The sequence below is a fragment of the Mesoplodon mirus genome (genome assembly GCF_964341445.2).
Source record: "Mesoplodon mirus genome assembly, chromosome: 10".
NCBI lineage: Eukaryota > Metazoa > Chordata > Mammalia > Artiodactyla > Ziphiidae > Mesoplodon > Mesoplodon mirus.
This window is the reverse complement of record NC_138986.1, coordinates 67,797,293-68,085,650: the sequence shown is the minus strand read 5'-3', so window position 1 is coordinate 68,085,650 and position 288,358 is coordinate 67,797,293. Positions and strand designations below refer to the sequence as shown.

The 288,358-nt window shown below is 39.1% G+C and overlaps 1 protein-coding gene across 2 annotated transcripts; it reads right to left on the bottom strand.

Moving 5' to 3' along the window:
* Positions 1-46,869: 46,869 nt before the first annotated feature.
* Positions 46,870-284,762, bottom strand: RNGTT (RNA guanylyltransferase and 5'-phosphatase). 2 transcript variants are annotated; one of them, XM_082633617.1, is made up of 16 exons: positions 284,460-284,762; positions 275,938-276,047; positions 272,772-272,875; positions 272,594-272,682; positions 262,817-262,892; positions 261,375-261,615; positions 252,302-252,411; positions 250,641-250,742; positions 214,394-214,529; positions 203,810-203,881; positions 192,474-192,638; positions 161,645-161,713; positions 141,396-141,496; positions 98,479-98,545; positions 50,941-51,064; positions 46,870-49,490 (listed from the first exon to the last, which is right to left on the bottom strand). In XM_082633617.1, exons 1-16 carry the CDS (start codon positions 284,521-284,523, stop codon positions 49,330-49,332), a joined length of 1,791 nt encoding a protein of 596 aa, XP_082489743.1. In that variant the 5' UTR covers positions 284,524-284,762; the 3' UTR covers positions 46,870-49,329. The 2 variants fall into 2 exon arrangements, with proteins under 2 accessions (XP_082489743.1, XP_082489744.1); XM_082633618.1 differs by having other exon boundaries at positions 284,684-284,760.
* Positions 284,763-288,358: the final 3,596 nt, after the last annotated feature.

Sequence of the window (288,358 nt, the reverse complement as noted above, 5' to 3'; positions counted from 1 at the left end):
AAGTGGTGCTGGGAAAACTGGACAGCTACATGTAAAAGAATGAAATTAGAACACGCCTTAACACCATACACAAAAATAAACTCAAAATGGATTAAAGACCTAACCTAAATGTAAGGCAGACAGTATAAAATTCTTAGAGGAAAACACAGGCAGAACACTCTATGTCATAAATCACAGCAAGATCCTTTTTGACCCACCTCCTAGAGAAATGGAAATAAAAACAAAAATAAACAAATGGGACCTAATGAAACTTAAAAGCTTTTGCACAGCAAAGGAAACCATAAACAAGACGAAAAGACAACCTTCAGAATGGGAGAAAATATTTGCAAATGAAGCTACTGACAAAAGATTGATCTCCAAAATATACAGGCAGCTCATGCAGCTCAATATCAGAAAAAACAACAACCCAATCCAAAAATGGGCAGAAGACCTAAATAGACATTTCTCCAAAGAAGATATACAGATTGCCAAAAAACACATGAAAGGATGCTCAACATCACTAGTCATTAGAGAAATGCAAATCAAAACTACAATGAGGTATCACCTCATACCAGTCAGAATGGCCATCATCAAAAAATCTACAAACAGTAAATGCTGGGGAGGGTGTGGAGAAAAGAGAACCCTCTTGCACTGTTGGTGGGAATGTAAATTGGTACAGCCACTATGGAGAACAGTATGGAGGTTCCTGAAAAACTAAAAATAGAAGTACCATATGACCCAGAAATCCCACCACTGGGCATATACCCTGAAAAAACCATAATTCAGAAAGAGTCATGTACCACAATGTTAATTGCAGCTCTATTTACAATAGCCAGGACATGGAAGCAACCTAAGTGTCCATCGACAGATGAATGGATAAAGAAATGTGGCACATATATACAATGGAATATTACTCAGCCATAAAAAGAAACAAAATTGAGTTATTTGTAGTGAGGTGGATGGACCTAGAGACTGTCATACAGAGCGAAGTAAGTCAGTAAGAGAAAAATAAATACCATATGCTAACAGATATATATGGAATCTAAAAAAAACCCAAAATGGTTCTGAAGAACCTAGGGGCAGGACAGGAATAAAGACACAGATGTAGAGAATAGACTTGAGGACATGGGTATGGGGAAGGGTAAGCTGGGACAAAGTGAGAGAGTGGCATGTACTTATATATACTACCAAATGTAAAATAGATAGCTAGTGGGAAGCAGCCACATAGCACAGGGAGATCAGCTCGGTGCTTTGTGACCACCTAGAGGGGTGGGATAGGGAGGGTGGGAGGGAGATGCAAGAGGGTGGAGATATGGGGATATATGTATATGTATAGCTGATTCACTTTGTTATAAAGCAGAAACTAACACACCATTGTAAAGCAATTATACTCCAATAAAGATGCTAAAAACAAAAACAAAAACAAATTTATGGCTACCTAAAGGGAAAGGGGGACGGATAAATTAGGAGTTTGGGATTAATAGATACACGCTACCATATATAAAATAGAAAAACAACAAGGACCTACTGTAGAGCACAGGGAACTCTAATCAATATCTTGTAATAACCTATAAGGGAAAAGAATCTGGAAAAGAATATATATGTAACTGAATCACTTTGCTGGACACTTGAAACTAACAAAACACTATAAATCAACTACACTTCAATTTTTTTTAAAAGAGCCAGGTCTTAGCAAGAATTGTGTTTTCATGATCTAGAAAGAACTAGACAATATTGCTGGCAACTCCAGGGCCCCATTAATTATTTCAGGGGCCAAGAGAAGCTTTACCGACATATGCTTTATGTGTTCCTCCCCTGCATGGCCTGGCTGATTGCAAGAAAACTGTGTTTCTATTTAATAGAGGGACTTAATATAACTTTACACCTGAGAGTAGTGCAGGGGAGTCTGTGGCAGGGGGGATGTATGTGTATGTGAGGAGCGGCTTTCTCCACCAATTCACACCCCCAGAGCAACATCACAGTTGGTGTCAAAAGTAGGATTTGCAAAGAGACACTCCTGTTCCCGTGCTGGTCTTTAGAAGGCAGGTTGAGAAGTTGAAGGAAGGAAACAAGAGCAAAAAATACCAGGATACAGACTGCCTAGTCCTTAATATGAGACTGAAAGTTTTGAAGGATATTTTGAGGAAGAGATGGATTAGTGGAATTCATCTATTTCTTTACCTCCAACAGGTCAGCCCCAGTGAATAATTTTAAAAGTCATTTCTCAGGGTAAGATATCCCAGAGTATCATTCTCTGGCTTCTCCTAAATATGCCAGTCCTGGCATTGGGGAGGAGTAAAGATCCCCAAAGGTAAGGAAGGACTATGAACCAGGAGGGCTTCTCTACTCTATCATCTGGGACCATAACTTGAAGGACTCCCACCCCCACCCCAAATTCCCACCAAGCAGAAATTGGAAAATTGCTGAGGTTTAGACGCATGAATGGGAGAGCATGGGACTGAAAGATACTTTAACCCTTGCTCACTTAACTGTTACCATAGGAGGGGTGCCAAAACCAGGGAGGATTAAGTCAATTCAAAAGATTTTAAAAAACATTTCTACCGACCTTTCCCCCAGAAAATGCCCAAGGAGAATGCTGGTCCTGATTTTAAAATCTTAACTGTAAGTCTCTTAAAATGTGTGTAAATAGTTTCCCTAGCATGCAAATCTGACCTTGAGACAGAATTAGACAACTATCCTAGCAACTAATTGGGGTTAAATTTTGTGTTCTGAAGTTTCACATTTTTCTTAAACAAGAATATAGCATATTTATTAGTGAAAAGGTGAGCCTCTACTTTCTGAAACTTCTACTTAAAACAAGGATGCACGTGTAAACTGACACAGCTGTGTATTTGTGTGTCTGGTGAAATGTAGGAGAAGAAAGAAGAAGAAAGCATCATTTTCAGGATGTTCATGGTTTCCAAGAATACTGAATTTGAATAGTCTCAATACAATTCAGCTAAAGCATTAAGTATAACTTCAGTGTTTTAGACGTGATTCTGTTAGGGTCATAAATGAACCTGCTGGACCAGAGCCAATGGAGGTAAGGGGAAGCTGGCACTATGCCCAGCATCTCCAAAGAGATGCTGAAAATAAATTAGGAAAATAAGTGTTTTTCCTTTCTTTTGGGTCACCTTAGAATATTGGCTTGAGGTCACAGTCTCTTTGGTAGCTAAGGGGTTGATATGAAGCCGCTCCTCCCTTCTTCCTTCAGTAAAATGTAGGGAACTGCGGTGGAAGTTGAATAGTGTAGAAGTTGGGAAAGGGGGGAGATGGGAAATGGATACAACTGGACACTGGAAGAGAAAAAACACCAGGGTCTTTATTAGAAAATATGTCTTTTATGGAGAGAATAATCAAAGGGAGTTGGGAAATAGAGACCCACCGGAAAGACTGTGTGTCTTTAACTTGGAACACTAGAAACAGGGATGGAGCCAGATAGGGTGACAGGAGCAGTGTGGGTGGGGAGAGGCCCTGGTCAGCTGTCCCCAGTAGAACCCTCATCCACCCAACCTCCCCATCCCAGAGAAATCAAGATGTCGGCCCATGCCCAGCCTAGATCTACACAAGCTGGATGAGCCAATCAGGGGAATGAAAGGAAGTCCACTGAGACTTGACTAGAAGAAGGAGATGAAGAACTCCTCAGCTTTCAAACAAAAAGAGAGTGCGGAGGAGAAAACTGCATGCTTCCGCAGCACTGCCCTTAACCCTGGGTGAGATGAGCCCGCCAGGGCCCACACTTTAGAGGGCCCCATATACTGGTTCACCGATACATTGTCTGATATACACTGTCTGATAACAGCAAATGCAAAAATAAGCAAACAAATAACTGGCTAGCCACCCAGGGTCAAGAGGTGCACTTCAGTCAAATAGATTTGTAATCAAGTCCTCAGACCAAACTGTTAAAAAACCCAGACAAAAAAGGAATATACTCAGAGTCAGAGGCTGGTGGGCTCCATGATTCTGAAAGGCTAGAGGCAAAAAGAACGTTCAGGGGCCCCAGGGCCCTGACTCTGTGCTCTGGAAGACAGTCAAGGATAAATGTGACTGTACCTCAAATGGAAACGCATGGCTGCTTAAGTAACACCTTCTGGTACGGTGATGTGAGCTCAGGTCTGAGGTCTTGTACAGCAGCAAGAATTGATGGGGACCTGGGTGTGTGGACAGTGTTGCCAGGAGCTGCGTGTCCCACAAGGAAACCCAGGGCCACAGGAGGCCACCCAGAGGTGTGCCATCTCTTCTGCCCTGTGTCCCCTCACAATTCTTAAGACTTTGTATTCTTGGCTGATCAAACCAGGAAGCTACTGGAACCCCACTGTGAATGTGAGTGTGTTGGGGGTAGGGGTGGGGGTCTCTTTCAGCCCATCTCTAACTCGCTGGACACATTACATACCTTCCCTCGAAAAAAGGTTACCTAAGAAAAACGAGTGTAATTTCTGGAGCAAGAAGTCAGAAGTCTTTCGGATTTATCCTCTCTCCAATTCAAACATAACGCTATTCACCACTACCTAAAGTGCTTCGGTTTCTTTGCCTGAAAAGTAAAGTTGAGCTTACAAATATTTTTCCCTTCCATCTCAAAGGAGGCTGTGAAGTTGAACTAGAAGACGTTTATGATCGCTGATGAAAGGTACTCATTAAGTATAATTGCTATCATTACCTGAGTCTGTTTTCAGTTTCCTCATTTTTTATATTTACAGAGGGCATGACATGGTCCACAAGAACTCCAGCATTAGCATCCTTACCCACTTGCCTGCATACCTGGGCCTGTCCTGGGCTAGAAGGTGGGTAGGTCAAAGCCTTGGATCTCTGGGCACTGGGGCTCATGGCAATGCTAGATCCCATGCTCTGTTCGGTGGTACTTTCTGACAAGCATCAAATTTCATTCCAAAACAAATGTACCAAGAGTTGGCTTGCTGTGGGTACAATTAGTCACTTTCTCAGAATGAGGAGCAAAGGGCTAATTGTTCTGCAAGTGGACAACTGCTGCTGTAATTATTAGCCCCTGTAATTTTTCATGCATACATAATTGCATATGCAGATGAGGAGAGCTTGGGCCGTCTTCTTGCAATTCCACCCAAGAGGCGGCTCATTGTTATGCTCAGGGTTTTTTCCACTTGTACTGGTCACGGTTGAGCTTTTCCGTGATTGTCTTTTCTTACTCCGTAAAATATCAATGCAAAAGCAGTTTTTAAAAAAGTTTTCCAGGACAATTTAAGTGCTGAGTCAGCCCTCTAGTCGCTGGGCTTGTGTTAAATGTAACTTGAGTACTTACAAAGGCAAGTCTCTGGCTGAAGTTTATGGAATCATAGAAAAGAATGAAGCTAGCAGTTTCCCCTCAGCTCCCAGTATCTGCTGTCCCCTGCAGTCTCGGCTCTTCTCAAAGGCTCCAAGAAAAGGAAACTCGCAGTCTCTCTTTGGAACTTCCTTTCAGTGTATGACTCTAACTTTAAAATATCCAAGCCTTGTATGCTCCCCAACTGAACTCAGGAGTTCTAGAAACATCCTGGTGGCAGTAAGTTCATTGTTAGTTTCCTGGAGCATGATGGGACCAAATTTGTTATACCTACGTTTGTAGCCAGAAACCATCTTGAGAGGTAAATGAAGCTATTTTAGGTTTCCATGTTAAGTTTTAAAGAAAATGCTTTTGGAAGCAGCTGATCTTTTTTCCTGAGGCATTTGGCTAAACTCCACCCAGCTTCATTTCACCTATATCTGCAAATCCTCGGCTCAGGGCAGAAATGTCTGGGTGATAGAGGAAGTTGTGTAGAGGACTTGTCTCCTTCCAATTTGCAAAGCTGCTTGAGAATTCCTTGTACCGACGGGCATCACACTGTTCCCCTGCTCCTGGAGCGTGGCTGGTGGTCCTAGACAAACACCCATGGTGTGGCAAGCTTCTCTTCAGATGAAAACTCTGAATACTCAGAAAAATTCTTTCCAGCTTTGGGAACTCTCATAATGCAAGCAGTCACAAAGCTTGGTAATGCTGGGAAAGGCAAGATTTGGGGAGAATCGTGCCATTAGGCAATGCCTTTTTTTTTTTAATATAAATTTATTTATTTATTTTTGGCTGTGTTGGGTCTTTGTTGCTGCACGCGGGCTTTCTCTAGTTGCATCGAGTGGAGGCTACTCTTTGTGCCGTACGCGGGTTTCTCATTGCACTGGCTTCTCTTTTTGCAGAGTACAGGCTCTAGGCGCGTGGGCTTCAGTAGTTGTGGCTCACGGGCTCTAGAGCACAGGCTCCGTGGTTGTGGCACATGGGCTTAGTTGCTCTGCAGCATGTGGGGTCTTCCCGGACCAGGGCTCAAACCTCTGTCCCCTGCATTGGCAGGCGGGTTCTTAACCACTGCGCCACCAGGGAAGCCCTAGGCAATGCTTTGATTTTTCTTTTTCTTATTCTTTCAGTGGTTCCAAATAAAAGTGAAACTCGCTGAAAGATATAATATCTACCTGCTGAAGTTGAGAAAGAGGCTCCGGTGAAGTCATTTGCGATTAAAGGTAAATCTGGGACTTCCCTGGTGGCACAGTGGTTAAGAATCCACCTGCCAATGCAGGGGACACAGGTTCAAGCCCTGGTCCAGGAAGATCCCACATGCCGTGGAGCAACTAAGCCCATGCACCACAACTACTGAGCCTGCGCTCTAGAGCCCGTGAGCTGCAACTACTGAGCCCCACATGTCACAACTATTGAAGCCTGCGTACCTAGAGCCTGTGCTCTGCAAAAACGACAAGCCACTGCTATGAGAAGCCCTCGTACCGCACAAAGAGTAGCGTCCGCTCGATGCAACTAGAGAAAGCCCGCGTGCAGCCACAAAGACCCAACACAGCCAAAAGTAAATAAATAAATGTATAAATAAATAATAATACTTTTTTAAAAAAAGGTAAATCGGCCTGCACATAGACAGCAAATGTGTGCCTACATGCCTGCAGATCCTTCTGGAAGACTCAAAATAACATTCAGCTGCTCCCTACCTCATGACCCCTAAGAGCTGTGACCTGAATCACTCCCCCGCATCTAAGAGAATGTTAATAACCACTGTGGAGATCATGCATTGCATTTCCAGTGCCAAAATCCCCCTTTTCTCCTGCTCAAAGAGGATCCTAAATGCGCCACATTTGCTTTTTTATGAGGATGCATTTGCCAGTCGGCCTCAATGCAAGCCCAAGTGCTTCAAAGGCATTAATAAAGGGGTGGTAATCTCAAGAGCCTTATTTTTGTCCCCAATGTTCACCCCAAAAGGAAATGTGCTTCTTACTAATAATAGAGGATGTGACCAAAAGCATTCAGTACATTTATCTGTTCCTACTTCATTTGCCAAGGCTGATGTGCCCCATCAGAGCTCTTTCAGAAAGGCTAAAACAATTAACCTCTTTTTCACTTGCCCTGCCAAATGCCAAGATCTGGCAGTTTTTGTTCAGGAGATTTAACTAAAGATCAGCCCCTCCTCCCCTGACACATAAACCAAGTTAATACATAATGATGATGAGAGCTAACATTTACTGAGCTGGGTGCCAGGCACTGTTCAGTCCTTTACATATGTTAACTCATTTAATCCTCATGAAGACCCCGTGAGGTAGATCCCATTCAAATCCCCATTTATCACTGTGGACACTGAGATACAGAAGCATTAAGAAACTCGCCAGAAATCACACAGCTGGTCCGGATGCTGCTCTAGAGAGAGACACTGCTCTTGGTCACTAGAGACCTCTGAGTGGATGCTGTTTTACGTGTTAAGGTGATGTAGACTGATGCATTGCCCTCCAGTTGGTATCAAGGACCATGAGACTAAGAAAGGGCCATACTGGCTTCTCCCTATGCCTTCAGACCCATGATCCCCTTATGCTTCCTGCTATTATTTAGCTCATTTGTGGTTTGGCTGGATTTCTGACTTCCAAATCAGATGTGCTAAAAAAATAGTCTTGGGCCCTGGTCCAATACAGATTCCTCCAGATTCACTTAGAAGTCTCTGAGTCAGTTTACAATACAGCACGTGTATTAGACGGACAAGCTCATTATCAGATGATGTGTCTAAAGAAATAACAAGAACCACACAAGAGCCAGTCACATCAGATTTATAACCATCAGGCATTTGTCAACAATAGTCACCAAGTCTAGGGCTCGTTGGTAATCGTCCATGGCCTGTGTAATGCTAGCAAACAAGAAGGCAGTTCCAGATAAGCCTTGCTGCCATGTACTTCCATCTCTTGTGATTTGGCCCATCTCCATATACCATATATTACTGACTTTTTTGGTTAATCTATATATACATTTCTTTATTATTTTTAAATTAGTTTTCAGAAGCTATCAGCCCCTGGAATAATCTGATGGGCATTTGTTTGTTACTGTTGTTTTGTTTCTTAAACAAAAGCTAAATTTAAAAAAAAATTTTTTTATCCTGATAAAACTCTTATGCCCTCATTTATAATGCCTTCAGCAAGCTCTGTATAAGGCAAGGAGCTGAAAATAGAATTTGGCACTGAACAATATTCTGTAACATGAAAACTCTTCCCTTGTGTAAAAAAAAAAAAAAAATGGCCACAGGCAACATTTCTCTACATTCAATTTGAAAACTGAAGCCCAAGAAAATGTAAATTTCTGTTCCACGTGTTTTCTTGGGTACGTATCCCCATCACGACCCCTGTCCTCCTCCTGCAGTCAGTAAAGCCCTGGCCCTGGCCGATGCCCACCCACTCACCCACTCCCAGCTCAAAATCTGATCCAGAGGGGGGATAGGCTCTGCTCTGAGTGAAGAACAGCATTGCTTTGGGTTGAATTCATAGTAGTTTTTAATTTTTTAATAGTGGGTTAGTTCGCCATACTATTTTTGGCCACAGAATGTTTTCCTCCTTATAAGAAGCTTGTAAGCAATATGTAAAACATCTTTCTGGGTCCCCAGCCTATAGCCTTGCAAGTTTTCTTCTCATAACTAGTACTGTTTCTCTTCAGGGTAATTAATTCAACGAGCAACCAGCAACCTGCCTTTAGCTTAACCTTCCTTGGTTTCCAACTAAAAACAAAAGAAGAATCCAACGTTTGGTCAGTGGCCCAGTCAACCACTTCCCTTGCCAGGAGAGTTTTCAACAGGTGCAGCCACTCTCTGAGGGCCTAGAGATGCAAATTTTGAGCAAAAAAAAGCCTGTTTTCCTTCTGCCTTTGGCTCCCCTCTGGGTCCTGAAATGACTGTGTTTAACCAGAGACTTACAGATCACGGAAGATGATTTTTTTTCTCCACTCCAGGCAGAGAAAAAGCACAAGCCCAGGTTTATCAAAAAGGCAATTTCCCTCAGTACTTTAATTAAATGTTAACCTTTCTGTGAAGAGTTATAAATTGCATTAGAACATAAACGTCAACCGACGACATTTGAGACCTGAACAGAACTTATGTAATGTTTCCAATAATTAGTGTGTCTATTCCAGATGTCAGTTAAAAGTTCAAAACCTTGATATGTGGGTGCCATCAAAGAGAACAGTGACAGCCACACACTGGGGTCCTCGGGGAGAATTTCCAGAAAGGTAACACATTTTGACCAGAATTAAAGCAGACTTCTGGCCTAAAGATCTGTTTTCTTTCTGTTCTCCTGGGCCTCCCAGATGCTTGGGGAAATCTTAATGATACTAGACGTGTTTACAAGTCAGACTCAGTCCATTTTTAGAGTGAGTCAAGATTTATAGTGCTTTTTTCCTTTTCCTTAACAGTCTGATAGCCCCGGACTGACACCCTTCACCTTGGAGGGATGCTATTGCTGGTTCTAATCTCCCCCATTCCTCCCAGCCTGCTGACTGGTACAAAATGGCTTTTCCCTTCCATCTGGCTGACAGATGCCAAAAACTGCACATGACTGTGTCAGCCCTGAAGTCAGGGCATCGATAACTTCCACGGGACAAAGTTGATAATCATCTCTTGGTATAAAATTGTCTTTGAGAGGATTAGATAAATGTGAAACTCTCCGTGAGGTCAAGAACATCATTCAAGGCCACCTCCTCCATTTTGACAGCATGATGGCCTGACGTGGACATTTGTTTTCAGGCCTGTGATTCCCGCACCCTATGTCCCTCTGCTTTATCCCAGGCAAAAAACTGGGCTGCAGGAAGGCCTGTTTTGGTCACACCCTTAAACCTGAGCAGGACAGTGACCTGGGAGCAAGGCCTGACTCTCAGGGTCAGGCCTTCATGTCCTGCTCTGAAATCTGCTGACCGCGAGGAATAAATAATTCATCTCTCTCCGGTAGTGTCTCTTTGTACAGAGATTTCTGTGACAGAGCCTTGACAGTAGCAATGCTCATCATGACTGTTCATCCACAGAAGTAAGGAGAAGACCTGGGGAGGGGAGAGGGAAGTCCCAGCACGACTCCAGAACATCATTCCACACCTTCACAGTCAACGTCGGAAAGTGTTTTAACAAAGGAAATAAATGAAGGTATACGGTCTCTGCGCTGGCAGTTGCTGGAAGAGTCTGTTTGCTCCAGTCTAAGGCTCGGGCAGGACCACATCCTGGCTTGTCAGCAGAGATCCTGGTCTTCTAGACATTCTTTCAGCTGGTCCCGTCAAAAGGGATCCTTTTTTTTTTTTTTTTTTTGCATTTTCCCCTCCGGACACACTTCTGCTCTTCCTGTTTCTTTTAGCTTAGGCAAAACTGGGCGGTGGGCAGGAGGCATGATTCTCTGGGCTCACATAACTGCGAGGAAGCCAGAAGAAGCTGAACAGGCCAACCAGTCCCTCTCCCCGCAGCGCAGCTCACCCACCGGTCGGCTGTAGGCTCTTCTTCTGCAGCCCGGCCTCTTCCCTGAAAGGAGAGCCTGATTTGGCCTCTGATTTTACAGTTCATCCTCACAGCTTTGGTCCTGGAGCCTGCCCGGAAATGGTCTGCTCTCACTGTCCCCCAAGCCTTTGGAAGCAGCCCTGCTGCCCAGCTAAACAAATTCACAGTGACTGGGGAGCAGTGGGGTGAGGCTGGACAAGAAAGGGGTTGGCTATTTTTCAGCTCAGGACAGCTTGGGTATTTCAGCTGGTGTGCATACATTACTACAATAAAAATTGAAGTAAAATAAAATGCTTCCTCTCGACTGGCAGACAGTTAAAAGACAGCATAACTCAAAAGCATGGCCAGCTCATCGTTCCTATTTTTAATGGGAGAAAAATACCCATGATGGAAAGCTGACCATCTTAACCATGTTTAAGTGTACAGTTTGGTGGCATTAGTACATTCACATTGTTGTGAATGTCACATGTCACCAGCCACCTCTAGATCTTTTTTCACCTTGAAAAATGGAAACTCTGTCCATTAAACAATAATTCCCCATTCTCTGACCCTCTCCCTTTCAACCACCATCCTACTTTCTGTCCCTATAAATTTTACTATTCTAAGTACCTCATATAAGTCGAATCATATTTGTCTTTTTGTGACTGGCTCATTTCACTTACCATAATGTCTTCAAGGTTCATCCATGTGGTAAACATTAGAATTTCACTCCTTTTTAAGGCTGAATAATACTCCATTGTATGGATATACCACACCTTGTTTATCCACTCATCTGTCAGTGGTCACTTGGGTTGCTTCCACCTTTTGGCTGTTGTTCATAATGCTGCTATGGACATGGGTGTCCAAGCAGCTCACCTTTTAAAACTACATTTTTAAGAGTTTCTCTGGGTTTTAGTATGAAGACTAAGAAGCAAAGGGAGACCGGGGCACCTGGGAAGTAAATTACCCATCCCTCACCCCTGGCCATCAAAGGGCTCCATCCTGTGTTCTTTGAGTGTCCTATGAAGCAGAGATTTTTATCCCCAACTCATACGGAGAAACTGAGGCTCAGAGGGTTAATTAAGTTGCCCAAGGTAACATAGCTAGAAAGGGGCTGAGAGTCAACTCAGGTCTGACTCCACGGCCCCTAACCTGTCTGCTGTCTTGTGCTGCCTCCTGAAAGTGGGGCAAGGCTGGACCTGGTGTGTGTGAAGATGGGGGGCAGGCAGGAGGCTGAAACTCTGTCCCTCCCTCCCCTGTGCCTAAGGAACAAACATTATTATTATTATTATTATTATTATTATTATTATTATTATTATTAGAGCTAATGGAAAACAAAGAAAAGTACAGCAAATGGAGCCTACAGGATGCAGACAGGCAGCCTGAGTCTCAGATGAGAACACACTTAGCTATTTGTAACAAGGCTGAAAGGGGGGACAAAGTCTCAAAGTCTGCAAGGAATCGTGGCACAAAAGGGACCAAACTGCAGGAAGTATTTAAAGGCCGTGAGTGGACAGCAAAATGGCAGATGAGTTTTAGGAGGGGAAATGCTGGGAACTGCACTCAGAGAAAATCACCCAAACCAGACTAATAGGGGATTGCTTTGAGCAAGGAGGTCAGGGTGTGTGTGGGCTGAGCTGCCCAGTGCCCCTCAGCAGGGGAAGGGAGCAAAAAATACCGACATCTTTGAAAAAGACATCATTCACAAAGCAGAAAAAAATAAAACGATAATAAACACCCTTACCAAGGTGGAAAATAAGGCTTGCACTGAATGAACAGATTCCGCAAGGAAAAGAGTAGTTTTTCTTTGGAAATACCAGGGCTGCCTGTAGCAGGCACCGAAACGGTCAGTAAGATTTTGAGCATCATCAGAGCAGCCCGAGAACACACCTCCTCCCACACCCCTGGACCACTGCATGTGCCTTCCTGTGGCATCTCAGGAAAGCAGCGTAAATATGAGGAGGATGCAGGGTTGAAACATGGGAATGAGTGCAGGAGCCTGGGGTTTTCTCACAGACCAACGCCCTCCCTCCTTGAAGGTCTGACCATGAGATCGGGGAAGACAACGCTGTCCCTGGACAGGTTACATCCAGGAGACCCCTGGCCCGGGGTTTGTTTTATGTTGCTTGTCTGTTCATTGTGAGGGCACAGGAAAGGGAGGGGATGGGAGGAGATACTTTGCTACTGGGTCTTCAAGAATCTTTGTGGAGTTTCTCTCTGAGACCAGGGCCAGGATGTGGCCGGACTCCCAAGTCATATTAAAACCCCCCATGCTGTTCCAACCAGACCTGGCCCTGGCTCGTGGGTCCACAGTTGCCGGGTGAGGGGTCCTAGGCTGAGCTCAGGGAGGGGAAGGATCTCCCTGCATTCTCAGGATCTGACCTTTGAGACATTTTACTGAAATTTCTAAAACCACACAGCAACGCCTCTGCTGCCTGAAACAAGAATCTCAGGTAAGGACAGTAGTGGAGCCTGTGATTTCTGGGTCTCACTGGGTCCATGCGTTGGGACCACCACTGTCCTCGCCACCAAGCACTCAGAAGCAGGGCTTCCCTGGCCCCCAGGTCTGGCACACGAGCCCCCCACAGCCCTGATCCAAGGGCCAGGCCCCAAGCTCAGTATTGGGTGGCCTCATTCCAGGCTCCCAAGGGCCACTCCGATCTGTACTCAGCTCGCAGGGAAGGGGCTGCTCACGACCTGGGCGGGGAGTGGTGGGGAAGCAGGGGGCTCCGGTCTGGGGAAAGAGAAGGGAGTGAGAGCAGGAGATAGGCGGGCAGGAGGGCCCACTGGGGAGTGGGGAAAGCGTATTGTGGAGGAAAAAAGCTAGGCAGCCAGTCAAGCTCCCTCCGTGCTCGCGGGGACTGACGGGGGTCCCACCGCAGTAGCGCGGCTCCCGCACTGCACGAAGGCGCCCCCCAGAGGCCGGGAGTGGAGGTGGAGCTGCGCGCAAAGTTTGCGTGCTGGGGCCCAGCCCTGCCCAGGGCTGTGCTCAGCAGGAGGAGACAGACGCTCTCGTAATCACGCAAAGATGCAGCAAAGGCAGGTGGACAGCCCCGGGCTTCTCACCAAAGGGACGCTCAGTACATGTCGCAGGAATGACTGTGAGTCAGTTGATGAGAGTGCAAGCACCCCCCTTCCTTTGGGGAACACATGGGTAACACACAATAAGCTGCACCTCTGCCTGGGCTTTGCTAGGCTAACTCTGGCTCAGCAAAGCCACATCCTTGGCTGGCAGCCGGGGAGAGCATTCTACGTGTGCTGGGCTCATCATCCACAGGGCAGGTACCCACCTGTGGGGCTGGGCATCAGGCCTTTGCCTTCATCCCAAGTCTAGCTGGGCGGGACCAGTGCATGCAGAACAGAGCATCCTTTCCCTGACCGGGGCACCCAGCCCCCTTCTCTCTCCACCCATAGACATAAGATTCCCTCCCTGCCATTAACCAGCCGGCTCCCAGGAGGCAGGGGGTAATACCCTCCCTGTGGCCGCTCCACAGGGATGACATCTAAGGACCATCCAAAGTGCAAGGGGATTGACCCCGCTCCGCAGTGCACCTTCTGCTTAATAGAAACAGCTGGTCAGTGAAGTGTTTGCTAGCAATTTAACAAGGCTCAAACAGCAAGAGGCATCTGCCGATAAATCAAAAGGAGCACCCGGCTAAATGAGGTTTAATTTAAATTCCTATCTTGAGTGAGAGTGGAGCATAATTGTGCCTTTCAGTTGTATTAGTACCAGCAAGGCCCGGGCCAGATCGGCTTCGGCTGGAGCTCGCTGCCCAACACCCCCACCGGCCGCCCCTGGGGTGTGACGGCCCCAACAAGACTAAGCTGTAAAACAAAGCCAACTGCCAAGGGGCCAGGGGAGGGCGAGAGGAAGGAGATAATATGTCATTTCTTGCAGAAACAAATCAGAACAAGCCAAACTTTATGCATTCGGAAGCCATAAAACTCATCATGGCCAGAAGCAAGTCCACTGTGGCTGCCCCATTAGAGCAGAGGGCAGGGGCCCAAGGGCAAGGGGGCCAATGAGCCTGGCCGGGAGGAGGACTCGTTCCATGGAAGTGTCACCGGTCAGAGCCATGATGACGGCCAGGAAGAGAAGAGCTGCTTTCTTCTCATTGTTTCCTGGCACAGAGAGCTGGACACAGACTTTGCAACCTACACACACGTCCTCCTCTGCCTCGAGCCGTCCTCAGCCTTGCACGGTCACCTGTAGACCCCCAGCCCCCAGTGGATTTGATGCCCCCATCCCTGCACATCCCATTTCTCTTTAAAATCAGAGCCTGCATTTAACATCAGGCAAAAAGCTGGCTGCTGTCTAAGGCGTCTTCCCTGCGAGTGCCTCAGGAAATCAAGCAGTGAGTCACCAAAGATTTGTCCTTCAAGGAGTCCTATCCCCGCAGCCCTGCTCGCACGTTTCATTTCACGGGGGCCAGAGATGCCTTCCTTCCCCACGGGCTGGGTCTGGAGGGTGTCGTAGGAGCTCCGTACCCAGGACCTATTGGGCAGAGGGAGTGACTCAGAAAGCCTTGGAGTGGAGAAGCAGGTGCCCCCATACCCACTGATGCCAAAAGTACGGCTTAAAGTTCATGCACAGTCAGTCTTCACACCCTCATCCTTCTCAAGGCAAAGTCTATCCCCTCCCTCTGGTCCACACTCTTCTCAGTTAACGCTTCCTAACTTTGTTCTTCAAACACGTCAGCACCTGTTCCCTTGAAATCAGCACATGTTCACTGGGGACAGGGGCCCTGCCACAGCAACTTCGTCCCCTTTTGTAACAGGTCCCCAGGCTGACAGGTCAGGGCAAGACCTCCCCTAGGAGTGTATCTTTTAGGAATTCTGTATGACAACTAGTAAGAGCAAAGAAAAGAAGTTTATTTTTCTCTCACGTTAAAATTCACAGAGGGCAGTCCTGGGCTGGCATGGCATTGTGCATTGGAAACCAAGGCTCCTTCCATTTCTTGCTTCTGTATCTTTTTTTAAAATTAAACTATAGGAGCTTCCCTGGTGGCGCAGTGGTTGAGAGTCCGCCTGCCGATGCAGGGCACACGGGTTCATGCCCCGGTCCGGGAAGATCCAACATGCCGCTGAGCAGCTAGGCCTGTGAGCCATGGCCACTGAGCCTGCGCATCCGGAGCCTGTGCTCCGCAACGGGAGAGGCCACAGCAGTGAGAGGCCCGCGTACCGCAAAAAAAAATAAAAATAAAAAATTAAACTATAGGTTGATCTACAATATTGTGTTAGTTTCAGATGTACAGCTTCAGATTCTTTTCCATTATAGGATATTACAAGATACTGAATATAGTTCCCTGTGCTATAAGTAAATCCTTAGTGTTTATTTTATATATAGCAGTGTGTATCTGCTAATCCCATACTCCTAATTTATCCCTCCCCCTCCCCTTTCCCCCTTGGTAACCATAAATTTGTTTTCTGTGTCTGTGAGTCTGTTTAGTAAATAAGTTGATTTGTGTTATTTGTTTAGATTCCACATATAAGTGATATCATATAATGTTTCTCTTTCTCTGCCTGACTTAGTTCACTTGGTATGATCATCTCTAGGTCCATCCATGTTGCTGTAAATGCTTGGTTCTGTATCTTTAGCCTCTGGCTTTCATCCTGAAGGTCACCTCATGAGCAGAGATTGATGCTGGAACACCAACTATCACATTTGGATTCCAGGTAGGAGGCAGAAGAAAGAGGGAAGGGATATTTCTTTTAAAGAAGGAAAAAAAAGGCACTTCACAATTGCCTATTTTGTAAGTTTTCTCAGAAGTCCCATCCAATAACATTTCTGTATAACTCACTGGCTAAAACCTAGTCACGTGGCCACACCTAGATACATAGGAAGCTGGGAAACGTGGTCTATTAGTTGAGCACATTGCCACCTTCCACAATCAATAGGGCTGGGCTGCCTCTACAAAGGAAGAAGAGGAGAATGGATTTGGGCTGGCGTTAGCAGCCTCTGCCACCATAGGCTGCATCTCGGTTTTGCTTTACCGTTTGACGGGTCTTCCTGTGAGGTTCTGTGGTTGAGACGGTAACACCCAGACTGGGTAACCAGACAGTCTGGGGGGATTCTGTCTAAGCAGCATCTCAAAGGGAGTTGTGATTATGCCAGCTGGGACGGAAATCTAGTGACCATCACAGGACCTAGTCCTGTTGGCGGATGTTAACTGTGGCTTGGATGCAGATTTCCAGAAGACAGGATCTTTGCCCCACTGAGGAGGGACTCATATAAAAACCCCAGCAAATGTGATAGCATCTGTTCGAGCACAGAGGGGAGAGTGTCCGGGGCAGCAAGGGGACACATAGAGCAATTTGCCCTGGATTCTGAGCCTGGGGTTCTTTCCTGGTCCCCATACCCTCCTGAGCACAGCCTTGACAGCTGTTGGTGTTTATACACATATAGGTGCCAAAATAATACATAAATAACATTTTTTGCACAAACTTTGTGTTTGGCGAACACATGCTAATTGGTCAAAATTAGGCACCCAGCACTTCCCTGGTGGCACAGTGGTTAAGAATCTGCCTACCAATGCAGGGGACACGGGTTCCAGCCCTGGGCTGGGAAGATCCCACATGCCACAGAGCAACTAAGCCCGTGTGCCACAACTACTGAGCCTGTGTGCCACAACTACTGAGCCTGTGAGCCACAACTACTGAAGCGGGCGCGCCTAGAGCCCATGCTCTGCAACAAGAGAAGCCACAGCAATGAGAAGCCCGTGCACCGCAACAAAGAGTAGCGCCGGCTCGCCGTAACTAGAGAAAGCCCGCGCGCAGCAACGAAGGCCCAACGCAGCCAAAAGTAAATAAATAAATTTATTTTAAAAACTTAGGCACCAAGTCCCACACATTGGTCTTCACTAACATCCATGAGAGCAGCAGCTGGAAGAAGCAAGTTAAAGATGCTACAGCACCTGAAAGGGATCCTCCACTTCTCACACACACAAATTTTGAGCACAACTGTGTTTGTTTGAACTGCTCTCACAATATTCTTCCAGAAATTGGGTAAATTTGATGCCCCAAAGGAAAGAGAGGCGGGAGAGGGTCCTTCAGCCCTGAGTTCCAAGCTAAACCAGGGATGCTGCATGTCTATTTGCAGAGCAATGTTCAGAAAGGGTGCCTCTTCGGTCTTTTGCTTTTGCTTTTTATTTAGAAATAACGTTAGACTCACAAGAAGTTGCAAAAATAGTAGAGAGTTCATTGTGTACCCTTCAATCAGGTTCCTCAAATTATAACATCTTACACAACCAGAGCACGTTATTTTTTTTTTAATATTTATTTTATTTATTTGGCTGCACCGGTCCCAGTTGCAGCATGCGGGATCTTTAGTTGCGGCATGCAGAATCTTTAGTTGCGGCACATGGGATCTAGTTCCCTGACCAGAGATCGAACCCAGGCCCCCTGCACTGGGAGCTCGGAGCCTTAACCACTGGACCACCAGGGAAGTCACCAGAGCACATTATTAAAACCAGGAAACGGATATTAGTACAATATTATTAACTAAACTACAGACCGTATTCAGATTTCACCAAGTTAGCACATGGATATACTCACGTAAACACTATCCTATTCAGGATACGGAGGTGTTCTGTCCGCAGAGTGAACACCCTTTGCCTATCCTCTTAGGGACCTCCCCCTGGCATTCACTGATCTGTTCTCCATTACTATAATTTTGTAATTTTTAAAATGTGATATAAACTAAGTCATATAGTTTGTAAACATTTTAGGGTTCTTTTTTCACTGAGGATAGTGCCCTCAAGATCCATCCAAGTGGTTGTATGTATCAATAGTTTCATCCCTTTTTTTTTTTACTGCTGAGTAGATCCATGGTATGAATGTACCACCGTTTGTTTAATCATTTACCATTAAAGAACGTCTGTTTCCAGTTTTTGTCTATTACAAACAAGGTTGCTATAAAATATTCGTGTACTACTATAAACATTTGTGCATAGCTGTTTGTGTTTGATAAGCTTTCATTTATCTAGGATAAATATCCAGGAGTGTGCTTGCTGGGTCACATGGTAAGTATATGTTTAACTTCACAAGAAACTGTCAACTGGTTTTCCAGAGTGGCCTCACCATTTTATATCCCACTAAGCAACGTGTGAGAGTTTCAGTTGATTCCTATCCTTTCCAACAATTGGTGTTGTCAATATTTTTAATTTTAGCCATTCTACTTCATGTGTAATAGTATCTCCTCATGGTTTAATTTGTATTCTCTAATGGCTAACAATGTTGAACTTCTTCACATACGCTTATTTGCCATTCACATGTTCTCTCTGGAGAAATGGCATTCAAGTCTTCTGCCCACTTTCTAATAACAGACAGTCCCTGACTCAGGATGGCTCAACCTAAGATGTTTTGAGTTTACGATGGGGTGAAAGTGACACATGTTCAGTGGGAATTGTACTCCCGAGTTTGAATTTTGGTCTTTTCCCAGGCTAGTGACAGGCAGTATGATGCTGTCTGTCACAAAGCCCCGTGGTGGGCCCAGGTGAGAATGGCGGGATTGGAGATACACACACTGTAGCCAGTCTTCAATTCACAGATCACTCCGTTTCTTACACACAATTAACACGCAGCACAGGTTAGTCAAAGCAGAGAAAATAGAAAGGGGTAAGGTACCGACCGCCCCAAGGAGAAGTCCCGAAAGGAGGCATCTCAGTACAAGCAGCGGTCTCCGGTCCTTCCCTCGGCTCCAACAGGAACTCGGGCAGGTCCATCTGGAACATCTCTCAGCAGCGTGGAGTCGGGTCCTCCCGTGAAGAGCTCGACTCAGCGGACTCTTTTGGGCCTCTCACTGTGTGGTCTCTCCCGTTGCGGAGCACAGGCTCCGGACGCGCAGGCTCAGGGGCCATGGCTCACAGGCCCAGCCACTCCGCAGCATGTGGGATCTTCCCGGACGGGGGCACGAACCCGTGTCCCCTGCATCGGCAGGCGGACTCTCAACCACTGCGCCACCAGGGAAGCCCTTAAATGCATTTTTGACTTAAAATACTTTCAACTTATGATGGGTTTATCTGGATGTAACCCAATCATAAGTTGAGGAAGATCTGTACATTGTTTTACTGTCAAGGTTAACAAGTTCTTGATATATTCTGAACTGTAAGTCCTTTGTCAGATATATGATTTTGCAAATATATGCCCACTTACACCACTTTTATTCAACGTAGTACTAGAAGTCCTAGCCAGACATTAGGCAATAAAAAGAAATAAAAGGCATCCAAACTGGAAAGTAGAAAGTAAAATTATCTCTGTTTGCAGATAATATGATTTTTATGTAGAAAACCCTATAAAGATTCCACACACACACACACACACACACACACACACTGTTAGAACGAATAAATGAATTCATCAAAGTAGTAGGATGCAAAGGCAACACACAAAAATCAGTTGCATTTGTATATGCAAACAACGAACAAGCTGAAAAGGCAGTGAGCAAAACCAAATAAGCAAGAACAGAGAAAGTTACAGGAGGGAGTGATTCCCTGCAGATTTGTAGGGAGGAGACTGGCTTGAACAACTCAGCCCAGGAACTGATCATCACCGCAAAGCCGGCTCTCCGGGGAGGCTGGGTAAAGACGCCCAGCCTTCCAGAGACCAGCCCTTCTGACAAAGCGCAGCCGCCTTCCTGAGCAGCCAGGCAAACTCTGCAGAGAAAACGCAGGGCAGCCGCTGAGCAGCCTGAATTGCCATTCAAAGGAGAGGTGGTTTCTCTCCTTCTCTTTCTGCCTGAGCAAGTGGATTTGCATTTCCACTGTTTATGTGCCTTAAAAGCCAACATTTTCAGTGTGTTTTGGGTGTGGAAAATGATCAGCCCACAACTGGCACGTTGAGATTATCTCTTAGGCGAGGCATTTCCTTCCAGACCGAACCGTTTGTACAGTTTTGTTATTTCAGACCACACGTTGTCTGGCTGCTGGGGAATAGAACAGGAGTAAACTGACGAACATCCTCAGGAACGTGAGAACCAGTTTCGGTGCCTGGTGAGAGTGAAAGCTGGATCTGGGCGAGCACCAGGCAGAGCACACCTGCCTGCTTCACCCTTCCCCAGGCTCCATCCACCTGTGTGTGGCCCCAGGCAGGGGTGAAGCTTGGGGTGATTGCGTGTCACACACGTGCCCCTTCACCCCCTGCCTGCTTCCCAAAAGGGCCTCCTGCTCCTGCCACGGACAGCAAACCCTGCTCGGAGTAGAAGGGCAGAAAATGGCCTTTTCCTGAGCCAAACCCAAAAGGAACCCAAACTCGGTGTAAAATATGTGGGCGCACTTCCTGTTTCAGTTACCCTAGGAGGGGTTCATGCTCCTCTCACACACTCCTGATGCCTCTCCCCTTCCCGTCGTCAATCTTCATGGCCTTAGAATGTTTTCCTGAGGGTTAGGCAGTAAGCTTAAAAGTACAGACACACTCATCAGTGAAAGAAATGTAGTTGGCCTACATAAGCTGCAAAATGAACTTCTTGTGTGATGTTTGGTGATTATATCCCTACAGGTGAAGGCTTGAACTCAGTGTATTGGAGAAGTTTTACTGAAAATGGATAGATGTGTGAGTGGGTGGGTGGATGGATGGAGGGATGGATGGGTAGATGCATGGATGGATAGCTGGGTGGGTGGGTGGATGGATGGATGAATGGATGAAAGGATGGATAGATGGTGGGTGGGTGGATGGATGGAGGGATGGATGAAAGGATGGATAGATGGTGGGTGGGTGGATGGATGGATGAATGGATGAAAGGATGGATAGATGGTGGGTGTGTGGGTAGGTGGATGGATGGATGAAAGGATGGATAGATGGTGGGTGGGTGGATGGGTGGATGGATGAAAGGATGGAGAGATGGTGGGTGGGTGGATGGATGGATGAATGGATGAAAGGATGGAGAGATGGTGGGTGCGTGGGTAGGTGGATGGATGGATGAAAGGATGGATAGATGGTGGGTGGGTGGATGGATGGATGAATGGATGAAAGGATGGGTAGATGCTGGGTGTGTGGGTGGGTGGATGGATGGATGAGTGGATAGATGGGTGGGTGGATGGGTAGTTGGATGGGTGGGTGAGTGGATGGGTGGATGGGTGGGTGAGGTAAAAAGAGAGCCACAGCAGGCTCAATGGCCCCTTGAAGCCCCTGCCCAGTGAGCGCTGGGGGGAACCTGCTAGCCTTCCTGTCCCTAGTGTCCTGTAGGAAAATCTAGTTCCTCCCTGGCCCTGGCCCTGATGACCAATGCACAAGTGACAACCAGGACTTGGAGCACCCTTGACCACACTGACATCTGTGTCTCTGCCTTAGCAAGAACATGGTCTCTCTCAAGAAAGAAAGAAAGATAGTAATAGGAAAAGGACCTCAGCTGAATAAAGACACAGAGCTATTCAGTTTCAAGGCCAAAATCAACCAACTACCACTGCCCTATTCTTATTTTTAAAGTGATTTGTCAGAATAAAAAAAACAAATTAAATAAAATTAAAAATTAAATTAAAAAAAATTCTGTTTACTGGCCCTGAAGCATCTCTTCCAATCCCAGCAGGGACAGAGCTCGGGTGTTAGAACAGCGTGCCAGGCCGAGCCCCTTCCCAGCCACTGGGCAGCATCCCTGCTCACTTCTCAGACCCTGGTTCCTGCTGGGCTTCCCAGTGGGTGGGAGCCGAGCTGGGGTCTGGGACCTGCTTCCAGGCCACCAACCTGAGGTCGGTAGTTCTGGGGCATCAGCCAGCAGGACCCCTGATGGAAACGGAGCCATGTAGAAAAGAACTGGATGGCAGGGACTCTGGACAGGGCCCACGCTCCTCTCCCCAGCTCACCAGGGAGCTCTTTGGGCTTCAGATCAGCTCTTCCCCCAGACTTCTTCCAGGTTCTGAGTTGGCAGGTAAGGTGGGCTCGTGTCCCCTGGGGGCTGACCACTGAGTCCCATGGGGCCTTCTTGGGAGGAGCTCCCACACGTTTCCTTTCCCTTCCTCTTTTCATTAGTTCTCCAACCTTATACTCTGTCTTATGCTCTGGTCCTAAATGCTTCCCTCTTTCCAGCATCTGCTGGATGGTAAGCGCGGGGCTAATCTTCTCTATTAATCTGCCCCTGGCTGCCCCTCCACACTCCCAGCCCCTCGGGGGGTCTGCTGGACCCAGCATCCTCCCCTGCGAAGAAGTGATTGGGCCAGATGCTGTCTGAGCTTCCTCCCAGCCCTGGCATTTTCTGTTAAAGGGTGGGTGGTATGTTCTTCCTCAGATCCTCAGAGCCAAGATCCCGCTCTTCACGCCTTCTGGGCACCGTGGGAGACCCTGGACTGAAAGCAAAACAATCCACTGGGCCGCCGCTCTGCCTGCACCGTCCAGTTCCACCCACGGGAGCCACCAGGCACCATGGCTCTGGACATTCCCATTGAAAGTAATTAAACTTACAAAACTTTCAATTCTGTAGTTCAAAGAATCTGAAAAAGAATATATATATATATATATATATATATATATATATATATATATATATAAAAAACGGAATCACTTTGCTGTACACCTAAAACATTGCAAATCAACTATACTTCAGGGCTTCCCTGGTGGCGCAGTGGTTGAGAGTCCGCCTGCCGATGCAGGGGACACGGGTTCGTGCCCCGGTCCGGGAAGATCCCACATGCTGCAGAGCAGCTGGGCCCATGAGCCATGGCCGCTGAGCCTGCGCGTCCGGAGCCTGTGCTCCGCAACGGGAGAGGCCACAACAGTGAGAGGCCCGCATACCGCATTAAAAAAAAAAAAAAAAAACTATACTTCAATAAAAATAATTTGGAACAAAATTTTTTTAATTCAGTATTTTAGTCATGATGCCCTCTTGTCAGCTACCCAGTAGCTACCTGTGGCTGGTGGCTACTTTATGGGACGATGCAGTAAAGCGTTTCTGTCGTCAAGGAAGTTTCCCCCAGATAGTCCTGGAGGCAGGCATGCGGTCGGCGGAGGCCAGGCCAGAAGCTGAATTGTCCTAGGACCTACCTCTACTGCACTGTTTTCCTTAGAAGTTAGTCACTCAAGCAAGTCCGTATTCATGATGGAATAGTGTTAAAGAATTGGTGGGCATTTAAAAAAACCTGCACAGAAGGTAATTCAAAATCTGACACCTTCCACTCCCGTGGCCATCTTGATCTACATCCTCCACACCCTCTTGGGTCCCCAAGGCAGAGATGAGAGCATCTGTGCAGACTCTTCCCTCCTCACCCTGCACCCATTTGGCACCAGGCCCTGTTGACTCTACCTCTCAAATTACTCTCACGTTCCTCTCTTCCTCTCTATCCCTCCTGCCACTGCCATGGATGGGCCTCCACCGTGCCCTCTGGGTCACTGCCAACCCTCTTCCTCCTTCCCCGGGGTACTAGGACCACCAATGGAATGCACCTCAGACCGTACCATGGCCCTTCACTTTCCTTGAGTAGGAACCTGAGTACCAGAGAGGTAAAGGGACTTGCCCAAAGTCACACAGCTGCCTGGAAGCAGAGGCAGGCAAGAACTCAGGGCTGCTGGCTACTGGGGCTGGGCATCTTCCATTACCTCACTGCCTTGAGGGTAAATCTTTGGATGTTCTTGAAAGGCATTCTCCCACCAGAGGCCTGGGACAGTCTCTCTGCCTTTTTATTCCAAGCCCAAAATATGGTCTCCGTTGCTGAATTTTGCAAACAAATTATTGCCAGAGAAATAAATGGCCACTTTGATTATTTTCTTTATTCCAGTTTACCATTTAAATAGGCACTGCCAGATTTCTGGGTGTCATCATCTCATGAAGGAACTATTCTTGCTCTTAAGGGACTTCCGTTCTAAAATTATCCAAGACACAGACAGAGAAGATAGACACACACAGAGAGACACTAGGCTTTTCTTTTTTTGGTAAGGGCTGGGGGAAGCGCAGGGAAGGGAGAGAAAATAGAAAAGGAGAGAGAAAGATCAGCACTGTTTGGTGGATGAAAATAGCAGGAGAGACGGCAAAGAACTTGATGGGTTCTGTCCCCAAGAAGAAGGGATTTCGAAGCTGCGCAACTATTTATTTATTTTTGCATGTGGAATCAGCCATTTTATGCAACTGATAAAATCAAGGACAATTCGACCAAATTGAGCTTTAATTTTGGATTGAAAGTGTGATTCTTCCACCAAGAACTCCCTCCCACGACATCTGAAATTACTAACTGTGGAAGGCACCCAGAGCCGTCAGCCTAGATCAGTGCAGGCTTAATGTCTGTCAAAAACGTAGACGCTGATAAGACCCACATGCTCCTGCAGGGGCATTAGAAAGTCTAGACAGGGTGCAGATTACGGCCACACCTCAGGCAGCATTATTTAAAGCACTTGCTTGTTTACAGTTGATTTAACTTTGGAACCCAAGAAGGAAAAGTGACCCCAGAACCCCTGGAGGATCTGGGCTGCTGGCTGGGGGTTTGGGAGGAATAGCGGGTAAGGATGTTGGTGGGACACACTCCGATCAAAAGCAAGATTTCCCTCACAATTTCATTCTCCAAAATGTGCTGAGCTTCCCCTAACCTTAAAAACAAAACAAAACAAAAATCAAAAAAAGCCCCCACGCTATCACCTCTTTTCTCTTCCCTACATCTCCCTTCCTTTGCTACCCTGGTCCATAGAAGCGTAACATCCAAGTTAAAAGTCCAGAATCTTTCTTTGAGGTCAGACAGTCCTGGGCTGACATCCCTCCTCACCTATCAAGTAAGATCTCTCTGAGCCTCGGCCCACAGCTGCTAAGTACCAGATGATGATGGTGTCTTGTCCACAGGGTGTGGACAGGATAATGAGATGACGTGTGTAAGGCATCTGACTGGCACAAAGTCGGGGTTCACAAACCATTCGCCATCATTATAGTTATTCCTGTGGTCACACGGCCTCTAGGCCACTTTCTCCCGGGCCTGTTAACTGATGCTGACGATTTCCCCCATCTTGGCCGGATTGCCCTTCGGAAGCCTCGGTCCCTGTCGGAAAGCTGAGAGGCACGGCCGGGACACGTGTTCCCGCTGGGAGGAGTTGGGGACCCCACCCCGTGCCCCGCGTGGGCCCTCTCAGCCGGACGGAGGAGAGGACAAAGCTTTCCCCAAGTGCCGCAGGCAGGGCTGGAGCAGACAGAGCTCATCGCGGGCGTGTCCCCCAGGCCGGACACGACGACGGGTGAGATGGACGGCTTGCGGGTTCCCCGGAAGGGCTCGGGGAGCATAAGGGGCCCATGTCCTGTGAGACCCCTGAGCAGGGGACACGCAGCCAGGCCTTCAGAGTCTGCTTTCGGCTGGTGTCCGGGCTTAAAAAATGGTGACAAAGCCCAATTGCAACTTTCCCTCCACCCTCTCTGAGATGCCTCTGACCCTCCCTCCATCAGTCGACCCTGGGTTTGGCTCTTTCCTGCAGGGGAGGGAGGGCCTGGTTGTCGAGCGGACTGGACAGAGGGAGGGAAAGGAAGACGCTGGAGGGTTTGCTCTCGGCCTTTAGACGGTTCCTCGAGTGGTTGTATTCATCTGTGCGACTGGGATCGGGCACAGCTCCTGCCAGAGGGGTCATGAGGGAGGGGAGGAGGGGGTTCTAGGTAACGAGAGACATGAGCACAGGGCGTGCTGGGAGCCCACGGGAGGAGGGGTCGGTAAAGGCCTCAGGAGAAGGAAAGGTCTGAACTAGGATGTCAAGGGGGATGAGCAGGGGTTACAGGGTCACCAGGTTGCGGAGGGTAGGACAGGTGGGGGTGGGGTGCGTGTGTGTGTGTGTGTGTGTACTTCAGGGCTACAATTCATTTGCGGGTGCGGGGAGGATGTTAGGAAGTGGAGAGGCTGGCAGGGGCCACATCACAGAGGCCCTGAAGGCCCATGTCACAGAACTGGGGTTTTCCCAGGGAGACGACGGGAAGCCCCGGAAGACGCTGAGACCCGGCGAGTGCCACAGCAGGACTGCATTTCAGAGCCGCCCACGCTGCCTCCGCTCCAGGATGCGCTCTTGGGCCTTGACGGTCACACACCCGGCTGCCACATTTCTGCTTTGCAGAACTGAGGAGACTCAAGGCAACATTTTTTGTTGCTGTTCATGCCTTTGCTTAGCAATGGAAGCAAAACAGACTCATCTTCCACGTGATCGGGGGCCCTTTAAAATGTGTTTTTATTTTTTATCAAAGTAGTGCACGTACATAGGTTAGGAAAGCCAGACATGGACACAAGGTGTGTGATAGAAAACAGTTGTCCCTGCCCCCTGTGCCTCCCTCCCAATTCTCATTCCTCAGATACCACACCTTCCTTCTTCTGCTCTTTACCTCTGCACCAGCAGACAGCATAGGTAGAATGCTTTTTCTTTTTTTTCAGTTTTAGATTCATTGTGGAAGGCTGGGCCATTGAGACAGGCTGGGACCTGGGACCTGGGACCTGGGATCTGGGACCCTTTGCTGCAGTGCTTATACAAAGAAACTACAAGGGACTAAAAATAACTGCGTGCATGCGCTTGCACAGTTGGGGCAAATTATGGACAATAAGATACAAAGAGACCAAAAAAACCCAACTGCTACTTCTGAAGAGCTGGGAGCAAAAGCAGGGGGTCGGGAGCAAAAGCAGGACACTGCGCATGCCCCCTGCACACAACACCACCTAAGGGGTGGGCAAACCACCTAAGACACCCCTCTGGCCTGATCCCTGGACACACCCCTTCCCTCACCGTATATAAGGAAACAGCTCACCCCCCTGCTGCTGCAGGAGCCCCAGTAAAGCCTTGCCTGAATGTCTTGTCTGGCCTCTCATCAATTCCTGTTGATTAAGAACCCGGGTCGGTAGCGCCCTCCCTCCCGTTTACATACTCTTGCCTCCTCTCCATGTCCTCATTTCCTTAATATAGCGATGTCACACTTTTACCTAAATCAGGGGCTAGCATAGTGTTTCCAGCACAGCCCAGCCACCTTGTAAACTAGAACAACGTTTCCTTTTGTTTTGCTTTCCTGGAGTTAGTCATTGCCAGTTTGTTTGGTTTTCCAAACAAACTGATTCACCCCCAGCCTTTTCAGCTGAACCCCAACGTCCTTTCATACCTTGGAGCAAAGCAAGCCTTCTGCAGGATCCTTTCTGCTGAGCCTTTCCTCCTGGACCCTCCCTCTCCTGCTTGGGTGGGAGACACTTCTCTCCAGGCGGCTGCCTAGCTGGCACATGGGGGCTTCTCACTCTCAGCCTGAAAAATCCCTTGGCCTTCAGAGCACCTGGGGACCATTTGGGGATGCTTCCTCAGGTAGAAGAAGCTATACAAAACTTTTTTAAAAACTAGGATAATTTTGGATTCCCCCTTTAAGTACACTGGAAATGACTCTTAACCACACGCAGGCCTTGGCTTTCTTTTTTTTTTATTTTTATTTTTTTTTTGCAGTACGCGGGTCTCTCACTGCTGTGGCCTCTCCCGTTGCGGAGCACAGGCTCCGGACGTGCAGGCTCAGCGGCCATGGCCCACGGGCCCAGCTGCTCTGTGGCATGTGGGATCCTCCCGGACCGGGGCACGAACCCATGTCCCCTGCATCGGCAGGCGGACTCTCCACCACTGCGCCACCAGGGAAGCCCAGGCCTTGACTTTCTGAGGGTGCAAAATCGAATCCCCTCTTTGGTTTTAAATGCACTAAAGCCCTTGCTCTGCCGGTCTGATTCCTACAAGGGCCTGCAAGACACACAGCTGGTAATTTTTCCAGGTGCACACACAGTAATTAAACTGAATGCTATCATAGCCTTTCTAGGTAAAAAAGCCCTCCTGGGCTTGTTTTAATGAATAGATAAAGCTCATCTGTAATCAATACCTTTAGTTATTAATATGCAAAGGAGTCCTGCTGGTATCTGTAACTAGCACCAAATTCTTGATGGTTAAGGATGCTGCCAAAATAGGAAAGTCTGTAATCCTCAAAGTCTCCAGCCACTTGAGGACCTCCCAGACCTCACCTCCAGCCTAGCCGCCCCCTCTGTGCTCCACTCCCAGGTGTCCAGCTGCCTGTCAGACCCTCCTCTCTGTATTCCAGAAGCATCTTGAACTAGTCTAACACTGGACTCAAGTTCTGTTCCCTCCCTACACTTGCAGCCCCTTCTAAGAAGCCCAGTCCTGAGTCATGGCCCTTGTCTTTCCCTTGCTCTCCTTCCTCCTTCCCAGCAGGCTCACCTCCTCGGGGATAATACACCACCCAGGCAGTCCCCTGACCCAGAAACCCACGCCCCCTCATGACCTCTCTTGTCTCCTCTGGCCATCCCACTCATGTCCAAGGCAGCTGCCTCCTCTTCCACGCCCGCCCCCTCCCTGGGTCAGGCCTCATCAGTGCTGCAGGGGTGGAGGGTTGGAGGGGGGAGTCTGCTGTGCCTTCCCACGGTCTCCCCACCTCCTTTCTCGGCAGCCCCATCCATTTCCCATGTTGCAGCTAAGCATGATTTTTCCAAAGCACCTCTTCACTTTCATCTTTCAGGTCTCAGCTTCGACACAGTGTCCCCTGGAAAGACGGTGAAGATCCCCGGCTCCCCAAGTCCGATGTTAGTGCCCTACCCACCTCCTCCCTCGGCACCCCTAACTATCCCGTGTAGCATTCAAGCACGCATATGGTGTTTGCCTGTTCATTTGTTTGCTTCCCTCCTTAAGAACAGGGATGTGTGTCGCTACCCTCACCAACTAACACACAGTAGACCATCAACAAATGCTTTCAAAAGAATGACTGAGTTAGGCTTCTCAGATTATTTTTTAAAGTTCTCCATCAATTCTTTTTTTTTTTTCATCAATTCTTGTTATTTGATTAATTTGCCAGCAAACCGACTCCTACCCCCCGCGTGCAAGGGAAACCTTTGTCTTAACCTTGATTGCTTGACCTTGAGCACTGAATTAGGAAGGCCTGAGTGAGCTCTTGTACCCGGTGTTATTGTGCCCCCCGCCCAGGTAAATGCACAGTCTGCTGTGGGAGGCTGGGTGGTACAGGGGCCAGAGCCCTGCCCCGAGTCAGGAGGGTGGGATCTTCCGCTCTCTGGGCTGTGACACCTTGGACCAACCGGCCCCCCTGGCTGGCCTGGTGGCTTTGGAGTTGCAGGCAGGGGGGGGCTGGCCGATGAAGCCCAAGCCCGCCTCTCCCCACTCTCCCACCCCCAGCTCCGCCACATTGTGTATGATTCTGTCGCTTCCATCCCTCACATCTGCAGCCAGCGCCCCCGATGCAGATTAAGTCCTTTGAAGGCAGGCTCTGAAAACACGAGGAAGATATTCTCTTTGGTAGGAACAGTCGAAATAACATCTTTTCAAGTGTGTGGAAGATCAGAATATGAATAGGATGGGGGTGCGGTAGGAAGGGTCTGTGAGAGGAGGGGCTGGGTCCTGCAGCTTGCTCTATTCTGAACGGGGTAGCCAGGAAGCTTGCTTTCTTTTCTCTACAAAATGACAAAATCACTGTGGGGACATTTACAGCCAGAATCTCTTCGGCATTTTAAAATCTCCGAAATCAAGAAAAAAAAAAAAAACATCATAGCATGTGCGTTGGCAAGGGAAAGGCTTTATGTCGTGGGGTTGTCTAAAAGACACCAGCGGAGCCTGGTTACCTCCGTCAAGACTGCTCTCTGAGGAGAGTTTCCTGGGCAGCATCTGCATCATGTAGAAGGTGGGGTGGTAAGGACCGAGCACTTCCTTACAAGTCACTGCAGACACGGCGGCCAGTGTGTCAGGCTCACCTCTTCCCGCTTGGGATGGATGGGAAGGGACAGCAATGGAAATCTGCAGGACGACACTGAACCCAACGTTCACAGTTGGATGTTGGAGGCCAGCCATGGCCCCATAGCTCACCCCTAAGAATCTAGGAAAATAAAGGAGCCTCCATTTTTCATTCAGATGCGCTAGCAAGAGAGCCCAGCAATCCCTGGACGGGTCCTGGAGCCTTTGGCTCCACCCCTCACCCCCACTGGCCCCTTGGGGTGGTGACTTACTGGGCAAAGCTCATGAGCAAGCACTTGGCCTGGAAGGCAAAGAAGCAATAACTCTGAAATCCCCGTGAGGAGGTATCTGGACACCTAGGAATAAATCACCTACTCCCCCCATCCTTCACATTACGGCCCATCACAGTATCGGCCTCAACATCTGCTGCCCAGTTAATAGTCCTTTAGGAGCCAGTGCGATGCCAAAATCTAGCAACCCACCGGCACTTAATGACAATGTCCGGCAAAGATGCTGACCAGCCTTGCTGAATATGCTATCCTTGTATGGAAGAGGCAAAAGAGGAGGGAGAGAAAGGGCTGGGGCCCTGCACCTCCAACCTCAGAGGATGGGCCATGGTGGACAGGGCAGCTGGAGCCCAAAACAGACTCCTCAGGACAGCGCGACCCTGGACTGGGCCCTTCTAGGAAGCCCACGTCGCGGGCTGGCTCTGGGGCAGCGGTGTAAAACTAGCCATGCTGTAGCTTTGTATTGACGGACACATCACCTTCACATATCCAAGAGGGGCGCTGCGTGGTGGAACCCTGTGTGACGCATGTGGCTTGGTCGTTCCATTTGGAAACAGGAGACAAAGTCAGCTTTGTATCCAGGATTCCTTCTCTGTCTTTACAAATGCACACAAACAGGTCTGACAACTTGCTACGTGCCCAGAATAAGGGAGTCAGCTGTGCAGAACTATTTCATGGCACTAGTCCATGGAAAGGGCAGTTCTGACTGCTGGGACCGGTGCACACAAATACCCCAACTCCAAACTTGTCCCCGGACTGCTTGTGGTCCCTGAGCTTTTTGGATTATAGAACTCTTTGAGAATTAATTAGGCAGAATCTCTGGACCCTCATTCCAGAAAATAATGTACAGCTACACAAATTTTGCCTATAATTTCCCTGGAAAGCAGGGATCTTTGGAGCTCATTTACAGCCTCCTGGTTAAGATCCCGGTTTAGGAGTTGACAAAAAAGGCCCTGCAAGGAGAAGGTTCTTCACTGTGATGGGCTAAATATTGAGTTCTCTCTGAACACGTTATAAACATATTATACATGATCGGTTTTTATCAAAATTCAACTTGTTGACTTCTCAGGAATGTCTCTGCTGATAAAGCAAAATGTACCTGTGGCGTGAAGGAGAAAGGCGGTCTCTGGGGAGAAGGCTGGAAGGAACTGCTTTTCTCTAGAACACACATCACCCACAGTCCCGGTTGCCCCAAGAGATTGTCTGAGTTAGAGCACATCCCTGATATTTTCTTGGGCATCTTGTCTGCTTCTGATCATTTATCCGAGCAGCGTTCGTCGAGAGTGTGTTTAATGACAATGCTGGGGATGGATTTTGTGCAGGTTCGTTCAGCCGGGGGGTGACTTATGGCCGACTGGCTGAACTGTGATTTGGTGCAGCTGAAACAAGGCTGCAGGTGAATGGGGGCTGGCTCCTGGTTTCCATCTATTTGGTGGCCACCTTTCCTTCCCCAACACCCCAGAGGCTCTCTCCAGAGTGGTCACCAGAGCTAGAAGTTTTAGGAATCACAGTCCAGTCCAAATTCTTAGCTGGGATGTTGAAGGGCTGGGTGTTGGGAAAACATTTCTCCCAGGACAGCTGAAACAGTGAGCCAGTTTGCAGGCTATTGGCTGGCTCCAGGGAGAGCTGAGAGTGGGGGGGACCAGGCCAGCCCAATGGTGGGCTGTTGGTGGCCTGCCGGGGCTGAGAGCTGGCACACTCTCGGCTTAGGAAGCTCTACCGGAAGGCAGTTTCTCTAATGCCCACAGCGGCACTGGAGGGGTGAGCAGGGCCCTGGAAATGGTGGGTATGATGTGGGCCCAGGGCAGAGGTGGGGGAGGCTCCTGGGAGTGGGTCCCTGCCTGACAGCTGGCCAGGACTGAGGCTCCTCTGTAAGGACAGACAGGACAGGGCGCAGCCATCTGCTCAGCGCTAGTATTAGGGACAGGGGTTTGCTGTAGCATCAGAAGAACTCAGGCCTCTCGGGGGAAGGCACTGCTTCCTGCCAGGACGGACTAGGTGAGCTGGTGACAGATGTGAATCAATACTCTTTCTGTTTACAAGTTGCTGCAAATCATTTTCCAGGGTTTTCCTTCTGGGTACCTTATCTTCTCAACCGTGGGATAAGTTCCAGGAAAAGAACTGTCTTTTATTTTTTAAGGTCCACCCTTGGCTCCAAGCCTGGCCCTGAACTTGTGGAATTCATTGTCTCCAGCCATGTGCCTTTGCTCATGCAGTCCTGAGTCCCCCTAAAATGTGTCTCTGTTCACCAGCAAAATCTGAAGTGACCAGAAGATGCCCGGCCGTGAAGACACACATCGAATGGCACCACAAGGCCTTGTGGAGAAAGAGAATGAGGGCTCAAGGCCCAGCTGGCCCTGCTCCAGATCACATGACCTTGGGCAAGTCACTCCATTTCTCTGAGCCCCAGTCTGCTTCCCTGAGCAACGCGAGTGACAATGACTGCTCCCAGAGCTGCTGTCAGGGTTCAGTCACAGGTTGGATGCGGTTTGCTCACTAGAAATTTCTCACCAGTGTTTGCTCTGGCTTATGGCCTTTCTCCCAGGAAGCAGTTTCCCAAAGCCATCCAGAGACCCTCTTCAGCCTCTCTCAAACCTCCATAGCAATTTGTACCCTCACATTTCACGCTTTTTCTGCCTGGTATCATCACTTAACTGTGCAATATATATTAGCTGTCTATCCCCACCCTGACCTTCAGCCCTCATACACATTCGATGTTTATTTATTTATTTTATTTTATTGATTTTGGCTGCACCAGGTCTTAGTTGTGGCATGCAGGATCTTTTAGTTGCAGCATGCAGGCTTCTTAGTTGCCACATGCGGGATCTAGTTCCCTGATCAGGGATTGAACCTGGGCCCCCCTGCACTGGGAGCATGGAGTCTTACCCACTGGGACAAGGGAAGTCCCACACATTCACTGTTTAAATAATATTTATTATTTTCTTTATTGAGGTATAGTTGATTTACAATATTATATAAGTTTCAGGTGTACCACATAGTGATTCACAATTTTTAAAGGATGTACTCCATTTATAGTCATTATAAAATATTGGCTATATTCCCCATGTTGTACAATATATCTTTGTAGCTAATTTATTTCATACGTAGTAGTTTGTACCTCTTAATTCCCTACCCTCCTTCTCTCTCTCCACTGGTAACCACTAGTTCTCTATATCTGTGAGTCTGTTTCTTTTTCATCACATTCACTAATTTGATTTATTTTTAAGATTTCACATATATGTGATAACATACAGTATTTGCCTTTCTCTGCTGACTTATTTCACTTAGCATAACACCCTCCAAGTCCATCCATGTTGCTGCAAATGGCATTATTTCATTCTTTTTTATGGCTGAGTAATATTCCATTGTATATATGTACCACATCTTCTTTATCCATTCCTCTGATGATGGACACTTAGGTTGCTTCCATGTCTTGGCTACTGTAAAGAGTGCTGCTGTGAACATTGGGTGCATGTATCTTTTCAAATTAGTTTTTTTGTTATTTCCAGATATATGCCCAGGAGTGGTATTACTGGATCATATGGTAGCTCTATTTTTAGTTTTTTTGAGGAGCCTCTATACTGTTTTCTACCGTGGCCGCGCCAATTTACATTCCCACCAACAGTGCACAAGGTTTCCCTTTCTCCACATCCTCGCCATACACATGCACTTTTGTAAGCTTCTAAGGGCCAAGTTGACAGCTAGTTCAGATTTACACACGCCAGAGCCTCCAGCGCGTATGAGGATTAAAGGACCGCTGCCTGGATTGAATCATTTACTGCTATGGAATAAATATTCAAGTTCTAAAAAGAAAGTCACACCGAATCACACAGCGATGTTTCAAACCTGAAGATTTCCTCTGCAACAAAACTCTGTTTTTCTATCAGCAGCAAGCTTAGCCAGTCATGTGAATAATCTCAAACAGCCTGAAAAATCACCATTGATTTCAAAGCATTGATTTTCTGCGCCACAGTAACACATTAAATCTCTTTTCAGAAAAAGACGAAAGAGAACTTAAAGAATAAACTTTCACTCCAAAGGGTGGGTATAAGAAGGTACTTATACAACAAAATTAATTTAGTAATTTGCCAATCTTTATAGTGGATGACCTGCGAAGGACATTTTGCTTCTATCCAGAATATACTGTTATGTAATAAATGAAAGCTCAGCTGTCCCCCCAAAGAAGGGGGGAGTTGATGTGTCACTGGCCACCAGAGGGACACTGTATGACACAGACCACAGGGCCACCTCCTCCACCGGAGGCTCTGGAACTTAGAGGCTGGTGGCGGAGACTTGAAACCACCTGCTTGGGTCCAAGCCCACCTGGGTTTGCATCCACATGCAGTCACCCCCCAAGGCAGATACTGTGCCTCCAACTCTGAGTCCTGAGGCTCAGGTCAGCTCTGGGTTTGACTTGCTTTGTTATTGAAATTACAGGTTTAGAAAAGGAGTGTTGGTTCCCAACTCAGGAGAAGAAATCTCCTCGGGCATATGTGTGATGATCTAAGCACCATTCATAATTTTTTCCAAGCCAACCTTGTTTCTGTGACCTTTAGTAATCTTGTTATTCCCAGCAGAAAATGCTCAGAGCTAAAATAGTCTTGTTATAATTTAGTCTTTACACTGAAAAAAAAATTTCCCCACTGTCCTTCACCTCACATCCCCCAAATGCCCCTCACCCCCTCCCCAAAAAAGAGACCCTGAAACTTCTATACTTGGTTTCAAGCTCAAAGCAGATCTTATTTATTTATTTATTTTTAGGACGCATCAGTTAAATCTGTTCATCTTTTTTGAGTTGAGGGACTGGAAGAAATCACACATCGTTTCTGATGTGATATACCCATGGGCGGTTTTGCATCCTACCCAAAGATAGCTCAACTTCATTTTAAGATGTTTTGCCTTCTATGGCAATCAAAATCAAACTTTTCTAAGTAGACGTGTGCTTGTGGGTTACGCAACTCCTGTCAGCGGTGCCTGCGGTCTTTGCTTGACCTTGGATGAACATCTAAGCCTTGGAGGCGGGTGTGTGCACCAATGTTGCCCACATGCACACAGGGCACCCCAGGTCGCTCAGGCTCCAGGATGATAAGAGGGTAAAAGGCAGTCACCTCTGGGCTACTTATGGGCTTTGTGAAAGGTCACATTGTCTGCCTAATTGGAGGCAACTTTCTTTCATGCCCATTTTTATCTCCTCGGGGAGAAATGCCAAGTGAGCTGAGAATTAAGGAAGTCAGGGGCCAGCTGAGCAACCTCATTAAAGACACCTCAGGGGGCTTTCCTGGTGGTGCAGTGGTTAAGAATCTGCCTGCCAATGCAGGGGACACGGGTTCGAGCCCTGGTCTGGAAAGATCCCACATGCCATGGAACAACTAAGCCCGTGCACCACAACTACTGAGCCTGCGCTCTAGAGCCCGCGAGCCACAACTACTGAGCCCACGCACCACAACTACAGAAGCCCATGCACCTAGAGCCCGTGCTCCACAACAAGAGAAGCCACGACAATGAGAAGCCCGCGTGCCGCAATGAAGAGCAGCCCCCGCTCACCGCAACTAGCGAAAGCCCGCGCGCAGCAACGAAGACCCAACGGAGCCAAAAATAAAAACAAATAAATAAATTAATTTAAAAAAAAGAGAGACACCTCGGATTTGGGGTTTCACTTTGCTCATCTCTGAAACGGGACCAGATGCTTTCAAAGGCAACTTCCAGCTCAAACTGAGGCTCTTGCTTTTCTTTTCTCCGGGAAGATCCCAGGAGGTGATGAGGGTCCAGGTGATCACTCCATCCCCCCCAGATGTCATCCATCCAGCCTCCTGCATGTCATTACTTTTCTCCTGCCCCATGAACAGCATCTCTGCTCTCACCCCGGGGCAGCGTGTTCCCTTCTGCCCATCCTTCCCTGGGTCCCATCAACAAGATATCTGGGGTAACGTATTTGTAACCAGGACAAGCTTTGGGAAAACCTCTGGCACTGTTCCGAGGAAAGTCGATTCTGTTTATTATTATAAACTGTTGTCAGTTTCCACAAACTTTCCACTTACCTCTTCTCCTTAAACAAAATGATCTTTCTCCAACCGTAACACTTCCTATGCAACCCTTTTAAAGGAAACTATTGCGTTCATTCAAATAAAATTATTCAGGACCTACTATTTGTTGGGCTCAAGAAATGCTTGTCGAGTGAATAAGTGAACGGACGAATGTACCTTGTTGGTTGCTGTAAGAGATTCAGAAACAAGCCCTCTTCCCAGCCTTTAGGGGGACGGTCTATCTGTGGTGGCAGAAAGGGTTAAGCGCACATAAGAACAGTTGGAATACAAGGAGTGCTAACCTTCATGATATAGGAACACTGCTTGTAAATACTGAAAGCCAGTGTCAGTTGAATACAAGTTGGAAAACAGCCACTTCCCTAACCACACCCTGTAAGCATCTTTCTCCTCCCAGCTATCCTGCCTCTTCCTCGGCACCCCCAGACCTCCCCCAAAACTAGCAACCAGAGGGGGTTAACACCTGGCTTGGCAGGGAACCTCAGGTATGCTGCTCCCGAGCTGTTCTGATCGGTCAGCACCCTTGCCAATGAGTTACTTAATATTTGGACTATCGCTACCGTATGAGTAAAGCTCAGGTAACTGGCAAAAAGAAATAATAAAAGTAAGTAAAGAAAGGAAATATTGGGAGAGTTGGTTCCATTCTCCACTAGAGTGATAGGCAGCAGCCATAAGAGAACATTACATTCCCTGGTCACAGGGACCAGCTCAGGAATGGGCAAATGACCCAACCAGATGCAATGAGAGGTATCAAAACTTTTGCTGGGACTGTTGGTAGAGAGATATTTACTCTTTATGATGGATGTGAACTGCGATGTGATTCTGGAGAAACCACAGGCTACCATATGAAGCCCAATGATGCTAGGAGTTGAGCGATGGGACAGCTCCTAGATCAAGCCATTCCTGAAGTCATGCCTGCCTTCTGGACTATTCAGTTATCTAGAGTAGGCAAGTTTGTTTTTCTGTCATTTTTTAACAAAAAAAAGTCCTGATACTGGGATGAGGCAGCAAGGGAAATACAGGAGTAAGAGAGATGGAAAACGGTGCCCTGTCATTCTCAGTTCCCTTCTTTCTTAGCTTTTTGGAGCCAGGTCTACTTGATCCTGGGGTCTGGTCTCCTTACTCTTTCTCATTCCCCAGGTCATCATCCCCTCCTGACTTTTTTTTTTTTTTGATTTCCTACCCAGTCAGGAGTAAAATCCCTCATCTTTTCAAACTTCTTCTGTTTTCACCTTGCCAATCTCCAACCCTGGGTCATCAGAACAACACTCCCCAGCCCTTTTCTCATCATGGTAAACTCAAAACATGACACTCTTTGAAGGGTACCCTGGGGTAAACTAGAGATTTAGGGTGTCTTTATGGGTCTTGGGGGGGAAAAGTCCATTATATTTTTTAATATTATGAAATTTTGATCTAAAGAAAAGTAAAATACAAAGTCCCAGGGAAGATGTAGCTTTGTGTGAAACTTCAAAATAAAATCTTTTCAAAATGTTAAACAAGAAATTTGAGCTTTCTTCTATGGACATGACTTTTTTTAATATCAGTTTTAATGCTTCAAATGCTGTCCTCAAATCCTAATCAAGATCTTTTATTTATTTATTTAGATTTTTAAATTAATTTATTTTTTATACAGCAGGTTCTTATTAGTTACCTATTTTTATCTTTGTAGTGTACTTTGTAGCTTTCTTAACATTTATTAATAGTAAGCTTATGTATTTTATATTAAAAAATTTTTTTTGAATTAAAAAAAAATTTTATACAGCAGGTTCTTATTAGTTATCCATTTTATACATATTAGTGTATATATGTCAATCCCAATCCCCCAATTCATCCCACCATCACCACTAGCCCCCACCGCTTTCCCCCCTTGGTGTCCATACGTTTGTTCTCTACATCTGTGTCTCTACTTCTGCCCTGAAAACCAGTTCATCTGTACCATTTTTCTAGATTCCACATATATGCATTAATATACGATATTTGTTTTCCTCTTTCTGACTTACTTCACTCTATATGACAGTCTCTAGATCCATCCACGTCTCTACAAACGACCCAATTTTTTTCCTTTTTATGGCTGAGTAATATTCCATTGTATATATGTACCATATCTTCTTTATCCATTCGTCTGTCTGTGGGCATTTAGGTTGCTTCCATGACCTGGCTATTGTAAATAGTGCTGTAATGAACACTGGGGTGCATGTGTCTTTTTGAAGACTTTTTAATGATAATCTCTTCAAATTCTTGGTAGTCACTATCAATGAGAAACTGCACATGTTAGAAATAAAAAAATTAAAACCATTCTTTGGGAACCTTTCAAAATGTCAACAGCTGAAATTATATTTAAAGAACCAACAGTCTCTTCTCTTTTTCATTTCTACGTACAAATGTGATTTCTTGCTGATGTTTCTTATGATAAAACAAATGGACTTTGAATCCAATCAGATTATTTTTATGTCAACTATTTCCAAATAATGAGAAGGCCTAATGTGGAGAATGCAGGTGTATTTTTAAAACAGTCTCCTTATACCTAAAATGAAGACCATCACAATAGCTCATCAGCCATGGGTGAGAGCTTCCCAGTCACTGTTTCAAGACACCTTGCCATCCCGGCCCGCAGGGTGGCCAGGTGGGGCATAGACTGTGGCCTCCAGCTGAGAGCTGCCTCTGGGCTCCTGCAGGCAAAAGCGCAATGACCAACATCAAGGACCATGATGTACAGATGCTCCACCGTGGAAACTGGGTGAGGCCAGCTGTGCAGCATGACTCCGCCCAGCCTGGACAGAGAGCTCGTGGAGCTGCTGTGCACACGGCCACTGTGGCTGATCAGAAGGGGCCTCCTGGGAGGCCGGTGAGGGCTTTAGCGGGTGGCGCTAAGCCTCTGCCTTCATGTACAACAGACGCTCGCGTCCACTAGACATAGCATCACAAAGTGAACGCGCCCTGCGTAACCACTACTCTTGGGAGTAGTAAATTCACCTGTTGACACAGATGAAGCCCCTAACCCCAACATCTCCATTTCCTCCTATTTTTTCTTGTTTTTCCCTTCACCTCAGCCACCAGCATCATCTTTCTGAAGGTCACCTAGAAACCCAATTCAAGGCCCTTTCCTCAGCCCTTGACTCCTCTCTGGAGCAACCAGAACTATTTCCTGCCCTCTCTAGCAAGAGACATTTCTCTCTCTCGGGCCAGGACCAGGAGGTTTTGTGTGACTTGTTAAGGAGACTTGAGTGTAAAGCCCTGAAGTCTCTCAGAAAAAAAACACATAGATGGGGCTAAATGGATGAGCGCCAGGTTTCAAAGAAGCACTATTTGTAATGACATTAAAAAGTCAAAGCTACTACTTTGGCTTTCAGCATTTTTCATCTTTGAATGCTCAATAAAACTATTTTTGGCAAAGGAAAAAAAAGAAACATTTCTCTTATCGACTGTGGGCTGTACCTTCTTGAGCCTCTTCTTACTTCTTGATGCCTTACTTTCTTTCCTAGTTTTTTTTTTTTCTCTCTCCTACCCACTATCACTGGGGTCCCTGACCCTCTTGTACTCCAAACCTTCTACACACACTGTTTTCACCATCACTATTGTGTAGACGAATTTAAAATCCTGCTAGTGGTCTGACTGTCCAAGCTCCAGTTCTAAATTTCTGCCCTCTCTTTGGACAATTCCATCTGAATCTCCTGACAGCACGTCCCGCTCATCACGCCCAGAGGCCCCTTCTTTATCCCAACCCCAAATCAGCTCTTTCTTGCCACTTCTCTGCTTTGTTAAGGGCACCACCGTCACCCCACCTCGGCTCAAACCCTTGAAGGTAAACTTGGTTTCTCAACTGATTGCTGAATCTTGATGATTCTCCCTCCCGAATGCCTGTCACATCCAATCTCCTCAATTTTGGTAGATGCCACTCTATCCTGGGTTCTTTACCTCTCACCTGGATTATTACAATAGCCTCCCAACTGGTCACCTTCAACAGATTATTACCAGCTTATTGCACCCAAAAACTCCCTTGTTTAAAAGCTTTCAATAGGGAATTCCCTGGCGGTCCAGTGGTTAGGACTCTGTGCTCTCACTGCCCAGGGCCCGGGTTCAATTCCTGGTCAGGGAACTAAGGTCTTGCAAGCCAGGCAGTGCAGCAAAAAAAAAAAAAAAAAAAAGCTTTCAATAGCTCTTTATTGTTGACCAAATTTAGCTTAACTTCTTAGCCAGACATTCAAATCCCTTCATAATCTGTCCCCAGCCTATCTATGTAACCCGAGTTCATTTATAGATTCTAGAAATATTTACTGAGCTCCTACACTTTGTGCCAGACTGGCCTAGGTGCTGGACATACAGCAATGAATGAAATCAAATTCTCAGTTCCCATGGAACTTACATTCTAGAGAGAGTCAGGCAACAGGCAAACAAGCAAACATATATGTTAGATCATAACGCTTGTAGAAAAATAAATTCGGGTAAGAAGGTAGACGGTGGTGGGAGGGGCATGTTAGATGGGATGGTCAGGAAGTCCTTTTTGACGAGGCGGCATTTGTCTAGAGACTCGAATGAAATGAGGGTGAGACTTATGGATATCGAGGGGAAGGGCATTCAGGTAAAGGGAAAAGAAAGTTCCAAGTCCTTAAAGTCAGAGCATGCTTGGCAAGTTGGAGAAACTGCAAAGGGGCCAGAATCGATGAGCAGAGTGAACAAGAAGGAAGAGATGAGAGAGAGTCGGCTGGAGGCCAGGTTATGTAGTCCTGGATGGATGACGATGTGCATTTAGGATTTAATCCTGAATGAGGTGGAAGGCCCTGGAAGGTTTTGAGCAGTTGAGTGACATGTTCTAAAAAATACTACAGACAGCTGTGGGGAGACTGGATTGAGAAGGTGATGAGGGAGAGGGAAAACTGGGAGACCAGTTAGGAGGCTACTGCAATAATCCAGGCAAGAGATGAGACGAGAGGTTTGAACAGGGTAAGAAGTTGTTAAATTCTGGTTACAGTTTGAAGGTAGTGTGCTGGCATCTGCTGGTGGATTGACTGGATGTGAAGTGTCAGAGGAAGAAAAGCATCAAGGATGATTCTCAAGCAACTGGAAAAGCGCAACTGCCATGCACTGAGCTCTCTGAGAAGCCTGTGGGAAGAGAAGGAAGTCTACAGGAGCAGGAAAGTTCAGTCTGGGGCGTATTAAGCTTCAGGTGACCATTAGGCATCCAAGTGAAGATGTCAAGCTGTCAGTTGAATAGTTGAGTCTAGAATTCACGAGAGAGATCCAGGCTAGAAATAGGTTTGGAAATTGTGTGTAGATGGTATTAATGTTCAGAGAGTAGGAGAGATCTCTTAGAGAGTGTACACAGAGGCCAGTGGACTGAGCCTGGGTCACTACCACATGCAAAGGTTGAGAAGATAAAGAGGGCTCAGGAAGAGAGAACTGTGGGGCTTCCCTGGTGGCACAGTGGTTGAGAGTCCGCCTGCCGATGCAGGGGACACAGGTTCGTGCCCCGGTCCCGGAAGATCCCACGTGCCGCAGAGTGGCTGGGCCCGTGAGCCATGGCCGCTGAGCCTGCGCATCTGGAGCCTGTGCTCTGCAACGGAAGAGACCACAACAGTGAGAGGCCCACGTACCGCAAAAAAAAAACAAAACAAAACAACAACAAAAAAAAACAGAGAACTGTGGGTGGAAGGAAAGAAAGTCAAGAAACTATGGTGGCCTGGAAACCAAGAATGGAAAGGGTTCAACAAGGAGGGAGTAGTTTGTGACTTGTTTAAAAATAATCGTGTGTGTGTCGTGTGTGTACACGCACGTGTGTAATGGAGGGTGGGGGGTAGCTGGTATATAAAATAAACAGGAACTGCCACATTGATCATTGCTGAATCTGGGTAGATGGGGGAGTTCATTTTACCATTTTCCTTATTTGTGTATATGTAGGAAATTTCCCATTAAAAAGAAGTAACAGGGGCTTCCCTGGCGGTCCAGGGGTCAAGGCTCCGCGCTTCCACTGCAGGGGGTGTGGGTTCCATCCTTGGGCAGGGAACTAAGATCCCGCATAACGCACTGGCGTGGCCAAACAAAAAAGTAACAAAATAAAACAAAACGGAGAGAAACTGACACACTGATGGTGCTGGTGGGTCCATTCAGAGAGTGGATGTGACCTGTGGAGGCACTGGTGGTGACAAGCAGGCTCAGGAACGAGAGCCCGTTGGCAGTGGGTTCAAGAGAGATGAGGAAGAAAGGAGCAAGTGAGTGCGACCACCTCCTTCTAGGATTCCGAAGGAAAGGGGAACAGAAGGAAATGGGTCAACAGCTGGAAGGAGGTCAAGGGGCCAGCGGTGGGTAGGTGGTTGGTGAACTCAGGACGGAGAGAGGACAGCCATATTTCCTACCACTGCCCTGCACACGAGCTCTAGACACAGCCCCGGAAAGCATCCTCCCGCCACGTTCTCTGTCCACACCTGCCCTCCCCATTCATCCCACCCATCCACCAAGGGCTAGACCACGTTCCACCTCCTGCATCATCCCAACTGTACGTGGTGTGTCCACGTGTCTGGTTTCTACCCACATGCAGAATCTTGAAGAAAATTTATTATAGGAAAGTTCTGGTTATGGTGCTGTTCGGTTGGGGTCTCTGTGGCTCTCACCTCCAGTGTGTGTTTATGCTGTAGATGAAAGCTATACAATGCTCCCCTGATGGCCTTCGGAGGGGAAGCAGAACTTGTACAGAAACAGTAAAGTTTCTTATTCCTTTAGATCTTTAGCATTCGATAGTAGCAACGAGAAGAGTATCTTTCACTTGCCTTTCCCGCTCTAAAAGACATGGCTAGAAGCACCAATTCACGCTAAGGGATCACGGACTGCTATTTATTTTTAAAACTAACTGAAAAGCCTCAGCTGCTACCAAAGGACTTCTCTTTGGAAACATCAGAAGTCGGGCGGGAGCAGGTGGGTGGGGAGAAGAAGCCTTCTAGTTTCAGCTCCGTGAAGCTGCCCTGAAAAGTAAGACGTGATGGAAAACACTGCTTCCCTCACACCTCCCTCAAAGAGACCAGGGCACTTTCTTAAGATTCTTCCTGCTGAGAAATTTCCCTCAGAAGCATTCATGTTCAGTGCAAAAGGCAAGAACAGACAAGACACTTCTAATCAGGATTAAATACAAGATGCATCAGAGATGGGCTGTGAAGAAATTCTCAAGAAACGAGAGATGTTACCAGTGCTTCTATGATGATGAGAAGGCTAGAGGGACAAAAAAAGTTTCTGTTCCTATATAGCTAAACTGAGGGAGACAAGAGCAAACACATCTTTTTGTTTTTTTTTTAATTGAAGTACAGTTGATTTACAATGCTGTGTTAGTTTCAGGTGTACAGCACAGTGATATATTTATAACTGAATCACTGTGCTGTACACCTGAAACTAACACAACATTGTATGTATATATATTCTTTTTTAGATTCTTTTCCCTTATAGGTTATTACAAAATATTGAGTATAGGGACTTCCCTGACAGTCCAGTGGTTAAGATTCCATGCTTCCACTGCAGGGGGCATGGGTTCGAGCCCTGGTCAGGGAACTAAGATCTTGCATGAGGCCAAAAGAAAATATCGAGTATAGTTCCCACATCTTGACTGAGTCTCAATAGCAAGTACAAAAAGGCACGTGAACCTCCCGCCCTAATTACTGCCGGGGGCTCACTGTTGCTGAGCCCTGTGCTGTGTATGACAGAGTCCCTCTGCTCACGGAGCCCAGGGGAGACCATCACGACCCAGTGTGACAGCCAGGAGGCTACCTGTGGCGGGAAGGCCTCCGTGATCCTGGGGTAAGCGAGCTTGGGGCTTTCTGACAGAAGCAGTAGAAGCACCACGACCATAGGTTCCTGGGTGCAGAGAGCATGGAGATTTGGGACAGCCAGGAGTCACACTGTGGTGAGACCCAAACCTGGATATACAAGTGGAGACTGGGTCACACAGGGCCTCTGATGTCACGGGCCAGGGAGCTCTGACTGGAGTGGAAAACAAGAGCAGCTTTGCAGTTTTGAAAGATCATTCCGGTGGCGGCAATCTAAAGGGAAAATAGACCATGTGCCGACTTCAAAACTGTGAAAACTGGTGACTCTTGTTGGTGTGACTTGCTGTCAAAGCCAAATTCTGTTTTTCTATGTTATATTCGGTTATGCTTTTTTTTTTTTTGCGGTACGCGGGCCTCTCACTGTTGTGGCCTCTCCCATTGCAGAGCACAGGCTCCGGACGCGCAGGCTCAGTGGCCATGGCTCACGGGCCCAGCCACTCCGCGGCATGTGGGATCTTCCCAGACCAGGGCACGAACCCGTGTCCCCTGCATCGGCAGGCGGACCCTCAACCACTGCGCCACCAGGGAAGCCTGGTTATGCTTATTTTTGTACCGCAAAGAGGTGAGGGTTTCATTCTATTTGTGGTTTTTTTTTTTTTTTTTTTTTTTTTTGCAGTACGTGGGCCTCTCACTGTTGTGGCCTCTCCCGTTGCGGAGCACAGGCTCTGGACGCGCAGGCTCAGCGGCCATGGCTCACGGGCCCAGCCGCTCCGCGGCATGTGGGATCTTCCCGGACCAGGTCACAAACCCGCGTCCCCTGCATCGGCAGGCGGATTCCCAACCACTGCGCCACCAGGGAAGCCCTATTTGTGTATTTTTAAACATTCAGATAATTTCATTGTTCACCTATATATCTTCGATCACAAGAGCACAACATAATCAACCATTGTGAGGTAACTGGACGATAGTTACTATGAAAACGACCTTCAGCTATGGAACCAGGGGCTTCTTCTTCCCTGGGGTTTTCATGCCCCTCTCCCCACTTACGAGCCCCGATCTGGAATTTCACCTATGCAATGATTCCCAACACTGGCCTATGAAAAAGTTTTCACCAGTTTGGGGTTAAATGTAGAAGCAAAGGATGGTGTAGTGAGACTTTCATAAAACAAAATTTGGTCTGCGTAAATGCATGTCTTTTCTTTTAAATTATGCCTTACCTCCTTTTCGGGTATTAAGATTCCCTTTATTTTATGAAACGATGGCAACCCAGTTTTTTGTAAATGACCTTTCATGGCAAAACAGTTGGCTACCCCAGATCTGTGCACTGATTTTTTTGAAATGTGAAATCTTCTTAGAAGCTTGGGAGGTCACCTGACAGCTGAGTCTAGGGAGGGGATGGACACATCTGGAATTGACCGAGGCTTAAGATAACCTGCCAAAGCATCAGAGTTGACAGCAAACTATGTGACAATCAGGAAATGCTGGCCCAGTGTGTGATTTAATCACTTATTTCTTGCTAACTGCATCTTTGGAATTTAGCATCTTTATGAGAATTATTAAACTTCTTTTCACGGCCTCTGTGTCACTCACATTTAAATATTGTTAAATAAGGTCCTAAAAATGTATTTACTTTCCTGCTCCCAACTTAATCTTATTTTGGAGAGAGGTGCTTGAAGCCTATTACTTGTTAGCAACAAAGAAACAGCTTCAATAGTTTGGGACCCTGGCACAGAAGCAGCCCTCCTCACAGAGGCTGTACCAGAGCCTTTCAGGGAGTACTGACTGCACAGCAAATTAGGACCCGGAGTAGAAAGACATGTGTTTGGGTCTCAGCTCACAACTAACTAGCTATGTTACCTTGGGTCAGAGCTTCCTTAGCTACAAATGAGGCTGATGACGGTACCTCCCTGCACAGAGTGGTTCTCTTTAGGGCATCTTGGGGCTTGGTGACTATTCCATAATGGTCATATTGCTATTATTGTGAATACAGGATGTTTACAAAGCACTGGTTTTCACACAAGAATCATGTCAGACCTGAAAAGCTTCTTTTTGATCATCTGATCCAATCTTGGCATTTTATAGACGGGGGAGGGGAGAAACAAGTTCTAGAGAGGACAGGGAAGCGACGAGAGGCGGAGCCTAGGCTTGGTCTTTGGGTTGAGCTCCGGGGTTTTCTCTACCACATTAGTTTTCTCCATCTGGAAGTATTTGATTCTTAACTTCCAAGTTTCTTGGTTTCTCAGGAAGGAAACAGAAGATTTTCCAAGTCTTCATGCTAATCCCTAGAATGCAACAAAACCAGGTGGATTTTGATGGGTATGGTGGACAGCAGCAGGATCTGATGACAGCAATAAAAGGGACACGAGTGCGTTGGTTATATAAAGGGACACAAAGGCATCACCAGGAAAACAAAGTAGATACACTTTCTATTATTTTAAATCAGTAGTTTTATTACAATACTGCACTGACACACAATTAGAGAAGGAATGTCCTGACATTTTCTGAGCATTTCATGGAAAGCAAATGTAACCAGCCAGGCAGTCGAGTCTTCCACATCTTTTCCAAACACAAAGCAAAGTTATATGTCATAACTCAGGAAAGTAAAGTTTTCTTATTCTCATCTACAAAACTTCAGTGTCAGAAAACAGTTATTATGATGTGGGCTGAGAAAGAAAGTGTTTCCTTCATGATGTCACAAATCCTGACTCCCCCCCCCCGCCCGACTTTCCAGATGACTTTTTATGACACTGCAGATGGTAATGTGTTTAGAGGCTAAATGGGATCTACTTATTATACTTTACTACAATTGAAAGGAAAAGATAAATTAAGAAAATTAAGTCCTGGAAAATGCACAAAGGCAAGGAGAAAATACCTGGGTGTATTAAAAATGATATGCTCTTTTCACGTAACTCATTTAAAAGGTTACAATTACCATAAACATTTTAACTCCATTAAAGACGGCTGACAAAAGCTTGCTCTTACATCTGCAAAAGCCTTCTGCGTTTACACGGGTTTGGAAGAAAGCAATGCACCTTGTGAAAAGAGCCGCCAATCCTGGTGGAGCAGGCGTCGGACTATTTGGAGTTGCATAGGCGTTTTTTTTAGATCTGCTTTGTACAAGACACCATGAAACCCTGACCAATTTCCATTTTTCAATAGTTACTGAGGCAGTCAGATGTTTTAATCCCCGTTGTGCTCAAACGCACAAAAGTACTCTAGGAAAGAAACACTAAAATGGCATTTTGAATAAATTCACTATACATTACATAACTTGGGAACAATAAAGGAAGAAGCCCAAGCATGACTCTAGTATTTCATATAGAAAAGCATTGCAGGAAGAAACTTTGTTTAAAAACATTAAAACTTGGGTGAATATAAATACATGTTTAGTTAATCTGTGCTACTTGATATAGAAATCCTATCAGATATTCAATCTACTAGGTGACCTGTTTGGATTTCTTACTGTATTAGCAGGAGAATATACACTGCTGCATATACTCATATATATATGCACATACATATATAAAATTCAGATCATGAAAATTTGTTTAAATACACATACTTAAAACCTGTACCTCTAAAAATAAATACATTAGCCTCTAGTAGGCTAATTTTCAAGAGTTCCTTCACAAACCAATCAGAACACAGTTTCCCAACAATGGCATGTGACCAATTAGCCACTCTTTAAATCCATTATCTATCAGTAAATGTGTTTTTTGTTTTTTGTTTTTTTAAATTCAGATGTACAACTGAAATAGCATTCCCAGAATAGAAGATGAGAGAATTCTGGCTTTGAAAATAAATGTCTTGGCTTCCTTGATGTTTAGTTCCTACAGATGTCTAGTCTTTGCCTCTGCATTTATCAAGCAGTGGGAGAGCATTTTCTAGTGACAGCATTCTCTTCCACTGACATTACCTTCTAATTAAAGGAGTCAGCTGCCATTTCCTTTGCTGTTTGGTGCAAGGGAACAAATACAACACTGTCTGTATCTGATATCACTCCTATCATCACAGTGAGTTTGTGTGTTTTTAATGTAATTTACAATGTGCTACCACTGAGGTACAGCAGAAGTAGCCCTGGCGTTAAAACCAAAAAAAAGAAAGAACAAAAGTCTCCCAGGAGAACAACACACGCAGGACCAGGTGGTGTGTCTCTAAGTTCTATGAAGTAACTCGGGACCACTGCCAGAGTGGATACATTGGATAGCTGATACTGCAGTTCAAACAACAGAAAGAGACGATGAAAAGACTCAATATACCTCCTTTAGAAAGGATGAAATTAACAAAATTGGAGCTTTACTTTTTTACTTTTACATTTCCAAAACAACTTCTTAAAATGATATAAGCCAGACCAAGTTGTTTAATATAGTACAATATTTAACAACTTTGTCATTTGGTTTTGAATACAGGAATTTCAGAAATGTAGGAAATCCATGATAAATAATAGCAAGAATATTTAATGCCATTGTCTAAATGTTTTAAAAGGAAAATCTATCATAGTTGAAATACAACTTCTAAAAAATACAGTGTTCTAGGCGCTCACAGTTCTAGATTGCTAACTTTATAAATTAAAGTAGAAGTTATCCGTATATAAACAAGGCCTCTTTTTCATTGATTTCGATCTCATTTAAACCTTTGGATTCTTCAGATTCCACAAGGTAAGGCTGAGTTTACCAGATATAAATAAAATGTTTCAGTCCATGATGTATTGTAGCACTGAGGAAACAAATGCATCAAATATTTACAGGCTGGCTAAAATACGTTCTTCTTTTTTTTTTAAAAGTCAAATGTGTATCAACATCAAGCCACACTCTTGTTTTGAATTTCTCTGGTCGCAAAGAAAATGGGGCGACAGCGCTTTTCCTCGCTCATCTTTCCTCTCAATCCTGAAGCCTGAGGCAGGTCTTTAAGTCAAACGTCTTTTGGGAGGTGGTGGAGGCATGAGCTCCGTGTCCGGGTCCAGATGATGATGCTTTCGCTTCTGTCCTTGAGAAGCTGCCGCACATCTGTTGATGAACTCAAACAGCATCTCCTTGGTGACAGGGTTTGAGATGCTGTTGCACACGGCTGTGGACAAAGGCAGACGTGAGTCTCGTGTGAGGGTTCATGGAGGCAGCTGACTCGCCCCAGGGAGATGAGGACGGGGAGACGTTTCCATCCCAACACGCTAGAACTTTCCATCTTCCCAACGTGGGTGACTTGCTGTGGCTTCAACTGTGCTCCTCCCTCCCCAACCCCCGAAATGAGTGCATTTCTGGTGGCTGCTCTTTACTATTAATTCTAGACCCAAACTTGAAGTATCTGGGTTTAAGCCTGTCTTCACTATGGTTTTTGATCCGTCTAGTTTGTATAGGATATTGATCTCGCCCAGTGCGTCACACTATGGTCCATATTCAAGCACAGTTTCTGAAGGAAGTGCGCACTCTAGTCCCCCAGCTTTTCTCTCTCTCAGAGAGAAGCGCACACGGATGCATGTAACACGGCACCAGCCACCGTGCCCGCTGAACGGGGAGGGCTGCAGTGTAACTGGCAGAGCGTATTATTCTCTATTTTAGTAACTTGCTGGAAGTAAGGTATTACAACAAAATGACTATTGAAGAAAGCACCTTTCCCTATGTGATCAAAATTGTATTTACCCACTTGGTTTTAGGAAAACAACACGGGCTTAATTACTCCTCTTTTCCAAATTAACACATCCTGTCTGAACACAGACGTTAGTTCCAACAAGAACCTTCGAATGTACAACAGTAATTTTTAAGCCACAAAACTCAAAGTGGCAATTTCTATATTATCTCATAAGCTTATCATCCGATCATCATGGTCACTGACTGAGCACACTCAAAGTGCATAATCCTATTAACCTTTATTCTTGGTTTCTATCTGTCTTTTTCTTTCAGTTCCACTAATAACGCAACCCAGAATTGCTGCCCGTAGTAGTTTACCTCAGAGACCTAATTAATATGTGCTGTTTCCCATGAAAGACCCTCACTACTCTGAATTCCCAAAGCATTCACATTGTACCCAGAGCACACCCTGAAGGATAGCATAGCAGGTTTTACGTTTCTTTTTTTTTCATTTTATGTTTTTTAAGGTTTTCATTGACTCTCCATTGTTTGTAAAACTATCTTAGGAGCTGGAGATTACATTTCCCCTGCTCATGCCATCTTTTCCCATCTGGCAGACGATGGCTTCAGCGTTTTGAATGGATCTGCAATTACCACGGCTCTTGTTGTGGCTGTCGTTCAACAAACTCATCCCGTCCGCGGCCCGATTTCCTGCCCTTTAACCCCTCTCCTGGGCGCCCGCAGCAGCCCACAGGTGCGGGAGGACTGGAGCCACGCGGGGCGCAGACCTGCCACGAGCCCTCCGCGGTCCGCACGGGCTTCTGCCCCCAAAGCTGAACCACAAGAGGCAGCACAGTTTGGTTCTAACACTTTAGCTTTTGTGTGTTGTTGTGGGTTTTTTTTGGGGGGTGGGGTGGTTCATGTAACCTCCACTGGGAGGGTGTCACACTCACCCATGGCAGTGTTGTAGGCATTAGGGAAACTTTTGTCTGTTCTCTGTCTCATAAAGACCCAGCTGTTGTTCTCGAATTTGCATTCTATAATTTTGTTGTCATACTGTTTTAGCTCTTTGGTCACCTGTTTTAAAAGAGAATTGAGGAAAATATTTAAATCATCTGACAGGCTTCTTGCCTGCACTACGTGACAGACGCATTAGGGAAATGCCAAAAACACTTCGGTGCCTCTTCACGTAGAGCTCTTTGTCATCCAAAGCATCTAATCAAGCCCAAGGATGTGGTGCGTACTCCTTTGTACACTTGCTCATCAATCTGACACCTTACAAATAGTCGTGAAAACGGTTGTCAATATATAGCAATTAAAAGAAGCTAAGGAGAAACCAGCCACTTCTGGGCCAAATGTAAATACGTTACCATAGGGACCAATGCCTTCGATATTGTCTGTGTCCCTCTGGCTTTCAGAAACTGAGTATCTGTGAAGGTTTCAACAACTTTTAGAAAGACCACACCATCTTAAATTCCTATGTCAGGACTTAAGAAATCCCTTTTACTGGTTAAGATAAAGAGTAAACATTAGGATCTGATTCAGGCAATGTGCATCCTAACTATTTTGCTTTTCAAGCAGTGATAATTAACTAAAAATCTAATCTTTAGGCTATTTACCCTTTTCATCTCCAAACCAGTATGAATTTAGAGATGAAGCTACCTTTGATATTAGCTGGTAGGTTTTCTGGCTACTTCACCTCAGATGATTGAATATGGATTACAACTTAGTCTATCAACGCTAACAAGGATCCATGGCAACTACAGAACCTTTGAAAAGATGTTTCATCGGGCTGTGAGGATGGTTTTCATAAAGAGGAACCTAAGCTTATCTGCGCAGTTTCTAATCAAACGCCAGTCATGGTAATATCTTAATGCTGTCCTCGGCTTTCACAGCTCACAACTTTTCCTCACAATACGGAAGACTGCAATCACTTAACTTCATTAGGATTATTTGAAATGCTCTCCTGTTTCTACCCACGTATTCACTACCACCTAGGAATACGAAGGGAAGCAACTTCTTTAAAGATGCTTTCAATTCACAGATCAGGCAGTGCGCATCTCCATAAAAACTTTCAAACTGTAGTCCTTTTCCCTTAATGAGTATTACACTTAATTGGACTATTCGCATGTTCAACAAATCTGACAGGACCAATACATTCAGTGTATTGGAACTAGACCTGCCCAAGGAAGTGATGCTCTACTTACTTAGCAAACTTGCTAAATTCATTCTCAAATAGTCATTATTCTAGTCTCAACTCCCCTCCCTCCCTTCCTAGGGATCCACCTCCTTTTATTTCTGATACATTATCTATATCCAAGTGTTAGGCAACTTATTCAGGTAAGGTAACCACTTATGTTATACCATAAGTAGGGTCTAACAGATAAGTTTCTAAACCTTTCAGAGTCTCCATTTTCTAATTTCTAAAATGGGCAAAGGAGTTTCTAATTCACTGGGACATTGGAGCAATAATAAATGAATGTGCCTGGCACATAGTAGCCAACCACTAAAATTCTTAATTGAATATAAAATTAGGAAATGAAACATTGCTCTTTTTTTAAGTGTACAAATAAATTCACTAAAGATACCAAGATGAGGGGCTTCCCTGGTGGCGCAGTGGTTGCGAGTCCGCCTGCCGATGCAGGGGACGCGGGTTCGTGCCCCGGTCTGGGAAGATCCCACATGCCGCAGAGCGGCTGGGCCCGTGAGCCATGGCCGCTGAGCCTGCGCATCCGGAGCCTGTGCTCCGCAACGGGAGAGGCCACAGCAGTGAGAAGCCCGCATACCGCAAAAAAAAAAAAAAAAAAAAAAAAGATACCAAGATGACATGGAAAGGTACACTTTGAAAATACCTGTCAAGAAAATTGTATCACACACATCTACAAGAATGGCTTGCTATCAATAATGTGCAGTCTGCACTTCTACTGACTACCAATCATAGTACATCTTTATCACATATTTACCATTCTTGTGTTTCTAGTCTCAGAATTGCTATAAATTATGTGTTGCTCAATCTGACTACAGCGATTAGGCAGTATTATTAAGTATCTATGTATCTACCTGGCGACGCATTAACAATCTGGGAAATAGGGCTTTCCAGAAAATGCATGCACCTGCCACTATGCCAACCTAAACGTCTTTCCATGTTCAAGGACAGTACATTGTTCTTCACTGATCACACCAGTTATATTCCCAAGATAGACACGGTGCAAGGTACTCAATTTGGGTAGGTAATAAAATATGTTTAACTTTTAATAAAGGTATTTAGGTAATGAAATATAGTTAAGATATAAAGCAATATCTTCCATATGTATACAAACTAAAGACAGTTTTCACTAATGGTCAGATGAAGAGAATGATTAGCATACAGGGAAGGAGTTTAATTTTAGTATCCAAATTCTAATTTGTTACTATGACAATAATCATCCTCAGCCATCACATATTATTATTCACTAAAATAGGATCTAGTTAGGCCTTTTATACTCAGCTCTGTTATCCTATTGTGAGTTAATGAGAGCTTGAAAGTAATAAGAATAAAATATTTATAAATCAAGATTTCACATCTGTACCCATAATTACATTGGATTAATGAGATTTTACTGTTTTGGGGGGAAAAAAGGGAGAAAAGAAAATACAGTGTATTTTATATTGAAGAAAACATTTTTTTCATGTATCCATCTTTCTGAGTACCACACTTCTGATACCATTTGAGTCTACCAACAATCCGACGTTAAGAGACGGTCAGATGAAACCGGATCTAGTACCTCTGAAGATTTGAGATGAGCAGGTCAGTGGTAATACTTGGAACAAAGGGCCCAAGACAGAGGCAGGCAGAACCACAGGTGCTCCTCCCTGCACTTTTTTTTTTTATTAGTTTCTTCTTTATAACAAAGTGAATCAGTCATACATATACATCTGTTCCCACATCCCTTCCCTCCTGCGTCTCCCTCCCCCTCACTCTCCCCATCCCACCCCTCCAGGCGGTCACAAAGCACCGAGCTGATCTTTTTTAATGGAATACTTTTTGGAACCTAAATGCTGGACACACTACCAAGTCACAAAAGGCGAACCATCAGTGCTGGCTGAACCACGCCGCTCAGAGCAGGCAGAGATGCGCTTCCGTCTCTAATGGTGGAGGACAAGCCCCTAGAATTTATTGTCCCTGCTCTGTGAGAGTTGTTTTGTTATCAAGAGCTCATCTTTCTTCTCTAGAGAGACTGTACAAAGGGGAGGGGGATTTCTCTGAACTAATGTGCTCTAGAGACACTTTAAAATAATGAATATCCTTGGATTGAGAAAGACACCAGTAGGCTGGGAGTTTTTTAACGTTTAATTTTGAAACAATTTTAGATCTACAGAAAAGTTGTAAAGATAGTACAGAGAGTTCCAGGATTCCCATCACCCAACTTCCTCTAATGTTCGTATTTCACATATCATGTTACATTTATCAATGCGGAGCGAGAAGTTAACATTGGTACAATACAATCAGCTAAACTACAGACTTGATTCAGACTTCATCAGTTTTTCCACTAATGTCTTTATCTGCTCCAGGATCCAATCTAGGAAACTGCATTCCTTAGTTGTCATGTCTGCTTAGTCTCTTCCAAGCTGTGACAGTTACTCAGACCTTCCCTGACACCCTTGAAGAGTGCTAGTGAGATATTTTGTAGAATGTTCCTCAATTTGGGATTTCCTGATGTCTTCTCATGATTAGACTGAGGTTATGGATTTTGGAAAAGAACGCCAGAGAGGTAAAGCGCCCTTCTCATTGCGTAATGTCTAGGGGGTAGATGAGATCAACGTGATTTCTTCCTGGTGGTGTAAACAAAGCCTGATCACTTGGTGAAGATGGTATCTGCCAGGTTTCTCTACTGTGAAGCTATAATACTCTTAGTTCCAGGCACTATGTCTAGCCCTGCTCAAAGATAAGGGAATTAAGCCACTTGCTGGAGGAAGGGTATCAAAGAATTTGTGGACATTTACTAAAAGCACCACAGAGATCAATACACTTCCTGGGAGAGAGATTTTGAGGCTAGACAAACATCCCTTTCCTTCTTAAAGTTTTGCTCATTAATTTTAGCATTCATCCATGCATCTTGCCTGCAGCAATTATTACTGTGGCGTTCTGATGGAATTTTCTATTTTCTCCATTCCTTCTACATTTATTATCTGGATTTCTTCTGTAAGGAAGATTTGCCTTTCTCCCTCATTTATTTATTTGCTTACTTGTATCAGTAAGAACTCATGGATATTTATTTTATTCTTTGGCTTATGATAAAGTACTATTGTCATTTATTTTCTTGCTCAAATTGTTCTAGTTTCAGCCACTGGGAACTCTCTCAGGTTGGCTCCTGTGTCCTTTTAACTTGCTTCCACTTTTACTTACTTATGCATTTTTAAGCATTTAGTCCCTGGCAATACAAGCTACTACTCTAGGCTCATCTTGTATTTTCTCTGCCTCAGCTCTAGAGTCAGCAATGGGGTCCTCTACCAGGATTTTACAACAAAAAAATTACTCTTCGACAGTCCAGACTATGCTAAAAAAGTACTAACACACACCACTTGTTTTGGTCAGAATTTTCAATTATTGAGAAAAAAGAGAGGGAGGGGGAAAGAGGAGTGAGTGTGAGACAGAAAAAGAGTAACAATGAGACTCTAAATATGAATATATGTGTGTGTGTGTGTGTGTATATATATGTGTATATATATATATATATATATATATATATATATGTATATATACATATACATATATATATATATACACTTAGAAGTTTCCACCCCATCTTTTGTGAACTGCTTTCTGGAACTAAACTACCTTGACCATTTTTTCTTTTCTGAATTTAAAATTCTACTCAAGCTCTAACTCTGTAGTGTGACAGAAGGTGAATTTTTAAAACGTATTTCAAGTAGATGAACTCAAACAAAAATCTTGTTTCCACGTATGCAACTTCAAAGTCTAGTACTTATGAAGGAAGGCAGAGAAAATAAAACAACAAATAAACCAGAAATGAAATGGAATTACAAAAGTTTTCCTTGTGGTGTCAGGACAATACAAATAGCTTAAACCTGAATTATCAGACAGTCTTTTAGAACTACTATCTTATAGTAGGGCCTTAATATATTACTTTTAGCAAGTACATCCATCTACTGGAGAAAATAAAACCCTTGACAAGTTACCCTTTTTAAAAATATGCTAGACTTAACCACTTCAAAAAAACGTTCCTTCACTAAAATCCATTTGTGTTTTTTGTACCTTTATAATGAAGAACTACTGTGTAAATAACACACTTCACATTTGCTAGGTTAGAAACGCAGTAGCAGGAAGCCTCTCTCTCATGAATGGTGGGGTCTTCAAGCCCTCCAGTCCTGAGTTCAACTAATGAAAGTTGCCAATAAAAGGAAAGCAGCTTGGGCTTCCCTGGTGGTGCAGTGGTTGAGAGTCCGCCTGCTGATGCAAGGGACGTGGGTTCGTGCCCCAGTCTGGGAAGATCCCACATGCCGTGGAGCGGCTGGGCCCATGAGCCATGGCCGCTGAGCCTGCGCGTCCGGAGCCTGTGCTCCGCAACAAGAGAGGCCACAACAGTGAGAGGCCCACGTACTGCAAAAAAAAAAGAAAAAGAAAAAGAAAAAGAAAGCAGCTAGAACTCGGTCTTATTTATCCCAAAGGTCCTTACAGACGAGTCACAATTCCAGGGTATGAAATCCCCACTAAACTACAGATTATTACTCTTTTATAAAATCAGAGTTAGTTATAGTTATTATTCAAAATAGAATAAATCTTCATATAAAATAACTGGGCAGATAAAGCAACAGCATGTTAGTACTGGTTATTGGTAGATGGTGGAGTTAGGAACGACTTAATTTCTTCTCTGTGTTTTGCTGTATTGTCCAAACTTTCTACATAATACATGCTTAACTTTCATAATTTTTAATAGTAAAAAAATCCCTAAAATAAACTATGTTTCATAAAAGATGATAAACATGAGATTGGTTTTTAATGTAGAGATACAAAAACAATAGGAAGAGATAAACCTTTAAACAGAAAACAAAAAGTCTTGGAATAAGGTCCTAAGTCCACAGTTCCCAAATACAGGGAGGCACTGTGGGGTATTTTAAATTTCCCGGGAAACACAGTGGCACGTGTTGGACACCATGCAAACTATTAGTTGGCAGGAGTTCACATTTTCAACATGAGATTCCTTTGGGTAACATATCTTTGCAAAGCTGAGTATTCAGTGGTTATTGTCATTGATAAAAAACCAAGTATCACCAAAATCAATGTGGAAAGTAAATGAGGTTGGTGGTGTATAATCTGATTCCAAGGTTTAAGAAGTCACGCAGTCCTTAAATGGAGTTACATTTTCAAGTTTCTTTTACAATTTATATCCAACTTTAACCTCTATATCATGTCAAGTATGAAACAGGAGTGACAGCAGGACATTGTCATGCATGCAAATTCTTAAAATTTTAGGATTTCATACTCCTTTCCTAGGAGGTTTCCAAAGTTTTACTTCATCAATATGAGGGCAACAATGAAAACAAAGAGGAAGATGTGGAATCAAGGGAGTTCATCCAGCTCAGGAGAGAAACAAAGGCAATTCCCATCCTCAGGCTGTTTTAGGATGACCACCGTGCCAGTGTGCATAGCAGACTGCTACAAGCTTTATGGGGGCCAGAGGGTAGTGGCTCAAGTAGGAGGAGTTCCACGGCCCCGCCTGCCTTAAATATTGGAACTGAGAAGATGTGTGATGTGACGATATAAAGTGGAGTTTTAAAATATTCTGTGAGTATAGTATTTAATATAATGACAAGAAAAGAAAAAAGAAAGAAGAAATTACGCAGTCCTTAACACATGCTAAGCTGTTAGGACATAAACATTTATTAAGTAGTTTGGATCAATCCACTTAATAAATGGAATTGTTAGGTATTTCTTTTGGATTAGAAATGTCTATGAGGCAACATGAACCAAGAAAGTTTGATAATCTCTGCCCTACAGCGTTTTCATTCATCCTTCCCCAGATCCTAGTCTCTAAACCCGTATGTAGGCTTATATCTAGCACTTAGTGGAAACCAACCAGAGCAGTGAAAAACTTTGCTTGAGGTACAGAAAATAGATGATGGGTACAGAGGAGAATTTCTATCAAGTTAAGTTCATTCGTTGACTTAGATCACTAACATATATGTTCCTCATTCGTCTTCTCTATCTCAATAAAAGATTGACTCCGTTCACCCCGTTCCTCGTGACAGAAGCTTTACTGTCCTCTGCTCCCTTCCCCTTTTATCTTCCCTCCTATTCACTGCATTACCAACTCTGTCTCCAAAATACACTGAGTATTTGTCTCCTCTCTTACTACCATCATCACAGCCCAAGCCCTCACTGTCTGTCAGATTCCTGCAACAGCTTCCACACTGGTTTCTTCTTCTACATTTTCCCCATCCAATCAATTTTTTTTTTTGTGGTACGCGGGCCTCTCACTGTTGTGGCCTCTCCCGCTGCGGAGCACAGGCTCCAGACGCACAGGCTCAGCGGCCATGGCTCACGGGCCCAGCCGCTCCGCAGCATGTGGAATCTTCCCGGACTGGGGCATGAACCCGTGTCCCCTGCATCGGCAGGCGGACTCGCAACCACTGCGCCACCAGGGAAGCCCCAATCAATTCTTTACAGTGCAGCCAGATTGGTCTTTGAGAAATGTAAATCCAATCAAATCATTCTTTTGCTTAAGAGAAAAACAAATAAAAGACACGCTGGTTGGAAAGGGAGAAAAAAGACTATCTCTATTCACATAAGACATGATCACTTACATGGATGGAATCTATGAAGATGCTCCTAGAACTAGGAAGTTTAAAAATGTTGCAAGGTTAATATACTAAAACCAATTGTATTTCTATATATTAGCAAAGAATAGTTGGAAATTTAAAATTTAAGGAGTATCATTTATAGTAACATTCAAAAACATGAAATAGGTATTTAAAAAAAAAAACCATGCAGAATCTGTATGCTGACAACTACAAAACACCAATGAAAGAAAGATATCAAAGAGGACCTAAATGAATGGAAAGATATACCATGCTCACAAACTGGAAGATTCAATATTGCTAAGATGTTAACTATACAGATTCAACATAATCATAAGCAAAATCCCAAAAGGATTTTTATAGATATAGACAACCTAATTCTAATATTCATAGGGAACACCCAAGACACTAGAACAGCCAAAACAAAAAGAACAAAGTTGGAGAACTGACACTAACTAATTTCAAGGCTTAGTATATAAAGCTACAGAAATCAAGACAGTATGGTATGGGGTGAGTAGAGAGACACATACATCAGTGGAACAGAACAGACAGCCCAGAAAGAGATCCACAATTATAAGGTCAATTGACATTTGACAAAGGAACAAAGGCAATACAATGGAGAAAGAAGAGTCTTCTCACCAGAAGGTGCTGGAACAATTGGATATTCACATGCAAAATGATGGACCTCAACCCATATCTTTCACCTTACACACAGTTAACTCAAAACAGAAAATACACTTAAACATAAAACCTAAAGATATAAAATTCTGCTCTGCATCTAAAGATGCTGTTAAGAGAATGAAAAGACAAGACAGAGATTAGGATAAAATATTTGTAAATAACATTTCTGACAAAAGACTTGTATCCAGACTACATAAAGAACTCTTAAAACTCAATAATAAGAAAACAAACAACACAATTTAAAAATGGACAATCTGAACAGATACTTCACCAAAGAAGATATATGAATGGCAAATAAGCACATGAAAATATGCTCAACACATCATTAGTCATTAGGAAAATGCAAATTGAAATCACAGTAAGACACTACTATGCACCTGTAGCGTGTCTAAAATAAGTATCAAATGCTGACAACAATGCCAAGCAACTGAACTCTTACACATTGCTGATGGGAATGCAAAATACTATAACCACTTTGAAAGACAGTTTAGCAGTTTCTTTATAAGTTAAACATACACTTACCAAAAGAGCCAGTGATCCCACTCCTAAGTATTTACCCAAGAGAAATGAAAACATACGTTTGCATAAAAACCTGAATACAAATGTTTGCAGTAGTTCTGCTCATAATCACCCCAAATCGGAAATAACTCAAATGCCCTTCAACTGGTAAAGAGATAAAACAAATGTTGGTACAGCCTTACAATTGAATACTACCCAGCAATAAGAACTATTGATAAACTATTGATAAATGGAATACCATAGGTGAATTTCAAATACAGTATGCTAAGTTAAAGAAGCTAGATTTTAAAAGCTACATAGACTATGTGATTCCATGTACATGATACCCTAGGAAAAGGCAAAATTATAGGAACAGACAACAGAACAGTGGTTACAGAGTTTGGGAGTGGGAGAAATGATTGCTTATACTGGGGTGTCATGTGGGATTTTGGGGGGAAGTGATGGAACTGTACTATAGCTTGATTCTAGTGGTGGCTATACACCTGTATGCATTTGTCTAAACTCATAGAACTGTACATCAAAAGGAGTGAATTTATTGTATGTAAATTTTGAAAGATGAATTAAAACAAAAAAGAAACAAGAAAAATGTCAATTAAAAAAAAAGTAAATCAAATCATGTCATCCCCTGATCAGTGGCTTCTCATGACACAGCACTAAATGACATAGCCCCTGCTTATTTTTCTAGCTCGTATAAGTTGTACAACTTTTCCTTTACCTTGTTTATCATTATTTGTAAATATAATTTTTTGTTGATTATCTGTTTAAAATCTGTCAGCCAGAATGGTTAATAATTATTGAATACTTACTAGATGCTGAGTACTGTTCTAAGTACTTTATGTGGATTCATTTATTTAATCCTCGCAACAGCTCTAGGAAGTATCCCTGTTTTTACAGATAGAGAAGCCGAGGCACTGAGGAGTTAAGGAATTTGATTAAGAGTCTCACAGCCAGTAAGAGGCAGAGAAACATACTGTATCCCTATTAGGTTTTATAATCTGATTTAATCTGTATATGAATCCAGTGAGATTTCCAGATGTGGACACTCAAGCCCAGAGAATTTAAGTAACATGCTTAAGGATACAGAGCTAATTTGTTTTGGTATCAAAATTCAAATTCTAGGTCTTTGTGAGTCAAAAACCTGTGCCCTCCTTTTCCCTAAGAATTTAGGCTCTAGATTGAAAAAGTATTACAGGAGGCAAAGGTAAACTACACTTGTGGAAGCTTTTACTTCTTGTGTAATAAACTGTAATTTAAGTAAGTATTTCCAAGGATTATATTCCACTTGGGAGAGCCTGTGGGTGGGAGGCGAAGTGATGTGTGACAGACGAAGGGCGGGAGAACATAACATGCTGGTTTGAACCAAGCACGATGTCTTATCAAGTTTCTTTTCCTTCACTTTTCAAACGCCCGCCATATTGACCTGCACCATCTCTGCTGTTTGCTATTCTGGTTGCGTGCGCATGAACCACACATCATAGCAAATTGCAGAATTTCTCAGTCATTAAGGATTTACAATAGGTTAATTTTAAAATGGGCTGCACTTCACAGCTGCAAAGCTTTTGTCTGATTTCTCGACCAAATGAGAAGCCATTATTGGATTGAAGACCTTTCCATGGGCATGACGAGCAAAAGAAAAAGGTTGTGTGGGCAGAACAGGCAGCTCTGCCAGGTAAGGTGAGGTAATGGTAACAGCTCACTAAACAGACTGCCAAACTCTATGGCACAATGTATCTCTCTGTTTAGTACCAAGCATGATGAGAATTTATAAGTAGATCACGGGTTCAGTGCACGCGTGGGATAATAAAAACGATACACAACCAAGGAAAGCTTTACAATCCATAGGCATACCTAGTTTTACTGCACTTCGATTTCACTTCACAGATATTGTGGGGTTTTTTGGTTTTTTTTTTACAAATTGAAGGTTTTTAGCAACCCTGCTCTGTCAGATGATGGTTAGCATTTTTTAGCAACAGAGTATTTTTAAATGAAGGTATGTACATTTTTTTAGACATAATGCTGTTATTGCACACTTAACAGACTACAGTTTGGTGTGAACATTACTTTTATATACACTGAGAAACCAAAAAATTCAGGTGACTTGCTTTATTGCGAAACTTGCTTTATTTCAGTGGTCTGGAACCAAATCCGAAATATCTACAAGGTCTGCCTGTACCATTAATGTGGGGAGGAGGCTAAAATGCAATATGCATGCCTAACACTTTTTTCTTTCTAAATAGTTATAAGTACCATGACAGACTTGACTGATGTTGCTTGTTTTTTAAGATGTCTGTCTCACAGCCAATGCAAGTAATTCATAAAGTATATCTGTCAGATTGAGTTTGATAAATGGTCTATCTATTGGCAGTAACAAACACCTAACTTAAAATCGTGTTACTGGTCATTAAATATCCATGCTTAACAAAGTTCACAATACAATGGATCTAATGTTTGAGCTAGGCAGGTCACTAAAATGTCAATGCATAGTTCAAATTTACTTCAACGAGTCCTTCATTTACTCTCCAAGGACTTGCTAACAATTGGGGTCCAATAATGTTCATTTGTTTATTCCTTTAGCAATACATGCTGGTTACATATAACTTTATCTCTTTCCACTCACCCATTTAAAACCTGTCTATTCTTATAGAGACCTCAAGAGAACTGTCCTCCAGCTAGATCAATGTGGCTTGTGGCAATAAACCAAAATGCTACCATAATAAGTAAAGATTTCCTTCCTGTTCTGCCTACTATTTAGAGGGGGAAAAAAAAGGTTGACACTCTTCCCTTTTGATCATCTTCCAGAGTAAACTTGTTCTTTAAAATGACTTGATTTGCCCTAGCAGCATTAATGGGCACAGACCCACAACACCTTTGAATCATTAGCTTAGGGACACAGAACTCCTTAGTTTAGTGATAATGCTCTGTGGTGACTGGGGCCCATCTGAGCAAACAAAGCTTTCCAGGATTCCTTTCCCACAACTCAGCACCTCGGGTCAGTGCAGACTCTCACTGAGATACTCGGACGACAGTAGCTGTAGCTTTGCCATGCACACTGCCTTCTATTTTTATATATGCTCTCTCAACAACTATATTTCTTCTTCTTTGAGAAAGAAATTCTGGAGCTGTTGACAAAAGCATTACACAAACACAGAGTGACAGTACACTGCTCAGAACCCTAGAGTTCTGTTTTGTATCTTTATGTAACTTCTGAATGACATTCACAATGGAATCTGCCTCCTTAGCTCCAGGTATTGGGGATATCAAAAACCACTCAGAAAAGGTTGAAAGTTTAAAAATGGTTACAATAAAGTATCTGTATCAGCTGTCACAGTCCCTAAATACCTCCTCAAAAAAAAAGATCTTTTTTTCCCAAAACACACTACAAATACCTTTCATAAAATCCAATATTCTGGAGTTGATAGGAAACTTGGAGGTCATCAAATCAAACACTTTTATTCTGAAATATCTAAGTACTAAAGTGCATCCTGCATTATCTCTATGAATTAGTGTATCTTTATGGGTGTGAACATTCATGCATTGAGGAGGTTATAAAACCAGCTGAAATAGCAAATTCATTACTTCAGTAACTTGTACTCAAAACTAACTTAATGTTTTTAACTAAGATATTTATTTTTTTGAATTAATTTTTTTTTTTTTTTCAGTACTTGGGCCTCTCACTGTCGTGGCCTCTCCCATTGCGGAGCACAGGCTCCGGACACGCAGGCTCAGTGGCCATGGCTCACGGGCCCAGCCGCTCCGCGGCATGTGGGATCTTCCCGGACCGGGGCACGAACCTGTGTCCCCTGCATCGGCAGGCGGACTCTCAACCACTGCGCCACCAGGGAAGCCCTTGAATTAATTTTTATTGGAGTATAGTTGCTTTCCAATGTTGTGTTCGTTTCTTCTGTACAGCAACTAAGAGATTTATTTTCCTTCAGAGATATTTACTTTTAAAATTATTGACTGAGATTTTTTTCCTTCTTGGGGAAGGGAAAGGGAGGGAATGAACAGGTTTTGAATACCTGCTTTGTAGCCAGCACTGTGCGGGGCACTTATACACATTATTATCCTTCATGCTGGAGGAAAAGGAAAATTTTATTGTTGTTCACTCCTAATCAAGAAATTACTAAATAACTAAATGCTAATGGAGTATCCTTTGCAGTCACCATAAACTACAGGCGATGTGCGGATTCCTTTAGGTCATGTTAAGTTTAATGTAATATAATCTTCTAAAACAGAAACGGTAAGAAACACGGGCTGCATATGAGAAAAACAAACAAAAATGAGCAAACAGACAAAAACCTCACCAGCCTCCAGTGCCATGGGTTGGCTTTACTAGTGTGGAGGAAAGAAGTTAGGAGGAAATCTCTATAGTGGGGAGGGAAAAGATGCGGGAGAAGGAGACAAAGGAAGTTCTCAGTGTCCTAAGTCACGTCTGTGAAATTAAAGTGCTTTCAGCTGAGTAATACACAACAGAGGACGATTTCAGTGATTATTAGAGCTATTTAAATTTTTAGTAGGCTCCAGTGATTTAAAACGGTCTTTTCTGTCCGGGCAACCGGTTTATCTGCTTTTACTTTCAAACTTGGGGGTGGGGGGCAATCTTTGCAAAGATTTATTCATGTATGTAAAATGCACAAAAATACTATTATGTAAAGATGTCTACATTTAAAAGTATGTGATTGCCCAATTTTTGAGAGATGAGAACTCACATTTAGAACCAGATTAAATCTCTCACTTAGCTCCCTCCCTCCCCCATGCCCACACTCTGTCAGGTTTTCATTCTAGTCCAGTCCTGGTGAGGATATATGGCAATGCGTCCTAGCGGGAATAAAGAGCAAAAAGTACATGGGCAATCCTCCCCTTACCCCCCCCCCCACGCACATACCTTACCACTCAACCGCTCTTATCAAGCCTCCAGAGAGTATATTCTGAATAAGGTAGCTGTGGTCACCTATGAGGAAGGAAATTATTCTCTGGACTGTAGCGCTAAACTACGTGGAATTAAGTCTGAAGATTAAAATAAGGTGGGTGGCTTTTCACCTTTCCTCTAAAAAGTAACTAGCACAATCCTGATGCTTAATAAAAATAACATATCAGGTAAGTGGCATGCTTGGCAGGAACGCTTTCAAACTGCATGTTACAGGATATTCTCACACTAGTGCGCCTCCCTCGAATTCTGACTAAGGTCAGCCCCGCAACCACAGAAAGCACTGAGTGAATCTCCGACGGTGCGTCTCCCACCAGTGCCAACCTGTGCCTACTTTTAGGCCAGGACACCTGCCACCCTGAGCTCCCGTGGCTTCCACGGTGGTGGATGTTGTGCCTCTGGCTCGCTGCTTGAGGGTCTGCTCTGACCAAATGACAATACAGGAAGGATGTTTGTTTGGGGGGTTTATTCAGAATTGGAGTGTTGGCCAGTCAGAATGGCCATCATCAAGAAATCTAGAAACAATAAATGCCGGAGAGGGTGTGGAGAAAAGGGAACACTCTTGCACTGCTGGTGGGAATGTGAATTGGTACAGCCACTATGGAGAACAGTATGGAGGTTCCTTAAAAAACTAAAAATAGAACTACCATATGACCCAGCAATCCCACTACTAGGCATATACCCTGACAAAACCATAATTCAAAAAGAGACATGTACCAAAATGTTCATTGCAGCTCTATTCACAATAGCCCGGAGATGGAAACAACCTAAGTGTCCATCATCGGATGAATGGATAAAGAAGATGTGGCACATATATACAATGGAATATTACTCAGCCATAAAAAGAAACGAAACTGAGCTATTTGTAATGAGGTGGATAGACCTAGAGTCTGTCATACAGAGTGAAGTAAGTCAGAAAGAGAAAGACAAATACCATATGCTAACATATATATATGGAATTAAAAAATGTCATGAAGAACCTAGGGGTAAAACGGGAATAAAGACACAGACCTACTTGAGAATGGACTTGAGGATATGGGGAGTGGGAAGGGTAAGCTGTGACAAAGCGAAAGAGAGGCATGGACATATATACACTACCAAACGTAAGGTAGATAGATAGTGGGAAGCAGCCGCAGAGCACAGGGAGATCAGCTCGGTGCTTTGTGACCGCCTGGAGGGGTGGGATGGGGAGGGTGGGAGGGAGGGAGATGCATGAGGGAAGGGATGTGGGAACAGATGTATATGTATGACTGATTCACTTTGTTATAAAGCAGAAACTAAAAAAAAAAAAAGAATTGGAGTGTTGGAAAGTAACAATGTGCGAACACTCACAGCCAGCTGCTGGCTGCCACAGAAGACAGGGCGATCACCTCCTGGTACCGTTCTGTGCCCGAGGGCTCCAGTCGTCACCGCTTTAACTGTCTTGCTACCACACTTCAGATGTTACCACTCTCGTTTCCATTTTTGCTTTGGAAACATTCCAGGAACAACTGAATCCTACCCATCTAATTGGTGCCAAATTTACATACAGTCATGTCCCCCCTACAACGGTGTTCAGTGGACATTCTAGTCATTGTCTGTCTTTAGGAAAGGGCAGGGGCTTAAGTCCCTGTTTTAACCATCACACAGTACAGCCTGGAGTTTCACCAGCAGATGAATGCTGGGTAGCCCCACTCCAGAGCCTGCTGATGGCACAGCAAACAGCTGGATTTAACCCTTAATTAATCATGAAATATCAACTCCCAGTTAAAGAGGTTGGCAATGATTTGGCAAGTTAGGGGAAGTGGCAGAGTGAACATCTGGCACTTTTTTTTTTTTAATCTGACATAATAAAAGGAAAAGTAGCTCATTCTTACATTTCTTTTTGCTGTTTTTTTTTCTTGGCTTAAATAACTCTTTAGAAATCGAAATCCAACAGAGAACAATTATGTTAATAATGCCAGGAAATTTGTTTGCTTTGTTATATTGGGCTTCAAAAGCACTTCAACTGAACTTACATTTGTGATCACAAGTAATGCCTGTTCTTATACCCATTTAAAAATGTTTACTTTATTACAGCTTATTATAAACGTGAGTCTGAGATGCAGCGCCCATGGCTGCTCAATTTCCAGGCCACAATTTTATGATAATCATATGAAATGTATTCATGTGTCAACAGCACACTGCCTAACAATGCCCCAAATGGGGTTGTTCGCAGCGCTGGACGCAGGGTAACTGCTACAAGCAGAGAGCTCTTCATTGGAGAATTTTAACTGACTTTGTAACATGTACTCTTTTGCTACACTTAGCTCAGTTTAATTACTATGATCTCAGAATAGAGTTGAGCTCCTACCAGAAAACCGACGCTACATACCCCAACGTGACTGGGATAAATGGGTTCTGTTATTGTATTGTATGGTTGGAGACTCTTTTTGGACAGCCTTCCAGTACCAGAGACGAGAATTCTTCTGTACTTGATGTCCCCCTACTGCACACAGTGATAATAAGGTACCTGGAAGATATCTTCTGTCACCCCGGCATCTCACAGAGGAGTAAGGGAACACGTGATATATGCAGATCCAAGAACTGGAAACAGAAAATGGGTCTAGAGGTGCCCCTCCCTCTCCAATATTGGCTTCTCCACACTCATGCCTTCCTCGCTTTCGTGACGAGTAGCCCATGTAACCGCCTAGTTGTTGTTGAGATCTCAAGCAACATTTTCCCAACTCAGCATTTTTTGAGGCTCTATTACGCAGGTACCAGGTCAAGCGTTTTTACGCTCATTATTTCCTTCATAAGATCTATCTGCATGCAGTGGACCGTCTACTTTTTAGAGGGAGGGACAAGCATGTACTGGCGGGAACCAGGATCATGTGGAAGTGAGCCGCACATTATTTTTTGCTTCACTCTTTTGTTTCTCCTCCTAGGACCGCCTCTCTGAATGGATAACAGGTCTGTGCAAATGCTCAAACCACCTTAAGACAATTCGCTTTTTACACCTGTTTTAGAAAGAGTACCAAGCCCAGAATCTTGGCTGAAAAGAGAGCACAGGAGCTCACCTAGGCCACCCCTCTTTTTAGACTGAAAACACAGGTTCACAGAAAGCCTACAATTTGTCCAAAGCGTATGGCTCTGTAGGGGCAGAGTCAGAATGAGGGTCCAGACACCTGGCATTTCAGTTCCGCACACTGACCCTGTGGTCTACAAGACTATATTTCACCAGCAAAATGGGTAACTCTGCAGGCCGAATTCTTACTTGCAGTCATGCAAGTTTCACCAAAGAGGAGAAAAAGGTTTGACCCAGTTTATCTAATGTAATAAAAATAGTTTATATCCCAACCTACTATGGACACACACACATACACGTTTCATAAAACAATTTATATTCCAACTTGGTGCACTTTGCTATTTTTTTTCTTCTATTTCATTTCATGAAAACAAAAACAAACAAAACTGGTTGAGATCCACTAAACTGCTTTCAAGACCAACCACCAAAGTTAGAAAAAAAAAACCTCACAGAGGATTCTAAGAATAATAATTTCAAACAACTAACAAGGAAGTAGGGGAGGCATTTTACCTTTTCTAGCGGGAACTGCCTAAAAAATGGAGGCAGACAACCCTCAGGACAGCAAGCCAGACCCCACCTGCTGGCTCCTCCACCCTTCCCCACGCCCTCGCCCTTCCCAGAGTGATACACTGTGCAGAGGCTTCCCTGGGCCAGGCAAACACGCTCAGCCATCTCTCCAGTTGTCCCTCTCTGGCACAACATGCTGGCCAAGAAGAGCTGATGCTTGACTTTAATAATTTCGGATGACATTTTTCTCTAGAGAATCGAGTCTGTTTTGTCAGCTCCTGAAATACCACGTGATATATTATTTCAGAGTATAATTTCTTCCTTCTGTTTACATTCTCCCTCATTAGATGGTAAGCTCCTTGAGCAAACAAAACAAGGACCCTTGTTTTGTTCACTGCCAGATCCCACTGAACACAAAAGAGGTGTTCAGTAAATATGTGTTTAAAAAAAAAAACCTTGATGAGCATTATACAAAGAAATTATAGAAGTGACATCAGATTTTGAAACATTCCAGCCACTATTAAATGATTTTCACCCCCTGGACTGGTCAGGCTCTCACATTGTCCTCTCTTCCCCTCTGGCTAACCACCTCTCTTTTATCAGGATCACATTCTCTGGGAACCTGCTCTGATTCCACAGACTCTCTGCTTCATTGATGTGCTCTCACAGTACCTTATTCTTCCCTTATCTTAGAGAAACGGCCTAGTGAATTCTCTACATCTTCGGCTTGACAATAAGCTCCATCAGGATGGAGCTTTAATACAGTGCCTTGCACACAGTACATTCTCCATTAAAAATTTTATGTGCAAACATGCATGAAAAGTTATGTACTTCTGGCCTGAAAAACCAAACCAAACCAAACCAAAATAGAATAAATCCAACCTAATGACCTGGTTATATGGGTAATTAGTAGTTGGCTCAATCACAGCTTTCTGAGTAGAACTCCTTTTAAACCATGCTGCCACATAAAATTAGGCTTTTCCTTTGTGGATATGGGTATGACTTCCAGTGAAAGAGGAAATAGGATGTCAGCTACTGGGGAGAACTGAAGGGGGAAACAGGGAGGAGAAAGTAAGCAAACACACCATCCACCATGCATTTTTATGTCAGATGGAAAACAAACACACAAAAGTTTAGGCATCCCATTGCATCATATTCATTATAAACCAGGAATTTTCTGCTTCCTAAAATACTAAAGATAATGATGCATCCATCCACCCAGTATTTATCAATATTGTTCACAGTAGGAAAAAAAATGAATGTATCTTTCCTTTTTGTACCAAGTATACAAATAGGAGAAGCACTAGAAAAATACACAGTGTAAATATGCAAATTTTAACTAAGTAATTCATTTACATAGCTCCACTCACAGGAACTCAAACATCTCTGTTAACATTAACCCTTCATATTCTCGTGAGCTAGTTTTGCAAGATTCCTATTTTAAACAGTGACTTAGGACCCATGTAAATAAGGATAAATTCAAAATAGTTTCTGCCTTCCTGTCTGCCACTCTAAAATGAATCTACATTTCCTTCTTAAAATAATTTTCCATAATAAATCTTAAGAAAGATCTCCATCAAAATTTCCTACAAAATCTGCAGATAGTAGCGTCAGCAAACTGTCTCAAGAAATATGATTTGCCAAGTTAGTTCAATAAAAATATTCAATAGGACAAAAGCTGAAAGGCTACAGACCAAAAGACATATGACAAGACACTGAGAGTCTGCCTTGACGGTATAAAACGTTGGTTTCGAGTCTCTAATAATTGATCACTTTATTAATGATCCAACAGAGGACTTAATGAATAGCCTATTAATAGGATCTAAATTCAAATTCGAAGCATCTTTTGAATATCCATTAGGAAAAGTAATATAATGAAAATTTTAGAGAAGGTATTTTTGCAGAAAATAAAATTTAACTTGGAAAAAATACAAAAGATGAAGTCCTGGTAAATATTTAGTATGTAAGGGAAAATGGAAAGGCTGTCATCACTGTGGAGAAAGAAATGATAGTAGACAGATTACCAGAGAAAGATTTAAATTAAGACATTCCATTATTTTTATATACTATTGTTATTATTAACAGTTCTCACCCCCTTTGACAGAAAGAGTCGTATTACTGTAGCAGGAGGCAGAAGTTTGGAGGAAAGACTCTTTCTTGAAGGAAGAAGAAATATCCCACTGATGGATGAAGAACTGGGCTTAAGTTTGAGTAGGTTGCTAGGCTGTTTTTTCCATTCTTCTCTCTATATTCACCCAGAAAACTACAAAATGCCTGTATAAAGTAACAGGGAAGAAATAAACACAGAAGCATTCATTCCTTTGCATTTTTTTTTTCTGTTTGGGGTGTGTGTGTGTGTGCGTGCGCGCACACGTGTGTGTGTGTATATGTATGTTTATGACGTATACATATTTTTTTCAATTTTAAATAACAAATGCAGAGCCTTTAGAAAGCATGTAGGTGATATTTGGATACAAAAAAATTTCTAAAACGGAGACAGAGTAATAAATTGAGGCTCAGACAGAAACAGAAAGCACCGCTGTCATTTTTTAACCTTCCAAGGCCTAAAGATGAACAAATCCCAGCCCTCAAACACACATATACAACTAACTGCCTGTGCAGTCAGAAAATGACAGATTCAGGAGGAGATTCTACATTCTTGATAATCAGCCCTGTAATCTTTCCTCTTCCCTATACCACACTGGCCAACATACAATTTAATTTCATCATTTGGATGTGTGTGATTATTTTTATTTATAGCCTCCAGATCTGCAGATATAGAACTTGTGGTTTCTAGTATTTACTCTACCTGAAGGTGTATCACAGGTACAACACTCTCCTGCTCTTTGGAATGGGAATAGGGGTACTTTCTCCTTTTTAAGAGATACAGGTCACTTGCACAACAAATACTCCTTCAGCCTGTATTATTGTACAGTCATATTCTGATGAGTCCAAAGAGCTTCCCCTACCACCACCTGAGGTGAGGGAGGGAGGTGGGAGGACATTTGTATCACAAAGAGACCAACCACAATTCCTCTATGGCTGGGGCCATCTTCTAGCACCTGCCCTGCAGAATGAGCAGGAAGGCCTCTTCCGACTGCTATCTCTGACATGTGTACTGCTGAGCTCCTTGGAGTAGATCCAGTTCTTTTAGGAAAGCCAGCATGGTTGTGACACCTTGTAGACCTAACTTATTCTGAATTCTGCTCTATAACGAAGACTGTTTTAGAGTAATTCCAATTTATTATTACTCATTAATATATCGCCCTTTGGTAAACTAGACCAAATTTATAAGGAAGAGCAGACATATGTTACCATGAGGTCACAGACTATGTTTACAAAATTCAGACAGCTAGTCATGGAAGGTTTCAAGCTTACTTTCCCCTGACTCTAAAGCTCTTAACCATGTGATCTGAATAGAATTCTCAAAGCATTTATTTTATTTGACTTTGAATGTGTTCACTTTCTTTTATAAATCCTTAAAGTTAAATAATCATAAATGACTGTATTTTAGTTTTAGTTTAAAAAGACTAAAAAGGATGCTAGACATGATTTACTGAAAAACTGTATTTTTAATTAAAACAAAAAAACTCTTTTAAGACAAAGACAAGAACCCCAAATCTCATACCCAGTCCTGAGCTCCTTCCAACATACCAGACTGCTTCCTTTTAACTTCTTCAAACCACACAGAGTGCAATTTAAGGACAATTCAGTATTTTCCTCACCTTGCTAGATTACTGAGACAGTTTAGGAAAGAGAGTGCTACAAAAGAATATAAGGAACTGTGGAGTAGGTAGAACTAGATTAAAATCTTGATTCCAGTGCTTTTGACACATGTGTGGTGTGCTCCGTGCTGTACAAGCCTTAGGCTCTATGCTACGCCACTCTATGCTGTTCAATTTTTAAGCCATGTAACCTGGAGCACAATGCCAGATGGTTCCTATTGGGTCTCTGTGGGTTAAGCTATGTAAACCTTTTGGTAGACATAGGGGGCTGCAATTCTGTTAGCCTGCTTTCCTGTTATTTCCTGGGGTTTATTCTGTACTCAATTCCTGTTAGGAAAATATGATCATGTATTACATACACAAACAGAAGAATTCTTATTCTATTTCTGTTAACTTCCATTTTAAATGACAAGAAAATAAAACTAAATAAACTGAAGAAACTAAACCCCATGCAGTTCACCTTGACTTATTCAATATATGCTTTACTGAATATGCTTTATAGAGCATATTTGTATGCTTTTATATAGCCTAAAACTATTAATGGTACTAGAGGAAGGTAAACAACTGACTGTTTGGTTTATTTTCATTCTATTCTTTGTTAACCTGAATTGGAAAAGTGGCTATTCCACGAGGTTATTTATAAATTAAAACCAAAGTGATACCTGGCTTTGAAACAATACCTTGAGCTCAAAATCAAAATGCCTCCTTAAGTTAGAACGCTGCAGCACAGACAGAAACTCTCAAGCACAGCCACATGCTCTACTTTTTTAGAAGAGGTGTATCAAGTTTTAGGCAGCCCAGGTTCCCTACAACAAATATCCAAGAAGCATACCTGTGGTGTTAGTTATGTACTCAGTTTCTCATGTCGCAATTCCTCATATGAAAGAAAAATGTAAAAAGATCAGAAGGTCCTAATGATCTGGATCCCAAGGTGATAAAAGAACAAGGCCCCTATTTGTAATGGCCCATTAAATGCCTTAGAGAAGATGTGATGGGGGGTAGAAGGAAACACCATTTTTTTTTTCTTTTTTCTTTCTTTCTTTTTTTTTTTCGGTACGCGGGCCTCTCACTGTTGTGGCCTCTCCCGTTGCGGAGCACAGGCTCCAGACGCGCAGGCTCAGCGGCCATGGCTCACGGGCCCAGCCGCTCCGCGGCATGTGGGATCTTCCCGGACCGGGGCACGAACCCGTGTCCCCTGCATCGGCAGGCGGACTCTCAACCACTGCGCCACCAGGGAAGCCCTGAAACACCATTTTTTAAAATGACTTTCATAAGCCTAGATTTGTGCTAGATGCTTTATCCACACTATTCTATAGAATTCACACCATGATTTTAAGAAGTAGATGCTGTCATTTCCATTTTATAGATATAAAACCAAGGTACATACACTGGATGAGAATCCCACCAGATTCGTTTAGTTCTAAAGTCTATCCTAAGGTTCAGGGATTGGTTTGCTTTTCAACTGAATGGCAAATCATCCTTGTGCAGTTGAATAGATTCATGAAAAAATTTCCATAAAGATCTCTAAAAGCTAATTATGAAGTTAATCCCACACCCCATAAAGGGCATAAACATGTCTCACACACCAGCCTGCCACATTTCCCACAACTAAATTTCAGCAAAAAAGCACAAGAGCCAAAACAAACTAAAAAACTGAAGGGTTCTATTTTTTTGGATAAGATATACTTTTTCTTTAATCTGCCAGATTTCTCTATTGGTTACATAGCATGAGCAATTTTCTCACAGGAAATCTCTTGTATTTATAGCAAGCTAATTACTCTCTAGAAGTGACTGTCATATGTATGTGGATGGTTTTGGATTCAATTTTGTCAAAAGCTGGGAAATTAATTCATGTCTCATCCCATGCAAACCTTATGTTTTAAGAGATTAAAAGCCACTGCAAAGACCTATTACCAGGGAATTTCTGAAGACTACCCTTAACTTAAAAATACATTAATCTACTTCTTTTTGGATGATATAATCTACGAGCCTGTTTGTTATGGTCAGCTCAATGTTCTACCTAATTGTGAGGGAAATACCTGTTTATTAGAAATAACAGCTTTTTGCTTTAAAGTTCAGACCAAAAAAAAAAAAAAAAAGCTTGCATCTTCATCATAAATGTACTGCATTAAGACATAAAAACAAAAGATTCCAGCAAATAAGAAGCCCACTAATTTTATATACCAAAAGCTACAATATGCTATTTACTACACAATTAACTGTTTTCTCTCAAGAGAGAGATGTAAGTAACATTTTGTAAACTTCATTTTGTTGAAATATATTCCCGGCTGCTGAGCTTCTTATTTTGTACCAGCAAAGGTGAAATATGCTACTTTCGCTACTGTCAAACAAAAAACATTTAAATGATTACCAATTTTGATTCTTGCTCTAATTTTTTTCAGCTGCATATGGTAATACATTTCAAAAAATGATGTCAGGGATGCCACTTTACTATAGCAAAGTATTAAAACAGACATTTGGTGTTATCAACATTTGCTGCACCCCTGAAGAATAAAATGGGGAACTTTTTTTATTTTAGAGGAGGCGACATCTACTTCTTAATCTATATTGAGTCCCTCTAAAGCATGTGCTACTACCATAATAAAAGGTCTCCAGCAGTTATGAGGCTTTTGTATAAGTGACCCTAAAAAGTTTAATGGGTTTCCAAGACCACTCATCAACATACAGAGAGCCTACTATTCACCTACTTCAGTCTGTGTGATATATATTTTCACAATTCAAACATGGAAAGTTTCAGTGGCAAGTAAAGACCTATGCATGTAAAATCTTAAAAGTTAATAAGAATACAGGAAAATATTAGATTTCATAGGCAGTATATACTATTTGCCAAGTAAGTGACATAAATAATATACCACTACCAGAAAGAAAGGATGGCTCCTTCCCAAATATTGGCTCATATCTCCCGTACAGTTCTTACTGTATTATTCTTTTTGCTATTAAGCTATTTGTATACATACCTTAAGAGCCTAGAATAGGCAGATTTTTAATTTTTCATTTCTGAATCCCACCACGGTACTGAAAAATACCCAGCACTTGGTACATGCTCAATCAATGTTTGTTTGAATACCTGAATAAACGAATGACTGGTGACGATGATAACGGTGATGAAGACAGCAGCCACACTCAGGGTCAGGTGCTGTCCTACGTGCTTCGCATGCATTAACTAATTTACTGTTAGTTTTCTCTTGGTACTTTACAAATGAGGACACTGAGGCACAGAGGGACCAGCTTGCTCCGACTCATCTAACTCCTTCATGCCCTTCAATTCTGGGCTTAAAGGTGACTTCTTTAGGGAGGTCCTCCCAACCCATGAGACAAAGCTACAGACCCTTGCCCTCCATCCAAACAACCCCTTTATCTTCCCTATCATTACAGCCGTCACTCCTGAAGAACTGATTCAATCAGCAGTCTTGTACATACACAGTGAGCTCCATAAAGGCAGGGACCATGTCAGTCTTATTTGCTGCTCTAACTCCAGTGCCTATCAAAGTGCTTGGCACATAATGGGTACCTAATAAATTTAAGTTTCATGACTGAGTGATGCAGGTAGCCATTAAATGTTCATTTAAAGAAAAAGTAACAATAATGAGCAAATCTGAGGTGATTTGAAAGAGTCAATATGACTTCCCGGTAGGCATCTGAAGATTCAAAACTGTGGTTTAAGAGAAGAATGAGGTAGAGATTTGAGAAGCATCTTCAGGTTATTATTCCATGGCTATAAATGATCACAACGAAACTGTGACACTATGGTTGACCCATTTCTGAATACATATTATTTGTATATTAAGGAGAACCCAACATCTTATGTTTCTGTTGTAAGCCCCCAAAAGAAAAATTCCAGAAGGGGCCTTATTAATAGTAAAATTAATTAAGATGAAACCATTCTTTAAGAGGTTCTTCTTTTTTTTTTTTTTTTTTTGCGGTACGCGGGCCTCTCACTGCTGTGGCCTCTCCCGTTGCGGAGCACAGGATCCGGACGCGTAGGCTCAGCAGCCATGGCTCACGGGCCCAGCCACTCTGCAGCATGTGGGATCTTCCCGGACCGGGGCACGAACCCATGTCCCCTGCATCGGCAGGCGGACTCTCAACCACTGCGCCACCAAAGAAGCCCAAGAGGTTCCTCTTAATAACAATATAGTGCCTTTATGAGAGTGCCTGGAATCTGCCATTAGCATATTTCTAGTTTGGTAGAAAAGCTTCCAGCTTATATTAAAGCTCCTGTGTGTTTTCTTTAAGATGACCATGGTGAAGCTGAAATACACTGCTACCGTGATGATACACCAGAAGCACTCAAGCAGTGGAGATGAGTCCTGTGTTGTAGGGACAAGCAAAGCGTTTAAACCTGCAGATGTACCTAAAAGAGGCATATAAACCACACTGCACCGCTACTGTGACAACAAATGTGAAAACTCCGGCAAGGCACTGGCTGACAAGAGAACAGAAAGCAGAACTGGTTCAGTCAGTGTGCTTGACAAACTTGAAGACAGACCTGTTTCGGGACAAGTACTGTAAGTTTCAAACCTGTTTTACGTCGCTTGGTGCAGCTGTGAGCAGCAGTGACAGCGACAGCGACTACTGCCACCGTGAAGAAAGGGAGGCGGTGAGGAAAGGGAGACAGTGAGGAAAGGGAGACGGTGAGGAAAGGCAGCAGCAGGCTCACTGAAGAACAGAAACCGCCGCAAGTGAAAGAACATCGTTTCTGGGCAGAGCTGCTGATGCTTTTTGCCTTCTTGGCTGTACGTACACTTATACAGCCAGAAAGCAGAACCACATTCACATATTTAGGACCACGAGAGCAGCGTACGGAATTAAGAGAAATAAAGGGTACGTCTGTAGGCCCTTCCAGCAAACAAAACATTACCAGTAGTGCAGTGCAGTCTGAAGGCAAAGATGGCAGAATTAACGCCTCCTTATTAAACAAAGAAAAAGCAGGAACGCAACGTCAGTGAATGAAAGTACTACACTCTTCCAGGACGATGCAGAGACACCTTTAGGCCCACTGGTCAAAGCTTATGGATGCATATAATCAGGTGCAAATTCAGGTTATTGATTTAACAAGTTTAGTCACCTAATTTTCCCTAGAAATTTTGGCACTTTTTAAGTTACTCACAGGAAAAAAAAAAACAAAAAAAACAGAAGCAAGAAAGGAACTGCCAGAATTTGACCTTGAGAAATAATAGCTGACAGCAAATCACCAACCCTGAAGCACAGTAATCTTGGGCCACTTTCTGAGGCAGTAACTGGCTTAAGAGATATTAACAACTCCTGAAGCCATCACTTTATTAAAGTACAGGCAAATAGTCCAAGACGATACTCAAAAGTTCTATAAATTATAGGACACTTTAAGAAGGTAGGGATACTTCCAATTTCTCAAATGAAAAAATTAACATAAATGCTTGCTTAGAAAAGCTACATGGGAAAGTTTTCATTAAGTGATGATGTTGTTGGGTCACTGATCTCCCTACCATCTTGCATTTCTATAGAGCTTGCTCTGTGCAACGCACTGTTGTTGTATGGGCTGACTTCCTTGGAATACTTGATCAACGTCTCCAATGGAAAATTTAAGTCAGCAGTATTTACACAAAAACAGTGTTGTAAAGAACAAAGGGAGTGGGCTTAGGGAGTCAGGAAAACCTGCGTTCAGATCCCAATTATATCATTTACTGGTTTGCATGACCACGGGCAAGTTATTTCACCTCTCTGTATCTCAACTTTCTCATCTGTAAATAGAAATGATATTTACTTTATAAGACTTTATAAATATTAGAAGGTATAATATGTCCTGGGCATATAATATGTGCTCAATAAAAATGATTTCTTTGCTCTTTATAAAAATACCTTATTTTTTCCTATTCCTAGTACAATTAAAGTCATATGTTACCATCCCATTTATGCCATAGACGTTTTTGGAAATGATCATTGATCTTAACAAAAACATCTAACTTTAAAAATAATGTCAAAGGTTGTTATTTCCAAAAGGAAGAATACATATCAAACCAAAAATATGCAAATTCTATTACTGGGTAGTATATCACTAGAGTTCAGGTTTCTGCTTCCAGATTACCACACAGAAACACTGAAAGAAATGTTTAATGAAAATGGTACACTAGAAGAGCTAGATTTTTAGACTTATTTATGTATTATTTATAAATAATTATTATTTATTTTTAAGTCAATAATAGTCTTGATGCTATGTTTTTAAAGTCACAATTTTGAAGATAATTCTCTAAAGAAGTTGTGAATGCAACAATAAAGGGTAATTATCACCTTCAATGGGGAAAAAGGTATAATGAACTGATCTCTTTCTCACAATAAAAATCTGCACTGAACAAACCTGAACCAATCAATCTGTTGTCCTTTTCCAGGATACAATTCTCCCGTGAAAACTATGTCTAACAGACTTGGGCTTAATCTTAACTTCTCAAGACACACAAAAAGAGATGAAAATAGGGCTTCCCTGGTGGCGCAGTGGTTGAGAGTCTGCCTGCTGATGCAGGGGACATGGGTTCGTGCCCCGGTCTGGGAAGATCCCACATGCCACAGAGTGGCTGGGCCCGTGAGCCATGGCCGCTGAGCCTGCGTGTCCGGAGCCTGTGCTCCGCAACGGGAGAGGCCACAACAATGAGAGGCCCGCGTACCGCAAAAAAAAAAAAAAAAAAAAAAAAAAAAAGATGAAAATAACTGAAATAACAGCTATGGAAAGGCAAGATCTTCCATGACTTGAACTGTCAGATTCAAAAGTATAACTAGTCACATTAAGAAAGGTTCACTTCCTGTCACAAATAATAGTTCCACTTGAACAGCAAGAGAATGTCATAGAAACATTAATTTGAACTATTTTTATATTAGCTCTACTTCAAACAATATGAAGAAGATATAAAAATATTTTACTACCTGACAGTTATGACTTTAGGAATCCAGGACCCTTTTGTCATTGTCCATGGCAGTGAGCATTATTATCAGTTACTTTAGCTGGGTCTAAAAAAGCCATCTGAAATACTGATACAAATCAGCAAGAAAATGTCAGTTCTTGATGGTGAGTTTGGTTCTCAGCTGAAATTCTGATGTTTCTCTAAAAAGGTATTAGTCCCTGCCCAGTTCCAAATTACAAATTCTTAAAGTGGCCTGTATAGTTTTGCTGTTAGTGTGTTTTTTTTCTTTTTAATTCTCTAACACCAATTTACCTCTTCAACCATATCTCGTATTACTTCCTTACATAAACTTTTGCTTTTATACTCAAGGCAAGACTTTATAGTTCCACTCCACACTTTACATTTTCTACTTCCTTAAAACACCTGTCATTCTCCTATTCCTACAGGGAGTAAACAGAGAAAGACAAAGTCTCTCTTTCTTACACACACACACACACACACACACACACACACCCTACTATTCACCTAATCGGTAGGACAACACAGTTCTTATTTCCTTTGTGAATCCCACTTCAACTACCCCAGCCCAGAGTTTCTCCTCAGCTTTGGACATCTACAGCTAATTCCAAGCATCTGACACATCACATCCTACCTTCTGTTGTTAATTATCTTTTTACAAAGAGATTCTTTCCCTCTCACCAGTCAGACTATAAATAAGTTAGGGGCATATAAAATAAATTTTTTTATTTTACGGTATTTTTTATTGAAATATAGTTGATTTACAATGTTGGGGTAGTTTCAGGTGTACAGCAGTGTGATTCAGTCATATGTATACATATTTTTTCAGACTCTTTTCCCATACAGGCTATTACAGAACATTGAGAAAATAGCTTATTAATCTTTATATCCCTGTCTTCACCAAAATACTTTGTACATATATACCTAATCAATGTTTCTTTTTGACTAGCAGGTAAGTTTTGAGATAAAAAATTGCCAAGAGACTAGTACCTATAGTCAAAGGAATAGGGAATTGTCACCGTTAGAGGGGAGTGGGAGTGAGGGAAAATGAGGGGACAAGAGCACAGGAAAGCCCGATGGAAGGAATTTACATCTGCTACAGTGGGCAACAGGAAGCCATTCTGGTGATGATTTAAAAATGAAAAAAAAATCAAACTGGTGTGGGATAAACTTAAGAAAGGTTCTGAAGGCCAGAAACAGGAGACTGAATTTATGCTAGAGAGTGTCAAGATGTCTAAAATAGAAACTATCAAGGAGCGGAAGGTCTGGAGGACGAAAGTGATGTGGCTCTACCTCAAGCCCCTCAGAAGAGGTGGCCATTAGTTAACAGCCAACAGAACTGAGTGAAGCAGAGGCCTGGGCTCAAGGGAAGTCAACCTATTAAGGACATTTGGCACTCCACCAAGAATAAGAAGAATTCAAAAGAACGGACTTGTCTTCACCTTTCTCTCCCAAACTATAATTTTTCATAATTGTATTGATTTAATAAATCATTCAGGCCACTAAAGGCATTTGAAAATCCTCAACAGGCTTAAGATTTTACTTATTATGGATAAGACTGAGCCCTATAGAGCATGGAAGTCTGTATCTTTTAATAGGATACAAGAGAACAGAATAGTTCATCACTGGTAGTAACTTACCCTCACCAGTACAATTTCTACCTTTGCCTTGTGTGGCTCCATTTCACCCCAGAAATCTCCACTTTGTGACATCTAATGACCTTCATCATATGCATGTTGCCTTATTTCATTCATCCTTTTGCTAAACCATAACCACCCTGAGAACATCTCCTTGCTTTTTTTCACTGTCACTGCCTTTTACATTGTCCAATTACTCTTGTGCTATGCAACCAACCTACTCATCCTGAAACTTAGAAAACATCTGTTCCTTCTCAGTGCAATTGTGCTCTAGTTCCTTCTGCAGCTAACATCAGCCCTGAGTCATCAAAATGCGTCCAAGATACACTGATCTTGAAAAACATTAAAATGCTTTAATTCCATCTATGCTCACAAAGCACACACAACTTTGAGTCAAAAACTGAGAGACTGTTTTTCACTGTATCTAGCAAAACTGCCACACCTGGTTGAAAAAGAAAACCTTGCAAATGAGGTACTAACTTTTTCTTTCTGAGCTAGTCAGAGCACACAGAACACTCAGGTGATCTGGTTATATACCTGATTTCTTCCCAGCTGGTTCTTGAAGAAACAGATTTCTAGAGACTATTTCAAATTAATAACCATATAGTACTTTCACCCAAATCTCTTGGATATTAAAAAGTAATAAAGGCAAAGTAAAAAGCATTTAATTCAAAAGGAAAACAACTAGGAGGGTTGGCCCTTCTAAAAAATCATGGCTGAGGAGAAATATATGACACAATAAACTCCAAACTAGATGCTTTGGGAACAAAAAGGAAAACACTCCATAACTATATCAGAAGATATTTTAATTAGAAGCCTTTTAATATTTCAGCAATTCACAAATGTTCTCAATACAAGAACTCTCAGCTCTTACAATTAACAATTAATGAACATATACACTCAACAATGACTAAATAAGTAGTAGAAGTAAGATTAAAACTTTGAGCTCTCTATCCTCCCATCTCTTTGTAAGTAAATAAACCACAATGACTCTACCTTGATCCTTGTGGTGGAACCACATTTCCTTTGGTCAAGTCATTTAGTACAATCCGTGTCTTAACTAGTATTATACCAATTACAGAGATAATTTTGGCCTGCTATAAAATCAAAACTCAGAAGGGCTTCAAGAATTACAATAATATACTATATATGGTAATGCAACATAAATAGTAATTAGTACACTAAATAGTATACACTAAAATAATACCCCATAGGAGGCAATATAATGTAAACTACCTGTTGGCACTGTAACCTTCACTGTCACTAAGCTTTGTATGTTTTCCTGATCTGTAAAACTGAAAATGCTTCCAGTACCTACACTTTACAGGTTGTCTGAGAATTAATTAGAGCAGTGCCTGTCACTTGGTGCTCAATAAATGTTGGCTATAATATTTGTTTGCTTAATAACGGTACTAACCATTCATGCTTTTGGTTTTAAACAAGCATATTATCCTGCTTTCCTTTTTTGTGTTAGAAAGTTTTCAAATACTGACAAATAAGAAAAAAAAAAAGACGAGATATCCGAAGAGATATCAATATGGTTGTAACATTTGATGATAAGATGTAAAAAAAAAAATGTATATATACATTAGGGGTACATTTAATTTAAATATTCTTTTATACTATTTGTTTCTCAAAGTCTCAGCATACTTTGACCCAAAAAAAAAGAAAAAAGTTTTATACGAAATGAATTTCCGACTAGATAACTGCTTTTATTAAGACTTAGTGAGTTGAATCTGACTCTAAAATATTGCAATCTATTGAGAAGAAATTTTGGATAGTCAAACAACCTAAAATGTCATTTTATGTGTCTATCTATATAGATTCTGGATAGACTAATTTTTTTAAAAAGATATATAATGTGTGTTCACTGTTAATATTTTGACTATTACCAGACTAAATCTTAGCAGAAAACAATTAAAACTACTTTAACACTAGAAAGAACATATTATTTTAGCAGATGAATGACCACTTGTGAAGCTATTTCCTGGGTATCACAACTGTTCTGATCTGATCACACTACAGAAAGAACTTAAATATTAATATTTAAAATATTTTAGGGCTTCCCTGGTGGCGCAGTGGTTGGGAGTCCGCCTGCCGATGCAGGGGACGCGGGTTCGTGCCCCGGTCAGGGAGGATCCCGCATGCCGCAGAGAAGGCTGGGCCCGTGAGCCATGGCTCCTGAGCCTGTGCGTCTGGAGCCTGTGCTCCACAACGGGAGAGGCCACAGCAGTGAGAGGCCCGTGAACCACAAAAAAAATAAAAAATAAAAAAAAATAAAATATTTTAGTAAAACTGTAAATATCCAAATGGTACCTTAATGCTGACTTGTATTTGCAATATTAAATTTATAATAGTTTCTCCAAATCTTACATTTCATTGCATTTAGTACAGTTTGTGAACTTCCTGAACTACAAGCTTGTCATTTTTACTTACTGGCAAATAATTCTACAGAAAATTAAACTTTGGGATATGAAGAAAACAAATAACCAGCTCACTATTTAGAAAAAAACTGTTTTAAGAGATAATTAGATTTATTTGACTATATTTTTAAGTTCCTGTTTTAAGACAATTAAAGATCCTTCCTACTTTAGAAAGATTGGTTCAAGATGGCAGAGCAGAAGGACGTGCTCTCACTCCCTCTTGCAAGAGCACTGGAATCACAACTCACTGTTGAACAATCATCGACAGGAAGACACTGGAACTCACCAAAAAGATACCCCACATCCAAAGACAAAGGAGAAGCCACAATGAGATGGTAGGAGAGGCGCAATCACAATAAAATCAAATTCCAAAACTGCTGGGTGGGTGACTCACAAACTGGAGAACACTTATACCACAGAAGTCCACCCACTGGAGTGAAGGTTCTGAGCCCCACGTCAGGCTTCCCAACCTGGGGGTCTAGCAACGGGAGGAGGAATTCCTAGAGAATCAGACTTTGAAGCCTGGAGAGATTTGATTGCAGGACTTCAACAGAACTGGAAAAAATGGACTCCACTCTTGGAGGGCACACACAAAGTAGTGTGTGCATTGGGACCCAGGGGAAGGAGCAGTGACCCCATAGGAGACTGAACCAGACCTACCTGCTAGTGTTGGAGGGTCTCCTGCAGAGGCGGTGGGTGGCTGTGTCTCATCATGAGGACAAGGACACTGGCAGCAGAAATTCTGGGAAGTACCCTTTGGCGGGAGCCCTCCCAGAGTCCACCATTAGCCCCAGCAAAGAGCCCAGGTAGGCTCCAGTATTGGGTCGCCTCAGGTCAAACAACCAACAGGGAGGAACCCAGGCCCACCCATCAGCAGACAAGTGGATTAAAGTTTTACTGAGCTCTGCCCACCAGAGTAACAGCCAGCTCTACCCACCACCAGTCCCTCCCATCAGGAAACTTACTCAATCCTCTGAGATAGCCTCTTCCACAAGAGAGCAGACAGCAGAAGCAAGAAGAACTACAGTCCAGCAGCGTGGAACAAAAAGCACATTCATAGAAAGACAGACAAGATGAAAAGGCAGAGGTCTATGATCAGAAGAAGGAACAAGAGAAAACCCCAGAAAAATAGCCAAACGAAGTGGAGATAGGCAAGCTTCCAGAAAAAGAATTCAGAATAATTATAAGGAAGATGATCCAGGCCCTCGGAAAAAGAATGGAGGCAAAGATCAAGAAGATGCAAGAAACGTTTAACAAAGACCTAGAAGAATTAAAGAAAAAACAAACAGAGAAGAACAATACAAGAACTGAAATGAAAAATACACTAGAAGGGATCAATAGCAGAATAACTGAGGAAGAAGAATGGATAAGCGACCTGGAAGACAGAATGGTGGAATTCACTGCTGCGGAACAGAATAAAGAATGAAAAGAAATGAAGACAGCCTAAGAGACCTCTGGGACAACATTAAACACAACAACATTTGCGTTATAGGGGTCTCAGAAGGGGAAGAGAGAGAGAAAGGACCCGAGAAAATATTTGAAGAGATTAAAGTCGAAAACTTCCCTAACATAGGAAAAGAAAGAGCTACCCAAGTCCAGGAAGCCCAGAGAGTACCAGGCAGGATAAATCCAAGGAGAAACACTCTGAGACACATAGTAATGAAATTCGCAGAAATTAAAGACAAAGAAAAATTACTGAAAGCAGCATGGGAAAAACAACAAATAACATACAAGGGAACTCCCATAAGGTTAACAGCTGATTTCTCAGCAGAAACTCTACAAGCCAGAAGGGAGTGATATGATATATTTAAAGTGATGAAAGGGAAGAACCTACACCAAGATTACTCTACCCAGCAAGGATCTCATTCAGATTCGATGGAGAAATCAAAAGCTTTACAGACAAGCAAAAGCTAAGAGAATTCAGCACCACCAAACCAGCTCTACAACAAATGCTAAAGGAACGTCTCCAACTGGGAAACACAAGAGAAGAAAAGGACCTACAAAAACAAACCCCAAACAATTAAGAAAATGGTCATAGGAACATACACAAGAGACCCACTTCAGACCTAGGGACACATACAGACTGAAAGTGAGGGGATAGAAAAAGATATTCCATGAAAATGGAAATCAAAAGAAAGTTGGAGTAGCAATACTCATATCAGATAAAATAGACTTTAAAATAAAGAATGTTACAAGAGACAAGGAAGGACACTACATAATGATCAAGGGATCAATCCAAGAAGAAGATATAACAATTGTAAATATATATGCTCCCAACAAAGGAGCACCTCAATACATAAAGCAACTGCTAACAGCTATAAAAGGGGACATTGACAGTAACACAATAATAGTGGAGGATTTTAACACCTCACTTACACCAATGGACAGATCATCCAAAATGAAAATAAATAAGGAAACAGAAGCTTTAAATGACACAATAGACCAGATAGATTTCATTGATATTTATAGGACATTCCATCCCAAAACAGCAGATTACACTTTCTTCTCAAGTGCGCATGGAACATTCTCCAGGATATATCACACCTTGGGTCACAAAAGAAGCCTCAGTAAATTTAAGAAAACTGAAATCATATCAAGCAGCTTTCCTGATCACAATGCTATGAGATTAGAAATCAATTATAGAGAAAAAACATAAAAAACACAAACACATGGAGGCTAAACGATACATTACTAAATAATCAAGAGACCACTGAGGAAATCAAAGAGGAAATCAAAAAATACCTAGAGACAAACGACAATGAAAACACAACGATCCGAAACCTATGGGATGCAGCAAAAGCAGTTCTAAGAGGGAAGTTTATAGCAATACAATCCTAACTCAAGAAACAAGAAAAATCTCAAATAAACAATCTAACCTTACACCTAAAGGAACTAGAGAAAGAAGAACAAACAAAACCCAAAGTTAGTAGAAGGAAAGAAATCATAAAGATCAGAGCAGAATTAAATGAAATAGAAACAAAGAAAACAATAGCAAAGATCAATAAAACTAAAAGCTGGTTCTTTCAGAAGATAAACAAAATTGCAAAACCATTAGCCAGACTCATCAAGAAAAAGAGGGAGAGGACTCAAATCAATAAAATTAGAAATGAAAAAGGAGAAGCTACAACAGACACTGCAGAAGTACAAAGCATCCTAAGAGACTACGACAAGCAACTCTGTGCCAATAAAATGGCCAACTGGCAAGAAATGGACAAATTCTTAGAAAGGTATAAGATTCCAAGACTGAACCAGGAAGAAACAGAAAATATGAACAGATCAATCATAAGAAATGAAATTGAAACTGTGATTAAAAATCTTCCAACAAAGAAAAGTCCAGGACCAGATGGCTTCACAGGTGAATTCTATCAAACATTTAGAGAAGAGCTAACACCCATCCTTCTCAAACTCTTCGAAAAAAATTGCAGAGGAAGGACCACACCTAAACTCATTCTACGAGGCCACCATCACCCTGATACCAAAACCAGACAAAGATACTACAAAAAAAGAAAATTACAAACCAATATCTCTGATGAATATAGATGCAAAACTCCTCAACAAAATACTAGCAAACAGAATCCAACAATACATTAAAAGGATCGTACACCATGATCAAGTGGGATTTAGTCCAAGGATGCAAGGATTCTTCAATATACATAAATCAATCAATGTGACACACCATATTAACAAACTGAAGAATAAAAATCATATGATCATCTCAATAGATGCAGAAGAAGCTTTTGACAAAATTCAACACCAATTTATGATAAAAACTCTCCAGAAAGTGGGCATAGAGGGAACCTACCCTCAACATAATAAAGGCCATATGCAACAAACCCACAGCAAACATAATTCTCAATGGTGAAAAACTGAAAGCATTTCCTCTAAGATCAGGAACAAAAAAAGGATGTCCACTCTCACCACTATTATTCAACATAGTTTTGGAAGTCCTAGCCACAGCAATCAGAGAAGCAAAAGAAATAAAAGGAATCCAAATTGGAAGAGAAGAAGTAAAACTGTCACTGTTTGCAGATGACATGATACTTTACATAGAGAATCCTGAAGATGCCACCAGAAACCTACTAGAGCTAATCAATGAATTTGGTAAAGCTGTAGGCCACAAAATTAATGCACAGAAATCTCTTGCACTCCTATACACTAATGATGAGAAATCTGAAGGAGAAATTAAGGAAACACTCCCATTTACCACTGCAAGAAAAAGAATAAAATACCTAGGACTAAACCTACCTAGGGAGACAAAAGACCTGTATGTAGAAAACTATAAGACACTGATGAAAGAAATTAAAGATGATACAAACAGATGGAGAGATATACCATGTTCTTGATTTGGAAGAATCAATATTGTGAAAATGACTATATTACCCAAAGCAAACTACAGATTCAATGTAATTCCTATCCAACTACCAATGGCATTTTTCACAGAGCTAGAACAAAAAATTTTACAATTTGTATGGAAACATAAAAGACCCCGAATAGCCAAAGCAATCTTGAGAAAGAAAAACGGAGCTGGAGGAATCAGGCTCCCAGACTTCAGACCATACGACAAAGCTACAGTAATCAAGACAGTATGTTACTGGCACAAAAACAGAAATATAGATCAATGGAACAGGATAGAAAGCCCAGAGATAAACCCATGCACCTATGGTCAACTAATCTATGACAAAGGAGGCAAGGATATACAATGGAGAAAAGATAGTCTCTTCAGTAAGTGTGCTGGGAAAACTTGAGAGTTACATGTAAAAGAATGAAATTAGAACACTCCCTAACACCGTACACAAAAATATACCCAAAATGGACACTATAAAACTCTTAGAGTAAAACATAGGAAGAACACTCTTTGACATAAATCACAGGAAGATCTTTTTTGATCCACCTCCTAAAGTGATGGAAATAAAAACAAAAATAAACAAATTGGACCTAATGAAACTTAAAAGCTTTTGCAAAGCAAAGGAAACTACAAACAAGACGAAAAGACAACCCTCAGAATGGGAGAAAATACTTACAAATGAATCAATGGACAAAAGATTAATCTCCAAAATATATAAACAGCTCATGCAGCTCAATATCAAAAAAACAAACAACCCAATCCAAAAGTGGGCAGAAGCCGTAAACAGACATTTCTCCACAGACATACAGATGGCCAAGAAGCACATGAAAAGCTGCTCAACATCAGTAATTATTAGAGAAATGCAAATCAAAACTACAGTGAGGTATCACCTCACACCAGTTAGAATGGGCTTCATCAGAAAATCTACAAACAACAAATGCTGGAGAGGGTGTGGAGAAAAGGGAACCCTCTTGCACTGTTGGTGGGAATGTAAATTGATACAGCCACTATGGAGAACAGTATGGAGGTTACTTAAAAAAGTAAAAATAGAATTACCATATGATCCAGCAATCCCACTACTGGGCATATACCCAGAGAAAACCATAATTCAAAAAGACATATGCACCCCAATGTTCACTGCAGCACTATTTACAATAGCCAGGTCATGGGAGCAACCTAGATGCCCATCGACAGACGAATGGATAGAGAAAATGTGGTATATATATACAATGGAATATTACTCGGTCGTAGAAAGGAATGAAACTGGGTCATCTGTAGAGACGGGGATGGATCTAGAGACTGTCATACAGGGTGAAGTAATTCAGAAAGAGAAAAACAATTATCATATATTAACGCATATATGTGGAACCTAGAAAAATGGTACAGATGAACCGGTTTGCAGGGAAGAAATTGAGACACAGATGTAGAGAACAAATGTATGGACACCAAGGGGGGAAAGCAGCAGGGGGTGGTGGTGGTCCTGTGATGATCTGGGAGATTGGGATTGACATATATACACTAATATGTATAAAATGGATAACTAATAAGAACCTGCTGTATAAAAAAAATAAAATAAAATTCAAAGAAAAAAAAAAGGATCCCTCCTACCCATAACTTACAATTACCGTATCTACTTATGACGGAATATCACTTACTGCAGTAGTCTCAAACTTCTGAAGGTGCTCAAGGTACCAACTTTAATAGTGCCCATTACAAATCACTGGCAACATTAATGGATTTGTATTATCTAGTCTCAGAGTTTCATAGTTTGTTATTGTTCTCGAAGGGTCAACAAAGAGAACACTGGTCTGGAGCTTCCCTAGCTGCCTGAATCATGGCCATGATACACTTGAAATGGGTCTTTATTGCCACCTCTGCCTTGGGTGGGGGGGGGTTGCTTTTTCAAACTTTATTAGGCAAGCAGACAAGTAATATTCCTTCCTAACTGACTATTTACTGGAGAAATTATTTTTCTTCTTTTGTGGGAAAAAAGTGAAATATATAACTTCTAGATGTCTAATGTACAATCTAGATCAGAAACCATGGCATTTGTCAGAAATATGACTTCTACAACAGTCATTTTAGATATTATCTTTTCTATTTACATGGTTGTCAATGCGTTTGAAATTCTTTTTAGAAGTAAAACATTGGTAGGGAAAAAACCCAACAGGATAAGAAACACCATATTATTTCCTTTCACCAAAATAGGATGTCCACTGCATTATAAATATGTAAGTAAGCACGATACCATTTCCTTTCTTGAGAACATTTCAAAATTACAAAAAAGAATTGTTTAGTCTTTTTCTCTCCAAATCACATGTAACAAGAAGTCAGCTTGATATGACAGATCTGGTTTTCAAAAAAACTAGAATATGCTAAAATGATTTCTAATATTTTTCTATAAAGTGGCTAGCTCAAGAGAGATTGAAAGTAAGAAAAATGCTTTCTTAACTGGAAAATAATTTGAGGACTAGATTTAAAATGTTCTCAGAATAATTCACAAAATCTACATTTCAAATAAAGTTACTGGTGTTAATAACAATTTACAACCACAATCTTATATTAGAAAGTAAAATTAATTTATATTGCCTCAAAGATATCCCAGCTCAAGAAATGAGAAAATAAAGTTTTAAGGCAGTAAATATGTATGTAATTAGAACCAGAGTTTTAAATACTTTGATGAACTTCATGGTAAATACTTGATGGTTTAAAAAAACAACAACAAGCTCATAGATACAGAGAACAGGTTAGTCGTTGCCGCAAGCAGGGGGTGAGGGTGGGAGAAATGGACGAAGAAGGGGGACAAAAGGTACAAACTTCCAATTATAAGGTAGATACATCCTGGAGATGTAATGTTAACAGCAGGGTGACTATAGTTAATGATACTGTATTGTATATTTGGAAGTTGCTAAAAGAGTAGATCTTAAAAGTTCTCATCACAAGAAGAAACTGTTTTGTAACTAGGTAAGGGGATGGATGTTAAGTAGACTTATTGTGGTGATCATTTTGCAATGTGTAGAATATTGGATCATTACGTTTTACACCTGAAACTAATATGCTATATATCAACTATACCTCAATTTAAAAAAAAAAGCAATATTTGGTTTTCTAGGCATTCTTCAATAATAATGTTAAATATTTATTTAGTGTTTTTATGTCTCAGGCACTAGGCTAATTGCTGAGGATACAGAAGTACACAAGACACAGCCCAGCCCTATGGGACTCATATTCTTGTAAACAGATAAGTTTTTTAAGGACATGAAGGTAAGAATACTGAAACTAAAACATGTATGACCACAGGCCTTAAGTGTTACTCAGTTTTGGCAATAACATGGCCAAAAGCACCTTGGTAAAAATGGCAGGAAAACTACTGCTATTGAATACTTTCTGGAACACTAAGTCTGCAGTTTCGATGTGATTTGTTGGTAACAATGCATGATTTTTAACATCCAGAAAGTTACTAGATGGGCTCACTAGAGCCCAGCAGTGGCCCTGAAGCACTCTGTCGGCAAGTGTGCAGGATAAAATGCTGTCAGCAACTTAATAGTTATTGCATGTAAGTAAAGAACCTTTTGGCTTCCATGACAGTTTGTGAGTTTGTTTTTTTTTAAAGTTTTTTTTCACTTTTTGAATCTGCTTTCAACAAAGAAATACTCATGTCTGCTCTGATTACTGCAACATGAGGCACTGAAAATTTGCCTCTCCACTCACAGTACTACAGAAAACTGAGCAATTATTCAATGAATATGGCACACTAATCTAGATCTGCTTCCACTGCTTTCTCTCAATTTCTCACTCATCTCCGTTTCTTTCTGTTTTTTTCATCTATGGGGATCTTACCTTTATTTGTCTCTCTAGCCTCAAAATACATGAAATCACTTGGAAGACAGAGTAGGCACAGAAGTTTCTCTTCTGTTTATGAGAATTAGGGTCTTTTTGAAATAGAAAATAGCTTTGCTTGGCTGCATGAAACATCTTAAGTCACTTCTCATTTATCTTTTTCTATACTCTCTTCCTCCCTCTCCCCAGCAACGATGACATCGCATCACTTTCCTCCCCTCCAAAGCCACTCCGAGGACTATCATCAACTCAGGGGCTGGTAAGCTTCCTCACCATCGCCTGCACTGCATCAGTGTGGCAGATGGCAGCATTAGCTGGACAAGTCCTACCCTGCAGCAGTGTTTGCCAAACTATGAGTCGTGACCCATTTTCCAAACAGAGAAGTTAATTTAGTGGGTTGAGACCCACATTTAAAAACTAAATCAATGGAAAAATAAACTGAAAAGAATGGAAAATCATACTTATTTTGAAACTTTGGTTTATGTTGTGTGTGTATAAATACACATATGTGTATGTGTGCTAGAACTCAATGAAAATACACTGCTTACATTCCTACAGGTCATGGTGATAAGTTTGGAAGCCAATAAACTACAATACTCAGTTCTAGGCCTGCATCTATATCTGATGTAATACTTCAGATATTTTAGAGATTTAAAATATGGATGTTAAATAATTTCCTTTAGTAAAAAGTATCGATCTAATGAGCCACACATTTTCTAAAACATCATCAGTCAGTGAACGAAACAAATCAGTTTTCCTAGTTTTCTCAGTATTTCCTAAGAGAGACTCCAAATAAATAACTTTATCTTTAAATTTAATTTACCCTAAAAATTAAAATTGACACATTATTAGGCATTTCAAAGATATTTTTAAGTAATAAATAACAATCCAAGCTCAATATACCTAAAAAGGAAAAGTATTCTACTTTTTTTAATTTAAAAAAGTCTGAGGGAATGGTTTGATGGATTTTCAAATATTTCAAAGATGAAGAAGAGATCATTATTTCTTTGCACTAACGGAATATGTATATGAATACAAACACCAATTTTACACCAATTTTATATTTCCTGGGCTGTAAAGCGACTTAAAAATTGAACTCAGAAAGCCTAGAGTATGAGACTGTGACTAATGGTACCCAGTGCCTCAGCAGGGATGGAATCAAGTTCTGAGGCAGAGAATAACCCAGCTGTACTGACTATAAAATAATTGCCTCAGAATAACGGTTATACTCCTTACATTTCACATATGGCTGCTGCATGGAATTCATAGTTAAAATACAAAAGACATTTTTCAGCTATTCCGCAGTGTCAGAGTGAAAACTGTATGTGACTCAGCCTCACAGCTTCACACACTTCTTGGGTTGTCTGAACTGCAAGAGGCAACTAATACCAAGCCCGGTGGAGAGGGACAGCCCTGTGGCTCTGAGACTTTCCATAACAATCCTTCAGTTGATTAAAAGTGATGTTGACAAGCTTCCATCCTTCTTGGTTTTATGCATTATGGCTGGTAAGTGGAGCCTCCAGGACTAGAATCCTATGAGAATAGCACTGAGATTTTTATTGCACTGTAAAATGTTTTAGAAAACAACACAGAATAAGAGGTATAAAATGTAAACTACTGGGACTTCCCTGGTGGCTCAGTGGTTAAGAATCCGCCTGCCAACGCAGGGGACACAGGTTCGATCACTGGGCCGGGAAGATCCCACATGCCGTGGAGCAACTAAGCCCATGCGCCACAACTACTGAGCCTGCGCTCTAGAGCCTGCGAGCCACAACTACTGAGACCATGCGCCACAACTACTGAAGCCTATGTGCCTAGAGCCCGTGCTCTGCAATAAGAGAAGCCACCACAATGAGAAGCCCTCCCAACACAATGAAGAGTAGCCCCCGCTCTCCCCAACTAGAGAAAGCCTGCGCACAGCAACGAAGACCCATGCAGCCAAAAATAAATAAATAAAATTTAAAATAAATAAATAAAATGTAAACTATTATTTAAACTTGATCATGTCTACAAAAATAAACTATGAACAACAGGATTATATACACACTGAATTAAGATAAAGGTATTATGCAAAGATATACAGAAATAACCACCCCTCCACCCCAAAAAGCTTCTGACAACTTGAAAGCATTCAAATAAGAATTAAGTAAAATTTTACTTTTTTCAAAACTTTCCTTTTGAATTTCAAAGACTACATATAAAGATATAATGAAACATATCTCTTACTTAAGAAAACCCTAAGTCACACACAGCCCAGTACATCTAGAAACTTATCTTACTCTCAATAAAGTTGAAAGAAGTTAGTCTTGGATGAGGGTGAAATCTACCTCATTTACAGCACAAAACAATAGCTGTGGATATGTGAGGCAATTCTTTTCTTACTCTGTATTACAACTCATTATAAAATGATCAGTGTTTTATTTAGTTTATCATATTTTAGTTTAAAATAAGAGAATAATCATGCATGTTTAAAATCAAGTTCTTCAGATGACAAATTTCCCATGAAAATTTATTCTGATGACTTTCAGAAGATGTTAAGAGATATAAAAGGTAAAGTTGGAATAACTTCCTCTAAAAATAATGAAACCTGAAACTAGCATGAAGATGTACTGGTCTAAGACTGTAATGAAGTCCCATGTTTGTACACACTGGTATCTTTACCTAGGGCTTGGACAGAAAACTAAAACTAAAAGATGGGTAATAATGGGAGAGGGAGAGACAGAGAGAGAGAGAAAGAGTGGTTGTAACAATTCATGTTATATGCTAATAGTACATACATCTATTGTCACGCTATAGCAAATTTTCTGAACTCATTTAACACTAGCCCAAATATCCACCATCCTTTTTGTGTTTTCCTTTTTCTCTTTCTGATATTTATAAATTGGAGCTCCTTTTTAGAAATACAAATGTAAAATGCCACTTTAACAAATGTAGCCTCTAACACCAAGCCACTCACACTTAGTCCTGTGATGTTAATAAATGAGAATTCCTTTTCCTAAATATTCAAATGAACAATTTTCTATCTTGATTTATAAAAAAAAAAATTCAACCAATAATCTCTTAAGAAAGCAAAACAGTTTCCATTTATTAAAGGTTATATCTGATATCTATGCCACACAATACAGTATCATTACATTTAGTTTAACAGCAAACAAATACTGGTATTTCATGTCCAGAAGAAGTCAGATGCAAGGCAAGGGGCAGGGAATGAACCTTAAATTTCTAGCCTAATCTCAAGCATTTAAACTATGATTTTTTAAAATTGTTTTCCAATTAACTTACAGGCATTCTAATTAGGTAGGGATCTATAGAGCATTTTCTTAAGAACCACAGGAATTATAAAAGAACTTCAACAATTAATGAGGATAAGAAATCCTTTCACAGTTCATGAGAGAAACCTTTCCTATAGCAACATCAAAGGAAAAGGATGGCCTAAAATAATGGACTTTTTTCTACTGAGTTGATTATCCAGGCATAAAGGGTTGACAAAGGATTGACCTCTGTCACTGGGCTTGTTAGAAAGGGCTTGGATAAAGAAAATGATATGTTAATGAATCAGGTGAGTGATGGAGGAGTCACCCTCCTACATACATACACTTATGTTTTTGAGACAACATGTAACACACACACACACAAGCACAAATTCTACCCTTCCTTAAATATATCAGATAAGCCTCTCACTTTTTCATTATTTCAGTTCTAATACAGAGAAACAGGATTTTCCAAACCAATGGACGAAAAAAAATTGGGGCTTTTAGAAATGTTTCTGCTGAAACTTATTAGAATTCCTGCCTCTGCTGGAGAATTTGGTGAACAGGATAGTGAGGGAGGTTTATGAAGAGACTCTTGCCAACTCCACTCGTGTTCCAGGGATGTTAAAAATAGAATTAAAACAAATGTACCTGAATGCTTGTCGTTACTTAGGGTATCAGAAACGTTCAAGAGGGTCCACGACTTAAGACCCTAATGTGGACTTTTGAGAGTGTCTTAAGTTAAATTAAGGAAGGTATTTAAAGAAGTGCTGATGCTATGGTAGCTAAAGAAGGTTTATCGTTTTAAAATGTCAATAATGTGACTAAACCGCCTCAGTATTAAATATCTTATATGTCCTATTCAGGCTCAGTCTATTCTGAAAACTCTTTGTTCTTCAAAGCATAAAAATATGTCATATATGTAGGGGGAAAGGAATTCAAAATCACATCCGACAAATGAACGTGAGAAAAATAATTAACTCATGAAGCCAAGAAACAAATGTGAGGGGGCTTCCCTGGTGGCGCGGTGGTTGGGGGTCTGCCTGCCAATGCAGGGGACATGGGTTCGAGCCCTGGTCTGGGAGGATCCCACATGCCGCGGAGCAGCTGGGTGCGTGAGCCACAGGTACTGAGCCTGCGCGTCTGGAGCCTGTGCTCCGCACAAGAGAGGCCGGCAACAGTGAGAGGCCCACGCACCGCGATGAAGAGTTGCCCCCGCTTGCCGCAACTAGAGAAAGCCCTCGCACAGAAACGAAGACCCAACACAGCCAAAAATAAATGAATAAATAAATAAATTAAAAAAAAAAAAGAAACAAATGTGAGGAAAAATCCAATACTAAACCAAAAAAACAAATCAAATTTTACAGGTCTGTCAGAAAACATTAATAAAGTTAAAATAACAAAGGAAAAGGATGACTGCAAACCTTTCTTTTTATTTACTGCCTTGAACGTTCATAATATTATTCCACCTTTTACAAGAAAGCCTAGTTGGAATCTGTGCTTCAATCCTCAACTAATATTGCTATAAAAACAATTTTTGACAAAAAATTGAATGCTTTCCCTCTAAGATCAGGAACAAGGCAAGGATGTCCGTTATCACCATTTCTAATCAACTTTGTACTGTAGGTTTTAGCCAGTGCACTAAAGCAAGAAAAAGCAATAAAAGGTATCAATATCAAGATCAGAAAGGAAAAAGAAAACTGCCTATTAGTAGATGACATAATCATTTATGTAGAAAATCCTATGAAATCTACAAAAAAAGCTACTAGAATTACTAATTGAGTATAGTAAAGTTGTAGGATTTAAAGTAAACACACAAAATTTAATCGTCTTTTTATGTACTAGCAATGAACAACTGTAAATTGAAATAAAAAGTACTTTTAAAATAGCATCACAAATATAAAATATTTACAGATAAATTTACTTTTAAATGTGCAAGACCAACACACTGAAACAATGAAATACTGCTGAGAGACATTAAAGATCTAAATAAATGGAGAAATATGTGGCTTTGATGAATTGTAAGATTCAATACCATTATGATGTCATTTCTCTTCAAATTGATCTCCAGATTCAACGTGATCCAAATCAAAATTCCAGCAGGTAATTTTACAGAAATTGACAAGATGATTCTAACATTCACATGGAAATTAAAGGAACCCAGAGTAGTCTAAGCAACTTTGAAAAAGAACAAAGTTGCAGGATTTACACTACCTGACTTCATGACTTATTCTAAAGCTACAAAAATCAAGACAGTGCGATACTGGTGGAGGGATACATAGGTCAATGCAACAGAATAAAGAGCTCAGAAATAGATTCACACACATATGGTGAGTTGATTTTCAACTAAGATGCAAAGGCACTTCAATGGTGGAAAGGATACCCTTTTTAACAAATGGTTTCGGAACAACTGGATATCCACGGGCCAAAAAAAGGTTGGGGTGTAGGGGGACAATATTCCTCTATGCCTTGAACCTTGCATCATATACAAAAATTAACTCCACTGGATAATAAACTTAAATGTAAAACCTAGAACTATAAAGATTCTAGAAGAATACATAGGAGAATAATCTTTTGGCCTTTGGACTAGGCAAATATTTCTTAGATCAACACTAAAAGCAAGAACCATGAAAAAAAAACTAATAAACTGAACTTCACCAACATTAAGAATTTTTGCTCTTTGAGGATCCTGTTAAGAGAAATCCCATATCTGATAAAGGGCTTACATCCAGAAGATATATAAAGAATGCTCAAAACTCAACGGTAAGAAAACAAAAAACCCAACTAAAAAATGGCAAGTTTTGAACACACACTTCACTAGAGACGTACAGATGGCAAATAAGTACATGAGAAGATGCTCAACATTATTAGTCATTACAGAAATGCAAATTAAAACTCCAATGAAATACTATATACCTATAAGAATGACTAAACTTAAAAAGACTGACCATACCAAATGTTGATGATGATATGGAGGAACTGGCACTCACCGTGCTGGTGGGGAAATAGTTTGGTAGTTTCTTAAAAAGTTAAAACATACAACTGCCATTTAACTCAGCCATTTTGGTCTTAGGTATTTACCCAAGAGAAATGAAAATATATGTCCATACAGAGACTTGTACACAAATGTTCACAGCAGCTTTATTTGTAATAGTCAAAAAGCAGAAACAACCCAAATGTCTCTCAATGTGTGAAAGGATAAAGAAATTGTGCTAAAACCATATAATGAAATACTACTCAGCAATAAAAAAGAATGAACTACTGAAGTGTAACAACATGGGTGAATCTCAAAATAATAACACTGAATGAAAGAAGCTAAAAGAGAGAGAGAAAGAAATACAGTATGATCCATTTATATAAAATTATATAAAATTTATATAAAATTCTGGAAAGTGCAAATTAACCTATAATGATTAGATCAGTGGTCACCTGGGAACTGAAAGAGAAAAAGGAAGGGCAGGACGGGGGAGTTCAAAGGGGCACAAGGAAACTTTTAGGGGTGATGGATGTGGTGATGGTTTCACAAGGGTATGTCAAATTGTACAGTTTAAATATGTATATTTTACTATATGCCTATTATACCTCAATAAAGCTGTCAAAAAATTCTATTGGTAAAAAGGGTAATACGGCTCTAAATTGTACTCTTCTTAACTAATCACTGAAGTGCAATGGTCAAAATTAACGCTACTAAGGGCAAGATTATTAAACTAATCGATTCACTGAAAAACTGAATTACTTTTTCATCAGAGATATGCAAAAACTAATGAAATTAATAATTCACATTCCCAAATTTTTTTGATAGTTATTTTCAGGGTTTTGGTGGGTTCTGGACGAGTGAACTGTATCTAGGAAAAATATACTAGAAAATGAACAACCATACCTTGATTTGTGCAAAGGGTCTTTCATAACCTCCAACATAGAGAAGGCCAACATTCTGAGGAAGTAACCTACAAAGGAAAAAAAAGCATTATTTATAAAATACTCTTCCTTAAATATGAGGTTGTATAATTACCAAAATTTGTATAATAGATCCTGACTATGAAAAAATTAATATCTATGCAATTTTTCTTGTCTTTTTGCACGATGGAAGAGTAACCAGCAAAGGAATAGTAACCAGCAAAGGAATAATTCTTTTTTTTTAATTTTATTTATTTATTTATGGCTGCGTTGGGTCTTCGTTTCTGTGCGAGGGCCCTCTCTAGTTGCGGCAAGCGGGGGCCACTCCTCATCGCGGTGCGCGGGCCTCTCATTATCGCGGCCTCTCTTGTTGCGGAGCACAGGCTCCAGACACGCAGGCCCAGTAATTGTGGCTCACGGGGCCAGCCGCTCCGCGGCATGTGGGATCTTCCCAGACCAGGGCTCGAACCCATGTCCCCTGCATTGGCAGGCAGACTCTCAACCACTGCACCACCAGGGAAGCCCAGGAATAATTCTTATACTTCAGAAAATGATGGGTAAATATTGAGAATGGCAACTTAAATGTAAAACAGTCTAACATACTAGTAATTCTAGCAAAATTACTACATAGGGGAGAAATAAAAGAAGCAATGCGTATATTTAAAAACCTATAAAAGTTCAATTCAGGAAACACTCACTGTGTGTCTATATTATGCACTATGGAGATAATACAAACCTAAACAGTTCAGTCCCAAAATTTAACGGGAGAACCAGATACACAATTACCCTAACAAAAGCTGGCCTCTGATAAATGCTATTCTAGAGGTATTTGCCATTGCAAAGTAGTGGAGTGAGAGATACCTTCTACGGAGGGAGCTAAAGAAGCCTGAAGAGGAATTTAGGCTTAACTTTTAAAGGGTTGGTAAGGCAAAGGGAGAAAATTTAAACTATATCCTGAGAATGTAGAAGATTTGAAACCAAAAGTAAAGAAGTCTGGCTGAAGTAAGGGATAAGTTAGTCAGAGATGAAAACCCGAAGCAGGTTTGGAATGGGCCATGAAGAACGTCAAATGTCTTATCTTTATTTCATAAGTAATATTTATTTTTTTGTACAGACAATAAGTGCACATGAAAATAAAAATCAAACCATCTAGAGGGTGGGGGTAAAATGGTTACCTTCCTTGCATCATTCCTTCCTTCCTATTTAAAGAGGGCTATCATTCTTGACTACATTGAAACACTGTGAATAAGGAAATACCATCATTAGAACTATGCTTGTGGAGCATGTAGTCGTGCTGGGTATGAGAAGGTCATAATTAAATTAATTACTCTACTATATCTTGTAATCACTGTCACCGGGTGACAGTGTGAGATGGTTGTATGATTACTGAAGGGGAGAATACACCAACCCAAAATACACCACTTTGACGAGTGGATTATTTTGAGCTGAAGGCAATCAAGACCTAGGAGACTCAGGAAAACTTTTTCCCTCTCTGGTAACTGCCTAAAAGAACTTAGATAGGGGGCCTGGCCCAGAAAGAGAGCTATTACCATAGATAACATTTTTATCTGAAAGATCAATCTGCATGGCAGGGCAAACTTCTAAATACAAAACATCTGTTCTTCTCATCATCCTGTGAGTTACCCTCCTCCCCTTTGAAGACCCAGGCTCTTATCCCATTCCTTAGCACAGGATGGCACATAAGCCTCAACTGCTCAGCCTACCCTTGAGTCTCTTTATCTTTGGAGATCCCATACATACTAACTTAAATATGTTTTTCTCCTGTTAATCTGTCCTATGTCAATTTAATTATTAGACCAAAGAACCTAGAAGAAAAGAAGGGGAAATTTTTCTACCCCTACATAACCTTCCACTGACTTGGTCTAGTAAGACTAATAAAGTTCACTCTTAAAGCACCTTAGATTTTATGAAATAAGGTAGATAGATATTCCACCTCCTAGGAACACCTCTGTTCCCTACATTCTTTAAAGGCCTATAAAGTACTGAAAGCCACTAAAGGAAAGCTAATAGCTGACAAACACAATAATAAATTAAACCAATTTAGCAAAAAGCTACAGTACTTAAGTTCGGCATGTGAGTGATACTTACAGTTATGCCTTTTAGCATGTTGTTGAAGGTTACAAACATGACTAAAGGGATATTTGTTCACTGAATGCAAAGTAGAAAGCATAAGAAATGTCCCCAAATCTCAACTAGGAAGTGGAGAATTTCTTCACAATCATTTGACAAATAAGAAATTAATCAAAGCAACAAAACTTTAAATCTCTCACAAATTGCCAGTATCACAAATTTAATGTTAGTTTTATATTGCAGTGGTAATTTATTTCCTATATAACAAATGATCACAAAAAGCTTCATAAACCTCTTTTAGAAGTAAGAATAGTCACTGTTCATACAAATACATGATACAAAAAGAGGAGAATAAAAGCTGGCTGTATTTAAAAATCAATATGCCTCTAATTACTAGGTATATACATTTTAGGAAGCTTGCCAATATACTATTCAGTGTGTCCTCCCCTTCCTCCAACTTGCCTATCTAATAACTACCTTCTAAACAAGAAATATCTTAAATGTTAGTTACACAGCATATATATATTTCGCTTTTTAAATACTGTTCTTTCTGATTCATGTCTGTATTATTCCTTACATAAATTACATTACCACCTTTGTTTGAGTGGGTTTTAATATGTATCATAATTTAAATGTTTGCTATGTGTAAAATAATTAATACTTTGAGAACAAAAATTCCAACTTCTAAGATGGAACATTTCCTAAAATGCTTTTACCTTTCAAAAAATTATTATGCTAGGGCTTCCCTGGTGGCGCAGTGGTTGAGAGTCCGCCTGCCGATGCAGGGGATATGGGTTCGTGCCCCGGTCCGGGAGGATCCCATATGCCGCAGAGCGGCTGGGCCTGTGAGCCTGCGCGTCCGGAGCCTGTGCTCCGCAAGGGAGAGGCCACAACAGTGAGAGGCCCACTTACCGCAAAAAAAAAAAAAAAAAAAAAAATTATTATGCTAAATTGTATACAAAATTATTGTCAAACAATAGGCACCATTTTATTATGACAGGGTATTTGTATATAATATAGCATTCACACATTTTAAATCCCCAGGGTAAAGGCATTAATTCAGCATTTACAGATGCATTATAAATGTTAAAATAAAAAGCATATGTTAAAATAAAAACCATGACGCATTTAGTACCAGATAATTGTTTTGTCCTTCTATTAGGTGAACATTAATATAACCTTTATACAAATGCTAATAACTTCCAAAAAATTTGCTTGTAACTAAATGCTTCTATAGTGTGGCTACCAAAGAAATTTTTAAAGTAAGAAGGCACTGCTGAGCAAAAGCTAAGAGAATTCGGCACCACTAAACCAGCTTTACAACAAATGCTAAAGAAACTTCTCTAGGCAGGAAACATAAGAGAAGGAAAAGACATACAAAAACAAATCCAAAACAATTAAGTAAATGGTAATAGGAACATACATATTGATAACTACCTTAAATGTAAATGGATTAAATACTCCAACCAAAAGACACAGACTGGCTGAATGGATACAAAAACAAGACCCGTATATATGCTAACTACAAGAGACCCACTTCAGACCTAGGGACACATACAGACTGAAGGTAAAGGGATGGAAAAAGATATCCCATGCAAATAGAAATCAAAAGAAAGCTGGAGTAGCAATTCTCATATCAGACAAAATAGACTTTAAAACAAAGACTTTACAAGAGACAAAGAAGGACACTACATAATGATCAAGGGATGGATCCAAGAAGAAGATATAAGGATTGTAAATATTTATGCACCCAACACAGGAGCACCTCAATACATAAGGCAAATGCTAACAGCCATAAAAGAGGAAATCCACAGTAACACAATCACAGTAGGGGACTTTAACACCCCACTTTCACCAATGGACAGATCATCCAAAATGAAAATAAATAAGGAAACACAAGCTTTAAATGATAATTAAACAAGATAGACTTAATTGATATTTATAGGACACTCCATCCAAAAAAAAAAAAATCACTTTCTTTTCAAGTGCTCATGGAACATTCTCCAGGATAGATTATATCCTGGGTCACAAATCAAGCCTCAGTAAATTTAAGAAAATTGAAATCATATCAAGCATCTTTTCCAACCAGAACGCTATGAGGCTAGATATCAATTACAGGAAAAAACCTGTAAAAAATACAAACACATGGAGGCTAAACAATACACTACTAAATAACCAAGAGATCACTGAAGAAATCAAAGAAGAAATCAAAAAGTACCAGCATAAATGACAATGAAAACACAATGACCCAAAACCTATGGAATGCAGCAAAAGCAGTTCTAAGAGGGAAGTTTATAGCAGTACAATCCTACCTCAAGAAACAAGGAACATCTCAAATAAACAACCTAACCTTACACCTAAAGGTATTGGAGAAACAAGAACAAAAAATCCCCAAAGTTAGCAGAAGGAAAGAAATCATAAAGATCAGATCAGAAATAAATGAAGAAAACAATAGCAAAGATCAATAAAACTAAAAGCTGGTTCCTTGAGAAGATAAACAAAATTGATAAACCATTAGCCAGACTCATCAAGAAAAAAAGGGAGAAGACTCAAATAAACAGAATTAGAAAAGAAAAAGGAGAAGAAACAACTGACACTGCAGAAATACAAAGGATCATGAGAGACTACTACAAACAATCATATGCCAATACAAAGGACAACCTGGAAGAAAATGGACAAATTCTTAGGAAAGCACAACCTCCCAAGACTGAACCAGGAAGAGATAGAAAATATAAACAGACCAGTCACAAGCCCTGAAATTGAGACTGTGATAAAAAATCTTCCAACAAACAAAAGCCCAGGACCAGATGGCTTCACAGGTGAATTCTGTCAAACATTTACAAAAGAGCTAACACCCATCCTTCTCAAACTCTTCCAAAAAATTGCAGAGGAAGGAACATGCCCAAACTCATTCTACGAGGCCACCATCACCCTGATACCAAAACCAGACAAAGATGTCACAAAGAAAGAAAATTACAGGCCAATATCACTGATGAACATAGATACAAAAATCCTCAACAAAGTACTAGCAAACAGAATCCAACAGCACATTAAAGGGATCATACACCATGATCAAGTGGGGTTTATCCCAGGAATGCAAGGATTCTTCAGTACATGCAAATCAATCAATGTGATACACCATATTAACAAACTGAAGGAGAAAAACCATATGATCATCTCAATAGATACAGAAAAAGCTTTTGACAAAATTTAACGCCATTTATGATAAAAAACCCTCCAGAAAGTGGGCATAGAGGGAACTTACCTTAACATAATAAAGGCCATATATGACAAACCCACAGCAAACATCATTCTCAATGGTGAAAAACTGAAAGCATTTCCTCTAAGATCAGGAACAAGACAAGGATGTCCACTCTCACCACTATTATTCAACATAGTTTTGGAAGTCCTAGCCACAGCAATCAGAGAAGAAGAAGAAATAAAAAGAATCCAAATAGGAAAAGAAGAAGTAAAGCTGTCACTGTTTGCAGATGACATGATACTATACATACAGAATCCTAAAGATGCTACCAGAAAACTACTAGAGCTAATCAGTCAATTTGGTAAAAAAGTAGCAGGCTACAAAATTAATGTACAGAAATCTCTTGCATTCCTATACACTAATGAAGAAAAATCTGAAAGGAAACACTCCCATTTACCACTACAACAAAAAGAATGAAACACCTAGGAATAAACCTACCTAAGGAGACAAAAGACCTGTATGCAGAAAACTATAAGACACTGATGAAAGAAATTAAAGATGATACAAATAGATGGAGAGATATACCATGTTCTTGGATTGGAAGAATCAACACTGTGAAAATAACTATACTACCCAAAGCAATCTACAGATTCAATGCAATCCCTATCAAACTACCAATGGCATTTTTCACAGAACGAGGACAAAAAATTTCACAATTTGTATGGAAACACAAAAGACCCCGAATAGCCAAAGTAATCTTGAGAAAGAAAAATGGAGCTGGAGGAATCAGGCTCCCACACTTCAGACTATACTACAAAATTGCAGTATGGTACTGGCACAAAAACAGAAATATAGATCAATGGAACAGGATAGGAAGTCCAGAGATAAACTCACGCACATATGGTCACCTGATTTTTGATAAAGGAGGCAAGAATATTCAATGGAGAAAAGACAGCCTCTTCAATAAGTGGTGCTGGGAAAACTGGACAGCTACATGTAAAAGAATGAAATTAGAACACTCCCTAACACTATACACAAAAATAAACTCAAAATGGATTAAACACCTAAATGTAAGGCCAGACACTATAAAATTCTTAGAGGAAACCACAGGCAGAACACTCTATGACATAAATCACAGCAAGATCCTTTTTGGCCCACCTCCTAGAGAAATGGAAATAAAAACAAAAATAAACAAATGGGACCTAATGAAACTTCAAAGCTTTTGCACAGCAAAGGAAACCATAAACAAGACGAAAAGACAACCCTCAGAATGGGAGAAAGTATTTGCAAATGAAGCAACTGACAAAGGATTAATCTCCAAAATTTATAAGCAGCCCATGCAGCTCAATATCAAAAAAACAAACAGCCCAATCCAAAAACGGGCAGAAGACCTAAATAGACATTTCTCCAAAGAACATATACAGATTGCCAACAAACACATGAAAGGATGCTCAACATCACTCATCATTAGAGAAATGCAAATCAAAACTAAACTACAGGGCCTCCCTGGTGGCGCAGTGGTTGAGAGTCCGCTTGCCAATGCAGGGGGTGCGGGTTCGTGCCCCGGTCTGGGAGGATCCCGTGTGCCGCGGAGCGGCTGGGCCCGTGAGCCATGGCCGCTGGGCCTGCGCGTCCGGAGCCTGTGCTCCGCAACGGGAGAGGCCGCAGCAGTGAGAGGCCCGCATACCGCGAAAAAAAAAAAAAAAAAAAAAAAAAACTAAACTACAATCCGGTATCACTTCACACCAGTCAGAATGTCCATCATCAAAAAATCTACAAACAATAAATGTTGGAGAGGGTGTGGAGAAAAGGGAAATCTCTTGCACTGTTAGTGGGAATGTAAATTGATACAGCCACTATGGAGAACAGTATGGAGGTTACTTAAAAATCTAAAAATAGAACTACCATTCAACTCAGCAATCCCACTACTGAGCATATACCCTGAGAAAACCATAATTCAAAAAGAGCCATGTACCACAATGTTCATTGCAGCACTATTTACAAGAGCCAGGACATGGAAGCAACCTAAGTGTCCACTGACAGATGAATGGATAAAGATGTGGCCCATATATACCATGGAATATTACTCAACCATAAAAAGAAATGAACTTGAGTTATTTGTAGTGAGGTGGATGGACCTAGAGTCTGTCATACAAAGTGAAGTAAGTCAGAAAGAGAAAAACAAATACCGTATGCTAATACATATATATGAAATCTAAAAAAAAAGAAAAAAAAGTTGTGAAGAACCTAGGGGCAGGACAGGAGTAAAGATGCAGACGTAGAGAATGGACTTGAGGACACGGGGAGGGGGATGGGTAAGCTGGGACGAAGTGAGAGGGTGGCATGGACTTATATACACTACCAAATGTAAAATAGATAGCTAGTAGGAAGCAGCCGCATAGCACAGGGAGATCAGCTCGGTGCTTTGTGACCACCTAGAGGGGTGGGACAGGGAGGGTGGGAGGGAGACGCAAGAGGGAGGAGGTATGGGGATATATGTATACCTATAGTTGATTCACTTAGTTATACAGCAGAAGCTAACACAACATTATAAAGCAATTATACTCCAATAAAGATATTAGAAAAAAAAATGGCAGCATTGCTGGAAAAAAAAAAAGAAAGAAAGAAAGGAAATCTATTAGAGCTTTCGAAAAAAGTAAAGATAGGCAAGTCTAATGTTCATTTTGTTTCAATTTCCCAAATACAAATATTAACAAGTATCTATTCTGGAAAGAAAGCTGCAAAATTATTTCCAGAAAGTTCTGTCACATAAAGGAAAAGTAAAACTTGGCAGGTAATAGAAAGAACATTATTTAAAAGAACCTCATTCACCATCATTCACTGACAATATATCAGGCTTACAAAAAAATTGCTTTAAAAGGAAATTGAGTCTATAATTATTTCAAATTAAAAGTTAAAAAAGGCAAAGGGGATCTTTCTAAAAATAAGCTACATAACTCAAAATTAACTGTTCTGTCTACAAGCCCTAATTACATTACCCACTAACTGATACACTTTTCAACTGCAACAAAATACTCTGAAAAAACTTTCAGTATCATGAATACTGACTGACTTAAATAAAATCCCACTTCGAAGCCAATGAGCAAGTTCTCCAAAGAGCAGACTACATCCAATATATTTCATACTAGAAAAAAAGAGAAAGTAAATGCACCTAATATGGGATCAGTAGGGCCCTTCTGAATTTGAGAAAATGCACATTATTGAGAAGGCCTACATTATTCTTTGAGACTTCTAGTATAATGTAGGTAAAAGCAGCATATGCCATTAGCCCCAGATGAAACTTGAATTAGCAAGTGAGTGAGTTTATTAGTATCCTTACAGACTTTTCATAGCCTACACTTTTCTCTCCTGGTTTGCCTTCTAAACCTTGGTATAGGAGTAACAAAATGCTCTAGACTTCCATGAAAAAAATGAAAAACCACCACCACCACCACCAACCACCACATGGTTAAATAAAGAATCTGTGTGCCCGTAGAAATAAATACATTCCTAGCTCTGACAACTGAGAGGGTCTGTAATGACACCCAGCAGCAACAACCATGCAGAGGACCTAGATCCATGCTTCCAACCACCAATCTTCACCAATTAAAAAACAAAAACAGGGCTTCCCTGGTGGCGCAGTGGTTGAGAGTCTGCCTGCCGATGCAGGGGATGCGGGTTCGTGCCCCGGTCCGGGAAGATCCCACATGCCGCGGAGCGGCTGGGCCCGTGAGCCATGGCCACTGAGCCTGCGCGTCCGGAGCCTGTGCTCCGCAACGGGAGAGGCCGCAGCAGTGAGAGGCCCGCGTACCGCAAAAATCAAAAACAAAAACACCTGGGCTCTTTGGAGAAAGGGCTGATTTCTGGACTGAGGTGGGGAAAGTATAAGAAGAGCCTGGAACATCTTGTGGTACTGGGAAGTAAGGAGATATGGAAAAGTGATGAGAGCATGTCAAAAAGACACAGATGTTGAACTGAAGGCGTTCCCAAGGACCGAAGCCAAAACAGCAAAACAAAATCATAGTGCTGGATTATAACCCATGGAGTGAAATATTCCTAAATCCTTAATAATATAAATAAGTATATGAGGAAGAGGGGACAGTGGTTCTTTCCATTTCAATCCCTATTAATGCACTGAAAAAGAATGAAGGAAATTGAAATTCACCATATTTGAAATATTTGCCGAATTGAAATTGAAAAACACCACAGTAAGGATTGTTGCAGGCAAAAACCATTGAAAAATACTAAAACTACAAGACGAAGGTAGGATGAGAAACTTGACATCTGCCTAGTCTCTATTTCTACCCAGAAAACACTTACTAATCATAAACATAGCAACTTTAAAATCCAGCAGACTCACTTAACCAAATAATCAAAATTACCAACATGAGCTCCAACCCCCGACATAATGCACCTAGAAGAGCACACTGTCGCTTTCGTGGTGTGCCTTCCTAAAAATACATCCCCCCAAAAGATCACACTAAGGGGCGTTCTATATAATAACTAGTAGTCTTCAAAAAGTGTCAAGATCGGGCTTCCCTGGTGGCGCAGTGGTTGAGAGTCCACCTGCAGATGCAGGGGACATGGGTTCGTGTCCCGGTCCGGGAAGATCCCACATGCGGAGCGGCCGGGCCTGTGAGCCATGGCTGCTGAGCCTGCGTGTCCGGAGCCTGTGCTCTGCAACGGGAGAGGCCACAACAGTGAGGGGCCCACGTACCGCAAAAAAAAAAAAAGTGTCAAGATCATGAAAAGTGAAAGTGAGGTACTGTACCAGATTATATTAAGATTGTGTAAAGGAGACATGAAGCCAAATATAAAAGAACATAGAGTTGCATTTATGTAAGGTTCAAAACCAGGCAAAACCAAACCCTAGTGTTTAGAATTGCATACCTAAATAATAAAAGTATAAAAAAGAGCAAGGAAGTAAAAATCACAAACTTACAGATAATGGCTATCTTTGGTGGGAGAGAGAAATTTGTGAATGAGAAATAGCATGCTGGAGGCATCTAGGGTGCTGGCAATATGTTTTTTTGTTGTTCTGAGTAGTAGTTAAATGTATGTTGGTTCCATGAAATTTCAGTAAGCTGTACATTTATATTTTATGTACTTTTCTGTATGTATACTTCATACTATAAAAGGTCTTAATATAAAAAGCCCAAAGAAAAAAACCAACATAAGCAATCAGTGAGAGAGTAAGAGTGACTCCTAAACGAGGGATACAATATTAATTGGTATATTAACATATTTTAATATTCCTGTAAAAATAGATGAGTATTTTAAGAGATGAGCTTCTAGGGAATCCACAAGTCACTCATCCTCTTCTTAGTATTAGAGCTACAAATTCTACGGCATAAATATAATATGAAAACACAGAACTCACATATCTGGGCATAATGGTTTTAAATAGAAAGGCAGTAAAATAAAAAAAAGACAAAAAAAGGAACATAAGTGCATTAAAAATGTACAGACAAATTTTCCAGTCCCAGCCAAGATAAGATGGTACCTGAGAGAAGGGAAACAAATGAAGTCCCACCACTACCCCAGCCTACCACCTGGAGCCAATAAAGACTAACATATTTACTATCTGATCCTTTGGAGAAAAAAATGGCCAGTCCCATTTCAAGACAAATGAAAGCTTATGTCTACGAGAAGACTTGTTTCCAAGTCTCACAGCAGCTTTATTCATAATAGCCAAAGATCGAAGACATCTCAAATGTCCGTCCATACACAGGTGAACGGATAAGTAAATTGCGATATATCTATACAACAACAGGCTGCTCAGCAATAAAAAGAAATGAACTACTGATACATGTAACAACGTGGATGAATCTAATGTTGAAAGAAGGGGGGGCGGGGGAAGACCACCACAGACACATACAGTGTATGTTTCCATTTACATAAGATTCTAGAAAATGAATACCCCAAAGCAGTGGTTGCCAGAAAAGGGAGTGAAGGGTGTTGGAGGAAAGAGGGAGGGAGGGATTGACAAGGGGCAGGAGGAAATTGGGGGGGGGGGGGCGTCTGATGGACATGTTCATCATCTTATTCCGGGAGTGGTGATTTCACACTTAAAAATCAAATTGCACACTTTAAGTGCAGGTTATCATATATCAATTACTCCTCAATAAAGCTGTAAAAAATAATGTACAAACTTCATCTTCAAAGTTTTGCTAAATATATGAAAAAAGGAAAGTACAAATGTTCACAGGCCATATCACAAACTGGGCCTACAAATAATTCTAAATCAACCCACCCTGATCATTCTAAATGGAGAGTTGGTTTATTATTTTAAGACCTGCCTGTGTAAACATGAAGCAAAAAGTCTGAAAAGTGGTTTTTAACAGGGAAATCATCAAACACATATAGCTCCCCACCTGGTTTATTATCTACTGGTCATAAGAATTATTCTATAGCTTACTTTTACCTACAAAAGAAGAGAGGGGAGAATGATTTACGTAGGGATTAGCCTCAAATCTAAACATCTGAAATTACGTGAATCATCATCATATCCATAAATTTTCACCTCCTTGACTCCAAGATGTATATGTAAAGCACATCTGTTAAAAGATTAATAAATAAAATAAATGAATAACACTTTCATTTCCTGTATTGGGAAGTTCAGAATCTTATTCTATTTTTTCCCTATATTTTTGTTGTACAAGTTCCCCTTGTATACTTCAGACAAGACTGTGACATCCTCCTTTTCCCCTGGGAAAATGTAGGAACATTATGCTATGGGGCCATTTCTGCAGAAAAAGTACAAAAGATACTGTGGAGACAAGAAACAGAGAAATTTAAGCTGAGTGGATATAATTCACAATTCCATTTTTTTCTGTCTAAATTATAGCACCATGTTACCAGCTATTTCAATAATAGCTATCATCAATCAAAGAGAGAAATGTTTTTTTTAAATCACAGACCCCAGAATGACTGAGACTGTTATATTCCACACTGAAAAGAATTACTTCAAATCTGAATTTCAGCTTCATAGAACTCTCCACAAACTACTGACACATGAACTGCCAAAACTACAGAGAACTGCCTAAGTGTCTCACTGACAGAATATACATTATATTGATCTTCTCTTTACTATTAATTTTAATTTGAATACTCCTCTAGTAAATATTATATATGCATCCCTTTTTTTAAAATATAGATTTTGGTAGGTATTGAATTAGTATTTTTTCATTGCTAGGTACATATTAGGTATCTTTATTTTTTAAAGTACGGTTAAGTCCCCTACATAGGAACCTTCAAACTTTGCAAACTTTCAAAGATGTGAATGTGCGTTCCATCAAGTCAGGTGTGAGTGAAATTGCAGCCTGCCCTCCATCTCCTATTGCTGACGATCCTTCAGCTCTACCATGTCCCACCTCCTCTCCCTCCTCCAGTCAGTAACTCTTCTTGCCTGTTCCCTCGATGCCAGCCCCTGCATACCAGCTGTTGTACTGTACTACTGTACTTTTCAAGGTACTGTACTGTAAGATTTAAAATGTTTTCTTTATTTTTTTGTGTTTGGTCATTTTTTATATATTATTCGGATGAAAAGTATTATAAACCTATTACAGTACAGAACTATATAGCCGACTGTGTTAGTTGGGTACCTAGGCTAACTTTGTTGGGCTTACGAACAAATTGGACTTAAAATGCGCTCTCGGGACGGAACTCGTTCGTATGTAGGGGACTTACTGTAGTTAATTCTTTATCATTTTCATGACTCTACTTATAAACAAGAATGAGCCTATTTTGAGTTAACAGACAATTCCCTCCTTAATTCAATCAGTATATTCTTTTGTTCAAACAGAGTAACTTACTGACTGGTTTAGTTTGCAAAGCCCTTGAAGGACCTTTTTACCTAGCTGAATAGCTCATGTAAAAGAGTTTGAACTGTAACAATTCATTTTATTCTTTATTTTGATATCTGTTCAAAACACATTGATAACTAATGATACAGTAGCAGAATTGTTTTTAATTACTTCAAATTTAAAAATGACCAGAATACCATATTGTACATCAATTATTTTGCTTATAAATCATTATATTTACCCTTGACATATGCCTTGATCAATTAACAAAAGTTAACATAATGTATGAGACAGCTGAACCTCAGTAATGTGACAACTATAATCTAGTCTAAGTATATTCAAGACGAAGTTCCAGAATCTCATATGCTGGGCTGACAAATAGGAAATCATGAGATATCCATAAGAAAGACATCACCGGATCGTGCTGGCAATGCTATAAAGCATGATAATTTTAACATTTCTTAAAGCCGTGAATATAAAGTAAATGTTACCAAGCTGTCTAGGACCACATTTTATAAATGACTGAAAGACCCTCATGTCCTTATGGTGAAACTAATTCAATTATTTCCAAAACGCGAGATGGAGGTTATCTAATAATCACAATACTTCTCCGTTCATTGTTTCCACTCTATTAAGTGACTGATGTGAATTCTTGAAGTGGGTTATGGTCATTACAACCTTAGAATGTGCTCAGCAAATCCATGAGGGGTAGTCAAACAATGTTATCTTTTTCCTCAAATAAATTAACCAGGCTTTCAGAAAGAATTAAGCAGTGTGGAAGTATAAGCAGATAGTCATTTCATACGGTTTTTTTAAGATGTAGTTTTAAAACGCATTCCTTGTCACCAATGTCATAGCAGCATTATTCACAATAGCCAAAAGGTAGAAACAATCCATATGCCCATCAACAATTGAAAAACATAATGTGGTATATATCTTGTTTATGGAATATTATTCAGTCTTAAAAAGGAATGGAATGCTGACATGCTGCAACATGGATCAACTCTAAAAACATTACGCTAAGTGAAATAAGCCAGTCACAAAAGGACAGTTATTATATATTCCACTTATATGAGGTATGTAGCAAAGTCAAATTCATAAAGACAGAAAGTAGAAGAGCGGTTACCAGAGACCAAGGTGAGACAGGACAGGGAGTTATTGTTTAATGGGTACAAAGTTTCTGTTTGAAATGATGAAAAAATTCTGGAAATTGACAGTGGTGATGGTTGCACAACGCTGGGAACATACTTAAGGTCACGGATTTGTACACTTAAAAATGGTTTAGGGCTTCCCTGGTGGTGTAGTGGATAAGAATCTGCCTGCCAGTGCAGGGAACACAGGTTTGATCCCTGGTCTGGGAAGATCCCACATGCCACAAAGCAACTAAGCCCATGTGCCACAACTACTGAGCCTGTGCTCTAGAGACCGCGAGCCACAACTACTGAGCCTGCCTGCCGCAGCTACTGAAGCCCGTGCACCTAAAGCCCATGTTCCGCAACAAGAGAAGCCACCACAATGAGAAGCCCGCGCACCGCAATTAAGAGTGGCCCCCGCTCGCTGCAGCTAGAGAGGGCCCACGTGCAGCGACGAAGACCCAACACAGCCAAAAATAAATAAATAAAATAAAAAAATTTTTTTAAAGGTCTAAAAGGTACGTTCTATGTTTTAGAAAGCCCCCAAAATATCCATTCCTAAGATACAAGTCTCTCAACAACTTCAAACATTTTTCTCTTCTTGAATCCCACAGACTGTTCCAGGCCTTCTCCTTTCTCTAAATCCTCCCAGACCATCCCTTTCTCTTCTCACTCCAGAAACCACTTTTATTTCTCATTGAGTGGAGAAGATCCAGTCTTGAGGTACAAGTTTCTCCACCTTTCAATTCATCTGTATTTCTATACATACATCCTTAGCTTTCCTTCTCATTCCCTTGCTAAAACTAACCAGCCCTCCATTTACTTGATACCTTCCCAACTTCAACACTTATTCTTTCTCTTCTCAAAGACCTGTAATCTTTTATTTTCTCCCACTCTGCCAGTTAACAAGGAGGGTTACAGGGGCAGGAATGGTCATTCTGAAGTTGAGTCAACTAAAAATCACTGCAGAATGGATACGATTTGTGGAAGTAATCTACCCTGAGATAGTTGACTCATAGATGAAGATTTCTAGGTCCTTTTTGTTCAGGCTGTTACGATGCTGTGGAAAGGGTGGCTGGAAATCACACTGTATGTCTGATTCCCAACTGTGGTGCTTATTTCCTGTGTAACTTCAGGCAACTCATTTAATTCCTCTGTAGCCTCATTATATTGTTGGGCAAATGGTTATGACTTAACTCCACAGAAATGTTTTGAGGATTAAATAAAGTAATGTATGTACTTAACTAACATTTGTTCAGTCTAAGTCAGTTGAATACACTGAATGACCAAAGCATATTTCCAAAATACAGGATGTCTTAAAAAGAAGAAAAAATGATTGCCTTGTATGAAATATTGAAATTTATAGTTAATGACAGATAAGAGAGTTAAAAAATATATATCTGTCAGAATGTATATAGTCAATGCAAGTCTACATGTAAGAAAAGAGGGAGAAAAAGAGGCAGACAGTCAGAGGAGAGGATAGAGACTGATTGACACAATTAGCAGAGAGGAGTTATCTGGATGCTAGAAAAGCATCTACTACTGTGGAAGACCTAATTTTCCAAGCTCCAGATGAAATATCCCTCAGGATAACCTAACCCTTTTCCTTTGATCACACAGTCACAAAACAATCTTCTGAGGGCTAAATAACTTTCTGAGTAGTTAGAAATGAGTTGCTGTAAATAGAGACCTGAGTATGTACATATATGTGTATATTTAATGCATGTGTGTGTACATACACATGTATATGTAATGATATACAGTTGACCCTTGAACAATACAGAGATTAGGGGCACTGACCCTCAGTGAAGTCAAAAAGCCACATATAAGTGGATCTGAGCAGTTCAAACCTGTGCTGTTCAAGGGTCGACTGTATTACTATAAATTAGTGCTGATGGTTACAAAGCCACAAAAACCATAATAATTATAGTTGTTACTTACTGAGACCTTCAGTGTGCAAGGCCCTGTGCTAAGCTTAATTCTACATTATATCGGCCTTCTCTCTGGTATTAATTTTAATTTGAATACTCCTTTAGTGTTAGAAATTTAGGATTGTCATTTAATCTTGTCAAAGAATCCCATGAGTTAGGTACCATTATTCCCATTTAATAGATTTGGAGGCTAACAGAAATTACTAATTTGCCTGAGGGCACACAGCTTGTAAGAGGTCGAATTGGGAATCAAACTTCTCTTCCTCTGGCTCTTTGTTCTTAAATCTCACTTCTTAATAATTAAGACATTTGGTTAAGGATAATTAATTCCCCACAACATGATCAATGCTGAGTGATAAAATCAGTGTGGGGCTTGCAAAGCTCTGGCCAACCTCTTCAGGTGTGTGGAGTACCTTCAGTCAACATGGCCTACTTCTTTAAAAGGAGCAACAGGGGGAAAAAAAGAAAGTCAACAAGGGAGGAAAATTAGCTCAATCCTCTATTCAATCTTGGCTCTTCCTCATCTTCTTTCTCTTTATGAAATTGAATCATTTATTATACATCAATTATTTAGAGTATATGCCAGACTCTAGGCCAGGTATCAGAGACATAAAGATGATCCCTGCCTCGGGAACTCATAGTCTTAAAGAAGCAGCAGGTTTGAAGTATTTAAACTACAAGAAACGGAAACAAATTGGCAAATTCTACAACAGACCCTTGGGAATTATGTACTACTAAAGACTTTTAAACCCTGAAAGTAGAGGCTTGCATGTTAAGGGAAAACCCACACACTGGTCTTCAGGGACTTCCTTTAGGCGCATGCCCTCAAAATCTGACCCAACACTGGAACCACTGATAAAAGTTTTCAAGATTCTCTTATCAAATGCCGTGAAGTATAATCTTATAACATTTTATATTATAATCCCAAGCCTCTAGTACAGTGCCTGACACAAGGTAAGTGATCAATGGTTGCTTGGTAAGTAAAAAAATACCGGAAAAAAAAAAACACACAGAAGAAAAAGAACAAAACAAACAAAAAAACAACACATACCTCCCTAAGGAAGAACTAACCACTGATATTAAGTTAGCTTAAAAAAATACTGAGAAATATAAGGCAGATTTTTAAATAAATGGATATTAAGTAAATTTAGATGTAGGTGAGTTTGCCATACAATGTTTTGATAGGCACAACCAAAACTGACAGATGAAGTTCTAGCGTGATCCAAACAAGATAAAGATTACCTGGTCTTGGGAAATTTAAAATAGGATTTCTATAAATGAGATGACAGATGAGGCATAACAGAAATAAGGAAGAGCTTATCGGATGAATGGATAAAGAAGATGTGGCACATATATACAATGGAATATCGCTCAGTCATAAAAAGAAACGAAATTGAGCTATTTGTAATGAGGTGGATGGACCTAGAGTCTGTCATACAGAGTGAAGTAAGTCAGACAGAGAAAGACAAATACCGTATGCTAACACATATATATGGAATTTAAGGGAAAAAAATGTCATGAAGAACCTAGGGGTAAGACAGGAATAAAGACGCAGACGTAGAGAATGGACTTGAGGACACGGGGAGAGGGAAGGGTAAGCTGGAACGAAGTGAGAGAATGGCATGGACATATATACACTACCAAATGTAAAAACGATAGCTAGTGGGAAGCAGCTGCATAGCACAGGGAGATCAGCTCAGTGCTTTGTGACCACCTAGAGGGGTGGGATAGGGAGGGTGGGAGGGAGGGAGACGCAAGAGGGAAGAGATATGGGAACATATGTATATGTATAACTGATTCACTTTGTTATAAAGCAGAAACTAACACACCATTGTAAAGCAATTATACTCCAATAGATGTAAAAAAAAAAAAAAAGAAAAATAAGGAAGAGCTTAACAACTTCCAAAAATTCTTCTTCCGTCTAGTTTTAGAAAAATAAACCTGAGGTATTCACGCAAAATTTTTAAATGTTGCTGTATTACATCCTTAGCTAGGACTCATACATCTGAAAGCACTTGTGGCATAATTGTCAACAAATATTGTCTTGTAAATGTTCTGATTATGACTAGTAGGGCCCAAGCTAATTTATTTCTAAGATCAAACCAATGTTCCACTCATCTCCTGGTGTTTGGTTATTATTATAGAAGTCACAAGTTCAGAGCCTCCTTTCACTTTCTAGCAAGTGATACTCCAAACAATTTTAATTTTAAAATAGCCTCTTTCTATGACTAGAATTTCTGCATCAGGAGTGTGATTTGATATGTGAATTACTGCGATTAGAATGGGAAAAATGGGCGAGCAGAGGAGGAAGGAGAAGTCACGAGAACAACATAAGAGATGCCAAGAATAGGACTTCAGTTAACTGGCCAAGAGAGAGTTAATCCACGAATACTCCTTGTCTCCAAAAACATAGAAGTTGTTCTCATGACTTTTTTCCTTAATTAAGAAGAGCAAGGCGGAGGCACCAGGCAAGCAGCATGAGGCAAGTCTTCGAATCGAATCAATGTGAACATCAAGTATGTCATGAATGCACTGAGATGCCCTTTTTGGGGGGAGGGAAAGGAATAGTAAGTCTGCTTTTGGTGGTTCTATAAGGTAAAGCAATGCGTTGCCTCTGAGATCAGATTAACTTTACAAGAAAGTGGAGATGTCTTTACATTGTATTTTACAAGGTACGGTGTTTATAAGAATAACAATCTTTACCATCAGAAAAAAATACACAGCTAATGAAAAGGAAAAGACACTGTGGATTTATCTATTATATGTAAGAAATCTAGAGATGGCTACAAAGAAATGTTACTATATATGAGCAGCAGCACTGATAGACTTCCTGTTAGATGGCATGTAAGAAGGGCATATTAATATGACTGTAATTTAAATGGTTCCAAGCAGCAAACTGAAAGCTAAAAAAACACTTTCAACTACTACTGTTATTTTTTTTGCGGGGGGGGTTTGCGGTACGTGGACCTCTCACTGCTGTGGCCTCTCCTGTTGCGGAGCACAGGCTCCAGACGCGCAGGCTCAGCGGCCATGGCTCACAGGCCCAGACACTCCGCGGCATGTGGGATCTTCCCAGACCGGGGCACAAACCCGTGTCCCCTGTATCAGCAGGCGGACTCTCAACCACTGCGCCACCAGGGAAGCCCTCTTCTAATTAATATTTCATAACTCTTTCTTCTCACTGCTCTTCCCTAAAAGGGTGTTTTGCAGAAATAAATGAGGAAACAGCCATCGTGCTCTAACAAAAAAAGGAGGCAGGAATAAAGAAAAGAAATTGATGCTGACTGCAATAACAAACAAATGCAATGAATTAAATTGACAAGAAGTTCTCATGCAGAAATAAAAGTGCAGGAAGACTTGATGCATACAGTGTCTTTCCTCAGAGAAAGTGACATGTCATCATTCATATGGGAACATGGTGGCAACAAGTTTATATAGTTAGATGTATAAAAGAGAAGAGCTGAAAAAGCTTCAATATAAAACTTTGCTATTAAGGTGCTTAAAATCTAAGACAAGGACTTAGATCTTATTCTCTGATTGCCTTATCACTCAGCAATTGGAGGCCTCTGCTTTCACCAATTCTGCCTCTTTACTGTCTTGTGAATGTGCCAGTCATCCCTACCTGAAATACCCTTCTATCTTTTTCCAATACTACCCATTTTTCCAGACACAGCTTCAGTGCCATCTTCTACATGAAGCTTACCTTGATTGCCCCACCCTCACTGATTTATCATTGCTCCAAATTCTTCTGCAGCATCAACAACCTGTGCCACACAGTTTGGTCCTTATTTATATATTGTCATACATAGTTCACTGCTGTTTCATGTGTTTGTTTTATCACATCTATATTATATTATAACTTCTTGTGGAAAAACAACATTAATATTTCTTCTATATCCCTCACATTGCTTATCATTGTTCCAGGTAATTAGTAAGATATTCCATAAGCATTTGTAAAATAAATTATAATAATGATCATACTAACAGCTAATATTTATTAAGTTATGTGGACCAGACACTGGACTTGAATTAATTTAATCTTCACAGTAACTCTACGAGGTGTGTTATAATTCATATTAATGATATTAATGTTAACCCCATTTTATTTATGAGAAAAGTTAAAGTGTAGTTTAGTAATATACAGGATCATGGTAGTGAGCATGCATCTCAAAGAAATATGCTATCCAGAAAAGATATGAAAACTAATACAATCTATGAAAAGTGTCCTAAGTAAAAGAGTAGGGAAAATAGAAAGGCTAACTACCCAGTTAATGCTTCAAATTCTCTAAACTGTTAGGGGTCCTCAAAGTCAATACCTCTATCCCCACCTGGAACTCACAGGCAAGTGCCACACAGTAGGCACACAGTAACCTTGAACAGGTGAACTTCCTGTTATAAAAAATACACTTCATAGCCTCTCTCACATTAAAAAAATAAATAAGTAAACTGTATGGAATCCACCATTCTCTTCCTAATTTTACTAGAATAAAATAGTCATTACTGAAGAAGGAAATGACAGTGGTCTTATTTTAAAAATACTAGGACTTCCCTGGTGGTCCAGTGGTTAAGAATCTGCCTTCCAATGCAGGGAACGCAGGTTTGATCCCTGGTCGGGGAACTAAGATCTCACATGCTGAGGGCAACTAAGGCCGCACACCTCAACTACTGACCCCACAGCGCTATCGAGCCCACATGCTGTAACTAGAGAGAAGCCTGCACACCGCAACAAAAGATCCCACTGCCGCAACGAGGGCCTGACGCAGCCATACATACATACATACATACATACAGACAGACAGACATAAATAAATAAATAAATTTTTTTGAAAAATAAAATTAAAAAAAAATACTAACTGTCCCTCTCCGTTAAGCTCACTTCCCCCCAGCAGAATTCAGAACTTGGTCTTAATATTATCAAAATAAAGATCCCCAGATTAAAACATTAAGTTTTAATTAGATAGAACAGTCCCTTGTTCATTTAGGAAGATAAAGGGTCAAGTGTGATAATTTCAAGAGTCCTCTGAGGAGATGATACCTCAGTAAATAAATGTGTAATATATATGTGACATATAACAAATATAAATTATACATATACATAATACATCTATAATATAAAGTAATAAACCATGTTTACCAAATCAGATATATAAAAGATCACTGTTGAAGCAAATATGATTCCAAATTTACCTTTTCTCTCCCTGAATCCTCTTTAACTATCAGTAGATGTAGGCTAATCTGTAGATGACTAATCCTATAATAAAATATCTGCTATATCAAAAGATAGGATGCTACACAGGAAACAATTATGAATAATGAGTAAACAAATTAAAAACATCTAGTTCAAAAGTAATGACCACAGAAACGCTATCTAAAGAACCTTAAACAAGACAGAAAGACTGTGATTAATCCCATACATCCAGATTCTATTTCCACCAATCAGTTCACAACGGTTGTTCTAAGAATAGGGAAGATAACAGAGGGCCTAGAAGCATGGCTGATTTACCAGAATCCCATGGGATCAAGAAACACATTTTACATTAAAGATTTTTTCCTCATAAAAGTTTGCTATTCTGCATTTGTAAACTGTTAGACCCGAGAGACAAAACTCCTACCCTCTAAGACTCCATTTTTTTCCTCCAGTTACAACTTATTTTAAAGAATTAAGAATGGGGTTTAGTTTTGAGTGACTATTATTCTATGGAAATAAACTTTTCACAGTCAATTTTTTAAAAATACATGTAGGAAATCAATGATACTCTATTATGATTTGTGAAAATTTAAAATGTAAAATGTCTAGTAGCACAGTAGGCCTTTGCCAAGGATAAAAGATGCCAAGATAAGAATGTAATCCTTAAAGCCTTCTTAATTTCTAACTTTAAAAGATATACATGCGGGCTTCCCTGGTGGCGCAGTGGTTGAGAGTCCGCCTGCCGATGCAGGGGACACGGGTTCATGCCCCAGTCCAGGAAGATCCCACATGCCGCGGAGCGGCTGGGCCGGTGAGCCATGGCCTCTGAGCCTGCACGTCTGAAGCCTGTGCTCTGCAACGGGAGAGGCCACAACAGTGAGAGGCCCGCATACAGAAAAAAAAAAAAAAAAAAGATATACATGCTGTGTGTATAGAGCCAGGTAACAAGTGTTTCCAAACCTTGCTACCAATACTCCAGCCAAAGGAGACAATATCAAGCATCTTTCTTTCCTATGTCTGATCTCATAAAGGATATAATTATCAGTAAGAGAAGGAAAAAGACTGCTCTCCATAAACAGTACAGGTATTAGCTCTTGCTATTCCTCCTCCCTCACAAAATTTGCTAGGCAGAAATCCATTTAGGAAAAAGCGAACCCAGTGGTCATATCCTCCTCTAGGTTCTTCTACCTTAAAAGTTTGAATTATATATTTTCTCATTCTGTCAAATGCTTTGACCAATGAAAAATATTTTCAAAGCACTAAGTTAGTCACAGCTATGAAAAAAGTTAGGAATTACACCTGACATATAGGACATATAAGATGCAAAAGATCTATCTTATATCTACTATCTTTGTACGTCATGAAGGTGCTGACTGGCTGTGCTAAAAAGAAATAAACCGCGTTTCAGGGAACAAGCATCACTTGGTTTAAGCAGAGCTAGATCTACAACAGAGTGATTTCATCAAAGGATTAAGAAAATTATTATAGTGAGCTCTTTATGACTTCTTAGGGGAAGAGAAAAGAGGGTGGAAAGGGTGAGGGAGAGGACAAGTGAAGAAGTCTGAGGCTTTTCATTCTTTCAGGCAAGGAAATAGATAAGAACTGTTCTCAGAAGAGAGTTAAACAGTTCTCTGAAATACGGAGCTACAAACTAGGTGAAATCCTAGCTGATATCACTTTACCTTAATTTAGAGATACTTTGAAGGCAGTCATTTTCCAAATCATGACAAATGCTATTATCTAAAGCATTCACACCCTCTCCAATGTACAAAGGGCCTTCAAAGCCATAGGTACTATGTTTACGTTGGAACAATAGACTCTACCCTCAAGAATATTAATTTTTAGTGAAAGACACCAAAAACATCAAGCTCCGTAATTCAATACAATACGCTGAACACACAGAAGGACCAAAGGACTCAGGCTCCAAGGGTCCACCAGGTAAGACTTCATTTCCCAGTAAAATTTGCTTCTCTTTCTCATGTTTTTTTTTCTTTTTTCTTTCTTTTTTTTTTTCCAATAGTACGTTGGAGTTGACACCATATCAATACATATTGTAATTTAGGTTGAAGAGCTTAAGATTTTCCTGGACCAGGCAGGAGGTTCCAGTGAAGGCAGGGTTGGGGGAAGGATTTAGCCTTTCAGACTGTGCAGTCCAAGAGCTCTCTCTTCCATGCCACAGTGACAAACTATTTCTTTCAAATCCATTTTTTGCATCACTGAGTACAGGAGGGCTTCTGCAGCCAGCACAGTTCACCCTAGTTGCCTGGTTACCTCAGTGACCACTGTCCCAGGGGTAACAGCCCTGTTTTCTAGGGTACAAACCAAGGAAGGCCATGTGAGGACACAGCCAGAAGAGGGCCCTCACCAAGAACCCAACCACGCTGGCCCCCTGATCTCAGACTTCCAGCCTCCAGAACTGTTAAGAAATAAATGTTGTTTAAGCCACCGAGTCTGTGGTATGTTATAGGAGCCTTAACTAAGACACCCTAAGATTAAATATACTTTCTAAAATGTATTTATAATATGAATTTGTTAAGCAATAAGAGTGAACTTCTACTCAACCTGTGTACAAACTATATCCAGAATTCCAAAAGAGTCAAATCTAAAGTAACAAGGTTTTATTACATGTGTGTATTTAAATGCACTATATGTGGTCTAAAGGTTAAGAATACTGCCTTTATCCTTTTCTGTTAAAAAAAAAAAATGACCGATAGAAATTATAGAGAATCTAGGATTCACACAGAGTATAGAAAACCCTATAGAAAGGAGGGTGTCATAGAACATAAGCACTATTCTAGGTTTGGGGGACCAAAGTTGAGGCACTTCAATGTGTCAAGAAAAGCCCTTTTCTATGGACCATTTCTATTTCCCTAGCTACACAATAAAGGTTTTAAACTATTTTAAAAAATGACCAATAGATTTACTATCATAAATGGAACAAAATATAAATAAAAATGGTATTTGCATAAAATGGCTCTTTTATGTGTTAGACACCGGATTTTAATCGTCCTTCATGTTTTCCAAGCATAATATTTCAAACTCTTCTCTTTTTTAAATGCTGCCTTGCAACCATATCAATCTCAATAGAAAAGTACAATCTGTTCATGACTGCTGGTAAATAGAGGTCTAGACAGCAAATGATCTCTGAAAGGACGTATTTCCATTGAATAATAAATCCAAGGCACTTTGTACTATCCTATTATATACAAATGTAAGAAGGACAACAAAATAACACGAGTGAAAGGAAAATTTTAAAGAAAAAGTTACACACTCTCTCCTTGCACAAGTTAGGAAAAAAATTATAGGTTTCCAAAGACTCAAAATTATAACCTAAGGAACATACTTCATAGTGATTTTTTTTAAGTCAGATTATTCTTAGTGAATTCTTTTGGCTTAAGATAAAAAAACCAGATATTACTAATGCACTTAAATGTTTTCTTGGGTGGAGATGACACAATACATTTTCATCTAGAAATAAACCATTTTACTTGTTTCCTTCATCATTTCTAACTGAAAAAAAAGCAGAAATCTAGCCTTGTTTTTGAATAATCTTGAGACAAGTTTTAATCTTTCAATGTTCAGCCTTTCAATATTTTGTACAAATAAACCCAAACTACTAATGTGTTATCCAAAATGATATTCCCCAAAGCTTCAATTACAAAAGAAGATTTTATTACAGCTTTGGCATTTAGAAATTTGCTTTCTAATAATCATCTATCAAGATTACATACTATCTACTTATTTCTTTGTAATTTTTCTATATAATTGTATTTTATTATTTAGGAACACCCAAAGACACTTTGCCAAGAATAAGATACAGCTTAGTCTATATCTTGACAATCTATACAATCCAGTATATATGCTCAACTATATATTGCATATTCTGATAAGGGTAGTTACAGTATAGTGGTATTATTTAGCATGTATTACTGGTTGCATTTTAATAATAAAAGCTGCCTAATAAATGAACTAACCTTTGTGTAGTAGTTCAGTCTACAGACACCTTCACACACATTATATTTCATTAACAATTCTATGCAGTTCTGTTCAATGGGCCCTAACCTATCCACTCAACTTTGGATAACTATTAATTTGGTACATCTTAATAAAGTTAACAGGCTTCATGTGGCATGTTCATGCAGAGATGCAGTTTTTGGCACTAAGGAGTTTAAATTAAAATTAAGGATTTTAAACAAATCCTTGAACACAGTGATCTTACGTATAAATATCTAAGTGGATAAACTATTAAACAGAAAGGTTATAAGAATCATTCATTAGTTCTCTCATTCATCCATTTATTTATTTTTTGAGCACCTACTATGTGGTAGGCACTGTTCTGGTTAGACTGGTCATCTAGATGGCATGTATTACAATGCAATTTATATTTTAAAATAATTGATCAGTGATCATCTGATTTTTCACCATGCAAATCAGAAGATTACTGGGGAAACAAAATCTTAATAATTCTAACCAGGTGAAGAAAACTGACTATGAATAGACAATACTAAAAATAAATACGTAATCTGACAGCCTAATGAGAGACAAGCTAAACAGAAACAAAATCAACATATCCATATTAAAAGCCAGATATCAGAAAGGGGTCACGTGTTTGTCTTGTCTTCAGGGAACTGAATTCAGTTCAAAACATCTACCTGAGAACAGGCAGTGTAAAACAATTTATGAGGTACTCTGGGGGTAAAGTTAACAGCTCACAATAATGGAAGGCAAAATACAGCAAATTTCAATAACAAAACATCATGGGACTTCCAAGGTAGAGGAGAATTAGTTTGGAGTGAGGAATAAAGTTCATAATAACTTGGTTTTGTTATAGGTATTCCTAATCTTGGACAACTGAGATACAGACTTTAATTTTTAACTTGTTTAGTATCACCTCAAACGGAGTCATTTTAAACAAAAACTACTATGAAAAATAGAAGCACTGAATTGGAAAGCAATACATTATTACCCAATTTTACCTGGCATTGATTAGAATTTTAACAATAGAATACAAAAGAAGAAAAGGTGAAAAGAAAAAAATTAGCAGAGAAGAAATCTCCATGGTGCTACATTATCAATAATGAACTGCTGTATGAAGATTCTAATTCCCAAAGACAATTCTGCAAATATGCTTCCATGATCAATATATTTAGCAGAATAAGAGCTAAATCTAGAACCCAGACTCTTAATTTTTAGTAATAAATTCTTCCTAACATATTATAACAAACTACTCTAAAATATTCTATATAAATATTTCAAACTAACAGAAGACTAATATGGAATGAAATTTAATTTTAATAAACCAGTTTCCAAGTTCCAACTTATTTTACACAGTTAGTAGTCTTTAACATGATAAGCACTGACAGTTTGTAAACCTACCATAAATTTTCAATTGCATTTGTGCAATATATAAAGTGTAGATATGTAATATATTTAATGTTAAGTATATGCACTATATTTGTTTGTTATACATATCACATTTTTCAGTTTTCCTTTAAATTGTAAAAAAAATTCAAATAACTATCATATTTCTTAAGGAGAAATTCATATTTTTTGAAATTACTGTCTTGTATTACGGACTTTTTATTATGCTGCATATGAAAAAGGGGATATGATAATGATGAAACATTCCTGATGCATCAGACTGAAAAATTAGACATTTACAGGACATGTCTGAAGCTAAAGTTCTAATTGGATAACCCCCTTTCCCCCCCTTGCTCTATTTTGAAAGATATATAAATTTAATTTGGTTACTGGCATGGTCTATTGGACTCAACACAAGATAGTGGTTAAAAAAAAAAACATTTAGAATTCCAATCTTGGTCTATTGTTCCGGTTCTAATCTCAGTTCACTGAATGCTCTTGGATAAGTCATAACGAAATGACATTTTTCAATTTTCCCATCTGTAAAATGGAGATAACTGTCCTACCTCATGAAGACATTACTTACTTTAATTAACTGGGTAAAATACTGTGAAAATCAAAAAATGATGAAAACGTTCAGTCCAATTAAAATTTAAACTTAAGTCATTATTCAAACTGAAGAGTCTTACAATGTACTTCTTAAACTCTAAACTGAATACTCTAGTAACATTTGCTGAAAATCAGCTGACTCATCCGCACCTTCATCTTTCAAAGGGTGTGGAGTAGCATCAAAGTGACAACTTACAATTTAGAATACATACTTTGACCAGCTCACTAGCTCCAGAGGTGATCTGTGGTTATGTAATAAAAGCCCAGGCTCATTTGACAAACCACAGCACAATTAAAAGATAAATGATCATCCAAGATAAACTGAATGTAACAGAACCAGTTAACAATGGAAATGACAGGAAAAGACTGAAGTTATTGTCAATACAATACATTCAATCTTTCCTCATCTAAATCATAAATCATGTTTATGAAAAGGTGTAGAAATTGATATATTTGAAAACTAACTTGGTAGAAATGCTGCAAGTGTTTATTTGCATTTTCCTTTTCTCAATTCACAAAGCTCCTGGACGGAGACAAACAGCCTTCCTAAAGAAATATGCACCACTTTTAACTCAATTCAATAAGTGATTAGTGAGCAACTACAGTATCAATTGTTCTTAAAAGGTTATGCATAATTAAATTTTATAAATTTAATTATATGTTACTGGGACTTCTGTTTCCAGGAAGACAGAGCAGACAAACTTTTCTCTATTCCTCCCACTAAGTACAACTAAGAACCAGGGACATTGTATACAACACAAACATAAGCTGGGGCGAAGTGAGAGCGGCATGGACATATATACACCACTGAATGTAAAATAGTTGGCTGGTGGGAAACAGTAGCAAAGCACAGGGAGATCAGCTCGGTGCTTTGTGATGACCTAGAGGGGTGGATAGGTATTTATTAAATGTTGCTGATACACAGAATGATAGATCCTAGGGGAAACAGAACAAGAGCTTATCATTCCAAGGAGCATAAGGACAAGATAAAAGAAAAAATATTCAGTCCATTCTTGTCATTCACAGTAGTTAGGTTCTATAACGTCACCAGGAACACTAAATTAGTGAATATGGAACCACAGCTTCTAGGGGAAATACAGCATTAGGTTCCTGCAATCCTCTGATCATATTTTTGTCAACCAAATAACATATAACCTTGTTTTCTGTGTGTTTCTGTTTAAAGACACATTATTTAATATACATTGTTGATTCATTAACACTGAACTCACAGCCAACAACACTATAACTCATGCTTGAATAAAGCTTATCTAACACACATATTTTCTCTGAAAGGGAAATCACAGCTTTCTTGCACTTAGGAACACTAGATAGCACTTCAGCGTTACACTTGGAGGCCCAGTAAAATCACCAAAACGTGAAAAACATAGCACCACAAAAAAAAGACACTTGTTTACAGTATGAGAGTTAAAACAAGAAAGCAGAGCATTGCCTTGTTCAACCTCAGCTGGGAACGTGTACACTGGATGACTCCTAATGTCTGTCCCCCTGTGCATATCCATGAATGACTGTGAAAGCACTGCAAGGTTACAAATAAATTTTAGCTAGTAGGTGAATCTGCAACTGCAGAATCTGTGAATAATAAGGATCAACTGTATATATTCAATCACAAAAATTTAGAGCAGAAAGTGACTTTAGAGATCATCTTTCCAACGTTCTCATTTTTCATATGTGAAAAGTAAGAGGTGGAAGAGCTGCATGATATAGGTAAGGTCAGAATCTAATTAATGCAAATCCCCAAAGTCAGAACATATGGCACTTCAGAGAATGAAGAATATTCTTCAATTTTCCTCAGAGGAGACCCACAAAGTTGCATATATCAGGACGAAAGTCCCTGATAAGAAAAACCACTGCAGTCTACTCTTCAGAGCCAGTGGCCAAGCAGAAAGTCTAGAAATTGGCCTCCCATGAAACTTCAGCTTGACCTTGTCAAAGTTAAGATAGGGGATGATAACTAGCCAACTTAAGTATAGGTTCTGGTACCAGGTTCAAAACACTATATTATTAGAAAATTTAGCAACTAAACTTCAAAACTGAATGATGAGCTTTGATATTTTTCTTTTCTAATATATATTTGGATTGACTATATAAAAAGAAAATAGCCAGGGGCTTCCCTGGTGGCGCAGTGGTTGAGAGTCCGCCTGCCGATGCAGGGGACGCGGGTTCGTGCCCCAGTCTGGGAGGATCTCACGTGCCACAGAGCGGCTGGGCCCGTGAGCCATGGCCGCTGGGCCTGCGCATCCAGAGCCTGTGCTCCGCAGCCAGAGAGGCCACAGCAGTGAGAGGCCCGCATACCGCAAAAAAAAAAAAAGAGCCAAAGTCCACAGATGGGGGGAACAAAGAGAATTACCTCAACAAACCAAAGTTTGGCTAAGTGATACCCAAAGTGATGGGTGATTATAATTCACCTAAGAGTAAAGTTAGCAAATTAAAAGGATTTTTTTTTTTTTTTTTTTTTTTTTTTTTTGCGGTACGTGGGCCTCTCACTGTTGTGGCCTCTCCCACTGCGGAGCACAGGCTCCGGACGCGCAGGCTCAGCGGCCATGGCTCACGGGCCTAGCTGCTCCGCGGCACGTGGGATCCTCCCGGACCGGGGCACAAACCCGTGTCCCCTGCATCGGCAGGTGGACTCTCAACCACTGCGCCACCAGGGAAGCCCTAAAAGGAATTTTAACTTGAAATGTTTATGATATTCTTACAAGAAATAAGGACAAGCATAATTGGTAATCTGCCAAATTCAAAATTTTAGAGTACAACATATTTCTCAATACAGAAAGATCAGTGGAACAAAATAACTATTCTGGACAGATGTTAGAATATATAAAAATGTGGTACAAAATACAAATTGCATCATACCAGTTCTGAAAACAACCTGAATATTAAAAAACACCAAAAACTAAACTTGAATCCAAAGGTGAATTCTCAATTCTCATTACTTTGGGGCATTATTTGACCAAAATCATTACTTCCAATTCCTTGCTAAGCTTTTTCCAACAACCTTCTTTGCTAATTCATCTTCTCCCAGCCTCTAAAAATGTTGACAGGCCCCAAAGCTCAATCCTTCATCCTCTTTATCCACATTTATTCCTTTGGCTGTATCAGCCAGTCTCATAGTTTTAAATTCCATCCATATACTGACAGTGTCCAAAATAAATCTCCAAAATTCTAAATTCATTATATTCATCAGCTACTTGACATATGAAGATGGTTAACTATTACAATATCAAACTCAACATACTCAAAACTGAACTTTCAATCTTTCTTCCTAAACCCACTCTTCCACATTCTCCTCCATTCTCAGATGATGGCAACTTCATCCTACTGCTCAGGCAAAAATCCTCGACTCCCTGACTCCTCTCTCTTTCTCTCACACCTGTCAGCTCTATGTATCAGTTATGGTTTAACCTGGGAATCAGAACCTTCCAGTGATATGGCATCAGGAATTTATTATAAGGATCAGACCTTATAACCACTGTAGGAGAAGCTAAGGAGTACAGATCACAAAGGATATGATTGGAGGATCAGAGAAAAGTCACTAACCAGGGACCATTCAGGGGCACCTGTGAAGAAGTTTGTGGAAACCTGTTGCCTCTGTGTTTGACGGTGGGCCTGAAAACAGTGATGGCAGGGCAGAGTTGGGAAGAAAAGAATGTACTACAAGCTCCTAAAACAGTTACTAGCAAAGAGAAGGTGCTTAATATTTATTTGTTTATCAAATGAATCAACTGAAGTTCTGGAAGGAGAGAAGAAATGAGGCAACGGTAACATCTGAATAAAGAATGGCAAGAAATATTCAGAAGTGATGAAAAACAATATAACGTATTTTCCAGAAGCCAAATAAATTTCAGTTAGATAAACAAAAATCCATACCTAGACTCATCATAGTGAATCTGAACTACACTAAACACAATGATTGGCTCTTAAAAGTAAAACAGAAAGAAAAAAGGTTATCTTCAAAGGAGACAACTGTACTGACAGCTGACTTCTCAACAGTAACACTGAAAGTCAGAAGACACTGGAATGAAATCATCAATATGCTAAAGGAAAAATAACTGTTTACTTCAAATTCAATGTCCAAGGAATAGGGTAAACTAAAGACTATCATAAAAACAATGGAAATTAGCTACTAGCAGAGTCTAAAAGAAATGTTAAAGAATATAACTACTGACAGAAGTTTAATAATTCCACATAGAAGGTATGAGATAATAGAGGAGATGCATAACAAAAGAAGTTGTAAATAAATAAGAAAAGTAATCAAATATTGGCTGTACATAATAAAAACAATAATGTATTATGGGCTTTAATAAAAAAGGAAAAAAGTCAATAATTACACATAAGTTGGAAAGAAGTGAGTAGTACATTACTTGGAAAGGTAAAAATATCAACTTTAGACTTACTGAGTTAAATACACATGCTAAAATTTCTAGAGTAAAATTTCTAGAACACAACTTCAAACTGAGCAGGAAAAAAAGTGAGAAAAAACTATCAAAATAAAAGAAGGCAAGAAAGAAGAAGAAAATAAATACAGAAAAGGTAGGACAAATAACATAAAATAAGATGGTGAAATTTTTTCATATTTTTGATTAATTTAAGTAAGTATAAAACACAAAATGCTCCATTTAAAAGATAAAATATAACCAAAGATAATAAATGCAGTTAAATGCTGTTTACAAGAGATAAACCTAAAATATAAGGAAAGAGAATAAAGTTAAAGGGTAAAACAATATATACAAGGTGTATTTGTTTCCTAGGGCTTCCATAAGAAAGTACCACAAACTGGGTGGCTTAAAACAACAATTTATTGTCTCACAGTTCTGGAGGCTAGAAGTCTGAAATCAAGATGTTGACAGAGGGGGCTTACCTGGTGGCGCAATGGTTAAGAATCTGCCTGCCAATGCAGGGGACATGGGTTCGAGCCCTGGTCCAGGAATATCCCACATGCCACGGAACAACTAAGCCTGTGCGCCACAACTACTGAGCCTGCACTCTAGAGCCCGTGAGCTGCAACTACTGAGCCCGCATGTCGCAACTACTGAAGTCCGCAAGCCTGGAGCCCGTGCTCCGCAACAAGAGAAGCCACCGCAATGAGAAGCCCACGCACCAAAATGAAGAGTAGCCCCCACTCATCACAACTAGAGAAAGCCCACGCACAGCAATGAAGACCCAACACAGCCAAAATTTTTTTTTTAATTTAAAAAAGATGCTCCCTCTGAAATCCATGTACGAGAAATCCTTTCTTGCCTCTTCCTAGCTTCTGGTGGTTTGCTGACAATCCTTGGCATTCCATGGCTTACAGCTGCAGCATTTCAATCTCTGCCTCCCTCGTCACATGGCCTTCTCTCCTCATGCATCTCTATATCCCTTCCCTTCTAATTTATCTCTCTAATGACACTAGTCATATTGGATTAAGGGCCCACCCTATCCTAGTATGACCTCATCTTCACTTATACCTTGACTGCATCTACAAAGATTCTATTTCCAAACAGAATCACATTCACAGGTACCAGAGCATGAAACATACCTTTTTGAGGGACACATTGCAACCTACTACAGCAGGCAAGCACTAACCAAAAAGAGAGAAGTGGGAAGAAAAAAGCTAACAGAGTTCTAGTAATGTCTACTAACATCAGACAATGTACTACGTGAGAACAAGGGTAGTAAGGTAAGATCAGTTAGATCAGTAGTCCAGGTAATACAATGCTTGTTTGAATTAAGATCATGACTAGGGAACAAAAGAAAGTCAACATATTTAAGCAATATCTAGGAAGTAAAACTAACAGGACTTCACTGGATAACCAGGTAAGGTAGACAAAGATGATTTATAGGTTTCTGGCTTGTAAAACTGATTAGAATATGTTATTAATCTCTATCTTCTAGCCAGTTACTTTCTAAAGCACAGATAATATCAATTCTTTTTATTGATCACTAACTCTCCATGGTTAGTCCTAATTCTCTACTCTGGTTTTCTTGGTCTATCACAATCCGGTCCTAGCCTACTTTATTCAAGTGTTCACTTCCATAAACTCTAGTGATTCGATAAACATTTCATGTAATTTCATGGCTTTTTTCAGACTATATACCTTGAATGCCATGCCTATGTATTTACAAAGTTCTACTCAAATGAACCTTCTTCTATAGAACCTTCATTGTACTATTATTGACAATTAAAATATTTTATATGTAATATAAGATTGTCTGGGCTTCTGTAGTACTTTACTCACACTGATAGTACAGCATCTGTCACACTGATATTTATCTACATCTGTCCCTCCAGTCAAGCTACTCATACCTTCAGGATAGGGCTTACCCATCTTTTTATTCCCAGCACCTCACAGTGTGGTTTGCACACAGATGGTTTTCAAGGAATGGTTACTGAATAGTGATCATTAATCAGTTTTAACTAGCACTGCTACTTACTATGATGAAAGTCCAAAAGTAAATGGAAGACAAAGAGGATAGTGATTTCTTTTTCATTTTTATAAATTAGATTCTGAAAAAGATGAATAAAGGTCGTTGTTTCTCAGTAATGAATTCATGTAATTTACAGTTAATGTATTCTAAACTCCCTTGAGACTACGTAATACAGTCTATACCTTCTACTATAAATCCGTATTTAAATGCTGAAGCAGTTTTAAAATCTAAATAATACATAGTCCAGCTCTAGCTATGAAAGTTAAAACTTTACTCAGAAGAGGTAAATCTGATGATATTTGAGGAACTCGTGTCACTGTATAATGGTTAAGAAAAATACTTTTGATACTAATGTGTTAATTTACTACAACTTAGATCATCAATTCTCAAACAATTAAATAAAAACAGAATGTACTTTCTTAAAAAGCTGCATAATCTAGACTTCCTCTGATGACTGAAAACATGTGTATGAAACCTGCAATGACTTCTGTTTATCAGCATGAACATGAACTATCTCTGAGCTGCAGATATAGAAAACTTTTAGTTGATAGAGGTTTCTAATTAAAATATTACAAGGTGGTAACGTACTGTAAATACAATTGCTAAATCTGTAGTGTTTACCCTGAACAATGCTGGTATGTATATGTGCATTTAGAAAATCTAAAGCTTAAACTGTTATTACACAATGAAATACGTTTCCTACATATAATTGAGTATAATTTTTTGAAAACAAAGGTCATATATAACAGGTACCAATATAATAAAAGATACTGAAAACAACCACTAGCAACACCACTTCACGAAGCTTTGCAAAAATCATGGATCATAATTGTTCTTACTATCCCATTATTCAACACTTGGAAGTCCAGTTTGCTAAGATAGTTTTCTGATGTACACAAAGAACAAAATGAGCTCCTTCCATACCCTTCCCCCATATCCTTTCCCTGGAGATTCAAAGCTTAATATGAGTTCCATTTTCCAGAGATAAAAGGACTGCATTAACAATGATGTGCCCTAGCTTTCTTCTTTTTACAATAAATTACCATATTTATATTTTGAAGCTGTCATATGCTAGAGGATATTAAATATCCTCTTGTCATAATTAATTCTTTAAACCAAATTAAATGGCTTGGTTCAAAACAGACTGTGAGAGTTAAAAGAATATAATTCTATCACTAATTATCTTATAATTATTTTAATAATCAGAGCTATTTAATTTATTCCACAATTGCATTAAACAGAGAAATGCACAGTGGCTAAAAAGCTCAAATTTTTCCTAATTTTACCCATAAGATATAAACAAGACTTGAACTTGGGATGTTCAGCAATAAGTTTACAGTAACTTCATCAATACTCCAGGCCAAATCCTAATACCGCAAGCTGTAACAAATTGCTAATTTTTAAAATTCCATCCATAATTATATCAAATATAAGCCATTAGACTAAATCATAAGCATTTCATTTTACTAAGGCTTAGTAATATTTTTGTTATAAACACTATTGTTTCTGCAGTAGACTAATACAATGGCACGGAGAGTGACCCTCCTTTATGATACAATACGAACTCAAGAAGGTCTATAGTAAAATACTATGTTCACAGGCTGCTTGGATTAGTTTGAATCACATTCTCTCCGATGTGATTCAAAGTAGGAACTACACTAGTATTTAATCTATACAATATTCCCCAGGGATATCTCCCAGGTAACAAGCTCCTCATAACGTAAAAGCTAACTTAGAAAAATTGCAATTAAGTAAAACATACATTAAATTAGAACAAATGACACAAGCAAAAGGTTCTCGTTGTAATGAATAAATAGTTAAATGCCAAAGAACCAAATGATAAAACAAAGGTAATACCAATTTCTCTTCAGTAAATTAACAAGCGAAAAAAAGTATTTTGACTCCAGTGACGTTACAAGCACAAGTTTGTAAACCACATGTTCCTTTTCTCCTAGGTGCTTTGACTATATTTATTTTTGGTAGATGGCCTGAGAATGATTTTCTGTAGGAAGTAGGGAAGACAAAATCAAAGGGTTAAGAAGAATTACTAATACCTCATAGACAGCTGGGCAGAGGAACCGTACAGCCAGCCAAAGCTTCTCCTTCCCTCACCTGGCCCACTTGGAAATACAGCATAATCAAGAACTTGATACACTAACCATTCAAAGGACTGAAACCCAAGGAAGCATTTGTCTTAAAAAATGTTTGCGTGATGATAATATGTTCAAATAGGATAAACAAAGCAGGTACCATGGGCCATTTGCTAAAAAATAAAAGTAGCCATTGTTATAGCCCTCCGACCAGCTAGCTATATGCCAAATAGCTCAGTTACTAAGTGTACTATGTAATAATATTGGTTATATTAGTGCTTTTAACTCTAATTAATTTCATTTATTTAAAATAATTCTTTTAATAAACTGTAAATAAAAGAGTTAAGCATTTCATTCCAAAATAGAACAGAGGGGGAAAAAAGAAAATGGCTCTGTTCAGCAGAGAAATAAGACTATTTACCCCCCTATAGTTTATTAGCTATATTCTTGCTGACTTAATCCTTTCTTATACAAGAACATTTTTTTCAGCAGTCTGAATATTTTACCAAATAAATTATATTTACCAAATAAATTTTACCAAAATACATTATAATTTCTTTCTTAAAAATAATAACACTTGGGGCTTCCCTGGTTGCGCAGTGGTTGGGAGTCCGCCTGCCGATGCAGAGGACGCGGGTCCGTGCCCTGGTCCGGGAGGGTCCCACATGCCGCGGAGCAGCTGGGCCCGTGAGCCATGGCCGCTGAGCCTGAGCGTCCGGAGCCTGTGCTCCGCGGTGGGAGAGGCCACAATAGTGAGAGGCCCGCGTACCGCAAAAAAAAAATAAATAAATAATAACACTTGTTCAAGTAAGCATGAGAATCAGATTATTCTTTTCTTTAAATAAATCTGAGCAAAAGGAAAAAAAAACACTTTAGTCAGCAGAGTTGAGGACTTGTTCATACATTTTCAAGTAGAATCATGTAGTTGATTTCACTTACTTCATCATGCTACTTACTAAGCTAGCCATTTCTCAACTTCAAATGCCCAGACCTGAGTTGGTTAAGATGCATCTTATATTTAATCCTACAAAACCTCATAAATCAACACTATTTTTGCATTTTAGGCCAGTAGCTTGTAACTGTAAAGTCTATAAGGGCAGAACCCATATTTACTTTGTTCACTCCTACAATTGAATATAGAATATGAATAAATCTTCCCAACAAATCTATGAGCTAATCACTATTACTATGGACATTTTACAGATGAGGAAGCTTTAAAAGATTAAGTAACAACAGCAAAGAAGTAGTGGAGCTAGGATTTGGTTCTGTGCAATCCTGACCAAAAACCCATGTTCTTAACCACTATACATATTGTCAACATTATTTTAAGACATTTGTTACCAAAAAATTATATACATAAAAATTTTGTTATTTGTTATTTCTTGCTCTCCAGGTGTTCAACAATTTATAATTAATTACACAAATAAATTGAAGATATATGCATTTTAAAAGGGAAAAATTAACAGGGATTGGAATCAAACAGGAAATGATTCACAAACAAAAGTGAAATTTACACAGTTCAGCAAACAACAGAACTGTAGGATCGGCAAAAAGGGAGTATGGACTTTTAAATCTACCTTACTGAAAACAACAAAAATAATAGCAATATATAATTGCTATATATATTAATACATATTTTACATATATTAGTTCATTTAAACCTCACTAAAGTCTTACAAGGCCAATTCCTATTTTACCAATGAGGAATCTGAGGCACAGAAACAAAGGCTGTGCTCAAGGTCACACAGGTAACAAGAAGATTTAAACCCAGGCAGCCTGGCTCTAGAATCTGTGTTCTAAACTATGCTATACAAATAATAAGTTTATACAGCTCACTATAAGTCACTGACATCGTACTCAAGAGTTTGCACTCTCCAGAACACAGACAACCTTTGTAATCCTAGCTTTTCACGAAGACCAATAATTTTTAGTTGGAAATTAGTTAATATAAACCCACAATAATTTTAAAGCAATGTATAGCTTTCAGTTGAAAATCTGAGTTGTATGTCTGTAAAGGTCAACACAATGTAAACTGCTAAGATATACACGAGTTATTTTAGGCCATGATAAATCAACATTAAGTTAATATACCTTGAATTTTCAGAAATGGTACTATAAGGAGGGAAAAGAGCAAAGTTTAGATTTTAAATGCCATCAACAGGACAGTTAATAGATTTTTCTATTTGCATTAAATTTTAATCCAACAAGAATCTATACTATAACCACTTTATTGCAGCAGCTAAGGGAGATTCAAAACCATACTTTGAAAGCCTAAGACATCATAAAAAAAAAATCACTGCATTTTCAAAGATTGGTATTCACATTATACCTTTCAAGACATTCTACACCATACTAAGCTTTGTAGAAATATTAGGAACACAATCAAGAAAAGAAATTAATTTGTCTCATGGTTTTCTTTTTCTTTAACATCTTTATTGGAGTATAATTGCTTTACAATGGTGGGTTAGTTTCTGCTTTATAACAAAGTGAATCAGTTCTACATATACATATATCCCCCTATCTCTTCCCTCTTGCATCTCCCTCCCTCCCTCCCACCCTCCATATCCCACCCCTCTAGGTGGTCACAAAGCACCAAGCTGATCTCCCTGTGCTATGCGGCTGCTTCCCACTAGCTATCTATTTTACATTTGGTAGTGTATATATGTCCATGCCACTCTCTCACTTTGTCCCAGCTTACACTTCCCCATACCCATGTCCTCAAGTCCATTCTCTAGTAGGTCTGCGTCTTTATTCCCGTCTTGCCCCTAGGTTCTTCATGACCTTCTTTTTTTTTTTTTAGATTCCATAGATATGTGTTAGCATACGGTATTTGTTTTTCTCTTTCTGACTTACTTCACTCTGTATGACAGACTCTAGGTCCATCCACCTCACTACAAATAAATCAATTTTGTTGCTTTTTATGGCTGAGTAATATTCCATTGTATATATGGGCCACATCTTCTTTATCCATTCATCTGCTGATGGACACTGAGGTTGCTTCCATGTCCTGGCTATTGTAAATAGAGCTGCAATGAACATTGTGGTACATAACTCTTTTTGAATTATAGTTTTCTCAGGGTATATGCCCAGTAGTGGGATTGCTGGGTCATATGATAGTTCTATTTTTAGTTTTTTAAGTAACCTCCATACTCTTCTCCACAGTGGCTGTATCAATTTACATTCCCACCAACAGTGCAAGAGGGTTCCCTTTTCTCCACATCCTCTCCAGCATTTATTCTTTGTAGATTTTTTGATGATGGCCATTCTGACTGTTGTGAGATGATATCTCATTGTAATTTTGATTTGCATTTCTCTAATGATTAATGATGTTGAGCATTCTTTCATGTGTTTGTTGGTAATCTGTATATCTTTGTTGGAGAAACGTCTGTTTAGGTCTTCTGCCCATTTTTGGATTGGGTTGTTTGTTTTTTTGATATTGAGCTGCATGAGCTGCTTGTAAATTTTGGAGATTAATCCTTTGTCAGTTGCTTCATTTGCAAATGTTTTCTCCCATTCTGAGGGTTGTCTTTTGGTCTTGTTTATGGTTTCCTTTGCTGTGCAAAAGCTTTTAAGTTTCATTAGGTCCCATTTGTTTATTTTTATTTCCATTTCTCTAGGAGGTGGGTCAAAAAGGATCTTGCTGTGATTTATGTCATAGAGTGTTCTGCCTATGTTTTCCTCTAAGAGTTTAATAGTGTCTGGCCTTACATTTAGGTGTTTAATCCATTTTGAGTTTATTTTTGTGTATGGTGTTAGGGAGTGTTCATTCTTTTACATGTAGCTGTCTGTTTCCCAGCACCACTTATTGAAGAGGCTGTCTTTTCTCCACTGTATATTCTTGCTTCCTTTATCAAAGATAAGGTGACCATATGTGTGTGGGTTTATCTCTGGGCTTCCTACCCTGTTCCATTGATCTATATTTATCTGTTTTTGTGCCAGTACCATACTGTCTTTATTACTGTAGCTTTGTAGTATAGTCTGATGTCAGGGAGCCTGATTCCTCCAGCTCCGTTTTTCTTTCTCAAGATTGCTTTGGCTGTTCGGGGTCTTTTGTGTTTCCATACAAATTGTGAAATTTTTTGTTCTAGTTTTGTGAGAAATGCCATTGGTAGTTTAGTAGGGATTGCCATGAATCTGTAGGTTGCTTTGGGTAGTACAGTCAGTTTCACAATGTTGATTCTTCCAATCCAAGAACATGGTATATCTCTCCATCTATTTGTGTCATCTTTAATTTCTTTCATCAGTGTCTTATAATTTTCTGCATACAGGTCTTTTGTCTCCTTAGGTAGGTTTATTCCTAGATACTTTATTCTTTTTGTTGCAATGGTAAATGGGAGTGTTTTCTTAATTCACTTTCAGATTTTTCATCATTAGTATATAGAAATGCAAGAGATTTCTGTGCATTAATTTTGTATCCTGCTACTTTACCAAATTCATTGATTAGCTCTAGTAGTTTTCTGGTAGCATCTTTAGGATTCTCTATGTATATTATCATGTCTCATGGTATTTTAATATCTTAGCCCCACTTCACTAATCACATGCTACAATTCTTGTGATTCAGAGACATGGCTACTCTCCTTTCAAACTATTACAGGCTGCTCTCTAACATACTGCATCTAACATAAGTATTAGATATAAACTCATTTATTTCGTGCAAACTGCTATAATACATAACATTCTCTCCATGAAAAAAAGCGTATTACTCCAGCTAACTGAATAATATGTATTTTATGTAATAATTATCATTTTATATTTCATATTAAATACCCCATTTTTGAAAACTGACACCCATGTTACTTAAATAAATCATGTAGCTACACCAATTTAACTTGCATATTGCTATCCAAAAAATCACCTTAAATGCTGACCTTGTGGTGTGTTTTAAAGAGGACTAGAATCAAAAATAATTCATTTTTTTAACAAAAAGACATTCAAATAGGTAAAATTTTAAAATATATATATATTTTAAAACAAACTAAGAATAAAAGAAAATGACAAACTACTAAACTGAATTACACTTTGCTATATTTAACTGCAATGGACAAATGGAAGGAAAAAATTAATAATATCATTTCTAACACAGAAAAATGGACATGCTACATTTAGCCTCACGTAGCTTTTAAGTGTTGCTAAGAATTACAATCTGTAAAAAGCAAAACAAAATCACCTTTCAAAACTCAATGAAACAATCAACAGAAACACACAAGGGTTTATACTCCTTAACTAAATATTATAAATACAGCATTTAGGCAAAATAAAAGATTTAGTAATGAGGCAATTTAACAAACTTTACTTCACCTTTGAAGCCTTATTTCCAAACAACCATATTCAGCTGTGACTTTTAAGAAAAGAAAAAAGAAGAAGATGCAGGCGGCACCATCTGAATTAATCCCTCAGCAGCCACTGTTCAGAAGAGCTGTGGTCTTCTCCAAGCCACCTCCAGAAAAACATATAAGCCTACACTCAGCTTGCATGACTTTTGATGTGGAGGTTCCAAAGTGAACCAGCAACCCAGAATATCTGTATACCCAACACTGTGTCGGGAAGAATAACCTTGAGCTTACTACTTAGCAATATTTATCCAAAGATATTTTATATATATGGGGGGGAGGGGAAATGTGTTTGGGGGCAGTTTCAAAAAAATATTGATTAATAATATTTAATTATTCATATTATTAGTAGTTAATAGTGTTATAATAATATAATATTGATAATATTGGTTAATAATTAATAAAAGATTAATTGATATTAATGTTAACACCAATGCATAGCTAAGATTAAATTAGAGAAATAATATTTTTGGATAAGTATTGATAAGCAGGAAACTAAAGATTATTCTTCCTGAAAAAGTGTCAGGCATACAGATATTCTAGATTGCCAATATTATTTGTCTTATCTAATCTTTTATATTATTCTATAGAATATACATATTCTATCCAATCCTACAGTCAAAAGTTATCTATCTATCCTTGGATTAAACCAGGCCAATAGACAGTGAAATACCTAAACAACACTATTTGGGGCCCCAGATAATTGTTCCGGCTGTACTTTGCTATTAAGTCACAAACTCTTAAGGATGTAAAATACTAACTACTCTATTTTTTGAAAACTGATACCCATATGACTTAATAAAATTCTTTTTTTAGTTAGGATTCACCACACTACACAGTATCTTTATTTGAAAATATACAGTCTCTTGAGACTTAATCTTCTGGAATCTGGATTCATATAACTCATCGTATATCCTTCATTCCATTAGCTACAAAAAAACAAACCTGTGGTTTATCTTTGGCAAGTAAAAAGAATTTTATGGCATGCATTGGTACACTTTTAACCTCTCTGCCAGCGTTATCTTATTTACTTTCTCTTTATGATTTTCTTGATTAAACATTTTTTGTTGTTATGTATTTACTCATATGGGATGCCATAAAAAATTGTGGAACAAGGTGAAATTAAACAAGTCTTTGGAAAAACAATGAAAATATTCATGCTAAAGCATTTTTTACTCTAAAATAGCAATCAATGAAGTCTAAAATGAAGATTAACCAATAAATGAAAAAACACAATGAACATAATGAAGAATTGTAATGTAATTCCACAATTAAACCCTACCCTAATAAAATATAGATAAGTGTTTGCTATCCAAGTGCAAACATGAAGTAGTTTCCTTCAAAGGAAAAAAGGCTTGTTTCAAAACATTTAATTATAATATTAACGATCATATCTTATATTTGTAATTCACTGAACAGGATTACTTTCAAGTAAAATGTATTTTCACTTTTACAATTTAACAAAGTTCATTTTTTTATATTAGAAATAACTTTCTTTTAAGACTAAAATTAGTGAAGTTTAAAGGATGCTACCAACATGTTAGCTGTGATAGGTCAAAGAAGTAATCTGGGAAAATGAGATAGATTTATGGGTACATACATAAAGTATACATAAAAGTACTTTACTTTCTTTTTGGAAAGTATATGTAAAATACCCAGTAAACAGTGGAGCCTTATGCAAATGGTATTATTTCATGTAAAAATCATGGAGAAACAAAGGGGCATACTTACCCTTCTCCTCCCATTCTTGTTATCTTTAGGCGAAAATCCACAGAATTCAAACTGGGAGGCTTCCATTTCAAAATATCATCACATCGACCAGGTTTATATTTCTAAAGTGAATTAAAATGATGATAATAGTTAATATGAAGCTAAAAATTAAACATTTGATTTATTAAATATATCAATCAATTACTTTTCATTAAGCAAAATCACTACATTTTTTCTGAATATAATTTTTGTTTTTTGTTTTTTGTTTTTTGTTTTTTTTTTTTTTTGGTACGCGGGCCTCTCACTGTTGTGGCCTCTCCCATTGCGGAGCACAGGCTCCGGACGCGCAGGCTCAGTGGCCATGGCTCACGGGCCCAGCCGCTCCACGGCACGTGGGATCCTCCCGGACCGGGGCACGAACCCATGTCCCCTGCATCGGCAGGCGGACTCTCAACCACTGCGCCACCAGGGAAGCCCAATTTTTGTTATTTTTAACTGATGAGTGAAGTTAGACATCAACCATCTTACTGATGGCCTCTTTTTCCTGCCAAAGCATGTAGACACTTGTTTGTGAAAGTCTCGAAAAATAATGAAACCTGTTATTCCCTCCAATCCTACTATAACTTAAAGGAAGTTCGATCATTTTTTTAAAATTTTGTTCCTTCTTATTCAATAGATTTACTGTGGGATAATTCACAATTAATAAAATTAACTAATGAATTTTGTCAAATGGATACAATCATGTAACAATCGCCAGAATCATGATATACAGCATTTCAATCACCCCCAAAAAGTTTCCCCTTGACAGCTGCAGTCAGCTCCCTGTTACCAACTCTCTGGCAAGAGTGACCTTCTTTCTATCACTATAGTTGTGCCTTTTCTAGAATTCATAAGAAATTCTTACACAAGGTTTTGCTATATGATGGTGCATATATTAGCTTGTTCCTTTTTATTAAACTGAGCAGGATTCCTTTCTATGCATATACCACAAATTGTTTATGCATTTACAAGTTGATGGATATCTGGGTTGTTCCCATTTTTAGGCTACCAGGAATGATGCTGGTCCGAACATTTGTGTGGACATCCGTTTTCATAACTTTTGGGTAAATACCCAGCAGTAGAATGGCTGGGTCACATGGTTAATGTATGTTTAACTTTACAAGAAGCTGTCAAATCGTTTTCCAAAGTGGCAGTGACATCTTCCATTCCCACCAGTAACACATGAGAGATCAAATTGCTCCACATCCATCCTAGGACTAGGTATTGTCAGTCTTTTTAATTCTACAGTATGTCTCATAATTTTAATTTGCATTTCTCTAAATGACAGATGTTGAAGATCTTCTAATTTGCTTATTTGCTGCTATCTGTGTATTTTCTTTGGTGAAGTGTCGGTTTAAAATTTTTCCCTTGTTTTTACTGGGTTATCTCCTTATAATTGACCTGGAAGAGTTGTTTACATATTCTGGATAAATAGCCTTGTTTGGATCCATGTACTGCAAATATTTTCGACCAGTTTTTGTCTTGCCTTTTCATTTTCTTAACAATTTCTTTTGAATATATTTTAATGAAGTCAAAATCAACTATTTTTTCCAACTTTACTGAAGTACGATTGAGAAGTAAAAAATTTAAGGTATACAACATGATGTTTTGATATATGTATACACTGTGAAATAATTACCACAATCAAGCTAATTAACATATCCATCATCACACAGTTAATTCTTTGTGTACGTTGTAAGAACATTTAAGATCTATTCCCTGAGGAAATTTCAAGTATACTTTATTATTAACCACAATCACCATGCTATACATTAGGTTTCCAGAACTTATTCATCTTATAACTGAAAGTTTCTACCCTTTGATCAATATCTCCCCTCTTCCCCTAGCCCCCAGCCGCTGGTAACCACCATTCCACACTCTAAGTTTGACCTCTTTTTTTTTAAGATTCCATATATATATGAGCTTATTTCACTTAGCATAATGTACTCCAGGTTCACCCGTGTTGTCACAATTGGCAGAATTTCCTTCTTTCTTAAGGCTGAATAATATTCCATTGTATATGTATACCATTATTTTCTTTATCCATTTATCCACTGATGGACACTTAGGTTGTTTCCACATTTTGGCTACTGTGAATACCGCTGCAGTAAAGATGGGAATGCAGGTGTCTCTTCAAGATGCCGGTTTTATTTCTTTCGGATACATATCCAAAAGTGGAACTGCTGAGTGACATGTAAGTTCTATGACTAATTTTCTGAGAAACCTCCATATTATTTTTCATAAGAGCTATATCAATTTACAGACCTACCAACAGTGCACAAGGGCTCCCTTTTCTCCACATCCTCACCAGCAAGTTATCTTTTCACTTTTTGATGACGGCCACCCTAAATGGTGTTAGGCGATATCTCAGTGTGGTTTTGATTTCCATTTTCCTGATGATTAGTGATGTTGAGCATCATTTCAAAATCATCAATTTTAAACTTTTACAATTTGTGCTTTTTGTGCCCTCTTTAAGGAATCTTTGCCTATCCTAAGGTCACTGCAATTTTCTACTACATTTTCTTAGAGAAATTTTATAGTTTTAACTCTTATTTTTAGGTATATGATCCATTTGAGGTTAATTTATTTATAAGATGTGAAGTAAGGGGCTGTTTGTTGTTTGGCAGTTGGATATCAAATTCATCCAGCACCGTTTGTTAAAAGATTATCCTTCTCTCACTGAATTGCCTTGACATCTTTGTCAAAAATCAGTTGTTTAGGGCCTCCCTGGTGGCGCAGTGGTTGAGAGTCCGCCTGCCGATGCAGGGGATACGGGTTCGTGCCCCGGTCTGGGAGGATCCCATATGCCGCGGAGCGGCTGGGCCCGTGAGCCATGGCCGCTGGGCCTGCGCATCCGGAGCCTGTGCTCCGCAACGGGGGAGGCCACAACAGTGAGAGGCCCGCATACCGCAAAAAAAAAAAAAAAAAAAATCAGTTGTTTATAGATATAGATATATTTCTATTCTTACTAATCTGTTGCATTGATAAATATGCCTTTCTATCTGCTCATAGCATATTGTCTTGATAACTCTAGCTCTATATTAAGTTTTGAAAGCAGGTTATGTAAGTCCTCAAACTTTTTCTTTTTCCAAATTTTCTTAGCTAATGTAGCATTTATATTTCCACATATATTTTATTTTATTTACTTTTTATTTATTTTATTTTTGGCTGCATTGGGTCTCCCTTGCTATGTGCACGCTTTCTCTAGTTGCGGCGAGCGGGGACCACTCTTCGTTATGGTGCGCGGGCTCTAGAGCACAGGCTCAGTAGTTGTGAATGGGCTTAGTTGCTCTGCGGCAGGTGGGGTCTTCCCAGACCAGGGCTTGAACCCGTGTCCCCTGCACTGGCAGGCAGATTCTTAACCACTGTGCCACCAGGGAAGCCCTCCACATATACTTTAAAATTACCTGGTCAATTTCTATGAAAAATAAGTTTACTGGGATTTTAAGTAAGACTGCAGTAAATTAATAGATCAATTAAGGGAAAAATAACATCTTAGCAATACTGAATCTTTTGATTCATGAACACTTCAAATCTCTCTATTTACTTAGTACTTAGGTCTTCCTAAATTTCTCAGCAATGTTTTGTAGTTTTCGGTATACAGGTCTTGCACAACTTTTGTTAAATTTCTTCCTAATAATGTAATACTTTGGTGGTACTATCAATGCAAAAAATTGGTTGTTTCTATACAACAGCCATGAATAATCCAGAAAGGAAATTAAGAAATCAATTCCATTTACAATAGCATCTAAAAGAACAAAATACCTAGGAATAAATTTAACAAAGGAAATGAATGGTCTATATACTGAAAACTACAAAACATTACTGAAAAAGTTTAAAAAGACCTAAAAATGCAAAGACATCCCATATTCATAGATAGGAAAAGTGATATTGTGATTTATAATAAATATACATTTGGTCTTCATCCCCACTTCTGGCACAGAGCTCCTAAAACCCTTGGAATTTCCAAAGTGAAGAGAGTGATAAGGGTCTTTTATTATGTTAATGAGGTGACTTTGAGGTAGCACCTAGGGATGGGGACTAGTTGCCAGGAGCCAACCAAGTGATAAGAGGGTTGGAACTTTCAGTCCCACCCCTCTGACCTCTGGGGAGGGGAGGGGGGCTAGAAGTTGGATCAATTGCCAGTGGCCAATGGTTTCATCAATCATGCCTGTGTAATCAAGGCTCCATAAAAACCAAAAAAGAAAAATGGGGTTCAGAAAGTTTCTGGGTTGGTGAACACTTGGATATTCAGGAAGAGGGGGTGACTCGAAAGGGCACAGAAGTTCCACGCCCCTCCCCCATGCCTTGCCTTATGTATCTATTTCCTCTGGCTATTCCAGAATTTCATCCTTTTATAATAAACCAGTAATCTAGTAAGTAATATATTTTTCTGAGTACTGTGAGCCACCCTAGCAAACTAATTGAACCTGACAAGGGGGTCATGGGAACTTCTGATTTATAGTCAGGTGGTAAGAAGTACCGGTAACAACCTGGAATTTAACTGGTGTCTGAAGGCCAAGGAGAGGGTCCTTGGAACCTCCAATCTACAGCTAGTCAACTAGAAGCACAGGTAATAACATGAACTTGCAACTGGCATCTGAAGTTAAGGGGTGGGGGAGGGTGGGGAAACTGGAAGCAGTACAGTTTTGAAGAGCCCTCAACCTGTTGAATCTGACGCTATCACTGGGTAGACAGTGTCAGAATTGAGTTGAATTGTAGGACACCCAGCTGGTGTCAGAGAAGTGCTTGCTGGTGTGGAAAACCCCCTCCACACTGGGACTGGTCTCAGAACACCCATTAAGAAGAATTAATATTGCTAAACCGTCAATACTACTCAAAGCAATCTATAGATTCAATGCAATCCCTATCAAAATTCCAACAACTTTTTCTTTTTAACAGAAATAGGAAAGCCAATCCTCAAATTCATATGCAGTTACAAGAGACCCTGAAGAGCCAAAACAATCTTGAAAAAAGAACAACACAAAGTTATGACTCACACTTTCCAATTTCAAAACTTACTATAAAGCTACAGTAATCAAAACGGAGGTGTTGACATAAGGACAGACATTTAAACCAATGGAATAAAACTGAGAGTACAGAAATAAACTCACATTGACAGCCAATAGCCAATTGATTTTTTTTTACAAGGATGCCAAGTCCATTCAACGGTGAGAGAATACTCTCTTCAACAAATGATGCTGGAACAGCTGGATTTCCACAAGTAAAAGAATGACGTTTGGAACCCTATCTCCCATCATATACAAACACTAACTAAAAATGGACCAATGCCCTAAATATAACAGCTAAAACCATAAAACTCTTAAAAGAAAACACAGGGGTAAATTTTCATGATCTTGGATTTGGTGGTGAATTGTTAGATATGACATCAAAAGCACAAGCAATAAAAAAAAATAAACTGGACTTCATCAAAACTAAAAAACTTGTGCATCACAAGATATCAAGAAAGTGAAAAGATAACCTACAGAATGGAAAAAAATGTGCAAATCATATACCTGATAAGGGTTTAATATCCAAAATACATAAAGAACTCCTATAACTCAACAACAAAGACAACCCAATTTTTAAAACTGTCAAAGAACTTGAATACCCATTTCTTCCATAGAAGAGATACAAATGGTGAATAAGCACGTAAAAAGATGCTCAGTATCATTAGCTATGAGGGAAATGTAAATCAAAATCATAATGAGATACTACTTCACATGGGTGGCTGTAATTTTTTTTTTTTTAGAGGAAAATAACAAGTGTTGGAGAGGATGTGAAGAAATTAGTAACTATGTATGTTGCTGTAAGGAATATAAAATGATCCAGCCACTATGGATAATAATTTGACAGTTCCTCAAAAACTGAATTTGAAACACAGAATTACCATATGACTCTGCACATGGTAGAGCAAAAAAATTGGAAACAGGGACCCAGATACTGACATGTCTACAACCTAGGTTTCCATCACCATATAAATGGGTAAACAAAATGTAGTATATACATACAATGGAATATCATTCTGCCACAAAAAAGAATGAAGTTCTGACACATGCTACAAAATGAATGATCCTCAAAAACACTACGCTAAGTGAAATAAGCCAGACACAAAAGGATAAAAATAGTATGATTCCACCTGTATGAAATATCCGCAATAGGCAAATTCATAGTGACAGAAAGTAGATTAGCGGTACCAAGGGCAGGAGGTGGAGGTGGGGGGGCATTGAGGGGGTGGGTGGAAGGAGCGTTATTGCTTAATGGTTACAAAACTTCTCTTTGCACTGATGTAAAAGTTGTGGAAATGGTTGTACAACATTGTCCATCTAATCAAAGAGACTACAGCATAGGAAAAAAGTGTTTTAAATTATTCTAGAACACAGTAAAAAGAGAAAATCTTTTACTTTGGTGGCTATGGACTTATTATAGAGGAATGAAGATTGAAAGCTTTGAATAATGGGTAATATTCACGAATGCAGACTTATACCATGACGTAAATATGAGCAAAACACTTGGGTAGAAAAATATAGAATCTCCTGAAGGAGAGGAAAGTATGTCAATTCAGCGAGGGCATTATGGGGGACGGGGCCATATTATGAGAAAGATACTCAGGAAGGAAAAACTGCTAAGTGTTCTCATTACTAATATTTTTTAGATATACGAGTCAAATTGCATTTTAACAGATTTTTATAAATTTGAGGAAAAAACGCAAAAACCCTAGTCATTGAATCTCTTATTTCAAACAGAAGTCCATATAATGACAAATTCAGTACAACAAGTTTTGCTAAGAAAGACAAACCATTGGAGCTGATGGGAAAGACATTTTATCTGTAGCAAATTTAAGAACATAATGCACACTATTTTCCCCCAAGGCTTGTGCTTAAACATGAATGAATATAAAATCAAATATATAATATTTCAGTGGAAGTTTCTGCCCATTTATTTGCCCTGAGAGATACATTTAGGTAACACATGTCCTTCAGGATGATCACAAATAAGCCTCTTTAGACTTACTGAATATAAATGTTTCTATAAATGTTAAACTGCTAAATTTTCCAGTCGTGACCCCATTAATAAAAATAATAATAAAATTTAGTCTTTTTTCTAATAAAGTCTGTCTGACAGAAACATCACAGACCTTTTAGTAAGAGTGGTTCCCTATGGTAGTGAAGGGTAAAAAGGAGTGAGGGGAGAAAGGAGTGTCAGCATCCCACACCAACCCCACTCACAGCGGCTGCCAAGGGACTGTCACATGTACAAACAAACCATCATTTACTTCTGTTCCCTATTCAGTTATACGACTATGAGTATGAGACCACTTAGAAAACCAATACCAATCTAAGTTATTAAATCTAGGAAATGTTAATAATTGTACAGCTTTAAAATATTTCATAATGGGTACCTAATAACAAATTCTAAACGTAATTTTAATATAATATTATTTGTAAAATAGCTACTAACTATCCTTCACATTCTTCTCTCTGGAAATCATCTAATGGAGAATAGCATATACTGACTCTTCTGCTTTTACACAGCAATAGTTCAAGTGCATAAGCCATTCCTCATCTGACTGTACACCAAACCATTTATATTAATCTGAAAACCTAGACTTGACATACTGAGAATTTCAAAGCAACTTTATGAAAATCAAAGAAATGCCTGACAAAAATTTTTAGGAAATTATATTTTAAAAATACTGGGGCTTCCCTGGTGGCACAGTGGTTGGGAGTTCGCCTGCCGATGCAGGGGACACAGGTTCGTGCCCTGGTCCAGGAGGATCCCACATGCCGCGGAGCGGCTGGGCCCGTGAGCCTGAGCCGTGGCCGCTGAGCCTGCGCGTCCGGAGCCTGTGCTCCGCAACGGGAGAGGCCACAACAGTGAGAGGCCCGCATACCACAAAAAAAACATAATAATACTGTAGTTCTGAATTACCGAATATAAATGCAACGACATAGATCCCATGAGTAAAATGTATTTAAATACCTGTCCGAATGTAAATTCTACTTCAGTAAAATCATGTCTAATCATGTGCCTACAAAACAATTAGTAAAATAAATACTTGATAAAAAATTTAAAAAATAAAGTGAAATTTTTTAAACTTATAAAATATTAGCCTCAGGTATTTTTAAATTTATATGTTTAAATAGAATATTTTAGATTATGAACATGACTTAAATTAGCACTATTCACAAAAGAGTATGTATATCAATAACTATTTAAAAATCCTTTTTTCAAGTTCCCCAAAATAAAAAGGTCAAAGATATTATATAATATCTGTATTATATAATACAGGGAATTAAGCATTTTAAATATAAATATTTGTGAGTCCTCAAACTTGAAATACAGAATCTTGCTGAATATAAACAAGGGTACAAAAACATCCTTTCAAGCTACATTTTCCAATGTATAATTAGGGAGTAATGCGTTTTAATTTCATTAAATTCACCAGCATGTATCTAGAGTAAAATAATTATCAAAGCTATATTTAATTGATACATATAATACTTAGTTCTATAGAAGCAAATCTGATTTTACCAGGTGAGTTGTCCAATAAAAAATGAGAGATAGATTATGTCTGAAAGCAATTACCAACATTACCTGAGATGTCCATTATTATCTTTAAAAAGAAAAAATGTAATGAATGCAGATGTCAGGCAACCAAGTAAGATGCTTAAGGAAGTGTTTACCAAATGAGAGCAGAACCTGGCTTAGAGGTACAGGATGGCCATGTGCCAAAGAAGTCCTCTAAAACTAAAAGAAAATGAAATGAAGGCAGAAGTGATATACCTGCTATACAAAACAGTGGTTCTCAATTAGAGATTTTACCCCCCGGGGGATATTTGGCAATGCCTACATTTTTGGTTGTTACACTGGGGAGGGAAGGGTGAGCTACTGCCATCTAGTGGGTAGAAGCCAGGGATGTTTCTAAACATCCTACAACGCACAGGACAGCTGTACACAGCAAAGAATTATCCAACCCAAAATGGTCAATGGTACCAAAGTTGAGAAACTGATCTAAAGGAAGCTAGTAGTAATAACAACAAAGAGGACAGGATATCTGGTTCTTCTTTGCCTCTACTAACTACTAACTTCATGATTCAAAGCAAATTCAAAGTGTGGGCTTCATCTATTTCACTTGCAAAAATGCAACAGTAGCATTTTGTTTGCCTAAAAACAGGATATCTAAACCAGAGGTACCTAAAATGCTTTGCAGCCCATGCTACTCTATGATTTCCACTAGTAAAATGTGAGCAGTTATGTTATCGTAATATATATTCCAGGCCCTGCACTGAAATCTGAGACATACTGTCCTCTTCAGAAGGATCACATCCTGAAGCTAGGAAAGATCCCTGGCCTTAGCATATATTTGTTTTATTTTTGTCGTTTTTCTAGAATTTAGTTTTAAAGAAAGCAGAAAAAATCCTCTTTGGTAATTCTACTGGACAGAAAAGTAAAACAACTCTAGATTTATTGACTTGATTATATCCTTTTGCCCATGTTTCACTGAGAAGCAAATAACAAACACCTATTTTGCAAAACAAGACACATAAATATCCTGTATGGAGGAAAAGTCCCTAATCAACACTAACTACCTACTATGTGCCTAGTACCATACTAGTTGGGGAAGATACAAATTCTCCCAAGACAGTGGGCTCAACCACAGTGAGGTTTAATATAACCTCCAAGAGAGATTAGAGAAGTACTCAAATGAACACAAACAAAGTTGCTGAGGAAGAACAACAGAGAAACATGAAAATCAGGGGGCAGGGGTAAAGGAAGTTTTCTTGAATAAGAAAAATGCATGAATTGCATTTTGAAGAATAATTAGGCTACAAGAAAGTTCTACGCAATGAGAACACAAATATATCTGAGTTGAGGGGACGTTTGCTCAAGTTTTCTGAGACTAAACTGGCCCAGTGCTCTATGCTGTTCTTGTTGATGTAGAGGAGGTGAAGAGTCGATCTCCTATAAAAATAGCTCAAGGCAACCCCTTGGTATTTCATTTCTAAAAAGTCACAAACTTGGTAAAGATAGTAGGGAGAGGTATCATAGAAAGAAGCAGGGGAAGAAAACGGAGAATTCCATTTTCAAAAGCTTGCTGACATTTCTCATCTGCTTATGAAAGTTGTACTTCCATACTACTTATGGAAAGTGAAGTTGTGATTTGAGAGTACAATTTAATATTAGAGAATTAATACAATTTCTTGGCTTATTTAGGTTGGAAAACTTACTCAAAAATACATTCGTATTACTATTTCTATTATCTGATTCACAAGTCTAATTTCTTCTTGCTGTTGTTTTAATATAAAATAACCTGTAGCTTACATTTCTAATGAAATAATTTCTGAAAAAATACAGTTACACAAAGACCTCTGCAACTTCAGCTTTACTTTCCATGTCTGGGCAGTTCCATATAACTACACATGAAATTAAACTTTAACCAGTAAGGAAATGGGGGTAAAGACAAGTTAAATGAAAATACCCAGTTAGTATCAAGACCAGTTAATAGACCTGAGTAAGAATACTAGAAAAATGAGGGGTACTGAAAGCATGCACTAAACTCCCTCTTTTTACAGATTAACTGAGAACCCAAATCGTTAGACTTGTCCAAAAAATTCCCAAATCACAGTAATACAGAAATCTTTCCACTATTAACAAAAAGTACATATTTATATCATTTGTCCGAAAGCAAATGATGAAAGGTTGGGTTAGATGATCTCATGTTATAAAACTGTTCCAAAAGGAACCAATTTTAAGTCAGTTCTTTTCTAATTACTTTTAGCCTAGTTCTGTGTGGAGCAGTGAGTAGGAGGGACAAGCAACTGGCAATGCCGTGTCTAGTGGGAAGAGGGCGCTCAGACAACCGAATAAACCTCAGCACCTAAACCACTTACCTCTCCTCTCCCACTCAGACCCCACTGAAAGCCTACTGAACCGTCTGTCCTGTCTCATCTCCAGCACAGGCCCCATCTCCCAAAGTATCCTGGCCCTACTCCCTGAGCCCACCAAGGTGCCTCTGCCACTCCATCAGTCTGCACTCTTCTCACACTGCTGCAGGGTGGAGTTTCTTCGTAGCCCTTTGAGGGCAGAAATGCTGCCTTTATCCAGTTTTATTATTTCTTACTCAGCAATGTGTATAACATACAGTAGACACCCAATTTATCAGATGAAGGCATGAGCTAATATATTCCAAAGCTCAGGATTAATTCTCCCTTAATATCCAAGACTACTGCCATCTGGTATAAAATTCCACTAACTTTGACAGCTAGCAGATTCTCACAGAGTTTCTCCTCTTCTCTGGTGGACACGAGTCTAAATAAAAGTGGTCTACTGATAGGGGAATCAAACTCTAGATACAAGTAACATCTGCAGCCTAGTTACTTTATACATCAAGTACGTTACCCTCCTTTTTTGCTAATCTGTGCTGCGTAGTATCACTAAAATAATTTTCTCTGCTCTTAGTAGTGGTATGAAGAAGAGCATTGTAAGAACACAGGGGAGAGTCACACTCACCGAATCAGCCGGGCTTCCCCAAGGAAGCCACACCTAATTTGATATTCAAAGGCTGAATGGAAGTAATACAGAAAGGAAGAAAACAGTTTGTTGCAGAAGAAACAGCTGGTGTAAAGATGTACTCAGTACAGAATACTTCAATTTGCAGCTTTTACAAAATGAATTGGTCTACCAGTAAAAAGCCCCACTGAAGTTATCAATGAACTTTGACAACAAAAGGAAAATTTATTCTAAATTGACGAAGTGTATGTTTTTAAATATTTCCTCCTAGAAGTCTGAACTCCCCTAAGCATAAGGGATGGGAGCTATCAATAATAAGCCCTATCCTTCTGCTGATTCCAGTATGTCCCAAGATGCTCAAATTAGAGCACTAACAAAATATACATTAAAATACATAGCTGGGGGCTTCCCTGGTGGCGCAGTGGTTGAGGGTCCGCCTGCCGATGCAGGGGACGCGGGTTCGTGCCCCGGTCCGGGAAGATCCCACATGCCACGGAGCGGCTGGGCCCGTGAGCCATGGCCGCTGAGCCTGCGCGTCCGGAGCCTGTGCTCCACAACTGGAGGAGCCATAACAGTGAGAGGCCCGCGTACCGCAAAAAAAAAAAAAAAAAAAAAATACATGGCTGGACAAATCCTGAAAAGCAAAGTGCAAAATAATGTGCTACCTTCCTTGAAAAGTGGAGTGGGAATAAAAATGTATTAACAAATTTGTATTTACTTATAAATGCATAAAGAAACTATGAGAAGATAAGTTAAAAACAAACAACAGTAGATAATTGAGGGAGGCAAGAAGAAGGAGAGGGAGACTTTCTTCTCTGTATTTTTCTTGCTACATGTTAAATGTCTGTATTATCTAGTTAAAATTCAAATTAAAAATATACCACTGTAAAAACAATTTAAAAAAATCTACCATTAATTTTTCATTATTAAATGTTATCAATAAAAAAGAACTATCCTTAATTCACTGTGTTTAACATGTATCATTCATATGAAAACTGATTTTGCACTTTATATATTTACCTTCTTGGAATTCACTGATTCCTTCATTTTGTGAAGCCCTTATTTACATTTATTTCTCCTTTTCTCTGCCAGCAATATATCATCATTAGCAGTGTCTTTTTGTTGTACAGTAACAGTATATATCTATATCTAGCTGAGGCTGAATACAAATTATTCCTCTTCAGCTGTTTATTTTGTCAATAAAATTCAATGGAAAAGCAAATGTTTTATTTATTAAGAAAGCTAGAACAATAATATTCTTCTCTTTTCTTCTTCCTTACACAAAAGCAAGCTAAGAATATTTTGCTGTGTTCCAAAAGTTGATTAAGAAAAAAAAATTAAAAATAAACAAGATGTATTTTCTTCCTTGGCAGTTCCCTATTACAATTCTTTGGAAATTATTACATATTTTTCAATAAAAAAACAACATATTTGGGGGAAAGATAGAATGACACTTTTCCAGTCTGCCAGGAAACAGAGCCCTTCTTCAATTGAAGACCTATCAAAATGTGCAAGCAAATGTCATGGCAACAGAAGCTCTCACCATGGTAACCATCTCTGCTACAGAGGAAAACCACTCTAATTCGTCATGTACTTCAAGACAAGACATTAGACTAATTCCAATTTTCATTTTACAATCTATCCATAACATTCAATATACCCGGCAGTAGTAAAGACTTAATAAAAACATTAATATTTCACAAGAAAGCAATATTAAAATCAAAGCTGACTCAATTTACATGCAAATTGATCAATGGGTGAAACACCTTACAGAAAATCAAGATAGTGATGAAAACATAAAAAAACAATTATATCACCATTGCTTGAGAGTAAATACTCTAAACTCAATACAGAAAGAATTCTATGTTTTACTAATCACAATGTAGCTGGCAGATAAAATAAGAAAAAGTCTTATTTTACTAAAACAAAGAATATATTTCAAGTTTTTATTACCACCTCTATTTTGCAATTCATCACATATAATTCTGCTTTTATTTCATAGTGAGGGATTATTAATGGCACAAAAATTCTTATCTAGAAATGTGTCTTCAGATGACAAAAGTAAAATCAAATATGATTTTTAAAAGGTTAGAAATCAATCATTACTACAAATAAAAATTTACTATGCTACATAAATCATTAAAACCGCTTGCAAAAGCTAGTAAACAAACAAGGATTATCAACTTTATAAATTAAACTGAAAGATCTAATAGCTGTCAAGTAAAAGCTGTACTACCTATAGCATATTAAAATGCCAAACGGCCACTTAAAATATTCATTTTTAGTAACAAACCACAAAAGATTAGCAATTCAAAATGTCAATGAAATCGTAAGACTGAAAACCTTATATATAAGGGCCTAATAAAACCTATCTGGTTTATGGTATAGACTACTAACCAGATGGAAAATTCAATCTGAAGATACTTCTTTTTAAAAACGATCACCTCAGTTTGTTCAAAGTTTGAGGTTTAAGCCTTAGAAAGACTAGAGGTTCATATTACAATAAACTGCCAATTTCTTCTTTAAAGAAAACAGCCAATTTCTTCTTCAAAGAAAATACCCATTTTTCTCTAAATATTTAAATATTTTGGCAAGTATAACTTATACTTCAATTTTTTTAAAACACTGTTTATGAATAAAGTAATATAATTAAGTCACCTTGAAATAAAAATATCAGTTACTTTCACATCAACAGCAAAACACAAGGGGAAACAAAAAGGCAGCATGGGATAAAGAAGAGAGTAAGCTGGCTTCAAATCTAGGTTTGGTCTTTAACCTGAAAACAAGGGAAAATCACTAGAGATTAAGGAGGAAGACCACTCTGGATATGGCATGAAGAAAAGACTGGAGGGGGATAAAGTGGAGGCTTCAGGACCAGTTAGGACACCGCTGCAGTGGTCCAGGCAAGAGGCAGTGAATGACAAGTCACACTGGAGTGTGGCAGTGGTAATAGAGAGAAAAGAGAATAATTTAAGAGAGATTTAGGAGCTAAAGCAAGACTTGGAGACGGATTAGAGGGATAAAAGAAGGAAAGGCGTCAAAGATGACATCTAGATTTCTCACTCAAGTAACTGCACAGAAGCAACTGAGGGATGAAATGTTGGGAAAGGATCATTTTGTACAGTTTGTATGTTGGCTTGTTTGTTTGGGGAGTAGGGATGGAGTTCAGCTTCAAAGTATACTGAGCTTCTGGTGTTTCTGAGAAATTTAAAAGGTGATATCAGGGTAGGCAATTAGGTAAACAAATCTGGAGCTTAAATAGAAATCAAAAGTCTGAGTCAGGCTTACAGGAGATAACTCAAGTGTGGAAGACATTTCAAGGGAGAGAGCAGATCATGGTAAAAAATGAAGGTCCAGCATACTGAGCCTTTAGAAACTCTGAACATCATGGCTAGTAGCAGACGAAAAGCTTGAGTGAGATGGAGAAGAAACGGCATGAAGCCACGTAAGAGAGTATTTTTAAGGAAGTGTGGACGCGGTATAGACTACCACTAGATAATCCAGTAAGAAAAGGGCTGAAAAATGAACTTGATTTTGCAAGGAAAAAGATCACTGGTGACCTTTCAAAAAAGCAGTTGATACAAATGGTATTTACTTAGATGAAGCCCTTTTTAAAACACAATCTTATCTAGAAGTACAATATATAAAAGAAATAAATCAGGGCTGCCTGTGAGATAAACAGAATGCTTACCTAGTAACCTATTCCTGCACATGGTCCCCTGAGGCAGTTCACAGAAACCCAGAATTTTGGAAATTCATGCTTTGAAACCACTGGGCTAGATAATCTTAGAAGTTCTCTTTTCTGCTTCGATTTACTATAATTCTATAAATGCAATTTAATCTACTTTTTTTAAATTGAGGCTTTCATGGTAATTAATGACTGCTGTGTTTTAGTAAATATCAGATACTAGTACATTTCTTTATAAACACAAAGAAATATCCTAAGCTTTATTTTCCTGAATATACCATCCATTAGCTTGCCTTGTCCTTTTTCTTATAAAAGTAATAAACTAACTGCAATTCTGGATGTGTTACAAGGTTATGTCTCTGAACAACAGAACATTAAATCAAAAGGTAAATGAACTTTCTTCTAAGCTGGTGTTTAGGGTTTTGCCCTCAACAGAATCATCACTTTAATATAGTATCTTTATCACTGTTCTTCAATATTTTGCCAGGATTCAAAATACTTTCTTCTTCTTCTTTTTTTAGCAGTAGTAATATCTTCTACCTTCTGTTCAACTTCAGTTCCCTCACTATAATTACTATAGTGAAGCAGAATTAACTTCTTGCTAAGTTTTAAGTAACTAGCACCCAACAAACGTAGGCCCAGAAGTTTTTACAAAAGTAGATACACCAAGAATCCTCTTCAGTTTTCACCCTTCATTTGCCTTTGGAATATTTCTGTGGTATTAGAGAGTGGGCTGCAGATTAAAAGCCAAGCTTTGCCCACCCCTGACCAGGATCTTCTCTCCACTTCATGCAGCCTCGCTCAGATCGCTCAGTTGGTCGCTCAAAAGAGTCCCTTTCTTCAGTTATTTGAACCTGTTGGCTCAAGGAAGCCAACAGATGCAAAACCACATTGTGAGAAGTTTGGGGGATTTCCTGATAAATGTTGTCGACTAAACATGTGCATTCATAGCCACTTTGATTTGAAACCTCACTAAAATGGGAGTTACAGAAAAGAGATATCAATAGAAAAGGAAACACAGGAGAGAAGACAACAGCAGAAAACAACGCGTTGAATCCTGGAAAGAGAAAGTAGATGGAGAAGTTAACAGAGCAGAGAGCAAAGGACACTGAATACTAGGTGCTTGCAGCAACCAACACGAAGGCAGAGGAATTCCTGCTGAGTTCCCCAGAACAGGCTATGTAACATACGAAAACAGATACTGAGAAGGGTGCGAGGGGGTGAAAGGGAGACCTGGTACTGGAAACAGACTGGGGTAAAAGTCTTCACAAGGAGCATTTACACCTCCAGCTTCCCTCCTCCACCCTGGCAAGAGGCAGGAGATGTTTATTCTGTGGAAAAACTGAAGGACAGAAGCTCCAGTCCAGAAGATTCAACAACCACAGAAGAGGAAAAGTGAACCTTGGAGAGTGAAGTGAAAAGTTTACCTACTGAAGAGCACACCCTCGCCCCTTTATCTTCTCCATGCGGAGAATGCTAACAGCCAGGCAAATGCCACCCAGCAAGACACTGGAGGGTTGGTCTGAAGAATTCCAGGGAAAAGAACTGTGGATTCTAACATTTGCATATCCTCCAAAGTAAAAATAAAGGGTGAAAAAATATTTTAACATGACAAAAAAATACAGGTTATCTCTGATACACTGTTTTATTTTGTCATAGGGGTCTAACACTCACCCTGCCTGCACTTCATTATTAAAGCTGAGTTCATCCAAGATTTTAGACTTCCCCAGAAGGAAAACTTAGAAATGTTGGCAAATTTTACATTTTAAAGTTCTTGGCCTGATTAAGGGTCCTAAACTTCTAATTCAGAACTTGCTTTAAAAAGAAAGCCTAAGGAGTTTCCCTGGTGGCGCAGTGGTTCAGAGTCCGCCTGCCGATGCAGGGGACATGGGTTCCTGCCCCGGTCCAGGAGGATCCCACATGCCGCGGAGCGGCTGGGCCCGTGAGCCATGGCTACTGAGCCTGCGCGTCCAGAGCCTGTGCTCCGCAACGGGAGAGGCCACAACAGTGAGAGGCCCGCGTACCGCAAAAAGAAAAAAAGAAAAAAAAAAAAAGAAAAAAGAAAGCCTAAGGAAGGAAGGTAACTTAAAACCTTACAAGGACCAAAACAGAAATGACACTGGGTATTAGGGTCTATGGCTATTAGTTGGAAATGTCATATCAAGCTAAATAACTGCAGCAGGCTAAAAAATGGCCCCCAAAGATATTCAGGAAACTTTATGCCAAATGGTACACCACATACCATAAATAGACAATGGTATCGCTTACCCTAAATAATAAGTAGCATTAAAAACTACACATGATGGAAATGAACCAATGATACTAAACTCTAGTAGAGAATGTTGCCCTTTGAACAGTGTAAAACTAAGTCCACACTCATTTTGTTAAAAAGGGAAAGATTAGCAAATCTTAGATATTCAAAACTAGAAATAAGTATACTTTATAAACTGAAAGAATGTATAAAAACTGGAATGGGACTAAATTCTCATTGTGTAATGCAATGTCATTTAATGCCCTGTCTCTGGACCACCTAAAATCATGTCTCCTCCCACCTTTGGAAGCTACACCTGTCTATAATCAACTCTCTTCTTACCTCCTTATACAAAAGACCTAGAGCAGGGTTTCCCTGGTGGCACAGTGGTTGAGAGTCCGCCTGCCGACGCAGAGGACACGGGTTCGTGCCCCGGTCCGGGACGATCCCACATGCCACGGAGCAGCTGGGCCCGTGAGCCATGGTCGCTGAGGCTGTGCGTCCGGAGCCTGTGCTCCGCAACGGGAGAAGCCACAACAGTGAGAGGCCCGCGTACCGCAAAAAAAAAAAACAAACTAAACTGGATTGGAGAACAGGAAAAGACCTAAAAAGAGCTCTACCTTATTCATTGAGAAGACAATTGAACACTGTAAAAACACTGATTTTCTCCAAATTAATCTAACTTCAAAGCGTTTCCAATTAAACTCCCAACAAGAATTTTTGGGTAACCTGACAAACTGATTGAAACTTTCATGTTAAATAAACCAAATGTCCACAAATACTTAAGAAAATCAATTATGAAGTCATCGTAATAACAAGTGTGGTTACTAGAAGAGGGACAGACTGATAAACCAACTGACTACACTAGACATCACAAGACTCACCTGTCAGGCCACTGCTCTTACATATGCCAAAATCCCATACATGCATGGGTCCGAACCACCATGAGTTTAACAGAATTAAACACTGTAATTCCTGTTATAGTTAGATTTTATTTCTTTCATTCCAGGGAGATTAGACTTAGAAAATACTGGAACTCAAAGATCTAATGTCTATCTTCCTAAAATAGTATTTTCTACTATTTCTGTCCCCAGCCTCTAACTCTCCTCCATCTCCTCCTCCTTCAACCACAAAAGATGTTTCCCTCCATCTGTTTGGCAAGGGGGGCTGGGAAGAAGACAGAAGCCAATCACATACCACGTTATACCTAAATTTGCATAATAGCAGAGTTTTACTATACACGTAAAGCATATATAATATAGTGCTTAATACATAATGTTCAAAAATATTACAGCCTCCTTCCCTTTTCTCCAGGTACCCAGTTTGATGCGTCTCTACATAACTTCACAACTAGCTTGCACCCTAATTTCTAAGGATAGAGTTAGTGAAGGCAAAATGAAGCTTATGACAAGGTGTGGCACATGAAATACAACTCTTTCCTATAAGAGCAGTGGTTCTCCTACTTGAAAACGCATCAGAGTCACTGGGAAAGCCTGAGAAAGCACAAATTGCTGGACTCCATTCCCAGCAGTTTCTCATCAGTAGGTCTGTGGTGCGTGACATTTATAACAACTTTCTGGGTGGTGCTAATGCTACCTTGTCCACAGGCCACATTTTTTTTTTTTTTAAGAAGATGTTGGGGGTAGGAGTTTATTAATTTATTTATTTATTTTTGCTGTGTTGGGTCTTCATTTCTGTGCAAGGGCTTTCTCTAGTTGTGGCAAGCAGAGGCCACTCTTCATCGCGGTGCGCGGGCCTCTCACTATCGCACCCTCTCTTGTTGCAGAGCACAGGCTCCAGACGCGCATGCTCAGTAGTTGTGGCTCACGGGCCTAGTTGCTCCATGGCATGTGGGATCCTCCCAGACCAGGGCTCGAACCCGTGTCCCCTGCATTAGCAGGCAGATTCTCAACCACTGCGTCACCAGGGAAGCCCACAGGCCACATTTTGGAAAATCACTGCCCCACAGAGCACAGGTTCTCAAGTGAAGGCAAATTTGCCCTTCAGGGGAAATGAGGCAGTGAATGTGTATATTTTTGGTTGTCACAAGCTGGAGGGGTGGGAGGGAGAAGTAATACTGGCACCTGGTAAGTACAGACCAAAGATACTGCGAAACATCCTACCATGCACAGGACAGCTTCCCGCAGCAAAGGATTATGTGGCCCAAAACGTCAGTGATGTGGAGGGAGAGAAACCCTACCATCAGTAAAACATAATTACTCCAAATATATGATTTGACCATTAAGTTGGTGAAAAGTTCTTCAGTGAGTTTCAGAAATCTGACATGGAATAAATATGCAAAGAATTGTGTTTTTCTTCAAATATTGATAACTCTGAATTTTACTCATCCATGGCAAAATGAAGTTTTAAAAATATTAATACTTAAAGATATACTGGGCTACAGAAAGAAATAAGTGTTTATTTGTATAAGGTTATTGGTAGATTTCTAGTAAGAAACATTCATTGTGCAAGAGTAGTAAGAAAACTAATTATATTAAAAGACTAATAACTTCCTTGAAAAATAATGATCAGCCATATTTATTTCCTAAGCTAAGTGAAAAGCAAACAACTGTTCATTGTACTATTATATGTATTTAGTATAAATGAAATATTTTATTTTATAATGAAAATTTGTTTTAAGGAAAAGCAGTGAGTATAGCAGTAATCAATCCTAAGTAAATATATCTAAGGAAAATGTACTTTACATAGACATGCATGGGCGTACACGGATACACATACACACTACACACACATGCACACAGAGACAAATGTACTTACTCCAGTGGGCTGGAAAATGAGACCATCCATTTCATGGCTGACTTCTTTGGCAAAATTTCCTTCAAGTAGCTATAAAATAAACACACATTTTTAGAAACACAATAATCACTTTAAAAGTTTTTTAATTTTTTGTAAGATTTATAAGAACTTCTTAATACATAAGCTTTAAAAACGGAAATACAAAATGGGGGAGAGGGGTGAACCAGAGGGATCTAGGTTAATATATTGTAAGATTATTTTTTAATATATGAAGGTTTCCATTCCATGGCAGGCTAGATATCTCGAACAACAGTTCTAACTACAATAACCAAGATGATGGATAAAATATTAAAAAAAATTTTTTTCTTCTTCCAGTTTTATTAAGGTATAATTGACATACAGCACTCATCTCATACAGATACAAAATAAAAATAAATATATTTTTTTCCTTGTGATGAGAACTCAGGATTTACGCTCTTAACAACTTTCATATATAACATACAGCAGTGTTAATTATATTAGTCATGTTGTATATTACATCCCTAGTACTTAGTTATCTTATGACGGTGGTCAAAGGTACAAACTTCCAGTTATAAAACATATTTTTAAATGCACTATGCTGAGCCAGCATAAAAGGAAGGAAGGCATAGGCCAAAACCGAAACAAAAGTAGAAACTCTGGGAAGTAATAAATAAAGGGAATAAAAATAAACATACACAAAAAAGGAGAGAGCAGAGAATCTTGCTTGGGGATAGATGGAGCCGGGATGATATTCTCTGAGAATCTGTAAAAAGAAGCTAGCTTTTGGGGATGGCAGCCCCAAATGCATTATCTGTGTTTTCCCCAAACCTTCAAGCAGAAAAATTTAACCTTTCTTTTTGTCCTACTTTTTGCCTCATTTTTTGTCTTTATTACATTTTTTTCAAGCAAAAAAACTGCATTGCAAGGAATACACAGCATGAAATACAAATAACAAGTTTTTTCAATGCCATATCTACTGAAATGCAGAGTTATAGGCCCAACGCTCTCTAATTAGTTCTGAACAAGTAGTTTTTAAATGCTTCTCTTCCATGGATTTTTATATTATTCTGAAGAACTGAACATATGCACCACTGAGTGAGGACCTACACACTGATTTTCTGCATCTCAGGGAAGAGAGCAGAAGATACTTTCACAGAGCCAGGTAATAGTGTCATGGTACCCAGAGTCTGGCCAACTGCCAAGAAAACATTTAGGAGAGTTCCGGGATTCAAATATGTTCCACCAAAATTCTGGATATGCTGTGTGTTATTCAATCACAATCTTTCATCACAATCACATCCTCTATAAAACCACTACACTTAAAGGCAGATTTGCATTCCAAAAGCAACAATCAAAATTTCCAGTATATTGCACATGCCACAAGATCTGTGATTCTCCTCCCAAACTGTGACTTCATCTTCTCTGCCATTTCATTCCTTGAAATCTGTAATTTCTCTAAACTGGGGGCAGTTCAGCAAAGAAAAGTAAGAGCAATCCTAGTTTCTAACTGCTTTAAGACCAGTTTGAGTTTGAATAATCTACACTTCCGTAAACCTGTAATGCTCCTTAGTCAAATTCATGGGGACAGAAATTACAGAGTCTTGGGGAGGAGAGAACAAGGTGTTAGCGTTTGATGGGTACAGAGTCTCAGTTTGGAAAGATGAAAAAGATGTGGAAATAAATGATGGCAATGGTTACACAACAATGTGAATGTACTTAAAGCCACTGAAATGTGTGCTTAAAAATGATTAAATGGTCAATTTTATGCTATGCATATTTTACCACAATTTTTTTTCAACTGTAATGCTCTTGATATTTTCTTTTTTGTTGTGTTTTGTTCTTTCATCTTATTATGACACTAAGAAAGTGGGGAGCTTGCAGACTGGGACTCTTAGAGCCATATTATCCAGAGTTTGGCCAAATAGGTAAAAATTTCAGACCAGATCTGAAACTGATCTCCAATTCATTCGTAGGTTTAAATGACCTACCCATATGAGGAGGAAATTCCTGAAGTAAAAGTTCAATATGGATTAAAAGTACTGATTTCTTCTAATGAACTAATGATGGGTAAAGGGTCAAACAAGAAAAAAAATGTATAAAATTGGTAATTCTTGTACTTCATCATGTAAGAAAAGGTAACCTACTAAATTCATAGCATAAAATCCTGCTGAGGAATGAAGCAATGAAAACAAAATACCACAATTATCTTTCTAAAAAACACTTTTCAAAGGTTAAACAATTTGTTCTTTTATAGTAGGTACATCATTTATAGCAAGTAAACATAGCTTTTCCATTCTTAGACCATCTTTCTCCCATTCATATACTGGACCATCCTTGTAGATAAAGTATATATAAAGTTAACAGTATAAAGTATAGTGTTGGCAAAACTCTAAATAACATGATGTTACCTGCTGCAGAAATGAAAGTAACTTCCTTTTTTATTTTCCTCTAAGTTTTTAAGAATCAGAGAATTTAAGGGACTATGAAACTTCTTAGGTCAAAAGAAGAAATACTGCTTGTTTTCACTCGTTTTACTGCTTATTGATTACTCTAGACAATATTTCTTTCTTTACTTAATACATTTACAATATTACCTAGCATATATTAAAGACCTACTATAAAGTGTTGTTGTACTTGGTTCTTAATATGTGTACATCATTCAAAACACACAACTCCTCATGAGATGTATAATTTTGAATTTTATATTACTATTCACTTCACCAGAAAAGGAAACTGAGACCATCAGCAATTAAGTGACTAGCTTCAAGTCAGACAGCTAAAAAAGTAAAATCACTCAGAACAGATTTCAATCAGACTTTAATTAAAAATAAGGAAATAGAGGACTTCCCTGGTGGCGCAGTGGTTAAGAATCTGCCTGCCAATGCAGGGGACACGGGTTCCACCCCTGGTCTGGGAAGATCCCACATGCTGCAGAGCAACTAAGCCCGTGTGCCTGAGCCCGCGTGCCGCAACTACTGAGCCCGTGTGCCACAACTACTGAAGCTCATGAGCCTAGAGCCCATGCTCCACAACAAGAGAAGCCACGGCAATGAGAAGCCTGCGCACCGCAACGAAGAGTGGCCCCCGCTCGCCAAAACTAGAGAAAGCCCACATGCAGCAACAAAGACCCAACGCAGCCAGAAAGAAATAAATAAAATAAATAAATAAATTTATTTGAAAAAAACAAACAAAAAGGAAATAACCAGAGAAAGTCTCTGACTCTCTGAAACAAATGCCCCAAAGACTTCTGAAACTTCCCACATATATAGGTCCTCCAATCATCATTTAAAAAGTACAGACTTAGGGCTTCCTTGGTGGCGCAGTGGTTGAGAGTCCGCCTGCCAATACAGGGAACGCAGGTCCGTGCCCCGGTCTGGGAGGATCCCACATGCCGCGGAGCAGCTAGGCCCGTGAGCCATGGCCGCTGAGCCTGCGTGTCCAGAGCCTGTGCTCCGCAACAGGAGAGGCCACAACAGTGAGAGGCCCACATACCGCAAAAAAAAAAAAAAAAAAGTACAGACTTTAAATGTATTGTAGCATGTACTATATGAGTAAGATACATACAAAGGGAGGTAAAATTCTTGGGGTGGAGGGAAGTTTTTTTTTCAGCGATAAAATCTAAAAATTTTCTTAATTTATATAACAAATATATATAATTCATTTATTCATATTAGAAATCACATATATAAAATAATATGTTAAATTTAAAATATTGCTTTTTCCCAATCATAATTGCTGAAAGAAAATTTATCCAAACTTATGAGCATCTTCTGTATATCAGTGTCTTTATCGTTAGAGCCAAAACTTAAAATCACTTAACACATTTCCATTATTTTCACTGCTATCTCTGAGTTATAGCATACTTCAAATTATACATGAGACTGTCACTACAGATGTTATCTTAAGCTACAAGTACCGTTTGAATAACATTAGCAAAGTTTTTTCCCCCCTCATCCATTCCTTAGGTCTGTATTCATAATCTTGAAAGTGTTCACCACCTTTAAGGTTATCCTTTTTTTTCTTTTTCTTTCTTTCTTTCTTTCCTTCCTTTCTTTCTTTCTTTATGGCTGTGTTGGGTCTTCGTTGCTGCACACAGGCTTTCTCTAGCTGTGGCCACCAGGGGCAACTCTTTGTTGCGGTGCACAGGTTTCTCATTGCGGTGCACGGGTTTCTCATTGCGGTGGCTTCTCTTGTTGTGGAGCACGGGCTCTAGTCACACGGACTCAGTAGTTGTGGCTCACGGGCTAGTGGCGCACGGGCTTAGTTGCTCCGTGGCATGTGGGATCTTCCCGTACCAGGGATCGAACCCATGTACCCTGCACTGGCAGACGGCTTCTTAACCACTGCGCCACCAGGAAAGTCCCTAAGGTTATCTTTTAAAAGCTTTTTATGGGAAAGTTCCACTTTTACTTACAGTGTAAAACATGTCTAACCTGACAATAAATTTTTAAAAAAGCAGACAATCTATAAAATCATCGCTTTTGTTAAGGTTTAGAGGGTTGAGGTCTCCACAAAATCAGGTAAACTGAATCCCAGGCCCTCCAAAGAAAGATGAGACACATGAACCCATTCACCTTTGGAAGAGCATAAGAGGAAAAAATGGCAGCCACAAAAGTGGGTGCAAAGAAAAACTGAAAGTTTGATCAATTCTTAAAAACCGAGTGTGGGTTAGTATAACAGTATAGAATCCCTGGAAGTTCCAAACACAAGAGGACTCCGAACCTACTCACTAGCTCTATTCCCCAGGTTTCTATCAGGATTCACAGGAAAAGACCAGGGGTAGGACAAGAAAGATGAGAAAGCCTCATCTTAGTTGCAAACAGACATAAAATCCTTTCCAGACCCTTCCTGATATGAAGTAAAGGCCATCTGAGGATAAAGTCGTCTGCAGCTACACACGGCTCCAGAAACAGCCTTGGTCCAAGGATATTATATTGATAAAAAGGAGAAAAACTTGCTCCTGCCAAAACATCCCACCTATGCAAGGCAAAATTCAGCTGCCAAGAGGGAGAGGTCAGCCCACTGAGAGGAAACCCATCCCTGAGACTCAGGTGCTCAGGGTCTGCTTAACAGCAAGGCTTGAGGAGGAAAATTAACAAAACCCCACAGTCTGCACAAATCAGGCACTGAGTGACAAGAAACAGTCAATTACATATGAGGGAGAATGCAAGAGCACAAAAATAGTCCACTATGTGGTATAGGCAGGCAGAGCCCACTGAAAGCTACAAGTGAAGCAGGAACACTGGAGAAAACCCATTTTATACTCCAGTTCTCTCAATAAGCTCAAGTAACAGAAGTCATCTGCTTAAGGAATCTGAAGTCTTCAGAGCACAGAAGATAACTATACAGCAATACAAACCCATGTCAAATACAGATTATTCAACCACTAACCCCACCTCCAGCAAATGAAGCTTATTAAACTTAAAGGAGAGGTATGCCCATTACTAAGCACAAAGACATCTACCTCAGTATATATTGTTCATACAGAAAAAAATGCCCAGCATCCAATCAAAAATTACCACACACACACACAAAACAAGAAAAAAATGACCTACATTCAATAGATTAGGCAGTCAATAGAAAAAAAAACATAGGGATGGCCCATATTTTGGAAATATCAAACAAAGATTTTAAAATAACTTTAACATTCTAAAGGAAAAGGTGGAAAACATGCATAAGCAAATGTGGAATTTCACCAAAGAGTTGAAAATAATAAAAAATAAGACAAATGGAAATGCAAGAAATAAAAACATAATATCAAAGAAAAAGAATGCTAATCAATGGGAATGACAATCAATGGGATTATCCACTGACTGGATAGAACAAAGGAAAGAATCACTGAACTTGAAGAAGAAAAGGGTGTAGCACTTTTTCCAACTGAAATACAAAAAGGCAAAAGGGGAGATGTTGGGGTGGCAGGGGTCGGGAGGAACAGAATGAGGAATCAAAGAGCAACGGTAAAGATGTCTTAAAAATACTTACAACATGTAGACAGAAAACCAGAAAGAATATGGAGGACTGTAACAACAATGAAACAACGTGACCTATTTGACATTTTATAGAACACTGTACCCAACAACAGGAGAAAACACTTTCCTTTTCCAAGTGCATACAACACATTTATAGGCCAAAGTCATACAAAGTATGCTCCCTGACCACAATGAATTAAATTAATAATCAGTAAGAGAAAGATATCTGGAAAATCCTCCAATGTTTAGAAACTTAATAACATACTTCCAAATAACCCATGAATTAAAAGAAAGAAATCAAAAGGATATTTTTAAAGTATTTCATACAATGAAAATACAGTAGATGGATATATGACAGAAGCAGCTAAAGTGTGTCACAGGAAAATCTGTTGTTATACTAAATGACTAATTAGAAAAGAAGAAAGGTCACAAATCAACGATATCAACTTCCACCTTAAGAAACTATGGGCAACCCTAGAGAATTTAGGAATCACAGATACTAGAAGGAGCCACTTTGGCTGAGATTGTACACGCAATGAAGAAGACCACTCCCACTAAGACCAAGACCCAGACATAGTTGAAGAAGGAACATCTATGGCTCACAAATGGCGGAGGAGTTGATGAAATGTCTTGATGAGGTATCTCACCAGTTTTTAAAGATGTAAGCTGTGGTTAGAAAGCAGTATGTCTGAATTTAAAATTTTAAAGTAGGAGTAATAGCCAAGGATAAGTTGCCAAAGTGAAAGTGACTAAATCAGAAGAAAGTCACGAATGAAACTTTCCAAGAAATGGAGAAGCCAGGGTTACAAGTAGAGCAAACCAAACACTGAAAAGTGGAGTTCAGCAAGGATGATGACCAGTCTTTGAGAAAGGAGTTTAAGTCAGGCACAGCTTCTAGGGAAGGAGGAAGAGTTATCAAAAAGTCAAAAAGAGGCTGAATATACTTAGTGAAAAATAGCATGGCTTGAAAGGTTAGGTTTTATTTTAATAACTTAAACATCAGATGATTTTAAAACTCACTTTGGTATCCTTTTTGCCTCTGATATTATGTTCCAAGATAAAATGTCCTATACTCTTAAGCTAGTCTGTTTTTTTCCTCTTCTATCAATATATTTTAAGTAAAATTTATGAGTTACACTTGTATTCTTACATAAGAAGTGCTGTTTGTCTTAATTTGTTGGATGACAACATCTCAATAAAAATAAAATTTCATCCAGCGTTCATGAGGAAGGTATTTCCTGACTGCCTACCAGTGCCAGAAACCCAGTTGGCATTAGGGATACTGGGGATCCAACCTAGGCCAATATGCCTAAATAATACCTTAATTTTAATTTAACAGTAAAACTATCAAAGGCAATGATGTAATTAGCCATTTCTCCCTGTCAGTTTTTCTTCAGAAACACAGTTCTACTTAAATTACCAAAGATGTTTTTAAAACACTTCTAGCAAAAAAATTTTTTAAGATATCTTATTTTAAAAATATTTAATTACAAAACCTTGGAGAAGCTTTAAGGTGGAGTATGTGGTGAACTATCCTAAAGATCCTAGGATGCCTATGGCCATACCACCCTCAATGTGCCCAATCTCAGGTAACGATCCTAGGGTACACTGTGTCAGAACTACAATTTTCTTGATTATTTTCCACCAGATAAAATTAGAAGATAATTAGATAAAAGGTAATATAGTAGACATAATATATAAAATAGTTATTAATAAAGCATGATAGTATTTCATAAACTTTTACTTATAAGATTTAAATTTGCTTACCTATGAATATAATCTCATTAGCTCAATACCCTGCAGAAGGCATGTAACTTTCCATTAACCAAAGACTGGAGGAACTGACAAAGGTTATAACCAGGTGACTGACTTTGAATTGATATTTTATATGTCTATGAATCAGGAAGTAATTGGAAACCAAATCATTACAAATGCATAAGCAGAGAAAGATAATGCAAAACGACTTGAAATTAGAAACATAAGAAACAAAAGAGAAACTGTAAAGTTACAAAGCATAGAAAGGAACCTTTTAGAAATAAGCAAAATGATAGCTTAAGACTACAATGAAGAAGGAAATGAATCTGCAACATAATTGAGAATGCAAATTGGCAACATCAACTCATCATAGTATAGAAAAATAATATTCTTTTCTAAAACAAGAAAAGAATAAACTATCTCCACCTTTCTGTTCTGTACTATTCTACTCACATCAGATATTTTCTGAGCAGATGTTCCCCACATAGCCTCAGCTGAGTGCCTGAGAATACTCAATACAGTAGTTTCTATCTGCTGACTTTTTTTAATGTGTTTTCATAGTTCTCCTAAAGTTCAAGGTTTAGTTTTACCAATCCCCCCAAAATGGAAACTTCCGCCCACCTGGATATTACTATTTATTCTTTTCCATTCCCAAAGTATAAGCTCTAGTTAAAGATTATCCAGTGCTTCTGTACCCTAAATACTCCTCTCATCAGCACAAAATCACACTATAAAACTCACCTTTCTTGCTCACCAAAAAGCCGATAACATTCTCTTCTTTTAAAAACAATGATTTGATTTCTATTTTTTACCAATGATGCCTACACGACAATATAATTAAAGTTAGCTAATCAAAATATAAGTAGCTTCTGGAACACTATCATCGCTCTTTCATTAACCTGTATTATTGCAATTAAAATTAAGCATAATAATTCTAGTGAATCCCACTTGATAAATCAGAAAATCTAAAAGCAAAATTCCTCTAGGAAATACAGTTCCTTTATTTTTTTGGTGGTTGTTAGTCTTATTTCTACCAAAACTCCCTCACAATTTCAGAAAGTAGAAATCAACTCACCCTCATGGAACAATCAAAGTTCTTTTTCCCAGATTTCCAGTTTTTCTTTTTAATCTCATAATTGAGGCATCATTCATTCACTCAACAAACATTTGTTTAGTGCCAATAGCTGACTGCCACTCTATCAAGTATTTGAGATTTAATAGAGATCAATCAGTTTCTATCCTGGAAGGGCTAGTGTCCGATGTAGTGTGGAGGTCCCAAACTCAAATGCCTATAGGTACCAGGGCATGAACCTGAACTGGACTGGTTATAAGATAACGGGGACAAATAAAAACTATGACAAACTGGAGAGCACATCTTCATCTACAAACAAACTCAGTATTTTTTAAGTTTTACATGAGCTTAATCTTTCTGGGGCCTACCAGTTTATGACTTCTGGTTAATATGGACCTAAACACACATAAAATAGTCATTTCACATAGTAAGTGCTTTTAAGAGAGATGTTTAAAGACTTCTGAGAGAACAGAAAAGTAATTATCATTTCATCTATCATCCACGGCTTTATTCAAATGTTTATTGAGTACTAATTATCCACTGGGGGCGGGGGGGGGGGAGATAAGAAGAAGAGAAGGAGCAGCAGAAGAGGTTAACACATATAATACCATATGCCAGACACTGCTCTAAGCATTTTACATATACAGTTGGCTCTCTGTAGCCACAGATGTGGAACCCCAAACACGGAGGGCCAATTTTATTACATTATTTTATATAAGGAACTTAAGCATCCAGGATTTTGGCATCACAGGGGTCCTGGAACCAGTCCCCTGCAGAGACCGAGCGATAACTGTATTAACTCATTTTAGCTTCAAAACAATCTTATGAAGTTAGGGACCATTATTATCCCCATTTTAAAGGTGAATGAAGCTTAGAATCTGCCCAAGGTCACAAAGCAAGGAAGTAAAATCCAAAATCATTCTGGCTCCAGAGTCCATGTTCTTGATGGCTTTTCTAAACTAGGTTGTCACATTCCCAGAAATCGCCTAGTCTCTCGTCTAGGTTATATACTCCATCAACATACCCTCATGGCACCCAGCACTCCCCTCCATCACAGGATCTTCCTGTTTAATTGTCTAACCTGGTAGTCAGGAATCACATCTTATTATCATTGTATCTTCAGTATCTATTACAGCAATTCGGTGCAGAGTAAGCTCTCACTTCAACAAACACATGCTACATAAAAATAAAGTGAATAGCACAGTGAGAGGACTGATAAAAAAAACAAGTCAATGAGTACAGGTCAGGCCGAAAATACATGGAATGTATTATCCCAAGAAGCTGTATAAAATGAAAGCATAAAAAATTTTAAGAGATGTTTAAAGGCTGTTGATCTAATGCATACACACATTATTAAAGGGGTTAGATTGTTTTAAAAGCTAAAATCATCATTCATGGTTAATAACTGCCTCACAAACCGTCCCTTACTACCTCCATGATCTCCAGTGGGAAGAACAGTAACGCGGTCCTAACTGGTCTTCGTGATTGTAGGTTAACTCCTTCTCTCCTAGAACCTTCTTCTACTCACTGCTGCTAGAACTGACTTTCTAAAACAATTTGTTGTACCACCGTGACGTGTAAAAATCTTTGAATGCTCCTCACTGCCTGCAGTCCAAGTTTCCTTAGCCTGGTTTTTAAAGTTCTTTTTTTTTTTTTTTTTCAGGGCAACCTCTCCTAAACGTTTTCCAGAATGTTTACCCAGATTGCAGCTGCCATGAAGTATAGATGAGTATTTCCTTCATGGGTAGAAAAGCATGACCTACTAATTTTGGAAGAATATTAAGCACTTTTAGAAGCAATACAAGAATAGAATGGATACTTAGCCATAAACACGTAAGTGATGCAATAAAAATAAAGCCAAACTAAATAAATGGCTGTCTGAATGTCACAAGGGACAAAAATTAGAGAGATGAAGAAACCAAAGAAGAGATTAAATATTTGTGATGTGAGCATAAAGGAAAATCAAATTTGCTTGCAAAATACAATTTAAAACTTTCAAACAAAGAACAATATGGTAAATTGCAGAACAATGGATCTCATTCAAAAACACATCCTCTGTTTGAACAGGTGTGTACTGAAGAATTAACTTTACCCAAAGAGAGGTCTGGCCTTTGCCCTCCACTACTGGGAGGTGATCTCTAGACCTTTGGAATGCCCTACCTGACAAGAGTATCTTTGCCTGCCTGGAGGGTTTGCCACCAGAAAGTCTAATAATATGATTTATGATGGGGGCTTTGAAACACACCACATCAGTTCTAACCTCCAGAGCAACTGGAGATTAAATGTATTAGCCCGAAACTCTGGGAGGGACTGAACACTCACTAAAGGTCAGGCCATGCTGGTAGTGAGTCACTGACCTGCAATATAAACTCTGGACACCAAAGGCTTGGGTGAGGTTCCCCGTTGGCAATACTCTGAGCAGTGCCACACATCTTAGCCTGGAGTGGGTAACACCATCTATGAATCCCTGAAGAGAATTTGGGCCACTCCCAGATTCTGCCCTACTAGGCTTAGGCTCTTCCCTTGGCTGGATTTAATTTATACCCTTCTGTTACAGTAAAACTTACCAGACTCTTCCTTTGGCTGATTTTAATTTGTATCCTTTCATTACAGTAAAACTGTAATCATAATAGTGCTTTTCTGAGTTCTAAGGCCTTCTAATAAATTATCAAAACTATGGGAGTCCCTGAGGGACCCCAGAATTTGTAACCAGTAGATCTGAAGTGAAGGTGGCCCTGGAGACCCCCAAACTTGCAGTCAGTGTCTAAGTAAGGGCAGTCTTGTGGGGACTATGCAGTTTGCCTGAACTCATTACAGTAAGTTTTTGTCACTGTATTTCTCTAGTTGATACAATTAAAACTGTCCTCAAAGTCATACCCCTCATAAGGAAAGCATCTGATTTCCCCCATTGGGCATTACTGCCAAGAGGCTATTCAGGAAGTGGCAGACTGTAGAATGATGCTGTAGTCACCCTGTCGGTTAATGGGTAAAGTGACCCAGTTAGCCACCACACAGGAGAACTTTAATAGACACTGAATATCTCTGGATGAGGACAACCCCATACTGGGATACCAAATGTCATTTATCTAATAAAGTACCAGAAAAATGGAATGAGACTTTAAGAAATAAACTAAGTTATGAATGGATAAAGAAGATGTGGCACATATATACAATGGAATATTACTCAACCATACAAAGAAACGTAATTGAGTTATTTGTAGTGAGGTGGATGGACCTAGAGACTGTCATACAAAGTGAAGAAAGTCAGAAAGAGAAAAACAAATACCGTATGCTAACACATATATATGGAATCTAAAAAACAACCAAAATGGTTCTGAAGAACCTAGGGGCAGGACAGGAATAAAGACGCAGATGTAGAGAATGGACTTGAGGACACGGGGAGAGGGAAGGGTAAGCTGGGACGAAGTGAGAGAGTGGCATGGACATATATATGCTACCAAATGTAAAACAGATAGCTAGTGGGAAGCAGCTGCATAGCACAGGGAGCTCAGCTCAGTGCTTTGTGACCACCTAGAGGGGTGGGATAGGGAGGGTGGGAGGGAGACGCAAGAGGGAAGAGATATGGGGATATATGTATATGTACAGCTGATTCACTTTGTTATAAAGCAGAAACTAACACACCACTGTAAAGCAATTATACTCCAATAAACATGTTAAAAAAAAAGAAATAAACTTTGTTTCCCACAATATAAAGAGCATGTAACATTTCCCTTATTCTTTATATCAATTTTAAGACAGCACAGAAAGTTCAAAATCATTTAAAAATATGACCTAAGATTTATATCTCGACTACTGTATGAAATACTTCAAATCACAATATTATGAATCAACTATAGTTCAATTAAAAAAATATGTCAGGAACAAAATAGCAAAATATGTTATACCTCTGTTACAGTGGTTTTATTTCCTATACTTACTGTTACTCATTCATCAACAATTTAGTGCAGCAAAGAAATTACACGATTCAATAGAATTTTATATGTCACCTTTAAAGAACACTTGCTTTCATTAATTATATTGTCATTAGCTTCCTATGTCCAACTTAAAGTTCGTACTAGTTCTCTTCTACGCATCTACCTATATATTCTCTCCCAGAAGGGCCTCATCCTACTTCAGCCTAGTGAGTCATGCTCTTCTTCTCACAGGGTGCACACCTGTATATAGTGTATGCAGACATAAATGTGCACTCAGTTCCTAGGCTAAGATCGGGAATTCTAAGGACATGCAATAAGAAAGGCAAAGGATACAACTAGAGAAAGAAAGGAAAATCCTTGTGAATGAGGAAAAGGGATGAACTAGTGGAAGAAGCCCATAGCTTATGATGGGGTATTTGACGCATAATGATAGGTTTCAGATGTAAGACTAAGCAAAGTAGATTTTACGTATTGGAAAAGCAATGCACTTAAACTAAAAATATCGCCATCCTAGATTTATTACTCTTGTTCTTAAGTATATAAAGCTGAGTCATTCAATATTCTACTTGAAAATAACATTCAAAAATCTCTTTGGGAACCTCCTAGAATCAGTAATAAAATCTATTCTAATTATATCTTGATAAAACACTGATTTACAATACACCAAGATTTAGAAAAGGTGACCCAGGAATGTGGGTATTTAAAACTTTATTTTTTTTCCTAGATGAAATCAGTCTAAAAGATGGGTGGGGGGAACCCCACAGGTCAAGTTGGGGGAGACTCTCTCATTATTTCCAAACAAGGATACAGAGGTTGTGTACTCTACAGCATAAAGAAGTCTGGTCTAATATGCCTTAAAGGAATCCTAAACATATTATATAAGGCTTTCACTTAAATTCCTATCTTCTCAAACAGCAAAAAGTAACATCCAGGTATTCTGAACCTTCTCGTGCCATACATCTGGATTTAGCAGAGTTCGTTATCTCAGCTCACACAGCTAGGACTAAAAGCTACTATCAATACATTCTCGGTTCTTTTACAGCTTGGTTTTTCTGGTCATTCCATCAAAATTAAGGGGTAGACTTTTTTTTTTTCCTCCAGTTCCTCAAAACAACAACAATACTCTTAGGCTTATTTCTGAACATAAGCAATAACTAACTCATCCTACCTCCATCCTCCTTCACCATCCAAGTCTATCTCCCCCACCCGTGCTCCCACAGCCTATAGTTTTAAAACATTCTGTCTGCACAGAAGTAAGATGATTCGACATTTAACAGTTTAACTTCCTCTATTCAAATGTAATCTCTGTGAGGTTAAGTATCACACCTAATTGTTCCTGTATTTTAAGCACCTAAAACACAGTCAAATATACTATCATTAAAAAAGTCAATAGATTAAGAAAATAAGCTCAAAGTGTCAGGTTAACCAGAAGCATAACCTAACTTTATTTCATCCACGTGGAAACAAATCCACTCAGCCTAAAGATTAGTGCACATTTATTGATAAAATAAGGCTATGAAATTAGCAACCAATTCATTATGTGTATGGTAACACAGTTTAAAACTGTTTGCCATTTTGCTGCAAAAGACTTAATCCCCCAGGGACTCCCACAGGTTTGATAATTTACTAGAAGGCCTTAGAACTCAGAAAAGCACTATATTTATGACTTAATTTTGGTAAATACATACTGAGAATAACTTTAATAAAATTAAGTCGGTCTCTCCTAAAACCAGTAATAAATATAATTTTGCAAAGTTTAATCATTCTTTTTTAAAGAGAATACTACTTAGATCTCCAAAACCATTTATGTGACCAGACATTTTCTTTCCTTTTCAGGTTCACAGTAAATAGAAGAAAAGTAGACTTCAGTTAAACTTGTTTGTTGATGGGTAAAATTACATCCACGATAAAGAGTTCAAAAAAGATACTGATACTATTCCTTTAATGTCTTCAACGTATTTTCTTTTGGTTTATAATTCAACAAACATGGCAAATTACCGTAAGATTTTAATTCAGAAATATATAGCTGTTATTATAACACCTGTAAACTAGAGCAAATATTTAATATTTAGAGTACTGTTCTTCCTTACCTTAAGTATTCCCCAAAAGTATACTTTTATAAACTTTTAGAAGAAAAAGGGGGTAATACGAATCAGGGGTCCCCACCCCTGGGAACCGAGCCGCACAGCGGAGGTGAGCGGTGGGCAAGCTAGAAGCTTCATCAGCCGCTCCCCATTGCTCCGCGTCGCCCACATTACTGCCTGAGCCATCCCCCACCCCCTCCACCTCCCCACCCCGTGTCTGTGGAAAAACTGTCTTCCAGAAACCAGTCCTTGGTGCCCAAAAGGTTGGGGACCACTGATATAAATCATCTTTTTTTTTCTAAAATGACTTCTTAGCATTTCAAATGAACTACAGAAAAGAAAAGGACGTTAAGAGGAAGGTTTGAAGTAGGAAGAGTCTATTACACTAACAGATACAGTAACAGAGAAGGCCAGGTGGGGCTCACGGATTAAAGAGCCCCAAGAAGAAAGAATGAAAGGGGCAGCTTCTAAAAGGGGTGCTTCAAGAGCTCATGCAACTAGTATACACAGGCCTCCACATAATCCCCATCCCGATGGTAGACTCTCATAGCAATTTACAGCTGTTTCCAAGACTTCACTTTCTGCTTTTGTATAAAGAGTCCTAATCCTCTGGTCATATCCACCAGCTACTCTAACTTTAATCCTAATTTTTCAATGCCTTCTATCAAACTCACAACAAGGACTTTAGCACTTGGGTCATGGTGTTCTTCTTCATGTGTGCCGCCATCCTGCAGGTCCACTTATATGTGGATATTTTTCAATAAATATGTACTACAGTACTATATGACCCGTGGGTGGTTGAATCCAAGGATGTGGAACAGGGGACCAACTATAAAGTTATACTGGTGTCAGAGCCCCTAACCCCTGTGTAATTCAAGGGTCAACCATATTCTATACTGGTCTTCTATAGTAAGAGTACACTATTGCTTCCCAGAAAACACTGGCTACACAACATTGCTCTGATTATGACCATTGTTCTTAAATGTTTCTTCTGCACATCATACTTATGATAGCCACATTCCATGTGTTCATATAAACTTCATTTAAATATCCCACTAACCTCTACACATGCTCAACAAAGTAAGCAAGACTGATGCCACACACTGGTGGAAAACAAAGTAAAAAACAAATAGATGCTCTGATCTCAGCCTAATCTATTCAAACACCTGGTTTATTTGAACCAATTTTATGAGCTAGCACAGAGAAAATATGGAGTCCCTCTCTCTACCAGGAAAGATATACTTGCCTTTTTCACAGCCCATATTTTTTCACATCTCTGAAAACAGGACATATCTTACAACTGATGATATAGCATATTTTAATTGGCAGAGGTCTCTCAAATCCAGTGGTACATAAAATAAGGGAATGGTCTTATAATTAATAGCATCTTATTTGGTAAAACAAGGTACAGAAAACATGGTTCTGGTCCTCTGATAACCTTATGAAACTTCATTACTTAATGCTGCAGAACAAGATATAGCCGGTCCCCAACTTACGATCGTTCTACTTACTTTTCAACCTGATGATGGTCTGAAAGCGATACACATTCACTAGAAACTGTACTTCGAATTTTGAAGTCTGAGCTTTTCCCCTTTTCCCAGGTTAGCAAAATAGGGTACAATACTCTCTGGTGATGCTGGCAGTGGCAGCTAGCCACAGCTCTCAGTCAGCCAAGTCATCATGAGGGTAAACAACTTATACACATAGAACTCTTATGTACCCACACAACCATTCTGTTTTTCACTTTTGAAACAGTACTCAATAAATTACATAAGCTATTCAACACTTTATTACAAAATAGGCTTTGTGTTGTATGATTCTGTCCAATTGCAAGCTAATGTAAATGTTCTGAGCACATTTAACGTTGGCTAAGCTAAGCTATGATGCCATAACCCTGTCACAAGTTAAGGAAGATATCCATGCACCAGAATCACACCTATGATTTACAATTTGTTCTCATGTATTTGTCTTCAGAATCTTAAGCCTTATTAGCAAGAATGCTGGAACTGAGGAGTTGAAGGCTTCTCTAAAGTGACTTCTGAAAGTATTTGTAAAACCACCCCCAATTAATTAGATTGACAGGATTAGGCCGCATATTAGGAATAATCTGTGACCCTACAATCCAATCAAGTTCTTCAGTGCTTCACTTGCACCCTGTGAGGTCCTCAGCACAGACTAAATTTCTATGACTAAACATTATACAATATATAGTCAAATAGACTTACTACTGCCGTAAGTAGAAAAGCACATAAAATAAGGAGCCCCAAGTCCATTTTCCTAGAAATTTTATAAATTATTTAAAAATTTTATTGCAATCCTCCAACAATGACACGTTTTTTTATATTTTACTTTTGGTAAGACTGGCTCTATTTGGGGTATAAAAATGACTAGATGTGTGTTCGATAACCAAGAAACACAATCTAACTAAAAAATGTATGTCTCTGGTTTTCCTAATCCACTCAAAAGATTCCATTTTTACAACCATGTCTCCAAGTCCATTCTCATTTATAATCATCTTTTCAGTTCTTGAGGGAGAACTGAAACACAAATTGCAGGTTTCAAAAAAGTCTGAAATTGCTAATTATCTACTCTTCAAGCAATGTGATGAGGGCGGTGAATTTTTTTTCTTTAGAAAAAAAAGATGTCCTACTATAAAAGTTACTTGTGCTGGAACTAAGTACCCTCCATCATTTCAACAATGATCAATAGAAGGCTCACTTAATTTTCTATGCAACGAGAAAGGGCAAAGGTTATTATTTAACTTCAATCTTTCATTTTAAAATTCTAATAAAACTACTAGGTCAGACATTAATACCAAAATATTGGCTCACATTGATAAGTTATACACTTAAAAAAAAACAGTGTTCAGCTGAAACTGAAGACACTTGTATGATAAGTCAATCCTGTGCCTTTGTTAACCTGTAGTAAATTCACAACCACAGTTGGTTACAATAATTAATCTATCAGATTTTTTTAGAAAAGAAACTGCCTCCTAATCACTTTAGAGGCCAATAATTATTTTTTCTTCTGAATCTACTAACACCTATCTCCTGGATGTTAACTGTAAAAAAATTTTTAAGCTCTTTTTTTTTTTTTTTTTTTTTTTTTTTTTGCTGTACGCGGGCCTCTCACTGTTGTGGCCTCTCCCGTTGCGGAGCACAGGCTCCGGACGCACAGGCTTAGCGGCCATGGCTCACGGGCCCAGCCGCTCCGCGGCATATGGGATCCTCCCAGACCGGGGCACGAACCCGTATCCCCTGCATCGGCAGGCGGACTCTCAACCACTGCGCCACCAGGGAGGCCCTAAGCTCTTATATTGAGCAAACATATAGAAATTTCCCCATATAACAATTGTGAGTCCATAGAAATGTTTAAAATATATTTGGCACCAGATATAATGATTTCTTCACATTTCAGTGAACAAGATTTACTACCCCAAAAGAAGTTTCCTGGGGCAATAAATCTTGAGGCTCACTATACCAAAGAAATGAAGAATTCTCTTTATTATGCATTACGGTGATTTTCTTAAATTCTCCTCTGAAATGGTAAATGAAAGAGATTGAAAGGATCCATCAGGCCATATTCAATTTCAATGATAAATGACATATTAATAGACTAGATAATACAAAAATAAACACCAGAAATATGAGAATATATAAAGTTAGCCTCATTTCATCTTGTGTCTGCCTTTAAACCAAAATAGTTTCACCATTATATCTGTAATTACATAAAAAAATTAGGCATAATCATTGAGAACCTCTATGTGTGAAGAACAGTTCTGCACATTTAGGCAAGGTTTTTTTCTTCTCTTCAACCACAGTTATACTAACAAACTCTCAAAGCTACTTTTACTGTGATACAAACAATACAACACTGACAAAGTCATATAACGTTTATATATATAAATAACACACTTTATGGCTAGATATTCTTTATGAACTACTAGTTTTAGACAAACAAGAACTATAAATTTATATTTAAGGATAAACTAAGAAAAGAAAGAAAAGGCAATACCTAGAAAGTAAATCTGAATGCCAGATGAAATACATGCATACATAAAACCTAAACTTCCTACCTAACAAAGTATGCAAGAAAATAATAGATGAATATTTATAAAATCCTTATTAAACTAGATGACTACATGCCCTTGAAATTAAATGTAAAAAAAAAAAAGCTTTTGTAATTCTCTGCTTAATCCTCTCAGCAGTTATTAGAGAGGAGACCTTCACATTTATTCTCTTTCATCCTACAGAGCAAATATTTTACTTTCAAAACAGTAATAAATAAATCATTGTAAAAATATTTTCCACAGAATTTTAATAAAGCAGTCAAACTGGACACGAGAAAGTAAAACAACTCCAAGCAGAGAAAAGCAATAAATTCACTGCTAGAAACTTTTAAGAGATTATTAGGTCTTTCCTTTTCCTTTTTTTTTCTTTTTAATTTGAGTGTGTGAGATGAAAGAGGAGGATGGAGTCTTGCTTATTTTTTTTAATCAAGCATAATTTCCTAAAACCATTCAGGATCGACTACTTGCACGGTATTCCACTACATCCTAACTACATACAACCCTGCAGGGGACATAACTAACTAACCCTAAGGGAAAGGTGTGGAGAAGTAGAGAGAGGCAGACAAGCAGGAAATGAAGAAAGACAACTTAGTAGAAATAACTTAGCAGAAACAGAACTTTGCAAATGCGAAACAATCCCAGTTCAGGCTTAGTCACATTAAAGAAAAACTGTGGACTTTACCAAACAAGACGGCTATGCATGTGTGGTGGCTAGAGGGAGATGAGAAGTCTCTGTACCTTCCTTTCAATGTTGTTGTGAACCTAAAACTGCTCCAAAAATAAAGTTTTTTCAAAAAATAAATTAATAATAATATATTAAGGCTAAGTAGGGCTTATCCCAGGAACGAAAGAAAGCTTCAGTGTTAGGATATATTTCCATTTAATACATAAATTAAACAAATCTAAGCAGGAAAAACAAAACGGCACTCTATCTATAGTAGATAAAAAGCAATTGGACAACATTGAATACCTATTCTTGATTAAAAGTAAAATGACTCAGTAAAATAGAACCAAACATACACTTGCTCAATCTGATAAAATAGATTTCAGACTCAAAAACAGCATACAATACTTTAAAGAAACACTAGAAGCATTCCCACCAAATCAAGAACAAGACAAGGATGCCTATAACTATTACCACAATTTAAAACTGTACTTGTGTGTAACCTAATTAGACACGAAAAAAGTTAATGTGTAAAAAAACTAAAGCGATAGCTTCAAGATGGCGGAAGAGTAAGATGTAGAGATCACCTTCCTCCCCACAAATGCATCAGAAATACAGCTACATGTGGAAAAACCCCTACAAAACACCTACTGAACGCTGGTAGAAGACCTCAGACTCCCCAAAAGGCAGGAAACTCCCCATGTACCTGGGTAGGGCAAAAGAAAAAAGAAAAAACTGAGACAAAAGAATAGGGATGGGATCTGCCCCTCCGGAAAGGAGCTGTGAAGGAGGAAAGGTTTCCACACACTAGGAAGCCCCTTCACTGGCAGAGACGGGGGGTGGGTGAGGGGGAAATCTTCGGAGCCACAGAGGAGAGAGCAGCAACAGGGGGTGAGGAGGGCAAATCAGAGAGATTCCCACACAGAGGATCGGTGCTGGCCAGCACTCACCAGCCCGAGAGGCTTGTCTGCTCACCCGCTGGGACAGGTGGGGGCTGGGAGCTGAGGCTCAAGATTCAGAGGTCAGATCCCAGGGAGAGGACTGGGGTTGGCGGCGTGAACACAGCCTGAAGGGGGCTAGTGAGCCCCAGCTAGCCAGGAGGGAGTCTAAGAAACAGTCTGGACCTACCTAAGAGGCAAGAGACCATTGTTTTGGGGTGCGCGAGGAGAGGGGATTCAGAGCACCACCAAAATGAGCTCCAGAGACGGGCGTGAGCCACGGCTATCAGTGTGGACACCAGCGACGGGCATGAAACACTAAGGCTGCTGCTACAGCCACCAAGAAGCCTGTGTGCCAGCACAGGTTACTATCTACACCTCCCCTCCCGGGAACCTGTGCAGCACACCACTGCCAGGGTCCCGTGATCCACAGACAACTTCCCCAGGAGAACACACGGCATGCCTCAGGCTGTTGCAACGTCATGCTGGCCTCTGCTGCCACAGGCTCGCCCTGCATTCCATGCCCCTCCCTCCCCCCCAACCCCGGCCTGAGTAAGCCAGAGCCCCGGAAGCAGCCGCTGCTTTAACCTGGTCCTGTATGGGTGGGGAACAGACGTCCTCAGGTGACCTACATGCAGAGGCGGGGCCAAAGCTGAAGCTGAACCCCAGGATCTGTGCGAACAAAGAGAAGGGAAATTTTTCCATGCAGCCTCAGGAGCAGCGGATTAAATCTCCACAATGAAACTGAGGTACCCTGCATCTGTGGAATACCTGAATAGACAACTAATCATCCCAAAATTGAGGCAATGGACTTGAGGATCAACTGTAGACTTGGGATTCAGTTTCTGCACCTAATTTGCTTCTGGTTTTATGTTTATCTTAGTTTAGTATTTACAGCTTGTTATCATTGGTAGATTTGTTTATTGATTTGATTTCTCTCTTCCTTTTTAATATATATATATTTTTTCCTTTTTCTCCTTTTGTGAGTGTGTATGTGTATGCTCCTTTGTGTGATTTCATCTGTATAGCCTTGCTTTTACCATGTGTCCTGTCGGTCCTTTTCTTTTTTTTTTTTTTTTTTTTTTTTTTTAGTATAACTTTTAGCACTTCTTATCATTGGTGGATGTTTTTTGGTTTGGTTGCTCTCTCTTGCTTTTCTTTTTATTACTTTTTTATTTGTTTATTTTTAATAATATTTTTTTATTTTAATAACTATTTTATTTCATTTCTCATTCTTTTTTTTTCTTTTCTCCCTTTTCTTCTGAGCTGGGTGGCTGACAGAGTCTTGGTGCTTCAGCTGGGTGTCAGGCCTGAGCCTCTGCAGTGGGAGAGCCATGTTCAGGACATTGATCCACCAGAGACCTCCCAGCCCCATGTAATATCAAACAGCGAAAGCTCTCCCAGAGATCTCCATCTCAACGCTAAGACCCACCTCCACTCAATGACCAACAAGCTACAGTGCTGGACACTCTATGCAAAACAACTGACAAGATAGGAACACAACCCCATCCATTAGCACACAGGTTGCCTAAAATCATAATAAGTTCACAGACACCCCAAAACACACCACCAGACGTAGACCTGCCCACCAGAAAGACAAGATCCAGCCTCATCCACCAGAACACAGGCACCAGTCCCCTCCACCTACACAACCCACTGAACCAACCTTACCCACTGGGGGCAGACACCAAAACCAAAGGGAACTACAAACCTGCAGCCTGAGAAAAGGAGACCCCAAACACATTAAGTTAAGCAAAATGAGAAGACAGAGAAATACACAGCAGATGAAGGAGCAAGGTAAAAACCCACCAGACCAAACAAATGAAGAGGAAATAGGCAGTCTATGTGAAAAACAATTCAGAGTAATGACAGTAAAGATGATCCAAAATCTTGGAAATAGAATGGAGAAAATACAAGAAACATTTAATAAGGACCTAGAAGAACTAAAGAGCAAACAAACGATGACCAACACAATAAATGAAATTAAAATTTCTCTACAAGGAATCAATAGCAGAATAACTGAAGCATAAGAACGGATACGTGACTTGCAAGATAAAATAGTGGAAATAACTACTGCAGAGCAGAATAAAGAAAAAAGAGTAAAAAGAATTGAGGACAGTCTCAGAGACCTCTGGTAAAACATTAAATGCACCAACATTTGAATTATAGGGGTCCCAGAAGAAGAAGAGAAAAAGAAAGGGACTGAGAAAATATTTGAAGAGATTATACTTCAAAACTTCCCTAATATGAGAAAGGAAATAGTCCATCAAGTCTAGGAAGCACACAGAGTGCCAGACAGGATAAATCCAAGGAGAAACATGCCAAGACACATATTAATCAAACTATCAAAAAAAGAAAAAATATTAAAAGCAGAAAGGGAAAAACAACAAATCACATACAAGGGAATCCCCATAAGGTTAACAGCTGATCTTTCAGCAGAAACTCTGCAAGCCAGAAGGGAGTGACAGGACAAATTTTAAGTGATGAGAAAGAAAAACCTACAACAAAGGTCACTCTACCCGGCAAGGATCTCATTCATATCCGACGGAGAAATTAAAACCTTTACAGAAAAGAAAAAGCTAAGAGAATTCCACACCACCAAACCAGCTTTACAACAAATGCTCAAGGAACTTCTCTAGGCAGGAAACATGAGACAAGGAAAAGGCCTACAATAACAAACCCAAACCATTTAAGAAACTGGTAATAGGAACACACATATCAATAACTGCCTTAAATGAAAATGGATTAAATGTTCCAACCAAAAGACACAGACTGGCTGAATGGATACATGAACAAGACCCATATATATGCTGTCTACAAGACACCCACTTCAGAGCTAGGGACACATACAGACTGAAAGTGAGGGGATGGAAAAAGATATTCCATGCAAATGGAAATCAAAAAAAGCGGGAGTAGCAATTCTCGTATCAGACATAATAGACTTTAAAATAAGGTGATTACAAGAGACAAAGAAGGACACTACATAATGATCAAGGGATCAATCTAGGAAGAAGATATAACAATTATAAATATTTATGCACTCAACACAGGAGCACCTCAATACTTAAGGCAAATGCTAACAGCCATAAAAGAGGAAATCCACAGTAACACAATCATAGTAGGGGACTTTAACACCTCGCTTTCACCAATGGACAGATCAACCAAAATGAAAATAAATAAGGAAACACAAGCTTTAAATGATCCATTAGGGCTTCCCTGGTGGCGCAGTGGTTGAGAGTCCGCCTGCCGATGCAGAGAACGTGGGTTCGTGCCCCCGGTCCAGGAAGATCCCACATGCTGCGGAGCGGCTGGGCCCATGAGCCATGGCCGCTGAGCCTGCGCGTCCGGAGCCTGTGCTCCGCAACGGGAGAGGCCACAGCAGTGAGAGGCCCACATATCACAAAAAAAAAAAAAAAAAAAAGATACATTAAACACGATGGACATAACTGATATTTATAGGACATTCTATCCAAAAACAACAGAGTACACATTCTTCTCAAGTGCTCATGGAACATTCTCCAGGATAGATCATAGCTTGGGTCACAAATCAAGCCTTGGTAAATTTAAAAAAACTGAAATCATATCAAGTATCTTTTCCGACCACAACGCTATGAAACTAGGTATCAATTACAGGAAAAAATTTGTATAAACTACAAACACATGGAGGCTAAACAATACACTACTAAATAACCAAGAGATCACTGAAAAAATCAAAGAGGAAATCAAAAAATACATAGAAACAAATGACAATGAAAACACAACAACCCAAAACCTATGGGATACAGCAAAAGCAGTTCTAAGATGGAAGTTTATAGCAATATAATCCTACCTCAAGAAACAAGAAACAACTCAAATAAACAACTTAATCTTACACCTAAAGCAATTAAAGAAAGAAGAACAAAAAAACCCACACAAAGCAGAAGAAAAGAAATCATAAAGATCAGATCAGAAATAAATGTAAAAGAAATGAAGGAAACAATAGCTAAGATCAATAAAACTAAAAGCTGGTTCTTTGAGAAGGTAAACAAAATTGATAAACCACTAGCCAGACTCATCAAGAAAAAAAGGGAGAAGACTCAAATCAATAGAATTAGAAATGAAAAAGAAGTAACAACTGACACTGCAGAAATACAAAAGATCATGAGAGATTACTACAAGTAACTCTATGTCAATAAAATGGACAACCTGGAAGAAATGGACAAATTCTTAGAACACAACCTCCCAAGACTGAACCAGGAAGAAATAGAAAATATAAACAGACCAATCACAAGCACTGAAATTGAAACTGTGATTAAAAATCTTCCAACAAATAAAAGTCCAGGACCAGATTGCTTCATAGGTGAATTCTATCAAACATTTAAAGAAGAGCTAACACCCATCCTTCTCAAACTCCTCCAAAACATTGCAGAGGAAGGAACACTCCCAAACTCATTCTACAAGGCCACCATCACCCTGACACCAAAGCCAGACAAAGATACTACAAAAAAAAGAAAATTACAGACCAATATCACTGATGAATATAGATGCAAAACTCCTCAACAAAATACTAGCAAACAGAATCCAACAACACATTAAAAGGATCACACACCATGATCAAGTGGGGTTTATCCCAAGAATGCAAGGTTTCTTCAACATACACAAATCAATCAATGTGATAAACCATATTAACAAATTAAAGGAGAAAAACCATATGATCATCTCAATAGATGCAGAAAAAAAATCTGACAAAATTCAACACCAATTTACGATAAAAACTCTCCAGAAAGTGGGCATAGAGGGAAACTACCTCAACATAATAAAGGCCATATACGACAAACCCACGGCAAACATCGTTCTCAATGGTGAAAAACTGAAAGCATGTCCTCTAAGATCAGGAACAAGAGAATGATGTCCACTCTCACCACTCTTATTCAACATAGTTTTGCAAGTCCTAGCCACGGCAATCAGAGAAGAAAAAGAAATAAAAGGAATCCAAATTGGAAAATAAGAAGTAAAACTGTCACTATTTGCAGATGACATGATACTATACATAGAGAATCCGAAAGGTGCCACCAGACAACTACTAGAGCTAATCGATGAATTTGGTAAAGTAGCAGGATACAAAACGAATGCACAGAAATCTCTTGCATTCCTATACACTAATGATGAAAAATCTGAAAGAGAAATTAAGGAAACACTCCCATTTACCACTGCAACAAAAAGAATAAATACCTAGGAATAAACCCACCTAAGGAAACAAAAGACCTCTTTGCAGAAAACTATAAGACACTGATGAAAGAAATTAAAGAGGATACAAACAGATGGAGAGATATACTATGTTTTTGGATTGGAAGAATCAACATTGTGAAAATGACTATATGACCCAAAGCAATCTACAGATTCCATGCAATCCCTATCAAACTACCAATGGCATTTTTCACAGAACTAGAACAAAAAATTTCACAATTTGTACGGAAACACAAAAGACCCTAAATAGCCAAAGCAATCTTAAGAAAGAAAAACGGACCTGGAGGAATCAGGTTCCCTGACTTCAGACTATACTACAAAGCTACAGTAATCAAGACAGTATGGTACTGGCACAAAAACAGAAAGACAGATCAATGGAACAGGATAGAAAGCCCAGAGATCAACCCCCACACATATGGTCACCTTATCTTTGATAAAGGAGGCAAGAATATACAATGGAGAAAAGACAGTTTCTTCAATAAGTGGTGCTGGGAAAACTGGACAGCTACATGTAAAAGAATGAAATTAGAACACTCCCTAACACCATACACAAAAATAAACTCAAAATGGATTAAAGGCCAAAATGTAAGGCCAGACACTGTAAAACTCTTAGAGGAAAACACAGGCAGAACACTCTATGACATACATCCCAGCAAGATCCTTTTTGACCCACTTCCTAGAGAAATGGAGATAAAAACAATAGTAAACAAATGGGACCTAATGAAACCTAAAAGTTTTTGCACGGCAAAGGAAACCATAAACAAGACGAAAAGACAACCCTCAGAATGGGAGAAAATATTTGCAAATGAAGCAACTGACAAAGGATTAATCTCCAAAATATACAGGCAGCTCATGCAGCTCAATATCAAAAGAACAAACAACCCAATCCGAAAATGGGCAGAAGATCTAAATAGACATTTCTCCAAAGAAGATATACAGATTGCCAACAAACACATGAAACACATTAGCTCAACATCACTAATCATTAGAGAAATGCAAATCAAAACTACAATGAGGTATCACCTCACACCAGTCAGAATGGCCATCATTAAAAAATCTACAAGCAATAAATTCTGGAGAGGGTGTGGAGAAAAGGGAACCCCTTGCACTGTTAGTGGGAATGTAAATTGATATGGCCACTATAGAGAACGGTATGGAGGTTCCTTAAAAAACTAAAAATAGAACTACCATATGACCCAGCAATCCCACTACTGGGCATATACCCTGAGAAAACCATAATTCAAAAAGAGTCATGTACCACAATGTTCACTGCAGCTCTATTTACAATAGCCAGGACATAGAAGCAACCTCAGTGTCCATCGACAGATGAATGGATAAAGATGTGGCACATATATACAATGGAATATTACTCAGCCATAAAAGGAAACAAAATTGACTTACTTGTAGTGAGGTGGATGGACCTAGAGTCTCTCATACAGAGTGAAGTAAGTCAGAAAGAGAAAAACAAATACCGCATGCTAACACATATATGTGGAATCTAAAAAAAAAAAAAAAAAGTCATGAAGAACCTAAGGGCAAGATGGGAATAAAGACACAGACCTACTAGAGAATGGACTTGAGGATATGGGGAGGGGGAAGGGTAAGCTGGGACAAAGTGAGAGAGTGGCATGGACATATATACACTACCAAATGTAAAATAGATAGCTAGTGGGAAGCAGCCACATAGCAAAGGGAGATCAGCTCGGTGCCTTGTGACCACCTAGAGGGGTGGGATAGGGAGGGTGGGAGGGAGATGCAAGAGGGAGGAGATATGGGGATATATGTATATGTATATCTGATTCACTTTGCTATACAGCAGAAAGTAACACACCAATGTAAAACAATTATACTCCAATAAAGATGTTGAAGGAAAAGAAAAGAAAGGAAGGAAGGAAGGATGGAAGGAAAAAAGAGTAAAACTATGTCAGTTTACACCTAATATGACTGGATACTCAGAAAATCCAAGAGAATCAACTGAAAAATAATTATAAACACGAATCAGATGGAACAAGAGAATTCAATGAAAACACAAAGGCCTAGAATAGAGAAAACAACTTCAAAAAGAAGCACAAAGTTGGAAGATCATGTCTGTCTGATTTCAATCTTTATTATAAACAAAAGTAGTCAAGACAGTACTACCACAAAGGCAGATAAAAAAGATCTAGGGCATAGAACAGAGCATCTAGCAATAGTCCCACACATACATAACAACTTATTTTTTATAAAGATGCAAAAGAAATTCAATGAAAAAAGGACCATCTCTTCAATACTTGGTGCAGAAACAACTGGATATCCATATGCAAAACAAACAAACAAAAACCTATCAACAGGCTAAAAACAACCCAAATGACTATGGATTAATTAAGTAAATTATGGTACACTGATAAGATGGAAATCTGTGCATCTATTAAAAAAAAGATTGAAGGAGATCTCCATGTACCAAAACTGGGGCAAGGGGACACAAAATAAATTAAGTAAAAAAAAAGCAAGTACAGAAAAGGGTGTTAAGAATCACCTCTTGGGTAAGGGTGGTAAGAATATAAATAAATGTATTGCACATGGATAAAGAAATTCTGATGGATACAATAAATGCTAATAGCAATGGTTACTCTTCTGAGATGATGATAAATATCTGCTATCTGTCTGACTTTTAAAATTTTGTTAACCACATTTAATCTATTCAAATAATTCTTTTTTAATTGGCTTTCAAACTGGAAATGCAAATAAGTTGTAATTTAAGAAACTGCTACTTCTTATTACTACTTAGGATGCTGTATTCTAACATCCATGTATGTATATTAAGTTAAAAATTAAACAACTCATTATCCCTTCACTAGTTTGACAGATCAAATTCAACGAAATGGAGAGGTTGTTTATAGAGCTATGTTAATAAGCTCCTAAAATCAAAGTTATCTTCAAGTTTTTATAGACCGAAATGAAATTCTACTGTTTTCTACCCAAAAGTATGCATTTTTCAGAGTTGTAAATTTTGTTAAAAACCACATAAAAACTAGGCTTTCTCATAAAAATGATACGTACTTCCCTGACAAATGCTGCATCATTCATAACACCACTATAATACAATTCCCAGTAGCAAAGATAAAAATAATAAGCAACTCTAGAGCAATAACCTGTCAATCGTAGCTACTATTCTATAACTGGTGTTACTACAGACTTACCCTTTAGACCAACTCTGCTGCAAAATGTGCTTTCCCTCTGTATTCTACAACTTTACACTATGGTAAGAGAAATTGAGGACAAAAAATAACAGTAAAAACTGAAAAGGAGGGAAGAGGAAACTTATATGTAAAATTCCAAATAATAGAACTACTTGAAAAAAAAGAATTTCCTATGATGATTTCAAAGGGTGGTTATATAAGCTAAGTAGAAAGGAAAAAAATTAGAGCATCGTTTTTTCTAGTGAAAAACTACATGAAAAGTTGGTCAACATAAATATATACTTCAGATCCCTAAAGAACAATTTTCTCGGCATTTCTAAGCGGCATTGATTCTAACTAATAAAACTACACTGAGACACATTTTCTTAAATGCTGAACTTTGAATTATGGCAGCACAAGGTGTCAAAATACTTTTTTTAAAAAACGAACACAAACAGAAACAATTTGGCTTCTGACCAACTTTTACACTGACTTAAAAATTTAGAAAGGTGTGGCCCATGTTAAGTGTTAACGTTATCCCTACCCTACCGATTGGGCAGGGCACAGAAGTGTATGGCTCTTTTAGGCACTCCTATAATATTCCTGCTGCCAAAACAGACACAAAAGGCGAGCAGTGAACTGTGGGAAGGCCATGGCACCAGAAGTCAACCAACAGTCCCATGCCAAGCAGGCATTATGCAAAATAAGTGAAAGTAGAATGATAACTTTGTATTTGTTGAGAAGAAAAGATAGGCATTCAACAGAGCTGAGATTACTGCTAATATTACATCCAAGGGCTAATACCAAATTGAGTGGACTTGAGAAGAAGCAGTTAATATACAACAAAAACTTACATCATCTAACATGTGAGATTATATTAGAAAAAAGTTTAAAACGTTTAATTGCTTACATTGCTATTATTTCCAATATTATTCTATCATAACCACCCCTCCTCCAAAACATAATAACTCCATGGTACATCTTTACTGTCAAATAATATGCGGCAGTTATAAATCTCTTTGCATGACATGGAAATATTTCCAAGTTGTATTGTTAAGTGAAATAAGTCTCGGGTTTTCAGTGTCAAAACAACAAAAATAAATAACAAAAGAAAACCTTCCACATGTATGTATATATATATGTAAATTAATTTTTAAAATAAGACTACGTAGTAAACACTGTTGACCTTCAGAAGGCTTCACAGGTGATTTTCCTCTATATAATTCTATCCTGTTTACAGCTTTTTAAAAAACATAATATGAACCAACAGCCATGAATCATAAACTATTATAAGAAACAAGGGGGACTTGCCTGGTGGTCCAGGGGTTAAGACTCCGTGCTCCCAACACAGGGGGCCTGGGTTCAATCCCTGGTCAGGGAACTAGATACCACATGCCCCAACTAAGAGCCCACAAGCCACAAGTAAAGATCTCGAACACCACAACGAAGACCCTGCACGCAGCAACAAAGATCCCGCATTCCGCAACTAAGACCCAGCGCAGTCAAATAAATAAATATTTTTTAAAAAAGAAAAAAAGAAAAGAAAACAAGGAAGTAACCTAACTTAAGTTTCTGTCACTAAGAATCTTACTAAAATAAAATAGGTAAACAACAAGGACCTACAGTATAGCACAGGGCACTATATTCAATACCATGTAATAAGCTATATTGGAAAAGAATCTGAAAAAGAAAAAAAAAATATATATATATATATATGAACTACTTTGCTGTACACCAGAAACTAACACAACATTGTAAATCAACTATACTTCAATTTAAAAAAAAAAAAGGATCTTGCTAAAGAGCAGGCTTGGGAATTATATATGTTTGTCAATATAGTGCTATATTCAATTCAAGTAATTCTGGAAAAATCAAGACAAGTGGGTCTCAAAATGTCATTCATATTCCTTTTCCAAGCTGAATTTTGTTACACTACAAGTGTTAATTAGAAAACTTTACCTTTCTTGAAGCATGGATGTCAAAAAATGGCTTATTTCTGACACTAAATGGTTCCTGTGTTTTGTCAATGAGCCCCGTCTTCATTTTTTCATGTCGAGGATTTATTATTTCTCGTTCTATACACTGCAGACGAATATTAAAATCACAATCTCCAACCGGCTGTGCCTGAATTAAACAAGACAATTATTTAAATTTCAACACTAAAAACTATTTTATCAGCATAATTATCAGGCTGACATACTATACATAGCAGTCTATATAAACAGCATCCTTTGGAGTTGCGCAGTGTATAGCCTGAACAACCATAAGTGCCAGCCCTGATGATTAATTTGACTAATGACAGAAGCATACCTAAACATGCAAATGCACACACATACAGTTACTTATTTTAATTATAAATATATAAAAGAGTATGGGAAAATGGTATAAATCTTCTCAAATATAAATTGATCCAAAGTTTTCACATCTGAATTAAAGTATTAATATACTCACTAATCATTTTTATTGTTTACATGAATTAGTAAAATCTGTGTAAAAAGTAAAATCCACATAGTCAGGAAAGTACAAGCAAACAACACACCAAAATAAGCAAAAAAGTCACCTATAATGTTTTTTGTTGTTTAAAGTGCTAACACTTTGCAGCTTTCAAGAAGTAGAAGATATTTTATTAGACAAATACATTCTCAACTCTGAAAACTAATACAGAAAAGGTTTATATGATATATTGAAAAACAAAAGTTTTCTTCTTCCCCCATATGTATATATACAGTCTATATATTATGGTATATATATATGGTTTGAACCATGGACTAAACAGCACATGCACACTTTTGTGTGAGCTGAGGGCAGGGGCTTGTCCTCTCCTAATGGTATATACGACTTCAGCTATAACGTATCACCTGGGCGACAGTAGTGGTGCGGATCAGCAGCATCACCTCAATGGTGTATCAAGTACCCTTGTCTTTATTCTGCAACTGGACACACTTCCATGCATTTTTCCCATCTTTTCTGCCTTCTTCCTCTTCTCTAATCTATATCACTCAACCTAACATTTTACCCAACCTACTGTTTACAAAGGGGTGGCAACACTTGCTTAATCTGTGAACATTAAATACACCTCAAGGATGACTTGTTCTCAACTTTGGAAGGATGACAATTTTGATACTCAGCAAAGAATATGGAGCAAGACAAGTGAGCAAGAGCTAGGTATAAGGGAGAATATGTTCCCTTTACATAAAGGCATACAACTGTTTGTAAAGGGTATTTACTGAAGAAATGCTAGTTAGTAAATAACCACACAGTCCATGTGCAGACTTTTCCATGTCACCTATGTCATCAACAAGGTTGAAAAACCTAAAATGTCAGGCTTATTTATTAGATGAGTTGAGACCCCTATAAAATTAAAGTGAAACAAGCAAGCCCTCTTTTTAAGAAATAAAATTAAAAGTCTAAAAATTGTTTAAAAAAATTGTAAGTAGTCTAAATTCCCTCCTAGATACTCTTCACTTTAAAATTCACCAAAACAACTAGAATAGATTGAAATCAAGTTCACCTTCAAATCTCTGTTGCCTATCATAAAGGAAGCTCCTGATAGATTAGGTGTTGAATCGTTGAGAATAGACTACAGGAAGCGCTCAAAAACTATTGACTAACTGGCCTCCCTGTTTTGAGTTCTTTCTCACTTAAAAACACTATCCACGATGCCAGTGGAGTTATCCTTCAAAGCAATAAAAATATGATCATATCATTACCGTAACCAAAACCCTTCAGTAGTGTCCTATTATATACAGAACAAAGAACTAAGCTAAAATGTCTTATTCAAGTAATCTGGTCTCCTACCCACTAATCCATTCTCATTTCCTGCTATGTCTCACATCTCACCATCCATCAAGTACACTAAAAACCATCTAATGCTCCTGACTTCTAAGGCTCACTCCTTCAAAATTAATCTGTATCACTTTCTCTGTCTACAACTCCACACTTCAAATAACTCAAGTATACCCAGGGTAAGCTGGAATATTCTCACCTCTCTGGTACCTCTCATATATTTGTATATCTCCCATATATCTTTGACATTATACTTATAATATCATTATAATAATCCTTTACATTTACATCCCCATTCATAAGACCACTGGTCTGCAAATTTCTTTTTTGTTTGTTTCTTTTGACTGAACAGCATGCAGGATCTTAGTTCGCTGACCGGAGATCAAACTCATGCCCCCTGTAGTGGAAGCGTGGAGTCCTAACCACTGGACCGCCAGGGAAGTCCCTGAAAATTTCTTTTGATTTTGTATCCAATCTAAACACATATCCGAACAATTGTGTATAATACATACATATTAATTTTTAATAAATTGCATACATGCACAACTGTATAATATGTTATAAAATGGACAAAAATAGAATAATAGATTAAGAATGAAAAGGAGTTCTCCAATTTTCTTTCCAAATCCCAATGAACTGTTGTAGAAGTAGCCTCCTTTGGAGGTCAGGGCACCAAATTATAAACTCCCTGGAAGGCAAGAAATTATGTCCTATTCTTCTGGGCATACTCATTACCTAGACTAATACTTGACATATAAAAAAATATCAATGAAATACTTGCTGTACAAAATAATAAACTAAGGAACTGAAAAGTTTCAAACAATTATTTCAAAAAACTTTTTTCTAAGGGTGACCTTGATTTCATGATTCAAAATAAACAAAAAGGTTAACCATCAATGAAAGTTCCACAGTATATTAAAGAATTAAATATATGACACTTTCAATTATAAATATATCCTATTATCAGAAATGTGAAAAACTGTGACTTAAAAAACCAATGAAATAGTCACTCCCTCTTGCAAGAACACCGGAATCGCAACTAACTGCTGAACAATCATCAACAGGAAGAAACTGGAACTCATCAAACAAGATACCCCACATCCAAAGACAAAGGAGAAGCCACAATGAGACGGTAGGAGGGGCGCAATCATAATAAAATCAAATCCCATAACTGCTGGGTGGGTGACTCACAAACTGGAGAACACTTATACCACAGAAGTCCACACACTGAAGTGAAGGTTCTGAGCCCCACGTCAGGCTTCCCAACCTGGGGGTCCGGCAACGGGAGGAGGAATTCCTAGAGAATCAGACTTTGAAGCCTCCTGGGAATAGATTGCAGGATTTCGACAGGACTGGGGGAAACAGAGACTCCACTCTTGGAGAGCACACACAAAACAGTGTGCACATCAGGACCCAGGGGAAGGAGCAGTGACCCCATAAGAGACTGAACCAGACCTAGCTGCTAGTGTTGGAGGGTGTCCTGCAGAAGTGGGGGGTGGCTGTGACTCACTGTGGGGACAAGGACACTGGCAGCAGAAGTTCTGGGAAGTACTCCTTGGCATGAGCCCTCCCAGAGTCCGCCATTAGTCTCACCAAAGAGCTGGGTAGGCTCCAGTGTTGGGTCACCTCACGCAAAACAAGCAACATGGAGGGAACCCGGCCCCACCCATCAGCAGACAAGTGGATTAAAGTTTTACGGAGCTCTGCCCACCAGAGCAACACCCAGCTCTACCCACCACCAGTCCCTCCCAACAGGAAACTTGCTCAAGCCTCTTAGATAGCCTCTTCCACCAGAGGGCAGACAGCAGAAGCAAGAAGAACTACAATCCAGCAGCGTGGAACAAAAAGCACATTCATAGAAAGACAGACAAGATGAAAAGGCAGAGACCTATGTACCAGAAAAAGGAACAAGAGAAAACCCCAGAAAAACAACCAAACAAAGTGGAGATAGGCAACCTTTCATAAAAAGATTTCAGAATAATTATAAGGAAGATGATCCAGGACCTTGGAAAAAGCATGGAGGGAAAGATCGAGAAGATGCAAGAAATGTTTAACAAAGACCTAGAAAATTTAGAGAACAAACACCTAGAAGAATTAAAGAATAAACAAACAGAGATGAAAAAAACAATAACTGAAATGAAAAATACACTAGAAAGAATCAATAGCAGAATAACTGAGGCAGAAGAACGGATAAGTGACCTGGAAGACAGAATAGTGGAATTCACTGCCACAGAACAGAATAAATAATGAAAAGAAATGAAGACAGCCTAAGAGACCTCTGGGACAACATTAAACACAACAACATTCGCATTATAAGGGCCCCAGAGGAGAAGAGAGAGAGAAAGGACCCAAGAAAATATTTGAAGACATTATAGTCGAAAACTTAAATAACATGGGAAAGGAAATAGCCACCCAAGTCCAGGAAAACCAGAGAGTCCCAGGCAGGATAAACCCAAGGAGAAACACACCGAGACACATAGTAATCAAACTGGCAAAAAATAAAGACAAAGAAAAATTACTGAAAGCAGCATGGGAAAAACAACAAATAACATACAAAGGAACTCCCATAAGGTTAACAGCTGATTTCTCAGCAGAAACTCTACAACCAAGAAGGGAGTGGCATGATATATTTAAAGTGATGAAAGGGAAGAACCTACAACCAAGATTACTCTACCCAGCAAGGATCTCATTCAGATTCACTGTAAATCAAAAGCTTTACAGACAAGCAAAAGCTAAGAGAATTCAGCACCACCAAACCAGCTCTACAACAAATGCTAAAGGAACTTCTCCAACTGGGAAAAACAAGAGAGGAAAAGGACCTACAAAAACAAACCCAAAACAATTAAGAAAATGGTCATAGGAACATACGTATCGATAACTACCTTAAACGTGAATGGAGGGGGCTTCCCTGGTGGCGCAGTGGTTGAGAGTCCGCCTGCCGATGCAGGGGACGCGGGTTCGTGCCCCTGTCCGGGAGGATCCCACATGCCGCGGAGCGGCTGGGCCCGTGAGCCATGGCCGCTGGGCCTGCGCGTCCGGAGCCTGTGCTCCGCAACGGGAGAGGCCACAACAGTGAGAGGCCCGCGTAATGCAAAAAAAAAACAAAACCAAAAACAAAAAAAAAACGTGAATGGATTAAATGCTCCAACCAAAAGACACAAGTTCGCTGAATGGAAACAAAAACAAGACCATATATATGCTGTCTACAAGAGAACCACTTCAAACCTAGGGACACATACAGACTGAAAGTGAGGGGATGGGAAAAGATATTCCATGCAAATGGAAATCAAAAGAAAGCTGGAGTAACAATACTCATTATCAGATAAAATAGACTTTAAAATAAAGATGATTACAAGAGACAAGCAAGGACACTACATAATGGTCAAGGGATCAATCCAAGAAGAAGATATAACAATTGTAAATATATATGCCCCAACACAGGAGCACCTCAATACATAAGGCAACTGCTAACAGCTATAAAAGAGAAAATTGACAATAACACAATAATAGTGGGGGACTTTAACACTTCACTTACACCAATGGAAAGATCATCCAAACAGAAAATTAATAAGTAAACACAAGCTTTAAATGACACAAAAGACCAGATACATTTAATTGATATTTATAGGACCTTCCATCCAAAAACAGCAGATTACACTTTCTTCTCAAGTGCACACGGAACATTCTCCAGGATAGATCACATCTTGAGTCACAAATGAAGCCTCAGTAAATTTAAGAAAACTGAAATCATATAAAGCATCTTTTCTGACCACAACGCTATGAGATTAGAAATCAATTACAGGGAAAAAACATTAAAAAAACACAAACACATGGAGCCTAAGAATACGTTACTAAATAACCAAGAAATGATTGAAGAAATTAAAGAGGAAATCAAAAAACACCTAGAGAAACATGACAACGAAAACACAACGATCCAAAACCTATAGGATGCAGCAAAAGCAGTTCTAAGAGGGAAGTTTATAGAAATACAAGCCTACCTCAAGAAACAAGAAAAATCTCAAATAAACAACCTAACCTTACACCTAAAGGAACTAGAGAAAGAAGAACATACAAAACCCAAAGTTAGTAGAAGGAAAGAAATCATAAAGATCAGAGCAGAAATAAATGAAATAGATACAAAGAAAACAGTAGCAAAGATCAATAAAACTAAAAGCTGGTTCTTTGAGAAGATAAACAAAACTGATAAACAATTCCCCAGACTCATCAAGAAAAAGAGGGAGAGACTCAAATCAATAAAATTAGAAATGAAAAAGGAGAAGTTGCTACAGACACCACAGAAATACAAAGCATCCTAAGAGACTATTATAAGCAACTCTATAACACAATAAAATGCACAACCTGGAAGAAATGGACAAATTCTTAGAAAGGTATAACCTTCCAAGACTGAACCAGGAAGAAACAGAAAATATGAACAGACCAATCACAAGTAATGAAATTGAACCTGTGATTAAAAACCTTCCAACAAACAAAAGTCCAGGACCAGATGGCTTCACAGGTGAATTCTACCAAACATTTAGAGAAGAGCTAACACCTATCTTTCTCAAACTCTACCAAAATATATCAGAGGGAGGAACACTCCCAAACTCATTCTATGAGGCCACCATCACCCTGATACCAAAACCAGCCAAAGATACTACAAAAAAAGAAAATTACAGACCAATATCACTGATGAATATAGATGCAAAACTCCTCAACAAAATACTAGCAAACAGAATCCAACAACACATTAAAAGGATCATACATCATGATCAGGTGGGATTTATCCCAGGAATGCAAGGATTCTTCAATATATGAAAATCAATCAGTGTGATTCACCACATTAACAAATTGAAGAAGAAAAACCATATGATCATCTCAATAGATGCAGAAAAAGCTTTTGACAAAATTCAACACCCATTTATGATAAAAATTCTCCAGAAAGTGAGCATAGAGGGAACCTACCTCAACATAATAAAGGCCATATATGACAAACCCACAGCAAACATCATTCTCAATGGTGAAAAACTGAAAGCATTCCCTCTAAGATCAGGAACAAGACAACAATGTCCACTCTCGCCATTATTATTCAACATAGTTTTGAAAGTCTTAGGCACGGCAATCAGAGAAGAAAAAGAAATAAAAGGAATCCAAATTGGAAAAGAAGCAAAACTGTCACTGTTTGCAGATGACATGATACTATACATAAAGAATCCTAAAGGTGCCACCAGAAAACTACTAGAGCTAATCAATGAATTTGGTAAAAAAAAGTAGCAGGATACAAAATGAATGCACAGAAATCTCTTGCATTCCTATACACTAATGATGAAAAATCTGAAAGAGAAATTAAGGAAACACTCCTATTTACCACTGCAACAAAAAGAATAAAATACCCAGGAATAAACCTACCTAGGGAGACAAAAGACCTGTATGCAGAAAACTATAAGACACTGATGAAAGAAATTAAAGATGATACAAACAGATGGAGAGATATACCATGTTCTTGGATTGGAAGAATCAGTATTGTGAAAATGACTCTACTACCCAAAGCAATCTACAGATTCAATGCAATCCCTATCAAATTACCAATGGCATTTTCTACAGAACTAGAACAAACAATTTCACAATTTGTATGAAGACACAAAGACCCCGAATAGCCAAAGCAGTCTTGAGGGAAAAAAACGGAGCTGGAGGAATCAGACTCCCTGAATTCAGACTATACTACAAAGCTACAGTAATCAAGACAGTATGGTACTGGCACAAAAACAGAAATATAGATCAATGGAACAGGATAGAAAGCCCAGAGATCAACCCACACACATATGGTCAACTAATCTATGACAAAGGAGGCAAGGATATACATTGGAGAAAAGACAGTTTCTTCAATAAGTGGTGCTGGGAAAACTGGACAGCTACGCATAAAAGAATGAAATAAGGACACTCCCTAACACCATACACAAAAATAAACTCAAAATAGATTAGAGACCTAAATGTAAGACTGGACACTATAAAACTCTTAGAGGAAAACACAGGCAGAACACTCTTTGACATAAATCACAGCAAGATTTTTTTTGATCCACCTTCTAGAGTAATGGAAATAAAAACAAAAATAAACAAATGGGACCTAATGAAACCTAAAAGCTTTTGCAAAGCAAAGGAAACTACAAACAAGATGAAAAGACAACCCTCAGAATGGGAGAAAATATTTGCAAATGAATCAATGGACAAAGGATTAATCTCCAAAATATATAAACAACTTATGAAATTCAATATCAAAAAAAACAAACAACCCAATCCAAAATTGGGCAGAAGACCTAAACTGGCATTTCTCCAAAGAAGACATATAGATGGCCAAGAAGCACATGAAAAGCTGCTCAACATCACTAATTATTAGAGAAATGCAAACCAAAACTACAATGAGGTATCACCTCACACCAGTTAGAATGGGCATCACCAGAAAATCTACAAACAACAAATGCTGGAGAGGGTGTGGAGAAAAGGGAACCTTCTTGCACTGTTGGTGGGTATGTAAATTGATACAGCCACTATGGAGAACAGTATGGAGGTTCCTTTAAAAATTAAAAATAGAATTGCCATATGACCCAGCAATCCCACTACTGGGCATAAAGCCAGAGAAAACCATAATTCAAAAAGATACATGCACCCCAATGTTCATTGCAGCACTATTTACAATAGTCAAGTCATGGAAGCAACCTAAATGCCCATCGACAGACGAATGGATAAAGAAGGTGTGGTACATATATACAATGGAATATTACTCAGCCATAAAAGGGAACGAAACTGGGTCATTTGTAGAGACATGGATGGATCTAGAGACTGTCATACAGAGTGAAGCAAGTCAGAAAGAGAAAAACAAATACGTATATTAACGCATATATGTGGAACCTAGAAAAATGGTACAGATGAACTGGTGTGCAGGGTAGAAATGGAGACACAGATATAGAGAACAAACGTATGGACACCAAGGGGGGAAAGTGGCGGGGTGGGGGTGTGATGAATTGGGAGATTGGGATTGACATGTATCCACTAATATGTATAAAATGGATGACTAATAAGAACCTGCTGTACAAAAAAATAAAATAAAATTCAAAAATGCAAAAAAAAATTAAAATTTTAAAAATCAGTGAAATAAAGCTAAAGGTACTCAATGAATCCTTACTGAATGAATGATTATAGACCAAGAGATGAAAAGCATGAATTAATCATTTTTACAGGAAAATATGGTTGAATCTCCTAAACAAGACACAAAAGCACAAACTTTGAGATATCGTGAGCTGGATTTCATTAAAATTAAAACTTCTGTTAATCAATAGATATTAATATGGAAAACATATTGTTTGCCACATATATAACTAAGAAAGGATTAGAATCCAGAAAAGATAGCTATTAGAAGATTATTCAAACTTGCAATTAAATCACAGAAGAAAAATCCAAACAAGTAAAAATAAACTGAAATATGCTTAACTTCATTAGTAACCGGGAAAGCAAATTAAAACTATCCAATTGGCAAAGATCTTAAAGTCTGATAATATCAACTGTGGTAAAGTAGTACAACTACTTCTGAGGGGAATTTAGCAACACAACAAAAAAGCTGAAGTCGCCAGTTTAATCAGAATCTCCATGATGTAGGGATGAGGGACTGGCTTTTTAAAACGCTTCCTAGGTGACTGTATCCAAAGAATGAGAACTATCCTAGAGAAACCTGCACATACACACACAATGAAAAGTATATAAAACTGTTCCATGCAATAGTAGTATAACAGCAAAATATGGAAACCCAAATGTCCATCAAATGGAAAAAAGATAAATTCTGTATATTTATACAATGTAATAAAATACTAATTAAAGTGAGTGAACTAAACCTGTATGTATTAACACAAATAAATCTCAACAAAATAAGGTGAACCAAATGTTGGGTACTATAGTACAGTAGTACAATGACATTTATATAACATTAGAAACACTGCAAAAGAATACACCACATATATCTTATAGATCTACACATAGGTAGTAAAGGTATTAAAAACATTCATGGGAATAATAAACATCAAATTCAGGGCAGAAGCTGCTTCTGGATAAGATGGTCAAGAATGGAATGAGAGAGGTGTGCACAAGAAACTCCTACTAAATCTGTCATGATTTATTCCTTACTGAAAAGAAAGTGGAGTAAAAATGACAATGTTAAACTTCAACAAATCTGGAGGTCAGTACGTGAGTATGCCTTACATTATTCTCTATGTATTTGTGCATGCTGAAATTTTTCGTATTTTTTTAAAGAATTAGAAGGCTGTTGTCTCAGGCAAAGCTCCCAGACTAAGAAGTGAACCTGCACTGAACAATATTAAAGTGGAGTTCATTATCAAGAGGCAAAGGAGACAAGTGCACTCCCATTCACAGAGAAACAAGGCCAACCCCGTCCTTTGCATCTCGTTATGGGCCAATGAACATTATTCCAATATCTGTAATGAGAATAAATCAATTCTGGAACACCTTACTTTTGAGGAATATAGTGGTCACAGACAGAACAAAAATAAAACTTGATTTCTGACTGAGTTCCTTAAATTTGAAACTCTGAAATATAGAAATTCAACAAAAAAATGAGATACATACATTGAACATTTCCAGGAAAAAATAACCTGGATAAACGCAATCCTGAATCTTACTACTGCGATGTAAAATGTATACCCCTAAAACAGAACTTTTTAAAAGCCTTGTTATAAATCTTCAAAACCTTATAACTTAACACTTTTAATTCCAGAAGTCTTAATTGCTTTCAGTCTGGTTTGAATACTAAGTGATTATGCAATTTGAATAACACGTCTAGAGGAATGATTACACCTTTTCATGGACATACACTACTGAAAGAACTTCTTGCATTTACAGAAGTCATCTTGTACTGCCTAAATAATTTAGTCATTCATACTATAACTAAAGATAAACAGGAGAACAGATTCTTGATGAGCCTAACATTGTAGGAAATGGGTAGAGAATATAATTCCTATTTTTTTAATCTATTTACAACAGGCAATTTTATATTTTGTTTTCAAGTTTCCTGCATGTACTCATGAATAACATAGTTGTGCCTCCATGTTACACAGTCAACACTCATAGTCAGTTTCTCTGTTTGTGTTTTGTTTTGTTTTAAGTGACAGACTAATAAAATTTGGAGACTTTTTAATCGAGTACAGGATAACTAAAATTGAGAATTTTCCATTTTACAAAATGCTGTCTTATTTTATCACAATTAAACTTTTTTCCTTACTCACTTGAAGTTCCTAAAGAATCCAAACACAAAGAAATGTGCTAAATATTAGGCAATTAAGAGAAAGAAAAGGATACATAAAAGTATTAATAAAGTATCAAATGGGTAATTTGGATGAGTCATCATTCTGCTTTCCTACTATCTCTAAGGCAGTAGCACTTTTTATTTGTTAAAAACTAATAATTATCTCAGTGACATTTTTATTTTATAAATTATAAAAGGTACTTACATTGAATTTAATTATGTCGTATATCAAGTATCTAGGAACAGCCTGTCCATTTACTCTATCAATAATCATTTCCTTTAAAGAGAAAAGAAGGTAAGTTTATTCATACTTTAAGAGCAATTTCTTTAGTTCGATTAAAATATAACATTCACACAGAAAGTACATAAATCATAAATATACAACTTGATGAAATTTCAAAGTGAACACACTTCTACACGGATCAAATCAGTAGACTGTCAGCACCACAAAAAACCCCACCATGAATTTATTCTGTATTGCAATAAAATCATATGACAATATCACCTCATTTTTTATATTTGAATTTCTATTCTACATTTTATGCTTGAATTACTAAGCAACTATTAGGATAAAGAAACTACAAATTTTAAATTCTAAATATCAGCAACATTTAAAAAATTAATTTTGCTAAATCATTATTGCTTTAAATTCTGTTGTATGCCAATTGCTTTAATCATAAAATCGATAGGTATAAATGGTACCCTTATTATAGATAAAATCTCCATGTGACCCACACAGTCTTTCTTGGTTCCGTATCCCTCTACTATGATCAAAGGGAACGGGGCAAGAGAATATGATATCACATATCACAGCCATTAAGTGAAACGAACTTAAAATGTGCACTCTGACAGAAAAAAGATAAAGGACACTAAAGGATGATTACAGGCATATAATGTAGGATATTTTTAATTTTTTTTCTGCCATGTCATGCAGCTTGCAGGATCTTAATAATTCCCTAAAATATTAATTCTTAATAATAGGTTTTAACCTAAAATTATTATTCTTTCCTCATATTCTTCCTTGGAAACTAAGCAGTCTTTTTATCATCTAATTTCATGACAGAATATCCACACACAACCATCTAAAATTACAAAGAACACACTGATCGAGGACAAATATATTTTCTAGTTTTAAGCAACTATCACCAATTGATTTCTTTCTCAAATATGTATTAGTTAAGCTACAGACATTTATTTATGGTTATCTTGAACCCAACAACTGACATAAATCATTTTCATTACTTTAAATTTGTTTACTGAAATATTTTTAAGTACTTGTATCTGAGAATTTTATGAGCCAACAAGGTAGTACCAATAACAGGTTTCAATTAATCTTTTCAAAAATGTGTGGATGGAAATTAAGTGTACTTCCAGGTTCAGAGAGCAGACATCACAGAATTTCCCTCCCAAATTACCTGATGAAATGAGTAAATACATATCTTCTTCAAACATTAAAAATAACAAAAAAGAAAGTTTATTATCAGCAAACTAAACAAGTAAAAAGGAATAAACAAACCAGTAAGCTTTAAAAACTGATAGCCATGGAAACTACCAAAATTCTGGTAAAACAAAGAGTTCACCTCCAAGCCCACTAAACCCCCAAAAGCCCTACTTGTAAAATGACAAATCATTGATAACTGTCACTATTACATTAAAATATAGAGAAGGAAACTCAGTGGTTATTCTTGTCTTCTTTTTTCCCTCTTCCGATTAAAGAGTAATTAAAATAGCAGAACACTCCTCCTGCCTGAAATAAAGGCTATGGGACTGCGTGCTGAATTGGAGAAACAATCTGAGCATTACTGGAATAAAATATGGCTCCCATCTAGCTGAAGAAAACATTCACCCACAGTTTTTAAAAGAGAAGAGAACCCAGGGATTCTAACAAAGACCTAGGCTGTGTGGTGGACAAAATATATGAAGAAATGATCTTCAAGGCACTAGACATCCAGCAACAAAGTACAGTAACTCCTAGGAAACAGTAAATAACTATATGAGCCCTACAACTGTCCCAGCTTATTGGTCGAGGAGAGTTTCCAGGCTTCAATGCAGGCAGGGGGAGCCCAGGAGAGCCCAGCAGTCTCCCTGAATTGAGAAAATAGACCAGGTTGTCTAGGGAGACCAATGAGGCTAGAGTTTTCACAGCAGAGGATAGGGTGGGAGAGGGACGTCTGCAGATAGACCCCCATGAATATTTAGCAAAGCATGCATGTGAGGTAACTACTCAAGGTCAGGCAAAGAAGCACCCAAAAATCTTAGAGAGAACCATACATGTCACTCAACAGGGTTGGGAATAACGCCTGTTCCCACCAGCCAGATTAGAAAGTCTCATAACTCACAGGGCATTGAGTACTCAGAAGGATCTTGTCTCAGTACTGGAGGATAATTATCCCTAAAGACTCCTCACCTAACAAATCTTAAAAACAAGACTCAAAAGGTACAAACTAGTCCCAAGTAAATTAACTGCATCTCAGAACAAAGCTCAAGAATATTTATAGGAATACAAAAATATTGAGCCCCCAACAAGGTAAAATTCAAAACGTCTGGCAGCCAATCAAAAATTATCAGGTATGCAAAGAGACAAAAATATACAACTCATAAAGAGGAGAAAAAAAATCCATCAAAACAGGCCTAAAACTGTGAGAGATGTTAGAGCTAGCAGGCAAGAATATTCTAACAGTATTCCATATATTCAAAAAGGTAAGCAGAGGGCTTCCCTGGTGGCGCAGTGGTTGAGAGTCTGCCTGCTGATGCAGGGGACACGGGTTCGTGCCCCGGCTCAGGGAGGATCCCACATGCCGCGGAGCGGCTGGGCCCATGAGCCATGGCCGCGGAGCCTGTGCTCCGCAACGGGAGAGGCCACAACAGTGAGAGGCCCGCGTACGGCAAAAAAAAAAAAAAAAAAAAAAAGGTAAGCAGAGACACAGAAGACTTAAAAAAGACTCAAATTCAATTTCCGAAGGTGAAAACTACAATGTCTGAGGTGAAAAATACTGTGGTTGGGATGAACAGTGGTTTAGATGCTGGAGAAGGAGAGATTCATGAACGTGAAGACAAATCAATACAAACTATCCAAAATGAAACACAGAAAAGTTTGTTGTTGTTGTCTTAATGAAAGAACATTATTAATTAAATCTTCAACAGGTGGAAGGGTAGAAATGCACAAAAACGTTCTACTTTTGATGAAAACTGTAAACCCACAGAAAAAAGATGCCGAATCCTTTATTATGGGCCCTACCAAAAAAAACCCCAAAATCTGCATGTTTGACTTTCCTATCCTCTGTACTTCTCCATATTTCATTGCCTTTATTTGAAGTTCCCAGGCATCCACTCTTCTGCCTACCCATTTAATATTTCCTGAGCCCAAACTATACTCTATGCTCTAAGTGCTGGAGACGTTAAGCACCCAGTCCCTAGCTTCAAGGGGCTCAGAGTAATAGAAAGAGAGGAAAATATATAAGTAGCTAGGTAGAAGGAAGAGCTACAGTTTTAATGATAGATGGCCATACAGATAGAATGACCATGTAGCTACCCGTCTAAACCAAGATACTTCTGAGAGTGAAAGAGATGGCTATTAATAACTATACTAAGACAACAAGTATACACCTTTACTATTCCAGTCAATAAGGGCACACTGTACAAACATAAGGAGAAGGAGTAGTTATTTCTACTTGAAGAGTAAGACAAAGGTTTGATAATAAGGTGAGAAACCCATTAGCTGAATCCTGAAAGATGTGGTGGATATCTTCTAGCAGGATGGTGAACAGGCCAAAGGGTATTTAAAGGGCATGGAAAAGGTGGTAAACTATCCAAAGCTCAGTAATAGGTGGGACTTATGCTTTCAAGGGCTCACAGTCAAAGATGATGCTAAATGCTTAGGCACGGCCCAGATATAAGGAATATTACATTGCGTACTTTGGCTTTCATGCTTTAAGCAATGGAGAACCACTGAAGGGGTGTTTTGGGGGTTTTTTAATATAAATTTGTTTTATTTATTTATTTTTAGCTGCGTTGGGTCTTCATTGCTGAGCATGGGCTTTCTCTAGCTGCGGTGAGCGGGGGCTACTCTTTGTTGCAGTGCGCAGGCTTCTCATTGTGGTGGCTTCTCTTGTTGCAGAGCACGGGCTCTAGGCACATGGGCTTCAGAAGTTGTGGCTCACAGTCTCAGTAGTTGTGGCTCTCTTGCTCTAGAGCGCAGGCTTAGTAGTTGTGGTGCACGGGCTTAGTTGTTCCGCAGCATGTGGGATCTTCCCAGACCAGGGCTTGAACCCCTGTTCCCTGCACTGGCAGGCGGATTCTTAATCACTGCACCACCAGGGAAGCCCCCACTAAAGGGTTTTAATGAAAGGAAGTAATTAACTGTGGAAAATCTGTGGGCCTTCAAAGCTCATCTCAAAGGTAACCCATTCCTTGAAATCCTTTCAGATAAGGCCCACTTGGTTCTAATTATCAAAGTTAAGTGATGAAATGTTCCTGAATTAGATAGCAGTGGTTGCATAATCTTGCGAATACTAAAAACCACTGACTTATATACCTTAGAATGGTAAATTATATTTCAACTTATTCAATAAAGTTAAATTTTAAAAAGAAAAAGAAATCTTAAAATCAGTTCTTCAGAGTGAAGGAAAATGATGGAACCCCAGAAACACAGCATATATTAAACCTCAGCTATGTACGTGTTGATTACACACGTTCTATAAATACAGGCACAACAAAATGACTAAAAGGAAATACATCAAAATGTTAAAATTTAATCTCTTCTTGATAGTTGAGTTCTATTTTATAACATACAGACTTCCTAAAATTTTAACAATGAGCATGCATATTCCTTTATAAAAAACAGATGAAAAGACATGTCATTTTCCCAAGATTTTTGTTATTAACTTTAATGATTAACTGTTATATCCTCCTCTTATCCTCAGTATAAAGTTGATTGAACTTCGCTGATTTGTTTCAAGTGAATTACTGCCGTATTTCTAAACTCCTATTTTCCACATTCTGTGGGTCAAAGAACATAATCTAGAGAGCAAAACAAAAGCTTCAATGCTCACATATGACAGCCAGACAATTAGGCAGTTTGAGTTATTCTTGGATTTGGAATTTTACAAAAACAATTTGCAAATGAAAATGTAGAAGAAACAGGAAACTACAGAGGACTGTTTTAATTAACTAAGTGGAAAAACAGATATGGCAACTATAATTCTGGTCCAAGTAAACTGACATCACGAATCATATTGCTATTTTAAAACCTCACAAGAGTCTATTATGTTGCTCTCAGTTATCCAAGTTTGGGGTGAAAATAAATAGTACTGCTAAGTTAAATCTGCAGGTGGTTAAGCATCTAATTTTTAAGCATTATTTCCTACCTGGAATGCCCTTGGCCCATGTCCAACAAAAATCTCTTTCTATAGAAATCTTCCCATATCTAATACCAACTCCTCTATAACCCATCTTTAGTTTCTAACTAGATGTAATTCATTTCTCCTCTAAACCACCAAAGGACTTGTTTTAAATGCCAATCTTCAGGTTATCGTTTTATTCATTATCTATCATTCTCCATCCCAACCCAATGAAGTAAGATATCTCCAGGGTGAGGCCTTCTCCTCAACCTTCTAAGCAATGCCTGCACTCCTGGTGTGGTACATGATAGGAATGAAAAACTACACGAAACTTTTGCAACTGCTATAACTTGAGTCTTTTTCTTCCTTTTATTTTATGAATTATGATGCTAAAAAACTGTATCTTAAATAAAATGAAAGTAACAAAAATCAAAATAAATGTCCTTGCTGTTCCTATGAACCAATTACCAGAGCTGCTGTACTGGCAATGCAGATTATGGACAGCACAACTCCAGGGGTAGCCGTCACATCAATTACGATAAGAACGGAACACCTTGGAGATGTGCAGCAGCAGTACTTCCAACCTTATGCAGTGGCTCTGTCAACCACAAGGGGGGGTGTGTGTGCACGTGCAGCATGCGTGCACGCACACGCACCGATGTGTTAAAAAGTTTACGTATAGGGGCTTCCCTGGTGGCGCAGTGGTTGAGGGTCCGCCTGCCAATGCAGGGGACACGGGTTCGTGCCCCAGTCCGGGAGGATCCCACATGCCGCGGAGCGGCTGGGCCCGTGAGCCATGGCTGCTGAGCCTGCGCGTCTGGAGCCTGTGCTCCGCAACGGGAGAGGCCACAACAGTGAGAGGCCCGCGCACCGCAAAAAAAAAAAAAAAAAAAGTTTACGTATATATGTCAAAATATTTTACCACGCACACCGTCACAGGAATGAAAATTTATAATACTAGTGGCCTCACAGAGTGCACAGTATAGACAATTCTGTGACTGTATAGTTACTCTTCGCTCAGTCTCAATCAACTCTACTACCTTCTTTCCTTCTTTCTACTCTTTATATCCAGCTCCGTCAACCTCTCCCTGGACTCCTGTCGTCACTCTTTAGGACCCTCCTAAAATGTTCCTTGATCTCATGTCCTCTGCTCTTCTCCACACAACCTCAAACTCTCACTCTCTCTAGGTAACATCCTGAACCTCTCATCACCCAAAACTATACCTCAGAAGTGGCTGATTCAAACATCTCATTCTCCACTTACAGTCTTCCATCTTCTGGCTTGCACACTCCAGTATTTACCTGGTAAATTTTTTAAAAAGCACATGGGATGGGGGCAACAAGCATTCAGGTCACTTGGAAAATGGTACTCCCTCTGTTAAACAAATAAATACATATTTTATGCATGTGGCTTTCATTAGGGTAATTCTATCATTGAGAGTTTAAATGAACATTCACAAGCTACTCACTATTTTCCCAATATCACTGATATAAATCTGAAACAGAGAAGCAAATTTCATCTTAAGACAGGAAGCATTCTCATACAAATTCCAGAGACTATTAGCCAGATCTAATTCAATCTGCCTTGTGAAAAAGGTTCAATACTGAAAAAGTGAATAAATATTAAAGAACATGAGTAGTATCGCTGGAGAAAAGAAACTTACGGTTGTGGGAAGTCATAAGAAAGATGTAGAGTCCCTTTTCCTTCCAAAGAAAAACAGTGAAGGCGTGGCAAAGAGATAAACCACACAACCAAACATATCAAACAGAAATGTAAATGGTCTGGAGATAAGCCTACCAGAGATCATTCTGCAGAGAAAAATACAAGTTTCTTGTTGTACAGATTTGTACAAACAGAAATGTAAATGGTCTGGAGATAAGCCTACCAGAGATCATTCTGCAGAGAAAAATACAAGTTTCTTGTTGTACAGATTTGCACATAAAGTGTAACATACTAATTCAGCCTAACTTCTCAAATAGGCTTGTTCACCCGAAAGCTAAATAAAGACAGCAAAATCTAAGTGACAAACTTCAGAATAGCCAAGAGATTGGACATCCTTGCACTATCAGACACTAAATTGTATGCTAAAGTTACAGCCTGTAAGTCAACCTAAAACCACCACGGGCAGACCAAAATACTAATGGAATGGGAAAGTGAATCAAGAAACAAACAACGATATAAGGGAATCCCATATACAATAAAAATGATATATCTAATTAAAAAGGAAAAATACATTAGCAGACTGGTGCCTAGGCAACAGTTTAGACATTTGGAAATAAGTAAAACTGTATCCCTAGCTTACTTCTTTTACCAAAATGTATTGTGGATAGATCAAATATGTAAATGAAACCGTAAAAAGTATTAGAAGGAAAAACAGGGGACTATTATAATAATTCTGAAGTAAAAATATCTCTTTCTTAAAATGACACAAAAGCCAAATGTTAAAAACCAAGGTGTTTAACTACTATATATAAAATAGATAACTAATAAGGACATACTGTATAGCACAGGGAACTCTACTCAGTACTCTGTAATAACCTATATAGAAAAGAATCTAAAGAAGAGTGAATTATGTATATGTATAACTGATTCACTTTGCTGTACATCTAAAACTAACACAACATTGTAAATCAACTATACTCCAATAAATATATTTTTTAAAAACCAAGGTGTTTATAATTTACCTACATAAATTTAAACTTGTGCCACCAAAAACACCAGAAAAAATAATATTTCTTCAAAATATGGGTCATAAAGTAATACCCCAATAGACAAAACCTTCTCATAGAGAGGCATGGACATATATACACTACCAAACGTAAGGTAGATAGCTAGTGGGAAGCACTACCTGTGGGTAGATCAGCTCGCTGCTTTGTGACCGAATAGAGGGGTGGGATAGGGAGAGTGGGAGGGAGGGAGACGCAAGAGGGAAGGGATATGGGAACAGATGTATATGTATAACTGATTCACTTTGTTATAAAGCAGAAACTAATACACCATTGTGAAGCAATTATACTCCAATAAAGTTGTAAAAAAAAAAAAAAAACTTCTCATAAATCAGTAAGAAAAACATGAACACCCAACAGAAAAATGTATGAAAGATCTGAATGGGCAACTCACAGAAGAAATATAGTAACTCTGTACTGTACTAAATACAGTAAAAAAGAAGTGAAAAAATATTAAACTTCCTTAACAATTCACATAAATTAAGAGGTAAACATTTATTTCACTATGTGCCAGACACTATTATCGGCACTTTATATAAACTATCCAACTTAATCTTCACAACAGCACCAAGACCTAAGTACTGTTATTAGCCTAATTTCACTACAGATGAGGAAACTGAGTAAACGATATTAGGGCCCTCAGACAATAACTCATGGAGCCAATAAGACACCATCAGTTAGAGTCAGGGCTCTTAACCACTATGCTATACTGTCTCCTAAAATGAAAAAGTCATTTAAAATTAGAAGATTTTAAATTTTCAAAACCCAGTGTTTTAAGACAGTGCATAGATCCTTTACAAATGGATGGCTGAACTGCACATATGTTCAAACTTTCTGGAAAGAAGGGTGGCAATTATACATGTCAATGTTTAAAACGGGTAATGCCCTCAAATCCAGCATAGTGAACACAGTACAGTGTATCAGGTTACTGTCCCTGTCTTGGGAGGACTACGCCTCTTGTACTCCAAGCGGTACTGCCACCAATGAGCTCCTGGTCTCCACTGTCTCTCCTCCTTGGATATATATATAACTCAGGCAAGGCCCTCTGGAATCTTCCCTGGGATTGATATATGGATATTGGGAGAAAAAAGTTCCCTTTCTGCTTGGGTTGCAAGGCAACTTGCCTCCCACATGGCAAGAGCCTTCATGCAGAGTGAGAACAGACAGACAAGTAAGCAAAGAAAGAGAGAGAAAGACAGCATGGCCAATATCACTCGAGTCCCCAGATCCAGCCTGAAGCAAGCCAAGCTGAAACCTAATTATTTGTGCCAATTTAGTTCTCTTTTCCTCAGTTACTTTAAGTAGAATCCCACTTCTAAGAATCTTAATCATAAAACTGCACAACTGTGAAAGAAAAAGGTATAAGGATAGGCATACAAGTACATCTTATAATACAAAAAATCCAAATGTCCACCAAAAGAGGGCTGGCTAAATTAATTACAGAATTGTTTGTCAAACTTGCCTAATTAAAATCACCTGGGCACTTATTAAAAATAAAGATAACTTGACCCCTGGGAGAGTCTAATTCACTAGGTCTAGGATAGGCTACTGACATAGGCCATATTTTTAACAAGCATCCCCTATAATTTTCATAAGCAAGATAGTCTGGAAACCCTAAAATACAGTGTTTACATATACCGTGGTCTATCATTCAGACTTTTATGTGAAAAAGGTCCAAAACACATTGCTAAGTGAAAACAACACAAATTACAAAACAGATGATGTAACATTTAAATCTTTTCATGCAAAATTATGTAACTATCCACGTGGGTACATATTTGACCAAAGTACTCATTTTCAGCCAGGGCAGAGGCACCTGTACTCAGAATCTTACTGGGACTGGAAGGGGTCCCAACTCCCCAAAAGATTCTGATAGACATTCTGTTTAAGAATCTATGCAAAAAAAAAAAAAAAAAAGAAGAAGAATCTATGCTCTGAGTTAGTGTTACTAATATGAATGTGAATCCTTCAGGAGCAGATGTAAGATTGAATGTTCTGGCACAGAGAAAAGTCTGGAATAATGTTCATCAAAATGATAATAGAAGTTACTCCAATGGTAGGAGTTCAGGTGATTTTTACCAGCTTTCTTGTAATGTTCTGTATTATTTTAATTTTTATTTACAATGAACCAATACATTTAGAATTGGGGAGAAGAAAGCTGTCTGCACAGGAGAAAGTTAAAATATTTTTAATCAAGTAATTTTATGATTATTAAATATAGATTTTCTGAATGGGAAAATTCTTATCAGCTTTCAAAATTCAAATGTAAAAGTACAAGTGGCTGCTTTCAAAGACACAATCCTCTTCCAACAAGAACTATTAGTCCATACAGCTAAAGAGCCAAGGAAAAATGTGATATGTCATATCACTCAATTAAAATTCGACTGACAAGTAAAACAATAAAATGAGTTTTTCAATAAGAATTTTTTTCAACCACAAAGAACAAAAAAATTAAGATTGAATTTTGTTCACTTATTCTGTATCTAAGACAATGATCAAGTGACAGTAAGTTCAGGTAAGAGATAAATGGAACTTCACATCGTAACAAAAACTAGATTCAATTTTTTAACTGTCAATTATACACCAGTAAAAAAAACTTTTTAAAAAAACTGGATCTGATTCTAAATTTCCTGTTTAATTATTAAAAATACACATTTACTTGCACAAGAAAGAAAAACAGCAATGTTTGATTTTTTTTTTAAAAAAGATAAAATATGACTTACCCCATCTAGGAGAGTATTTGATAAATGCATGCGGAGATCTTTACGAAATGGAAATTCCAGATTTGAAACATGAAACACTGAATTATCTCTATCAATCATAAAAACTTCATTTGTGCCATCAATCAACATCATATACCTTAAATGAAACATTAAAAAGATAATATTAACAGTAAAATTCAAGAATAGAGTCATAAGAAATAACAGTTGAATTGTTTTTCCTTAGACTTACAATAGCTGCCTGGAATAATGTTCACCAGAGTCCCCCCTCCACCATCACTCAGATTAAAGTACCACAAATAACAAAATCTTTTTTAAAGACGTTTTTGTTTCCTATAAAAAACATAGGGTATAGAGAAATCAAAGCTTTTTATGGAAACAATGTGATGTTCAAGAGCAACCTTATAACCCATCTTAGGAGAGAACGGTTCTCTAATTTTTATTAGGTCTTAAACATCAAAGTTTACAAAACACACAAACACACATATATGTAATTACGGAATTTTGTTGGCTCAACAACTATACAAATTAGGGGTTACTCTCTTCACTTTGCAGTAAAAAAAGAAAGTGATCTGAAATGGCAAGACATCAAAGTATCCAATGTTCCTTCTACCACACAACAGTGAGCAGAACAGCTAACCCCTCTCTTTGAGTTAATGTGATGATATAACCAGATACCACCATTTCCGGTACAACTCTCATTCATTACTATAAAATTAAAATATTTTTTAACACAAGCTCATGAGAATTTTTATTAGCCAATCAATATATGGGGGAATTTATATACTTTAAAATGTGTCATCCTTCAAATGGCCAAGTTACTATCACTGATTCCCAATTAGTTGATCATCAAGAACAGAGCTCTACTGCACACCATATATAAAAATAAAGGCCAGATGAATTCAAGTCAAGAAAATTACAGACCAACAGGCTATACCACCAAAAAGATAATAGCAAGATTTGGGATGAAAATGGAGACCATACCCAGGTACCAAACTCTTCAAAGAATGAGAGAAATCTGACAGCAATAAATTAGAAAGTTAAAAGACATGAGCCTTGGGCTTCCCTGGTGGCGCAGTGGTTGAGAGTCCGCCTGCCAGTACAGGGGACACGGGTTCGTGCCCTGGTCCGGGAAGATCCCACATGCCGCGGAGCGGCTGGGCCCATGAGCCATGGCCGCTGGGCCTGCACATCCGGAGCCTGTGCTCTGCAACGGGAGAGGCCGCAGCAGTGAGAGGCCCGCGTACCGCAAAAAAAAAAAAAAAAAAAAAGACATGAGCCTCAAAGGAACAGAAGAATCACTGTGTTGTTTTGTTTGTTGTTAAATGAAACACTGGAAGACTAATAGTCTGGATGTACCACTGAGAACAGAGGAGAATGCGGACCATCTGCCTAATTTCCTACCGATGAGGTAGGTCAGAAAAAAAAAAGCAACAACTCAAAGACGGAGCTAAATCAACTTAAGGCTGGGGGACAGAAGAAACGTTCAACAAAGAGACGGAAGCAAACGTAGTACATGGCGGCTAATATAGAGGACAATTTGTTTCCCATAAACAAGTGTTCTAAAAAACAGAGAGACATGTTCAGGACAGACGAGGAGAAATGGGAGGGCTGATTAAGGTAACAGACGTGTGTGACAACAGGCTGAAGAGCAGCAAGGCAGACCAAAGGGGCTGACATTTGGGGACTGGATTGGAAGCATGCTGTTACTAGTGTTTTCAAAATAATTAGTCGTAGCAGGCCCCTGGAGAGGAGGGGAAGGACTCGGGCCCTTGCTATGTATTGAAAGAGCTGTATCCTTAGGAGATGGGGATTGTGAAGACTCAGGTTGCACTTGGAAAAAGAAAATCAGCCTCAGTCTGGACTGACTGTGCATCTGAGAAAGTCAGACCAACTGCCGGGCCAGCAGGTTGGCGGACAACAGGAATACTTAGTTCCCAAAGTTCTCCTGCACATGCTTTCCAAAAGCGACAAATCCTAGTAGATAGGGAGAGTCTAGTCTTCTTGAAGAAGTCAACTTGCCCTGCGTGGTGTTTCAAAGAGAATTTAAATCAACATAAGAATAGGGCAAATAAGGACTTCCTTGGCGGTCCAGTGGTTGAGACTCTGCACTTCTACTGCAGGGGACATGGGTTCGATCCCTGGTTGGGGAACTAAGCTCATGCATACCGCGCTGACTGGCCAAAAAAAAAAAAAAGGAATAAGGCAAATAAAAAGCCTTGTGATACCTTCTGCAAAAATGGTACTGAAGACACAATCCATCATGTTGTTTAAGAACCTAGGTCAGCATTTTGCAAAGCTTATTATTTACTTTTAGGATTTCATGGCAAAATAAATTAGGGAAACACTATATCTTTCTCTGGGAAAGTCAAGATACATATCAGGAACATTTAAGGTTGTAAGAAAACATGTAAGGAGTAACTCAGTTTTCCTGGGTCTCTCCCATGTATATAGGAGGTACACATGTCATTAAACTTTTTCTCCAGTTTAAAAAAAAGAAAACATACAAAAGTCTGTTTATCTTATTTAGCCCATTATTTCCTAAACTTAATCCTGATATCTATTAATATCCGGCAGAATCAGTATTCTTTTCTTTTTTTTTTTTAATTTAATTTTTTTTTTTCTTTTTTTGGCTATGTTGGGTCTTCATTGCTGCGCACGGGCTTTCTCTAGTTGCGGCGAGCAGGGGCTACTCTTCGTTGCAGTGCACGGGCTTCTAATTGCGGTGGCTTCTCTTGTTGCGGAGCACGGGCTCTAGGCGCGTGGGCTGCCGTATTTGTGGCACACAGGCTCAGTAGTCATGGCTCGCGGGCTCTAGAGTGCAGGCTCAGTAGTTGTGGCAGACGGGCTTAGTTGCTCCGCGGCATGTGGGATCTTCCCGGACCAGGGCTCGAACCCATGTCCTCTGCATTGGCAGGCGAATTCTTAACCACTGAGCTACCAGGGAAGTCCAGAATTAGTATTCTATATTCACAGTTTGAGAAAAGCTGGCTTATGCTAACAAATTTCTGAATTCAGAAAAAAGAAACAGGACTTCCCTGGTGGCACAGTGGTTAAGAATTCGCCTGCCAATGCAGAGGACATGGGTTCGGGCCCTGGTCCGGGAAGATCCCACATGCCGCGGAGCAACTAAGCCCGTCTGCCACAACTACAGAGCCTGCACTCTAGAGCCCGCGAGCCATGACTACTGAGCCCGCGAGCCACAACTACTGAGCCCACGAGCCACAACTACTGAGCCCGCAAGCCACAACTACTGAGCCTGCGCACCACAACTACTGAAGCCCACACACCTAGAGCCCATGCTCCACAACAAGAGAAGCCACTGTAATGAGAAGCCCGTGCACCACAATGAAGAGTAGCCCCCACTCACCACAACTAGAGAAAGCCCGCGTGCAGCAATGAAGACCCAACACAGCCAAAAAGAAAAAAGAAAAAAAGAAAGAAAGAAAGAAATGGTTTCCCTCTTCTGATCATAAGATGACAACAGAAATTATATTTCCCTTTTCACTGGCTGCCCAGAAGCTCAGAATTAAATATAATGTTCAAATAGAATAAGTATTAAATCCCAGGGTGCTGGTACATTCTGCTTTTTCTGTCATAATTATTCTCTATTCATTTTTTAACACACTTATTTGAGATATATATATATATATATATATATATATATATATATATATATATATACACATTTTACTTCAAGTGGAATATCAATTAAAAGAAAACACTATCTATGTATACTTATGCATAAACAGATTTAAAAGACCAAGGAAAGGGCCTCCCTGGTGGTGCAGTGGTTGAGAGTCCGCCTGCCGATGCAGGGGATACGGGTTCGTGCCCCGGTCCGGGAGGATCCCATATGCCGCGGAGCGGCTGGGCCCGTGAGCCATGGCCGCTGAGCCTGCGCGTCTGGAGCCTGTGCTCCGCAACAGGCGAGGCCACCACAGTGAGAGGCCCGCGTACCGCAAAAAAAAAAAAAAAAAGACCAAGGAAGGAAAGGCATTAGAAGATGGAATTCACTATAAAGGACTGCTCATGGGAAACTCAGCTTACATATGCAGAGATATCAGAGAAATTATTTAGCAGTTGGTATTCAGGGATTCTTCTGCACATATAAATTTTCAGGCTTTGGAACAGAAGTTTCTGGAATGTGATTTTTGGTTTGAACTCCAGTCATTCCGAATCACATGTACTTTTGTTACGTGATACCTATGAAAAATAAGAAGCTACTTCCTGTTAGGGAAGAAAGGTGAGGAATGTGGAAATAACCTCAACTGCAAATTTAATATACAGAGTTACCAAATTATTTGTATTATATACATTCTCATTAAAAGACAAAAATACAGAAGTTTCACTGAATTAGAAAGCATTGATTCACTTTTTATATTGAAGTATATATACCAAACCATATAAATAAGAGAAAAGCCAAATTTATAAACTGCTTTTTTTTTTTTATTTATTTATCACTGCTCTGCGCTGCGCGGCTCGCAGGATCTCAGCTCCCCGACCAGGAATCAAACCCTGGGCCCTCAGCAGTGAAGGCACAGAGTCCTAACCACTGGACCGCCAGGGAATTCCCGTATAAACTTCTTTACTTTAAATACTGGTTTTCCAGCTTGACTAGAAACTATCCTTCGCAGCAGTCACTGAGATGTGAGATAGCTCATCAAGTAAAACCACCAATTATACATTAATACAATTCAGGAAGTACATAATTAAAGAGGAAAACTGATTAAAAACAAAGTATTGGCAACTAATACCACCTTAGAGTTTTAACTCACATTCCTAATAGTAGTCTGAGGGTAAAATAATCTTTACACATCTTATAATTTAAATTTATCACCAGTATTCATTAATATGGAAAGAGATCCACAATATATTAAATGAAGAAAAAGCAAGTTAAAAATCAGAATGTATGACTATGAGGGAGGGGTAGGGAGATAAAACTCTGTATGAATAGTAAAATAGACAGGAAAGCCTACACCAGAGAATTGTCATCTCTATGCGGAATTATCAATAATATTTGCTTTCCTCATTATACTTTTTTGTACTTTTAAGAAATTTTAGAAATAAGCACAAATTGCTTTTACAAGCCAGGGGGGAAAATATTAAAGCTACAGAAAAAACAAAAAATAGAAATATAGTCTAATCAGAGTCTGAGAAATGTTTTTTCCTTTGGCAATAAAATAAGATGGGATGTTAAACCTTGATGGTCATATACCACAGCAGCTTCAAAATTAGCAGGTATTTCTCCTCTCCTATTACAAAGCATTCATAGTGGGTAATAAAAACAGAAAAGTTGATCATGTAAATTGATTCATTTCACCACCATCTCTTGTACCAATTCCTATCAAACTCACTATGGTTTTTTGTTTTAAATAATTAACCAGTTAATTTTTTTAAATATTTACTAAAGGGCCAACGAGTTATCAGGCACAGATGCTAGGAATATAACAATGAACAGCACAGGTTCTTCATCTAACTTCATATAATTTGTACCCTTAGCAAGAAAACAAGACATTAAACAAATAATCCCAAACATAATAAGTATTGACAAGTATTGACAAGGTGAAGTACTAGGCACTACAGGAGCATACAAAAGGCAGAACCTGTCAGAGTTCAGATATCAGGAAAGGCATCCCAGAGGGGTTCTCATGTAGCTGATAGTAACAGCAGGTTATGATCACTTAGCGAGCAATGGCTATGCACGGAGCAGTGTTCAAAGCCCTCTACATTAACTCAATTAAGCCTTACAACAATCTTACCATGTAGGGAAAATTATTGTCCCCATATTCCAGATGAGGAAACTGAAACTGTAACCTACCCAAGGCCATAAAGCTGGCAAAATAGCAAAGGTGTTATTAAAACCTAGACAATAATCTATCTCGACAACCTCTACAGTATCCTGCCTCCACCTGCATTGTGCAGAAGTTAACCCAGCAACTTCTGTTGGGGGTGGAGGGAAAAGGGAAGGGTAGATGGGGTGTGTGGTAAGAACCAGTGCTTGGTACAGTCTACCAGTTGCAATATCCTTGAAACAAAAACAGAAGGTGCGTGTTTTGGCAACAAAAAATTCAGAATACAGAAGCATAGAGAGAAAGAGGGAAATGGCATGGCTTGAGTCTAGAGAAGTAGTCAAGGGCTTAGTGATTCATGAAAACTCTTTTTCACTTTATTCTAGAAAGTGGAAAACCCCTTGTATGAGACAAACAGAAACCATAATGGGTAATTCAAACCCAAGATAGGTAATACAGGAAACTGGTTACAGTTTACTGCAAAGCTGAAAAGGTTAACAAGGGAAGATGAAGATAACAAGAGATGAGTAACTGCAGGAAGCACTACCACCTAAAGGGCTGCGGGAACAAAACGGAAGAGGCGTGTTATCAGAGGCAAGGAGCTTGGAGGATGGGCACTGCGGGGCCTGGAAGTGGGGGGGGGGTGTCCACAGAACTCAGGGCTCAAACCTCTAAGGAGGTGGCACCGAATGGCTGAGACCTGGACCTCTAAGGAGAGGAGCACAGCACCTCCAGTTTCCATCCCTACGGAGCAAGCACAGGAGGGAGGATGCTCAAACGGCCCAGTGGGTGAGGAAGTGCAAGCGGCACTCAGTTGCCTACGGTGCACCCTCCAGAAGCTGGCACCTCGGAGAGGGAGCGGTGCGGCTGGCGCTGGGAGTGCCAAAAGAAGCTGGGAACGAAGTAACAGCTGTCGCTGGCGGCTGGAGGGGTAAAGAAAGTAGAAACAAGGGAAGTCGCTTCTCTCACCTTCCGAATTCCTGTGTGCTCCCCATGGTAAAACCCAACAAGAGGCAAGCTAGCAAGGGAGTCGGAGAAATGCAGTTTGCAGAGTCCCTCATCACAGTTTAAAAGGGTGGCACGGGAGCTGAGAAAGAGCAGGTAGAGAAACAGCAGCCGACGGAAAGGCTTTTAGCAAACTAACAGCACAATCTGACCTGCACTTTTCAAAGTTCACCTCCACATAATGTATACTGCTGTAGGATAGGAACCGATCTGTAGATCAGAGAAATTACGAGGCTTTTATGGTACTCCAAGTGGGACTACAGCGGCAATAATAACTTAGAGGTAAGCGGATAAATTCAAAACGTGTAAGAGGCAGACTGACGGGATAGTGTGCTCTCGACTGGCTATGGGGCTGAGGGGCAGAAGAAGTCGAGGAGGACTCCCAAGCTTCTGGCAGGAGGAAGGAGTGCACTTTATTAGCTGAGCTGTGGAGCACCGGAGGAGGAAGCAGTCACTGTTCAGTTTCATTGGGGAGAAGTGACAGACAGGATACGGACATGGATCTTTTCATTTTTACATTGGAAACCAAAAGGCCCAGATTTTCTCTATCCCTGTCTCTAGCAGGTTGGAGGTAGGGTCTAAGTCAGACAACCAAATGCTCCCTTCCCAGAACTTTTAACTTGAGAGACAGTGAGGCACAGGAATAGATTAAAAATGATTCGGAGCGACAGCAGAGGCACCGTCACCAAGTGCCAGTGGTGGCCTCCTATTCCAAGTGTTCCTGTGCCTGACCTCGGCTCTGGTCCTTGCTGCCTGGCTTCCCTTGATTCCTATCCATTTTCTGAGACTGGTTCTCCTGAGAGCCAGCCTTCCAATATATTCCTTTGTTTACATTAGCCAAAGTTGATTTCTACTGCTTACAGTCGATGCAATGCTAATGGCTATGCTGTTTGGTTGTTGTTTTTTTTTCCCATTTTGCCCACTATATACTGCTGAATTCAAGTAAGTTATATGTGCCCATGACAGAACCACACTGTAATGTCCCCCAACCTATCCTCAACACCAATGGTTATGTGATACCAGCTCTTTACACAATAACTTCATGCCAAGAGATATGCCATCTATTTCCTGTCCTTCAATAGAGATAAGTGTACAATGTTAAGCCCAGAGTCTACCTTCCCTTTGTACCTTCTCTCTCATAAGAATTCACTGCCAAACCTCTACTGTTTCTATACCAGCTCCATTTCCTCTCATTTCTATTCCCAGTAGAACTGGTATACAGCCTCTGAAACCTAATTCTCAAGATTGTAGAGAAATACAGTTATATTAAAATCTCTTGCAAAGAAATTCACAATTGAGAGCCACTTCCCCAGATACAATCATAAACCTTCCGGACATAAGAGCAGTTGGTCAGACTCTGGCCCCGACCCTCCAACACCTGTCAGACCTTATTCCAGAAACGACGCAAGAACTGCGGACGTGCTGAACCCCAGCTCTCTTCCTTCCCCATGGCGGTTTAGGCACACTTTGCCTTTTTCTCTCACTAGCTCACTGCTCAGTAAACTTGATCTCTGGTAATCTCTTTTGCAAAGTATATCCACATCCTCTTTGACCCATTTTTCTCCCATTTCTTTCAACTGTTAAACAAGAGAAATTTATGTTATGTATATTTTACCACAATTTTTAAAAATGAAAAACCATTTTCCTCCTTCTCACCTTGTTCACTTAGTTCCATTAATGAGTTAAGAGAGCTCTAATAGAGGCTAGTGACACAACTGTATCAAGCAAAATTAAAAGTCGTGAGTTTTTGATCCACCTAGACAAAATAATCAGTGTCACAAAGTCCCCCCCAGTCTCCATCATGCTCTCAATCTAGCTCCTCCTCATCTTATAAAAATAAAATTCGTTTCTCCAACAGAGTTTTTATAAACTTCTTTATATGTTGCAATATAGTTTGTTTGGTTACCTGTGTTGAAACAGTACATATTGTCACTTTTCACAGCAGACAAACACAGTAAATGATTTAGCTACCTTAGGAATTAAGCAAGCTTTATAGGCTAGGTTGGGAACCAAACCACCATTTAGACTACAATTCTATGGAAACACAACCTAAAGTCTACCAACATAAATTAAGGAATCTCAGAAAAAGACTTCAGATAACTTGAAACATCACTGCTTACACTGCTTCCACAAAAAGACTAATATTTGATGATACAGCAATGTAATCCCTTACACACAGCTTTACTTTCAAACATAATGCTATAATCTGTTTATCTGACACAAATAACATTTCAACCTTTGAAAACAAAAACTATTTGAAGTACAGCTTTACCTTATTTTATCTTCCCAGAAACTCAAAGAACTCATATTAAGGTCATTCTTATTTTCACATTAACAAATTAAAGAGAACAATCAAACAGTAACACTACCGCCACCTAACCTTTTATAAATTTTTTATGTCTGTTATTAACAATCACTGAAATGAAGACACAGTCCTAACATATTCTTCAAATAACTGTGAAGACACAGTTCTCTTCATCAAAAACTATCAAAATTTTCATTCAACATTATAAAAGATTCCAACCTAACAGGTATTATTATCTTGATTTACTGATTCTATACACAGAGCAGACTTCTTCAAAAGGATTAGCTCATTTTTAATCTTCATATCACATCAATTTAAAGTTATAAAACAGATGTGATTAAAGTTTTATAGTCTTAAATTCACTTTAAGCCCACAGCTTCATTCTATTATGTGATCACTTATATACATACAACAGTAATTAAACAACGTGTATTATTTAATTTTAAACTGCAAAGCCCATTCACTTCCCCACAAATTTATTTGTCAAACTTGTCTAATCAGCCTCTGATCTTAGAATGTTAATTGTATGTTAAATGGCAGGTCAAAAGCATGCCACCTGAACATTTGAACAGTTTGCCAACATTTAAATGTCTCCTACTTAAGCATAGTCATCTTTATTTTATATGTTGTTTATACAGCAAATTTTCCACTATGTTATGTTCACCTGAGTTTTGTTTAAGCCTGGTACTTGGTAAACTTTGTCTATGGAAAAATCATCAGTCAAAAGACTTTTATTTCAACTTAGGTAATTCATCGCAAATAAATCTTGAAGACCTAGGGGTATCTACCATTTAAAAAAAAAAATCCCAAATCCTCCAAGCCTTCTCATTAAAATATCATGTATGCCTATTTCTATTAATACATAGTAAAAAATTTTAAAGCATAGATGTTTCTGTTTCAAGAAACCCCCTTCAACCAGCAAGATTTAGTCTGTGCAAGCTTAAAAATCAACGCTCTAAAAGAATCTGGCAGGTGCAGGGCCCAGTATCAGCTTCTAGAGTCCTCCCTCCCATTCCACAGAATTAATGATACGTAATACAAATAATCAAGTATATAATAAGATTTAAAGTAAATTTCTTCCAAACCACTCAACAATTTAAAAATTTAATTTTCTTACTTTGTTTTCATGAAGTATGAATGGTACCAGTGCTATCATTATGGGCTTCGGGAAGAAAATTCCAGTTCCAGAGCCTGTAACACCAGATTCAATCAGTGCTTGCCATCTAGACCACTAAAAAATAGGCAGGCATCTGTAACCAAAAATCTCATCAAATATTATAAAACGATTCTAACTGTCCAACTCCTAAGTATATGCTTTTTTTAAAAAATAAATTTATTTATTTATTTTTTGGCTGGGTTGGGTCATCTTTGCTGCATGCAGGCTTTCTCTAGTTGTGTTGAGCAGGGCTCAACATCACAGTGCATGGGCTGCTCATTGAGGTGACTTCTCTTTGTTGCAGAGCATGGGCTCTAGGCGCAAGGGCTTCAGTAGTTGTGGCACGCAGGGTTAGTTGCTCTGTGGCATGTGGGATCTTCCCAGACCAGGGCTCGAACCCATGTCCCCTGCATTGGCAGGCGGATTCTTAACCACTGCACCACCAGGGAAGTCCCTAGGTATATGCTTTAACTTCAGAGGTGCAACTGTCTTACCCCTTTGTCATTTTGCCATCCTCCACTGCTCAGAAATATGTACATGCCTACTGCTAAGCCTATGTATGTGTAAAACCTTGTCCTAAAATACATTATCTTCAAACTCTTACTCAAAACTCCCTTTCATGAAATCTCTTATACTCTAAATAACAGGTCCTATTCAAATCACTCTATCACTCCAAGTTTTTTAAAAATTATAAATCTAATATGTACAAAAAAGAATTGCCTCTGGTAGAAGAGAAGCATACGGGAAGCAAGCAGGAGCCTTAAAGTCCACTTCAAGGAATTTCAACTTTACTTTTAATTGAGCTGAATTACAGCTAAAATGCAACACATGTTAAAAGATAAAATAATATATTATATGTTGTTCATTAGTGAACATTAGTTATAGAGGTATTTTATTACATACCATTAATTATATATTAATATATAGTAAATAGGGGGGAAGATATCTATAGGCAAAACAGAAGGCACCAACATAGAAAGATATGTGGGAGTCCACTGTGGAGGTTAAGACGTTCATCCCAGACAGGCTCTTCCTAGCTGTGTGATTTTGCACAAATCACCTGACTACTGTAAGATGCAGTTTCCTCATCCAAAGTCTCCACCTCCTAAGCTGGTTGCAAGAATTAAACAAGTTAGTATCCCCAGATTCAAAGCAGCATTATCCACAACAGCAACAGTGTAGAAGCAACCCAAGTGCCCACTGACAGACAAATGCATAAGTAAAATGTGGTATATATATTAAATGGAATATTATTCAGCCCTAAAAAATGAGGGAAATTCTGAAGTATGCTACAATACAAATGAACCTTGAGGACATTATGCTAAGTGAAATAAGCCAGTTACAAAGAGACAACTACTGTATGATTCTACCTATACGAGGTACCTAGAGTAGTGAGAAATCAGAGAGACCAAAAGTAGAATGGATGGTTACCAGGGGCTGGGAGAACTGCGGAATGGGGAATTATCATTTAAAGGGTATAGAGTTTTAGTCTTGCAAGATGAAAAGCGTTCTGGACATGAATGGCAGTGATGTTTGCACACATTATGAATATATTTAATACCACTGAACTATATACTTAAAAACAGTTAATATGGTAAATTTTATGTTATGGGTATTTTACCACCATAAAAAAATGAAAAAGAAAAAGAATTAAATGAATTAATATATGAAGAATACAGAACAGTACCTGGTACATGGTAATAAAATGAAAGCTATTGTTACTATACTATGTCCAGGGCACATAGTAAGTACTTAATTAAGGCTGGATATCATTGTTATTAATACTATGACTACTACTTTACACAACCCAAAAAAGAGTCAAGGTCATTAATAAACAAAGTCTGGATAAGACAGAAAGGATTCATTTCCTGTAGGCAGGGAAGAAGAGGACATCTCTTCTGAACAGAGAGGAAAAAGAGATGAGTGAACCAAAAATTCTGAAGTGCAGAAAAGTAAACCATAGGTAATTCCCTGTGAGGGTTACCCACAGCTCACACACTCAAGCTTATATGCACCTTTACACAAAGGCAGGCAAGCACTACAGTAAGTAGGTCCTTATTTCTTTTTTCTATGAAGAGCTGTAACCCAAAACAATTTTGTAAAGTCAGAAGCTGCACTACCTGAATGAGCAATAACTCAAAGAGCTCAAATCAAAGAACCTGAATCAGGTGGATCTCTCAATCTGTCTAGGAAACTGTTTCCTAAACACTAAAATGATAAAAACAAACCTGAGCCTAAAATATTCCAATGTACTGAAACAGCTTCTTAAGATTTACTAACAATAATAGTATATATAAATAAATACACAATTACTCCAAAAGGTATTGCACATAATGGAAAATTACCATGTTTTTGTCCCACAATCTAGCTCATTATATAAAAATTAGTAAAAGGATAATTTAAATTAAATTATAATTAAGGGAATTTCCTGGCAGTTCAGTGGTTAGGACTCCTCACTTTCACTGCTGAGGGCGCGGGTTCATTCCCTGGTGGGGAACTAAAATTCCACAAGCCGCACAGTACGGCCAAATTTAAAGTGTGTGTATGTGTGTGTGTGTGTGTGTATATAATATATTAAATCTACATGGGTTCATATTTCCCTTAGCAGCTTAAAAGAAACATAAGGATTATCATAACAGTAAGAGTAGCTGATCAAGTCCCTTTCTACGTACAAGTTTATAAGATCAACTAATTAACGGAGTTTAGGGAAATGCAAGAAGTAGAATATAAAAGCATACCTTTCAACTAGTGAAAAGAACTGTCAAATCAGGACTGAATTATTTGCTACCAGCAATACGCATCTTGCTAAGTGCCACTTCTGTGGGCTAGAGTATGTTCCCTCCTCCTTTCCACCAATCTACAAAGAATTAGAGAATTATGGACTCTTAAAGGGCTGGAAGGGTTCTTACGATGTAATTAACACTTCACCCAAGTAGTGTGTACACGCACAGGCGCACACACACACATATATCCCACCACCAGCCCTGCGACAATCCCAAACAGCACTTAAGGCACAAGAAAAACCAGGCTAGATTCAAATGCAAGTGAGAACAAAAAGTATACATATAGGCACTACCAAAGACACAAAACTATCTGGTTATATTACCTTCATCAGTTCATAACTGTCTGAAAATAAAGTATAGGTTAATAGTCAACTTACATAAATAAAAACATAACAATTTACCCTTCTAGAGCAAGATGCTTCTACCTCAAAGACTCAGTTTGAATACAACATAGATATTTTTTAATATCTTCTAAGTTCATTTAAATGTTTTTCTTAATGGTCACCTGAAGTCCAAAATCCAAGAACTCTTAAAACCATAACTGAATACAGACACAGTTGGATAAATCAATCTCTTCAAATCCTCAAAAGCGATAAGGTTAGCAAGAGAAAAATCTTAAGATACATCTTAAAGATTCAAACTGAATAACATTGGCTAAATGAGTTCCATCTAATTAGGGGGACAGGAGGATTTCTCTTGGTTTGTAACTATTTCCTTATGCTCAGAAATATGGCTTTTTGTCACATTAAAAAATACAAGGGACTACCCTGGCGGTCCAGTGGTTAACACTCCATGCTTCCACTGCAGGGGTGCGGACTCGATCCCTGGTCAGGAACTAAGATCCCACATGCCAAGTGCCGTGGCCAAAAAAAAAAAAAAAAATTCAAGCCCACAACTGCTAATTAGGTATAGCCATTGAACAAACATGGTCTCTCTGGTATCCTCATCCTGAGAAACTGGAATAGATTCTTGCTACTTAAAGTGTGGTCCTTAGACCAGTAGCATTGGCATCACCTGGGAACTTGTTAAAAATGCAGAATCTTGGGCCCCATCCCAGACTCACTGAATCAGACTTATATTTTAACAAGATCCCCAGGCGATTCATATGCACATTAACTTGAAAAGCACTGGATTAAATAACCTCTAACCATCCTTAATACTCAAATTGCAAAGGAAAAGAGAAACGCCAAACAACAGAAGCCAAAATAAGCAAAAATAAATTAAAAATTTTAGAAACATATGAAAAAAAAGAGCTTCCACTAAAATGCCTGTTCAAAAGTTATAGTCAGTCGATTTTCCCTCTCTTCTTAGTTATAGAAATATTGTTTTGATACTGACTAGGGTAAAAGGAGCCGAGGATTAAAAAGAGAAGAGAAAGAAGACGAAGCAAGATCACAAGTTAGTTCCAATCTCAGTCTTCTAGTTTTCACATTTTACATTTTGCAACTTTTGAAACTCACTGTTGCCTACACTAGCTGAATGAATGCCAATATAACCTACTTTCAATAAAAGCTTTCACAAAGGTCCCCAGAAAGGTTCACTTAATCGTCCTTGAGCATAACTGAAAATGAGAAAAAAAAGTGTTGCTATAGGGGCTTCCCTGGTGGTGCAGTGGTTAAGAATCCGCCTGCCAATGTAGGGAACACGGGTTTGAGCCCTGGTCTGGGAAGATCCCACATGCCGCGGAGCAACTAAGTCCGTGAGCCATGGCCGCTGAGCCTGCGCTCTAGAGCCTGTGTGCCACAACTACTGAGCCCGTGTGCCACAACTACTGAAGCCCTTGCGCCTAGAGCCCATGCTCAGCAACAAGAGAAGCCACCGCAGTGAGAAGCCCGCACACCGCCAACGAAGAGTAGCCCCCGCTCACCGCCAACTAAAAAGAAAGCCTGCGCTCAGCAACAAAGACCCAACGCAGCCAAAAATTAATTAATTAATTTTTAAAAAACAAAAAAAACAAAAGACACCCCTTTAAAAAAAAAACAAGTGTTGCTATAGGGGCTTCCTGTGCCTCCTGTCAGAAAACCCCCTTGAGGAGTCTCGGTTGGCTGGCTCTCTGTGACATTACCTCTTTCTTCCTCCAGTCACAGAAGTAGGTTGGCTGCTTCCCCTTCCGCAGCAACTATTCCTCAAGTGTTCACTTCCCTGCCTTCTGTATCGCTATGAAAAACACTCTCTTGCCATACTCTGTATTCCAAAAAACAGCTCTTCTAAGTACCTCAAAGGCCACTGGGCTAACCTACTGATGCAGCAGTCCCAAGCGGCCTTCAACTTCAAGATGATTGAGGTAAAGGATCTCCCACCTTACAACTTCCTAACAACAACTCAAGAAGAAGTAGGCGTTGGTGTAACAGTCAAAATTTAAATCAAAAACTCATGGCTCAGAAATCCTTAAAACTCTTGACATGTTTAAAAATATATACTAACAGTTTCACCAGCCACCAGTACAATAATTGTCTTCCTTTAGCCCAAGCACCTTACTGCCCAGTGGCTAGAACTTAACAAAGACTCTGGATTGACAGGAATTATCAGGACAGTCTAGCTCAGACAGGCTGTTTCCGCTTCATGACTTCGTGCTGCTCCTCTTGCCCATGTTACTCACTCTCCACTAGTCATCTTCCTCCTAAGAATGCCTACGTTCCAGAGTCTACGTCACATCATTTATAGGAAATTATATTTCACATTGTTCTCTCATGTATTCCCATTTTAATATTGCAATTAGATTTTCACCCATTTAAGGGCATGAACCATGTCTTAAATTTTCTTTTTTTAAATAGGTTCAAATTTTAAAAATAGAACTTTACCATGACTATAGAATTTCTTTTTAGAAAGTTAGAGTTCGGTTTATTTTATTTTAATGAATCTATTCATTTGGTAGAAGGTGTAACTATCAACAACACTTACGAAGCACTTCCTACATGTTAAGCATTATTCTAACTGCTTTAGATGAAATTACTTAATCCTATAACATCTAGGAGGTAGTCACTGTTGTTATCCCTATTTTTCAGATGGGCAGGTTGGGAGTTACAGGGGTTATATAACTTTCCTAAGGTCACATGACTAGTAAGTATGGGAACTTCAGGATTTGAACCCAGGTAATCTAGTTTCAATACCCAAGCTCTTAACCACTACACTATACTGCTTCTCAAAAACAGACCTGTTTTATAAGCTAATATACTTAAGTATTTTTGTTTTTTAGAATTTTATTGCATTATTACCTTTATATGTCCATGATTCTACTGACTATGCAGAATACCTAACATAGGCTCACAATCCCTCTTACCTGAAAACTTTGGAGTTAGATATACTCCCAAATTTAAAAAAAAAAAATTTTTTTGACAATCTTAAAATATACTAAAAATAAAATAAAATGGGTACAAACTAATTTTCCTCTCAAAACTTTATTGCTATTGAAATTGACCACAAAAAAGAAAAAGAAATTGACCATACACTAACATATTTAATTTGGTGGCTCCAAGTACATCGTCAGAACAGTTATCATTCAAAACTTGTCAAAAATTAGAAATTTTATAAAACAAGCAACATCTTTTATGTGTATCTTAATTCCACTATATAACAATGAATCTTTTTCTTAATTATTTTACTGAAAGGGAAAGACCTAATCTACAAGAAACTTGAAATAATTTTACGTTTAACACAGATATTATACTTTACCATACATATTTTACTATAAAAATCCCATTATTTATTTTAAATGTATAAATAGACTAATAGCACCACTAGGTTATTTTTAAGAAAGATAATTAAAAACACACGTAGAAGATGCATAACATGAAGATGCTTGATTTTATTTAATACTGCTTTACGCACATAGGGAAATATAAGTACATAAAATTTTATCTAAGTGCACCAAATGTTTTAAATGACTTAATTTCCCAATTCATTAGTACGAAATGTTTAATGAATTACACTATTAGAAATTAACTGGTTCCCACTGGTCTTTGTTCGTGTTCACATAAAATTACTGGGAAAAAGTCTAGATGCAACAATGTCAACAGCTAAATACTAAATACAGTACCTAACCTCTGAGATTACAAAATTAAATATGGACTCGTCGTATTAAGGCAACTACCAAGGCCAGATCACAGAGTCGATTCAATGTGTAGTTGCTTAAAGTTTACAATTTAAGGAGCAATTTTATTTGTTCTCGTTATATACTATATTCTGTGCCTCTAGCTACATTTACATTTTATCAGGCTAATATAACACTTAAAAGGCTTAAAAGCCATTTTAAATAATTCATGGGGAGACAGTTTAGTTCTCTGCCCAGGCAAAAATATTTTAAAAATTAAATTTTCTAAAGTCTAAGGTGTTACAAAAATAAAATTTGTCCAGAAAGGCTCACCTGCCCACAAAAACAGCAGAAACAGCGGAGCTGGGCTGAAAGCCAGGAACATACTGTTCTAAGATGGGCTGCATATAAAATCTTCAAACCAGGGCTTCCCTGGTAGCGCAGTGGTTGAGAGTCCGCCTGCCGATGCAGGGGACACGGGTTCGTGCCCCGGTCCGGGAAGATCCCACATGCCGCGGAGTGGCTGGGCCCGTGAGCCACAGCCGCTGAGCCTGCGCATCCGGAGCCTGTGCTCCGCAACGGGAGAGGCCACAACAGTGAGAGGCCCGCGTACCGCAAAAAAAAAAAAAAGAAAAAAAAAATCTTCAAACCAGATCTCACAGTTTAAAAAAGAGCTGTCAGAATTACTCATTTTCAATTTCTTTACCTAGTTCACAGATACTAATGCCTTTTGGGAATCAGATTACATGCAAACACTGAATATAGTTCCTAAAGAAAGTAAAGATACTATACGATGTATAATTTTAAAAAACAAAAGCATGTGGTTATAGAAATTTCTTTCCCCAAATATAATTGGAGCATATATATCAAAATTGCTATTCTTCATATACCGTGTACAAGTCCAACGACTGTTCTACCCTTATGAACAAAATTTCACTATCTAAAACAGAAGAGTTACATTCCAACACAAAGTTTTTCTATAGACTCCTTTGCTCCCAACATGAACAACTCAGGACAAAACCCATATGAGATAAAAGAGAATCTTCAAATCGTTCTTTCATTTTCTGAGATTCCAACATAAGAACATCAGTTTCCTGAAGCAAACAAAACACTTTCAGAGACTTTAATGTGGCAAAATCGTTTTTACAAAAATAGGTCCAAAATGACATAGTCATCTACAAATATAATTCATATGCAATGCACAAAAGAACATGGCAACATTATCAAAACTGCCATGCTTTCAGTACTGTTGTATACATGATCCCACTAATCCTCACTAAATTCTTAATAATCCCAAACTAGTGTTTTGGGATGTATTAGATGTACAATGCATTGGGTAACAGAATTCTACTGCATCACAAAAGCAGCCTGAATTAAAGCTGGTCCTCTGCTGCCATCTAGTGCAGTCATAAAATGCCAAAACTAAACCAAAAGTGACTGGAAAAAAACTTTTTGGTGATGAATCTGTTTAATAAATCATTAAAAATACTAGCTCAAAACATGGGCCTTAAATATCACGGCAGAAAACGCTACAAAAATATTTAATAATTTACTTTAAAAGATGTGAGTGTAGGGATTTCCCTGGCAGTCCAGTGTTTAAAACTTTGCCTTCCAATGGGGGGCTGTGGGTTCGATCCCTGGTTGGGGAACTAAAATCCCACATGCCTTGTGGCCAAAAAACCAAAACATAAAAACAGAAGCAATATTGTAACAAATTCAATAAAGACTTTTAAAAAATGGTCCACATTTAAAATTAAAAAAACAATATGTAAGTGTATTCCCACAAATGTATTCTAGAGCATACAGAATAGAGCAATAAGTGGTTATAATAAACTATCAGGTAATAATTACTCATATGAAAAAAGCTACCTAGAATAATATTATCACAGTACTGTTTGTTATAAAAGCAAAAATTTCAAAACAATTTAAATTTTCAACTACACAGGACTTCTCAAATAAATTATGGTGCATTCAGGGCTTCCCTGGTGGCACAGTGGTTGAGAGTCCACCTGCCAATGCAGGGGACATGGGTTCGTGTCCCGGTCCGGGAAGATCCCACATGCCGCGGAGTGGCTAGGCCCGTGAGCCATGGCTGCTGAGCCTGCGCGTCCGGAGCCTGTGCTCCGCAACGGGAGAGGCCACAACAGTGAGAGGCCCACATACCCCCCAAAAAAAAAAAAATTATGGTGCATTCATACAATGGAATACAATGATCCAGTATGGCTCCTTTTCCTCCCAAGACACTATCAAAATGATAACAAAGTTAGATTTTTTTAAAGTATAAAGCCATCAGGTGGTTTTCAAAATATGTCCACAACTCCTCAAACTCTTTGATATTCTTCCTTTTAAGAGGTGGAGCTAAATTTCCCTCCCCTTGAGTGTGGGCTGGATTTGTATCTCGCTCTCAACAAAGAGAATATGGCAGAAGTGACTGTAAATAACTTTTGAGATTAGTTTAGATTATAAAAAGACTACTACTTCCATCCTGGATATCTTGAAATATCGTGGATCACTTGCTCTGGGGGAAGCTGGCTGCCATGTAGTAAGGACATTCAGGCAGCTGTGGAGAACCACATGGAACCCCAGAGTTAGTATGAAGACGGCTTTAACCTGAAGACATTTGAGATTCAAGAGATGCAGAAAGAAGCGTTCCCAGAGCTTCCCTTATTTGACTAAAAGCAGAAACTTCTGGGAATGAGACCACCATAAATCACCTCTTTGGAGCAGCTTCACTCCGAGGAAGGAGATTGAGAGTGAAATTATCTTAAAACCCCTCTCTGGGGGAATTTTACAGCCATGAAGAAGATGGAAAAGATCAATCACACCAGCATAACAAAGATTATCATAAACTTTCTTCTCTCCTGTTGTTATCCTAAATACAGGTTCTCCTATAGAAACCCATTTGTTCTTCCCACAGAAGCCTTTTGCCTCCATTCCCTTCGCCCTATTAAGTTGGGGTGTGTGTGTGTGTGTGTGTGTGTGTGTGTGTGTGTACACACACACATACACACACACACACACACACACATATATATATATATATCCCCCTAACTTTAGACATTTAGCACATCACTTCTTTTGTGCACTCCCACAGGCATATGAATAAACTTCTTTCCTCTTCTTTCCTCAGTTTAATCTGCAAACTCCCAAACACTAAACATAGTGGGTACAAGTTTTTCCTCCCCACCCAGGCCTGCAAGGCAAGGAATGGAGGCCTCAGGCCAACAATCAGCAAAGAACTGAGGCCTGCCATCAACCACAAGAGTAAGCCTGGAAGTGGAGCATCGAGGTGACGGCAGCCCTGGCCAACAGTGTGACAGCGACCTCATGAGAGACACTGAGCCAGAACGACCCAACTAAACTGTTCCCCAGAACCATGAGATCATAAATGTTTGTTGTTTTATGCTGCTAAATTTGAGGGGGTACTCTTGAGGTAATTTGTTAGGTAGGAATAGATAATAACTAATACAACACACAACAGTGAAGATAATGAAGGAAAGGAGGGAAGACCATCACTGGATGAACTAGTGCGATAAATTTCTGCTGGACAAGAAATCAATGGAGAAGTGCTGAGAAGCATTGCACAAAAGTAGCAACATCCACAAGTGGAGCTGCCTATTTTGAAAAATCCCAAAGAAGATCCAGACCCAGAAACATCAACTAACGAGAGTGACAATAAGGACTGAAAAAGAGAAATTGGTTATTTTTAACTAATGTAAAACAATTAAATCCCCACAACTCACAGACAAGACATACAGGTTAACCAACTCCTAAGCAATCAATCAATAAAAATGGAGGGCCCTTCTCTAAAGAAACTGAACCAAACCCTGAGGTAAAGCAACTACATGGGTAATGGTGCCCGGAAGTAAAGACCTCTCCAGGCAGTTGGACTGAAGGTCCTCCAGCACAACTGCTTATCATAAAGCAAAGGTCTCAAGCTGACAAACCCGGCCCACATTCACAGAATTTCTTCCAAGCAGTTTTTCTGCCTCATTTTTAAATGCAAACAGCCAACCAAGGATCATTGTACATTTAAGGAAAACCAGAAACATGAAGAAGAAAGATGATTCAAGAAAGAGAAAGTAACTCTATACCCTCCAGTTAGTATTCTTATAAGAGATTCAAAACTCTATCATGTCCATAAATTAAGAACAGGTTGGCATAAAAATGTATAAGCAGAGAGTAAAAATGCATGGGTACTCTTGAAATTTAAAAGCATAATTACTGAAATTAGTAATTTATTAGAAATATAGAAAGAAAATGAGAAAATCTCCCAGAAAGCTGAAAAGGAGACCAGGAGATGAAAAGTATGACAGAAAAGATAAGAGAAGAAAAAGAATCTAAGAATCTAGGTGGTGTAACAACCAACAGTAGGTCTAGAAGGAGAAAAGAGAAAAAAAAGAGAGAGAGAGGGCTTCCCTGGTGGCGCAGTGGTTGAGTCTGCCTGCCAATGCAGGGGACACGGGTTCGTGCCCCGGTCTGGGAAGATCCCACATGCCGCGGAGCGGCTGGGCCCGTGAGCCATGGCCGCTCAGCCTGCGCGTCCGGAGCCTGTGCTCCGCAACAGGAGAGGCCACAACAGTGAGAGGTCCGCGTACCACAAAAAAAAAAAAAGAGAGAGAGAGAGAGAGAGAGAGAGAGAGGAAATAAAATATCAGAGATAAGATAAAATTACCCTGAATGGAAGAACCCAGGTTTTCAGATTCAAAGAGATCACCAAGTACCAATGAATGGGAAGGTTGGGGGGCGGCGGCGATCCACATAATTAGACATCACTGGAAAATTTTAGGACAAGAATAAAGAGAAAATTCTAAAAGTTTCCAGGGGCGAACCACTTACAAGGCACTAGAATCAGAATAATATCACACCTTTTATCAGTGGCAAAGGTTAATAGAAGAAATTGAAGTAAGGTTTTTAATATTCTTAGGGAAAATCATTTCTAATCTAAAATTTTATACACAAGCAAACTACTAAATTCAGGACAAGAGCAACAGCATTTTCATACACCTAAGCATGCTTATGGGTTACTTCCTATACATACTTTCTTAGGAAGTGATTTAAGGAGGTATTCCTGCAAAGTGACAGAAAAGAAAGGAAGGAAGGAAGGAAAGAAGGAAGGAAGGAGAGGGGAGGAAAGAAAAACATGGAATCCAGAAAGCTACATCCAACCAGGATAAAAGTTGGGACCAGAGCTTTATACACAGGCTAGAAATCATAGAAAGCTCTAAAAGAGAAGTCTTTGGGATAACAAAAAATAATTGAAAGAAGAAACAGAATGACTAAAACCTTGAAAAAACTTGATTATAGGGTAAAGGCAATTATTCAAGTAAAAAAGAGTCTATTTAAACTCAACAAAAGAAACAGTCTACTTGATGTGGCTGAGAAGGCATGACTGAACTCTGGGCCAGTTGGCTGTCTTTGGTGGTCAGCTCCATCCCTGCAGTTGTGTGCTCAGTGGATCTTGGCTTGAGAAGTGAGCAAATAACACTTCCCAGACTCCCTTGCCAGCTCTCTGGAAGGAGATTAGAAAAAAAGAGGAAGGGAAAAACCTATTGATCTGCTTCTAGCAGCATCTGTGGCAGCGGCCACACGATGACAGCCCAGCTCCTCAGGGGAGAGTCCCGTGGGAGTGGCTGCTGTGCAGCAGTGGTGAGCGGTCCCAGAGCAGCGGCGAGACAGGCAGTATAGTACCTCCTCCAGCACCCGGCCAGCAAGTGCTAACCAGGCTCCAACCACAGGCAGTAGCAGCCAGCTGAACTCCAGGTGACCCTCTGGCTTCTCCATCCTCCCAATGCCCTTGTAACCAATTCTATGTAAAAAATTCCTGTGTGCTTGAAATATCAGGGTGATTTCTTTTTATGCTATGAAAAAGGAAATCTATTCCTTTCCACTAATCTAAACGATAGTTCCAGTGAGAAAAAAAAAAATTTTAAGTATTTGTCACCATTTAAATCAACCATACACTTACAGAAAACAAAAACCCTATGTTTAACAAACAGCATGTAAATGTAAACAGAGTTGACAATATTAAAGTTAGAGCTGACATAACAGAAGTAGATGGAAGACAGAGAACTCTGAAGTCTGCATCTTAACAAAAATTAAGAAACACTACATTAGGGTTATTAGGATAAAGGGAAGATTAAATATACAGGCATGATCGATGAAGAACTAACAGTAATAGTTTACCTATGATGAGAAACTAGAAGAAAAGACAGGTGGGAACAGAGGTACTGGTGAGCCACATCCTTATGACCACATTAGGAACTCACCTAAAGTTAATTAATAAACAGCAACATAAACATATTATTTGGAGATTTGAGGATAACCACAAAATAAGTATAAAAAAAAAAACAAAAAAAGGTTAGAACTCCTAAACAGTCATCGACAGGAAGAAACTGGAACTCACCAAAAAAGATACCCCACATCCAAAGACAAAGGAGAAGCCACAATGAGACGGTAGGAGAGGCACAATCAGAATAAAATCAAATTCCATAACTGCTGGATGGGTGACTCACAAACTGGAGAACACATACCACAGAAGTCCACCCACTGGAGTGAAGGTTCTGAGCCCCACGTCAGGCTTCCCAACCAGGAAGTCCAGCAACGGGAGGAGAAATTCCTAGAGAATGAGACTTTGAAGGCTAGCAGGATTCGATTGCAGGACTTCGACAGGTCTGAGGTAAACAGAGACTCCACTCTTGGAGGGCACACACAAAGTAGTGTGCGCATTGGGACCCAGGGGAAGGAGCAGTGACCCCACTGGAGATCGAACCAGACCTACTTGCTAGTGTTGGAGGGTCTCCTGCAGAGGCTGGGGGTGGCTGTGTCTCATCGTGAGGACAAGGACACTGGCAGCAGCAGAAGTTCTGGGAAGTACTCCTTGGTGTGAGCCCTCCCAGAGTCTGCCATTAGCCCCACTAAAGAGCCTGGGTAGGCTCCAGTGCTGGGTCGCCTCAGGACAAACACCAACAGGGAGGGAACCCAGCCCCACCCATCAGCAGACAAGTGGGCAGAAATGCACAGAAAACTCCTGCACTCCTATACACTAATGATGAAAAATCTGAAAGAGAAATTAAGGAAACACTCCCATTTACCACTGCAACAAAAAGAATAAAATACCTAGGAATAAACCTACCTAGGGAGACAAAAGACATGTATGCAGAAAACTATAAGACACTGATGAAAGAAATGAAAGATGATACAAACAGATGGAGAGATATACCATGTTCTTGGATTGGAAGAATCAATACTGTGAAAATGACTATACTACCCGAAGCAATCTACAGATTCAATGCAATCCCTATCAAATTACCAGTGGCATTTTTTACAGAACTAGAACAAACAATTTCACAATCTGTATGGTGACACAAAAGACCCCAAATAGCCAAAGCAGTCTTGAGGGGAAAAAACGGAGCTGGAGGAATCAGACTCCCTGACTTCAGATTCTACTACAAAGCTACACTAATCAAGACAGTATGGTACTGGCACAAAAAGAATTATAGATAAATGGAACAGGATAGAAAGCGCAGAGATAAACCCATGCACCTATGGTCAACTAATCTATGACAAAGGAGGCAAGGATATACAATGGAGAAAAGATAGTCTCTTCAATAAGTGGTTCTGGGAACCCTGGAGAGCTACATGTAAAAGAATGAAATGAGAACACTCCCTAACACCATACACAAAAATAAACTCAAAATGGATTAGAGACCTAAATATAAGACCAGACACCATAAAACTCTTAGAGGAAAACATAGGAAGAACACTCTTTGACATAATCACAGTAAGATCTTTTGATCCACCTCCTAGAGTAATGAAAATAAAAACAAAAATAAACAAATGAGACCTAATGAAACTCAAAAGCTTTCACAAAGCAAAGGAAACTACAAACAAGATGAAAAGACAACCCTCAGAATGGGAGGAAATATTTACAAATGAATCAATGGACAAAGAATTAATCTCCAAAATATATAAACAGCTCATGCAACTCAATATTAAAAAAAACAAACAACCCAATCAAAGAATGGAAGAAGACCTAAATAGACATTTCTCCAAAGAAGACATACAGGTGGCCAAGAAGCACATGAAAAGCTGCTCAACATCACTAATTATTAGAGAAATGCAAATCAAAACTACAATGAGATATCACCTCACACCAGTTAGAATGGGCATCATCAGAAAATCTACAAACAACAAATGCTGGAGAGGGTGTGGAGAAAGGGGAACTCGCTTGCACTGTTGGTGGGAATGTAGATTGATACAGCCACTATGGAGAACAGTATGGAGGTTCCTTAAAAAACTAAAAATAGAACTGCCATATGACCCAGCAATCCCACTACTGGGCATATACCCAGAGAAAACCATAATTCAAAAAGGCACATGCACCCCAATGTTCACTGCAGCACTATTTACAATAGCCAGGTCATGGAAGCAACCTAAATGCCCATCGACAGACGAATGGATAAAGAAGGTGTGGTACATATATACAATGGAATATTACTCAGCCATAAAAAGGAACGAAATTGGGTCATTTGTCGAGATGTGGATGGATCTAGAGACTGTCATACAGAGTGGAGTGAAGTAAGTCAGAAAGAGGAAAACAAATATTGTATATTAACGCATATATGTGGAATCTACAAAAATGGTACAGATGAACCGGTGTGCAGGGCAGAAATAGAGACACAGATGTAGAGAACAAATGTATGGACACCAAGGGGGGAAAGTGGTGGGGAGGGTGGTGGTGGTGGGATGAAATGGGAGACTGGCATTGACATATATACACTAATATGTATAAAATGGATAATAATAAGAACCTCCTGTATAAAAAAATAAATTAAATTAAATTAAAACATTAAAAAAAAAGGTTAAAAGTAGTTGCGTTAGACCTCAGAGACACTGTGGGTTCATTTCCAGACCACACAAATTAGCAAGTATCACAATAATGTGGGGGAAAAAAAAACGTGGTTGCCTTTAGGGAGTAATACTGATAGACAGAAGGAGGGGATAGGGAAGGGATCTCCATCATAAGTTTTCCAGTATTACTTGATTTATTTAACCATAAACAAGGATTACCTTAATAAACAATTTTATTTTAGTCATCAAATAGGAAAATGTTTAATAAAATAGAAAAATATTTAGGAGCATTAATTAAAAATAGCAGATTACTAAACTATAAATCATAGATACTAAACAGCTTAAGTAGAAAACATATTTCCCCTAATAGAGGCTCCATTATGGCAGGGACCACTGTAATGTCCAGCATCTAGAATGGTACATGGCATACATAATACACACTAAAAAATACTGTGGAATGAATTCATTTTCACTTAACAAAATAATATATATAGACAGAGACACAGGTCTGAAAATATACACACCAACATTAGCAGCAACATCTCTAACCGGTGAGATTACGGCTGCTTTTCATTTTCTTCCTTTTCCTTATCTTCACTTTCTACGTTTTCCACAATGAATACAAAGTAATTTTATAATGAGGAAAAGTAGTTTTAAAGTCACTATCATTTTTTCATTAAACTTTTTCATTTTGTGACCAGAATCACAAAAGAAACCAAAAGTTAGAAAAACTCACAACTATTAATAATGGAAAATGTTTAGTAAGGTATAAACATATTCACTGATCTTGACCTAATTAAGAGGATCTGAAAATCTTTCAAGGTAACAGAATACTGCAAAATTACTATTCATTGCACTAATCAGGTAATTAGTTCCAATACTGGTTAACAAATCTCATGAATCTATCTGTTCTGAGGCTAAGAAGCCTCTGTTAGTTATTTTAATTAGTTACTTTTCGATTAAGTAGCCCTGTTCATAATGAGAATACAGAGTATCGTTACACTTCAAAGTGTAAAATCAAATGATATATTCATTTGCACTAACTACCATGAATGTTACAGGTTATGCTTTTTAGAACTTCGTAGCCATGCACAAGTTAAGTATGTAAAATACAGTATCCTTTTAACTGGTCTTCAATGGGAGAGAGTAAAAAGCCACATTGATTATTCAGATTTACCTTGATCTGGAATAAAATGTTAAAGCCACTTAAAATGGTTTGGGCAGCACTTACATATCAAAGGGGCTGAAAGGTGTGAAAATCATTTTGATTTTTATAAAACAATCAGTCTTCATGAGAAGAGAAGACCAGAAGAAATATTCCAAAGGCTTTGTTTCATTTTACATTTGCCCTGTGACCTGGCTGATTACTTTTGATTTTCTTTTGTATAGGGCACACATTCTTAAAAGATCAATTACAATTCTTTCAAACAATTTTTCACTGATTCACAGAGAGGAACAGATTTGTTTTCTCTTTTTTACCCAACCTAGTACTTAGCATTTCTACAATCACACATAATGGACTAGAGCATGTGAGCAAATAACCAGTTCTTAAAGGATAGTGGAATTATGAAAAACTAAGTATGAAAATCCCCTTAACATCTCATCCAAGAGGTAGCTGTAGAGCTGAGATGCGAGTCGGGGCAAATGTCCTCCAGTGAGGTCAGTAGCACTATGCAATACTAAATAATAAATGGGTCTGTATCTCTTCTTTATTCCACTATCAAAGGTAAACATCCATCTAGGACACCCATTATTATACTCCTAAAATCAAAATGAGCACTCATATTTCATATGGAATATCAAGTAATGCTCCTTAGCAGTTCTTTGTTACCTCTCCTTATTTATTCCGCTTTGTACTATACATACTTCTACTACATCTCTTACTGCATCTTAAAGCTGCTTCAAGGGCAGGAATTGTATTTTGTTTACCTACAGTGTCTTGTATCATCTTTCAGACCTTCTAACTCCTATAGTAGCTTCATAGTTATCTACTAAAGCAATAAATATGATTTCTGCAAAGATACTGATTTTCCCATTAAGTGAAAGGTGCAATGCAATTCCAATTACCATCACAAAGCGATTTGAAGGAAACCTGATAAAAGTTTTCTACAGTTTATAACAGAACAGCATATATCGTATCCATTTATATGGAGGGAAGGCGGCAGCAGGCAGGAAGATGGAGGCATAGAGTCCAAAGAACCAAACCTCCAACTCTTAACATTGATCATCCCAAGGTGTGGGATAAAAGTTCTCACGGGGAGAAGTTTTCCTCTCCCTATATAAGGAAGACATCACCAGAATAAGCGTATTTTAAGATAAAAATTCACCTATAAGAATAAAACAGTAAAAATAACCAAAGAAATAGTGAAAAAGAATAATGAAGACAATATCCGGCAACACAGGAAAAAATACATGTATAAAGCAAGACCATGGTAAAGATCCTAGGCTCTGGAGCCAGACCACCCACATTCAAATCCCAGTCCTGTAACTTACATAACTGTGTGGGCTTGGAAATCTCCCTTGCCTTTACATGCCTCATTTTCCTAATTCATAAAAGGGGGATAATAATAGTACCTACACCTCACCGAGTTGTGCACAGTACATGAGATATTCTGTATAAAATACTCAGACCGATGTCTAGTATACCTAAGTGCTCAATACGTGTTATCTGTTAAAATATAATTGCCGCCATAGCCAAAAGAAACTTGTGTAACCGACTGATGTTTCCCAAAACGCTAATTAAATCAATAACAAATTTCATTTCCCAACTGTCAACCTGGCTACATTATTACTTATACTAAATGAAACTACCCCAAACTGCCAAGGATGCAGTGAAATGGGCTCTTTCAGGCAATGGTGTTTGGGGGTGTAACATACAACTTTTGGCAAGAGGTGTCAAGGAGTTTAGAAGTTTCCATACTCTTTATCCAAGTAATATTATTTTCATCATAAGCTATACCAAGATGGGTATAAGGAGTTATTTATAAAAGAAAAAACTGTAAACAGTCCAATGCCTCAATAATAGAGAGTAAACAATTTTATCTTGGCAGTAATTAAGTAATATCTTTTTTTTTAACATCTTTATTGGAGTATAATTGCTTGACAATGGTGTGTTAGTTTCTGCTTTATAACTAAGTGAATCAGCTCTACATATACATATATCCCCATATCCCCTCCCTCTTGCATCTCCCTCCCACCCTCCCTACCCCACCCCTCTAGGTGGTCACAAAGCACCAAGCTGATCTCCCTGTGCTATGCAGCTGCTTCCCACTAGCTATCTATTTTACATTTGGTAGTATATATAAGTCCATGCCGCTCTCTCACTTTGTCCCAGCTTATCTTTTAAAGTATGTTCTAAAAACGGAAAATGCTCATGTTAAGATAAAAAAATAAAAATAATCATATTAAACAGGTTAGTTCTAATTACCTGCTAAGTCCAGCAAAACCTCTGGCATATGGTAGATGTTCAATAAATATTTGCTGACTGTATGAATAAATATTATTCTTCTCATATATTTGGGTCCTGGAGCCTAGCTCTATTTTAAAATATATGTATTTAGAAATATTAACAAAAAAAGTATTTTCTTTTAATGTTTCAAAGTTCCAGATGTTTGCTACCCCTAGAATATGGGCAACCCCAAATTCTAATCAGGGATTGTACCAATGTTTGCAACAGAGGTTTTACCTATATCCGTTTAGCTCTAAGAGTTCTCTAGCCAGATTGGTAATGAATTCAGTTGATTTTCATCCTTAAGTACCATTTCAGAGACAGTACCTCTATTAAAAAGTAGTAACTTTCACATTGATAAGTAGCTTAATTAAAGAAACTAATATTTAAAGGAACTTTTTATCCTTTAGTAAATCCTAAAGATGTGATGAGCTGACATCTATCTCAAAAGTTTGATTTTAAAATATTAGATTGTTTTTGTCCTATACCTACTTTTCTTCTTGTACAATAACTAACTCACACCCTAAGAGAATTCTGAATGTATTCTGAGAAACCAAATGTTGGTTACCATGTAAAAATGATTTTCCAAGGAGTCTTAAACTATGACACCAATAACTAACGTTTATTGAATGCCATAATAATAAACATTTTACATGAATCTCCTTTAATCAATTAATGGACAAATTCTCAGCTGTATCCTTAACTCAGTGGCTGGCTAGACACTGCTGGTTTAGTCACTGATTTTTAAACTGTGTTCAACCGGGCACTAAGGGCCATGGCTCCTGAACCTGGCTGGAAATCAGAATCAGCTAGGGTTGCTTTCAAAAACACAAATTCTCAAAGCCTACTAAGGTCTACTGAATGTGGATCTCTGAATTTTTTTTTTAATGCAAGCTTAATATGATGGTAATATAATCATGATGATAACGTAACCCAAACATCCAATGGCGTTTGGGACTTGCTGCCCTAAAAAAGTTCCATGGTGACCTTAGAGACCACCCAGAGTGCAACCCCACATGCTGCCGCAAAATGTTCACCAACCAAAGCAGCCCCACTTTTGTCTGTTTTATATAATGGGGGTCCAAGTAAGATTTGGGCTTGGAGAAGGAGTAAGAGTAAAATGAGTTCCGCTACTTTCTCTTTTTAACCAGTTTACTACCAGATATCATCCGCTATAGCTTTAGATCAGTAAACAGTGCTTCTGATTGACTTTTAATCACTCCTTGTTTGTCTCCCTTCTCCATGATAAAAAAAGGAACACAGGAGTTATGGCTTTACTGTGTTCCTCTCTGATGCAAGAAAAACTGGCCTGGAGCCCTCACAGTAGTTCTAATGAAACTACCGTCAAAAAACAGAGCTGGGGGCTTCCCTGGTGGCGCAGTGGTTGAGAGTCCGCCTGCCGATGCAGGGGACGCGGGTTCGTGCCCCGGTCTGGGAAGATCCCACATGCCGCGGAGCGGCTGGGTCCGTGCGCCATGGCCGCTGAGCCTGCGCATCCGGAGCCTGTGCTCCGCAACGGGAGAGGCCACAACAGTGAGAAGCCCACGTACCGCAAAAAAAAAAAAAAAAAAAAAAAAAACAGAGCTGGAGTCTCCAAATGATGTAATCTGGTTTTTGATTATCATCAGAGGTATGATGCTAAACTTTCAGTAAATCCCTAAATTAGTTGACTACATAATGAAGAAAAACTACCTTAAACCATATTTTAGAAGCCCAAATTCTAGAATACAGAACACTGAAGAGAAAAAAAAAAAAAAAGCTAGAGAACAAAAGACCAGGGTTATACTGATGATTTTGCCACTCTCTAGTTACATGATTAAAGCAAATATTTTATTTTATGTATTCTGCCCCCTTGAACACATCCACAAAAACGCTAAGTCTCCCTAGAATAGTTCAAAAATTAAAAATCCTTTTCCGGTATAACTTTATTTACTACTGAGTTTCTAAATATTAGATATAATGTTATGGCTCTAATTAATACTTATGAGGAAATAAAATAGGAGATAAATTCTTTTAATAGCAATATTCAGTCAAAGTTCTTATGTTATATATCATAAAAAACTACTTACTTTGCAGTCAAAAGAAAATTAGGGCTAAACAGAAATTTATATTTCCTCTGATCTCTTCTCTCAAGTGGAACTGAAAAATAGCTAAGTGAACAAATCTAAATTATGGCAGTATAACATCACTTAATTGCTCATAATTTGATTTACTCATTCTGTTCCTAAATAGCATAAAACATTGTTTGTAGTTCACTGAAAATTATTCCAGAGACATCTAAAACCTCTTTAATATTCCTCTCAGTATATAAAACTTTTCTAGCATGGCGTCTCATTACCTTGTCCACACTATTTATTCCTGTCTGAACATTCAGCTCCACTCGTTAGAATAAACATCTGCTACATACATTAATGAGATACATATCAAAGGATCCAAGCAAGTTACTAACTACCTGGGGTAATTACACTGTTCTGTATAAAGTCCATTAGAGCAGTAAATACAGAAGCTCCCTAAACATATTATAAATAGTTTATCCATACAACAGCTGTTTCTACAAGTCACCAAGTACATTTGTCAGGACATATAGAGCATGACCACACATCGAGCACTCAGTTATAACAAAGGCAGAGGACATGATTTTTTATGAGGAAAAAAAAAGACTTAATTTACCTTTCGAATTTATACATTTAGTGAATTGCTTACATAAAAAATCCTATCAAAGTACCAGGCACTAAGCAATAACTTACAATGAATGAGAAGAAAAATTTATTTCAACTTTTACAATTACTGAAGTAAATTTTAAAACAAAAATATCTTTATATTAAACTTATATATCCCTACCTTAAGTTCACTTTTACACTTTCTTATAAAGAAAGGAAAGATCATTTGAAATGTTAAGATAGTCTTTTTTCAGAATGTATTCAATAACAGGTTGGCAAAAGGGCCAAATCTGCCAACCACCTGTTTTTGTAAATAAAGTTTTATTGGAACACAGTTCTGCTCATTTGTTTATGAGAGCAGCAGGAGACAGCTGCTTTTGCACTATAATGGCAGAGTTGAGTAACTGAGTCAGTAAAAATATTTACTATCTGGCCCTAACGGAAAACATTTGCTGAACCATGAATTAGGTGAAAAACTTAAAGATGGGGGTTCTATCTTAAGCATTCCTGATCCATTCAGCAGTTGACACAGAGCCCTGGAGGTAACAAGCTTTCAATATAATTTCTGAATGAATGAAAGAAGGGAATTCCCAGACCAGGGTTCAGGAAGAATGAATCTGTCTATAATTTCCTCCAAGGAGCATTAGACAAGTGTATCTCACTTACTTAAATAGATGTGTTATAAAAAGCTGACTATAAATTACATTTCCATAAATGCCTAAGTGGCTTTTTTTTTTAATTCCTGCAATAATTTTCCTTGTAAGCCAAGTACCACATTTACCTTGTATATTCAGTTTTCCTTAAAGCAGGGATGCTTGTATATGTGTGTGTGAGGAATATATATATTCCGCACACACACATATACATATATACATACATACATATACATAAAATATATATATAAAATACATGCACAAGTCAGAAGATAAGTATATGCATGTGTAAATCAGTAGCTATCTTTTACTGAGTGTCTACTGTATGTTAATTGTTTTAAATTACTTTATTTAATCCTTTTACAAACAACTCTATGGGGGTAATGGATCACCCTTATCTTACATAAATCCAAACAAAAGTTCTTTCTTAGGGCCATCTAGCTTTATTCTGCCCTAGTGTATCATTTTCCTTGAACTATGCTTTTTTTTTTTTTTTTTTGCGGTACGCGGGCCTCTCACTGTTGTGGCCTCTCCGGTTGCGGAGCACAGGCTCCGGACCCGCAGGCCCAGCGGCCATGGCTCATGGGCCCAGCCGCTCCACAATATGTGGGATCTTCCCGGACCGGGGCACGAACCCGTGTCCCCTGCATCGGCAGGCGGACTCTCAACCACTGTGCCACCAGGGAAGCCCTGGTTTACATTTTTGTTTGGAAATTAAATGGGACAAAGAGTTGTGACCTTTTAAATTCTCAAAAATTTCACAACTACCATTAGTGTTTCCATATCTTTCATGTAAAGACATTGACAGCTTTTCAATTGGACTAACTCATCCAATAAACATTTACTGAATGCCTACCACGTGCCAGGCACTATTCTAGGCACTGGGGACACAATGATTAAAAAGACAAAAGTCCCAGACCTCATGAGGTTTGCTTTCATTATGATTATCAATTCACTACAAGGCTTTTGCTTGTCTATTACAAATTATTCCCATAGCGTTACTTTTTTCTTATGGCAAACCTACTCTGAGTTATTTTCTTCTACTTTATTATTTGCACTACAATAGTAGTTACAAACATATTAATATTAAAATCAAGTTGTATCTGCCCCACTCCGTGTCTCTTTATGTATCTTTTAAGGTCACCACAAGTTAAATGTAGATGAAGACAGCATGATACAAAAGGTATGATTATCACTTTGACATTCAAAAACCTCTCATAAAAATTAAATGCAGGGGCTTCCCTGGTGGCGCAGTGGTTGGGAGTCTGCCTGCCAATGCAGGGGACACGGGTTCAAGCCCTGGTCGGGGAGGATCCCACATGCCGCAGAACAACTAAGCCTGCAAGCCACAACTGCTGAGCCCACATGCCACAACTGCTGGGGCCTGCGTGCCTGGAGCCCGTGCTCTGCAGCGGTAGAGGCCACGGCGGTGAGAGGCCCGCGCACCGCAGTAAAGGAGTGGCCCCGGCTCACCATAACTGGAGAAGGCCAGCGCACAGCACCAGAGACCCAATGCAGCCAAAAATAATATAAATAAATAAATAAATTTATTTTTTAAAAAAATTAAATGCAACCTATATCATCTTCAAAACACCTTTAAAAATTAAAAATGTGAAAAGCAGATCTTAAAGAGATATACCTTCTTTCCCATTTTCATTGTAACATTATTCACAATAGCCAAAATATGAAAACAACCTAAGTATCCACCAAGAAATGAATAAACAGATGAATAGATAAAGAAGATGTGGTATGCATATATATGTATATATAGATATATATACACAATGGAGTATTATTCAGCCACGAGAAAGAAGGAAATCCTGTCATTTGTGACAACATAGATAGAATTTGAGGGCATTATGCCAGGTGGAATAAGTCAGACAGAAAGACAGATACTGTATGATATCACTTATATGCGGAATCTAAGAAGCTCATAGAAACCAAGACTAGAATGGTGGTTACCAGGGGCTTAAGGGGTGGGGAAAATGGGGAGGTGCTGGTCAAAGGGTACAAACTGCCAGTTATAAGACAAATAAGTTCTGAGGATCTAATGCACAACATGGTAATTATAGTTAAAAATACTGTATTACAGGGCCTCCCTGGTGGCGCAGTGGTTGAGAGTCCGCCTGCCGATGCAGGGGATGCGGGTTCGTTCCCCGGTCTGGGAGGATCCCATATGCTGCGGAGCGGCTGGGCCCGTGAGCCATGGCCGCTGAGCCTGCGCGTCCAGAGCCTGTGCTCCGCAACGGGAAAGGCCACAACAGTGAGAGGCCCGCATACGGAAAAAAAAAAAAAAAAAAAAAATACTGTATTACATACTTGAAAATTGCTACATCCACAGATCTTAAATGTTCTCACCACAAAAAAGAAATGGTAATTATGAGAAGTGAAAGAGATGTCAGCTAACACTACAGCAGTAACCACTTTGCAATATATAAGTGCATCAAATCAACAAGTTGTACACCTTAAACTTACATAATGTCATGTCAAATTATATCTCAATAAATCTGGAAAAAAAACTAAAGTATACATACATGTGTGTGCGTGTGTGTATATATATACATGCACTCCTCATTATTCTAATTATGTGTGTGTTTGTATATATAATACATACACTCCTAATTATTCTAGAACATTTTCTTCACTATGAAAAAGTTAATAGGACTTCTATATTAATATCTATATATGTACATATATGTGCATATATGTGTATATATATACATGCAATGTATACGTACATTTCTAATAATTAGGAATGTATGTATACATTGCATGTATATATATATACACATATATGCATGTACTATATATACATACATGCATATATATACACGCACTCCTAATAATTCTAAAACATTTTCTTCATTATGAAAAAGTTAATAAGAGTTCTATACTAATCTGTTAAAATAGTTATTTCAATTATTATAACACTTGCTGAATGAATAAATAATATAGCAAAGCTATAAAAAATGGATTACAAAAGAGAAAGAAAAAGTTTAATGTTATTGAGGAAGCAACTGTATGTTTTAATACTAATAAATATTTTTAAATGTAGGAATATGAAATTTGAAGCTAAGCTTTGTTGTAAGAATACAACAACCTTAAGAGTATAAAATTACAAAAAGTATTAGCAAGGATTAAGAGAAAAAGAAAACTATCGAAGGAACAAAATACAGAGTGAATCAGGGGGACTTGGTAATTTTTAGATTATAAACCGATGATACATCTGTTAATTTTAGAAGTGTCCAACACCATTAAAGACAAGGTAGCAGGCAGCAAACATACCAAAAAGCACAGTATTATTAAGAAAAAATACTTCCAGATTTTAATTTGGTATAGATTCATGTCAAACTAACATAACTCTGAAACCAAAAATTTAGCAGAATGAGTTATAATTGTTGTACACAGCTAAGAATACTAGCAAAACAAAAACTATACGATATATGGAACATGCTTATTTTGCTGCTCAAGTCACTCCCAGGAATACAAACCTTCCCTAACAACAAAGCAATATTCTTCAAGCATTCAGGTTAGTAGTGTAACTTTTTTAAGAAATCTAACTTACCGCGTACCATCTGCTTTCCAGCTTACTTTATATGGCTTCTGCTCCAAAAGTTTAATATTTTGCTTGTCCATGGAAATAGGCTGTGCTCCAGGGAATCCAGACCTTAAAGAAGAACACCGTATTACTATTATGGCTGGTGTCCATACAAAGCAATACATGTCTTAAACCAAGCTCACCTGAGTCACACATTTAGCACAATGTTTTCCCTATCATGAGATTAATGTCAATTGGAATAATATCAGCTTTCACAAAAATGCTACCAAAAGGTTATCATTTTCTTGACATTTTAGAACTCAAGTTAACAGGATCATAATTGCCACTGCAAACTATGACTATCGGGCTAATTTTTAAATATTAATACACATGATCTAAACAGTAAAGCACATACTGTTTACAAGTCTTTGTGTATCTACAAGTCTTTTACTTCAGGAAGAAGTTTAAATCTTGCCTTGACTATCTTACATTGCTCTAGACCCCATATTCCTCTATCATGACACTGCCAACTTGGCGTAACTTTGCAGGGTTGGCAAGTTTCTCCTCAAAAGATGCCCAGAAGTGACAAAACAGGAGAAATTCAGGTCGAGATTAAAGTACATTGGCAAAGGTTTCACACAACACTAAAACTGATAGCACGTCATCATTGACATTTTTTAGGTACAATTATTTCTAGTTAATTGATCTGTATGTACACCAGTCCAAAAGTTCTTTATATTAGGAATTTTTAACAATAATACTGTTTCATCATGTTCCAGCTGTATTACAATTTTCTGCCACAGATAGCGATGATCAACAGAAATGACCATAGACCAAGACCTGAGAGCAACGAGCAGTGAACTCTCTCTTGAATCCTCTCCCATGAAATGTCTGACAAATATCTTCAAGTCATGGTAAGGGGCAGAACATATTTAAAGCTGATTCTCCCAGGTTTCTGATGACAGAAAAACTGGAAAATAAGGCACATTCAAGTTTCACCTCTTCTCTCTTAATAAAATGATAAGGGCAACTAAAACATTAATCAGCAACAGTGGGACTTCCCTGGTGGCATGGTGGTTAAGAATCCACCTGCCAACGCAGGGAACACGGGTTCGAGACCTGATCCCACATGCCACGGAGCAACTAAGCCTGTGCACCACAGCTACTGAGCCTGCGCTCTAGAGCCCATAAGCCACAACTACTGAGCCTGCATGCCACAACTTCTGAAGCCCGTGCTCCACAACAAGAGAAGCCACCGCAATGAGAAGCCCGCACACCGCAACGAAGAGCCCCCACTCGCTGCAAGTAGAGAGAGCCTGCACACAGCAACAAAGACCCAATGCAGCCAAAAAATAATAATAATAAATTTTTTAAAATAATAATAAAAAAATCAGCAACAGTAGAATCAATCTCACAAAACAAATACCAGAAAGTGACACCAGTAATTTTCTATTCCATTAGGAAGACATGAGTGTCATCTAATTTTGACTCAAAAGTCTGGTTATTACACTGTTTATCTTGAGAAAAATCTGATAAACTCTTGCTTGACATGTTTTTAAGAACTCTAGGTAAACACAGAAACTTCAAGGGGCAAAGAGGCTATGACACTGTTTGCATTAATGTTAAGTATTGCAGAATAAGAATAAATTTTATTTAAAACTTTAATTAATACTGAAAATGTTTATTACCCTTCCCAGCCACAGAACTGATGACACTTCTGTTGTACCTCTCCTAACTTTGGTTGAGTTGTTACTTGAGTTACACCTTTAACAGTTATGCCTTCCAAAAAAATAGCACCCTGAAAATAAAAGGAAAAGAAAAATACATTAGAGTTCAAATCCATTTACAAAGACCAGACTGAAAGATACATTTATTTTCAGAAATCTGAGCAAATGTATGCAACAAATGGTCTGCTACAGGAGGTTCTACAAACTCCCCTGGGATTGTACACTAGTTTTCCTTAATCCAGCATATGATTTTCAATGCACATATACAGGCCAGTGTCTATATCATGTTGTCAAAGCATCTATGGGTACTACTCAGTAATCATAACAGCAATAATATCTTACCTACCATTTACTCAGAGCCAGGCAAAGTATCTGGCATTTTACAAACAGTTTCTCTAATCCTTATAACAATTCTGAAAAGTACATGCATTATATTTATCTCACAAATGACTAAACGAGGCATAAAGATTTTATGTAATTTATTCAAGTGGTAAAAACAGAATTTGAACCCAGGTGTATACTATACCATTCACCAATGATTCTCCATTCACCAATGAGTCTCATTTGGGGAAGGGGGTGAGAAGTGTCACTGATGGAGTTTGGATTTTGAGATAAAAACCTACTATACGTACCTTTGTAAACTAGAATAAGAGTATAACAGTAGACAAAGCAGCTAAGCTACAATCATTGGATGTATCAACATAAAAACTAAATATTACTCATCACTGAATTTTTAATCTAAATTCTTTAACTCGGAACTACATAAAATGTCTTACTGTATTTCACCCATTTCACAGCAAGTATATTTTTAGAATATCACAGAGAAGTGAAGCAGATGGAGAATTTATATATCACATAATAAAGAACACCCCTGGAAATTTTAAAGACTAAAAAAATAGTCTAGATTCATTTACAATTACTTTGAGACCCATAAGATGGTTGGCATCAGTCTCAAGAAAAATCTATAAAACAACTCTAGCTGTTAACGTAATTCGGGAATAAAAAATATGGTCTGCAAGCTACAATGATCAACGTTCTGGCAAAGATTTGGCAACCTGAACTAGTTGGGAAGGGAAAAAAAAAAAAAAAAGAACACAATATTTAGTCCACATACATCCCTGTCAAATTTAGAAGAGTCCTAAAGTCAATCCAGCAGACTACTTTTTGCCCCTAATTCTGAATCATATTTTACAGTTATCTAAAATGTCGTCTACCTTGTTTTCCTTAAAGAGAGGTTCCATGAGCCACAGGATCAAAGAATACCATTCCTCTCCTATTACACCATAACCTCTCTTTATCAGCCAATGAAATTCCTGTTTTAGAACCATTTCTACCATTAAATATAACAACTAAAGAAAATTTTCAAAGGAAAGCTTAACTAGGTGGATGAGTTTTTTTAACATATTTAGTAATTGAGATACTCATAACTTCAATATCCTGATAAAATTACATCTTGTATATACTAATTAAAAAAAGAAAGCGTTATCTTTATTCTGAAGGTACTAACAGCACAGAATTTTTTTTAAGTTTTACCAATAACCTTCCCTGTAAACTCAACCTTTTGCATGAACACCCTGTACCCCATGTCTTAACTAGAAGCTAGCTCTGCACCAAGAAGACCACTCACTTTTCTCTTAAGTGGAAGCTACTCATTCTCCCACTGCCCACGTCCCATGGTAGTAGTGTAAACAATTCTCTTATATCCTCACTGCTTTCCTGGCCTCTTTCAAAAGTTCCTCTTCCATTCAGACTCATTCAGCTACATCACACAGCTAGATGTCAGGTAGAGCAAACATCCACTGTGGTTGGTTGCACAATGGCTCTCTTTGTGGATGGGATGCCTTCCCCACCCACAAGCCATGTTACATGACATTCAAGATACAATGCCACTCCAGCCAAAGTTGATGGGACCATGAGTGAACCCCTAACTCTATCTGAACCTATCAGGTTCTCTCTTCTGGTAACTTGGAATTTGGACTCAGAAAGTCTCCACATGTGGCAAAAATGATAACACGTAAGCTTAGACATAGGACATTAAATATCCCTTGTAAACAAAGAATCAGAAATCTCCCAGGTAAACAAGGAATCAGCTATATTCCTGCGCTTGAGCTGCACCCATTTACTCATAGTAAATTCCTCTTATTACTTAAGCTAGTTTGAGTTAGTTTCTGTTACTTGCAACCAGATAATCTAAATTAATAAAATGCTCTATCCTTCATATATTGACCTCTGGTCACTTCCGCACATTCATCAAAACCATCAGTATTTCTCACCATGCTAACTCTGTCATTATATTGGTAACATTAACATCCATTGAGACAATCTGACCCATCAAACAACCTAAGCTTCACAGTTCTGTAATTTCTTTTTTTTTTTTTTTTTTGCGGTATGCGGGCCTCCCACTGTTGTGGCCTCTCCCGTTGCGGAGCACAGGCTCCAGCCGCGCAGGCTCAGCGGCCATGGCTCACGGGCCCAGCCACTCCGCGGCATGTGGGATCCTCCCGGACCGGGGCACGAACCGGATGATATGGCCACAATCACAATCTCAGGGCTAAGGATGAGATTTCCCCCCTCTTGCTGAAGACCTATTTCTCTATCTGCTCTTGAACTTCATTCCCTTTAATCTCCTCAGAAATTGCTCTATCATTAATTCCTCTATCATTTCATTTATTTTCAACTTCATTGATTCCACTAGCTCCTTATCCTCAAGTAATAGATATGCTTGAGTTTATTCCATACTAAAAAGCCTTTTCTGAATATGTCTGCATCAAGCAATCACCCTTAGTTACCCTTTTTGCTCATAACCAAACTACTCGAATAGTCTGTACCAGTGTGCAGATAAGAGTTAACATAATAGGACTGCTTGCAAGGTTGGCCCCTGGATGGCATCTGGGAACGTGACTCCCAGTGTTCTCAGTCAGCTGATAAGGCTGGTTCATCACGCCTAAACTATTTGTACAGACAATAGTTTACGCTGAACCAATGTTTTCCTTCTGGGATTCTGGAATATTGATACACGCTAGGCACAAGCTGCCTACATGACCAACCATGAATAAAAACCTCGGGCACTGAGACTCTTAACGAGCTTTCCTAGGCAGAAACATCATACATGCGCTGATGCATTTCCATTGCTGTGGGAAGAGTGAGCTCTCTACGACCCTCGTGGGAGGGAGAGAGCATAAGGAAGCCTGCACATGGACTCTTCAAAACTCCACTGGTCTTTTTCACTTATGATCCAGCAGGATATCTTTAGTACACCGCTGCGTTAAATCTTAGCTGTGAGTACAACTATATGCTGAGTCCTAGAGAATCTCCAAAAGCAGAGGTGGTACTGAGGACCCCTAACACAACTGTCTTCTTTTTTCCACCTCCCAACAGCTGCTTAAAATCACCAGTCTGACCTGGCCCTGCTGTACCACAGAAAATTATCCTCAGATGGACACTTCATATCCTTATTGTATTTGGCCCCTCTATGACATTTCATACTATTAAATCATCCATATAGATCACTATGAAACTCTAAACTATTTTTCATATTTCTTTGTCTTTTTGTGCTACATCCAGGAAGAATTTCTTAGCTAGATCTTCCAGCTTGATAATTTCCTCCACAGTTAACTTCAGTCTGCTATCCAACCCACCTACTGACATTTTTCTTTATTATTATCATTTCTAAGGTCTCTAACTGGTTCTTCTTCATAATAGCTTGCCATTATTTTATGGATTGATACCCTCTCTTGTCTTCTAAAGAAATGTTCTGTTTGCTTTTTATAAACTGTTCTCTTCGGTGCTAGCTAAAAAGAATGAGGTAGTTCTGTATGTACTAGGAAAAGAGAAAACTTCACTTCTTACCCTATATACTTCTAGATGTTCACATTTTTATTTTACAAAGAAAACTGATCTGTATGTCACTTGTGTACACTTTTAAAAAGACAGATAGCTAAGTAATTGTGGAGATATTCTTTTAAGATAACAAAAATGCCAGTGGTAGGGTAAAAGTTGAAGGAGTATTTGCTTTCAAATTTTCTTTAATGTCAGTATATTATTTTTTAAATAAAAACTTATTTAATAATTTTAGTATTTACTAGTTATGATTTGAAAAGAGGAGAAGCCTACCAAAATGCATAAGGCTTCAGAATTTTCTTTTTTCATAACTCTACCTTTGGAAGTATAAGCTCAAATATTGTTGAAAATTACCATCGCATTGTCAGTCAGAAATCAAATCTAACTGCTTTCTCTAAAAACAAAGAGGTAAGCATTCTGCTTTTGGCAATGGCAGACTAGTTTATTTAGACAAATTTTGCAGCCATTAGAAATGCTAGACAAAAATGTTAAAATCACCTGTTTTAAGATATCAGAGAATTAGAAAGGCAGTAAGGACCTGAAGGGCCAAGAACTCAGAAGGAAGGGAAGCCCTGAGAGATGAGACAGATATCTGGCATAGCTTTTCTCCTCTAGGATTTTCCTCTAAAGGCACTGTTTCCAAAATGGTAGCTGAGAGGCTACAAAACTGAACAGAACTTTCAGCATTTATCACAAAAATGGGAAAACAAAAATTGGAGTACCAGGTCACCAAGGAGAGGGGTCCTGCTTAATGCTTCAGGCTTTCAGTTAGAATTCCCAAGGGGCCACACTCCAGAATTGGGGTGAATCAAAAACAGACCAGCCCCCCAAAACTAAAGCCTAGCTTCTAAACAGTTCAATTCTTGACTGAGTTAAGATGTTCTGGGCTTCCCTGGTGGCACAAGTGGTTGAGAGTCCACCTGCCGATGCAGGGGACACGGGTTCATGCCCCGGTCCAGGAAGATCCCACATGCCGCGGAGCGGCTAGGCCTGTGAGCCATGGCCGCTGAGCCTGTGCGTCCGGAGCCTGTGCTCCGCAATGGGAGAGGCCACAACAGTGAGAGGCCCGCATACCACAAAAAAAAAAAAAAAAAAAGATGTTCTACTCCTAATCCTGTGTAGGAGCAAAGGTAAATCTTCTCTGAAGAAAACAGGATGCAGAACCTCAAATTATTTCCACAATTTTTCATACATAATATCTAGTAAGCAGAAATACCCAGGTATTTAAAAAAAAACCTACAATTGACTAGAAATCAAATGAATACAAGAAGAAAAACTAAAAAAAGGATCCAGAGGATATCCACATACTAGAGTTATCTGACATAGGCTTTAAAATAGGCTTAATAGGGAGTTCCCTGGCAGTCCAGTGGTTAGGACTCAGCGTTTTCACTGCCATGGCCCAGGTTCAATCACTGGTCAGGGAACTAAGATCCCACAAGCCACATGGCCAAAAAATTTAAAAATAAAACAAAATAAAATGAAATAGCCTTAATAAATTCAAAAACCTAAATGACAAGATGCAGAATTCCAGCAGAGAACTGAAAGTTACTTTAATACTCAAACTGAAATTCCACAAGTGAAAGTAAAATAACTGAAATTAAGTACTCAGTGGATGAATTTAACAGCAGCTTAGACAAAGCTACAGAGAGAATTAATACACTGGAAGATAGGTCAAAAAAAATAACCAGACTGAAAGAATGAAACAAAAAAGTGGAGAATATAGAAAAGAACATATGAGACATTTTAAAAAATAATAAAAATTAAAAGGTCTATTGAGTAGAAGGAGAAAGGAGAAAGAATAAATCTAAAACAATATTTGAAGAGATAATGGTCAAGAACTGTCTAAAACTGATTTTAAAATCCAATCATAGATTCAAGAATCACTGTAAGTAGGAAGCAGAAAAAATACAAAGAAAATCACAGGTAGAAACATCATAGTAAAACTGCTGAAAATCAAAACCAAAAAGAAATTCTCTTCAAAGAAGTAACTTCTCAACAGAAATGAATTATGGAATAATATCTTCAACATACCAACCCAGAATTCTAGAACCTGGATTTTGAAGAACAACTGTTCTTTAAAATGATGGGGTATATAAAGACATTTTCACACAAATGCTGAAAGAATGTGTCACAGCAGATCCACATTAAAGAAAATACCGAAGAGAGTGCTTCAGTTAGAAGGAAAACTATGCAAATGGAACCACAAAAATACACAAGGAAATGAAGAGCACCAGAGAGGATAAAAATGTGGGTATATCTAATGAATATTAACCATATAATGATGATAATGATGATGATGTCTTATGGGATTTAAAGTATAGAGAGAATTAAAATACACAATACCAAAAGGGCAGTAAGAGATGAATGGACTCAAAAGTTCTTGGATTCTTGCATTATCTACAAAGTGGCAAAAGTACTAACATTTACCAGACTTCAACAGTCAAAGATGCATACTGAAATCTTGGGTACCCACTAAAAAAACAGTAAAGGAATGTATAACAAGCATGGGTTGGGGTGACAGAAGGATAAAAATAATTAAGCATAAATAAGGCAAGAGGACTTCCCTGGTGGTGCAGTGGTTAAGAATCCGCCTGACAATGCAGGGGACACGGGTTCAATCCCTGGTCCAGGAAGATCCCACATGCCGCCAAGCAACTAAGCCTGTGAGCCGCAACTACTGAGCCTGCACTCTAGAGCCCGCGAGCCACAACTACTGAAACTCGTGCGCCTAAAGCCCATGTTCCACAAGAAGAGAAGCCACCACAATAAGAGGCCTGTGCACAGCAATGAAGACCCAATGACGAAGACCCAACACAGCCAAAAATTAATTAATTATTTCTGTTTTTAAGGCAAGAAAGGAAGATAAAAAGGACCATACCACAAGTGGGATAAACAAAATCAAACAAACAAACAAAAAAAATAGTGAGATAGTAAGTTTAAATTATATCAGTAAAATAAATGTACATAAACTAAATATTCCAATAAGGCAAAAACTGATGACTAGGTAAACAAAACCCAGCAACATGATGCTTATAAGAGTCATAACTTAAATAAAGGATTAATAAAGGCTGAAAGTAAAAAGATAGACAGGTCTTCCATACAAACACTATCCAAAAGAACACTTGTACTACCATATAAATATCAGATATTTTACAATGCTAAAAGTTAAGACATTGTAAAGATAAAATAATCTTTTATACATATTTGTATAAACCAAATATCACCTCAAAGTATATAAAGCAGGGCTTCCCTGGTGGCACAGTGGTTGAGAGTCCGCCTGCCGATGCAGCGGACACGGATTCATGCCCCGGTCCAGGAAGATCCCACATGCCACGGAGCAGCTAGGCCCGTGAGCCATGGCCGCTGAGCCTGCACATCCGGAGCCTGTGCTCCACAACGGGAGAGGCCACAACAGTGAGAGGCCCGCGTACCGCAAAAAAAAAAAAAAAAAAAAAAAAAAAAATATATATATATATATATATAAAGCAAAATCTGACAGAACTACAAGGAGAAATAGGCAAATCCACAATCACAGTGGGGAATTTTTAAACACGCACGCCTCTTAGTAACTGACAAAACAAACCAGGAGAAACTAGGTTTGGGATTTTATTTTATATGTCATTTATTCCCCTAAAAAAACATGCTCATCTTAGCTAGTTTCCTCTTAATGCTGCTGGAGCTCATTTGCAATTATAGGGATTTAATGGTGCTTAAGTTTATAAAATAAATGTCATTTTTAAGATACTTTCTGATGGCGAAGAAAAATAAATGCGGCAAACTTGACCCTATTTTGTAAAAATAGTAACTGTTTGTTTTAAACTCTTTTACACATTCAAATACTAGATCATAATTCAAAAACACATTACGCATATGCTCATGATTAATGTTATTCTTTTTTTTTTTTTTTTTTTTTTTTTTGCGGTACGCAGGCCTCTCACTGTTGTGGCCTCTCCCGTTGCGGAGCACAGGCTCCGGATGCGCAGGCTCAGTGGCCATGGCTCATGGGCCCAGCTGCTCCGCGGCATGTGGGATCTTCCCGGACCGGGGCACGAACCCGTATCCCCTGCATCGGCAGGCGGACTCTCAACCACTGTGCCACCAGGGAAGCCCAATGTTATTCTTAAAAAATACAGTTGAATTCCCTCACAGAAGTGATAAGAGGGTAATCATCTATATGTCATATTATGCTATTAGATTTTCTTTACAATGTGATTCTTATTTTTCTAGGTATGTGATTCAGTAATTTCAGATATCTAAGTCCAAAAAATGAGTTAGAGTAAAAAACTAGTCCAGAAAATGAATTAGAGTAAAAAACTAAGTTATTTTTGAAATTATTTCTATGTTTCAAAACAATTTACTTTCAGTAGCTGCTGAGTCTTGAAGTTTGAAATGTGTAAATACATATTAAAACAATGTTTTTCAAACAAGAAACTTTTTTTAAGCCCTAAATAACTGTATTTTATTATTTACATAAAACAAGGCATTTTCTTCCTTGCCTGTCAATCAATGCCTACTAATAAATGAGTTGTGGGATTTACTGCTCAACCATGATATCCCACACACCTTAATTATTAACTTTATTAACAATTAATTACCGCCACACTTTCCCTGACTTTACCCTTTGGCCTACACCATCTACTTGTGTATGTACAAGTACAACCAGCAATCTTCTCAACATTTCTCCTGTCCTCCCGAGAAAAGAAGGTAATGCCTAATGTTTTTTCTTAGGCCTTTTATTTCTAGAAGATTAACAGGAGTTGGCTATAGAAGAAATAAGAATCTTCTGAGTTCAACTTTACAGAAAAATATGAAAACACCACCCATGGAAAGGAGCAGAATTTATATGCAAAGTTATTTTAACTATGGGACAATTTTGTAAAGCATCAGTAAAAATTTTCATTCCATATTTAGTTGGAATCTCACAATACTTTGCAAAGAAACAATAAATTCTCAATCTAACATCTAAGAGTTCTTTGGTTTACCTAAGAAACAAAAGCAGGATGAATTTATATAACTGAAACTTTTCTTGTAGAAAAGGCAAAGATCCATGGCTATCAAGAGTCTTTGGAAATAACCAGAATGAAATAATCTAACAAATCTAGCTAAACAAACATAGTTAACATTCCGTTTGCATAAGTCTCAATGAAGCTGTAGAAGAAAAGGTAAAGACTATAATAGTATTTTTAAACATTACCAGTTTTAAACGTTCTTTTCTCCTTTTGCCAAAGGAGGCACTTGACCCAGGTTCTGATTCCTTTTTTCCATCCTCGTCCTCATCTTCGTCTTCATCATCCTCAAAACACCAATCTGGCAATAGAGGTGGGGGTGGTGCTTCCTCTATATCACCATAGCGACGAAAAAGTTCTTTCAGATAATCACCCTTATAAATTCCCGGTGGTCTGGCTTGAGCAAAAGTAGCAACTGCTGCTTCAATACTATGGAAAATAAACACCATGCAATTTCCTCACTACTCTCCATTTATGCAGATTTATCAAAATTCACTTGTTACATTTAAGGCTATTATACAAAGCATAACAGAGGTTTTCTAAAATGGACAAATCACAGTCCCCACGCTCAAGGCATTCAATCTATTAAGAGACAAATTCATTCTGAAACATTTTTAACATAAGTTAAAATGGGAATTTTACATGGGAATTTCCAAAACTCTAGAGGTAAACTGCAATGAGTGTATAGACGAGACTGGGTAGAGTCTGTAAGGAATTTAAGTAAACCCTTGAAGTTTGAGGTCTGACTCTCAGCGAAAACATCAAAGAAATGTGAATAGCAATATGAAAAGAGAGTAAAAGCATGCTGGTTCTTCAGGAACTTTCAACACACCCAGGCATTAAGAGTACAGGTCATCAGAGAGAAGCTAAGCATAGGCTGAGTCTGACATAGGAGTCTGTATCATGTAGCATTACTGTGTAGAGCATCTGAAAGGCCAGAAAGGCAGAGCTAGAAGTGCATGCAGCAGAGAACCCCCAAGGATGAATGAACAGGAAAATATACAATCACATGTGTACTTCAGCTGATTATATTCAGAGAAGGATCTACTGCGTGAAAGGCTTTGTAAACAAAAGTAAAGACCTTCAAAGTAAATGAGGAAATTCAGTTAGTAATATCCCATTCTCTAATCTCTCAGAATCTAAAAAGACACTTTACAAATAACAGCTGCTCATAAAGACATGCTTATTGGTTTAAACAGAATAACTCTGTCCCCAAAAATACCTTTTCTGTATAGCATTTAAGTTTCTCCTAGTACTCAATAGGTATTTTTAAACGGTACTATTAACAATGAAAAGAAAAACAATCGTAACCTCCAAGGTGAAAACATACACAAAATATTGGGAGAACTTGTCTGATAATTCTGTAAGATGTGAAAAAAAATCTGGAAAAGAAAATGCATAGTATACGGGATCCATAAGCACTCAAAAGTGCTACTTAGTAGAAAACACCAGGTAATGAATGGTGTTCAAAAGATTAACCAAATCTAAAATGAAAACCACTTGACTCAATCATATTACTCATGACTTCACCAAAAACCTGGCAATATAAAATGCTAAAACTGAAAAATCAATAAAAAATTTTTATCAATTACTAAATATGTCTTCTTCCATTATAACAAGAAACAAATACCTCCAATCCATTTTCTCCACCAAGAAGGCACATATGAGGAAACCAGTGCGATTGAAACCATGGGTACAATGAACACCTAGAAAATAAAACAATTTTGATTTAATAAATCACTTCAGAGGCTACGTTTACTTTAAAACCCCAACCTGCAATCAAAAAATTTCAATCATTTTATAAAATAACTACATTTTTAAAGCTTGGCCTTCTTTTATAACTATTAAACCTGTCAGCTTAAATTGCTTAGAAAATAGCTTATAGCACTAACTATAAGTTTAAATATATTTAACATATACTGATTTATTAGTTACAACTGTTTCTAAGGTCTAAAGTTTTATCCTAAAACTAAAAGATTCCAAGCATTTTAAATAAGGAGGTACTTCATCAAACACACAACTCTAAAGAACATAGGCACACACACACACACGCACGCATGCACACGAGACACTTCACTAGATACGGAAAATAACAAACTGATGGATACACAGTACAACAAAAACAAAGTTCTCTAGAAACCAACTGACTGTATCTTTACATTAGCTTGTAATCTTCCAAAATGAACTTTTAGAAGAAAAACCTGCTGAGAAAAAGACATTTATTTTTGTTAAGCTTTTTTTCAGGACGTATTCAAGATCAGTGTGGTCCTGCCTCTATAGTCTGAAAAGCTGCAAATGAGTTTCATAAATTCTAAAACTGACTGCATTTTCAAGTCATTTTAACTACTCTGAAAAAGTAATAAAAACAGCTTGGTGTACATTATTAAATGATCACGCTGTAGAAAACCCACTTCAATGGCAGCTCAACGTAAAGTAGAGATGGAGCATCAATGAAGCAAGAAAACTAGTAAGGAAGCCATCCCAGTAATTTATGGAAGAAACATTTAAGGTAGAATGTGCAATCTGAGGGGTGAATAACTGTCAACACTGAGAGTTTGGTTTCTGACTTGGGTGACTATTTGCGCAATGGCCCCGTTTACCAGGTAAGGAAGTACAGGAGTTTACATCAGTCTTTCAGGCAAGGCAATGAGCACAGCTGGACCTGCTGAGTTTAAGGTTCTTATGAGACTTACAAATATTTGGAAATAAGGGTAAAGAGCTTCACAGAGAGATCTAGCTGGAGTTGTGGATTCAAGAATAATCAGCATATAGTCACTACAGACGCAGTCTGTGGTGTGGGCAAAATCACTGAGAATGGGTAAGTATCAACAGAAACAAGAGAAGATAATTAAGGATGGAATCTGAGGAAAACTAACCTTTCAAGAATAAGTTGGCGGATGGAAGGGCATAAAAAAAGACTAAGAATGAACAATCATGGGGTCAAGAAAACAAAGAGAGTGTGAACATTGGGTCATGTTCACCAGGAAAAGAGGAAGTTCCAAGACAGGAGTGTTAAACTGTTTAAATGTCACAAGATGATTAGAACTGAAAGTCACTATTTGTTTAAGACTGCAGAGGGAGGACTCCAGATCGCAGTGATGTGAATGAAAATAAATGGATTCAAGTATCAATCTTTTGGAAAGTTGACTGGGAAGGAGAAGGGGAATATAAAACAGAAAGGTGTGGGGTTTTTTTGGAGGGAGGGGTAATATTTTAATATAAGAGGCTTGGGTATATTTACAGGCTGAAAAGGACCTGGTTAAATCACAGAGACTGAAATAGAGAACAATGATATAACTGAAATGCAGTTTCTGAAAAGAGATTAAAAAATAAAGAGATCAGCCTTGAACAGAAAAAGTTACCCCTTAGAAGTAATTGCTATAATCATGAAACTCTATAAATTCATCATCTCCAGTGCTTTGTTAAGAAAACGTGCCTCAAAAGTTACACAAAGATGTCAACTGTAAATAGACTTTTTTATTCAACATAATCTTAACCCAACATGTAAATTTCCTTTCTACTTTATATTTGAGACCAATTTAAGCAACAAATACTCTAAAAATGTTTCTCATCTACACCACCACTATTTTTGCATCTAATTTTTACTCTAGCAAGATTAACTAAATATTTTTACGAATAGGAACTGTAACAATAATTGCCAATTAAGTGATTAAGTTATGCGATAATATGCAATTTAAGAAAGTACCAGTGCTCATTATTCAACATAGTTTTGGAAGTTTTAGCCACAGCAATCAGAGAAGAAAAAGAATAAAAGGAATCTAAATTGGAAAAGAAGAAGTAGGGCTCCCCTGGTGGTGCAGTGGTTGAGAGTCCGCCTGCCGACGCAGGGGACACGGGTTCGTGCCCCGGTCCGGGAAGATCCCACATGCCGCGGAGCGGCTGGGCCCGTGAGCCATGGCCGCTGAGCCTGCGCATCCGGAGCCTGGGCTCCGCAACGGGAGAGGCCACAGCAGTGAGAGGCCCGCGTATAGCCAAAAAAAACAAAAAAAAACAAACCAAAAAAAAAAAAGAAAAGAAGAAGTAAAGCTGTCATTGTTTGCAGATGACATGATACTATAATACACAGAGAATCCTAAAGATGCTACCAAAAAACTACTAGAGCGAATCAATGAATTTGGTAAAGTAGCAGGATACAAAATTAATGCACAGAAATCACTTGCATTCCTATACACTAACAATGAAAAATCTGAAAGAGAAATTAAGGAAACACTCCCATTTACCATTGCAACAAAAAGAATAAATACCTAGGAATAAACCTACCTAAGGAGGCAAAAGAGCTGTATGCAGAAAACTATAAGACACTGATGAAAGAAATTAAAGAGGATACAAAGAAATGGAGAGAGATACCATGTTTTTGGATTGGAAGAATCAATACTGTGAAAATGACTATACCACCCAAAGCAATCTACAGATTCCATGCAATCCCTATCAAACTACCAATGGCATTTTTCACAGAACTAGAACAAAAAATTTCACAATTTGTATGGAAACACAAAAGACCCTGAATAGCCAAAGCAATCTTGAGAAAGTAAAACAGAGCTGGAGGAATCAGGTTCTCTGACTTCAGACTATACTACAAAGTTACACTAATCAAGACAATATGGTACTGGCACAAAAATAGAAATATAGATCAATGGATCAGGATAGAAAACCCAGGGATAAACCCATGCCCATATGGTCACCTGATCTTTGATAAAGGAGGCAAGAATATACAATGGGCCACAACTACTGAGCCCGCGAGCCACAACTACTGAAGCCCACGCACCTAGAGCCCATGTTCCACAACAAGAGAAGCCACTGCAGTGAGAAGCCCGCGCACCACAACGAAGAGTCACCCCTGCTCTCCGCAATTAGAGAAAGCCCACACGCAGCAACAAAGACCCAATGCAGCCAAAAATAAATCAATCAACTAATTTAAAAAAAGAACTTATTATGTGCCAAGTTATTTTAAATATTTTTATTTAATCAAAAGAAATGTTTTTTACCAAAATACACATGTGCTACCCATGAAAATATATATTCACAAATCTGGCCCATGTATTTATAATTAGAAACACCTAAAGTAATTAGAGGCATTAGTTAAGCTACACATCTATTATACGTAGTCCACCATTTACCAAGAAATCAGCCATTTCTCTTTTAACACAAAACAGACTTTTTTATTTCTCCAGTCCACAAAATTCTTACCCTCAAGTTATTTCTGTACATGCAAACAAATGCACTATAGCTCCATAATCTGTTATTTGTAATTATAATTTCAAAAAAGCTCTAAAAAAGTTAAGATTTTTGGTAGATTATTTGGGGACAAAACCTGATCTGAACTGATATGTTATTTATAGTCTATTTTTCTCACTTAGTGTGAATGAATATTCATATATTTAACTGCAGAAATGCTCTCTACACCCAGATTATCTCTAATACTATTTTCCACCAGGCTCCTTAGAGAAAAAACTGGTTCCAGGTTTGGAAAACACGTTGTACCAGAAAACAAGGAAACCATCAAAGACTGATAGGGTGCTATCAAAAGGATACAGAAATCAACTTGAAGGGGCTCCCATTGGCCTAGGATGGAGCAATTTGGGCATAAGAATAAATACTGACTGCAACTGATTTAAATACATCAACTGTATAAAGATTCATGAGTTCATACAGATACTCCAAGAAAAAAAAGTAATCAGTCACCACTGGAGAATGGTAAGATACCAATTCATTATTCTGGAAATTAAGAAATAAGAGAATCAGATGCTTAACTTGTCTTTCCATTACAAACTTCATTTCAGGATAATCAAATTGAGAATAGTTCTTTACTAAAGAAGAATTCCAGCTAATCCATGAAGAAATGAGAGAGAATCAGAAAAAAAAATCACTGTTTTCCAACTCCTAATGAAATACTGGATGAAGGCAACAACCATCAATAGATAATAAAATCATTAGGTAAAAGACAGATGAAAAAGTCTGTAACAGAGGAAACAAGATGGTGCCACCAGAACCCACTTAATCATCTTCGTACCCCTAAAAGCAGGACCACCAGACATTATGTGCTTCCTGATGTGGTGTGAAAGGAACCATACAATGCCAACTATGAAGTATGCTTGCCAAAATATATAAGTACACCTCTCGATTTAACTACCAGTTTACAGGACATACAGAAGACAAAGGAAAAAGTTAACTAATACTAGAGGAAGCACTCAGGTAGACCCAGATAATGGAATATTTTATAGGACAAATGACGTGGTTTCTCCAGCAAACTGATAGCATTAAAAAAAGAGAGCAAATCAGAGAGATTTAAGAGACATAACAACAAAATGCAACATGTGGACACTATTGGAAACTGGTTTGAAAATCTAACTTAAAAAGGCATTTTTCCTATAATTGAGGAAACCTGAAAATGGACTAGGCTTTAGATGACCTTAAGGAATTTCTCATTATTCTCTTTGGTACAACTGCATGGTGATTATATAAAAACCAAAAATCCTTATCAGTTAGAGATGCATACTGAAACACTTTAAGTGAAATGACATGGTATCTGTGATCTAATTTAAAATACTCAGAAAAAAATCTGTTAGGGGGAGGAGAGGAAAAATAAAAAAAAAACAGCAAAATGATAATTATTGAAGCTGAATGATGGATACATGAGGTGTCATTTCACTATTCTCCCTATTTTTGGTATGACTGAAAATTTCTACAATAAAGAAAAATTAGGGGGTACTATCTCCAGGGGAGGTAACATATGGTAAGAATTGGAAACATATGACCCCCACAGGTTTCAGATAAGGGGTTATGAAGCGGTAGTTCTTCCTAAACATCAGAAAACATCTGAGGCTTCTGTGTTTCAAGAACTTTTCATTTCCACTAAGTCTACAGTATTATCCCACAACCAGGCTAACTGTATGAACTGACAGTAAAATGATGATTTTAAAAAAAGAGTAGCTTTGAAAATAAATCTGAGTCTAACTTTTGTCATGTCACAAATGTCTACTGTTGATCGCAAGTATGCTTCAGCAAGAATGTGTGCAAGGCTGATGAAAATTCCATCTCTGATACTAAAACACAATTAAAATATTGTAAAAGCAGACCAATATTTTCTGATCCTAAGAACACAAACTTGATTCTTTATTCTTTTTGTTTGAAAAGGTGCTACCAGAAACCAGCTCTAAGACCAGTTTCTGTTGTTGTCTTCAGAGTATTACAATAAATAATTGCCACTACAATGCTCCAAAACTGGACAGGCGCAAAGCAAATGTTTCCACTTCAATCCTCATGAAGAGAACCCCTACCAGTGATATAAAACAAATAATATATAGTAACATATAATATATTGTAGCACAGTTCTATAATTTTTTTATAACCCATAAAACACTCAATTTAGAAAATTTCCCCATCAGTTCTTCTAAGAATACAATCAGACAATTTATAACAAGGGTTGACTTGGGAGTATTAATCTTCCTGAAATCAGGATATCTGATTCCAGATGTTAAGTGTTCTTGAAGTTCTTCTTGAATTCTTCTTCTTTACCCCTACAATGGCTTCTCTCGGATGAAAAAAGTTGTTTTTAATTGTTCAAATAAAGGTCTCAATGCTATTTTAAGCTGTATATGTTCTAGTTGTACCCTAAATATGTGTGTATTTGTTACATATATTCATGTGAATGTGTAAATATATACACATATACATATCACAATACCATGTCATATAGTCCCATATTATTGTTCTTCTGTTAAATAAATTGCATACTGTACAATATAAATGATCTGCTTCTATCAGAGGTGTAAGCTGTTTCCAGTTTTTTAATTACAAATGAAGATGTGACTAAATTTCTTTCTCATAAATTTTTATGTCCATCTCTGACTACTTCCTTTAAATAAATTCTTAAATGTAGCCTTGACAAGTCAAAGTGTGTGAACACTTTTAAGGATCTGGAGAAATATCACCAAATTGGCCCTCCAGAGAGGGTGTACCAATTAACACTCAAATTAATAATGTATAAGTACATCCACTTTATCCAAAGCTTGACATTATGATTCTTTTTTAATCTTTGCCAATTTGATGGGGGAAGGTAACAACATATATTTTAATTTGTATCTCTTGTTAACAAGTGAGAATGAAAATTTTTTTCATGTTTCTTGGCTATTTGTAATTCATTTCTTATAAATTTCATTTTCATTGTTTTCCATATTTTTCTATGGAGGAATGCCTCTTTTGCCTGCTGGATTATAAAATCTTTTTGTATATAAGAATATTAACTTTTATCTGTCATATATGCTTCAAATATTGCTCCCAATTAGTCAAATATCTTTTTGCTGTTTCTGTTGTGTTTTATAATACAGAATTTATTTTTCATTTTTATGTGGTCACTCTAGAAACCAGTGTAGCAAGTAATTAGAGATTTGGACTTTGAAGTAAGAAACCGGACTACAAACCTGGCTTAACCACTTATCAGATGTGTTACCATGGAAAAACTATACTTAATTTCTCTGAGATTCAGTTTTCTTATCTGTAAAATACGGATACTGCCACATACTACACAGAGTTGTTATGAGGATTACATTCATTCATTCCTTCATTCATTCATTCAGAGTTTCCCACCAAGTCTACCAGGCAAATAATAAGCATTCATTAATTCCAGCTGTTACTATTACCAATGAATAGACATTTTAATTTTTGACAGCAGTTTTCAAATTTAAGTGTACATAAAAATCACCTAAGACCCTTGTTTTAAAAACAATTAGATCCCTAGGCTTCATTCCCAGAGGTTTTGATCATACAAGTCCAGTACAGGGCCCTAAAGCATGCACTTCTAATAAACATCCTCAGGTGATTCCGATGCAGGTGGTCTAGGAACACGGCTTAAAAAATAACTGTTTATGGATTCTGCCTTTGACGATAAACTCAGAATACCCTTTCTTAGCTCAGAGTTAAATAAGTACTGACCTATATTTCTCCTATATTATTATGGGTCCTTTCAAAAATATTTGATCCATCTAAAATATATTTTATTATACAGTTGGCTAATTGTCTCATAACCATTTGTTGAATAATCACACCTTCCCTCTCTGATGTGAAAAACATCTCTACCACTAGGAAACCACTGTAGTTTCCATTGCTTTACCATATGCTTGGATAACTGGTAAGGAAAATCCCCTTGTTACTTTTGTCTTTCAAAATTTTCTTGCTCATAATTTCACCTGTTTGATTTGCCAAACAATTGTAAACATTAAAAATTGGAAATTGGGCTTCCCTGGTGGTGCAGTGGTTGAGAGTCCACCTGCCGATGCAGGGGACACGGGTTCGTGCCCCAGTCTGGGAAGATCCCACATGCCGCGGAGCGGCTGGGCCCGTGAGCCATGGCCGCTGAGCCTGCGCGTCCAGAGCCTGTGCTCCGCAACAGGAGAGGCCACCACAGTGAGAGGCCCGCGTACCGCAAAAAAAAGAAACTGGAAATTATTTTGGAAACAGTGAATCTCCATTTCTTCAAGTCTTTTAACAACCAAGTACAATTTTCTTAATTTAGAACTCCTACATTTCTTAATAACTTTATTCCTTGGTGTTTTGTACTTTACAGAAGACAAGTAGTTTAGAGTGTGAACTCTAAACTTTACTTAGGATCTTATCTAAGCTGTAACCCTTAGATCTTATCTTAGGATCTGATCTAAGCTGTAATCCTTACTAGTTATGTGAATGACCTTAAGTCACTTAACCTTCCCAAGCCTCAGTTTCTTATCATAAAATGGGGGGTGACAATAACATCTACCTAATAGTATTGAGAAGAAAATGAGACAATGTATGTAAAATGATTTACAGAGTGACTAGCAGAGAGAAATGTTCAATAAGTGTTAGCCAATATTATTAATAGTAAGATTAATGAGACTATTCTCTAACTATACTTTCTAACTAGTTATTGCTTGTTCGCAGGAAAGTTGCTGATGTTTTCCTATTTATCTGTATCCAAATATATCCCCTGAACTTTCCTACTATTCCTAAAGTTTTTTCAGTTAATTCTCTGAATGGGGAAAATAGTAGCTGCTTATAATTTTAAAAAAGAAGAAATCACAAAAGAAAATATATTAACAACAAAAGCTTTTAAATATTACCAAAAAACTTAAAAGGCAAATGAATTGGAAAAAATTTCCAATAGTACATATAAGTTAATTTATGGCATCTAACTATCAGGCGAAAAAATTATTCAACATACTGTGCTGAAACAAATGACTGACTATATAGAAAACATTTAGATTGGATCCTCAATTCAAACCATATGCCAATATAAATAGCAGAAGGAACAAAGAACCAAAACTAAAAATCACAAACCTTAAAAGTTCTAGAAGACCACTCCTGGCAACATTTTTCGTAATAGCAAAAAGAACTGAAAATAACCCAAATGTCACTTTAAGTAATTATCATTTCAAGAAAATTTACTCATTTGTTACATTTATGTTTATTGGCTTCCTTCCCCCGCTTCCCCAATCCCCTTTTTTGTTTTCTCCCTGAGATGTTCCAAGAGCCTGTACCTAGCAAAGAGTAGCAATCAATAAATATCTGCTGAAAGAACTGTCCATCATAGGAAAGTGGATAAACTATAATACATCCATACAATGGAATACTACACAGCAACAAATAAACAACAGTTACATACATCACCATGGATCACTCCCAGAAACACAATACTGAGTGAAAAAAGAAAGGTTCAGAATGATACATACAATATAAAATTCAAAGTTATAAAAAATAAATATACATATAGTGTTTAAGTTTAAGATACAGTTTCCCAACAGTACAACTGAAGAGGGGCAATTAGGGCTTTATCATGAAAAATTTTTTAATTACAAAAATACATTTATTTTGGGACTTCCCTAGTGGCACAGTAGCCAATGCAGGGGATATGGGTTCGATCCCTGGTCTGGGAGGACCCCACATGCCGTGGAGCAACTAAGCCCGTGCGCCACAACTACTGAACCTGCGCTCCAGAGCCCGCGAGTCACAACTACTGAGCCCATGTGTCACAACTACTGAAGCTCGCGTGCCTAGAGCCCGTGCTCTGCAACAAGAGAAGCCACCACAATGAGAAGCCCGCACACCGCAGTGAAGTGTAGCCCCAGCTCGCCACAACCACAGAAAGCCCACACACAGCAACGAAGACCCAATGCAGCCAAAAATAATGAACAAAGAAAATTAATTAATTTTTTAAAAAGAAAATTTTTTAAATTCTTAAAAAAAAATACATTTATTTTATAGTTCACAAAAGTTAGTCTACTACTTTAGTAAACGCTTCTTGGTGATGACTTAAAAAAGAAAAAAAACTTCCATATCAACTCACTTGTAAAAAAGAAAATGGAAACCCAGTCACAAAAGAAAATATTCAACATTGGTAAAGTGAAGCCAAACATACCTATAAGTTCAGGCGGGTTTCTTTCATTAAACCGCTCACATAGACGAATAAATGTCTCGGTATTCTCCGTTGTAGGGCACTCACCATGTCTAGTAATACAGAAACATTTTTTTTTAAGAAGAGATTACAAATTTCAGCAGAAGGTTTAAATATTAAGGAATCTTAATACATGACTTACCCTTTACACTGAAGTTTTATATATTTGATTCCTTCTTTTTCTATGTCATTTCTGTCATAGAATCTTGAAGTATTTGTCAGGTCCACCAACAAGCCCATTTTAACCTTAAAAAAGAAAGAAAGAAAAAAGGACAGATTTACTGGTAACTGAATTTGCACCAAATCAAACTGACTAAATGGCAGTATTCCAGGCCAGTTCATTCAACTACACTAAGGGAGATTTTAGGTTCACTCTGCCAATGAACTATTAATAACAATGAAAGTATCACTTATCCAAGTCTCATTCAAGACATAGAACTTAGGCACTAAATAAAATAAATGAACCCCCAAACTAATGATGAAACAAGAACATAAGCAAAACAGACTCCACTTCAACATTACAAAAGTGTACCTAAAAAAGCAAACACTGATGTAGTTTTCTGCATCTGTCACTCCACCTATGATTTCCTAGACAAGAAGCTAGAACAGGGATATCATCTATCTGAAACACACCCCAACCAAAGCTCCAGGCACACAATAACCCAGCACTCCGAGCAGTCATCACTACAGCACGTTAGGCAGTTAAATTCTCAAGTGAGTACACAGGGCAAAGAGTGCGTATAGTCAAAATTCCCTTGTAAATCCCTTAAATAATCAATAAAGAACAGTACACATGGCCGTATTTGTGCATCTCATTGAAGACTTACTCCCATTCCTCAGCCAGTTTTTCTTCCTGTATTGGAACAAAAATCATTATTTCTTCTGTTGAGCAGTAACTGAAGTAGTTGGCTTGTGTTAGGGGGCCACAGGTTTGAAAAATCTTGAACAACCAGAATCATATTCAGCCTTGAAAGATATGCACACTGGAACTGAGCCAAGTAAAAGAACAGTGAATCCAAACATCTTCCACCTCATTCTGAAGTATATACTCTCTGAGAAGAATGGCAAGAGAAACAACCTGTACTTTTTAAACTGTTATTTTTCTGTCTTTTGTTGTTACTGCTTTTATTGAGTACCTATTGTTGCGTTTGCCTAAAGGAGACTGGTCTACATGATAATTCAACTCCATTGTTATGGGGGGGGGAATGGCAAAAACATTTAAATTTCAAACATCACAAAACAGACAAAATTGTGCACTTCTAAAATATAACTAGCTGCCTTAATGTGCTCCATGGATTTCTCCAGATTTCTTAGCTCATGTATGGATAACAGACAGCTCTTCCAGTCAAGCACCCTCTCACTTCCCCAGGAAATGTATTTTTTACGGCATTTTTTGTAGTATCTGCACCCCTGGGCCTACTTCTCTTCTCTTCCCACATAGGCTTCTTCAGTGATCTTAATTCCTTCAGAGGATATATATTGCCAAATGCAAAGATTTAGATGCCATACTACAGCTTTTCACTAGTTAGAATTAGAACCCATTTTGTTTGTCTTCAGATCCAAAATAAGAAGTGAATGAAAAGTGGGGATGAGCAAGAAAATATGAATTTTCTAAATACATACGAATACTTCAGAAACCAAGAAACTGTACTGCATGACTTAGCTGCCCTGAGCCCATATATATGTATGTGTGTAAATGTGTGTCTGTGTGTGTGATGTGTCTGTGTGAATAATGTGTTTGGGTGTGAATGTCCGTCTGTATACACATATACTCATAAATATTATTATATATACATAATTATTTTTCCTTATAGATTCCCAATCCATGAAATAAGGATAATTATAGTATCCACCTCATACAGTTGTTGTGAGATTTAAATGAAGTCCTTACTCTGTGCCAAGCACTATTCTGTGTGCTTTAAATGCACTAACTTTATTTGCAAGTGAGAAAACTAAAACATGAGGAGATTATGTAACTTGACCACGAAGCTTAAGTGGCAAACCAGAAATCAAGCCCAGGCTAATTGGTGCTAAGCCCAAGCTCTTACACTCTACCTAGGAAATAGTTAATGCTCTATAAATGTTAACTATGACTTTCAAAATGTATATTAATAATGAAGATAAAAATTAAAAGTTTACAAGTAAGCTAAAATAAAAGATATAAACAAATAACGACCCAAAACTACACCGAGAATAGGGATGAGTAACAGGTTATCAAAAACTAAGTGGCATCTTTACCATCCCATAATAAGAGACTTGCACATAATGGGTACCAATATTTGTTGAATGTACTGAGAGAGCATACAATAACAGACCACCAAGAGTCTAAAACAGAAGAGAACAATGGTTGGTGTTATGGGTTGAATTATGCCCCCTAAAAACATATATTCAAGACCTAACTTCCGGTACCTAATGTATAGATTCATGGTGGTAGTTACAGAACTATTCCTTCTCCACAAAGGAACTCCCTCATGCTACCCCTTTACCGTCAGACCCTCTTCCCACCCCCATCCCTGTAGTCTGGCACCTGCTAACTTATTCTCTATCTCGGTAGAGAAGAGATACTTCTGTTTATAGAACTCTATGTACTATTTTTGCAACTTCCTCTGAGTCAGTTAATTATTTCAAAATAAAAGTTTATTTTAAAAAGCCACCTGCAGTGGCTTCCCTGGTGGCGCAGTGGTTAAGAATCCACCTGCCAAGGCAGGGGACACGGGTTCGAGCCCTGGTCCGGGAAGATCCCACATGCCGCGGAGCCACTAAGCCCATGCACCACAACTACTGAGCCTGCACTCTAGAGCCCGCAAGCCACAATTACTGAGCCCGTATGCCACATCTGCTGAAGCCCGCGTGCCTAGAGCCTGTGCTCCACAACAAGAGAAGCCACTGCAATGAGAAGCCCACACACCACAACAAAGAGTAGCCCCCGCTCACCACAACTAGAGAAAGCCCACGCACAGCAACAAAGACCCAATTCATCCCTAAATAAATAAATAAATTTAAAAAAAATAAAAAGTCACCTGTAGAACAAGAAAGGAATAAAGTATGTTAAATCAATATCAAAAGTGTTTTGTTTCGGGCTTCCCTGGTGGCGCAGTGGTTGAGAGTCCACCTGCCGATGCAGGGGACACAGGTTTGTGCCCCGGTCCAGGAAGATCCCACATGCCGCAGAGCGGCTGGGCCCATGAGCCATGGCCGCTTAGCCTGCGTGTCCGGAGACTGTGCTCCTCAACAGGAGAGGCCACAACAGTGAGAGGCCCGCGTACCGCAAAGAAAAAAGAAGAAAAAAAAAATGTTTTGTTTCTTACCTTCAGACTCTTCAGATAATTTGAAAGCATACTGGGATGGAACCGATTTTCTTCAGCAACTTGACTGTCATATCTTGGTCCTAACATTGTCTTCAGAGGTAAAAATCTTCCTAAATAACATGAAGATAGGTAATAATTTTCAATAATGAAAATGTTCCAGGTTAAAACTCTATAATTAGCAATTCTCAAAATCACTTTCTAACAATGTTTTAAATGGAATTTAAAAGAGTATTCATGAAATACTCTCAACCTACACTGTATTTTCAAAAGGCACTGCCTTGGAACTTTTAAAGACAACATAAATTCTAGAAATTGATAATCAAATATAATAGCAAAAGAAAAAATTACCAGTGAATGGAACTTCCACAAAGACTCTTAAGTTCTAAACCACTACATTAAAAAGTTATTGCCTTAAAAGCTTTAAAGATATAGCACTAGAAAACTGATAATGAAGTGAATTAAATCAATTCTTTGAAATTCCTATCATACTTTTTTAAGATGAAATTGGAACCTTCTCCATCTTATAACCTTATCCTACATCTCAGGAGAAGGATCATGCTGAGAAGCGTACTAACCAAAATCACACTCCAAATATATCAGTGATTCTAATTTCAGCAAGACTGACTGACTTTGGCCCTTTTTTTTTCCTGAATCACCGTATAAACACAGGGGAAGTCATCTTCTAAAATCACCTATTGTAGCTGATTTATATTATAAAATCAGTAAGAATAAATATCTACCTAAAACAATATCTAAGTGAAGTCTTAACATCTGTCCAGAGGCTTTAAACAAAATTCATAAAAACATCATTTTTTTCTATTTTTATTTTCTACAGAACCAATCAAGATCAACAGTAACCTCCATGTTGCTAAGTCCAGTGGTCAACTCTCAGTTCTCAAATAATTGATCATTTTTTAATTCAAGAGGGAGCTCTTGAATCGCTTTTTTCACGTGGCTTCCAGGATACTACATCCTCCTGTTTTCCTCCCCTCTCTCTGGCCTCTCCTTCTCAGCCTGCTTTACTGGCTCCTCTTTATCTCCCTGGCCCCTCTATGTTTTGTCCCAGGGCTCTGTCCTTGCACCTCCTTTCTAACTACATTCACTACCTTGGTGTCTCATCTAGTCTCACAGCTTTAAAAGCCATCGGTGTTGCTAATGACGGACAAATGTGTATCTCCAGGCCAAACCACTCCCTTAACTCTAGAATCAAATATCAAATTGCCTACCTGACTTAGTCTCTACTTGATGTCTAAAAGACATCTGAGACTTGATATCCAAATCTGAGCTCTCAATCTTCAAACTCCTCTCATGGTCTTCCCCATCTCAGCAAATGGTAACACCATTTTTTTAGTAGCTCAGGCCAAAACCTTTGGCGTTATCCTTGACCCCTCTCTTTCTTACACACCCCACACCCAATCCATCACCAAATCCTATCAGATCTCTCTTCAGAATATATCCAGGATCTGACCACTTCTCACCACTTCTACCATCATCTCACCTAGATTATTATGCTTCATTTAGTTTATTTAACAGATATTTAATGAGTGCCTATTATGTACCAGGCATTATTCTAGGTGCACAGACTATATAAGTGAAAAGACAAAAACAAACAGATAAAAATCCCTGCCCTCATGAAGCCTATATTCTATCAGGTAAAGATAAACCACAAACAACGAACATAATAAATAATAATATGGTACGTTAGAAGTTTCATCCCACTAGACCTCTCTCCTTCTCACTGCCGTCTCAGAGGTCCAATTCTCTTTCCTCTACATACCCTTAACCTCCGTGCTCCTCCCCAGCTGCTCAGTCACACTCTCCTGAGAAAAACCCAGACCTCGATAAACCCAACCACCTGATTTCTTTGCGCCTACACCTACACAGCTCAAGCCTCCTAGAGAAAATCTCAGAGCACAGCAGAAGGGTGACAATATAAATCATAATCATCAATCTCAAAGGCAATCCTACATTTCACATCTTTTCCTCATTCATAAAATATACCAAGCTCCCCTACCCCCTTCTCAACTGATGGCTTTGCGTTATAGTGTACTGAAAAGAAAAAGGAGAAGGAAGCAACTTTATATGTTTAACACATACCAAACAATGTTTAAAACATTTTACATAGATTTATTCATTTACTCCTAACATAAACATGTGTAATGTTATTATCCCCATTTTACAGATGAGGAAACCAAGGCAAGAGAGATTAAGTGACTTGCCCACTGTCACACTTCTAGTAAATGAGAGAACAGTGATCCAAACCCAGGTGACCTGGTCGTAGGGTCCATGGAAATAATTGCTGTTCAACAATGCCTCTCCACCACCAGGTAGAAACATGCCTCACCTTTGCAGTTATAAACCTTTCTGTATCTGAGTCCATTTTCTCTTTCATCCCCTGTCCTTACTCCCATTAAAGGCAAATGCCCTCCCTTCTGCTCTGGATTCTTTCCATTTTGCACTCACAAGGACCATCAATCAACTCTTCCTCCCTTCCACGTTGCTACCAACTTTTCTAGTATCTTAACATCTCAGCAGCATCTCATACATCTGGCAACTCCTTCCTTCTTGAAAAATTCTCTTGTCTTCCATATCACCATACTCCTTTAGTTTCTACCACCCACCTAACACCACCCCCAATTTCTAGCCATTCTTTCTCAACTTCTTTGTTCCCTCTACCCAATTTCTTTTTTTTCTTTTTCTGTTTCTTTTTCTTTTTTTTTTTTTTAGTTGCAGCACGTGGGATCTCTGTTGCAGCACGCAGGATCTTTGCTGAGGCACGTGGGATCTTTAGCTGTGGCACGTGGGATCTTTAGCTGTGGCATGCGAACTCTTAGTTGCGGCATGTGGGATCTAGTTCCCTGACCAGGGATCAAACACGGGGCCCATGCACTGGGAGCACAGAGTCTTAGCCACTGGACCACCAGGGAAGTCCCTACCCAACTTCTAAAGAGCAGGTTTTGGTAAGGGGGGGGTTCCATCCTGGGCCTTGTCTTCTATTCTTTCTACACTCTCTGCCTGAAAGGTCTTTTCCACTGCCGTGGCAGGAACAATGCTATGTGTTCATCAAACTCCATTTGCTTTCCTATTTCGCGGCACGCAGGAAGACTACATTTCTCAGCTTCCCTTGTAATTTGGTGAGGGCCATATGACTGGACTCTGACCAATGGGATATGGGCAGGAGTGAGATATAACACCACCCCAAGAGCACCCACTCCTGCTCTTCCCCTTCCATGGCAACCTGCAGGTCATATGTTTAAGGGGACAGCATCACAAGATAGGAGGAGCCCAGAGAGTCACCACTTGGAGAAGAGTTGCCCAGGAAAGCTGCCTGATACACAAGGCATTGCGATATGAGCAAGAAATAAACATAGTATGTTGACTGGAACCCCTGAGTTTGGGGAGTTGTTTGTCAGAGAAACTAGCATTACTTATCCTGACTAATTAAATACCATGACTTTAAATATTGTCTGTATGCCGATGATCCTTAAATGTACATGTACAACTCAAACTTGTTTGAATTCCAAACCATATATCCAACTGTGTACTCAACATCTCTACCTGAGCAATCTGGATCTTTTTTTTTTTAACATCTTTATTGGAGTATAATTGCTTTACAATGGTGTGTTAGTTTCTGCTGTATAACAAAGTGATTCAGCTAGTATACATATACCCCCGTATCCCCTCCGTCTTGTGTCTCCCTCCCTCCCTCCCTATCCCACACCTCTCTAGGTGGTCACAAAACACCAAGCTGATCTCCCTGTGCTATGCAGCTGCTTCCCACTAGCTATCTATTTTACATTTGGTAGTGTATATATGTCCATGCCACTCTCTCACTTCATCCCAGCTGACCCTTCCCCCTCCCCGTGTCCTCAAGTCCATTCTCCACGTGTGGGTCTTTATTCCTGTCCTGTCCCTAGGTTCTTCACAACCATTTTTTTTTTAGATTCCATATATATGTGTTAGCATACAGTATTTGTTTTTCTTTTTCTGACTTACTTCACTCTGTATGACAGACTCTAGGTCTATCCTCCTCACTACAAATAACTCAATTTCGTTTCTTTTTATGGTTGAGTAATATTCCATTGTATGTATGTGCCACATCTTCTTTATCCATTCATCTGTTGATGGACACATAGCTTGCTTCCGTGTCCTGGCTATTGTAAAGAGTGCTGCAATGAACATTGTGGAACATGTCTCTTTATGAATTATGGTTTTGTCAGGGTATATGCCCAGTAGTGAGATTGCTGGGTCATATGGTAGCTCTATTTTTAGTTTTTTAAGGAACCTCCATACTGTTCTCCATAGTGGCTGTATCAATTTACATTCCCACTAACAGTGCAAGGGGTTCCCTTTTCTCCACACCCTCTCCAGCATTTAAGCAATCAGGATTTTAATACTTCTTCCAACCTGCTTTCCCCCCCCCCAATAAGCCCTAATGGTACCAATCATCCCACTGCATAAGCAGAAACTTGGGACTAAGTTTTGACGCTCTTTATCTCATTCTAAATCCAACACCAAGTCCCGTCTATCTTCCCTCTTTAATATCCTCTCAAATCAGCCTACTACTCTTCGACTCTCCTTCTAAACCATCACCATTATCTTTCACTTGAACTACCATGACAAGTTCCTAACTAACCTCCCCACTTCCATCCTTGTCTCTTTCATTAAACACAGAGCAATCAAAGTAAGCTTCTTTAAACTGAAGTCAAATCATCTGACCCCAATGCTTAAGAAATGGCAATGGTTTGCCAGTGCACTGTGAATGTATATAAATATTAAAACCCCTTATCACACCCTAAGCCTATACGATCTGGCTCATACTCTCCACCCTCACATCCATATCCTCACTTTCAGTCTGAGATCTCTCCATCATCATCCTATCCCAACAGAAGCCCTTCAAAAAAACAAAAAATCAAAAAACAAAAGCAACGCTCTATCTAGCAAACTTCTATTTATTCATGTTAATTCATATATACCTCCCTCTGGGAAGCCTTCCCTGATCCCCTTCTTCTTCCCTAACATCAAGGTTTATTATCTCTAGTATCCCATAATATTCTGTAATAGAGTCATTATTGACCTTGTTAAAACAGAGCTGTGTTTTAAAATGATGGTTTGCTACTCACAAAATTGTGTGCTCTTTAAGGTGGGGGACTGTATCTTAATTATCTCCCAAGTCCCCAAAACCAGCACAAAGTATATACAAATATTTGCTAAGTAAAACGCCTTCAAAGTCATCACTATTATCATAAGACTGAATCATATTTATAGTCCCCCAGTTAGTTCCCAGGAGGTTCTTTATACATAGTACATATAAAATAATTTTATGTTGAATAATCAGAAGTTTGTTTTCTTCAAAGTGTTCACCTGAAATCTATCACTCAGAAGCAGGAAAAAAGAATTCTTCAGAAATAAAGCTTGGCCCTATCTCCAGGTACTCACTCTCTCACTAGAAGTCTGGTTTAATTAGAGAAGGTGACTTCAGAGTGGGACAAATTACTATTTATAATTAGTACCATCTTCTTTCTGATTCAGAAAAATTATGAACTTCTAGTACTAATAAGATTCATCCTAATGTTTACAATGAGAAAATTTAAGCAGTCATAACACATTTTCCTAAATATGCAAAATATCAAAGAAATTATACAATAAGCATAAATTACTTTTCTAATCAGAAAAAAAGAGGAAGAAAATAGGAGGTAGAAACTGGGAATGTGAATGATTCCTTATTTTTCTCTAACACTTGCAAGAATATAGCTAGCATTTCTTATTCTACCACTATAAAACACTGCCAACCCTACATTATCTAAAATACACAATGTGTCATGAACACTTCTAGGACAGAAATGTTAGAGAGATCAAATTTTAAGGAAATTCAGAAAGACTTATCAAGAATTTTATGTTGTATTCACCTTACTTTCTAATAAGGATCACAAGCCAAAGCAGAATTGATTACCAGTAAAGATCCAGTTTGGTTGTCAGGAGGCCTGGGGTTCTGTTCAGGGCCCGCAACTGCTCAGATTAGGTGAGCTTAGTGACTCACTGATCACAGTAATTAAGAGTCTATGTTTTGGGGGTTGAAATACTGTAATACAATAAAAAAGGAAAACTTTTTATTCCTGACCCTTCATCTCCAGGAGAAGGAGAAAAAAAAAAGCACAAAACTCTATTTCTTACAGAAGTATTAAGCTGCCTGGAGCTTAGCACCTTATCTGCTGCTGTCCGCAGCAGTCAGTATCACATTTGCCCCATTCATCTAGGAAAAAGTCAGTATTCTGATATTTCTCATTGCCATCTGCAGATTATATTAAAATTCTGATTTTAAAACTGTTTTTCTAATTCCAAATAAAAAATATTCACTGGGACAAGACCTTCTTTATGATTTTGTTTTTCTCACAAATCAGTGTAGCAGGTAACTCTAATGAAAGGATCCAGGAAACATGCTCCAGGTTAAAAAAGAAGCTAGACATCTAAGTTTAGAGGTTTCTTCATAACTCCACAGAGAAAGCCACATGTAAAAAGAAAGGATTCAACACTAAGTTAGAGATGGCAAGGGAAAAAAAGTCAAAATGTCTGAAGAGTGAGATGAATTGTAATCAATTCATCTGAAGAAAGTACAATGACTATCAAGCACAAGTGAAAATGCCTATAAAAATGGTTAGAATGTAAAAAAAAAAATTATTCATTTTTGTTAAGGAAAACCATTTCCTCACCCCAAGGCTTGCTTAGATTATCTTTTATCCATCATTTATGTGGCTTTATTGACTGAGAATTTTATATAAAATGTGAAGAAAAGCTGACAAACTAGAAGAACCAGAAAACCTGAACTAAAAAATGACTAGAGAATCTTCTCTTCCAACAACTTAAAATAACTAGGCTGGGACTTCCCTTGTGGAGCAGTAGTTAAGAATTCACCTGCTTGGGCTTCCCTGGTGGTGCAGTGTTTGAGAGTCCGCCTGCCGATGCAGGGGACACGGGTTCGTGCCCCGGTCCGGGAAGATACCACATGCCGCAGAGCGACTGGGCCCGAGAGCCACAACTACTGAGCCCGCGCACCTGGAGCCTGTGCTCCGCAACGAGAGGGGCCGCGATAGTGAGAGGCCCGTGCACCGCGATGAAGAGTGGCCCCCGCTTGCCACAACTAGAGAAAGCCCTCGCACAGAAATGAAGACCCAACACAGCCATAAATAAATAAATAAATAGATAGATAGATAGCCAAGCATTTGAAGCCCTTTAAAAAAAAATGTTATGACTTGGAAAAGAGTTTGGCGGTTTTTTAAAAGGTTAAACTTACACCTACCATGCGATGCATTCCTCTCCTATAGATTTACACAGGGGAATGAAAGCATATGTCCATACAAAGAACTGCACATGAATATTCACAGCAAGTTAGTATGCAACAGCCAAAAACTGGAAACAACCCAAAGGACCCTCAAGAAGTGAATGGACAAACTAATTTAAACTGGCGTATCCGTAACAGTGGAATACTACTCGGCAGTAAAAAGGGATGGGCTATTGATATGTACAAGCACAGTGTGAAAATCTCAAAATAATAATGCTGAGTTAAAGAAGTCAGAGACCTGGGCTTCCCTGGTGGCGCAGTGGTTGAGAGTCCGCCTGCTGATGCAGGGGACACGGGTTCGTGCCCCGGTCTGGGAAGATCCCACATGCCGCGGAGCGGCTGGGCCCGTGAGCCATGGCCGCTGGGCCTGAGTGTCCAGAGCCTGTGCTCCGCAACGGGAGAGGCCACAGTAGTGAGAGGCCCGCGTACCGCAAAAAAAAAAAAAAAAAAAAGAAGTCAGAGACCTCCCCCCCAAAAAAGAGTATGTTTCCATTTATTTTAAAAATTATACAAAATGCAAACTAAATCTATAGTGACAGAAAGCAAATCACTGGTTGCCTGAGGGAGGCAGGGATTACAAAGGGCAGGAGGAAACCTGGAGTGGTAATGATTGTGTTTACTGCCTTGATTGTGTTTCACAGGGTGTGTGTGCGCGCCTGTGGTCCAAATTTATCAAACTGTACACTTTCAAACTGTACACCTTAAAGTCTGTTGTGTCAAACTCAAAGACGAAAAAGTCCTCAATTAAGAATCATTTAAAAAACAAAACAAAAACCTCCAGTCTCAGTGTGGATGAATTTCACCGCTGAAATTCACACCGATGAATGTCCCTCCCTTTAGCCTTCCTCTCAAAACCGACACTTGTCCCCTCCCCTTCCGAGAACCCTCAAAGGTTTACAAAACTCCTAAGCTTCAAAGTATTATTACCCACTGGGTTCTTGGGTTCTCGGCTCCTGCCACACAAAGCTCCTATCTACCTTCCCGTTCGCAATATTTAGCCTTACTGAAGAGTGACAAGTGCCCCCACTCCCTCCAGCCCAGGTTCCCAAACACTCATCCACGAAGCTTCATCGGACCGAGCACGTCTCGGTCCTGAAACACCACTACCGAAAGCTGCGCCCCCCTCAGCCCACCCCCGGACCCGCCGGTGCGCGGGGACTCGAACACCCCCCGTCCCGGTTACCTGCCACCGGCTGGCCGCGCCGCGGACAGTTTAGCCACCGCGGGGGAATCTTGTTGTGAGCCATGTCTTGGGGCCGTGCACAGCCGCCCCCTCCACCAACGCTCGCCGCGCCGCCGCCGCCGCCGCCGCCTCCTCGCGCTCCGCTCTGCTCCCGAGGTCCGAGGTACCCGAATCCCGGCCGGCGTCCGAACCCCAACCGGCGTCCGAACCCCAACCGCCCGTACCTGGGTAATGTCAGCAGCGGCGCGCCACTTCCATTCAGGCTGAACTCTAAGCGAGCCCACAATGCACCGCTACTTCCGCCCCAAAAGCCCCACCCCCTTCTTTCCGAGGTCAGAGGTGAAGAGAGACGCTGGCGGACGGATGGGAAGGAGTTAAGGCCAAGGCGAATGGGAGGGGCGGGTCTTCCCTCGCCCCGCCCCTCCCCTCCCCGCCCTGCCCAGACCCAAAGCGTTCTCAGGGCGGCTTTGCACATGCGCAGTTGCCGTAGTATTGGGAACCAGGAGTGGCACTTAATATTCATTTCCCATAGACTGACGATGGAAACCCAGAGAGTGAAAGGAAACAAATCCTCCTTCCACACGTAGACTGGTCCGCAGATTCCATAAAGGCATCTGTTTTACTGACGAAAGGGGCCATCCCACCGCCGTCGTAGCTCATGAACCTGATAGCCCTTTTTCGGCCAAATTTGATGTCCCGGCAGGATCTGGGTTTGATTGGGTATTTGGAAAGTTCTTCCTGACGTGGATTAGGGGAACAAGCTTTAGAGAAATTCTAAGAGCGAGAGATTGGAGCACCAGAAATGAGGAATTTCTCTTTGGGGGAGTACTTCTGGGGACCCATGAAACATCTGAAATTAATCTCAAAACATTTTTTATGAGTTTTGTTTGTACACTTCTGGAGCAAAGTTTTATAGCGTATTTGGGAGTCTCAAAATTACCAACTAAAGTGTGTAATTGGCAAAGGCAGGAATTGCCCAGTGGAGTACCACTACCTGGCGGTGTTCTCATTTGCCTTACCAAACAAACGGTCTTTCCCTTCCAGTTAAGCAGGGGCGATTGGGAGTGTTTTCTAACCTATGTACTGTAGTAAGACTTTCTGTAGTTAACAGACTAATTTAGTTAAAGTATTCAATATAAAGCTGGGTGCTGGCAAATTAGTTATAATGTAGCAGTTCGGCTTTAACTACCAGTGATGTGTTTGAACTGCAAGAGTGTGAGGTTTGGGAGAATGCATTTTAAACTTAAGGGACAGCTCAGCCCCTGAATGCCTGGACCCTCTCAGTAAGATCAGAATTCTCCCTTGAAATAGAGAGGGCCCAATTGCTCTCTCTCTGAGAGAGCCTGAGTTAGGTCACACTCCTGGTTTGTCCTGCCGTTACATCTGCTGAGACCTTTTAGTGAAAGTATCACTCCTCTGCTGACAAGACAAGATAAGACTGTTGCCTTACAAATCAGCAATCTGCCCAAATGATGCCCAATTCTCTTCTCTTCTGGCAGGGGGAAGTTGGTACCAGACCCAGAGTGGTGAAATGTTTGATCCCCCAAATCTCCAAGGATGGAAAAGGTGAGCCTGGTCCTGGGAAAGTATTTCACTTTCCCCTTCTGGGGCTGACTCCCCTTGGAGACTGTCCATCTCACACACTGTGTCCACCTAGGGAGCTCAGTACTAGGCACAGGGAATGCTTCTCAGAGGCTTCATACCACCGATGAACAGCTGTTATTGGTTGTTAAGGGAGCAGTGTGTGCTTAATTTTTACACCACTATCCAGTTATGCCCTCTTTTTTCTTTTAAAGATTTTTTTTTGATGTGGACCATTTCTAAAGTCTTTATTGAATTTGTTACAATATTACTGCTTTTTTGAACAACTTTTTTTTTTTTTTACTAATCAGCCCTTTTTTTTAATTTTTTAAATTAATTAATTTAGGGCCTCCCTGGTGGCGCAGTGGTTGAGGGTCCGCCTGCCGATGCAGGGGACACGGGTTCGTGCCCCGGTCTGGGAGGATCCCATATGCCGCGGAGCGGCTGGGCCCGTGAGCCATGGCCGCTGGGCCTGTGCGTCCGGAGCCTGTGCTCCGCAACGGGGGAGGCGACAGCAGTGGGAGGCCCGCGTACAGCAAAAAAAAAAAAAAAAAAAAAAAAATTAATTAATTTATTTTTTGGCCGCGTTGCACAGCATGTGGGATCTTAGTTCCCCGACCAGGGATCGAACCCGTGAACCCTGTGGTGGAAGCATAGGGTCTTAACCACTGGACTGCCAGGGAAGTCTGGAGTTTGGGCTTTTAGAGCATTAGCTGCCCCAGACTCCTTGTGTGGTGCCTTACAATAAATGCCACACTTTCCTTCATCACAACCCAGTGTCAGTAGATTGGCTTTCCTGCACATGGGCAAACAGGACCCATGTTTGGTTCGGTAACACTAGAAGCTACAGGAAATGAGATATCTTGAGCAAACTCAAAATCACCCTCTTTTCTTCCTTTCTACCGACAATACTGATCCCACTTGAAGGGTTTAAATTCTTCAGTGACACACTTTCAGACCTGCTCTCCAGAGAGGCTCCAAGTATTCCCTCAGTGATCAGACTTCTAAAGACCCAAATTCATATCTGCATATTTTTAAAAGATAAACTGAGGCACATTTTTAAATGTCAAGAGTTAATTTGAGCAAAAATCAATTTCAGTTGAAGTGCGCCAAACCAGAAGTGATTAGGAGCTCCCCAGGACAGGAGCCAGAGAAAGGACTTATATAGAGAAGATGGAGAAGCAAAGAAAAGAAAGTATTTGATTGGCTAGAGCTTAAAGCCTCGTTGGCTGTCTGTGATTAGTTGACCTTAGCGTTTTGGTTTCCTAATCCGGAGGCATTTACAGGGTTTGATTTTGGTTTGTCTCTGTAGGCCTCCTCGGCATGAGAGCCACATCAGCTGGATGGCCTCCTTGCTTAATTAATTTAACAACATCAATTCCCCAACAAAGTCTCAACATGAAATGACTCCAGTTCCAGGGGTGCAAATATATGCCCAACTCTGAACAGGCCACAAACCTGCGTGCAAGGATATCACGTGTATTTTCTATAAATCAACTCAATCCTGATTCTGAATTCCTTCCTGCTAAATCAGTCATTTAGAAGAGGAAAAGTAATGTCCCCTCTACCCTTCTTGGCTGAGACCTCCTGTAATAAAAGACAAAGCGACAGGAGAAAAACGAACGGAAGTTTATTAACATGTATACCTCACGTGCGGATGCGAGATACCCAGGGAAGCTGAGATGGCTAGCACCTTAAATACTAATATCTTTAGCCAAAGACAGAAGAAAGTTGTTGGGGGAACAGAGAGACCAGTTATGGGAAGTTACCAGGAAAAGCACAGTAAAAGGTAAGGTTTGTTATGAAGATTTAAGTCTCTGCTTTCTTCACGGATAAGTTTCACGTGATTTTAGAGTCATCCCTCTCTTCCTGGTACTGAGAAGGAGACACCCTCACAAATGGAGATTTCCTTTAAAAATATAAATTTCCCTGACAGAAGGATAACTTCTACTCTGTTTTCAGAGCATCTCCTGTGTCTGCCTTTTCTCAAAAAAATAATTCACTCAAAATAATCTTTATACCAAAGAGACATACTTGGGGGTAGCATACTCTGCTACCCTTCAGTGAGAAATGCTAGCTCTGGCATTTTTGGGGCTTCCTGACCCCACTTCCACACCTGGAATTATATCTTGGTTTCAGGGGCTCTGACAACACATCTCCAAGAAAGAGGTCAAGGGAAAGGCTGGTCTCTTTTTTTGTTTTGTTTTGTTTTTTTATTTATTTATTTATGGCTGTGTTGGGTCAGGTCTTCATTGCTGTGCACAGGGTTTCTCTAGTTGCGGCGAGTGGGGGCTACTCTTCGTTGTGGTGCCCGGGCT

Excerpts from the sequence above, each read along its gene's own strand:
- RNGTT (XM_082633617.1), bottom strand. The coding sequence starts at position 284,523 with ATGGCTCACAACAAGATTCCCCCGCGGTGGCTAAACTGTCCGCGGCGC. Across the intron at positions 203,882-214,393 it reads CAAATACTCTCCTAGATGGG|GAAATGATTATTGATAGAGT; the intron begins GTAAGTCATATT and ends TTCTCTTTAAAG. Across the intron at positions 49,491-50,940 it reads TGCCTACAACACTGCCATGG|CCGTGTGCAACAGCATCTCA; the intron begins GTGAGTGTGACA and ends CTTTGTCCACAG.